This window comes from Bactrocera neohumeralis, chromosome 2 (genome assembly GCF_024586455.1).
Source record: "Bactrocera neohumeralis isolate Rockhampton chromosome 2, APGP_CSIRO_Bneo_wtdbg2-racon-allhic-juicebox.fasta_v2, whole genome shotgun sequence".
In the NCBI taxonomy this organism is placed as follows: Eukaryota; Metazoa; Arthropoda; class Insecta; order Diptera; family Tephritidae; genus Bactrocera; species Bactrocera neohumeralis.
The window spans coordinates 89,067,000-89,353,528 of record NC_065919.1 but is presented as its reverse complement, the minus strand read 5'-3'; the positions used below and the strand labels follow the sequence as shown (position 1 = coordinate 89,353,528).

The 286,529-nt window shown below is 38.1% G+C and overlaps 23 protein-coding genes and 3 long non-coding RNA genes across 48 annotated transcripts; 11 read left to right on the top strand and 15 right to left on the bottom strand.

Moving 5' to 3' along the window:
* Positions 1-48,422: 48,422 nt before the first annotated feature.
* On the top strand, positions 48,423-51,496 carry LOC126751505 (uncharacterized). 2 transcript variants are annotated; one of them, XR_007665891.1, is made up of 4 exons: positions 48,424-48,746; positions 48,804-49,458; positions 49,595-50,805; positions 50,883-51,496. It is a non-coding gene; the product is annotated as an uncharacterized LOC126751505 (long non-coding RNA). The 2 variants fall into 2 exon arrangements; XR_007665890.1 differs by having other exon boundaries at positions 48,423-48,746; positions 48,804-50,805.
* A 13,590-nt stretch (positions 51,497-65,086) lies between these two features.
* Positions 65,087-68,614, top strand: LOC126751506 (uncharacterized). 2 transcript variants are annotated; one of them, XR_007665893.1, is made up of 4 exons: positions 65,087-66,036; positions 66,574-66,727; positions 66,790-67,977; positions 68,226-68,614. It is a non-coding gene; the product is annotated as an uncharacterized LOC126751506 (long non-coding RNA). The 2 variants fall into 2 exon arrangements; XR_007665892.1 differs by having other exon boundaries at positions 65,087-66,727.
* A 3,656-nt stretch (positions 68,615-72,270) lies between these two features.
* LOC126751473 (26S proteasome non-ATPase regulatory subunit 1) lies at positions 72,271-75,969 on the top strand. Its single transcript, XM_050461766.1, is given in 5 exon segments — positions 72,271-72,423; positions 72,653-73,619; positions 73,677-74,984; positions 75,045-75,484; positions 75,486-75,969. Coding segments are annotated over 4 exon segments (3,054 nt in total). The 5' UTR covers positions 72,271-72,423; positions 72,653-72,667; the 3' UTR covers positions 75,840-75,969.
* On the bottom strand, positions 75,847-76,595 carry LOC126751500 (UDP-N-acetylglucosamine transferase subunit ALG13 homolog). Its single transcript, XM_050461816.1, has one exon. The coding sequence runs from the start codon at positions 76,504-76,506 to the stop codon at positions 75,994-75,996; it is 513 nt and encodes a 170-aa protein (XP_050317773.1). The 5' UTR covers positions 76,507-76,595; the 3' UTR covers positions 75,847-75,993.
* A 230-nt stretch (positions 76,596-76,825) lies between these two features.
* On the top strand, positions 76,826-79,654 carry LOC126751490 (GPALPP motifs-containing protein 1). The gene is made up of 4 exons (XM_050461803.1): positions 76,826-76,944; positions 78,320-79,032; positions 79,098-79,323; positions 79,406-79,654. The coding sequence occupies exons 2-4, from the start codon at positions 78,359-78,361 to the stop codon at positions 79,568-79,570; spliced, it is 1,065 nt and encodes a 354-aa protein (XP_050317760.1). The 5' UTR covers positions 76,826-76,944; positions 78,320-78,358; the 3' UTR covers positions 79,571-79,654.
* Positions 76,940-78,281, top strand: LOC126751491 (phosphatidate cytidylyltransferase, mitochondrial). Its single transcript, XM_050461804.1, has one exon. The coding sequence runs from the start codon at positions 76,978-76,980 to the stop codon at positions 77,980-77,982; it is 1,005 nt and encodes a 334-aa protein (XP_050317761.1). The 5' UTR covers positions 76,940-76,977; the 3' UTR covers positions 77,983-78,281.
* On the bottom strand, positions 79,572-80,792 carry LOC126751493 (cyclin-C). The gene is made up of 2 exons (XM_050461808.1): positions 79,989-80,792; positions 79,572-79,932 (listed from the first exon to the last, which is right to left on the bottom strand). The coding sequence occupies exons 1-2, from the start codon at positions 80,574-80,576 to the stop codon at positions 79,717-79,719; spliced, it is 804 nt and encodes a 267-aa protein (XP_050317765.1). The 5' UTR covers positions 80,577-80,792; the 3' UTR covers positions 79,572-79,716.
* Positions 80,793-80,895: 103 nt separating this feature from the next.
* LOC126751482 (mitochondrial-processing peptidase subunit beta) lies at positions 80,896-83,031 on the top strand. The gene is made up of 6 exons (XM_050461787.1): positions 80,896-81,072; positions 81,320-81,526; positions 81,594-81,922; positions 81,981-82,357; positions 82,417-82,508; positions 82,572-83,031. The coding sequence occupies exons 1-6, from the start codon at positions 81,004-81,006 to the stop codon at positions 82,914-82,916; spliced, it is 1,419 nt and encodes a 472-aa protein (XP_050317744.1). The 5' UTR covers positions 80,896-81,003; the 3' UTR covers positions 82,917-83,031.
* A 2-nt stretch (positions 83,032-83,033) lies between these two features.
* Positions 83,034-84,987, bottom strand: LOC126751481 (2-(3-amino-3-carboxypropyl)histidine synthase subunit 2). The gene is made up of 5 exons (XM_050461786.1): positions 84,723-84,987; positions 84,518-84,667; positions 84,214-84,460; positions 84,005-84,160; positions 83,034-83,939 (listed from the first exon to the last, which is right to left on the bottom strand). Exons 1-5 carry the CDS (start codon positions 84,876-84,878, stop codon positions 83,212-83,214), a joined length of 1,437 nt encoding a protein of 478 aa, XP_050317743.1. The 5' UTR covers positions 84,879-84,987; the 3' UTR covers positions 83,034-83,211.
* A 378-nt stretch (positions 84,988-85,365) lies between these two features.
* Positions 85,366-86,500, top strand: LOC126751503 (dynein light chain Tctex-type). Its single transcript, XM_050461820.1, has one exon. The coding sequence runs from the start codon at positions 85,538-85,540 to the stop codon at positions 85,871-85,873; it is 336 nt and encodes a 111-aa protein (XP_050317777.1). The 5' UTR covers positions 85,366-85,537; the 3' UTR covers positions 85,874-86,500.
* Positions 86,501-87,121: 621 nt separating this feature from the next.
* LOC126751486 (uncharacterized) lies at positions 87,122-88,711 on the bottom strand. Its single transcript, XM_050461797.1, has 5 exons — positions 88,548-88,711; positions 88,275-88,480; positions 87,803-88,212; positions 87,520-87,741; positions 87,122-87,454 (listed from the first exon to the last, which is right to left on the bottom strand). Exons 1-5 carry the CDS (start codon positions 88,612-88,614, stop codon positions 87,205-87,207), a joined length of 1,155 nt encoding a protein of 384 aa, XP_050317754.1. The 5' UTR covers positions 88,615-88,711; the 3' UTR covers positions 87,122-87,204.
* Positions 88,712-89,022: 311 nt separating this feature from the next.
* Positions 89,023-90,246, bottom strand: LOC126751504 (uncharacterized). Its single transcript, XM_050461822.1, has 3 exons — positions 89,629-90,246; positions 89,200-89,351; positions 89,023-89,134 (listed from the first exon to the last, which is right to left on the bottom strand). Exons 1-3 carry the CDS (start codon positions 90,224-90,226, stop codon positions 89,048-89,050), a joined length of 837 nt encoding a protein of 278 aa, XP_050317779.1. The 5' UTR covers positions 90,227-90,246; the 3' UTR covers positions 89,023-89,047.
* Positions 90,247-91,452: 1,206 nt separating this feature from the next.
* Positions 91,453-118,853, bottom strand: LOC126751474 (serine/threonine-protein kinase D3). 10 transcript variants are annotated; one of them, XM_050461768.1, is made up of 11 exons: positions 118,462-118,853; positions 108,527-109,094; positions 99,722-100,378; positions 96,256-96,400; positions 96,029-96,166; positions 95,784-95,965; positions 94,146-95,229; positions 93,869-94,077; positions 93,185-93,530; positions 92,940-93,122; positions 91,453-92,872 (listed from the first exon to the last, which is right to left on the bottom strand). In XM_050461768.1, exons 3-11 carry the CDS (start codon positions 99,845-99,847, stop codon positions 92,679-92,681), a joined length of 2,607 nt encoding a protein of 868 aa, XP_050317725.1. In that variant the 5' UTR covers positions 99,848-100,378; positions 108,527-109,094; positions 118,462-118,853; the 3' UTR covers positions 91,453-92,678. The 10 variants fall into 10 exon arrangements, with proteins under 10 accessions (XP_050317725.1, XP_050317727.1, XP_050317729.1 ...); XM_050461770.1 differs by having other exon boundaries at positions 108,527-109,085; XM_050461772.1 differs by having other exon boundaries at positions 108,527-109,066.
* Positions 103,114-103,953, bottom strand: LOC126751498 (uncharacterized). The gene has a single exon (XM_050461814.1). The coding sequence runs from the start codon at positions 103,880-103,882 to the stop codon at positions 103,274-103,276; it is 609 nt and encodes a 202-aa protein (XP_050317771.1). The 5' UTR covers positions 103,883-103,953; the 3' UTR covers positions 103,114-103,273.
* A 5,636-nt stretch (positions 118,854-124,489) lies between the features above and the next one.
* Positions 124,490-143,379, bottom strand: LOC126767608 (retinol dehydrogenase 13). 3 transcript variants are annotated; one of them, XM_050485061.1, is made up of 5 exons: positions 143,201-143,379; positions 137,514-138,151; positions 136,915-136,978; positions 125,370-125,516; positions 124,490-124,874 (listed from the first exon to the last, which is right to left on the bottom strand). In XM_050485061.1, the coding sequence occupies exons 2-5, from the start codon at positions 138,142-138,144 to the stop codon at positions 124,634-124,636; spliced, it is 1,083 nt and encodes a 360-aa protein (XP_050341018.1). In that variant the 5' UTR covers positions 138,145-138,151; positions 143,201-143,379; the 3' UTR covers positions 124,490-124,633. The 3 variants fall into 3 exon arrangements, with proteins under 3 accessions (XP_050341018.1, XP_050341016.1, XP_050341017.1); XM_050485059.1 differs by lacking the exon at positions 143,201-143,379 and adding an exon at positions 142,286-142,923; XM_050485060.1 differs by lacking the exon at positions 143,201-143,379 and adding an exon at positions 139,077-139,505.
* Positions 143,380-149,493: 6,114 nt separating this feature from the next.
* On the bottom strand, positions 149,494-192,564 carry LOC126767601 (patj homolog). 6 transcript variants are annotated; one of them, XM_050485049.1, is made up of 3 exons: positions 192,248-192,564; positions 183,693-187,581; positions 149,494-153,630 (listed from the first exon to the last, which is right to left on the bottom strand). In XM_050485049.1, the coding sequence occupies exon 2, from the start codon at positions 186,289-186,291 to the stop codon at positions 183,712-183,714; it is 2,580 nt and encodes an 859-aa protein (XP_050341006.1). In that variant the 5' UTR covers positions 186,292-187,581; positions 192,248-192,564; the 3' UTR covers positions 149,494-153,630; positions 183,693-183,711. The 6 variants fall into 6 exon arrangements, with proteins under 6 accessions (XP_050341006.1, XP_050341005.1, XP_050341007.1 ...); XM_050485048.1 differs by having other exon boundaries at positions 183,693-187,578; XM_050485050.1 differs by having other exon boundaries at positions 192,281-192,564.
* A 3,585-nt stretch (positions 192,565-196,149) lies between these two features.
* On the top strand, positions 196,150-198,069 carry LOC126767609 (protein hemingway). 3 transcript variants are annotated; one of them, XM_050485064.1, is made up of 5 exons: positions 196,150-196,387; positions 196,618-196,760; positions 196,817-197,565; positions 197,621-197,759; positions 197,807-197,966. In XM_050485064.1, the coding sequence occupies exons 2-5, from the start codon at positions 196,623-196,625 to the stop codon at positions 197,870-197,872; spliced, it is 1,092 nt and encodes a 363-aa protein (XP_050341021.1). In that variant the 5' UTR covers positions 196,150-196,387; positions 196,618-196,622; the 3' UTR covers positions 197,873-197,966. The 3 variants fall into 3 exon arrangements, with proteins under 3 accessions (XP_050341021.1, XP_050341020.1, XP_050341019.1); XM_050485063.1 differs by having other exon boundaries at positions 196,152-196,340; positions 197,827-198,069; XM_050485062.1 differs by having other exon boundaries at positions 196,152-196,387; positions 197,827-198,069.
* LOC126767611 (3'-5' exonuclease) lies at positions 197,986-199,621 on the bottom strand. Its single transcript, XM_050485066.1, has 6 exons — positions 199,484-199,621; positions 199,196-199,422; positions 198,903-199,130; positions 198,691-198,832; positions 198,510-198,611; positions 197,986-198,454 (listed from the first exon to the last, which is right to left on the bottom strand). Exons 1-6 carry the CDS (start codon positions 199,517-199,519, stop codon positions 198,263-198,265), a joined length of 927 nt encoding a protein of 308 aa, XP_050341023.1. The 5' UTR covers positions 199,520-199,621; the 3' UTR covers positions 197,986-198,262.
* A 308-nt stretch (positions 199,622-199,929) lies between these two features.
* Positions 199,930-201,210, top strand: LOC126767610 (nucleoporin Nup43). Its single transcript, XM_050485065.1, has 2 exons — positions 199,930-200,296; positions 200,353-201,210. The coding sequence occupies exons 1-2, from the start codon at positions 200,026-200,028 to the stop codon at positions 201,159-201,161; spliced, it is 1,080 nt and encodes a 359-aa protein (XP_050341022.1). The 5' UTR covers positions 199,930-200,025; the 3' UTR covers positions 201,162-201,210.
* A 991-nt stretch (positions 201,211-202,201) lies between these two features.
* Positions 202,202-210,119, bottom strand: LOC126767603 (prolyl 4-hydroxylase subunit alpha-2). The gene is made up of 9 exons (XM_050485054.1): positions 209,139-210,119; positions 204,116-204,270; positions 203,884-204,040; positions 203,595-203,776; positions 203,370-203,515; positions 202,843-203,292; positions 202,703-202,759; positions 202,477-202,642; positions 202,202-202,420 (listed from the first exon to the last, which is right to left on the bottom strand). Exons 1-9 carry the CDS (start codon positions 209,330-209,332, stop codon positions 202,320-202,322), a joined length of 1,608 nt encoding a protein of 535 aa, XP_050341011.1. The 5' UTR covers positions 209,333-210,119; the 3' UTR covers positions 202,202-202,319.
* Positions 210,120-220,014: 9,895 nt separating this feature from the next.
* Positions 220,015-223,026, bottom strand: LOC126767607 (prolyl 4-hydroxylase subunit alpha-2). The gene is made up of 8 exons (XM_050485058.1): positions 222,935-223,026; positions 222,429-222,583; positions 222,060-222,216; positions 221,671-221,912; positions 221,353-221,510; positions 220,516-220,965; positions 220,280-220,445; positions 220,015-220,205 (listed from the first exon to the last, which is right to left on the bottom strand). Exons 1-8 carry the CDS (start codon positions 223,024-223,026, stop codon positions 220,180-220,182), a joined length of 1,446 nt encoding a protein of 481 aa, XP_050341015.1. The 3' UTR covers positions 220,015-220,179.
* Positions 223,027-226,752: 3,726 nt separating this feature from the next.
* LOC126766533 (prolyl 4-hydroxylase subunit alpha-2-like) lies at positions 226,753-231,455 on the bottom strand. The gene is made up of 9 exons (XM_050484325.1): positions 231,445-231,455; positions 228,995-229,222; positions 228,769-228,923; positions 228,339-228,707; positions 228,113-228,267; positions 227,604-228,050; positions 227,482-227,541; positions 227,236-227,401; positions 226,753-226,877 (listed from the first exon to the last, which is right to left on the bottom strand). Exons 1-9 carry the CDS (start codon positions 231,453-231,455, stop codon positions 226,753-226,755), a joined length of 1,716 nt encoding a protein of 571 aa, XP_050340282.1.
* A 195-nt stretch (positions 231,456-231,650) lies between these two features.
* Positions 231,651-235,735, top strand: LOC126767606 (prolyl 4-hydroxylase subunit alpha-2-like). The gene is made up of 9 exons (XM_050485056.1): positions 231,651-231,882; positions 233,612-233,763; positions 233,833-233,983; positions 234,203-234,390; positions 234,499-234,632; positions 234,693-235,148; positions 235,221-235,274; positions 235,345-235,510; positions 235,572-235,735. The coding sequence occupies exons 1-9, from the start codon at positions 231,692-231,694 to the stop codon at positions 235,631-235,633; spliced, it is 1,554 nt and encodes a 517-aa protein (XP_050341013.1). The 5' UTR covers positions 231,651-231,691; the 3' UTR covers positions 235,634-235,735.
* Positions 235,736-237,497: 1,762 nt separating this feature from the next.
* On the top strand, positions 237,498-241,213 carry LOC126766458 (prolyl 4-hydroxylase subunit alpha-2). The gene is made up of 7 exons (XM_050484256.1): positions 237,498-237,735; positions 239,258-239,409; positions 239,498-239,654; positions 239,714-240,065; positions 240,145-240,621; positions 240,699-240,755; positions 240,827-241,213. Exons 1-7 carry the CDS (start codon positions 237,548-237,550, stop codon positions 241,211-241,213), a joined length of 1,770 nt encoding a protein of 589 aa, XP_050340213.1. The 5' UTR covers positions 237,498-237,547.
* An 87-nt stretch (positions 241,214-241,300) lies between these two features.
* On the bottom strand, positions 241,301-283,032 carry LOC126767613 (J domain-containing protein). Of its 3 annotated transcripts, none has more exons than XM_050485067.1 (5): positions 282,846-283,032; positions 281,921-282,073; positions 256,326-256,427; positions 246,407-246,562; positions 241,301-243,578 (listed from the first exon to the last, which is right to left on the bottom strand). In XM_050485067.1, the coding sequence occupies exons 2-5, from the start codon at positions 282,005-282,007 to the stop codon at positions 243,351-243,353; spliced, it is 573 nt and encodes a 190-aa protein (XP_050341024.1). In that variant the 5' UTR covers positions 282,008-282,073; positions 282,846-283,032; the 3' UTR covers positions 241,301-243,350. The 3 variants fall into 3 exon arrangements, with proteins under 3 accessions (XP_050341024.1, XP_050341026.1, XP_050341025.1); XM_050485069.1 differs by having other exon boundaries at positions 246,446-246,562; XM_050485068.1 differs by lacking the exon at positions 282,846-283,032 and adding an exon at positions 282,532-282,814.
* Positions 276,387-279,206, bottom strand: LOC126767615 (uncharacterized). The gene is made up of 2 exons (XR_007669141.1): positions 277,246-279,206; positions 276,387-277,190 (listed from the first exon to the last, which is right to left on the bottom strand). It is a non-coding gene; the product is annotated as an uncharacterized LOC126767615 (long non-coding RNA).
* Positions 283,033-286,529: the final 3,497 nt, after the last annotated feature.

The window sequence follows — 286,529 nt, the reverse complement described above, 5'->3', positions numbered from 1 at the left end:
CATGCTTCCAAAATATTTGCCCAATCGTGCGTAAATACAAACTATGGCCGGCAGACGTGCTGGGCGTGCTGCCTGTGTGCACACTTATTTGGACTATAAAACCAAACCAAATAATAATTACTGAAAACAACAACAAAATACTTGTATATTGAAAATTTTACGAAAACAATAGGAAATTGGGAAAGGGGAACTCTTCAATTACCGCGCCATTTACTTGACGCATGTGCATAGTCTATGTGTGTGTGTGCCCATCTTCTTCTTCTTAATTGGCGTAGAAACCGCTTAAGCGATTATAGCCGAGTTAACAACAGCGCGCCAGTCGTTTCTTCTTTTCGCTACGTGGCGCCAATTGGATATTCCAAGCGAAGCCAGGTCCTTCTCCACTTGATCCTTCCAACGGAGTGGAGGTCTTCCTCTTCCTCTGCTTCCCCCGGCGGGTACTGCGTCGAATATTTTCAGAGCTGGAGTGTTTTCGTCCATCCGGACAACATGACCTAGCCAGCGTAGCCGCTGTCTTTTAATTCGCTGAACTATGTCAATGTCGTCGTAAATCTCGTACAGCTCATCGTTCCATCGAATGCGGTATTCGCCGTGGCTAACGCGCAAAGGACCATAAATCTTTCGCAGAACTTTTCTCTCGAAAACTCGCAACGTCGACTCATCCGTTGTTGACATCGTCCAAGACTCTGCACCATACAGCAGGACGGGAATTATGAGTGACTTATAGAGTTTGGTTTTGTTTGTCGAGAGAGGACTTTGCTTCTCAATTGCCTACTCAGTCCGAAGTAGCACCTGTTGGCAAGAGTTATCCTGCGTTGGATTTCTAGGCTGACGTTGTTGGTGGTGTTTACGCTGGTTCCAAGATAGACGAAATTATCTACGACTTCAAAGTTATGACTGTCAACAGTGACGTGAGAGCCAAGTCGCGAATGCGACGACTGTTTGTTTGATGACAGGAGATATTTCGTCTTGCCCTCGTTCACTGCCAGACCCATTTTCTGTGCTTCCTTGTCCAGCCTGGAGAAAGCAGAACTAACGGCGCGGGTGTTGAGGCCGATGATATCAATATCATCGGCATACGCCAACAGCTGTACACTCTTATAGAAGATGGTACCTTCTCTATTTAGTTCTGCGGCTCGAACTATTTTCTCCAAAAGCAGGTTGAAAAAGTCGCACGATAGGGAATCGCCTTGTCTGAAACCTCGTTTGGTATCGAACGGCTCGGAGAGGTCCTTCCCGATCCTGACGGAGCTTTTGGTGTTACTCAACGTCAGTTTACACAGCCGTATTAGTTTTGCGGGGATACCAAATTCAGACATCGCGGCATAGAGGCAGCTCCTTTTCGTGCTGTCGAAAGCAGCTTTGAAATCGACGAAGAGGTGGTGTGTGTCGATTCTCCTTTCACGGGTCTTTTCCAAGATTTGGCGCATGGTGAATATCTGGTCGGTTGTTGATTTGCCAGGTCTAAAGCCACACTGATAAGGGCCAATCAGTTTGTTGACGGTGGGCTTTAATCTTTCACACAATACGCTCGATAGAACCTTATATGCGATGTTGAGGAGGCTAATCCCACGGTAGTTGGCGCAGATTGTGGGGTCTCCTTTTTTATGGATTGGGCATAGCACACTTAAATTCCAATCGTTGGGCATGCTTTCGTCCGACCATATTTTACAAAGAAGCTGATGCATGCACCTTATCAGTTCTTCGCCGCCGTGTTTGAATAGCTCGGCCGGCAATCCGTCGGCCCCTGCCGCTTTGTTGTTCTTCAGGCGGGCAATTGCTATTCGAACTTCTTCATGGTCGGGTAATGGAACGTCTGCTCCATCGACATCGATTGGGGAATCGGGTTCTCCTTCTCCTGGTGTTGTGCGTTCACTGCCATTCAGCAGGCTGGAGAAGTGTTCCCTCCATAATTTAAGTATGCTCTGGGCATCAGTGACTAGATCACCTTTGGGGGTTCTACAGGAATACGCTCCGGTCTTGAAACCTTCCGTAAGCCGCCGCATTTTTTCGTAGAATTTTCGAGCATTACCCCTGTCGGCCAGCTTATCAAGCTCTTCGTACTCACGCATTTCAGCCTCTTTCTTCTTCTGTCTACAAATGCGTCTCGCTTCCCTCTTCAACTCTCGGTATCTATCCCATCCCGCACGTGTAGTGGTCGATCGTAACGTTGCGAGGTAGGCAGCCTGTTTTCTCTCCGCTGCGACACGGCACTCCTCGTCGTACCAGCTGTTCTTTTGCACTTTCCGAAAACCAATGGTTTCGGTTGCAGCTGCACGTCAGGAATTTGAAATGCCGTTCCACAGTTCCCTTATACCGAGTTGTTGACGAGTGCTCTCAGAGAGCAGGAGTGCAAGCCGAGTAGAAAATCGTTCGGCTGTCTGTTGTGATTGCAGCTTCTCGACGTCGAACCTTCCTTGTGTTTGGTGGCGCGCGTTTTTTGCTGCACAGAGGCGGGTGCGAATCTTAGCTGCAACAAGATAGTGGTCCGAGTCGATGTTAGGACCTCGGAGCGCACGCACATCTAAAACACTGGAGACGTGTCTTCCGTCTATCACAACATGATCGATCTGGTTGGTAGTTTTTCGATCCGGAGACAGCCAGGTAGCTTGATGAATCTTCTTATGCTGGAATCTAGTACTACAGATAACCATATTTCGGGCCCCGGCGAAGTCAATCAGCCTCAACCCATTTGGGGATGTTTCGTCGTGGAGGCTGAATTTACCGACCGTAGTGCCAAATATACCTTCTTTGCCCACCCTGGCGTTAAAGTCGCCAAGCACGATTTTGACATCGTGGCGGGGGCAGCTCTCATAAGCGCGCTCCAAGCGCTCATAGAAGGCATCTTTGGTCACATCGTCCTTCTCTTCCGTCGGGGCGTGGGCGCAAATCAGCGATATGTTGAAGAACCTCGCTTTGATGCGGATTGTGGCTAGACGTTCATTCACCGCTGTGAATGATAGTACTCGGCGACGGAGTCTCTCTCCCACCACGAATCCTACACCAAACTTGCGCTCCTTTATATGGCCACTGTAGTAAATGTCACAAGGACCTACTCGTCTCTGTCCTTGTCCCGTCCATCGCATTTCTTGGACGGCGGTGATGTCAGCCTTTGTCTTTACGAGGACATCAACCAGCTGGGCAGCGGCACCTTCCCAATTAAGGGACCGGACATTCCAGGTGCATGCCCTCAATTCGTAGTCCTTAGTTCGTTTGCCATGGTCGTCATCAAAAGGGGGGTCTCTCATCCGAGGCTGGTTGTAGCTCTTCACTGGGGGTGTTTTTTATGTGGCGGGTCCCAAACCCAGCGCACAACCCTTGTAGGGAATGTTTCGCCTTCTCACTTTAGCTCGCCTTCGAACGGATGTTCTTAGGCTACCCAGAGGATACTTGGTCAAAGACCGGAAGTAGTGAGCTGCTTGAGCCATGTGTAAAAGAATCGTTTCTGGCCACTCCCAAGTGAATGGCGATCAGAGAACTTTCCTCACTTGCGTGAACTTCTACACATGACTCCATCCTCCATAGGACACATGTGTGCCCATAGCTCGATAAAATTTTCAATTTAGTAGCTTTGCAATTTTTCAGCTGCGCGCGCTTCTCTGTTGGTTATGTAATAGGAATTGCCGAGCAGCGCACAAAAATCAATTAAGATAAGGTCTATTGGCTTCCGTAAATGGCGAAAAAGACATTTGAGGGACTCGGCCAGCCATAATCATTAGCAGCAATTACTTTGTTATTATTATTGTTTTTCTTCGCCGGCTTGTTGCAATTGTTACGCATTTCTCATGCTTTCTTTGGTCTGCTGTCGCTCGTTATTTGCGGCCTAGAGTCATTACCAACAGTCAATATTGACCTTTGCCGCCGGCTGCCATTTGATAAAGCCTGCCTTGCCCGCTTCAGTGGTTAGCCAACTTGCGAGCGTTTATTTGCCAACAAAGGTGTATGTGCATACATAAATACATAAGCATGTTTTTATGTATATCTAACGTTCGACAACAGAAAGTGCTGGCGTCCAGGGTTAAGTGTATATGTGCCTCTACATGTTGCTTATAAGTATGGTTGTATGTGTATTTGTCGTTGTGTATCATTTGGTGTTTTTCTAGCTTCTGGCGCTTGGCGTTTACATATTCACAGCTATTTGTTTACAAACAACAACAGCACCTACCGATGTTTTGACTGGTAAATACATACCGGCACCTGTAAGTACAGCAATGCAATTGTTGTTGGCACAAGCGACCGCCACAATTTCAAAGGTTGATAAATATTGATTCTTACTCTTGAATTTACACAGTTTCCACATAAGTGCACACACAAATTCGCTTTGACTTTTCATTCTTCGAAGAGGTGTTATTATTTATTTCGTGAGCAGATAATGGACTGAGAGTTATTACTGCTTTTATGGTTTCACATTCGGAATCCCTAAAATAGTTTAGGGTAGGTTAAATGGCTAATCTAGATACTTAGATCGCACCGTAGTCCTTTGTGAAGCTATAGAATAAAAGAACTCCTGTGTTCGAACTTATAAATTATTTGTAAATGCGTTTAATTTACACTTCCGCCAGTTCGGTGAGATGTCTGAAGGTATGCGCTCCTAAGTGTTTAAGTCTTGACCTCGAAACGCGGGACAGTCAAGAAGGAAGCGTTGAGCTGTTTCCACTTCAACTTCTTCCATGCAGCTTCTGTAGATGGCGTCAGGTAAGATTCCCAACTTTACAGCATGGACGCCAATAGGTCAATGGCCTGTTAAAACCCCAAAACTAGGAAGAAGCTACCCTCATTGAGGGCAAAAAGATCACTAGATCTCTTGCGATTTATCTTGGGCTAAAGAGCTTTTGCGACAGCGCATGTACCGCTGGTGGTACCGCTATCTAGTTGTAGAACAAAAGAGGATACGGAAGCAGCAACCCGCTCTAATTGTACTGATTGGGGTTCTAAGGTGTCTTTCTTTGCTAGCTCATCAGCTTTAGAATTTCCTTCGAATCCGTTGTGGCCTAGCATCCATACCTGTCTTATCAGAAAGGCGCTCAATGTTATTGATAGCGAGGTAAGGTACTCCTTCACCAACCCTGAACGCACTGTTAATGAGTTCAAGATTAATATCGCCGCTCTGCTATCTGAGTAGATGGTCACTTCTCTGAAGGCGGCTGCACTCCGGATCAGTAGATCCGCTACTACCAACCCTAAAATAGTATCTTCCACTTTCCTTAAAAATCTAATTCGAAAGTATTCGGGTCTATATATAAGTTCAATGACACCAAATAAGAGTATTTTCGCATTTGTGTAACTAACGGGAAAATTTTTCCTGAACAATTGTCGTTTACGCTGTTCTAGAACAGCTTTCCCCCTTTTAGCGATAGTATGCCCTAAAGAAGCACAATCGAAGGTTTGCCATTGCTCACTAGAAGGCGACGGCTATTGGGAAAGTTATCTTAATTCGTAAATTTCCCACCCGTTAAAATCCGTTCTCCTACGAGTATTCTTTAGAATTTCACCCTGGAAGGTCTAGTAAAAAAATCCATTATTTTTCCAATAAATAGATTACTTATTGTCAAAAATATCGATAAAATAATAAAAGTCGTCATGTCCGACAGTCATGTAAGCATTGTTTTCAATGGCCAGAAGCCAAATATTGCACAAAAAAATCCGAACCCAGCATCGAGTGATTACTACATATTTCTGGCGACTGGTTTTGCTGATGAAAAAGACGTTTCAAGAGAAGCTTGCGAGAACTGACTGTCGCAGTTTTTGCCAATAAAGACGAGGGTATCTATGAGTGTGGAAATATGGTGAATATTTCGCAAAAATCGAACCATAATAACAGCGCTTAATAAAACCTTCCATTTAATGTAAAAATAATGACATATTCCTAGACCTTATATTAATGCTTTAAAAACAATAAATATCCAGGGTAAGATAAAAACTTTGATGATTCACTGTATATGAGCGCAAACCTAACTGCTTGTTTTTATAATAATATTTTCAAAATGATTCCGCTAATCTTAATCTCTTACAGTTATCTTAATCTTTACTTTAGTCGCATATTTCTCTCAGTTATCTGCTGTCATCGCCGACATTAATATGTGACCTTTTGTGAGTGACGCGCCAGTTGAGCTAATCATGACAGGCATGACACTTGTGAGAAGACACATGACAATCACATTGCATATCTCTTGCCATTTTGCATAGTTTAGAAATTCAACCCAAGAAATTTAGATGATCATCGGTCTCAGCAGCATGTGATTATTGCTGACTAAAGTTACTGAGAGTTTATGTATTTTTCCCACGGCAAGAAACTGTACAATCGAACTGTCACGCTGTCACACTGTCACAGTCAAATTGCAGATTGTTTCAAGTAGTTATTATTTAATGAAAATTTTCGGTAATTTTAATTTTGAAAAATCTGACAAACTATCTTTTTAATTAATTCTGTTAAAACTATAAAATGACATCCAAAGCATATCTTCTATGAATCCAAATTTTTTTGTACAGAATTTAGGTGCCTCTGCCTTTCATTAATTTGATAACTTTTTGATAAATGGATACTCGTTTAAATGTTTTTCAAACTTTATTGCTTTCTATGAGCTCCTTTCCATTTTTTGGCATCTTTCTATCTTCGTCCATCAAACTGCGAAAATTGCTAATACATAGTAGTGGGAATGTGTGGCCTCCTCAAGTATTTATTTGATTGCATTTCATACGAATTATCTTCGGTGAGAGTAGCTCAAGATTTTACGAACTCAACCCAATTCACGTGGATGCTGCAAACACTCCAAACGCGCAATTAATTTGCCTGTAGTGTAGAACCCGGCACCACTTTCCAATAGCGAACTGTAAATTAGGTAATATCTATAATTATGGAAAGCTGCTTGAAACTAAGTGAAAGCAACAATCACTAATGGCAGCTCAGCGGCATACAGACTGACTAGCAAAGCAGAACATTTCGAACTTTTTTGCTCGCTTCACCACTAACTGCATCTCAAACATTGTACTATGCCAATGACTTTATGTGTGTGTGTGTATGTAAATTCCGCTAAGTAATACCTTCGAACGGTCGGTCACTGCGCTATTTCGAGCAGGAAAAAAAAGCTGACTTGCTTGCCTTTGCACTGAAGGCACTGCTAAACTGGTAATGAGAAAAGCCAGCAGCCAACAATTAGTTAAAAAGAATTGCCGCGTAGCGGAAACAACGGCAACGCATTAACCCAAAAAACAGGTCGGTGACGAAAAACGTTTAAGTTGCTTGAAAAAATTGCTGGAACAAAGCAACAAAAAACAAAGGGATTGTGTAAAATGAAAAGAGAATTTGATGACGCGTTTTACCGTTATGCGCAACTGAATAAAATTTCATTAAATGGCGCTACTTCACGTCGAAGAACACCAGCTACTTTCCGGGAAGAAACTAAATAAACGGTGGGAAGCAATGACATTGTTGAAAGGGGAGTAATGTTTTATGGGGAAAATAAATCTTATCGCATTCAAATTGATGAGAGAGAGGCCGCGCTTGGGGCGTCGTCTACTCTCGCACTCAAATTGTTGGCCTATTTTTGACGATGAACCACCTTTGGAAGCTGGAGAGATAAGTTAAAGGATCTCTCTGATTTTACGCTCTAAAAGCTGCTTCGGTTTAAATCCAAAATTCACCTCACAAAAAAGAGATCAATAAAAAAAGTGATTTCCAGCTGGGTCCATCAATAAACGTAAACTCTTCTAAGTAAAGTTTCACTGCGAATTAGCAACATTCTAAAAGAGACGCATTCGAGGCTTAGCAATTTTCTTAAAACAAAAAAAGATTACACGTTTATCTGACAAAGCCTCTACCAAGGAGAGCAACATATTCACATGTATGTAGGTATGTAAGTATGTAGTTAATAAAACCGAGAAAGACGGAGAACAGCTGGCTCCAATAAATATATGCCAATGACAGCAACATGCTTACGGCCGCCGTGATCTCCAAAACTGTGTCAAAGTGCTTAAATAGTGCAAGCTCTAAAGCATTACAACAACGAACCAAACACAGACAACAGACTTAATATATACGTGTGTATGTATTTATGTATGTTTGTTTGTGTATTGGAAAACAAAAGCGACACGATGTCAAAGCAAGTCGAGTATGCTAAATATGCTAGAACTCAGCAAAGCAACAAGAAAAATTGAACCAACAATAAAAAGTCAAAGCATCACTGGCTAGTCGTTGTTGTTGTTACTTTCTGTCCGACTTTCAACGGCTAGCCGAATGTAGCAACAGCAGCTCAAACGTGGAAGCTTCTAATGTTTAAATCCCGGCAGATGTGCGATGGAATGCGGTATAAAAAGCTTCTGCTGAACTAAGTAGGAATATTAGCAGCTTCTACAGCCACGACAAAAAAGCATCAACTGCGAACAGTGTTATGATACACGATTATTTGTGCATAAATTTTGATGTTCTTTTGATACTCTCAAACAGCTGATGATTTTTCATTCCAAACGTAAGTTGAGTTTTGAAACCTCTTTCGTAATTTTGAAGCCCTTTTTTTGATTAGCGGTTGTCTCTTTTAATATTCACCGTCGGCGAAATATTTTCTAAGCGTCGAGGAAATTGAAAGTGAGTTCGACTTCGTCGTCGTCGTTCGAAACGTCGGAGGCCCAATAAAAAAATATATATAAACAATCAGATCGACGTACCGCGTCGATTAAGCCATGTCTGCCTATCCGTTTGTCTGACTGTATATGCGCGACGTAATCAGTTTTTGAGATATCGATCCAAATTTCGCACACGACCATTTTTCCCCAAGAAACTTGTCGGAACTGCCGTTATCAGACCGCTATGGCATATAGCTGCCATACAAACTGAACGATCAGAATCAAGTGGTTCTGTGGAGAATCTTTTCATTTGAAGAGATATATTTACCAATTTAGACATAAGTTATGGTGCAATCTCCGAAGAAATCGTACAGATCGTATCTCTGTAGCATACTGCTGTCCCCCAAACTATCGCTAAAGGTGTTATACCTTCAGTGCAACCGAAGTTAACGTTTTGTCTTGTTTTTACTATCCTAATGCAAAAATTTTGTCAAAATAGAAGTCAGTCTTAATTCCTCAAATACATTCCGACGATTTATAACTCAATCCAAGCTGCTAATTGAAATCGAAAAAAGTTGTTCAGTTTTCGATTTCTTCAAAACACTGTTCACCCGCAAAAGCGGCACAAAGTCACGGGTTTCATTAGAAAATTCGGCTATTCAGGCTGCCCACAGCCGCATATGCCACAGCGTAACGCGAGGAGGGCACAGCAAATTGGTTACGCTTGAGATAAGTCAAGTATTTAATTTTCGTTTTTAATTCTTCCATTTCGTAGTGCATGCGGTTGTTTTCTATTTTGCCTAAGCTGGATTTTAGTGGGTTAACTCATTAGATTTGCTGCAATAATACTGTTTCTATTTAAGCTATTTATTTGTTTTGGTTTATTTAGAACAGCAAACGTTCGTTCGAGATTGGTTTGCTGCTCCCGTTTTGCATAGAGCTCTGTGCTTTGCCCCTCCCGTGTCGCAAAGTCCGAATAAGCCAAATCTGTTGAAGTGTTTATTCAATTTGTGTGTCTGAAAAGTTGTCAAAACAGCTAGAGCAAGTCGGAGTCAGAGACGGATGGACGGATGGCATGCTGGGAGCGCCGGTGATGCGCTTCACTGCCCAACGAGCAACAAGCGCGTGGCGAAGGAGGTGTATAGGTGACGCTGGAACGGCGTTGCGTTTTCACGTTGGCTTATTTTGGTGATAAATGCTGTCAGCTGTGGATGGACGAGCGTGGATTGATTGCACGCTTGGTTAGCTTACTGCTTCCCTGACAAACTGCCTTACTTACACAGCAGGGCGCTGGAGCTGGAGTTCGAGAGACGAGACAACACGCAAACCAAGCCCAATCGAGCCAATGCCACGGCACAGCTGACAGCTGGTTGTGCGTCCCCGAAAACCAAAACAAAAAATAAAAATAAACAGCAAGAAAACACAAAACGAAACTACGATCCAAGCGTCTCGTTGTTGTGGGTGTTAGTAGTAACGGTGCCGATGACTAGCTGATGTACTTTAGCCTCAGCTTTTAGTCAGAACTGGGTCAGCTAAAGTTTGTGTTTTTTTTTTAACTTAAATTTACTGTTTCTTACTGGTTCTAGTTGAGGGCACTGTTGTTATTTGCTCGGTTTTGCTTGACTTAAAATATTTCCGTTATTCGTACTTGATTCCAAAGCTGGTGTTGCTGTATAATTTTAATGAATTCCTCTGCTGAGACGACCGAACAACTTTTATCTAGATTTTCATTGTGTTTATCTTTTGGTTGTTTGTTGTTGTTGTTGTTGCTTTTCACTTTGGTAGTTAAGCAGATTTCGGTTGACTTGTTTTTGGTGCATTTAATTTTAATTTCAATTGCGCTATTTAAATATTTAAACAACGCTTAGTAAATAGTTTTGCTGTTAAGCGTTTTTAATTTGGAAAAAGCGCTTTCGACTGCATTAACTAAGCTCTGCGGAAAATAAACATGAGTGGGTGATTTTAAAGTCGCCCAAAGCGCGTAACTGGCTTTATAATGGGCCAGACAACAGCGCGAGCGGGGCACAGTGCGGCTGCTTGCTCAGCGTTAAAACGTTTTTAGGTTTTGTTGCTACTTAATTGCTATTTAATTACTTGTTGTATTTTTTTTAGTTTATTTTGGCGTTGATTTTCCACAATTAAACCAAAAAAGTATTTATGATTTTAGTATTATTTACTCAAAATTATTAAAAAGCGTTATAAGTGTAGCTACTCGCATTTAGAAGGGCATACATTTTTGCATATTTTTTGTCAGCAACGATCAAGTTTTTCTACTCTTCACCTAATTTTTCGAATGTCAGCACTTTGATTAATAAAATTTCCGCATAGCTCTTAAAGCCACGTGGCTATTATGGTAGTAACGCTAAATGAAACACTTGATTTTTGAACTCACCGGTTATAACCTTAACTTCTTTCGAGATTCGCGATAGCATTACCAGGCTTCTTTGATTTACTCAAACTATTTCGCGTTAAGATCGCTGCTAGACAACGCGCTAAGTGCAACTCACCTTTAGTTGAAATTGTTTTGAAAAATTGTCGTTGCGCTTCAATCTTCAACTCACCTGCAAAGAATAATAATTGGTTACTGGTTATTGAATTTAAAATTGTAGTACAATACAAGTTAATAAAATATATTGTTTAGGACGAGTAAATGTCATTTCGAAAGTTCACGTGTACAATGACAACGGTATACTTAAGTGATCATAAATTGCTGACGCGACAAGTGAAGCCCATATCGTATAATTAGGTTCGCAATAACACTACTAATGATGACTAAACACAAAGTGAACGTAATTGTTTCCTCCCTCGAGCAGGGTGAGCTGTACATAAAGGCGAACGGAAAATTTTTAATTTTTCCATTCATTTATGCATTATAACCTCAAATTTTAACTAATATTAAGTGTAGTTCTACTGTTGGTTTCCAAGCGCTATAGATTATTAACGACTATTGGTGAATACTTAGTGAAGTAGAGCAACCACTCTCGTCTTTGTTGGATTCTATAGATTATTTTCACATATCTGAGTACTCGCGAGTTCTTAACATAAGAAGCACATTTTTCAGTACATAACAGGCCCACATTATTGTCAAGGAAAAAATGTGCTGTATTCAAGCTCATATCAGCCATTCGTTCACTGCCGCATAATTTTACTAAACGTTGCACTCAAATCGTAGTTTCTATTATCTTTTGTATTTCTGAGAAACGCCTGCTTCGAGAGAAGATTTACATTGATTTTGTAATTACTGAGCTCTAACTTGAGAGTACAAGAAAAACTACCATCTCATGTAACACACCATGTGATCAAATTTGACCCGGACTGGTCCTTTTAAATGGATAATGTTTTTACTATAAAAAATACTGAGCTCTATCTGGATGGTACAAGAAAGAAACCACTTTATCATGTGTCAGAGCATCTGATCAAATTTGACCCGGACTAGTCTATTTAAATGAATAATGTTTTTACCATAAAAAATAATAACGAGTTTGCTTAAAATTTTGTGTTTCCAAGGAATCATGGCTACGGAACCGATTAAAATATTTTGGGTATTCTATTTTATCACAAACACTAGTATTTGAGTGGCACAAAACATGCAAAAAAGGACGTGAAGCGATCGAAAACTTGTCGCATGTGAAACGTCCATCCACCCGTGTTAAAGACGATAACATCAAAAGATTAAAACAAAAAGTAAAGAGACATTGCTTGAAAATCATCATGTTGGCATCAGAGAGTTAACAGATAATCTCAACATTACACTTATGGATTGAGTCCAAACATTTTGGTCAATGTTTTGGTTAATATTATGATGAATGCTTTTGTAAATGTTTTGGTTAATGTTTGCATTATTGTTTTTTTTTTTGTTAATGTTTAGGTTCATATTTCGGTTAATATTTTAGTTAATGTCTTGGGTATGAAGCGTATCATTACTAGCCACGTAGCAACAGATCTTAATCTCTTGGAAAAAGTACAGCAATAGAGATCGCATAAGAAATGCTTGACAGTGTAGTTGAGAACCCTGCATTCATTAAACTCATCATTTCTGTTGATAAGACGTGGGTTTATGAATGCTTATGCTATGCTTTATTTTTCAAACAAGCTTGTTATCTAGTTATGCGGCCTCAATGAAACTAACTACTTTTACTCTAATTTTCCTATTATTGGTAAGTTTTCTATGAGTGGCATTATTATAAAGAATCTCTTAAGTAAAAGTATAGATTTTAAGAGCACACTGTATTCAGCAAACTTTTCTGAAAAATTACAGTTTTTCCGAGACACGTAAATATGTATAATAATGCACGTATAAATAGAAATAGTTAAGAAAGTTGACAACAAAAATATGCATATGAATAGAAATTTAGCAACTACCAAGTTGCCGCACGTAGTATTTTTACGACTGTGCAAATACAATGCATCGTTGGTGTTTATGGCTTTTTAATGACCCTTTGCCAATATTTTTAAATACGCCCATTTATATAAGAGCAGTTAAGATTACCTCAAAATTACTTTACAAAGTTATAGAAAACATCGGGCATTAATGTCTATTGTCTTATCTAATTTCATTTTCTCCGTTGAATATTCAAAAGTTCACTGTTACACGCGTCTAGTAGTCTGTAGCCCGTTCAATAGAACACGTAAGTATTTACTTCAGTAACCATGTAAGTTTGTATGTTATGTGTCGCCGCAACGCTTTGATTTTTTTCATTTCTAATAAAATTAGTCTCACGCAAACCATAAAAAGTCATGCGATTTTCAATTTCATATAATAGTCATGCCATCCATTTACACACACACCTACAATTAGAATAGAAATGTGTGTAAGTAGACAAGGCATATGTAATAAATATTCAAATTCCTTTCCATAACATTTCATTAAACGATTTCTGGCCAAGCTGGCAGTGGCACCGTTTCAAATGACAGCGTTGCAAGTTCCACAGAATGAGCGAAACCGAGAGCGAGGAAGCGAGAGCGATGAAGTGAAGGAGAAATATAGATGGGAAGTCCAAACTCAGCTCAATGGCTCACCAAATGAGGCGAAATGCAAATTTACATCCATAATTATAGTTGTGGGTATGTGCAAAAACCAGTTACTCAATCGATTACTCATTCAAGCCAGAACTGGCGAAACGCTCAATAATGCATGAGCGCTGTTATTATAAGTGATCTGTGTTCATGAACTCTTTATTATTATAGACTCATGGTTGATCATTCAGTTTTTCGTTAGGCCAACGGTTTCATAGAGGGAAATATTATAAAACTTTTGTAGAAATTTTTGGTAAAAGACTGATTTGTTAGTGAGGCAGAGAATTGTGATTTAAATATTATACAAATTTAGCACAGCAATCCCAAGAACGGCGAATATTACTCAGATTTGAGTTCTGAAAATTTTCAGGCAATCAAAATTCAAATTTATTTGTTTTGACTTTTCATCTGCGAAAGTTGGATACTCGCACTTTAAAAGAAATATTTCTTCTCAATACATTTGCTTACTTGATGAAAATATTATTACTATTATCAATAACAGAGCTGCTTTGTGCTGCATTTTACGGTTTTGGAGATAATTCTAGTTATTGGATTATATTTATGGACTCACTGCAAAAAATAAAAAAGTAAATTTAAACACACATTTCAAGCTCACAAAAGAGCTGTGGTTAATAAATCACTTGAAGCTTTCAGGTGCCCACATATGAGCCGGTGGATTGCGCTGCATCGCGTGGGTGACCCAACACACGTCGGACGACTGCGCGAAATTTAAACACGCACACATTTATTGCTGCTGCTATCAAGCGTTTTTGCTGAGAGTTTATAGCTTTGATTGTTCTAAATACCGAAATAAATTGTAGCTATTAAAGTTGATTATATTTTTTCTACGAAATTAAAATTTAATAGCATCTGTCTCAATTACTCGCATATTACTCATAGACAAGTGCATAAATATTTACTAAATCCATTTAAAGTCAAATTGGATTTTCCATTTCATTTGCTTTTCGATTACAAATCTTCGCTTGGATTAATAAATTTTTATTGCCAAATGTTTGATTTATTGTATTATTGCTTGCATAAAAGGGAGGATTAAAGCAAATCTGATTGAGGCCAATAATAGTTGTAAATATTATTAATAACAGAGTTTTGTAATAAAAAGCTCAGTAATAACAAAATGTTTAGCATCCTTAATTTTTTTAACGGTTATAAGCAAAAACCATTTTAAAAAGTTTTAAAACCCGATTATTCTGGGCTCTTGGCAATTATTTGCTTAATTTAACATATTAAACGCCACATCAGCACTGATCACTACTCAATACGAAGTTTTTGCTGCAGTCTCATAAAGTTCGGTTTGCTTTGAAATTATTTCAGATTTATGTAGCATCGGAATAGCACACTCAACTATGAAATTATGAAAAGTTCACAGCAGTCATAAGTCTTTATGATTTCCAAATAGCACAGCAATAAGTGAATTGTGAAATTTTTATTGACATATTGAATGGAAAGTTCAGCGAAGCTTTACAATTTCTAATCATCGGTTCAGTCAATTAAACACTAAGCACACTGCGTACGCCATCCTGAGCTTAGATAATTTGGGCAATTAATGGCAAGCAATTATTGTTTTATTGTTAAGCTTATTGTTACTGTTGTTGTTATATGTTTGCAGAGATTCATTACTGCTCCGAGCACTTTCGCAAAATGTGGACTATTTTTAAACTGTTGTGCTGTTTTGAGAATTATGAGACGTGACAAAGTCAAATATTCAAGCAAGCACACATATAATCACACACGAGCTGTCATGAAAAGATCTTCGTACACTTAATAATGATGTAAATACGCACGACAATCTCATTGACATAAATGTAGGGTGCCATTTTAAAGGCAGCTAATAGCTTAAAGAGATAATTGCCAGGCCTGCTGTTCTATGAAGCTAACCTAAAACTACACTTTTGGTTTAATAGGTCCGTTAATAATTAAAATTTTCCTTTTACCGGTGAAAACAATCACGACGACACTCTCTAAACTCTAGAACAAGTTACTGTCTGTGACAATGTATATGTATTTTTCAAACTTTACCGTCAATAGTGAGAGCCACCGGCATTCAAATCAAAAATTAAATCATTCTTGTTCACATTTCACATCAATATCAATCGTCAAACGCTAAATAGCTTCGGTGGAATAAGCTACAAAAATGCTTAAAACAAACACTTTATTGATACTAAGCTCTTATAACCAAATCATACCAAGAAATAGGCATGCCAATTGGCAAATTGCCTGCGCCAGGTTAATGGAAAATCGGGCAAGTTCATAAAATTTTTAAACTAAAATATAAATAAAACCTCTTAAACCAAAAGGAGCACCATTTACTATATATACATATATATACACAGCCAAATATTTACTAGAGGATACACCGATATTTAGTACATATTTTTACCAATACGCGGTCGCCAAAATTGCTTTGGCCTTGCAATTTATCTCTTGAAATGATTGATTTTTTCAATTTACTATCTGGTATTCAAATATTCTTTTCTATTTTAATTATTTGCATTCATTTTTAGATTTGAACAAAATATAGTGGGAAGTTTTGTTCATGCTCAGCACTATATATCTTTTCTTAACTATATTAGATAATATTATTTCCATATTTAGGCATGCAAATTCTAAATTCTTCAAATAATATTTCTTTCTTTACACAAAGTATCCGAAAAGAAGCAATAACAAAATACGCATTAAGTTAAATTGGTCTCAATAAGCGTTAAGTCCCAACGCTTTTGTCTTGATTTTCACATTTCTTTCTTATGTTGGGCTTTGTTTTCTCTTTAGTAAGTAAGTAAGTAAATAGAGTTTTCGCTCGCAGCTTGTTCAAATTCAACACCTTTAAAATAATATTTATCATCGTGTTTAATGATCTGTACTGCGACAACTCGATTTTGTGGCACGCGGGAGAAATGTCTGTGGAAAGAATTTTAAAGCAAGAGACCAATATGTAGGTATGTACAAATGTATTTAAGTTCATGACAGGCCACAAATTGTTGAAAGGAAACTAAACGGTAAATAAAATTGATTATACAAGCATTTCTATATGTATTCACCATATTAACGCGAGCTTTATAAAAATGAAAGACAAAGAGGATCCTTTTGTTAGCTTACAAAATCTAAATTGGTACTGATTTAAAGACGAATAGATATTATGATTATAAAATAATTATTTTCGTTAGTGAACCTAGTCATCATAATTGAATTGTCACCTGATCAAAATTGACTCGGACTGGGCCATATAAACTACGCGCAAAACCCAAACGATAAAACAAGGTGACTTACGTAATGAAAACGACGTCCCACAAATTGCCGAATCTGAAAAACCAAAAATCGCTGAAGGCACTGAAAGCACTCAAAGCCATCTCAGCCTAGGCTCATAACAAGTGTATGAGAACTTTGTTTAGGCGTTGGTATGCTTGCATTGCTTCAGAAACTTATTTTGAAGGCGTTAATAAATATTTGTATTCAAGTATATGAATATTTTGTTTTTTTAGTCACCCCCGTCAAATATGATCTAATCGGATTTTTGGCATCGGTCAGCCAAACTTAATGGAATGCGCGCTAGCGTTGTCATAATGCATACGTGGTCCATTTAATTAGTGGGCGTTAAGCAAGTTTAGACTTCCGTTCTTCATTTAGTGCAGTTTATGCGCCGCGACTTGACTTTTTGAGTTCAGGCTTCCTTATACGCATAAATCCAATGCAAATTGCTGTTCCATATTTTATGCACTGATGCTTCAACGTTGACTTCATTTCCTTAATCCATTAGGCGGCTTGTTCTAAACGCTTTCTGAGTTGGTGCCGTTGATTGCATTCACATTTTGGCATAATCAAGCGCTTTTTGCATAAATTCCAACTTGTTTATGCCATTTGGCTGCAAATTCGGCAAGCATTTCAAGTTCACATGTGTTTATGGTGTATCGTGAGCTTTTAATTTTTTCATAATTTTCTAGTTTTATTTTAATTTTGGAAGTAAATGTCTTTTTCTTTCCTTTCTTTGCATAAGAAACGCTAATTTTAATAAATTTGTTGTTTGACTAGTTTGTCAGTTCGCCATTTAAATTTTGAAGTGATCATTTTGTGTGAATTATTAAAAAGATTCGTAAGTGTGTTATGTCTTGAGCATTCTGCGGTCAAATTGCTAATTCTGTGTCATACATACATATGTGTTGTATGTGGCGAGGGATTGATCGAACTTTGAAAATAAACAGTTGCTTATAGCGGTAGCTTAAGTTGGCTTAAAGAGAAAGAGAAAAATAGTGTTTTTTTTTGGGTAGATAATAAAAAAAAACCGTATGACGTAACGACAAAATAGCTACCTGAATAATAAATTCTTAAAGTCAGTGCAGACTCTATTATTAGGCTAATTAGAATTACTCACTTTATTACCATAATAATCATAAATATAATTATGATATATTTTCTGCTCATAGCAAGCTTTATATGGTAACTAGATATTGCTTCATATAAGCTTATAATCATGAAAACCAGATGTGAACTCAAAATAATTTAACCTTAAATTTTTCGAAAGTGCTAAGAAACGCTTTCATGCTTTCAGTTCTAATCATATAAATTGCTGTGATATTTTCTCATGAACTTCAAATTCATAAAAATTTATTATAATCTTATTTTAAGCTTGTAGAACGGATCTTGCTTTCAATTAGAAATTCCCACAGTTTGAACAAAAAGTCATCAATCAAATAGCTAAAATTTGCAAGGCAAATTTAAGGCCACCAAAGTCAGTGCAATTAGCAATTGAAATGCTAAAATTATTATTATTTTGTTAATATATTTGGACTTGATATGTAACGATGCGCTGAGAACTTATTTTAAAACAAGTAATTTGGGTTAATTTGTGTATGTATGCTTGCATTAAGTCTACTTTGTAGCATCATTAATATTTTTATTAATTATTTGTCCCAAAGTTTTCACATTTAAGGCAACACCCTTCACAAAAATAAAAAACTTAAAACTGGACGCGCCCTACTTGCGATACTGTATGACTAAGGTTGTATTCATTATTGCATAATTCTTTTTACTTCAGTTTAATTCAATATTTTTCCCCTTTTAAGCTGTTTAATATTTTCCCAGCAACTCTAAAGCAATAAAGAAGCGATTAATTCAATTTACAACAAGTTGAGAAACAAACACACAAAAAAGGTGTTTTCGGGCGAATGTGGTGTGAAACATCTGTTACGGTACTTCAAATGCAAAAACATGTTATTCATACGGTTAATTAAAAATAAATTGTTTTATAAATTGATGGTGAATCGTATGCTTGATTTTGATTCATGCCCTTTTTATTTGAGGTTATTTATTTATTTTATTTATCATTATTTATGCACTTTATCTTAACATGTGAGACAGCGTTTGAACGGATTTATAATTCGCTTATTTATTAACATTAATTTGATTCACGTGTCCAGTGATTAGAGTTTAATTTACTAAGTCGATTATTTAATTATTTTATTATAAACTTAAAATTACAATAGTCGTAATCAAACACGTAAGCAAGGAAGGTCTGGTTACTAATACTAATAACACCGGTCAACAAAAAAAATATTTTTTTTTGGGTTTCTGTTCTCATACTTTGATTCTGATTCTAGTCATTGAAAAGCACTTAAATATTAATCTTTAGTTCTTTAAGTTTGCTTTTGGCTGATCTACATCGATAAGTATATTTGGGGTTTAATACGAGAGAGCTCATATGAGCATAAAAGAAATACAAAAAATATGCACTTTTAGACAGTAATTCCTTGTTATTTTACATTTATATATTATTGTTTATCACAAATCTTGAATAAAAACAACTCTTGTATCTAAAAAAAAGTTTTCTAATTATAATCTATAGTGAAATTGTAGAAAAAATATAAAAATCAGTCATTTCTGCTTAAAAATCGAAAAATTGCTCTAATTTCGACGAAAGCAAACTTTAACCGGAAAAAAAAATTCCTTATTTTTGTCATAGGAGAAAATCGTGTTGACCTGTGTAATCATTATATGTGACCTGGTCTATGGAAAGGGGGCTTGGTGTCAAAAAATCAATTTTCAAACGAGAAACTGACGAAACGAGTTGTTTATTTTTAACAGCTGTTTCCCAGAAAACTAGTTTTCGCACGTTAGCTCCCTTTTCGTAGACCAGGTCACATATTATATTATTTTCCAGGGTCCGGCACTCGAAGTGTAACCAACTTCCGACCGTTCGTGCAGCTGCCGCACTGGAATCAGTTGTTTATAAATTTTCTGAATGACAGTTCGAAGTATTGTTCACAAGTGTACAAAAGCGTTTTGCCCAAAGAGAACGCAAAAAAAAGTGATCAGCGATTGCATTCAAACGTTATAGTGTGATTGCTTTATATTTAGTTGGAAAATCACAGCCAGCAATTGTTTGTGAGCTCAAACACCTTAATATGAAAAAAGGTATTGTTTATCGCACCACTCGCTACAATGATACTGGTAGCATCGCAAAACGCCATGGAAGTGGTCATCAAAAGACAGCAACGTCACGTGAGATGGTTTGGAAAGTGAAGAAGCGACTTGAGCGAAATCCACGACGAAGTGCCAATCAAATGGCTGAAGAACTGAAAATATCCGACCGCAGCATCCGACGCATATTGAAAAATGAGCTCAAGGTCAAGCCTTACAAAAGGACCATGATCTCACACCGAAGTAGCAACAAGTAAGACGTGGGAGAGGGAAGCAGTTGCTTCGCTTGGCCGGAAGCGGTCAAATTCCAAACATTGTATTTTCTGACGAAAAAATTGTTCCAATTGAGCACTCTCAAAACGATAGGGTTTACTTCACCGACCGTTCATACGAGAATCTAAGTGATCGGTTGGCCACCAAGAGGCAGCACCCGCCACAAATAATGGTTTGGGCCGCTGTCACCGCAGATGGGCGCTCTCTAACTATTTTCATCGAGCGTCAAAGTAAATGCGACATATTATCGGGAAAGTGTTCTGGAGGCTGCTTTGAAGTCGTGGGCAAACAAACATTTCGTCCGATGGACTTTTCATTCTCTCGAGGGCCAAGAATATTTTGGCGATTAACCACACAATGGCTCTCGAATTCACCAGACGCGAATCCTATGTAAAATTTTGGAGAGCAAGGTCCGAATAGACCAGTCTCGAGATGATGAAGAAAGCTATTGTCGGTGAGTGGGCCAAAATACCGGCAAGCAACATTCGGGCAGCTTGCGATTCGTTTTTTGACCGTCTCAAGGCCATAGTTAAGGCAAAAGGTGGTCATATCGAGCAAAAGTGAATTGGTCCTGAATTTATGATTATTTTCACACATTTTGTACTTTAAAATAAATGAAAATAATTTTCCAAACTGAATTTATGGCTTTTTAATTTGTTACGAGTGCCGGACCCTGTATTTCATATATTTATTATTTCTATTTAGTTTAATAAAATGTTTCATTTTTAATAAATATTTTATATTTGCATTATACTACACATCAGTTCTATGAGAATTCTAATTTGAATATCCGAACAATTATAATTTTAATATCCTATTTTTAATTTTAATTATATAATTTAATTTAATTTAATTTAATAAATTTTAATTTTATTTATTTATTATAATTTAATTTAATTTTTTTAATTTCTTTTTTTTTTAATTTCATTTTTTTATAATTAATTTAGCTGTATTTATTTTTTTTTCATTTTTTGTTGCCGTATCATTTTGTTGGACTTTTATTCAGTTCCATGACAATTACAATTTTAATAACCTATTTCTGTTTTCTGTTTTTACAACTGTCAGCGTTACTTATTTTGACTCTTTTTGTTGTTTCTTTTTTTTTTTTGTTCCATTTCGAAACGTGTGCAGCTGTAAATAATGAAAGCTGTCTCAGCCGTACGTATGATATGAAGTAGAACTCGTCTTCGCTACAGCACTCATGCATACGTACACACACACACACATGCAACATCAACACTTCGCCTGTGAGCTTATGCTGCGCTCTGTAAGCGCAGTGAAATTTGGAAAAGTGAAAATTATTCAAACACATGAGTTTATAAGCACATTAATAAACATCACACATATGTACATACATACTTATATGCAAACTTTTATATGCGTGAACTTGTCTGCAGAGAAATTGCCGAAAGCGGAAATCTTCTACACTCGAATTTCTACCGACTTACGCCAGGTAGCGGTGAACATGTGTGTTTCTGACCTCTGCGTTTTGTGTGCACCGATAAGTGCATGTACATACTTATATGTGTGTGCACTTATATTTTCCAAAATCTTCAAGTTGTGTATGCACACAAGCCGCGAGTACATGCCACATGAATATGAGTTTAGGAGCTGAAAGTCTCTCGCTGCTAAGGCCCTTGGTTATGCTACTTAATGCTTTCTACTATTTTCGATTCACTTCCCGCATTCCGATTTTACTGTCTTCAGTCTTACCGTTAGTGTGCAGTCCAGCAACGCCGTTAGGTTTTTTCAGGTTCTTAACTGCCTGCAAGCATTCACTTAAGTACAAGACGATTTCCCCCGAATTGCTGTTTAAATACCTTTTCGTGGTTATTGGTTTCGCCGGTGAATTTTATTTTCACTTCCATTTCTTTTTATTAGTCTACCATTACCAAAGTCACTAACGACCGACAGTGAACTGCGGCCTTAAATCATCAACTGCACCTTCCTTTACAATTACGGCGAAAGAGCAAACATTGCACTTCTTAAGCTCATTTCGGGCAATTTTGGTGTTTAAGTTCGGCTTAAAAACCATTATTAAGTCTGCCTCTTCGCCTTTCCCCATTTTAATTCATTTTCACCACAAAAGTTGACTTTTCAAACTTTTTTGTGGATGTGTCGTTGGGTTAACGAACTCTTCCGCAGTGACTTAAATAAACTTTTGTGCTCGTATGAATACTTTTATTTGAGGTGTCTTAACTTGCAATTCATTTTATTTGTGTTTTTGTATCATTGTCACAGCTGCTTTCTTTTCGCTTGCCTTGCGCCGCCTGTCTGTAGTTGTCACACCCGGGCGCGTGCGCTCTTCTCTTCTCACAGTGGCGACTTCCTCATCACCCACACTCAGGCAAACCGCAGACAGTGTTCAACAAAAGTTGTCGCCCTTTAACCGGAAAGATATAAGAGGCTCTTTTGAAAAAAAGGCGTTGTTTTAAGCCAGCAGAAGTCTTTAGACCCAACAACACTTTCGGACAGAACTCAAATGCTTGTGAACATAATCAAATCTTTTTGACAAACTTCGAAAAAAATATTAAAATGATTAAACAAAGACTTTTGGGGCATCTTCGGTTTTAATTAGAAAGACAGTTCTTTTTCCGTTTTTAATTAGAAAGATTGTTCTGCCTGACCTTTAAAGTTATTATGATTAAAAGTTTGTAAAAAAACATTGTCTAAATTACCGCAAGTAAGATTGCGTCTGAAAAAATTTCATTCCCAGTGTTCCTGTCACACAACCAGCCTCTGATTTGGCAAATATTTGCGCTGCAGCTGAGCAAATTTTGGCTTTCTGTTAGCTTTGAATTAGTTTAAATAAAAGCAAACTCGTAAAAAAAAATAATTTGCATATAACACAATTTTTTATTAAAATGAAGAGCCGAATTTTGTCTGCGCCGTCAGAAATTTAATATTTGTTTACATCGAGTTTTTGTTTTTGCTTTGTGTTACCTTTATTATCTTTTTCATGCAATTTGATACCAGTGAATTACGGCTTCAGTTTAATTCCGCATAATTATATTTAAATAATATGTTTTTGTTTTTGCATTGCATTTAATGTCTTCCTGTCCAGTCTGGATTCGCACACTGACTCACTCAGCATTTAATTCGTATTTAACAACAACAGCTAATTTAATATTGAAATATGCAGCGTCAAAAATTGGATTCAAATTTAATCGGTTTTCGTGGTCTCTGCTTTACCTTTGTCGCCTGAAATTTTATACTTTCTGTCTTTGCTGACAACAAAGTTTTTATTTTTTTTTTCAAAATAAATTTGATTTTGTTTTTTACTTTGGTCACATGCTTCTCATATAGACACATAGATAAACGTCAAATTATGCCCGCAACGCAGCTTACTGACAAGTCAAGCTTGACGCATAGTCCGCCATTCGAGTGTAAACACGCCATTACTCTGCCAATTCAAAATGCCAAACTTTGTCAGCGAACACACTTTGCCGAGTGCTTTGACATTTGCCTACTCCACAATGTTTTATTGCTCGTGGCTTTTATGGCACCTGCTGGTGTGGCGTTTTCGATAATCGAGCGGTGATTTGTTGATGTCGCTCGAATGCATAAAATTAAGTAGCTGCGCCGTTTGACGCACGAATTGAGTGCGAAGCTTCCGTTTTGATGGTTTTCTGCGCAGTTGCATTGCTAGATCGCAACTGATACATATAATTAATTTTTATTTAAGTCAGCGATACTGCGATACTTATGGGCCATCAGGAAGTAAATATTATTTTAATTCACTTAATTCGGCCTTTTTATTTATGACACACCCACACACATACGCGGCCACACGAGCGTGTGGTTCCCTCCGCGCGATGCTGATCGAAATCAAAAACTGCCATCAATTAATTATTGCAATCACGACATTAATTAAGTATTGATTTAAAATCGCATAAATAGCACGCAGCTTAAGCATGCAAAGCAGTATAATAATACAGAATGATATATGTGATATTTATATTTAGCTTTAAATACTCGCACAAGAGTATTCATTACTTCTTATTACTCTTTTCAGAAATATTTCATTATTAATTTTTAATTCAATACTGTCTACGTTTAAAACGAGATTGCATATTTTGCAATTAAATTCAATTTTTCAACCATTTAAAATATTTTGAAGCAAGCGAGGAGAAATTGATATGCAGACTAGTAAGCTTTCCGCTATGAGTAATATGCTGTTTTGAGCTTTTCTTATACTCTTTGTCGTTATATACTTATGTATGTACTTATATTTTAGTTAAGGAATTCGCAGTCGAAAGGACACGCATTCAACAAGGATATATGTGTCATACCATATAGTGAGGGAAAAAGCTCTTGACTCCATTGCGCCATCTACGGGAAAGCTTCCGAAGCTATGCCTAAAAAGCATGAGAAAGGTTTCAAGAGGCGAACTCCAAACCACAAACTATTAAAGCAAGTAAAGTTAGGACATTGCTTTAATCTGATACTTATTAGGTTCGTCGATACATCTAATGAAATTAATTTATATAGATGCACTTAGTATGTAAATTAAATATTTATACAGACTACACATTTACAATGAAAGCTCAAACCATTACTTTCTATATTATTTTGCTAAACAATTGTTAGGCACTCTATTTATTTGTATTAAGTTGATGAACTTATTTTTTAGTTATTTGCTCTAGCCTTTAATTTCTTAGGTATTCTTCAGTAAAAATCGATTAACGAATTTTGTCACGATATTCAAGCCCATTTTCTATGCTTCTAGCGCAATTATGGTCATTGACTGGCAGTTTGGAGTGACTTACAATGCGATGCATGACACTTTCGAGGAGACTAATAAATGGAATATCAAACCAAATGATTTTCGTTTCATATTTGCTATTAAGAGTTGAAATGGAATTTCTGTGAAAAGTTTTAAATTCAGAGATCGACTTTATAACTGTTTTATTCATCAAATATACTTTCGAATATTACATGCAGTTATGCTAAAGCATTTAGAATATTAAAATTTTTAGAAATTTGGATACTTATTTTGAAGCCGTCTCCATTTTTAACCAGTATTATACATATATAATCAGGGATGCGAAGTTTTAATTACACAGTTTTGAACCAAAAACTTAATATTGGGTAGTCGAAAAAGTATTTTCGTATTTTGTCAATAGATGTCATTGCAGTCGTATATCTCCAGTGCTACCAATCACATTGTGTCACACCATATAGTGTTGGAAAGATAGATTTTAAGCTTCATATAACCAAACAAATACAATTAAAATCGGGGAATTTGAAAAAAGTGATGTCTGTTCAAAAATGAGTAAAAATATTGAAGAAATTCGCTATATGTGACCTGGTCTACGAAAAGGGAGCTAACGTTTCAAACAAGTTATGACTTTTTGGATTCTATCACGTGAAAAAGCATCTCATCTTCCATCCGAATCTAAATCTAAAAGGTGAAATTTGATTTTTTGACACCTAAGCCCCCTTTCCGTAAACCATTTCACATATTTTGAAATTTTTGTACAAGAAAGCGAAAAATGCCACGCCAGCCACCAATGAAATTTGTGAAGTTTACGGAGACGATGCTGTATCAGTTCGTGTAGCACAAGATTGGTTCGCTCGCTTCCGTTCTGGAAATTTCGAAATTTCGATTAACACTGAAAGTTTTACACTGATGGAAAAATGTCTTTAGCGGAATAATGGCAAAAATTGGTCGACCAAAATATTTGGTTTATTAAAGTTCATTACAAATATAAAAAAATAAGTTGAAGTTTGATGAGAAATACGAAAAGACTTTTTCGACTACCCAATATTTAAACCAAAAATTCGAAATTTAATTCTTTAACCCGAAAATGGGAATTAAAGTTTAAAATTTTAATTATTAATTTCATATGAAATAATTTAAAATTAAAAAACACATTTTTATTAACTTTTAATATTAAACTTTTTCATATTTTTCAGTGGAGTATGTATATAAGTTGAAAGAGCTAAATAATTGCATTAAATCCCAGCATGGTATATTTTAAAAGAAAAGCTTTCTTTATACATATTTACATATATAGTACAAATTCTTGACATTGAAAATCTACGACTATGAATGCCCTAACCGCGTGACTTTATTCCCCAATTTACAAATTAATCAAGAAACTGCGAAGTAAACGAAGTGCCACAAAGACCATTCGCTGGAAGATCGCCGCTGAGTCCAAAGAAACGTGTTTGCGCTACAAATTGTGGCACAGTCACAGTGTAAATTGATGAATAATAAATGCAAATAAAAGCGTTGGCGGCAGACAGTCAGTCTGACGGCACAGTTCACGCTTACAAACTAGAAACGCCATTCGTGCACAAAGCAACGGCACACGTACATACATATGTATGTATGTATATCATAGAGGGCCAGCCAAGGCATCTAAATGAGTTCTGCATAATTTACAGAATACCAAGCGGATCCAATAACAGAATACCAATGCGCTTTGAAGCCATACACACATACATATGTACACACATTAACAAAAAAACAAAAATACGCTTTTTTCACATACTTATGCAAACTTGCGCACTTTTGCTTTCTTCGCAGTAGCTTCATTTGCATGGACTAAGCATTGCTAGGCCCAGAAGATTCGCTTTTCATTTCGCTGAATTTGCACTATCGAATCGGATATGTCAGTATTTCATTTTGTTTTCAGTTCTTGGACTCATTTTACTATTTACTACTTACATAAGCGACAATTTCCACAACAAATGCGCACACACACGCACTTACTGAATGCACAGCCCACAGCCGTCTAATTAGTCTAAGGTTAATGCTTTTAATGGCGTGTCAGCGTAATTTAAGTTGGCGGTAACCCGCACGTGGAGGCACTCAGAAGGCATTGGTGTGTGCGTGCACGTCGTTGGCAGAACCTGAACTGTGCTCTTGAAGAGTATTTGGTTCGCCGCCAAACATTACAAAACCGTTGAAGCCTCTCTTAATGTAATGCTAGAACAGTTTGATAAGCATTACGTAATGTGAAGACTAACGGTAATCCAAATAAGCTATTTCATAACTAGTACTATAGCAAAGCAAGAAGTTCTACGTTAAATAATAAAAACAGGGTTATGCTTTATTATTTACGAAATTTTTTTTTCAAATAAGAGGGTATAATATATGTATGCCAGTCGTTCCTCCCTTTCGCTGTTTGGCGCTAATTGGAGGTTCCAAGTGCAGCCAGGCCCTTCTGCACCTGCTCTTCCAACGGAGTTGAGGTTTTCCTTTGCTTTGCTCGGCGGGTACTGCGGCGAATACTCTCAGAGCTGGAGTTTTTTAATCATTCGGAAGACAAGGCCTAGCCAGCGTAGCCGCTGTCTCTTAATTCGCTGAACTATGCCAATGTTGTCGTATATTTCGTACAGCTCATCGTTCCATCGACTGCGGTATTGGCCGTTGCCAAAACGCAAAAGAACATAATTCTTCCGCAGGACCTTACTCTCGTATCGCCAACACTTTAGATGTTGTCCTCGTCCATGCCTCAGCACCATATAGCAGGATGAGAATTATGTTATTGGTGTTAATGCCGGTTTCACGATAGACGAAATTATCTACGACTTCAAAGTTATGACTGTCGACAGTGGCGTGGGAGCCAAGTTGCGAGTGCAACGACTGTTTGTTTGATGGCAGAGGATATTTAGTCTTGCCCTCGTTCACTACTAAACCCCTTGTTGGTACACAGAGGCAGGTGCGTATCTTGGCTGCAACAAGATAGTAGTTCTAGTCAATGTTAGGACCTCGGAGCGTACTCATTTCTAAAATAATGGAGACGAATCTTCCTTCTATCACAATTTAATCGATCTGGTTAGTGGCTTTTTAAACCGGAGACAACCAGGTAGCTTGATGAATTTTCCTATGTAGGAATTCAGTAGTACAGATAACCATATTTTGGGCTCCGGCAAAGTCGATCAGCCTCAACCCATTTGGGGATGTTACATCATGCAGGCTGAATTTACCGACCGTTGTGCCAAAGATACCATCAGTTTCGATACCTTCAACTTATCCAGATAAATAAAAAGTGAGAAGGGTAAGAATTCCAATAGAATTGTTTTCATGAGATCTTACTATACACATATGACCCGCCCTTATGACCTTGGAAGCGGTTTAGCCACATGTGTCTGTTTGCATATACACGAGCTGGTCTCTCAGTGTTTGAGATATTGGTCTGAAATTTTCCACTTGTACTTTTATCAGCAAGAAACTGCTCATTTAACATCTAAGCTAACGTTTTTTCTTCATAAAATATATAGTAAATAAGCATGTGCTTATTAAGGTCAATTTTTATATAATATGCTGATCATAAGTATAAACTCGATATTGAGAGACATCCAATGATATTTTGACATTTGAAATTGGTAACCGCTAGTTCATTTATGAATTTAATGTGATAAAAAAACAAGGAAAAACGTTAACTTCGGCTGCACCGAAGCTAATATACCCTTCACAGGTGCATTTCTTTTAGTAACTATGTGTTCAGTTTGTATGGAAACTATATGCTATAGTCATCCGATCTGAACAATTTTTTCGGAGATTACATTGTTGCCTTAGAAATTAATCTATACCAAATTTGGTGAAGATACATTGTCAAATTTGAAATTTTTCCCATATAAGAGCTTGATTCCGATCGTTCAGTTTGCATGGGAGCTATATGCTATAGTTAACCAATCTGACCATTTTCTTCGGAGATTACCTTGTTGCCTTAGAAAATAATCTATACCAAATTTGGTGAAGATACATTGTCAAATGTGAAAGTTTTCCAACAAGAACTTGATTCCGATCGTTCAGTTTATATGGCAGCTATATGTTATAGTGGTCCGATATCGGCCGTTCCGACAAATGAGCAGCTTCTTGAAGAGAAAATGACGTTTGCAAAATTTCAAAAGGATATCTTTAAAACTGAGGAACTAGTTTGTATATATACAGACGGACGGACAGACAGACTGAAATCGACTCAGCTCAACATACTGATCATTTATATATATACGTTTTTGTTATAGGGTCTAACCGATGCTTCTTTCTGGGTGTTAACATATGAGATGCCTGACAAACTTACTGTACCCTGTTCGTTGTATAATAATTATATACATACATATACATACAAACATAAATATAATTTGATTCGCTTGGGGATAACTACCAACAATTCGAACTTAACCTGCTTATGGAGCCAAGAAATACATACATACATATGTGTACCAAGTTTCATCATGATATTTCAATTTTTACTCAAGTTACAGGTTGCACGGACGGACGGACAGACGACAGACAGACATCCGGATTTCAACTCTACTCGTCACCCTGATCACTTTGATATATATAACCCTATATCTGACTCTTTTAGTTTTAGGACTTACAAACAACCGTTATGTGAACAAAACTATAATACTCTCTTTGGCAACTTTGTTGCGAGAGTATAATAATTATATACATATACATACAAACATAAATATAATTTGATTCGCTTGGGGATAACTACCAACAATATATATGTATATACTTATATACTTATATATTGCCTTGGAGATCATAAGTCAATCGAATTGTGCTAACAAGTGTGCACTTCATCAAAAAATATTCGAGTGTCCAAAGCATTGTTCACAAAGTTGTTTATTAGTCTGTCCAATAATGTCAATACCACAAACATATTTACACATATTCACTTGCAAGCCCGGAATAGTACAGGAAATAAAGTGCGCAAAAAGTACTCATCTCTTTATATGTAGAAGTATTTATATATACTTAGTATATCAATCGATACATCGCGACTTGACCGCATACTCTCGTATAAATTGTCACTTATGATTGTGCTTGATATAAATAAATAACAAAATATTTACATATGCTAAAGGCGTAGGCAATATTACTTGATACGCACAACACACTCCAAAGTCACACACACACATCTGCATATATTAAATATACATACATACATATGTATATGCATAGTATGCTTGAGGGGCACATTGTCACAACATTCGATTATTGTATTATATGGCGAGTATAGTGGTTCGAGACTGCCTGAGTAGAATAGAATTTGAAAATTGAATTTTGGCATTGAATTAAATCTATTTTATAATATCAAAACACACGCGAATACGTACTTAAATCAGCCCATACATTGTCCATACGACGATCTAGACAGAAGCATGGTAAAGAAAATCAAAATCGGATGGAACGAGCTATCCGACTGTATTGGAACCGACTGTTTGATTCCTGAAATTGAAGCCCGTGATCTCGGCAACCTTTGGTTTCAACAAGACGGCACCACTTGTGTACTTCCAATCCACCGATAGAAGAGACTATAGGAACATTCTCGGAATACTAACTAGTCACTGCCTGGTGGCGACACACGGCTGCAGAATGAGGCTGACAGATCGAAAAGATAGCTAAATATGTCTAGAGCAAGGCAGTGGAGCATCTCTTGTGCACTTGACCCGCATTGGTAAGACTACGCGGTATGATACACTGGAAAAGTATCGATTGTGAAGTCACAGAGTCTGTTGAAATTCGAGTCAAGCGCAGGCTTTCTAAAGAATGATTACTCCTCATGGACCTAGTAACGGATCTCTAGCTAGAATCGCATAGGACTAAAACAATTCCATGCGTAACTCAAGGGCCTACCAGACTAACCTAACCTAACCTATATAAACACTGGAAAAGAACTCACAAGATTTCTTTAAAGATGCCAGCTTTACATATATTTATCTTCGACCCAAAGTTAAAAACTTATACATTCCTCGGCTACCGCCTCGTATATGACTAAAACAAAGTCCAGCAAAAGCATGAACTCGAAATACTCACAATCCACGTAGTACTCAAAGTAATATTACAGCACAAACGAAAGAACGAAAGTGAAATTGGACCATTAACCGAGGAATATACAAAAATACGTATGTACATACATATGTACATATATAATGAATATGTAGCTGGTGTCATGAGAACAAATGTGCGTACAAATAATATATATGTACATATGTCTAAATGTGTCTAACAATTAGAAAAGCGAGACGGAATAGTCGAAAAATCGCTTGAATGTTTTTATTAAACTCACTCGTACGCCCCACGGAAGTGTGCGCATAGAAAGACTAGGCAATATCAAGGCAAACAAAACCAGAAAGTAGCCAAAAAATACAATTGGGTTGAGCAATATTTTTTCGGGGGCGTTCATGTGTAGACGTAGCTAATAAATATGCCAGCGGCCACGGCTCCCAACCAAGCAAATTATGCTAGAAGCAAATCGAATGGGCAACAACAAAGCCTATAGTAATCGAATTGCTCTTTCAGCAATCAAGCGTGAGCAATCGACTGTTACCCAACGAGCAGCAACATTAACGACGCTGCTGTCACATATACCCTACACACACATATGTATGTATGTACATTCACGAAGCGAAAAGTTGCAGATGGCGCATGTTATACAATCCAGCACGGTCCTCCCTTCTGCCTCTTCTCAGAGGCGAACACCAAGCTTTTAAGTGTATCCAGCACTTGTTGTTTTTGTTGATTCGTCGCTTGCCACAATGGATTTGTAAACACAACGACGCCAACTTCCACTCACCCAGCGTGCCCAGCATGGTTGCCATAGGTCAGTGCTCAGAGCTCAGTGCGGGATAATGATGGATCTATTGGTCTGACTATAAATAACAACAACAAGAGCAAAGAAATATTGCATAAGCAAATTGACAGACAGATAGACGGGTGGACGGACGGACGAACGGATAGACAACTGAAGAAAGTGTTTTCAACAATGAAAGGAAAAGCGGAAAGCAAAGCGAATTTAGGTGGGGGAGCACGTGACTTGGCGCACATTGCAAAAGGTCAAAGAGGAAAAAAGCTAAACAGCAAAAGAAAAAGAAAAAGAAAACGAAAAATAAAAATAAAAATAAAAAGAATAAAGGTCAACGTTACGAAAAAAGGCAATTAAATCGAGCGATGCAGTAATCGGGACGGCATGGGCGCACTCGTTGCACACGCTGAATAACGGGATACATAGCAAATCGCCAATCATGATTATATGGCACAGTGTGGGCGACGATGTAAGCCAAAGTCTAATGGAATAAAAAGTAGATGTAACGAAGACGTTCAATTAAATCGATAATCCAATCAGAGTGTTGAGGACTTTAGGTGAATTTAACTCAGCACCAATGGAATGTGGTGCAGTACGCAAAATGAGCAGTGATTAATTGAGCTTAGAGTGCGCCTGTTTAGAGATTTTCAGTATTACTTCGATATTACAATAAGTTACAGTTATTACAGTACTTAGCCAATAAAAAATTATTAATAATCATAACCGAAAAGTATCTTACTACCAATTGATTACAATAAGATTGTCAGCCTTGTGTTCAGCTCCAGAATACTTTCACGGTCCGACCGATTTTTATGAGATACATTTTGAAATGAAACTTTTCGCGAAGATTGGATATACTGAACTCCTATGTACGGATCAAAAACACCGTCACATATGTACATATTGTGAAATCTCCTTGAGCCAGTCACAAATTTCTGAAGCGGGTAATATAGATTCCAGCCATTTCATGGGTTCATAGAAGATGAATACAACCGAGATGCCTCAACCTTAGTCTGCCGGAAGCTGGGCAGTGGAAGAGAAAGCATCTAAATGTTTCCACCTCAACTTCCTGAATGCAGCTTCGACAAGTTGGGTTCTCAAAAATGGTGCAAGATCATCGGTTTTCCAGCTTTTGCCCACCCAGACAAGTAGTATATGTAAATCAGGACTCTATGACGTTCAGGTTATTAGAGATGCACTCGCTCTCTGACCCATTAATGTACCCAACTTCTCGGAGTCTGTTGGTGTCGTACATGGTATACCGATGATGCCAATGGGAGTCGGCTTTTGAACACGTTCTAGCTGTTTAGCGACTGAAAATTTACCGAGCACCCTCCATCAAACACATACACCTTATAAAATAGAGGAAACTACGGTTTCGTAAAGCCAAAGCACAACTTTGGTCTCCACGACAGATTTTATCAAGAACGAGGTCCAAGTACTCACCTGAGAGTTCTAATATTGCCATTTTTCTAATATTTAAAATGGCATTTGGCAACTGATTAAAGGATTCAAAGAATTTTTAAAAGATTGTTTTATTGTCGAGTTGGCAGGAAAAGCATTACCCAAGAACTCTCCGACTCTTTAAGTATAGACAGCGATAGTAACTCGCAACTCCACCTTGGTTGAAGTTTTTCGATTTTTGGTTTTTCTAAAAGTAATATCTTAGTTCAATATTGACTATCCCATAAGATATGAAATAGTTTTACACGAACTTGGATTCTCTCTTCGAACTCTGTCGTTGGTCCGTTCCACCAATTTACACATCATCAACATTGCTGGCTATAATTTGTAGTTCAGCACCGAAAAGTGAAAAAACTTACATTTTTAGCATAGCAACAACAAGAATATAGATATTTATTGTTTGTTGGTGCAATAAAATATACAAATAAGATAATATCATGTACTCATAACTCATAAGTAACTAGTATGTGCGACTGCTGACCTTCATAGGAATAAGGTTTAATTTAGACACAAAATGGAAAACTACACACTTTTATGGCAACGAGATATGATAAAGATTGCTTGTTTGTTTTGCATTAACCTGTAGGGCTTCGCTTAGCACCTCCACCCCTAAATGAAACCCGAAAACACAGTGAGAGTCCAATATGAACATTATGACTTAATTTTTGTACGCAAAACAACGTTCAACACTCACGCTATACGCAAGCAGAATTTCTGAAGTAAAATCAGCAGCGAACCGACTCATTAAAGTAAATATTTTTTGAGCTTAAAGTTTACCTCTGTTATTTCGCTGATCCTTGCACCAACTTGCGAACAAATATTGCACTTTCCAAAACAAATTTACAGTTAATTCGGATCAATCAATAGCAAACGAGCCAAAGACCACGTAACTTCAAAGTTCCTTACCAAAAAGTTGGTGAGTCAACACAGCACTAAAACACAAAAATGCTTGCAAAGTACCAAATTATCAAAGCAAATATCGACAGACACCAGCCGAGCGCGTGGAAGAGGCTACAGACGGGCGAAATGGCCAATGACATCAACAAGTTGCCCTCATCATCGGCCGACAAGAGCAAAACGCAACGAAAGCAAAACAAAAACATTTCCCAATGACACACTGTGCGCGCACTCATTTACCTCCCTCTGGGCGTCATTGTCAACGGCATAACTTTTGCCTTGAACGCATTCTTTCTTCTTCCGACTCACTGCCTTCCGGGTATTTTGATTAAAGTTCAAATGCCAAACGTTTGGCACAAGTAATTAGCCTTGAAAGCTCACACTGGTTTAGAAGCGCTACAAGTGAGTGTGTGTGTGCGCGCATGAATGGCGTTTAAGGACGACGAAAAGGGTGCGAATGAATTGAGAAAACAAGCAGAGCTTTAAAGGGAAACTTTTGATGCCCTGCTGGAAGCGTACATTGAAGAATGCTGAAAAAGAAAGCGCGAAAATGGCAAGAAATAGACAGCAAAGGATAAACTTTTGAAAGCTTGAGAGACAGAAGAGAGCATAATCCTGTTTTCAAAGAGCCGAGGCTTTGCCAATACTCCGAGCGTGTTCTGTTAACAAAAATGCGTGAGAGTTAGAGAGTTCGGATGAGAAAGAGAGATAGAGAGTGCAGTTAAAAAAAATCTCTCACGGTGTCCGTGTTACTAATTACTGCATGTCAAAGCAGACTTTTGATAAGTTTCATTTAAAATGAAAAAACGTGTTAACTATTTTCAAGTTTCTGATTTCGTTCGTGAATGTTCACAGCAAAATTTTCCAGAATATCTTATTCTCTCAGCTTAATTTACCTTCATCATATTGGTTCTCAGTTTGTTGGACTGTTTGGTATCTGGCGCCTGCGCGGCAAACGTCAAACGTTTCCAAATGTAAACATTGCCAATTTGCTATGACTGAGAGAAGAGTGGCAATCAAATAGTTGTCCTGGATTTCAATGCAGATGTTTGACAGTTATTGCAATAACAAAATAAACATATATTATAGGGCATCCATATCTATCAATATAAGCAATATACATATATTAACGTTGCCTATGGACCGAAACTTGTTCATCGATTGTTATCAAATTTGAACAATATTATTTAAACGAAGTATATTTAAGTATATCGGTTCACGAGCTAGACTATATTGGGTAGTCGAAAAAGTATTTTCGTATTTTGTCAATAAATGCCGTTGGAGTCGTATATCTCCAGTGCTACTAATCACATTGTATCATACCTTATAGGGTTGGAAAGGTGTGATTTGAAGCTTTATTTAATCAAAAATTAAATTCGGGGAGTTGAAGAAAAGTTACAGCTGTTCAAAAATGAGTTAAAATAAGGGAGAAATTCGCTATATTTGAAATTTTTGTATAAAAAAGGAAAGAATTCCACGTAAGCCACCAATGAAATTTGGAGACGACGCTGAACCAGTTCGTGTAGCACCACAATGGTTCACTCGGCTCCGTTCTTGAAATTTCAAACTTTCGATTTACACTGATGAAAGTTTGACAATGACGGAATAATGTCTCTAGCGGAAAAATGGCAAAAAGTGGTCGACCAAAATGGTACATACTTGTTTATTGATTTATTAGTATAAATATAAAAAAAATAAGTTGAAGTTTGATTATAAATACGAAAAGACTTTATCGACTACCAGATATTTTATATTTTCAGCAAATTTATCCACTTCTGCAAAGCTACATTTTTATGCTTTATATACTTACATTTTAATTAAACAAATATTAAACCAAGAGGAAGACTATTTTGTTGCCAGACAACACCCACTTAATGGCATTCATTACAAATACAAGTAAGTTCTTTAGTGGTCCAGTGAGTGGAAATACACGGAGCTGTATATATGTATTTCACGGATGAGCACACCCCATTATAGCAGCAACAACAACTCTTTGATACATATTCAATAACTAACACCATCATTATATAAATTTCACACACGCACACACACTTACATCTATTTACTTAGTAACACGCCCACATTCGCCAGCCACCCAGGCACTTAAGCCACGCACTTAACCGACTTACACAGCTTAGAGTTGAGTGCGCCACCAACGTCAATAGAACAGACTAAGTTGCATTACAGCACACGTGCTACATACAATATAAAGTACAAGTATATGCACGTATGGTTGCACCAAAAGTCAACATTAGTAAGGCACACACTCATTAATTTTCCCCTTTTCTTCGCAACTTTTCTTGCTTCTGGCACTCTTTGCCATCTTAAGTGAATTAAAGGAAAATTATGTCGCAAATAAAAGGGAGAAAAGGAATGAAATAGCCCGAAGGCTCACGGCAAATAGCGCTAGGACTTTGGATAGTCGGAACGAAGCAAATAGTTTTGTTTCCTTTTCTTTTAAATATTGTTTCATAGACAGCAAGCGCACTCATATACAAGCATATACATATACATATATATATATATCTGTAGGTATAATTTGACCAACTTTATAACGGAATTGAGCAACAAGAAAAACCTGACATTAAAAATAGCAGACAAAGTTATTTTCTACAAAAGTTCAAACGACCTAGTAATAAATAAAAGAGATGCCACACCAAAAATCGAGAGCAGATACGAAGAAGTAACTGTTGATTGTAATCAAAGAAACATTACAATTAAAAGCTAGTATCAACATTCGGCACGAGGCTACTAACACAACACACAATCGTAAAAGAAATCTTCGCTTTTCTTCTTTTTTTGACTGTCGATCAGTCGATCAAACGATAAAGACTATAAACAAAAACTGTAGCGGAAGGTAAATACTTTTTTTGGTTTGTAACTAACGAGCCGACACGCTCATTGAAGGCCGGTTCGCGTGTCGCGGAAGGAGGGCAGAAGAAAGGAAATAGCCGCTTAGCTGCCATGGCGAACAATAGTTTCAGCAACAATGGAAATTGGAGCCACAATACCTATGATACCTACAGACGTATGGATGGAGTTATTAGGAGTTGACACGGTTGAAAAGCAACGAAGTAAACTTATCAAAGTGCAAATGACGGAGGGCGCGGCTTTACGGGTTTGATACTTTCCTGCTTTAGTTGCCAAATGACACGCTTTGCGCCAAGCGAGTCGTGACGAGAAATAAATCAAATTGATATACATATGTATGTATGTCTAACTATACATAAATAAGTACCTTTAAATGAGCTGAAATGCTTTGCAGTATTCAAAAAGGAAGAATCAAGCGACTTCTAATAGACAAGAGCATAAGATTCAGAAACACACCGTTACGTCGTTGCACCTATGTATATGTAGTACAATGTGCAACACATACATACGTACGAGTATGCGTATGCATGCATCCATGTGGCAATCTGTCGCACATGTGCTTACGTCGTTTTGTCCGTCCGCTGTGAGGACAATGGCACACAATTACGTAGCGGTATTTCCCAGGCCTGCCATAAACAAAACCCATGCGGCACAATGGCTCGAATCTGTTGAAGTGTTGGGAACCGCTTGAGGTGCTCAGACATCACAGACGGCGATAAGACAGAGGAGCAGTGACGCCATTGACTCCGAAGCAGTGTCGTTACACACTTATATTCTACTTATAATTGCAATGTGTTGAGTAAGCAAATGTAATTAAGCCATTTACGACAAACAGAACCGTAAATCACTACATCAGTATAAATGAGTGTAGATATGTTTATTAGGTGCCTCCATTTGGAGAACTAAATACCCATATTGAGTATTTATTATTTATTGATTTCATAATAATTATTGACTATATAACAATTTTCAACAGATTATATACTTATTTCGTAGATTATAATACGTGTCATTGCACTATACAAATTCACAAGCTAAATGAAGGACCTAAGGCACTTTCGAAAAAAGTGAAGAATGTTCCGTGATGAAAATAATAACATAAACGGAAATCCGATTATTAACAAAGCACTCTTTTCAAAATTGATATTCTTCGTATGATAATGCGAAATACGGTCTTTTTAGGTGGCATGCGTTCCTCAACCTCCTGCCCAGAATCATAGAACGAATGTCAATTCTGTTGAAATATTGTTTGAGCATGGAAATTTCAATCCCACAAAACTTCCACTTTAATTGTATTTTTGTTCGCTTTCGGATTACTAAATCCAAACTCAATGAATTCTAATTAATAATCTGCAGTGTGCAAGGACATTGCTAATACTAAGTAAAGCATTACCTAGTATTTGTACAATAACCACCCATTGAAGAGTATAATTTACATATATATGTGTTATATACATATTTATCCACTACTATGGATTTGTACTTATACCACTGACAAGGACCGAGTCAAAGTGTGCAGAAAGTAATTAAGTTCTTTGGGTAATAAGTGGTTTATTGTGTGTAGGATGCAAATTAACTGTAAAGCCTTTAAGCTTGCGGTTGAGCAAATAGGTTTTTATTTACATTTGCAGAAAAGAGAATTCCCCCAGAGCTGTTGTCTATTAAAAAGAAGAAATCGTAAACTTCGATTGCACCGGAACTGTCTTACCTTTCACAGGTGCATTTCTCAAAACATAAAAGGGATAAAAATACGTATATCTTGCTTTGTATCGATCAGCAGCACAAGGCTCCATTCTAGACCAAGACTTGTGGAACAATCAGCTACGCCGCTATACTAAAACGCGAAATGCCAGACGAATCGTACATAACTTGGCTACGCGGACGACATTGCAGCAGTAATTGCAGCACGAGACACAGAATGAACAGGAAGAAGGCTTAATCAGGTCATGATATGGACGAAGCATTGGTCGACTCACACAACCTCCAGCTTGCTACGGAAAAAACAGAACTACTACTCCTAACAAATAAGCACATACTCCTCGAAATATGTAAGTATCCAAACGACTACGGATATTCTTAGGACACAAAAAGCAGTAAACTACCTAGTGAAAGATTGGACCTTGGATTAACCGTCTGGGTACAAATTCAGCACGCCGCTGGAAAGGCAACGAAAAGCACCTTCCAACATAGCAGACTAATAGTCAACATAGGCGGCGCTAGCCAGAAAGCTCCTAATGTCGATGCCATCAGCGTCCGATTATGCCGAGCTGCGATCTGGGCAGATGTACTTAAAAAGGAAAACAGGCGTAAGGGAGTGGCCAAAGTGCAGCGCACCGCAGCCTTCAGAGATCCATAAACCTATCGAACAGTGTCTGGTGTCGCAATATTAAATATAAGCGGTAATTCCCCATTTGACCTTCTTACATACGAATGGAAAAAATCTATGGTAGCTAAAGAAAACATCCGAAAATAACAAGAGGGCAATAGAACAAATAAAGAAGGATTCAATAAGAACATGGAAACGAGAACGCACCGCCGTAGAAAACCAATTGGTCCAATAAACGCGGACAACTTAATCAGCGTCATGCTGGAGAGTCAAGAAAACTGGGGGATTATCCAGAAATTCGCAGCAATTGTGCTACGCAGCAAAAAGCGGGACCGCAGATGTAAATCTCTCAATGAGAACGCCTCCCTGAAATAATGCAAATGTGGTTCCAGTGTGGGTGACGGTTCCTTATAGGGGGTTTTCAGTGACCTGCAAGTGGCACAAACCGTTGCTGTGACAACAGCACTGATGATGCGGAAGGCATTTTTCACTCCCTCACCCGCAAAAAGAAATATGAATAACATATCTGAATGTAGGGCTGCTATAGCTCAGGAGTTGAAGGTTAACCGTTCGAAAATTACTTAAAGATACAACAGACTACATGAGAGCGCACATAACAAATGTTTCTTACATCAAATTTCGCAACTAAAAACATGAAAGGTGTCTGGGCATGCGCTGTGTTAGCAAAGAAAACCTAACCTACATCTGCTATTCTATCAAATACGTGCTTTAGTCATAAGTATTACATAAATTATACCAAGCTCTGCCAGCACCACCAATTCCGGAACTTATCTTTAAACAAACACTTCTTCACTTCAACGAACCTCAGAAATGTTCCAAACTGATTAGCGCCCTTTAAGTTTGAGTTTCAATATTTTCATTGAATTATTTACATTTTTTATTGCTTTTAAATGATATTCGTTATTTACACAATTATTTTTTACATAAAATATGCGAAATTCTAGGAAAACTCACCTTCAGTTGTGTATTTTCGGTTGTATTCCAGCGCTAACAGCTCTCACAGCAAATTCCGCTGAACTTCTGGTTGCAACTAATTTAATTAGCACTTGCTGAATAATTGCAATTTCCACAGATTTGCTCGCACACACAACGACACTTCAACTTTTGCGAAACACTGATAATGCCGAGTCCAGCCAATACATACAGACAAGTACTCTGCACTTTTTGTTATTATTACTTGTTATTGCTTATTATTATTCTCTATATTCGCACAATCAATTCGTACACTTTCAGGGGCACTCGCACACTTTATAGCCGCTGCTAATTTAATTGCGGCTGCTGTATGTGAATTAAAATCGCAAATAGCGCTGCCGTATCAAGTACTCACACGCGCTAAACTGCACTGTCCGTGTGTGTGAGGGTGTGCGCGCGGCGGTGTTTACATGCACACTGCTTATCGCTAAAAATATTACACTTGTTAATTCCTAGCATTTATGTATTCTTCTCATTGCGAATATTTTCTTCAATAAGCTGCACGTTAAAAAATGCTGTAGCAAATATTTACGCTACACATAAATCACAAGACAATCGCATGTAATCGAAAAGAGGAGTGGCGTGAGAATAGGCGCATAACTGCACAAAAACATTTGCGGATTTATTCGTTTTTCGTAAGATTCTTCTTCTTTTCTATTGTTATCATCTTTTCTGTCGACCCGAATGCAATGATAACTTTGTACGTTCGCTTATCTTACCTAAACTATGAATTGGTCGACTCGCCCAAAAGCCATTGACATTCCAGCTAAACGCCGAATAATCGCCGAAATATGTGGTGTCGTAAGATCTTGTTTAGAGAAACAAAACATAGACGAATTTGTTAATGGATTTATGGCTAATAACAAAGAGATCATAATAAAAGAAACGAAGACACGCCGTCGCTTCGTTGCGAGCACTGAAGTAAATAGTTATGTATCTATGTATGTGTGATTATGTGTATTTATAATTGTTTAAGGTCGATTGGTTTGGGCACTTTGCTGATAAGGAAATTATTTACAATAAACACGCACAAGAAAAAACTCAAAACAATCAGACCAATTTATTTAATCTCGCTGCGGATTAACTGAAAATAATTTCACATGTGAGTATGTGTGTTCGTATGCAAATGCGAGTGAATCAACAAGACCGATTACAAGGGACGATGCAAAAAGTACATTCATATCAATGTAAGCACAACAACGCAATAACGACGTAATGCATGTTTGTGCCTGCCTGAGCATGCCTGAGCACTGCAATTGACGGCACAAATTGCAATAGCGACTGCGTTTATAATTTTACAAAATTACAGGGAATTTTCGAGCGCAGTAATGCAAACTTATATAAATGCATTTATATTTAATACAAGTATGTATGTATGTACATATATATGTATATATTATATATGCATATAAGTGCCAAAGTGTCGGTATGTGAAATCTAGCTTATAAATATTTTTGCTTTTATGGAAAGTACACATATCCACATATGTACATACATAGATTTAGAAATAAACCAATTTGAAGTACAGATTTCGGAGGTGTAACGGTGAGAAAGTAATAACTTGGGGATTACCTACAGAAATATAATATTAATGCACGAACGCGAATCCCCGAACAGCCGACCGACTTGTTGACAATAAATTGCTTACAGCGCGTTTTTCATTAATGTAGTTATATTTATGATTTATTCATACATTTTATTATCGAACCAGCAATATAAATATCATGCATATATTTTTTAGAGAAGTGAGCAATGGAAGCCTGAGAGTTAAAACAGCTGTGAAATATAGCAAAATACTAGCAACTAGTGTTATTGTGAAATTTTTCAAAAATATACTATATATACATATTTTTTTTTATTTTTTACATCATACCACACGCAAACTTTAAGTTAACCCCGGATAATGGTATCGATTAAAGAATTTGTCTCAAATTTTGTTTTTCTAACCAAATTTCGTATGCGGAATCGTTGGGAATTTTGGATCGATGACTTAGATTTTAGGAACACAAGCCTAAGAGTGGTACAAAACCTTTAAAGACGGTCAAGAGATCGGCGAAAACATGGCTCGTTCTGTACGACCTTCGACCTCTTCAACTGATGAAAATATTAAAAAAGGGAAGGATATGGTGCTTAAAAATCGTCAAGCAAGTGTTAGAGAGATAACAAGAGCGCTCGACATCTACCGCGAGTCTGTTCGAATGATTTTGGTGGATATTTTGGGTATAAAATGCGCTCTTGCTTGACTCGTCCCGGTAAAGCTGATTTTTTTTTAAAGAGTACCGTAAACAGGTCTCTTTAAACAAACTTAATCGACCGAATTCCAATCTCAGATTCATGGAGGGCATTATAACTACCGATGAGAATATGCGTATAATAAGTCTGACATACAAACAAATCAACAATCATCGGAACGGAACCCGTTTTCAGCCAATCGAAGAGATAAAACAAAATTGGCGGAAAGAGCTGAACACCGTCCCAAAAAGTGCGAATTAAACGTGTTTCGTGGACTGTACTATTTTGCGTTTTATTTACAATTTCCTGATACTTTTTACCTTACTTTTCTGATTAAAAATTAAATTTTTGCTTTTCTTTTTCGACCGCAGCTCATTGTACGGACAATATCTTTTATAGATAGTTTGTTTTTAAGTTTCTTCGAAGACACAGAGAAGGCCGGGATCAACGCAGCAGTTTAGGACCTTTTTTAGCTCCGTCGGCGTGCTGCTCAAAAAATATTTATTTTTTGAAATTTCACTACGTATTCTTGAAACATGTATAAATTTACTCAGAATCTTTCAAAACAATCGATACTGTCGTTTTTTTAATGGCCAATTTAATTTATAAAAATATCGTCTCTGCTTTATTGAATATTTTTAGTCTGTGCATGGCGCACATTTGATCAGCTCAGATATAGATACTTTTCACATTTGAATCTCTTGAATTTGAAATTTTCAATATCATACCATTATTGACCAGCACTTGTTTGCTTAATTGCTTGCAGCTTGAGTTCTTTTCGAAGTGAACGAGGACACAGTTTGCAAAAAATAATATATACATATATACACATACATATACATATGTATGTAAGTATAGCGAATTATAAAAATTTGATTACTACAAACGAGCATATGTATACATACATATGTACATAATAATTAAGGCATTTGAACTTGCGTTGTTCTTTAATAAAATTGTTCTTGGTTTATTAATTAATTTAATTTGTTGCACTTAATTTCCATTCGACGATGACAAATTGCTGTGGATTTTTGAAAATATATATATTTTTTTTTAATTAAATAATTAAATTAATTAATTATGGTATTAGAATTCAAATTTGATCAATATACTTAATTCTCAGCATTGCTTTTTATATTAATTATGCATAAAAAATTTTAGTAGACATTACTTCGATCAAATTTCTTCGTCCTGTTACTGTCGGTGTGTGCTTCTTTTGTTGACCTAGTACTTTTTTCAAAAATTTCAGTTTGCAATACTAAACGTAGCCGAACAAAATAATCGATACAAGAGCAGCGGCAATCGGAAATTGATACTTTTATCAAAGGGAAAATTCATAATCATAAATCAATGTGAATAAAAATAGACAAGTGTAGAGATGTCATTATATGGAAGTAACATATCAAGCGCTCAAAGCCCAGACTGATATCACGGCTTTGTCAATTGCACCAGCATGTGGGCACGTAGGTGTGTATGTACATACATATGTATACAACTATTTATATGATGAATATACAGTATCACTTAAGCGACTATAACGGTACTTTTATCAGTGCCACAACTGAAATGTTATTAAGTCGCCTCACTTGTCTGTCAATCAGTCCGCCTGCCTGCTAAATGGCACTAAGCGAAAGCACACATACACCCGTGCATGTACCGTAAATAAATAAAAATATTTTTCTGCCCATGCACCTGCACATACATACATATATTTATATATACATACTTATGTATACATATGCGTATACATACTTACATATGTACATATGTATGTATGTACATGGTTTAGTGTTCCGAAATGCAAAACTCTCGTCGGCCGGTTGTCGCACTGACTGGTGGCACTGACATTTATTGGATAATTGATAAGACAGTGCGACAGGTCTGTCAGCTCAACGTGAGCGACTGCTAATATGTATGTAAGTATGCACACAAACTTCCCATAAAAAGCACTATAATAACCAAAATTGCTTGCAATTTCACAAATTGCTGGCTGGCTGGCATGTGTTAAGGAGCTGCTAAAAATAGCTCAAGCCAATTGTTTGTTGGATAATAAAAAAGTGACTAGCTCACCATATGTAATTAAACAGCGCACATACATTTGTGTGCTACAAGTCTCACTAAATTATTCACATTTCACTTTAAGCGTTTGTTCTTTTTTGCCACCGCAAGCACTTTTAACTTTCTGTCGATTATTTTTGCTTTGCAGCACTAAAACGCTCGGTGTCCACCATTGATTTCTTTGCAGCAATTAAATATGAATGGCGAACCAGCTGAAAACCATAACAACAGCAGTCACTCACATGCACACACACACACACTTCCATGTGGTGGCTCTAATGTTTGGCAGCCGAAAGTGCACGGCGTGTTGGCGTCACACTACTCGCCGTCAAGTTGACAGTGGCAGTGACAGTGGCAGTGATCGGCGCGCTTCGCCGCAAGTGCGCGACCACCGACGCCACCACCCATTCAGCCACCCAAAGTAAACACGCCGAAATAGTGTGAGTGAAGTGAATAGAAAGGCAGCACAAGAAAAGCTATAAAAGTCCAAATAAAACGGTGCACTTTAAAGCAAATATTTTTATTTTCAATTTCGACTTGTTTATGCCATTACTTTCAAACACACGCTGATTTCTCTAGCTGCGTCGAGTCGATTTCTGCTCGCTGCTTTTCTTTTGGCTGTCACCAACGCCACGAAAAAGTTCTTGCAAGCAAAAGTTTATTTTTGGTTGGTTTCACTAGCTCGTCGGCGGGCTTACCCAAACAATCAAATGGCCCATTGTTACACCTTTTACCCGATGTGCTGTTAATTGTTTTTATTGTTGGCGGTGTTTTTCTGCAATTTCAATTTGATTCTTATTGTGGCTGGTCGATGCCTGCTTTATTGAGAAATTTTCACCAATTCAACGCACACTTTCTCAAGCAGCCGAAAAGCAAGAGCAAAACTTTTGGGTCACTTGGCATCGGCCGAAAAAGGAAGACAAAAGCATAATGGCAAATGCAAACAATCAAATGATGGGTATTGAAAGAAATGAAAACTCAAAATAGCCACAACTACACGAGTTGTTGAGAAAGCTGGTACCGATGGCTAAATATCAGATTTATTGCCATCTTTTCACATTTCTATTTTCGAATTATTATTTATTCTTATTGCTTTAGCCACTTTATCATGGAGCACTTGTGACGTACATGGCGACTTGTGTATCTTCATCAAAATACAAGTAGACAAGCAGCAAGAGGAAACTAGCAACAACTTTAGCCTACTAATTCACGCCACTCAGCTTTTTTCGTCTGCACGCAGGCTTCTTCGCGCTTCGCTATTTTAATTCTTTAACGAATTTTATATACTTTTCGGTCAAAACTGTTGTCAACTATTGCCAATGTGCCAAATTTTTATTTTCCACAAAATTTTTTCACTTTTTCTGAATTCACGAAAAGATTGCTAAATTGTTTTCTTTTTGTGTGGTAGAATTCAATGAGCTCCACCAAAAAACTAACCACTCACTGAAAATTCAGAGAGAGAAATCGCGCGCGCATCCACTTGTATGTAATTCGCCTTCGTCGTTTCGAGAGTTTGCTTCACTGATGCACATATAAAACACTCGTACTCGTTTCGTGGCGTACGTACGAAAAAACGCTGAGTAGTTGTACCAACGCGCACTCCACAACCAAATGCCAGCAAGTTCCGATATCAACTGTTTGGCCTATGATTTTTCGCTTGGTCAAAAAGCACCGCAATGTGCCATCTAGTCAACGCGGAACATTGCTGGCTGTGTATGTGCATGTGTGTATGTGTTGCGTATGTGCATGTGTTGTTGCCGTTTTAGTGATTCTTCTGTCTACATGCCATACATGCTTGTACGAGTTTGTATGTATGCGCGACACATGTATGCCAATTTAATACCAGCAGTTTGTTTTTGAGCCCATCATTTGCCCAACTAACTTGACTGCGGAAAACACCGCGACAGAGCCAGCTGAGTATTTAACGTTGCTTTAGTGACATACACGCTCTTTAGTTTACACTCGCATTGACGTTGCTTCAAAGGCAGCGATGTCTGGCTCGTTTCAGTTTTAGTATTGCACGCTACACGGTAAAGGAATTATAGAAAGTTTAACTGAAATATAATATTATAAGTGCTGGCTTTACTATTCATATTGAACCACGCTACCTATAAGGCCTATGGTATATGCCTTCTATAACTCTTAATCCCGAGACCCTTTTACACTGCGCTCGGATTTTAAACAGTGACCTGATATATGCAGTTCGCTACGAGATTCAGCTGACAATGATTGAGTCTCGGACTAGCAACGAGGTGAAAGATAATTACTTTAGAAACTTAAAGCAAAAATTAAAAAAGTTTTTAAAGAAAACATTTGTAGAAATATCGTTCTGAATCAATGTGCTGAGTTTCTTGGAGGAATAATGTGGTCAACAGAAGCATATCCCTCTTTCAACTTATGTTCATTTCAAAAAATCGATTTTTTTATTGTCTTATTAAATTAAGAAACACCTGTAGAATATTGTTCTAAATTTTTAAGTTGATGCGAGTAATAATTTCGGAGATACAGCCTTGAGAACTTTGCGCTCGAGGCCAGCTAGGCTAAATGCGCCGTTTTTAAAGGAGTTTTTCACGAAACTGTGTTTTCGAAGTCGGTTGGCAAGATTTCTCGAGAACAACTCAACCGATCTTCATAAAATTTTACACAGGTCTTTGAGATATAATTCTTAAAGACTTGAGCGAAGGACCTTTTTTCCGATTACAACTATTTAAAAAAATGTGTCCCGAAATTTTCACTAAAATTTTTACTTTTTTTTGAAAAAAAATGTCTGTCAAAAATCCAATTTTCAGTTTTTTTTCCTTCATCCGAGGTGTTACCAGAATTCTTCTGATTCTTTTTTTTTCAGTGTAATCACATTATACAGCAACAAAATAAACGAAATCGTTATGCTCGCTTAAACACAGTTCCCAATGTTATTGTTTAACACATCCGCATACTTATACACACACATCTGTGTGTGTGTGTTTCGCTCTCGGAACTTAGAAATTTTCATTTAGTAACTGCACGCATTACCAAAGCTAATCTCTCTAAGAAAACTTTTTCTCATATACACAAATGAAGGCTCGCTACCAAAGCGGAAAAAGAGAGAGAGTGGAGCTTTTAAATTTCAACAAATCTCCACGAGGCAAGGTGGTTGTGAGAGAGAGCTGTATCGCATGAGTATAACGAATTGGTAACTGCTGAGAATCGAGAGCGGATTAAATGTTTGTTTATGACTTTATATCTACATATACACACCCACATAAATAACGGCGTATTTTCGTGCTCATAAATATCTGTGTTGCCTGCTGCCGGAATACACCAACAACGTTGATAGCAATTCGAGCGATATGAGTTTTTAATTAGAGCCGTCTTTAGAATACAAAACGAAATTGAATTTCAGTGTTAATCGATTTCTGTCACTCTCTAATCTCCCGTTGACCTCTTGCTGATAACAACTACTTGCACACATAGCTGCCGCACTTATCTGTATGTATACATGTACAATTTACCCATACAAGCACATAAAGAATGCAAGTAAACTTTCTTAACTCGGAATGTTCACATAAATAACTCTCGCTCTCACTCTAGCTTTTCGAATTCGAAATACCTACACCCACAGAGACTGTAATCAGCTGATTGAGATATCCAACAAATGCACACATTTACACACAAACATATGTGTGTGTATGACCCCATTGCATTACTAACACACACTCAGCCACTCATATATGCAAATAAACAACACTAAATAACTGTATACTCTGCCTTTTCGCTGATAACAAATGCATCAACAGAAACACACATAACGGAGCACAAATATGAAGGAATGACAAGGGAGAGTGTGCACAAAAGAGAGAGTGAGAACGCAATGTAGTCGATACAAGTCAGTAAGGAAGCAGCAAAGTTTAGCGGAAACCGTGTTTGGTAAATAAAAAATAAACGGTGTGTCAGGTCTGAAAAGTACTTAGTTCGTCGGTCCAATTAAACCTGAAAATAAGAGTGAAGATACATAACTTTAAAACAATCTAAAAGTGAGTGAATATATTCAAAACTTGATTAAGAATAATATACTAAAACTTACCTCATCGTTCGTAAGTATTTGGAAAAAAAATTCGGTATATCGAAAAATAAATAAAAAATTTTCCTAGAAGCTACCATTTCGGAGTTATTTGAAATCTCATAAAAATAAATACCCAACAAGAATCTCAAGCCTAATCGACTATAAGTCTCGTTATACTTTTTATAAAGTTCGAAATTCCTTGTACTGAAGTGCGCAGGTATTAAAAAGCCAGTAGATGAGCACCCACACAACCAAACATCGCACATGTGAAGGAGCAGCGCTGCAACGAATGTGAGAAATGTGCGAATGTTTGGGTCAACAATCAAATGTTAGTACAATTAAAACATCAGCTTGGCGCAGCGGTGCACTGCCGCAGAGGCCCAGAAGCCATTAGGATGCACAACAATTCAACACGTCTTGCGCTTTTGCGGCACACGAGAGCCGAAGGATCCAACAACCGTATGTGAGACACTTTTTTTCAAAAGCACAACGCCAAACATGCAGTCGAATGTGTGCAGTGAAGAGCTAGCTGAAGCTGTTGTGCTACATGCCGTTCGCACTCGAGGGAATTCACGAACTTTATTTATCCATTAAAATGTTGAAAATCACTGTAATCTAATTAGATCTCTGCGAACTTTGACACTTCAGTCGCATGTGCTACATACATATATATATATGTATATTATGTCTGTACATAAGGGTGATCCGCTATAGGTGCTACAAGAACATATATTCAAATCTATGTAAATAACTATTTTTTTATATAAGGAAAGTTTTAACTCAGCAAGTTTCGGATATATGACCGCATTTGTAATTTTTAATTTAGTGTAATCGGCTGTCAATGTTTTAAACGCGTTTTTCTCGAAACTCTATTTGCAGAGTCAGTAGGGGAAATACCTTCGAAACGGTGAGATCGATCAATTTGAGGATTGCACATCCAAAGGAAAATATTTTGCTAGTTCTTTTTAGAGAGGTTGTTTGCTAAAAACATTACGGTTATTTAATAAAGAAAATGGATCTTTTAGACGTTTATAGTTATTTAAAATTTTAAGAAGATTTATTATTAACATAAACTTAATGGAATAAAATGAGGAAGTTTCCCACGCAAGCATTTAATTTCAATTATTCAGTTTGTATGGAAGCTATATGCTATAGTAATCCGATCTGAACAATTTTTTCGGAGATTTCGTTATTACCTTAAGCAGTAATCCATTCAAATTTCGTGAAGATACCACGTCAAATGCGAAAGTTTTCCATACAAGCCCTTGATTCCGACCGTTCGGTTTATATGGCAGCTGTACGCTATAGGGAGCCGATCTGAGCAATTTCTTCTGATATTACATTATTTCTATGAACAATAACTCATACCAAATTTCATGAAGATATATTGTCAAATGAGGAAGTTTCCCATGAAAGCATTTGATTCCGATCATTCAGTTTGTATGGCAGCTATATGCTATAGTTAACCAATCTGAATAATTTGTTCGGAGATTACATTGTTGCCTTAGAAAATAATCTATACCAAATTTCGTGAATATATCTTGTCAAATGCAAAAGTTTTCCTTACCAACACTAGATTCCGATCGTTCAGTTTGTAAGCCGATCTGAACAATTTCTTCATATATTTCGTTATTATCTTAGAAAATAACCTGTGCCAACTTTTGTGAAGAAACATTGTCAAGTGAGTTTCCATACAAGAACTTGATTCCGATCGTTCAGTTTCTATGGCAGATATATGTTATAGTGGTCCGATATCGGCAGTTCCGACAAATGAGCAGCTTCTTGAAGAGAAAATGACGTTTGCAAAATTTCAAAACGTTGTCTTAAAAACTGAGGGACTATGTAGTTCGTATATATACAGACAGACGGACAGATGGACATGTCTAAATCGACTCAGCTCAACATACCGACGCTTCTTCTGGGTGTTACAAACTTCATGGCGAACTTAATATACCCTGTTCAGGGTATGAAAAGTGTCTCAATGTCACATACATTTTTTGTGGAGATCCTCCTGGAGATCAGCTACGGGATCGAGGGAATCAAAAACTTTTTCAAAATTAATAACCGATTATTGAAATGCATTAAAATTGGTAAGTGCATTATTTTTATTTATTTCCTAAACGAAAGTTTTCTTCAAAAAAACTCGAGAAACTTTTTTTACTTGCAGGTGGATATAACCGCTTAAGAGCTACAATCGCATAATGAAAACTGGGATTGTTCGGAAAATAATAGGACTGATTTTCTTCTGCCACGACTTTACTTCGGAGCATGTGCGCACCGACTGGATTCGGTAGAGGGCGTTCCTAGCTAACGAACGAGTGGCTGGTCAGTTGTCTCCGAGCACCTGGAGAGTCAGGACAAACATTTTCGCGCAACGTTTTTCGGTGAATGGTACAAGCCGAAAATGCTGCGTTCGTTAGAGCAGAGGTACGCGATTAAATTCTATGTGAAACCCGGTATATCTGCGACGTTTGGTACGATCTAACATCAGGCCTTTCGGTCGATGATAAGCAAGCATTTTGAGATGGCAGAAGGGATTCAAGCAGCATGCATCTCGGTTCTCAAGGCTATTCCGGAGAATGCCTTCCATGACGATCCAATTCTTGGAAATCGTGCTTGCAGCGCTGCAAATCGACTCAGTCCTGTTACTTTCCGGACAAACCCTGTATATTTCGTTTGAAAATTGTCTTCCGCCCTATTGTAAGCTACGTAATTACTTTCTTATATACAAATATACATATATGTATGTATTTGTAATTGAGATTATAATATGAAAGCTTATATGTGTTTACATACTCAGGTTCATGAGGAGATCTCGTATATTAGCGATGTCAAAGGTGCGCGGTTGATGACTTTTGTAGTATACCATTAGAAAACTAATTGAAGTACACATTCACATTTACACATACTAGTATGCATCTCGGACTAACAAACCTACTTTAATTAATTTAATATTTAATAATCACTCGGCGATCCCAAGCATTATGCGCTGAAGATAATACATATGTAAGCACAGATACATATAAAGACATATACTCGTAAAGAACATCTTTCTTTAAAAATAATAGTTTCCATATAAGTATAATACATACATACATACACGGAAATTGCTGGACAGGTCGTTAAGAGCAAAAAATCATTTTCTATTCTGAGCTCTTAATTCCAAAACACTTCTAAAATGCTTCAACAGCTTCAGAAATTTCAATTAGATGAGCACAACTTTCATAACAATAATTTGTGAAAGCTTCTTTCGGATCTTCCCCTATTTGTATTTGAATCTTGATTATAATTTAGCCAAATGCGATTGTCATGTTTTGTTTCTACATCCCTCCCTCCAGAGAAGTGTAAGGTATCAAAATCTGAACTTCATGATTGATATATGTAGTTCTAAGAGACTACTTGGTTGGGACAGTGGAGATATCTCGAACGTTAAGCTTGCGAGTTAGAATCGTTCAAAGCTTACTTCCACTACTTCTTTGCTGATGGCATCTCTAAACGTATGCACGCGTTCTGCTATTACATTTTCTGCGATGTGGTGTCTAAGTAGGTCTAGTTTAGTACTTCCTTAGTATTGTCTATGGTAGGAAGACAAGTGTGCGCAAAAGTATGTATGGAAATGTTTTTTCACAACAGGAACCAGACATTTCCTATCAAAACCTGCGACTGAAACCAATGTCACACTGGCTGCTTTAGCTCGTTGTTGCACTTAGTGCATGTGACAACAAACTCCACCATAAATGTAACATCTAACACGAGCGAAATGTTATCATAAATTAGCAAACAAATCCACAAAGTTGGCGACTGACAATGTTGACAAACTTAAATCAAGAGGCGACAACTCAAAAGTCATTGCCATAAACGCTGTATATAATGAGACTTGTCACTACAACGAAATAATTAAACAATTTTAAAACTCTACAGAAAACATACTGGAAATTTCAGCAGAAAAATAAGATAATTATAAGCGCACAACCTGTTCCCTTTCCACCTAATACCCGTTCGCCAGACACATGTACCTTATTGACAGAGACAATTCGTGCCAAGTTAAAAGGTTTTCCCGCCTGTTTAGCTGCAACGAGTTGAGTGATGCGGCTTTTTACTCAACATTTAATTGAAACTATGTAACCACGATTTTCTTCGATACTCATACATACACATGCACTTACATATAGTACATTTGGTACATACTTTTTTATGTGTTTGGCGTATGCATTTATAGATTGAAGTAAGCTGATTTCACTTACAAGGAAAAGTAATTAAGCATCACTTGAGATGAAAACTAGTTGGTTCACTCAATCATTGCAGCTGTCAGCATTTACATTTTCCCCATACAGACATCTATTAGCATTTTTATAATTATAATACTAGGTACTCCATACTCAGGAATTCTTTGAAATCAGTATTCTTGCCTCAACTATGTCTCGAGACCGTCCAAATACAGTCAATTAACATGGAAACCATTTTTATTGCTAAAATCTTTGTAAAGTGCTTTCAAATTTATTTAAGACCGCCATTCATAAAAAAAGTATTATTTCAACCGCGAAAAGTATTTCCCCTCCAAAGCGTTTGATTTTCCTACAGGGCTCATATGAGCAAATGTCAAAATGTTGCGCTGAAGTAATAATTTACGTAAAGTCAAATGTTTATGACAGCTGAGATTAAAAAAATATTAACGGCTAATTGGTACAACCTCTAAAAATTGCAAGCAAACTCGTCTGCAACAATTAAAAAGACCACCGAAAGTGTTCAAAAGCGTTTACAAATAGCATTGTGGGGTAAAATAATTATGAAATTATGTTTTTATTAGACTGTAAAGTGTGGAATTATAGAGAAGCCAATAGCCTTGCAGACCTGCTTTACGTGGACAAGAGGGGTGTTCGTTGCAGAACGGCCAGACGACTGACAGCTGGGAAATTTCGAAAAAATGTCAAAAATGCAAGAGAAATAAAGAGAGAGAGAACAAAAAGTTCAACGGAAAGCTATTTAGTAAAAAACAGCTGACGATATTTCCAATACCCTGCGATGAGCCAAACCTATTTTCAAAATCGAAGGATGGCGAAAAAATTACTCGAACTCAAATTCGATTTGTGGCACAAGATAATCCAACGAAGTGCCAATATTTCAAATTCCTACAATAACAATGTTCGGTATCACACAATTCAGCGTTCCCACTTACTTTCTTACAATCCCGCCATTGGCGACAAGCCCGGCCTTAATTTAAAAAGTCAAGTCCTCTAAATTTTCTTCAAATCCAAATATTTGCAACAAATGCGGTAATTTTAAATGATGTTGTTATTATTATTTCTTTTATGACGGCATCCGCAGCCATAACCCGATTGTTAAGTGTAAATACGACTAGGATTAGATAAATTTGCAGACATGCAAGCACATACATACTTATATGCATGCTTATGATTGCCACTGGAGTGGTCACGTGCGTGCCCAATCGTTAATCGAGCAGTGCAGCACTTGTGGCACGCCGCATGCCATGCCCAAATCTGCAGAACTTGTATTTATTTGCCGATAATTGTGTGCAGCTGTGTGTGTGCGTTCATTTCGAACAAACACAAGGTTGCCTGCGCGTATTTTTAGAGGATCGGCTGAGCCCAGCCGCCGTATATGCACATTTGTATGTCCGCATCTTCCGCAAGGAAAGTAGTTTAGTAACCAGTGGCAATAACCGTCAACATGCCAACAAAAACAACAACAACTAACAATTTAATGAGTCATGTTTGGAAGCAAGTGCGCATACCGCCACACATACTCCGTTGTGCACGTTCATGCGGCGGCGGCCAAGCAGTTTGCGCGACCACATTTTTGCAGCTAACACGACCGGATAAGCGGCATAAATCCATAATAGCCCAGTAGACAAGTGCTTAAGAGTCACTGGCGTACACAAATAAACAAATGCTTAGCCTAGTACATGTATGTATGTATGTGTGCGTGTGCGTTTGCGCCTTTTAATTGTACACAGCCATAAGGTCCGAGCCGTTAGGCGTCATGACGGCAGCAACAGCCACGAACACTTTGCTCTATGGGAACTGAAAGGTCTCTCACACACGCTGCTTTTCATTCACTATGCTCTTGATGAGATAAAACGGTAATAGTTTATTAACTGCTTTGTGTAACAGCGTTATATGGGAGAAATTAATCCACAAAGCGTTTTATCACTGTTATCAGTTCTGTGTAGGCCCACACTTATGTACATACATACATACGTGCGCCAGCTTGCCCGGCAGGAAAAGCGATTAAAGTGTTTTGGAATGAATTGTTGACTTGTGCTTAAGCCACAGTAGGTTAATATGGTTAATATTTTGAGGTTCCTACTTATTTAAAGAAAATACAAGAAACATCAAATTTTTATGAGCAATGTTTATTATCCTTCGAAAGAACATTCTTTGATATTTATTTTTTGGAGATTATCCCTATCAAATGTTGGCCGCGGCTACGTCTCAAATGGTCCACCTTTTAAGTCCAATTTTCGATGACACGTTGGAGCATTAGTAACTGACGAATGACCTGAATCGAAGCGGAATTACCGCATGGATTTTAAACTTTACATATCCCACAGGAAAAGGTCTAACGGTGTGATATCACACCATCTGGTTTCCAATCGACCGACCCAAAATGTGAAATTGTCTGTTCAATAAATCCAATGATTGACGCGATGTATGGGAAGTGGACCCGTCTGGTTGAAACCAAATTTCGCAGAGAGCACGAGCTTCAATTTCAGGCATCAAATAAGCAGTTACCATGGTGCAATAAATATGGACTGGTGATTCCACCGGCCCACAAACTACAGCAAACCGTTGCTCTTTCTGGATGAAATAGCAACACTTGAAGTTTTTCATGATGCTTTTTCATTACCATTTTTTAAGCCAGAAAAATTGACCTCATCGCTGAACGTTAAAATTTGACATTTACTTTTTGAAGATAATTTCAAAACGTCGTCTTGGATCTTCTTGGAACTTTTGGGCAAGAGCATTTCGGCCGGATAGAGCTTCGAAGCGAGAAGTTTCAGTAGACTTGCACAAGTTGTATTTTATACGCTTTCAATATATCGACTCTCCACGGTCTTCGTGTACACTCTCAGCTACGGCTGATATATTTTTACACATTTCCCAGTCTATTCGGTCCAATATTATCAGTATTCATTTTTGAGTCTCAAGATGGGTGATTCTCTTGCGAATAGTACGCTCAGTTGCCGATTATGTTGAACATAAGTTGAGAAAAGTGCGCGAAACAACATGATTAAATGATTTGTAAACTTTGTTCAGGAGTAAGTCTTTCCACGATAAATTTCCAAACAATAGTGAACAAAAATAACATGACAGCTTGACACTACTCATGCGTGATCTGTAAAAAAAAAAGCTATTGAAAGAAGTACCTCCATTGGATTCCCCTTAGTTCAAATACTAAGAGTTGTGGTCTGAATACGTATATCAAGTTTCATTAGAGGGACGAGAACGCGTTGACGACACCCAAGTCCAGGACGGCCATCAACTGATGATCAACACGTCAACAAAATAAAGGATTGGTGCTTGAGAATCGACGATTAACCGTCAGAGATCTCATTGGCATCGTTGGAATATCGGCAAGATCAGTAAAACCCATTTTGAAAGATCATTTGGTCTTAAGAAAAATAAAATCACGGTTAGTTCCAAAATCACCATTTTTTTTTTTTTTTTAAACAGCGTCGTGAGTCTTGGATCTATGCTTACGACCCGAAAACAGAAATCAATCGGCCGAATATCGCGGCAAAGGAGAGTCGAAGCCGAAAAACTACGTCAAAGAAGGTCAAAAATCAAGATTCTGTTGACAGTTTTCTTCAATTATCAAGTTGTGTGCACTCCGAATTCCTTCCGACCGGCCAAACTGTCAACAAGGAATACTGTTTTAGTGTTAAACGTCGTTTAAGCGAGCTATTCATAAAAAGAGGTGCATTTTATTATTATATACTATACATATTTTGAGGTTAACTTAGTTAAGAGATAAATGCTTAGCAGTTAATATAAAGCTATTCAATTATAATTTTTATTAAGTATTTTCACCAAAATTCGTTTAAGTGACAAAACCTGAATAATGGCTTCACACAGTGTCAAAATATGTCACCAGTTGTGCTCAACACCCAATTCGTTACCATTATTATAAATTGGGTGTGCTGTATTAGCAAGCATGCCTGCTCACTGGTACGTGTAACACTTATCGCTTTAACCCAATTTGACCCATTTCCGACAGTCATTTGTCAATGCGCCTCATTGGCAGTTGGTAGTTGTTGGCGCGATAATTGAATGTGAAAATGGACGTTAATTCTCTTTACCGCTATCAGTGCGCCCACAGCAATGATTGAGTGTATCACATTTCGTTTAGATTGGCCGATAGAAAACTCTTTAAACTTAATGAGTAAATGGTGTGTGAAATTTCACCTATTTTCCCATTTAATAACAGCTTTTATTTCTGAAACCCACACACACACACACACACTTACCAAGTGGCATGATACACCGTTAATTGAATTATGTGGCCGAAGCTGCCCTGTCACAGTGTCACGGATTCGTGTGCCATATTCCAGCTGCTGGCATCGCAGATGAATTTCAGTTTTTTCTTCTCATACACACATACATACGTACGTACATATGTGTGTGTAGCAAAGTGTGATGCATTTAACCGCGTTTTTGTGCCTTCTGCTTTTGTGCTTTCTACTTTGTCACTTAATGTGTACTTTACCCACTTTTTCAAATCATAATTATGTGCAACTAAAATACAATCTTCAAGCGAAATTATTTGCTATTTTTGTAATGTTAATGCAGGCCACAGATCGGTATGCGCAGACTTAAGTACGTAAGTGTGTGACATTTCAAGAAATTTTCTTCTGCTGTCAGCAAAACAGACTGGTCAGTTGACAGAACTGATTTGCGAATTTAATAAAACCAACTGTTTTTTCTCCAAAACATGCGGTTCAGAAATGTTTTGCTTTCTAAAAGTCTTAGTCGAAAACTTAACATGTGTCGTTTTGAGTATCACGGACAACACCATCAATAAAAATCACAACAACATAGTTCTTAAAACGACAAAAAATACGTTGGCTTAAAACTATATTTCGAGTGAACTAACAATCCTTCTCGGTTCCCTTATGAAGCTTATCCCTAAAAAAAACTATAGAAACTTAAGCACTTCTGCGCTGTTTAATAATTATGTATTACCGGAAATACGTTAAATCTAATTATTGTAATTTTAGAAAAGAAAAATCCTTCATAATTCGCTAAAGCTTTCTGGTCACCTTACTGGCGCACTTGTTGCATAATGGCCATCACCAACCAACACCTGGCAAAATACTAGTGTTCCTAATTCAAGCATTATTGTGCTTAATAACCAGAACACCTTATACCGTAATAGCGTTAATAATGCCAGCAAGAAGCTGGTCAAGTACATTTTTGAAGCACCAGCAACGTGTTGTTCATATATACATACATTCATACGTAATGGTTATGATATATAATATTTATGAAGTCTACTGGGTAGCCGTTTGCAAAATTAAATTAAGTGTTAAATTGCTTGAGAAAATGTACTTAACCATAATTTCATTAGCAAAACTATTGAAGCGAAGCTTACACATACATACATATGGGCACACATACACATGAATATATCATTTGGGCTTGGCTGGATGTTTGGAGCTCTTCATCCTAAATTATCGGCAAATGGAAAGTGCTGCAAGACTCGTTTTCACGTCCAGCAGAGTATTGTGGATCCCAGAGAGATAATAGAGAAATTTTTTCTATCATTTTGGATTAAAGTCAGATTTTAAATATTTATGCTCTTCTTTAAAAGTACATAACTGTAGAAACTTGATAATGACAACGTGTCCCTATGGAAAATAAAGCATTAGAGTCAAGGAGAAATTAAACGGATTCAACTTGGTTGGAATGGTGACGACACAATTAAAATATCTTTATAAAAAGCAATTGTATTAATATACTATATTAAAGTCTGTTCCTGTATAAAATTTTCACAAAGATATATTAAAAAAACCGGAAATGGCAAGAGCTATTCGAAAAAAATTTAATTGGAATTTTTATTTATCTAAAATTTTGTATTTCTAATGAAATTTCGTATGCGAAATTGTTCCGAATAGTGAAAAGGCTTATTGTGATTTAGTTTTATCTAAAGCACAAGTCTACGAGCGTTACAAAGCCTTCAAAGACGAGAGATCGTTGAAGACATGCCTCGTTTTGGACGACCTCTTGCAATTGATGAAAATATTAAAAAAGTGAAGGATATGGTGCTTGAAAATCGTCAGGCAAATGTAAGAGAAATGGAAAGAGAGCCCGTCATCTCTCGCGAGTCCGTTCGAATGATTTTTGTGGATATTTTGGATATCAAATCCTTGGACTTGCTTGATCGTGCGAGTTCCGATCACACATTCATGGAGAGCGTTAGAAATGCCGATGAGACAGGGGTTTATGAGTCTGACATACAAAACAAGTCAACAATCATCGGAATGTTGGGAAAAAAACGAGCCGAAACCAAAAAAACTACTCCAAGCCGCTCAAAAATCAAGGTCATGACAATTGTTTTTTTTTTTTCTTCGATATTCGTAAGTTGGTGCATCAGGAATTTATTCCGGAGGGACGTACGATCAATAAGAAGTTGTATTAGGCCGTATTGAGGCATTTACGTGAGAACATCCGTCGATTTTACACAATGAAAATGCATGATCGCATCGAACCACGATTGCGGCCGAATTTAAAGCCACAAAAGCCATGAATACCATCGATCAACCACCGCATTCACCAGATTTGGCTCTGTGGGATTTTTTGTTCCTCTAACTGAAATTGCCGCTCCGTTTTCAGTCGATCGAAGAGATAAAACAAAATTCGCTGAAGCAGCTGAAAGTCATCTCAAAAAGTGCTTATGAAAAGTGTCTCGACATCTGGAAAAATCGTTGGCAACAGTGTACATATTACATCTGGTGGCGATGACTTTGAAGGCGATAAAATAAATGTTGATGAACAATTAAATATTTTGCGTTTTATTTAAAATTTCCGGGTACTTTTTTGACACAACGTATATCTTAACATGTGTTCCATAATTTTTTCAAGCAGTTTACCAAAATAAAGGTTCCACATCGCGTATTTACCAAATAGGCTAATTAATTTTTATGGCGCTTGGAGTTCGCTGCAGCGCATTACTTCCGCTACGCGCTTACACTTCACACTTTTCACTTTCAAAGACAAAAGTAGGGAAGAGTGAGCTTGTGAAAATGCATACATGAAACAAAAGAATTGTAGCTGCAAAAGTGGTAACAACATTCAAAGCCACATTAACACCAACAACATTTTCCCAATTGCGCACCGCTGGGGAATTCTAACGCGGCAGTTGCATCAGTTGTTGCAACAAGTGTGGTAATTTCCTGCATTCAATTTGTACATTTTAAAGCGCTGCGCCAACTTGACTCTGCCTTATCGACTCAGCCAGTTCTGGGCACGGCACCGGAGGCCAAACGAATTTACTTGTCTTTAAATAGACGCCCCACATACATACTAATCACTTGCCTGCATTTATATGCGGATGTAACAAGCACACACACACAAACATGCATTGGTGTGTAGGTGAATAAGCAATCAATATGTGTCTGCCTGTGCACACACCACAAGTGGGTCTAGGTCGGTCGGCGCGCCGTTCAGCACCATCGGCAACGGAACACCCACGAGCAACATCGCCGCAATGGCACTGCTGCCAACAATTCACACATTCACTAACAGCAAATTTAATGCGATTTGTTGTAGTTGCTCGCACACTGCTGCCTGATTTGTTTTTGGTCATGTTAACCACTTTTGATTGCTCCACCACAAAACAGCAAGCAACCGAATGTCTTGAATTGTTCGAAATGCGCATCCAGCGTGAAACTGTCGCGGCTGTGTGTCGATTACAGCGTTGACTATGGTCTGGGCAATGGCTGCGTCGCCCTGCCGCCGCCCGGCAAAGACACCCGAGCGGCCGACCGCAGCAGCAAATGCTGAGTGGCACACCACCACCACTCCCATTCGGTTGCACCAAATTGAGTCTTTAGGCTATGCGACGCCTCCTCTGTTGCACTGTGACGTCTGCGCGTTCATGCAGCGGTTGAAATTGAGGCATTAACCCGCAGTGGCCATTCGAGTGTGAATAAATGTGCAGCCAACGAAGGCAAGAAACGAATATTGCAACATTGCTCATTCGCACCGAATTTTCGATAATTCGGTTTTGCGGTTAGCTCTAGAAAGATGATTTACATTAATACAAGTGAATTTGAATTTTTGTATTGTTAGCAATGCAATTAGCTGTGCGTCATTTTCATTCTAATTTTTTATACATTTCATTCGTCCAACTTAATTCAATTGCATTTTTCCCCATATTGAAAATACCAGTGGTGACCCGAATACTTATAAAATGAATGTTCTTCATTCATATCGTTCTTTTCGCGAATATTTGACTGAAATCTGAAGCAACTAAATATTGACTACAAAATCTTTGTTAAAACTTTTGATTTATATCAATTAAGACAGAATTTCAATCGGAAATTAATGTTTTATGAAGTGAAGAAAAGGCATATGTAGGAAACCTAGATAAAAATCAAATTTAACCAGATATAAAATTTAAATATTTTTGTACGAATATAAATGTTTCAAAATTCTAGACTTTATGGCTATAAAATGTATTTTTTTACATAAAAAATAGTTCTTTTGGCCCACTGTGCCAATTTCGAAAAGAAGAATCACAATAAAATAAGTTCAGTGAAAATGAAAATTGTTGCAAACAATGTAGGGCAACGTTTACTAAGTGCTGGTAGCGGGAAGGTGTCTGCCACTTGTAGGTAGCTTAAGCACTTAAAAACATGTGGGCAAAAACTAAAGCAAATTGTCACTCTTATACAACAAACAAATCTCAATTGCAACGGTATGTAATGAGGACGAACTTAATTTCAAGCTTCCATGGCATGAATTACGGAGTTTAAATTAATTATATTAACATAACGGGTAATCCAAGTAGAGGTACTTATCTTGAGACCCAGCGTTAATTATTGGAAAATATTCGGCCGAATAGACCACGTGCAGCACGCAGTGAAAAAAATATAGCAGCCGTCTTGAAAACTTCCTAGAAGATCCGACGTTTTCGAGCCCCATTTCTGGCTCAATGAGTTTTAAACTAGCAAAATTGTCGCATTTGAGAGGAAGAGCTACCTGAAGAAATTCAAGAGCTGCCATTTCATCCGGAAAAAACAACGGTTTGGTATGGTTTTTGGGCCGGTGGAATCATCGGTTCATATTTCTTGAAAAATGATCCCGATTCAATGGCGGTTATCGCGCCATGATAATCGATGCCTGAAAGCTCGTGATCTCGTTTTGTTTCAACCATTTGCTATCGTGTAGTATCACGCCCTTAAACTTTTTTCCTGTAGGGATATGTAAAATCTAAAGTCTATGAGGGTAATTCCGCTTCGGTTCTGGCCTTAGAGCAAAACATCACGCGTCTCATTCGCCAGTTATCAGTTAAAATGCTCGAACGAGTTATAGAAAATTCGATTCTACGGATGGGTCATCTGAGACGTTGCCGACATCAACATTTGAAAGAAATAATCTTCAGAAAAGAAATTCCAAAGATTGTCCTTTCGAATCATAATAAACATTCCCAACTAAATTAGAAGTTTCTACTCTTGAAAGATTAGGAAGCCTCGAAATGGATCACCCTTTATATATATTATATGCATGTATATTCCGAACAATAAATTTAAAAATTTTGGTTCCCTATGAGTCTTACTTGATATGTGCTTATTTATACATTTTTATTAAAACAAAAAAGTGTTAGCTTTGGCTGCACCGAAGCTTCATACCCTCCACAGGTGCACTTTTTATAGCATAAAACCGAGTTTTCTCGGCTGTTTGTAAGGCAAAAGTTGGTTCGGGAATTCTAACTTCGCCTTGGACAAAAACCCGCTGATTATTTTGTGAAGATATTTTGTGAAATAGTAAAGTTTTCCTTACAAGAACTTTATATTGAACAGATTGAATAGCCGTTGTACACTATAGTGGTCGGACATCGGCAGTTCCGACAGAGGAACATTTTCATGAAAAGCTCAAAAACTAATAGACTAGTTTAATGACACTACTGTACCATATATACAGGCAGACGAACATGATTAAATCGGCTAATCCCGTCAGGCGGATAATTTTTATATGTACTTTAAAAGGTTTCCGAAGTACCTTTCAGGAACAAACTTCGTTGCCAACTGTTCAGGGTATAACAAGTACTAGCGCCGCGAAGTGTCTTCAAGTAATATAGTGAGCCGAGAGAGCTCGGGCTGTAAATACTCATTAGAGATGTCACTTCAGCAAGTACAAAGAGCAAAATAGTAAATTTTCAAGATTTACTGCCGGCACTTAAATCTATGAATGCAAATAAGCGTGTGGGTGATGTAGACAAGTGTTTGTTTATAAGACTGTCTACTATAAATAGTGTGGTGAAAGCACAAAGATAATAATGAATGATAAGTGCGTCTGAAGAAAAGGTGGCACAATAAAAAAAACTCAGTAGCGGTTGAGGATTTATACATTTTCACTCATACATACACAAATGCAGTTATTTGTGATTGCAGCGCTTAATATTGTACCCTACTGGAATGTTTGAGGACGGCGTTTTTCCGATCATTATGTGAGGCGGAAATAGTCGGAGACGATTTGGAAATGAAGAAACGATGGATATAATAGTTTCGAGACGGGGTTTAGTTGAGTTGAAAATGCGTTGTAGTCTCGTTATTTTTTTTTCTCTTCTTTGTTGTTTATTCCAAGTTTAGCCTCCTTTCCACCGGAGTGAAGGTCTTGCTTTCCCTCGGCTTCCGCTTCGGGTACTGCGTCGAAGACTTTCAGAGCTGGAGTGTTTTCATCCATTCGGATGACACGACCTAGCCAACGTAGCCGCTGAACTATGTCAATGTAGTCGTATATCTCGTACAGCTCATCGTTATCCGAGGCTGTTTTCTTATTTTGGCAGTATTTTTACGTGGCGCGTCCCAAACCCAACGCACAGCCTTGTGGAGGAATGTTTCGCCTTCTCACTTTAGCTCGCCTTCAAACGGATGTTTTTTGGCTACACAGAGGACACTTGGTCTAAGACCGGAAGTCATGAGCTGTTTGAGCCATATATAAAATAATCGTTTCTGGCCAATCCCAAGTGAATAGAGCTCAGAGAACTTTCTTCACTTGCGTGAACTTCTTCTTTGGCAGGGTCATAGTACGATTATTGTGACATTATTATCTTTGAATACTTGCCGTTGTAGGGGGAAGAAAGTCTCCTTAAACGTAAACTCGAAACTTGTGAGACATGTGTTCGACATTATTAATAATAAATTCCTTCCTTGCCGTAATTATACTCGACCTGAAAGTAAAATCTTGGAGAAGATTCCATTAAAAGAACATACTTATATCATCTACATATATACATACATACTAACACGTTAAGTCATAATAATGGGTTGAAGGTGAAATCCTGGTTAAAAGTAAAATCTACTCACCCAAATGCAATTTCCCCTTTGCCATTTTGCTTGGCATTCTTAGTGATCTGCAGCATTTTCCATTTCAATTACAGCATTTCTCGCTTCTTGCCGATTATAGAAGGTAATTTTAGCCGCTGATTCCAAAATGGATTCATCCGCATACAAAGCTGCCCATACATGTCGCTGCGATCAGTAGCAACATTTGTACACGAACACAGTTCTTCAACAATGTAGTCACCGTCAAGAAATCAGCAGAGATTTGTGACCGGCCGGCGCGCATGCGCCATACTTGCAGAGCGGTCATTGTCTGCTGCGCGCTCAGAATGCAATTACAGTAGTGCTTACATTTAAGCGAATAGACAACAATAAAGTTGCCAGCAGGTCCGTCCGAAAGTCATTAGCTCATCCGACTTGATATTTTCTTGTGAACTTCAAAGATCTGCGCAGGTAATGCTCACTGCTGCACTGCAGCTGCAGCAATTACAACAATAATAGCAACAAAATTAAGTGCATCGCCGCTGCATGGCAGAGTCATAGAGATACTTGTAGTTTTCCGCTGTAACGCGCAATTGTAGCTGGTTTTTCGCATTTCGATTTCAACGCCTCGGGGAACCAGTTTCGTTTTTCTTCAGCACTGCAACGTACCGAGATGCGGTCGGCGGCGCAAACAACGAAGAGTAATTTATGCCGGCGCTTCAGCGTCGCTGTTGCGATCGATGTCGCGTGAGAACTTTATGGTATTCCGGCGATTCTCGTGCAGATGCACACACTTAGCACATACATATGTACATATGTACGTACAAATTCATACATACATTTTTATACTCGCATATCGTTTGTGCATAACTGGGTAAACGTTTTCATAAATCAACTTGGCTATTGAGTATTTTCTATTTTCTTAGCTTATTCAAATAAAATCATCGCAAAGTGGTCGAAAGATTATTTGATTGAAAATGTTTATCATAATTAAAAACTACATTTAACAGCTGATCAAATTTGAACCGGACTAGTCAGCTGTTTATTTACGACAGAAAAAGTTTGTCTGTGTTTGAGGGAGTCTACACAAGTCACAAGTATATGCGTGGTACTAATGTCGTGAAGTAATCGAAAACTTGGATCATGTGAGCCGTCCATCCACTTGATCTAATGATGATAAATATAAAAGAGTTAAAGAAACATTTCTTGCAAATCGTCGTGTTAGCACCCGAATCTCAACATCTCTTATAGATAGACTCAACTATTTTGTATAATATGTTGGGTAAGCAGTGTGTCAACTCTTCAAAAGACTTGAATCTTAAAAAAAACGACGTCGAGTTGAGGTTGTAACAAAGATGCTGGACAACGTAGGTGAGGACCCTACATTCATCAAACTCGTCATTACTGTTGACGAGCCGTGGCTTTATGAATATGATATCGAAAATGTTTAACAATGGTTAATGAGTCGAAAGCGAAAAAAACAAAATTTGCCAAAGGCCATCCCAACCGACTATTTTATACGTGAAATTGGAGCTCGTGATCTCGTCGACATTTGGTTTCAACGTGGCGGCGCCACTTCTAACAAATCGCATCGGTCAATAGAGTTATTGAGAGAACACTTCGGTAAGCAGATAATTTCACATTTTGGGCCGGTCGATTGACCACTAAGATCGTGTGATAACACACCGTTAATCTTTTTACTGTGGGAACCTGTTATATAAATTCTGAAGTCTATGCGGACAACCTCGTTTCGACCAAAACGTCTTAACGGATGAACCATCTGAGACGTAGCCGCGGCCAACATTTGAAAGAGGTAATCTTCAAAAAATAAATGCCAAAGAATGATCTTTGGAATAATAATAAACATACCCTACTAAACTTGAATTTTCAGTCTTTTTTCTTTAAAAAGTAGAAAACCTCCAAATGGATCATCATTTACTTACTTTGTGGGACTATCCAGTTCTGTGATTCAAAAGACCATTACATTTTTCAACCCCACGAGGATATCATTTTTCTTCCTAATATCTCTGGTCTTCCAGATAACATCGCTCTCAACTTTAAGAACACTTCAGATGATCATTAAATTATTAAAATATTAGTTATATGCACTTATAAATTAATGGTTGTAGTAGACATATCTTTATTATTTTATTTACATATTTTTCACTCTGCGATCTGAGACGATGCATCGCAAGCAACGTTAATATGACATGTAAATGCCTACTATATTATTCATGGCATAGGAATTATAATATGTAAAAACAGTATGAATTACAAGCTTTTTTAACTAATCGCGTCTATTGTTTAAGTGCATCTAGCTATTTTTATACTTTTGTTATTGTTATTTTAGGTGTAATAATGAACGGTTGCTGCTCTGCTTGAGACTTGGCTGCGCTTCTCTTTCCCCTAACCTGTGGAAATACAAGTTTTAAGCCGACTCTGAATGCCTGCCGAGAGGGAGAGTGCTACTAGAATTTTTTTACGCATACTGTGGACAAAATATAGTAAGACTTTTTAATTTAAGTTTTGCGCGAAAAGCCATTCGTCGAAATATTTGTTTTTCTAGGTTAGTATGTTTGTCAGTGACATCTGTGCCAAATGTTACATCAATATAATCATTCGTTATTTGTATACGCTAGTCTTTCTGAAGTACATAAAGTGCAATCGGCAATTTTTACGATGAGTGAAATTATTCAAAAAGGAAGTTCAATTAAATTTTGTGTGCGGAATCAACGTAGAGAATTTTAGAAAGACCTTAGGTGATAATTGCTTGTCGCGAGCAAGTGTTTTTGATTGGTACAAAATATTCAAAAAGGGTCGAGAACATGTTGACCACGAACCACATCCTGGACGGCCATCAACATCAACTGATGAACAACACGTCAATAAAATAAAGGAATTGGTGCTTGAGACGCAACGATTAAAAGTCAGAGATCTTACTGGCATCGAGAATATATCGAAAGGATCAGTGAAAACTATTTTGAAAGATCACTTGGGCCTAAGGAAAGTGAAAGCACGATTGGTTCCAAAATCACTCAATTTGTTCGTGACAAAAGGTGAGCCGAAGCCGTAAATACCACATCAAAAATCAAGATTGTGTTGAAAGGTGCATTCCGACCGGCCAAACTGTCAACAAGGAATACTATTTGAGCGTTATGCGTCATTTGCGTAAAAAGAAACCGGAATTATGGGTCGACTTTTCTTGGTTTTTGCATCAATCAGGCACATTAGCATACCACATTGACTCTTTGTAAGTCTTTCTCCATATTTTCAACCAATATCGTAGCGCAACCATCGTATCCGCCTGATTTAGCTCCGTGTGACTTCTGGCTAATCAGCAAACTCAAACCACCGCTTCGGGGAAACCGTTTTGAGTAATTTGAAGACTTTAAACATCAATCGCTAGGCGCGTTGAAGACCAATACACTTTAATAACTTTTCCGCGGATTCGAAAAAACGTTGGCACAAGTGTATTGCGGCCAAGGGGGATTACTTTGAGGACGGCCGCATAGCTTTTGAAGAATAAATTAAAAAGTTTAAAATTATGAAGAAAGTCTTACTATTTCTTGCTCATAGTAGTACGTAGTTAGAATAATAAATAAAACAAAAATTCGTTTTCAACCCGCATCGAGAGCCGTTGTTCAAGCCACTAGTGAATGCTACTTGTAAAGATATCGTATTTAAATTATCAATTTATAATTAGGTCAACACCATTGACTGTTGCTTGAGCCAGGGTTAATTATTATTCTATCAGGTAATTGTGTTAGTAAGTATGTATATATATAATTTTGTATGGCAATTTGTATGTAAGAGTAGCTTAAGTCGAGTTAAGAGAAAAACAAATTATTACACAAAATGTTTGTTTAAAAACAATTTATTTCAAAATGTTATATTTAGCTCGTGTTTATTTATTTAAACAATATTATTATGTTTATGTCTTATGTTTATTCTTTCTTTTCATATTCACAAAAAACTGTCTAACTGTTAACATCTACCGCTAAGTCCTTACTCTAACTCGAACTCTAAAGCCACAGCTCTGCATTGCCGTATAGTGACTCGTTAGATCTTTTTCGTCGTTCAGGAAGATTCCCATATACTAGAGCAATATGGCTGACATAGGAATTTCACGAGAGCCATTTGGCAAAGGTGTCAGTGAACTCCCGAAAAAGAAACTACATATGTACATATATCCTGACCCGGCTAATTGTAAACGCAGAGCCCCATCGACGAAGCGACGAGTGACTCACTGAGTAATTTAAGTTAACGATAATTCAAAAGCGAAACTGTTGAAACCATATCAGTTGCCAAAGAATAATTAATTACAATAATCAAACGATTAATTTCAGTGCAAATTATACAAGTGCACATGTATGTTTGTATGCATGCTTGTGTGTGTTTGTAGAGGCGAATTTAACAAAAACAAAAACTACGCATAATAAATATTGCAACGGCTGACGCTTAGAGTTAGCGCTAAGCAAAGTCAATTAGTCACTACATTTTAGCATACATATGTATGTATATACTTGTAAGCTCGTATCTATATGTATTCATATATGTATGTATGTATGTATGTATGTATGTGTTTCGTAAAATAATATGTGCGCAAGTGTGTCAAAGCATAAATCAAACGGAGTAGCTCTGACAAGTCTACGTGCGAACCCGTGCACTTATACAGGGTGATTTTTCAAGAGTATACACGTGTGTATACTTTATTTTATGTCAAGTAAAATAACAAAAGTAAATGGCCAACACTTGGGCTTTATGGTATTTCGTTTTGGAATACTATGTTAGGCCTAGCCGCCGTTACTGTGTCGTATTAAACCATCCTTTCGATTCTATTGAGCACCGTTTTTCCATTCAAACCTTAACTTGCCAAAAATATTCACACTCTTACAATTCGATAATTAAATTTGCCGAATAGTTCTGAAATAAACTTTTTTCAATATTTCAACAATTTTCCAACGTCTAAAAAATTATCTACGTCTGAAAAACACCCTTTATAAATTCATGTGTTTATTAAACACTAAATTGCATATGTCTGTAAGTATGTGTGTGTTTACTTTGAGTAGGTAAATTTGTTTTCATTTTCGTATGTGAACAAGTAGTAGATTTGTGAAAATTGCCTATATGCATAAGTCAGGCACTATTGTGTTGACAGCAATAACAACGCGTGATATAAGCTCAGCGCAGTTTCGAACGTCACGGCGGAAGTACTTAATTTTAAAGTGTTTAGATTTATACAAAGCTCTACAGTATGCGTTGGGTGAGTGAATGAATGAATTGATGGTTGAACGTAGAAGTTATGTTATGATGTTGCCCCATGCCACACCAGAACAGCTAGCTACTCATATAAACTCTATTGTGTAGCAACTTTTGAAGTGTTGTATGGAAATACACCTACATATATGTATATTTTTTGGTGTATATGTTATACATAACATATGTACATACATGTGAATCTATATAGCTGACATGATCCGAGTTTTGACAGACATTTTAGAAGCTGATTATAATTCACATCACAACGTTGCAAAATAATTGTACATGTGTAAGGGCACACACGTATGGAAATCAGTTATTTTAAAAGGTAAACATAAATATATAATTATGCCGTTAACATATCATGGAAGAAATCTGTAGGCCTCCCACAATGAATTAAACTGTGCAGGAGAACACTTGAACCTTAAGCTGGCATTCACTTACGTTGTGGAGGACTTCTCGGATATTAATATCCTCAACTTCAGGAATTTCTTTTGCAGTTCAGTTTTACTAAATCAAGCCGCAATAACTCGTCCTGGAGCAGTTAGCTTCAGCAACTGGTGTTGTGATGATATAAAAAAATAAATTTGTTCGCGGTATTAGTGGACTTATAACTTTAATTAAGTTGTTTTCATGAATAAATATGAATGTCGTAGTGAATAACTCACAAGAGTTTGTCTCTTCGATGTTCAATGACTTCACTGTGCTGCATTGCCGGATTTCTTTTGCACAAATATTGTAACAAAACATTTTTAATTGCAAATCAATACTCTGAACAACTTCAAAATTGCTTCATGCTATAACAACTCTCATCAAACACTTCCAGCGTGAGGCCACCCGAGCTCCTTTCTTTGAAGAAACATGGAACGGCAATAAATTTTCCCGCGTTGGCATCAACATTTCCATCTAAGTTAATTTCTATTCCGTGGATGTCGCTATCAACTGATTGCAGTAGGCATTGAACGTGACGCACTCACCTTGACAATGGACGCAATCAAGAGGTTTGACGTAATTAAAACCGTCTTGTAAAGTCTGCTCAAGTGAGCTATGACAAAAAGTTGATACAAACACGCACAAGTCGTTTATGTGTATATATGTATGTATGTATCGGGTGATTTTTTAAGAGCTTGATAACTTTTTAAAAAAAAAAAACGCATAAAATTTGCAAAATCTCATCGGTTCTTTATTTGAAACGTTAGATTGGTTCATGACATTTACTTTTTGAAGATAATTTCATTTAAATGTTGACTGTGGTTTCAACAAGATGGCGCTACATGCCACACAGCTCGCGATTCTATGGCCATTTTGAGGGAAAACTGAAATGGACCCGTAAGTTGGCCACCAAGATCATGCGATTTAACGCCTTTAGACTATTTTTTGTGGGGCTACGTCAAGTGACAGAAATAAGCCAGCAACTATTCCAGCTTTGGAAGACAACATTTCCGAAGAAATTCGGGCTATTACGGCGGAAATGCTCGAAAAAGTTGCAAAAAATTGGACTTTCCGAATGGACCACCCAAGACGCAGCCGCGGTCAACATTTAAATGAAATTATCTTCAAAAAGTTTATGTGTATATATGTATCAAGTAAAAAATCACCCGATATATGTTCGCAAGCAGTGTTAGCAATTGGCAAACTATTACCTCGGCGGCACGCTGCCGGCCAGCCTTTCCGCGTGCACTCCGTAGCAGGCGACGGCCAATTTGGAGTTAAAATACGGAATGAGCACAGTTTTTTGACTAAACTGAAATATACACAAATACAAAAACATAAATATGTGCCCAAAGTATGTATGTATGTATATGCGTCAAAACATGGAAAAAGTGGTGCAAACGGTGGCTGCTGAGACGGCGTGTCCGCAGAGCCGGTTTGGCTCGGCGACAGCATGACAAAATATTTAAGGCCCACAACTTACAGCTTTACGTTTCAGTTAGCTTACCTGAACAGGCAATATGCTGTGCATTGATAGCGGTGCCGCTGACGTTGATGACGCTGTTGGACAAGCCTCGCGCCGTTAATTGTAGCCGGTATCAGTGCAATGAACTTGATTTTGATTTCTTGCTTTACATCGGCAGCTCTCGTGCAGCCAACGATGGAATATGTAAATGGCGTGTGCGTTGTTGCACCGAAAGTAGGTTAACTTGTTGTGACTTTTATCTTCCTTTAGAGCTTTGCTGCAAAAAGAATTCGCACGCCATCTTTTTTTCATTTTGGAAAGTGCGTGGCGAGTAAAACGCAATCTCAAGTAATTGTCTTTTTTTACCCGCTACCTAACGAAGACTATAAGTAAGTACTTCAATTAATTTCCGCTTCCTTCAGTGTTCCGTTATATATAGCGTTGCCATAAATACATACATACATAAATATATTTTTATATTTATTTAACAGTAATTGATTGAGAATTGATAATAATCGAATCTTCAGTGAAATTTTCTCAAAATTTAGAAGATATTCTCGAAATTAATATAGCTCGAGATATCGCTAAACAGATTTATACAACAGAGTCACTAGTAATACTAGAACGACTCACACTCACTATATCAGATTTCTAGCTTTACGTAGTTAGTTTATATAAGCTTCGAAGGTATAAACTTGACCTATGCATTTATGCGATGCCCAATTTTATTATATTCAAAAAAATTATAGTAACGAAGCAAAAATTTAAAGCAATTCTGTTTTTTGAAACAAAGGTAAGGAGCATCTCTAACTAAGGTATGGCAGCATCGAATACATAAGGAAACGATTCACTGAACATACCCAAGCCTTGGATGACATGCAAGCAAACCAGTTTGACAGTAGTGATTTGCAATTTTGTCATTTGGTGTTAAATATTTTCAAACGAGTTGGAAAATATTAATTTGTGTGCGGAAGATATATAAATTTTAAGAAGTTTATTGGAAAATAACGTCTACGCAATATACTTATTGGAGGAACTGAAAAGGTGCGTAAATAAATCTTTATTTAAGGAAAAGAAAGTATTTCAAAAGTCTTAATTCTCTCAATGGATACACATTTTTCTGGTTAACTCAAAAATATTTGTAAAATTTCCACCCGTATAAAGAAAGTCTTTCATTAAAGTTTTGCATACAGAAATACAAAATATTTTATTGTTTCAATGAAATTACACTCTATAAACATAACCTTAATTATGTGTCGCTTGCCATTTTCAGTAACCAACAACTACAATGACGCTAACATCCGCCGCTGGTATCATCTCGCTATTGGATGAGCCAATGCCTGATTTGAAGGTATTTGCCCTGAAGAAGCTTGATAACATTGTAGACGAATTTTGGCCAGAGATTTCGGAATCAATAGAAAAAATTGAAATGCTCCATGAAGATCGTTCGTTTCCTGAAAACAAATTAGCAGGCATGGTAGCTTCTAAGGTATTCTATCATTTGGGATCATTCGAAGACGCATTAACCTACGCCTTAGGCGCTGGAGACTTGTTCGACGTAAATGCTCGCAATGAATATACCGAAACTATAATTGCCAAATGTATCGATTTTTACATTGCGCAAAGAATAGCATTCATTGAAAATCCTAAAGAAGCCAAGGCCGTTGATACACGCCTAGAAGCCATTGTCAACCGTATGATCCAACGGTGCTTAGATGACGGTCAATATCGTCAAGCTTTGGGTATTGCATTGGAAACGCGTCGTATGGATATTTTTGAACAATCTATTATGAAGTCGGATGATGTTGCTGGCATGTTAGCTTATGCATACAATGTCACTATGTCTTTGATTCAGAATCGTGGATTCCGCAATGAAGTACTGCGTTGTTTAGTAGGCTTGTATCGTGATTTGGGTGTACCGGACTACGTAAATATGTGTCAGTGCTTGATATTTTTGGAAGATCCTCTGGCTGTCGCTGAAGTACTAGACAAACTAACTCGCTCCTCAGTGGAAGGAAATAATTTAATGGCATATCAAATTGCCTTCGATTTATACGAATCTGCAACACAAGAATTTTTAGGAAAAGTTCTGCAAGCACTTAAAGAAACAGCACCAATCCCAACGGCTTTGCCGTCCACATTTAAGCCACAGGGCACAAATTCTACAAACACTGAAGATTCAACTAAAACCGCCAGTGAAGATAAACCAAAATCCGAAGATACCGCAGGTGATGCAGAAGGTAAAGTTATATTTTTCATAATTGTAATTAAAATTGAAAAGGTTATTTCGTTAACAGGTGATGCGAAAATCGAGAGGACAATTGAGTCTTTAAATGACTCTGAAAAGGCTCATCAGAAAAATATCGAGAAACTTATCTCCATTTTATCCGGAGAAGTCACTATTGATCTGCAATTACAATTTTTGATTCGCAGCAATCACGCCGATTTGCAAATTCTACGTGGCACAAAGGAAGCTGTCCGTGTCTCTATTTGTCACACTGCTACCGTTATCGCCAATGCATTCATGCATGCTGGTACAACATCGGACCAATTTTTGCGTGACAACTTAGATTGGTTGGCAAGAGCAACTAATTGGGCAAAGTTGACAGCCACAGCCTCTCTAGGTGTCATCCATCGCGGTCACGAAAAGGATTCTTTAGGCCTTATGCAGAGTTACTTGCCAAAAGAGACTGGTCCAAGCTCTGGATATTCCGAGGGCGGTGGTCTCTATGCTTTAGGCCTGATCCATGCCAATCATGGTGCAAACATCATCGACTACCTTTTGCAACAATTAAAAGATGCTCAGAATGAGAATGTACGTCACGGTGGCTGCTTGGGGTTGGGTCTTGCAGCTATGGGCACCCATCGCCAAGATTTGTATGAGCAACTGAAATTTAATTTGTATCAAGACGATGCCGTTACTGGTGAGGCCGCAGGTATTGCCATGGGTATGGTAATGTTGGGCTCTAAGAACGCCCAAGCTATTGAGGATATGGTTTCATATGCTCAAGAAACTCAACACGAGAAGATTCTGCGTGGGTTGGCAGTTGGTATCTCATTGACTATGTTTGCTCGCTTAGAGGAAGCAGATCCCTTGGTAACCAGTTTATCCACTGATAAGGATCCTGTATTGCGTCGTTCCGGCATGTACACCATTGCGATGGCATATAATGGTACCGGCAGCAATAAAGCTATCCGACGACTATTGCATGTCGCAGTTTCTGATGTAAACGATGATGTCCGTCGTGCTGCGGTAACTGCAATCGGTTTTATTCTTTTCCGCACGCCAGAGCAATGTCCATCCGTTGTAAGTTTGCTCGCTGAATCATATAACCCACATGTCCGCTACGGTGCTGCTATGGCTTTGGGTATTGCTTGTGCAGGCACAGGATTACGTGAGGCAATCGGTCTTCTAGAACCTATGGTTAAATTCGATCCCGTTAACTTCGTTCGTCAAGGCGCCCTTATTGCATCTGCTATGATTCTAATACAGCATACCGACCAGACTTGCCCCAAGAATAGTTTCTTCCGTCAACTGTATGCCGAGGTGATCAGCAATAAGCACGAAGATGTTATGGCCAAGTTCGGTGCTATTTTAGCACAAGGTTTGTTATATTAAAATTTTCAATTTTATTTACGTATACAATAATAACCTCTATTTTTAGGCATTATTGATGGAGGTGGCCGCAATGCAACGCTGTCTTTGCAATCTCGCACTGGACATACCAATTTGCAAGCTGTTGTGGGAATGCTTGTTTTCACTCAATACTGGTACTGGTTCCCGTTGGCCCATTCTTTGTCTTTAGCCTTTACTCCTACATGCGTTATTGGCTTGAATTCGGACCTGAAAATGCCTAAAATGGAGTTCAAATCCGCTGCAAAACCATCTCTTTATGCCTATCCAGCACCATTGGAAGAGAAAAAATCGGAGGAGCGAGAAAAAGTGGCCACTGCTGTGCTCTCGATAGCTGCCCGTCAAAGACGTCGTGAAATTGCTGACAAAAAGGAGGAAGATAGCAAGATGGAGATCGACGAGGACAGCAAGGACTCAAAGAAGGACGATAAGAAAATGGATGTTGATGAGAAAGGTAGAGAAAAAAGATGATAAGAAGAAAAAAGAAGAAAAGGAAAAGAAAAAGGAGGAAGAAAAGGATAAGGATGTTGGTGATAAAAAGAAAGACGAAAAAGAGAAGAAGGAAAAGAAAGAACCTGAACCGAACTTTGAGATACTACAGAATCCAGCTCGTGTTGTTCGTCAGCAGCTAAAAGTTATCAGCGTTGCCGAGTCACAATCCTATATACCCCTCAAAGATGTTACCATTGGCGGCATTATTGTACTGCAACACACCGGCAAATCAGCGGAGCAAGAACTGGTTGAACCAGTGGCTGCCTACGGACCGAAGAATGACGATGCCAAGGAACCAGAGCCACCAGAGCCATTCGAATATATAGAGGACTAAATGGGAATGCTCTTTATCATTTTGTAATTTTACTATAACGTTTAAAAATCATGCATACATGTATAAACAAATACTTATGTTCTGCGTTTCCCATTCAAAGCATAATAAAATCTATATATAATTTAACAAATCTACCCATGTACCACCATTACAACTATGCTGCCAGCATCTCGTTCAAATATCTTACAAAGCTTTTCATATTATTGCTCTTTTCGTATGGTTTTAGGTCTGCTAAATTAGCAAATTCCATTGTTTTAGCAAGTCCTTCTATGTTGGAATAATATAGGTATCCTTCATCACTCAATTGTTGCGCGAGTTCACTTTGGTGATTGTCCATTAACTTTTCGTTAATAACAATAATCCCCGCCCGACCGTGATTTAATATGTCCATGCAAGTTCCTGCTCCAGCGTGACCAATTATGAGGTCTGCATTCAAAATATCAGTCCTGGGCACTTCAAGCTTGAAATCATATTGTTCTATAGTTATACCATAATCATGAAGAATGTTTCTTGTATTCTTTACTGGGCTACCGTGACCATATTGGATGACCAACTTTTGACATCCTCGTCGCTGTAGAACGTTCAAAACGTTAGCAGATGTCACTGCCTCTATTAGTTCATCGAATCTAGTAGTGCCCACTGTGACATAAATTATTTTCCATTGCATTTTAATAACTCTACTAGTAATGGCTAATTGGAATAAACTTACAATTGAATGAAATCAAACAAGAGAAGTTAAAATTGTCGATGTCATTACTTAAATATATTAAAACTTGGCCACTCTAAATGTGATGCCACTCTATATAAAATCTGGATTAGAATAAAGATATTTTAAAGATTAATTGTATTTAAAAAAATCAATCTAATAAATAATACTCTTGAAATTTTCCAACAATATTAATATTTTTCACATTTGATTCCTTATTTTTATTGGCTAAATTGATTAAAATGCATCTCTCACCTTACAGCTGTTGTCATGCTTCTTCTTAAATTAATAATTTTTTTATCACACAACACCAGCACGTAAAGGACATAGTTCGTCGATCTGAAAGGAACCGAGTTTATAAACATATGGAGAGAATTCGTTTTTTAGCATTTTGCATTGGTAAAGAGTAAATCTTTTTATTAATATACTCAAATGGGGGTGTTCAAGGAAATTTTGGCGCGATTTCCTCGTGGCGGACTTTCGTATGTTTTCGCATATGGCAGCGGTGTCAAGCAGCAAGTTGGCTATGAAAAAATTTCCAAGCAAACAAATAACGTTATTGACCTGATATTCTGTGTACGTGATCCTCTTGGTTGGCATGCAGAAAATATTAATCGTCAGGAAAGTCACTACTCAATGCTGCACCTATTGGGTCCCCGTTTTATCATGAACTACCAGGAGCATTTAGGAGCTCGTGTATACTTCAACACGTTAGTGCCTTTGCCCGACATTGACGTAACTATTAAATATGGCGTTGTCTCAAGAGAGCACCTACTGGATGATTTATTGAATTGGCGATATTTGTACCTTGCCGGACGTCTTCAAAAGCCTGTAAGGGAATTGGTACCAACGAATGGTGACGACGAAATGAACGAAGCTTTGGCAAAAAACTTAATCAGCGCATTTCAAGTAGCATTACTATTACTACCAGAACAGTTTACTGCCTATCAACTATTCCACACAATTTCTAGTCTTAGTTATAAAGGTGATTTTCGAATGTTATTCGGTGAGAATAAGCAAAAGGTGCGGAATATTGTTCTGGCCCAAGAGAAAGATTTCTTGGATTTATACTTTCCAGTAATGCAAAATTTAACCGACTATGTTGCAGCCGATTTCAATGCTAAAGAAATAGGCTCTGATAAAACCATTGTGCTGTTTGAACAAGACAAATCGCTATTAGCTAGAATACATCATCTACGCAATGCACCCAGTGAATTACAAAGGCGTATTGTGCAAAATTCAGCCTTTAGAGGGGATTATATGAAAATTGTGCCACACTTGGCAGAGTCTCACAATCTCCTCGAGCTGGTCCAAACTTCAGTAAATGACATAGTGTGGCGCAGCAGCATCACTCAGTCAATAAAGAACATCCCCAGTGCAGGTCTCTTTAAATCCCTTATTTATAGCTATCGTAAGGCGCTTAAAACTTTTTCCTAGTCGCGCAACGTACACAAATGAAACTATGCCAAAGTTATTAAAATGAAATTTAACTGCATTGATTTGCTTTAAATGCTCAAGTCTTTTATGCGAGGAGTTTGTTCTAATTTATAACAGAGACAATTCATGAATATGTTAAAGCATTTAATTATTTAAGAAAAAATTAGGATTTCAGCAATGTAAATCTATAAAATAGAAACTGGCTATGAGGTATATTTGTATATACAAGTATTTGTTAACTATTTTTTAGCTTTCTTAACATCTAGTGCAATAAAGTGCAAATAATTTACAACTTACAACATTAACGCAGTTTTAATTCTTTAATTTCATTTATTAGCTTGATACTGATAATATTCACGAAAATAACTTAAGTAAAATGTCCAGCGACTCAGATTCTTCCGCATCATCAGAGGAACATTATAAGCAGAAGAAAAATAAGAAACTCAAAAGGAAGTCGGAGAAAAAGAAGCATAAGAAAAAGGAAAGGAAGGAGAAGAGACACAAGGACAAGAAGCATTACCACAAGGAAAAACTCCGAGTTGAACCCAATTTACCGATTTCCGGTTTGGAGAAAAAAAATGAGACACTTGGTGGAAGTGAAGATGCCTTCGGCCCGGCCTTACCACCCCATTTACTTAAAGGAGATACAAAAACTGACAAAGCATTAATAGGCCCCACATTGCCAAATGAATTTTCAAATTTCATTGAGAGCGTACAAAGCAAGTCTTCCGAAATGTCTGAGCACGATAACGCGGCTGCTTCAGTTAGTGACGAAGTGGATGACATGAATTTCTCATATGGTCCTGTGCCTGTAAACAATGACTCTGATGGGTTAGCAAAAATGAGTTCAACACAAATGGAATTGGAGCAACGGGCATTGGAACTCAAATTGGCAGCCATTGAAGGAACTGGTAATACGACGGACGCAAAAGTACGTGAGGAATGGATGTTGGAATTGCCAGAAGTTGGGCTAAAGGGCGGCTTAGCAGCGCTTTCGAACATGAAGCGAACGTTTCATCAGGGGAAAGAAAGACCGGACTTTAGCGATCGGTGCGTATACACTTGTTTTATAAATAGTTAAAATATAAATCAGAATTTTTTTCATTTCTTAACAGTTCCTCTTGGACAAAAACTCCTCATGATGAAACCAAGCCTTCAACGAGCACATCAAAGTCCAAAACGACGGCTGAGGCATTGAAACGAAGTGCGGAAGCCGCTTATGAAAAGCAACGTGATGAAGAGCAGGCACGTCTTGCAAAGAAGCACAAAAAGCAACACAAGCGAGATGAGTCTTTAGTGGAAATACACCAAAAGAAGTTACGAAAGGAGCAAAAGAAGAGAGTAAGTTCTTTACTCTTTACAAATATTATATTTACATATTAACAAATATAAGTTTGGTTAATTTTATCGCATATATTAATAGGAAAAGGAACTGGCCAGTGCAGGAGCTAAGCCCGAACGACGACCATTTAGTCGGGATGTAGATTTGAAATTAAACAAAATCGACAAAAACCAAACCAAACAGATCGTCGATAAAGCAAAAATACTTAATACCAAGTTCGCTAGTGGGAAAACAAAGTATCTTTGAGTATCTTCGTTTGAGTTCTTACCCAATATTAATGTTTAATATAAATAATTATAAAAATACATTTTTCACTTACAGAAATACGAATGATTTAAATGTATTATATTTAAAAAGTTAGGAGTGTATTTCATTACTTTTAAACTTAATACTTAGCGTTGGGGCGCTGGTTTTGGCTTTGGAATTTTACTCAATAGCATTTGTATTTCATCTTTTTCTTTCCAATCCTTCCAAAGTTCGTAAAGATTTACAATTGCTCGTACTATTTCTTGAACTTTTTCCAAATCTACGTTGAGTTCGGCAAACCATGTTTTCATGGAATCTTTTTGCAGGATAACGCAGGCAATTTGCAAGCACGCGATTGCAATCTTGAATGGAAAAAGTTAATATTTGTATATAAGCAAATTTAATTTGCAGTGCTTACCTGGTAAGGAGGATATAGCAAGCATACATCTGTCCGCAAAGAATCGTTAACTATACGCCAGCTTAGAGTTAGCAACTGTTCCTCTTGTCCCATATCCTGTACCAATTGAAGTAGAGGGCGATAAGGTTGGTAGACAATTAAACAGCAATCCAAATTTTCAAGCAAATAGAATTCGCACTCTAAAACATGATTTGTGCGATAGGGAAACTCTTGTGTATAGGCGTAGCTGAATTTAGATTTAATCACCGACTGACAAATGGTGATTAATCTTGAATTTGAAATAACACCAAATTCTTCCACCTTTGAAGCCAGCAATATGCAGGTAGGAGCAAGTAATAATGGATCTATGTTTTTTAGAGAGTTTCGAGCGTAGAATCGTTTAAAGTAAACAGTCGCAGTAGCAATGACCTGTTGCCGAAGTTTCAGTTGTTCACCCAGTACTTGTATGACATTTGCAAAGAAAATAAAAATCTTCTGATATTCATCCTCACTGAGCACTTGTAGATCATATTGTCTTTCGCGTATCAGGTCCTGCCGATCAAGTATCCACTGTTGCGAGTGAGAACTTTGCCAGAAATTTCCAGCCATTTCAAGCAATCGTATTTGGTATAAAAGTTGAAACAAATTCCTTATGTTAGAAACGTTTGCCTTTTTTAACTTTGTATTGAAATTTAAAATTTTTTGTTAAACAAAATCTGTCAAAAGCTTCACCAATTATAAATTCTGTAAAATCGTTTAGCAAATTTTATTCGAGTCAACAACTGTCAGATTTGTTTTGTTGTCGTCGAAGAAAGTGACCAAAAAAAGTGGAAAACAATAATAACAAGGTATGACATTTGAACTGTTCTGACCAGCTCTGGCATTGATTTAACATACTCAATTTTGACAACTAAATTTTTGTACTAGAAGAGCAGCCAACTTTAAGCCCAATTGCCTGTCTGGTTCATGTAAGATCGTCGAGGGCGAATTGTTTAATAAAATTTAAGCAAATTCCTTTAAATAATTAATAGAAACGATGGCGTTGCGAGTGCTCTCTGTTTCACAAAATTTACGCCAGCTCTCTAAAGGAGCTGAGCTTTTAAAAGTAAGTGATTATTAAAAAATTGTGTGCAAAATAGGTTCTGTAGCATTACGTAATGTGAAAAAGTGATAAAACATTTGTAAGAATTGCGAAAAACTCTTCAATAACATTAAATACCATTGCAAATGTATTTGTGAGATAATACTTTCAATTTAAACGTTATTTAACAATTTAGTGCAAATTAATATTTTGGTTTGAGGTTATGTGTCGTATATTGATTTTCATCGTTTATTGTCTAATTTCATGATAGCGCTACAAGGCAACAGCAAGCCTAAAGAAAACCCTCGTGAATATTCCAGCCACCCAGGTGACACGTTTGGATAACGGTCTACGTGTTGCTAGCGAAGATTCCGGAGCGGCGACTGCTACTGTTGGTCTGTGGATTGATGCAGGTTCTCGTTCTGAAACAGAAAAGAATAATGGAGTTGCCCACTTCTTGGAACATATGGCTTTTAAAGTAAAATAATATATAAATACTTAAAAAATTGCCTAATTAAAAGAATAATATTTTTTTTTTATAATAGGGTACTGCTAAACGTTCACAAACCGATTTGGAATTGGAAGTTGAGAATTTAGGAGCTCATTTGAATGCCTATACATCACGCGAGCAAACTGTGTTTTACGCGAAGTGTTTGTCGAAGGATGTGCCAAAAGCAGTCGAAATTTTGGCTGACATCATTCAAAACTCAAAATTAGGCGAAGCCGAAATCGAACGCGAACGATCTGTTATTCTACGTGAAATGCAAGAAGTCGAAAGTAACTTACAAGAAGTGGTGTTCGATCATTTGCATGCTACCGCATATCAAGGAACCCCATTAGGACAGACCATTCTTGGACCCACAAAGAATATTAAGTATGTAATTAATAAATTCAAATATGTTATCAGTTTTAACATGTTATTTATTGGTCAGGTGTATTGGAAAACAAGACCTTTGCGACTACATTTCAACTCATTACAAAGCTTCTCGTATTGTGCTCGCTGGTGCCGGCGGTGTTAAGCATGATGATTTAGTAAAATTGGCTCAGGAAAATCTGCGCGGTTTGGAAAATACTTATGATGGCAAACCACCAGTTGTCACACCATGCCGCTTCACCGGCTCTGAAGTCCGTGTTCGTGATGATTCATTGCCCCTCGCACATGTTGCCATTGCTGTGGAAGGTTGTGGCTGGACAGATCAAGATAACATCCCCTTGATGGTAGCTAACACTTTGATTGGGGCTTGGGACCGTTCTCAAGGTGGTGGCGTCAATAATGCTTCGAACTTGGCACGTGCTAGTGCTGAGGACAGTAAGTTTTAGAAGATCAATTCATAAACCTAAATGAAAATGTACGAACTTTTTTTTCAGATTTATGTCACAGTTTCCAATCATTTAACACCTGCTACAAGGACACCGGATTGTGGGGTATCTATTTCGTTTGCGACCCATTGCAGTGCGAGGTAATAAAAGAAAAATAATGTATATATGTTTAAGACTTTTTGTTAACTATATGTGGTGTACAGGATATGCTATTTAATGTCCAAACTGAATGGATGCGTCTCTGCACCATGGTTACTGAGGCCGAAGTCGAACGCGCCAAGAATTTGTTGAAAACCAATATGCTGCTCCAACTTGATGGCACCACTCCTATCTGTGAAGATATTGGTCGTCAAATGCTCTGCTACAACCGCCGCATTCCTTTGCACGAATTAGAGCAACGCATTGACGCTGTAAATGTCAGCAATGTACGTGATGTCGCCATGAAATATATTTATGACAGATGCCCCGCAGTAGCTGCCGTCGGCCCCGTCGAGAACCTGCCTGAATATAACAGAATTCGCTCATCGATGTATTGGTTGAGAGTCTAATTCATTCATCATTTGAATAAACGAAAAAATGCTTCGAGCAAAGTAGTGTAATTGAAAGAAAATTTATTGAGAAATAAAACAATCTGAATGAAAATATACAGTAGTGAAAAACAAATGTAGTTTAAATCGATTTATATATTTTTCTTGTGAGCAATAAATCTTTGAATGTCCAGTTACACAACCCTTAATATATATTATACAGAAAAAATCTAATATTATTGAGAAGCCCTTTAACTTAATACAAATACCCGGAGCAAAATAAAATAATATATATATAAGTAAAAAAATAATGGAACTAGTCATGCGTATAATTGGTCGGAATACCACTAAGACCTTTTTCTATCTTGGCTGGCTCTGTGTTTCCTAATGCTGGATCAAGACCTTTCCAAGTACGGTCTTCAAAGGTGAGACCAGTATTGGTGGTCATCACTTCCATTTTTCCTATCCCAGTAAGCGACTGCTGCTGCTCACTTAGCGCAGCTGCTCCCTCCTCTACAGTATCTTCGGTAATGCCTCGAACACGACCACTAATTAGGCTGACGTCTTGTTCCTGCTGGACTGCAGGATCAAAGGCCAAAAACTTTTCTCCTTCCGGTAGCAACTTTTTAAAATCGGTTACGTATGCCTCGGGATATTTCATATGCCATGCTGGATTGAGTGCCATTTCAGCTTCGAATACTGAAACAATGGGTTTGTAGTACTCTTTGGAATTATACAAGTTATTGAAGGGACATCCAATTAGCACGAAACAATCTATCTCTAAAAAGTTAGCTAATTTAGCGGGGTTAATCCGACCCACTGAAATAATCTGAGTCTTTATTCCGCGAGATTTAGCCATTTCCTGTAGTCTAGAAACAATTTTTAAATAACCTTCGGCTGTAAGGGTGGCCACAATTAGTCCTAGAGTTTGAGCATCTTTACATTTCTCTATATAGTGGTATCGTCGGCGGATGTATTGGGCAGTTAACGGATTTTTTTCGAACAAACCATTTTTATTTGGTTCGTAGATAAACCATTGTGAAGCTGCAAACAAAAAGGAAAATTAGAAAAGACCAATAAAAAATGTTTACACAGATTAACTAGAATACCTTGGGTTGTGATGGATAAGTTAGAAAATCTTGCGTTTTCGGAACCGACGAAAAGGCAGATGGGATCACTTGGATGCTTTTGCTCTACTGCGTCCTCTGCAGGGGGGTATGCCTCAATGAATAATTCCTTACATGGCAGTATTTCCTTTAATTTATCTACAACATATTTTATACAAACTCAATTAACAAAAGCGATATTTATTACATACAGCTTAACGAGTCTTCATCCGCTTCGTTAACACGTTTGTCTAGCAAATGATGATAACCTATATCAAGGTATATAAATAAGACTTTTCCATTGACAGTCTCATCTATTGAAGACAACTTTAGCGTAAAATCTTTTAAATCAAAAGGATATTGTGGATACATATACAGCACCGGAAGACGAGACACTCTACTACGACAAGCGTTGCCAAAATGAATCAGGCTATCTGCCTCAACATGCCCCGCAGCGATCTGTAATTTGCTTTTTTAATGGGATTCAGGTTTAAGTTATTTCAAAGGACAATTTACCTCATCTACGCAACAGCTGCCATAAGAGGTATCGGCCAAGATAAAAAGTTTTATATCTGTCGACCCACTGTTGGGAGTGAACAAAGCCTTAAGGCTATCACTTATCTCGTCGCTATGCGGCAGGTAATGGTCAGGGAATTGAAGACAGACCTAATAAAATATCTTAATTTATGTTTTTTCATTTATGACTGACCAATAGTTTTACCCGTTTGTATCCATTTTGTCGAATCCATCCCCAACAAATTTTTAGTAGGGTGCCATTCCAAACCTGCTCAAGCGGAGGTGTGACTTCGTCTTTCTCCAAGTCAACTTCCCTTACAATTACATCCTCCGCAGAGTTATAAAAGGCTGATGTGCTCATTGTAAATAATAAATGATATTTTGATATCTATGAAATTATTTAGAAGTAAAAGAATGTATAACGTAATTCCTAACAATTGCAAGAGCCGTGTTTAGGGTTGCTGTGTTGTTTAAGACCAGTATTTAATTTTGTACTTAATTATTAGTGTCGATTCGTAGCAACGGGTATTTTTTCGATGCGGCATCACCAAAGGGAGAGTAGAAACTTTTGTCGATTATTAAAATGTGGCAAGATCGCTGAAGAACTGTCAAAATCTTTTGAGGTTGCCACAAGTACCACTTTCTGTCATTTTGTTTATTATTTTTCCATGTGACATAGCATTTAATGATTATTGTAAATACTTAATATCATTGATACAAATGATATACTGATGTTTATTTTATAATGGTTCTTAATATTATAATAAAAAATGCTCAGGTAAAAAATATAAAAAGTTTTCGTTTAGTCAAAGAGCTGGCATCTCTGGAAACTTGAAGAAAAAAGAAAACGTCAATTTAGAGAAAGCAAAAGTAAAGAAACGCTATAATTTTTTCAAGCTACTAATTCCGGAATTTTCTAAAAATTGCAATAATTTACGCAATTTGCTTGAAAGTATATAGAAGTGAATTATTAAAACTAAATAATTTTAAGTAAGTTACAAAAAGAGAATACTCTACAACATGGATGAAGCGCGTGATGAAAGCCAGTTTATTGTGGACGACGTAAGCAAAATAATTAAGGATGCTATTGAGAACACGATCGGCGGCAACGCCTACCAACATGACAAAGTAAACAACTGGACGGGACAAGTTGTGGAGAACTGTCTTAGCGTGCTCACCAAGGAGCAGAAACCATACAAATACATTGTCACATCGATGATAATGCAAAAGAATGGCGCCGGTCTGCATACAGCCAGTTCATGCTATTGGAATAATGACACCGATGGCAGCTGCACTGTGCGTTGGGAAAATAAAACTATGTATTGTATTGTATCGGTGTTTGGCCTGGCTGTTTAAGAATTGATGAAAAAACTAAAGTAAGGGGACGCCAAAAGCGGCTGCAGCCAGGGGAGGGTATAGACTTTTTAGTTGTTTTCGGTGGACACAACAACAAAGTAAAACAGTAAATACTATAGAAACATACATATAACATTCTCAACCCAGATAAACGCTTATTACAGCCATTTGAATTCAATTATAAAATCGATTTATTACTCTAACCATAGAGCTTGTAACAAAAAAATGTGTTAAATCTTTTATAGCTGCATAAGTTGTTAAAACTACAAAATAAAATAAATTTTTTAGGGCCTTAAAATTTAATAAAAAATATAGTTGAGGTGGAGTGCGTATTGATTTTAAGAATGTTTAATATGTGCAGCAATTGACTATAAATTCGAATTAAAATCGCAGAAAATGTATTTTTATAGGGTACCGAAAAATGTATATGTATATGTAAGCGCGTGCTTTACTTGAAAATCTAATATATTTACTACTAGGAATTCCAATATTTTTAGTTTTCGATAAAACATTAAAATCTTAGTGGTTGATTTTGCCATTTATTTCCGAATAACCACGTACATATATGTATACATAAATATTTAAGGCTTTGCATCTAAAATTGATAATAAAATACTAATATTCTAATTAATATACTTCTTATTGGGCTGGGTGTAATTTTCTTATACGGACATCGCACACACATGCGTAAATATGTGTAATTATTTCTTTTATTGACACTTCAGGTTTGTGCTCATGAATCATGCAAAGGTATTTAAAATTCATAATTGTTGACCTTGGATTTTTTTCATTTATGTACGTATAGATATATCTGTAGGTCGACTAAATTCTGTTGCTTTACAAATAATTTTTCATTCTTCTTCTATGGTATGCCAAATATGCTTTCTGTGGACTCTCTTATGTTATCAATTCAGATTTTAAATAAGAAATATGATCCCCTTTTATTATGTCATTCTCGCGCACAACTCTTTGTCCATTGGCTTTTCAATAATAGCACAAAAGAGAAATGAGAAAACCGCCAAAAAACTATCTGTGCTTAGATATTTTCTTTCCTCTAATTTTTAATTATGGGCGTAATGAAAAGGGAGAATAAAAAGTACTAATAAAAGTGATATTTTGTCACAATTAATGAAATTACAGACGGATAATTTTCACTATTTAAAAATAAACCTTTATCCGAATGTCCCATTTCATTTAATTTTATGCCTAAATATTCAAATATACAAGTGGCAAAAAGAAATGCACAAATTGGTATTTTTTAATATCTAATCGTCTATATTTAACAAATGACTAAGGCTCCAACTTTTGAAAAAACTAGGGAATGGGAGTGATTAATTTTTTGACTTCCTACTAAATCCCATTGGCAAAGCAGTCATTTTGCTTGGCAAACGTAAAGTCAGCAAATCGGTCTTCGAAGGTCGGACTGCATTCGCAATATGGGCAAACTTCACCAATTTAACTTTTGAAACACACAACTCCTGAGCCAACACATTCAAATCCACGGTAAAATTTTCGCTGATTATCAATGCAAGAACTATAAAATAGCACAAGGCCTTTTCCGATGTGTGCGAAGTTCGAGAACTAGAAAAGGTAAAGTGTTAGTTTTTAATATATTCTGTTCATTGGTTTAATATTAGTTAACTTACAAAGGTTTTGAATGAGGATCAGAGAAACGTGAACGAACATCGTTTTCCGCTTTTTCCGTAATGCCGGAAAGTTCAATTGTTTTGATTGAACGTGCACGACTTTTGATCAAATTTAGTAAACAGTCCATGTAGATAATTAATTTCAAATGCAAAAATCCTTCTGGTGTTGGCGAATTATCCTGTATACTTTTTATACATTTGCATAAGTATTCCGACTGTATTCTGTAAAGCCATTAACATTACATAAAAAATTGGCTAAAATTAATATACCAACACTACTTACGGTAGCTTAGCAACTGGTGTTGAGTAGACCACTTTCGATTCCTCATCTAAACGGTCGAGCAGATCTGCAGGCACAATATCATGTACATCATACATTTCTTCCACCTTTTTAGCGTCTTTATTGAATTTAGGCCGCAAAATATCAAAGTTATGTTGCGTGTCGGGTTGTTCCTCGCCTTCTTTGCTGAACTCCGCTTCACGCACAGTGTTGTCCAAATCATTCTTTAATACTTCGACATTCACCTTATTATTTTCTTGATTAGCTGCAAAACGTGCAGCTTTTCGCCCACCAAATTGTTTCATTAGCACAGCTCTGGTGTGTTCGGCTGTCAAAGTTGGTAAAGGTTTTTGCTCAAGAGTATTGAAAATATGATTGCTGAGTGTAGCTTGTTCAATGGGAATAATACGAAGCTATTGGGATAAAGAAAGATTTTATAAAAATATCATTTAGAACTAAATTTTTCAACCAATACCTTATTTGTTATTTTATTGCGGACACAGATATAAGTGTCCGTAAGCGCTGCAGCCTCACCAACATCCATGATACCATGATAAATTTGGTCATTGGCAGTCACCATTGCAATATTGGCATTTGTCTCTTTACCACGCTTTTGCTGCAGACGAGTAAATTGTGTAGCATCCTTACTTACGGCTCCTAGTTGACCATTTTGGAATTTCACTGAAAACATTTTTATTCAAAACGTTGAATTGTTGATATTTGTCTTTGTGATCTATGAGAAACTTACACAGCGTAGGCATTGCGGCGTTGCGTTTACGAGGATACACCTTCACGATAGTTGCTTTTTCCTTCATTATTGTAATTTAATGAATTACAATTTATTTTTATTAAACTTAAATAATGAGAGTAGGAAAGTTTCCAAAACAACAATGAGACTACACGTGAAGAAAATGACATTAGTGATGTACGAACTGGTTGATATTTTGATGGGTATTCATGTGAATACCAAGTAGTCGTGTTAATCAATGATCGAATTCTGTTCACATATTGCGTTTATAGAACAAAAATAAGAAATATACCTAATTTAATTGAGAAAGCATATTTTATAATTTGATTACTTTTAATATTTTAATTTTTTAATGTAAATTTATATGCACTAAAAAAAATAAAGCAATTATCTCAAAATATTCTAAACTGACAGTTTATGCTAAAAAATTGTAAAATAATTAATATTAAAATCCATAGTATTTTGTTAAGTTAGACTGAAATATACTTCAAGTATTGTTCTCATGTAGTTTTAGTCATTGTATCGGCGGACGTAAAACCAAATCCGCTAAGTGTATAATGTTTACTTTTAATGATATGCACCACTTGCTGCATTGGGAAGACGAATGAACCGTTTAGTGAAAGTTTGTATGAAAATATTTTGAAATACTAACCATAATCAGTTTAATTAGAAAAACAGCAAAAGTCAAAAAGTTTATGCTAATTAAAGCCGTCTCTGGAGGGAAGTTAAGATTTGATTCTCCTAATATGCCGCGTCTGCGGCGCATGTGAACCTTGGGTGTCCAAATCATACTGAATTGATCTTCTGTTAGGATTAAAGAGAAAACATTACATGAAGATGATGATACTAAATTAAATTAAAATCTCGAATTAGGTACTATATCGCTTGCTTACTGGTAGAGTGCCATAACTGAAAAATTCATGTGAAGAATGCAGAAACATTTCTATCGAAATCACATATACATACATAGGCTCTTGTCACTAGATCATTTAGTTAACTTTACAATTTGAATCTTTAAGGACCTTTTGTATTTTTTGAATCAACGTCACTCTTCCATTAAGCAAACGACGTTTATTTTCACCTATCAAATGCATCATTTTATTTTTCAAACGCTTCAATTTATTAAGTTTCTGTTCGAATGTTAATTTTGATTGTTTGACCCATCTGTTCCGCACAGTTTTTAGAAAGTTTATAAATCCTCGAAGCGTTGGATATTGTACACCTTTTATGACGTGGGATAACAAATTGGTATTTTCCACATTCGAACTTCTTTCATCGCTTTCGTCTGTATTGTCCTCTGCGAGCATTTCCTCGCTACGCTCACTTTCATTTGGTACTTGTTCAACCGTTGCTCCATATGTACTTTCTTCTTCTATCTTTGCTGCTACTTGCTGTTTTGAGTTTTGAATACTTGGTATTAATGTTGGGCCATCACGCTGGCCTTTAGTTTGTAACAATTTCGAAGCTGGATCAAGCATTTTTCTCAATGTCTCCACGTCTTTCGCATTACTGAAGCGTTCGCGTTGATATTCCAACCATTCTGGGCTGGGCGTCGTTGCAGGCTCAGCATGATGCGGTTCAAGATCCTTAGAGGATCCGTCCTTCGCGATTGCACTATGAAAGTAGTGATTTATTAGGCAAAATAGAATCAAAAAACCACTCAAATGTAGATTTAGCATGTTGATTTCACCAAAGCTTTCGTACTTATGAGTGATGGGCTATGATTAGAATCTGAATCTGAAACTATTTGATGTTTGTGGCCGCCTTGAGCGCTTTTCACGCATTTTGAGTTTTATTATGTTACATGTTATTTTTAAGAATGTCAACCGTTGCATGCGAATGCACCACTAACGGTTCAGTTATTTAATTAAGAGACGCATATCTATATACAGTATTGGCCATATATTTAGCAACACATTTCTTATGTTTAAATTTTTACAACCTTCTAGCAGTTTCCGATCAAGATCTTCTAACAGGTACCTAACAGAAATTACTACTACTACTATTTAAAGGGTTATATGGGTTTCCTCGGGTAAAAAATAGCCTTTTTTCAAAAATTTTTTTCTCATATAAAAAATTAAATATTTTATTAGAATTAATTATGTTTGTAACATACACTATTAACAAAAAAATGCTGAAATTTTTGTAAAAAAATATTTTAAACTCGGCCATTGCGACGCCATTTCCGGTAACCCCTCGGAAAAAGGATGCGCGCGCGTCGGCAATATAACTCATTACAGGATCATCTAAAGTAAAAAAATGCATCTTTTAGTCAAAGCTTTAACTTAAACTTGGACGAAGGAAAAAAAAACTGAAAATCGGATTTGTGGCAGACATTTTTACAAAAAAATGAAAAAACGTAGTTTTTTTTTTGTTGCCAAAATGTTACAACTAAGCGAAAAAACATCAAGATAAGGAAAAAATTTAAAAGGGCATAAAAAACAACTGACACATACGAACGCCAAACCCTTTGAGGGTTTTACTATACTGACCTAGTACCTTCACCCTGACTTGGAATTTCTCACCCCCCAGATTAGCTGTTGTACTTTGTAATTATATTCAAAGACCTGTGTGCAATTTCATGAAGATTGGTTGAGTAGATCTCGAGAAATCTTGGCAACCGACAGAACACTGTTTCGAGAAAACGAGTTTGAAGACGGTTAGCTTTGCCTAGCTAGCCTCGAACGCACAACTTCTCAAGGCTGTATCTCCGAAACTATTACTCGGATCAACTTGAAATTTTAGAACAATTTTTAGAGGTGTTGTAGAATTTTATAAGATAAAAAAAATACCGAAATTTTTTGAAACCTGTAAACCCGTGTAACAACTTAAGGCAAGTCTAAAGTAATATCTAGGCATTATTCTTATTGAATTTCGGTAATTTTACTGCAAAAACGACAAACGATTACATTTTGCTTAATTGCAAATATCCAATATTTATTTCGAAAAATAAAGATGCGCATCATACTAATAACACATTATATCATAAGACCGATCTTAGCGATCGTAATAATTGTACATAGAGTATATAGCATAGAGTCTATGTTTTTTATGTTAATCTATTATGTTGGCATTATCTAACCCTTTATGGGATTGGTGTATAGAATTGTGGAGAAAAAATTTAGCACTATGGTTCAGTTGTTGTAAGCATTTGTAATTTATTTGCCGTTATTTGGCGTCACCATTAATATTTAAATGTATTTATTTATTTATAAGTGTAATTTAATTATTTTCCTTTTTTATTCTATATTAAGTAAAAGTCAATTACAATTCCATACGAAAATCGAGAAAGGTACGGTTTAGAGGAAAATTCTATATATATAATGTACATTTACAGTTACAGTGCATATGCTCCATTGCCGAAAATGTGTCTTAATCTAAGAAAGTAAAGAAACAAGTGAGACAAATATTTTTAGAATCAAAGTTTACCGTTAACTAACGGTATTATGTATAATCAAGCTACGTAGAGTCCAGTTCTTGAGGTAAAAATAATAATATAATTGGCTTAGCACACTTAGTAATTCAGAATTAGAGCAATATGTCCTGTAAATACTCGCATAATTCGTTCATTCGACATTTTGTTCATTTGTTAGTTATAGATAAATTTGTAAAGAAACAAATTCGCCTATTGGGCACTTTAGAGAATTTTGTATATGCGTATTATGTATGTACGTGTATATGTAGTGGTAGTTAGTTTAGTAATTTCTATAAATATTCACTAAAAATTCTTTTGTTTTCATGGCTTTTTCTAAGGATTTTCAAATTGGATTTCATATTCATACACTTTTAATTTGTGTAACTACTTTGTTTGTTTGTGTATGTATGTGTGTTTGTATATAAATCTCATTTCACATTCCGACACAGATGACCGCGCATCCATTTGATGGCCTTATCGCCGATAGCTTCCACCTTTGGCGTGTTGGGTAAACTGCGGCAGCCACAAGCATCAGCGTCGATGTGCTGGTGTTGTTGTGGTTGTTGTTCTATGGATGACTTTTGACGTTGGCGTGGCCGTTGTTGCTCACCGACTGATAATTGTGAAAATTGCGGTTGGTGTTTCTCTTCTGGTTGCACTTTGTCTTCGTGGTTTGCTTCCTGCGTATCAGCATCATCGGTCGCTGCATCAACAGGTCACATGTCACCGCTGCTGGCCCACCGTATGTCGTCCGCCTCATGCGTTAGATAACGTGTGCCCACCTGACCCTCCAAATTACGCAAGTCGCGATAGGTTTGCTTGTCTTGCAGCCAATAGTGCTGTAGACTTTTGTCGACCGTGTAGCGCTTCCGCTGCTTAACCTGCAGCAGGTTGTTGATGAGATCGATGGCTGAGAGATGAAGAAGGTATTAATATACATATACACATGATATTTGGAGAGAGCACTGTCTGCATACCATTAGAGGAGATCTCCTTCCATGGGTTTGGTGGATACATGAATGCGGCATTTTGGATCTGATCATTTATATCCTCCTCCTCGTTGAAGGGGAACGTGCCGCTCAAACTGACATAAATTATAACACCAACACTCCACATATCCAGTGAGCGGTTGTATCCCTTGTTGCGCAACACCTCAGGCGCTGTTAAAATAACGAAAAACTCACATAAAACGACCGGCGATAATAGCTCATATGTTACTCACCCAAGTAGGCTGGTGTTCCCACAACTGAGCGCCTAAATGATTTCTCCCCAATAATTCTGGCATAACCGAAATCACACAGTTTGACTTGTGGAAATTCGGCGTCGGAGGAGAGCAAGACATTTTCCGGCTTCAAGTCACAATGCACAATATTTTTGCTGTGCAAGTGCTTTAGCGCTATGAGTATCTGTGTAATGAGGAATTTCGTCACTCGTTCACTGAGCCGTCCGCGCTCGTGCGAAAGAATCATCTCCAACATATCACCCTTAAGCTTTTCCATCACGACAAATATGCGTTCAGGCGTCTCGAACATGCGCTCCAAATTCACAACACCACAATGTGAGATGTTCTGCAAGAAAAAATTCCTTATTATTCACAAATATTTAATAGAAAGGACTAAATTTACGTAAAAGACGTAAATACGTTCAGAAAAGAGAGGCCGGTTTTTTTAAAATATCGACTTTCGAATTAACGAAAATGAATGATAAGGTGTTGAAACTCCAAGTCCAAGGAACGGACCCGGATTCTTATAGCGACCAGGATTATCATTTAACACCATTAAGCACTCAGAATTTAATAAAGTGAACAGTTATGCACAACCTTGGCCTTTTTTGCACTCTTCTTTCCATGAAGACAAACTCTATGCCTACTTAAAACTTAATGGAAGTATTCATCTTCGTAACTAACCTGCAATATGGCAACTTCATTTTTGAGTTGTGCTTCCTGCTTGGTGGGAAACCGCAACTTATCAATCACTTTAATGGCCACTTCGCGTTTGGTTTTTTTGTGAACACCACCGTAAACAACACCGAATTGACCCGAGCCAAGCACTTCATCCGGGAATATTTGATACAGCTGTCCCATATCCTGCACGTTTTCCTCAGATTCGCAGCATTCTGTGGACAAACCAAACTAAACCTTGTAGTAAATGCATAAAAGTTCTTGTCTGAGCGGTTGGACTTACGTGTATTTGTTACATGCATGTAGGCCTGTCTGATGATTGTCTCCCAGCTCTTGGCAATGTCGGAGCCGATTCCGCTGTCTGACGGTGGCAGTCTTACCGCTTGCTCTTCACGTATGCCCACCAATGGATCTTGGCCCACATAATAGCTGATCGTAGCGGTCTTAAGTTCGAAGCAATAGTTGTTGTCTACGCGCAAATCACGATTTGTGTCTATACCTTGGATTTCCGAGAGCGGTATGTCCTTGTGATATTTACTACCCTGTTCCGAGAGGAATAGCGTCAGCGTTAGCGTCTTCGAATCCAAGCGCCAATAGTGTCGTTTCACTGTTTTATCTAAGCTAGTATAGTGAACTAGCCAACCCTCTTTGATGGCTTGGCCGCCACGTTTCTTTGTATGCTTCACAGATTGTACAATACGCATCAAAGGTATATTGGCACTGGGCGATGACGAGGAGCTCGATTGCTCCGATTGGCCATCAATTGACTGTCCTTCGCCGGCGCTACGTCCATCCGTGCTCCCAACCAGCCCATTAACCAGTTCCGGTGGCGAATTGTGTGCATTCGTTGTGGTCTTTGGCACCCCTGAACGCGCGGATTTTGCTCCAGCAGTCGCTGTGCCATACCTTTGAGCCGCGCTACCCATATAGCCACCGCTAGCACTTGGCGACGGATTGTCTTCGAAATCACTATCATCGAACTCTTCGCGAAAGAAGTTGTCACCCGCTTTCGCTGCATGCCCATGTGTGGGCGTGTTGTCCGCATAATCGTTGGCTTGTAACTGTCGCTCTCCGGTACAGTCGTGTGGCACTTTGTCTAAACACTTCTTGTGCGCATTGTATTGACAATCCTTACATTGCAGACCTTGCTTAAACAGACCCTTCAGCAGTTTCTTGCAGTATTGACAGACGGTCGGTATGCCATAAGTGTGCACCATGAAGGTGTGCGGTATGCGTATTTTTTCGGCGTAAGCAAACGTGGGTGTGTACATGGAAATGTTGGCGCCGAGGCAATGATTGCTGCCGTGGGTGCCATTTCGGCTACTTGAGGACGGAGAGCGACTGTGACTGCGATAATGCGGAACACTCTAAAGGTATCACAAAAGTGGTGGGAAATAAAGAATTGAAAGTAGATTAGAACAAGATCTTGCGTTTTTAAGCTTCACTAAGTGATCTGGCGTAGAGTATTTACGTTTGCAAAAATGAAACGATAAATCAAAAGGCAACAAATAAATTTAATGTTCATAACTTTATTGAGATTTTTTGCAAAGTTCGTATAAAATGTCTTTGTTTATATTATATAATATTGAATAATAAAAAGTATAAAATAATTATTTGTATAAATCTTTTGTAAATGCTCTAAACCAGATCGCAGTAGCGTAATCTTCATCTTTCTCGTGATATGTCATAGCTATGAGAGAGAGTATTCGATCGTATTCTAAACTAACCCACACCAACTAGAAACTAAGTGTATAGTATATATTAAATTACAAATGAAACCATTTTACAATGTTAAAATAGTTTAGTCTTTAAGTGTTATTCTACTAAGCTTTCGACTGCTTTCTGTAGTTCTCTACTAGTGCTCTCAGCTAACAGTCTAATTCTTAATTATATCGCTCATCAGATCTGACATTCGCTTTACCAGTGAGCTGCCGCCATCGCTTCGCGCCTGGTCTTCGTTGGAGATTAGTGATTGTGTTGAGCCACCAGAAGGACTGCGTGGCGGCTGTAAGGCCGACGATCGTCTCGAGGTTGAATCGTTCGGGCGACTGCAATTGTTGGGTATTTTCACCACACAGCGTTTATGGTAGTTTTGGCCGCAACCTGTTGAGCAGGAGAAATAAATTGAAAGTTATTCTGTATTTTCTGTAAAAACAACAAGCTCACCATCACATTTGAGTCCTTGGCGCACCAAGCCAAACAACATTTCTCCGCAGAAATCACAAAATGTTGGCGCCTTGTACGAATGTACATTGAGCGTGTGTGGCTTTAGCGTTGGCATTTCCGATGTGGGATACAAAATGGCTGTGTGAGTTGGGAAAAGGACACATGACAATCAATCGTTCGTTTCGCAAAAGCTGAAACTTCTAATCTATTCAAATAACTGTACTTACGGCTGGCTGTCAGTACAATTTCTACCAAAGTCTCGTCGACCACTTCCGAAGCCGAGTTGATAATGTGCAGGACATTTGGACTGTTGTAGTCATGACGGAAAAGTAGTACACGCTCTGGTAAATGTGTCAAACCACTGTCGGGTATCTGAAAAACAACAATTATGATAATAATCATGAATGAGAAATGTAAAATGAAGTTGTGTAGATTTAAGTTCGGCCCAGCCAAATATACGATATTTTGGGAAGAAATGCAACGATAAAACTAAATTTTTGGACCGAATCATGTTACGTGTAGCGTAAGTAATTTATTGCATTGAGATATTCCGCACTTTACCGATAAGTTCGGTAAAAACTTCATTTCATTCATTGGGACCACATATTTAGTTTACAGTCCACCGGAAATATGGAGAAAAACACTTTCTCAACTAGTTTTAAGGCTGATGCCATGCTGACAAAGCTTGGGTTCGTCCTGTTCCGTATATATGCTGTTGTTATAACGGTTATCTAGTCCTCATTCTTGTGGTAAGGTTCAGATAAGTTGTCATCGGGGTCATCCAACGGAAAGCCTAGGAAACGTGCAGTTTTGACAGGGTCGGACCATAGGGAGATGGATGTCAGATGTGTAGGGTTAGCTGGGCATGCAAAAACGTGGTTAGAATCATGCGTGGAATCGTTGCATGCTAGACACATATTTGGTATGTCGGGGTATATTCTGGATAAGTAGGAGTTTAACTTGTTACAGTATTCAGAAGGAGCTGCGGTAGGGTCACTCTCGATTCTCAAAATCGTCGTCTGCAATGGGTGGTGGTTTGACACCAAGTACGCCATTAACTGTGAGGGAGTCGGTGAATGTGTTTATGGTGAAGTCTGGTCGGCATATTGTCTTATGTCGTCTACGTAGTTACGGAAGGACCTCTTGAAGTTGCTAGGAGGCGGTTCCGCTTCAAGCAGGCAACTGCAAAGGTGGTTTCTACGAAATCATCCCAGTAGAAACTGCTTCCCCTTATAGTCCGGATTGCAGTGTTCTGGCATATCTGCATCCAAGCGAGTATATTGGAACGTGAAGGTTAAAGACTGGCCGGTCGATTGTCTTGTATGTTGCCAACAGCGTTTCTTTTTCTTTTCCCCATGCGCTGCCGGCTAGCGACTTGAGGATTTTGTTGCGGCTCTGTACTTTGGCAATAACTGCGGTCATATGAGAAGTGAAGGAGCACAGGCTGTATAATTCTAATATATTGACAGAGTCGGACTAATTTTATATGAGAATCCAACCAAATGGTTTATTTTACTGAACACTAATGTATTTTCATCGCGTAAAGGCCGACAAACCGGAGCCATATTCCTATTACTTAATCAGTTAAAAAAAGAAATCATTTAGGTAATTCGTCCGTTGTCACTTCTAAGACCATATGTAGGTAAAATTAAGGGTGTTTTATAATTTGCAATGCGATGCACTTACTAAATAATTAATACAGCATATATGAATACCGTTAACAAATTGAGAGTATTACGGAGCCCAGTGACTACATTATCAGCCTTTAATCATCATAACGCATTATTAATAAGGGTCCTACGCAATGCTCTATTTCAGCAAAATTATCATCATATACATACTATACATATGTAGGTCGTCTAAATACTTGATACCAAACAAAATGGGTGCATTTAACCCCTGTCCATTTATCGTTTATAATAATTTTCCACTGGAACTCACGCGTAAATAAATAAGCCTGCCCATTTGGATAAGTGCAACAATATTGCGAGTCCATCAGCATGTGACATTGCCACAAAAATCCCATGTCATTTCTAATTATGATATTACTTTGATGATATGCAATATTCAGACCGCATTCCACTTTTATCCGAATCGAAATTAATATTAAAAGCGAATGCTACTCCTACAAACACGTCCCAACATGCAGCGCTATTTTTGATAGCAGACTTCTATATACATATACATATACCATAAATTATGTATATGTATGTCAGACTCAAGTATTTATGTTTGTACGCATGTGTTGAATAAAAACCGAGCACCATATCCCCCGTTATAAATAATTGAATGTGTAGCAAATCGAATTAAATAAGTACATTGTGGAAAGGTCAGCTGCGTATTGCGAAAGTCAGTGGTGGCGAAATGTTCGTTGACGTCCGGCAAATATGCTGTAATAAAATTAGTGCGTGGCAATTAATGTGCGGAGGGCACGTGACACTCGCGGTAAGACGGTCAAACTAGAGGGCGACGTCCAAAAGGGCTGGTCGGCCTGCTTGGAGTGTGACGAAGGAAAGACGGTCGTGCATGGGACAGCTATTTTCCTATTGAGATTTTACTGTGATCTATAGTAGGTATATAATATAAGATAGTATTCTCCTTAAATAGAAGTATATTTCAAAATCCGGGTTTATTATCTAAATATCAATAAGTTGTTAGTTTAACTGGAGACCTTATGTCACATTCTATCATTCATGTTACTCAAAGAGAGTTTGTCTAGAGATCGATTTTATTTTAGACGTGACTAATTTTCGTGGCGCATCTTTCTCATTGATTTATCCTTTTATACGAGTTCTGTGGAAAATCAACGATATAAAAGGATTATCAATCGTGTCTTAGAAGAGGAGATATTTACGAAAAAGTGCTTAATATTTTTTTTAATTCTCTTTTGCAGGCAAATTTAAGAGCGTAACATTTTTCCTTTCACACGAGAATATGTAAAAGCTGAGCTGAGGGATCTAAGTAATTTTCGAATCCAAAATTACTTGTGAAAATATTGCATTTAAGGTCTTAGGGCTTGTGATTTATAGGTCACAGGGAATATACATACATACACACAGAACGCACAAAATATTTCTGTAAATATTTTATGTTCCTACGTGTTCGATTTATGGCAGTACATAAATGTAGCGCCAGCATGGGGAGATGAACACTCGTGTTGCGAAATTTATTTGCCACCCATAAACTTTATATACGAAGCTATGAAATATTTATGCTGCAACTGAGCTCCTCGAAAATTAAATGCTTTGTCAAACGCTGTTTCATCATCTTTTCAAGCGCAAATGATGACTTTGAGACATGTCAGGAGGTAAAATGGCAAATAATGGAGTATGAGAAGTGTGAAAATTAAAAATGTATACATGCACACGTGTACATTAAGAAGATAAGATAGGGCTTATCCTCATCTGCGCTCATAGCATTCAGCAATAACCTAATGAGTTTAATTAGAACATTACCACAGATATTAATAATCTATCAACAAAACTATAAGGACCTCAGTTGGCCGCCACGCACATCTCCTCAACATTCTCACACAATCATATGTATGTGGAAGGGGAAGTAGCAATTTAACCCGAAGGTGTGGTTTTTGAGACAAGTCAGATCGTAAACTTTATGCAAATTTTAACTCGACACAAATTACATGCTACGTATAGCCCACGGCCGCTTGGGCAAGCGCCAGCGAAACGAACTCACCTTTGTATTGATAAATTCACATGCTAAGTCCTTAAGCGACTTCAGCGTCAAACTGCTGGCGGCCACAGAGACAGCATCGCGCAAACTGCCAAATTGAAAGAGGAAAGTCACCTCGGGGCCTTCCATAATAACGGGCACTCCAGCGCCCGCCCCAGCACCGACACCAAAACCACTACCGCCGGCAACGAAATTGGGGGCGTTGTTGTGGTTGTTGGTGCTATTGAAGTGTTGTCTGTAGTGCGCCAGTGCAACTGTGAACACTTTTCCTGTGGCACAACAATAATGTAGAAACTGAGATTAGCCTGATGCTTTGGCTCGACTGGTAAATGTACTTTCCCTGTTCTGCGTTCCTTTGTACTTGTGTCGGTGTGTATGTAAATGATTTTTCTTCTGGGGGTGGGCCTGTTGCGTAGCAAGTCTTTTTGGGTGTATAACCGTTCAGTATGACCGCTTTAAGTGGTTAAGTGGATGGCTTGTTTCAATGAATGACCCAAATATATAACTGTACTGGACTGGACTGGTCGTTGTCTGTTGACAGATAATGCTTTGGCGGCGGCTCCACTTCTCTGAAGTTAGGTTGCGTAGTGCTGCTTATATATTTTGCTGTTGTTTACTGTTGCTTTCCAAATATTTACTTCGCTTGATTTATGAATTTCCCTAAAAGAAAAGAAATAAACGTATTTTCATATTAGTTACGCAGTTAAATGGTGTAGGGAGGTGGGATGTTGCTGTATACATACATATGTACATATGTATATGAGTATTTATGGTTATGAATATAATGAGTTTGGAATTATTTTTCTTGCTCAGTATCCTGATACACATTATGAAGCTATTATTCTCTGTATACATGTACTATATGTCTTATATTTGTAGGATGTTATCTTTAGGCACTTGAGAAGTAAACTCCTCTCCCGACGAACCAAACTCTACAAGGCACTTATCTGCTATTTGGTTCAGAGGAATGGACGATGATAACATCTGATGAGTCGGCGTTACGAGTTTTCGAGAGAAAATTTCTGCGAAAGATTAATGATCCTTTGCACATTGGTAACGGCGAATACCGCATTCGATGTTACGTTGAACTGTTCGAGATATGCGATGACGTTGACATAGTTCAGGAAATTAAGAGACAGCGGCTACCCTGGCTAGGTCATGACGTCCGAATGGATGAAAAAACTCCAGCTCTGAGAGTATTCCAAGCAGTACCCGCCGGGGGAGGCAGTGGAAGACCTCCACTCCATCGGAAAGACCAGGTGGTGAAGGACTTGGATACACTTGGAATCTTCAATTGATATTAAACAGCGAAAAGGAAAAACGACTGGCGCGCTGATGCAAACTCGGCTAAAACCGCGTAAGCTGTGTCAACGTCAACAAAGAAGAAGAAGAATGAAACTTTCTACATGTGTTCCTTGGCAAAAAACTAAGGATGAGTTCATGGGTGGGCGAAATCAGATTGAAATTCCATCTGATCCTTCATCAAGAAACATTCAATGTATCCGAATAAAGCTTTGCACAAATAGAACCCTCAAGATGTTTCATCTTACGGCCAAAAATTGTCGAAATCGAACTATAACTTTTCAAGAACCCAGATACCAAATATGTGGATCCCAGTCCATATCTGTAAGTATTTCAGCGGTGTAGTTTAGTGTATCTTTTAGTAAAATAAAAATATTTTTACATGATCTCTATATGTAATTAAAATCCCTCTGTTTTGTCCAACGAAATATCTTTAATTTAATTCTATCAAGTAGTATAATTTGCCATTAATCCATTTTGCCTATTGAATAACCGAAGCTAATTAACAATTTACAAAAATTTTCAATTTAGCTCGTTATAACGCTTTTGATGCGGGCAAGTTGATTTGGCAAATTTCATCATATACATGGATATGTGTATGAACATACATATGTATTTAAGTAGCTTTAAGCTAGCGTTTATTGATCACATTCTCTTGCAATATTCTCGTTGCTATTTAAAAATTCCGTCAAACGAATAAAACAGGTAAATTCCAATCTCCGGCTTGATGACTAAGTCACTTGTAGCCGGTATACAAATTGAATACCAATGTGCTACTCATACACATACATATGTACATACATACGCAAACAATGAATGTACATTTATTTTTATTGATGCTCGACTTATGTATATATGTATAAAGTATCTACGTATAACACATTAATTTTCATATATGTAGATACATACATATGTATGTAATTACTTTTTAGAAAATTGTCAGTATCTCTTTCAACGGCTGCGAATATTTCAATTTTTGATCTATAAACCTCAGACGGCTCCCAGGCGAGCATGGTTTCTTTAACCACAGAACTAGTTATAAATATATAAACATACATACATATGCTGCAAAACCACAAGTATACATATGTATGTATACAAGTTAGTTGTGTGCTTCGCAGACATCTTCTAAGGAATGATAAAAATTTACTAGAAACAAACTGAGTGACGGTATAAGAAACACAAAAGTGCGTATGAATAAAAATAAACATTTTTTAATCCGATTGTTTGCATGTATGTACATAGTACATATGTAAACTAGTCCCGATGGCACGAGTTCGAAAGTAAACGACTTTCTCTCCGATCTTTCTCGCTTCATCTCTGCAAGGAGCTTGACATTCTCCCCCACTAAATCCACAGCAACCATATTCACGAAATGAACGAAATAGTACAGACTGTATCTTAATAATATGGTCGGTGACGTTAAAATTCCGACTGCGAGTGACCCTTAGATTTTAGGTGTTTCATTCCGACTCCCTCTCAGTGAATGGCGTACTTGGAGTCAAACCAGCAGCCGTAGAGCTTGAGTTGGCACGAGAATCTAGTGTGACCTTTACGCAACTTCATTCTGGATACTGTAGGCGGTTAAATCCTTACTTATCTAGAACCTCTCCTCCTCTTTGCATGCCCGGCAAACCCCACTCCTCAAACACTCCTCTCTCAATGGTGCGATCGCGTTAAAAGAGCATGTTTCCTGGGCCCACTGTTAGATGGCTTCGATGACAACCAACCCGAACCTTACACCCGAACAGGGATTAGTTAACCATTACAACAGCAACAACAGGGACGATCAAAATCAAGTCCTTGTGTGGAAAGCTTTTCATTTGATATCTTCACCGTGGTCTCTTTTATATTTAGGAAGGGTATTATAGCTTCGGTGCAACCGAACTTAACGTTCTTTCTTGTTTTATGTAATTTTGTATTTCAGTATTTATAAATGGCAAAATGTTCTAAACCAAGGTTTGGTTTTAGAATAATTAACGAATTATTTCACAATTATGTGAAATTTAGAAAATGTAAGGCACAACAAGAAGAATGCAATCTGCAATCATGTTTACCCTTACGTCGACATTTAAAATTAAAAATATGTAGTATTTAAATAATAAATCTATTGTACTTATTTATTTTTACAAATAATATTGGAGTTACATTTATTTTAATTAGCGGTATAACTTACTATCTTTAGTTTAGGAAGCATTTTATTAAAACATTTAAATAATTCGTACATTACTTTACATTAGCGTCGGGAATATATTATTTGGGCTGGTAGTTGTTCCTGGATGAACTATTTGAATCAATGACATTTGGTATTTGGTTTTCTTTGTCAGTGTTCATTCTACTAATAAAATTCTTTTCGATAATATTACTCCGCATTGAATTAGTTCTGCGTATATTGCTTGCGTTCTTAGGAGGGGTATTTAGGAATACACCTTCAAATATTGTCTCGAGGCTATTACATCGGCTTAGGCTTTCTCTTCTTTCTTCATTATCAGCTGGTGGACTTATCAATGCGTTGATTTCGTGGAGAGCAACAAAATCCGTATTTTGGCAGGCATTAGGTGTAGAATCATCATCTACCTGCGGAAGACGCGTTGGTGTTTGTAAATCTTCTGCGTTGGTGTCTATCGGTGAAGGAGTACGGCCAAGCGGTGATATAAGCCTGATTTCAAATGCTGGAAGTTCGTCATCGATTAGAAGTGCATCTAAATCTCGCTCAATTGATAATGAGAATGACAGATCACTTTCACTTGACACTGAGGATTGAGAACACTGAAGGCGGGAAGTATTTATTTCGGATGCAGACAACTCCATGCTTCTATCATTTGGCCTTGCATCATTTTCCGTCAGAGATTTTCTTATCATTTCAACTTTTACTTCTGTAAATATTTATAAAGTGATGTATCAACAGTTCTCCACAGGACTTAAACAAAAAACAAATACTTTGAAATTGAAATGTAGAACTGTCAAACATAATACTTTCGTTGTCACTGTATGATTACAGTGTTGCCATATCCACTGAATGCAAGTCTCTTTGAGTTAAGTACTCGTTCATATGTAAATACTTTGGTTGCGGCAATTCTCACTTTGATAGCGAACTGCCGACTAGCAAAGAAAAAACTGCTCATGGCCGCTGTGTATTCTCTTCGTTACAGTCCTTTTATTATTTTGAAAATATTTGAATTGAATTTTTGGAATGTAATAAGCAAGCATGACGAATAAGGATACAAAATTAGCATTCTTCACTCGAATATATGAAGTTTTTAGAATTTTGAGAAAAGTGTGTGAAGAGGAATGGCAAAAACTTGCCCGTCCTGATATCAATTGTTCCATTTAAGTCGTATAGCGAGTTGACGATGAAGTTAAAACAGCTGATCACATAAGTAATTTCAAAGAGGACATGCATTTGTGGAGAATTTTAATATTTCTTTGTATTCATAGATTGATGTCCAAATGTAAATATATCATTCTATTATATTATTAATTTCGTGCAAAATTTTCCAAATTTTAACTGCTTCCATGACGACGATATCTTGAAACTATTATTGGTTAAGGCTGTCAATTTAAATCAATTTTGACTAGTAGTTTGTGTTGAAAGCAAGTTCTAGATCGTGTAACTGCAGTGTTAAGGTAACAATTTCCTTCTAGCATGGCGCTACGGGAAATTCCCATATTTCTTAAGCATTCACACAATACATACTGAACATTGTAAAATTTTAAAGTTTATAGAAAATATAATGTTTAGCACTAATAAAGAAAATAATAATATTGAAAAAGGAGAGAAAAACTTACATTTTCCAAATTTCTTTTGAAATCTGACGGGAAAATGCTTCGTTCTGTAGATGCCATATAGGGGTATTAAGGGCCATACCAAGTGTGAAATTAAAAATATAACTGTTTTTTCATATTTTCTTTAAATAAAATATACTAAGGGCGGATTTTTCAATGTCTGGTTACTATTACACTTAACCGCTGGTAGCTTTACTTGACATAACCCTTTTGACAAAGTTGTGGTTAGCTTACCTACAGATAGTTTGATTATTGTGAACGCTTAAGGTAAATAGTTGACAAAATTAGCATTGTGAACTCGCAAAACTGTTGATCCGTCATGAGCCTTGTATGTGCATGTTCAGACGAAGACTATTTTTGCTGCTCAAACCGATTTTCTTAGCCGAGAGGGTGATGAGGACAAAGAGACCGTGTCGATTTGTGTTATTTGCCGTAACAGCTTCCTCATCTGAGATCTATCTATGCTTATTTTATAACTGACAGCTGTCATTTCATGTTCTGGTTAGACGCTAACCCTTTTTTCGGTAAAGTTTTCCAGACTTAACTGTCAAATGGTTGCTAACCAGATATTGAGAAAACCATTTCTAATTCTTAAATCGTTATCTCAAATAGTTCTTGAGATTCATGCCTTCGTAACAAACCTATTGTTTGAATGTTCTTATTATATATAGTTCTCCACAAAATGATCTAACAGTCGAAATAAAAACGACCAAAGATTTTGTAAAGTAAACTTTTTTAAAACGCCGACAGTTTGTCAACTTTTGATTTGTTTTTCGACCGTTGGTCATCTTTTCATTGGGTGGTGGAAGGTGATCTGAACCTCTTCGTTCCTCTTTCCAGAATTGTTTTTATCCGAATTTCTTTAATTATTTTTCTGAAAAGCCTTATACATACCTACATACATACATCTCCATTGTAAAGTGTTATTTGTATCCGCGAAACTACTCTTCATTAAGCTCCTCTCCATAAAAGTGTATGGTATCACCAGCAAGTGCCATTTAACCACTAAATCGACCTTGGCTTCAGAGCACTTGTGACCCGCGTTCAAACTTTGAAACTCTCAAACCAAAATGAAAAGGCAATGTCGTTCACGGCACCAAAGTCAACGCACAAAAGAATGCCCTAAATAAGGCAGTTAACAGCATACCACACAAAAGTAATTTAACTGGAAAAGTACAAAGAAAAAAAAACTTAAAATTGCTTAGCGGACAGTGCGCTAGACCATGAAACGGGCGGTTGAAGAGTCGAGCAGCCGCACTGAGAAGAACCTACAAAGAGCAAACCAAATGTAAGTAAACCAAAAAAATTATCACAAACAGCTTTCTAAATTTTTAAGTAGGTGTATCGATGGATAATGCGAGATTGTTGCTGTTGCTGTTGCTGTTTCTCTTGCGGCTGCTGGCGGTGACTGCTCTTGAAAGGTGAAACCAGAGCAACTAGACGCGCTGTGCTTGTAATTACACAGACAGTGCTTGAGTGTAAGTGCGGGGCTCAGTTTTCAATTGAATCACAGCTTTCCAGCCGCAAAGCAGAGCAAGAGTTTGGCGCTGTGGTTTTCCGTTTGCGGATATAAAGCGCACGAGCTGATCGGCTGCTACTCGTAAGGGCAAGAGTTATACGACATGCGAAAGGTTTCAGACCACTCACACATACTTATACTTATGTATGGAACAAGTTGCTAGCGCTGTAAAAGGACGCAATGTTGACAGAAGCAGCAATTAAAATACCTTCTAGTGTTGCGTACAATGTTTCTCCGTGTCTGCGACGCTTCTCATTCGCATTCTGGTGTCCACATTTGGCGTCTGGTGACTTAATGTGGAACGCAAAAAATGTCAGCCAACTTTTGAACTGTGAAAAATTCGCACATAAATAGCGAAAAGTTGAGCGAAAAGAAGAGAAGTTGAAGCCAAAATTTATAAAAAAAACAGTATAAAATACAAATACAATAAAGTTGGAGCCAAGAATTTGACATATACTATAAGTTGGATGATGTTAGAGATGGCGAGTTTTGCGCCATAAAATTGAGCAGGACAAAAGAAAAAAAAATAAATTATGTACTCTCATAAAAATATATATTATATTCACTTATATCCCAATAGGACGAGATGAAGTCGATTTTTACTAAGCAAAATTATATAATACTATATACATATCAATAATCATTCTATGCTTAGACACAGAATAAAGGGGAAAAGGATGCGTAAGAACAAGTAGAACCAAACTCTACGGCCAACAAATATTTTCCTTCTTCTTTGGTTCTTTCTGAATATTCTTCTTAGGTAGTGCTTCGAGCCAATGTCAACACTATGTATATTTTATTTATAAGGAAGCAAGACAGTAAGCGACAAGGCGACTCCTTATGGTGCGACTTCTTCAATCTGCTGCTGTAGATAATAATTGGAGCAGCATAACGTAATCGAGCAGGTGCAGTCTTCTATAAGAGTGTACAGCTGCTGGCGTATGCCGATGATATTGATAACAATGGCCTCAACATCCGCGCCGTTAGTTCTGTTTTCCCCAAACTGGAGATGGAAGCGAAGCAAATGGGTCTGATAGTGAACGAGGGAAAGACGAAATATCTCCTGTCATCAAACAAACAGTCGTCCCACTCGTGACTTGTCTCCCACGTCATAACTTCGAAGTCATATGTAGATAATTGTGTCTATTAACAAAAAAAACCAGGTGCTATATCGGTCTGAGTAGGCAAATGAGAAGTACGTCCACTCTCGACGAACAAATATCAAACTCTATATGTCACTCATCATCGCCAACCTGCTATGTGGTGCAGAGGCATAGACGATGACTACATCTGATGATCCGGCGTTACGGGTTTTCGAGAGAAAGGTTGTGCGGAAGATTTATTGTCCTTTGCGCATTGGCAATGGCGAATATCGCAGTCGATGGAACAATGAGCAGTTCGAGACATGCGACGAAATTGACATAGTTCAGCGAATAAAAAGACAGCGGCTATAGTGGTTAGGTCGTGTCGGTCGAATGGATGAAAGTCCTTCAGCTCTGAGGCTATTCGACGCAGTACTCGCAGGGATGCAGAGGAAAAGACGGATCTCTACTCCGTTGGAAAGACCTGCTGGAGAAGGACCTGGCTACACATGGAATATACAATTGGCGCCAAACAGCGAAAAAGAAGAACGACTGGCGCGCTGTTGTTGACTCGGCTATTACCGCGTGGGCGTTGTCTACGCTAGTAAAGAAAAAGAAGAAGTTTTTTGTAAGTAAAGGTGAAAAATATGCCTGCAATTTTAGCACGTAGATATGTATACGACCGTCTTAACCTCACAATTGCCTAGAGCGAGTGACAAAGGCATCTGATTGTATTGTTCGAATACACCAATGTATTAAAAAATAAATATAAAAAGTTTTATTTGTCGAAAGATTAGGAGATTTAATTTACAACAAAACTATAGACGTTGGCACTTCAAAAGACTGCTTGTATTTTATCCAACCCTGTCCTACCGGGTATGTTTTAAGATTCATATCTAACCTCACAACACTTTTCAGCACTTACAATTTTAACGACAGATTCTGAGCGCCAATAACACGCTTAGCATGAGACAATAACAATTGTTGTTACCCGAATCGATTTAAATATATTGGCAATGGCAACCAGCACAAGTTTTTACGAGTACAGGGGATTGGAGGAGTAGAGGTTTGGTCAGCAGACAAGCTAGCTGATTCTACTGGTAATTGCTCATTACTTACGTGCAATTGTTTTTGTGTTGCAGTCATTAAACGATGGATGGTCTTTCAGATGGATGAGTGTTGTTGTTTTTGTGGTCGCTGTTGTTGGTATTTTGGCCACAGTAAGCTGGTTCTATAGCGATAATGCGCTTGTTACCACCATTACTGATGCTGTTATCGCCGATTCTAACTGTTGTTTGGAATTGTTGGTGTTGTTGTTGTTATTGCACTCATTTACTTATGCTTAGCATCACTTAGTTGCACTCAGTTTTTGTTTCACAGCCAATGGCTATATACAACGATCTGCACGTGGCAGAATGGCTATAACTAACGGTACTTTTTTAATAATTCTGTTGCTCTTGGCCTTTTAGTGGCTCTTATTTTTTATTTCTGTTTCACTTTTTCTTTGCTATTTTAAGCTTTGTTTCTCTTTTTTGTTGTACTGTTCACTTGGCTCATTAAAACTACCGTTAAAGCACTTTTTATTAGCCCGATGTAAATATTTACATTATATTCCTGGCGTTGGCTGCGGTAAGTGCCGTTGGTAGCTGGCCGTGGCGTCTACAAGTGCATTCAAACACTGCAATGGCTGAGAATGCTCACACAAACACTTTCAACAGACGACACAAAAATCCATATACATACACACATACATATGTATATAAAAATATGTACGTGTGTATTTGATGGCTTGTGGAAGTATGTGTGCAAACGCTTTAATGCACAGTTATTTTCACAACTTTCTCGCTCTTCGAGGTTTTCACTTTATTTTTCACTCCGAATTTTCAGCAGAACTTTTATGTTTTTAGCAAAAGCAGCGCTTTAATGAAAGAAATTTAATAACAGCCAGGCATGTGCTAAATATTAAATGCCTCAACTCCCAAGCGCAGAATAAGCAACGACGGGCAATAGAAGCAGTGTTAAGCCAAGTTAAGTACAAAAGCGACCGCTCAGCTCAGTTCACGACGTACGAATGTATGACGAGCGCCTGGCTGCTTGGCCAGAAGTTTGCGCCAGCAGTCAACACCAATACGCGCTTAGATTGGTAAGCCGATGTGGCTGATGTATGCACATGAGAGAACCGGCCAAGGCGAGTTAAGAAAGCAAAACAAATAGCGAGACGCAAACTCACAGCTTGAAAACTCGTTTTACCGCAAAATAAAAAAATAAAAGAAAATAATAATATAAAGTATCGAAGACAACTAGTTAGTGTGGAAGCAAAATGTGAGCGCAAAGCAGCAGAAGCTGAAAGCGAGACACTGAAATCATACAATATATTGTATTTATTGTAGTGTCCGCATGTGATCTTGCCTGCTGTGTATACGCTTTGAAAATTTTAAGATCAGATTGGCCTAACATTCAGAAAAAGGGAAGATAAATGAAATAAAAATAGGATAAATTTAGTTATTGAGTTATCGGAGTCCGAGATTGAATTTTGAGCACTGCGGCTATTCTTATATTTAAAATGAAAGGAAATTTGTATTCAATTATATATTTCTAGAATTCTGCTTGAAGCTTAAATCATTGGACAAAATATGCTAGGCAAGTTTCAGCGCAACTAAAACTAGCGCTTCACCCACCAGATTAAAGCGCTTAATTTAGCGATTTTATATAAGATAGAACTTAGCAATAAAAACTTTGTGTTGCCACCTTTCGCGACGGAGTCTCTTACATCCGTTAATTGTTAGTAAATAAAAAGAGGGGGTGTGTGTATGTACACTTGCCATATTCGCATGTAAAACCAACGAAAGTTCATATGTATTCAATACGGCAGAGGCGCCCATCTACACTTACGCTGCACATACATACATACATACATATATGCAAATAAATATGTATGCATTTGAGTATATTCTTTGTACCAGTTTGGTAGGGAAGCGAAACGGGTGAGTTGCAATGACGCCAACAAAAATTCCTTCAAGCATTTGCTACTTGTGGCTTTCGTTTGGCATTGCATTCATTACCGCCGTTAACTCGCTTTCATGCTCAGCTTGCGTACGCTCGTAGGCAAGCGAGTGTGCAGCAGAACTTAAGCATTTGCTAAGTCGTTGTTAGATGTAAATTAAACCGCAATTCTGTCGGTTTCACATAACTTTGTTGCCTGGTCTACCGGTCGGCTGGCGCGCCGTACGCACACTCACACACTATGAACGTGTACATATTTACTTATGAATGTATGTGTGTGTGTTGTTGGGGTTTTCAACTCTCTTCCGCTCTTGGCTACTGCCACAGTGCTCTTCTGCTAACTCAGTTAGTTGCGCCATAGTTGCAAGCTATAAACGGCGGCATGAGCAGTGTTGCCAACGTCGCAAATTGAAAACTTGGCGCTAAGTTTGAAAATGTTGTCTTCGCATGCTGTTGTTTGTGATTGAATGAGACAACAAATGCATTTTACTAAAATATAAAGACCCAAGCCATTTGCCTCCTGCTGGGCTACGAAACCGACAACAAATTGTTTACTTGCTTGTGAAGTCTTCTGCCGTTGGCTTCGACGAGGCAAGTGGTGAATGCAATTGTTGGCAGAAAACCATTGAAGGCATGATTGGAACAAATAACGGCATAAATTGTCCGATATAAAAATAAATTTCAATCACGTTCTGAATACAAAAGAATTTGCAGTTTTGCATGCAAATATTGAGAATTAATTTTATCGATAAACTACTGATTTAATAGCTTTGCAGTATTCATTAAGCTATTACAAATACAATGTTGTCTCGCACTAAAAGTATCATTAAGGAACAATTGTAATATTTCTTCATTGTGGACATAACACAAATAAAAAGGGTAAGGGAAGGAGGAGAGCTCATTATCGCAATCAACAGAGAAATTGCGATTTAAAATAAGCTGCGGATTATGTCTTGAGCTTGAAGGAGGTAGGGTGTTGGAGCGATATGTAATATTAGGGTTAAGCTACAGTAAATTTCATTTTCGGGTACTCTCGAATATTTTTAAAGCTAGAGTATTCTCAATTATCAGGACAACACGACCTAACTAGCGTACTCATAGTCTCTTGATATGCTGAACTATGTCAATGTCACCTCATATCTCGTACAACTCATCGTTCCAATGACTGCGGTAGTCGTCGTTTCATATGCGCGAATCACCATAAATAATTCTCTCGGAAAACTTCTAACCCTGACTAATCAGATGTCATTGTGATACCTACGTATCATACATCAGGGAAGGAAATGATGAGGGACCTGTAAAATATACCCGTGGTAAGGCATGCCTGTCGTAAGAGGCGACTTAAGTCCACATGCACTGTGTCTGTTATTGTGGGCTTGTCTTGAAATGTCAGCATAGTCCATGTCATATATAGTGCAATAATACTCATCGTAAAAAATGTTTATTGTGCACTGTATTTTTTATTCCTGGTATGCAATGACATTGACATTTTGTTCCGAGAGAAATGTCACCAGTCATTTGAGTTCTTAGGGGCTCAACTGGCAGTAGCGAAAGCTACAAAGTCTCACCAGGGACTATAACCTGGTACCACGGGGAGCAGTTAAGCCCCATGAGTTTACTCCAATTTGCTCATTGGGCTTGGCCCTTTGTGGAGATTCGTGGTGGCTGTGGTTTGAACCTAAATGCAGGCAGGGCATTTTGTCCAATGTGGAGTCGCATTGCGGCGGTTTGCGGACCCAGAGTACGGCAGAGGGTTTAGGTCGGCCTCGTACCCGATCAAAGCGGCTAGGGTGTCTCTATCCACCCGAACCAAGTGGAACCAAGGTATAAGAGCAGAATGCATTCATACTTTGGTTCTCCATTGTATTCATCTATGCGCTTCTAGAAAGAACCGTGAGGTTAGGCCTTCGCAGGCAGGTACTCACGTAAATCACAACGGACTCTGTCAACAGTGACATTGGAGCAAAGTCGCGAATGCGATGATTTCATTGGCTCTATATTCTGTTCTGATTGAAGAAGTCGTGCGATAAGACGTCAACTTGTCTGAAACCGCGTCGGTATCGAATGGCTAGGAGAGATCCTTTCTAATCCTGACAGAGCTCTTAGTGCTTATAGCGGTACATAACATTTCATTAGATGGATTCATGAAAAATGAGGAATATTAGCAGAAATTATAACTCTGATGCCAATTGCATTTCTTGGAATCAAGTTCGCCATTGGCGTGAGAGGACAGAGTCATGGAAATAATAGATTTATTTCTTCTAAGAGCTAATATATGTGCGTTCATGTCAATAAATAAAATGTTTATATATAAATAACAAATTTTAGTTAAGGCTATAGTGGGAGCAGCTATTTATACGTGACCCTGCTCTGATGCGACGAGAATAGTTGAATTGAAAACTTACTGTATGTACGTGATGTAGGAAAAAAGTTCAGGGAGCCTGCGTTGGAAATAGTTTGTAAGAGTGTACACATGCGAGTAGCTGTAAATAGTTTTATGTGGAGAGTGCTGCGATTGGCAAAGGTCAATAGTAAGCTAAGGATTTGCTGCAGATTAAACGACAGTAGGCGTCGGTGTGATATTATATAGCGTATGAAAGTGCTGTTAGATTTAGGTATCAGGTAGACAGTAGATATTTCTACTTTATTTTATTTGCACAGTGAGGCAGTTAAGCGGAGAAGTATTTAGAAACGTAATGGAACGGGCGTTTAACACGAATATATCAGTTTGTTTAGTCATATTCGTCAGAGCACTATGAAATATAGCTGCCTTAGAAACTGCTGTATCAAAATAAAGTCATTGTATGGATTTTTTTCATTTGACTAAATATCTTTACAAGATATATCATGGATTATTGTTCAAGACAACGCAACAATTAGGGAACATATTGTTCAGAATATACCACTATGGGAGACAGCTGTCACGACAGTCGGGTCTACGTAACCGGAATGGACCCGGATTTTTATTGGACCGAGGACTGTCAACTCGGCAGATTTCTGCCGCTACAACAACAACAACAACAATTGCCAAACAATTTGTCTAATCGAACCAGATGAAGATCATAATAAAAGATCTTAGATTAAGTAACCTTACTTCGGCTAGGAAGAACTGGCAACACCTGCTGTAATGTGTCTCAATTCATTAAATTTTAGTATAAGTTCATTTAGTGCCCTCGGCCTCGGAGATCGAACTCCATATTTCCCACCATTCTCAAAACGCTTGACATCTTTGGAATAGAATTACTTCTCGCTAAAATGCTGAAAGCAGAATATACGGCACGTACGTTCCCACTGGCAACATAACTCAATTGAACCGTATTCTTCTTATCCTTGTTGTGAAACTTAATTCTAAAATATTTGAGCCATTTGCAGCGTTATTTCACACGATTGCTCCTTGCATATTAAATGCGCAGCACAACAAAAGCGACAATAGCGACGGTGACATCGAACGAGGTCATTAGTTGAACCTACGTAAAAAAGCAGAAGCGTCTTAGTAGAAAGCTGCCCCACTACCCCACGCTAAGCGCACTGCGGCGAGACCTTCGAACAGAGCGAGTGCTGAAAGGAATGTCAGCCGTTGGCATTGCGCGTGGTTAGACACACATACGGACACACATACACATACATATGTATATTTGGTTTGTAGGTGCCTTGTTTCGCTTCACTTATGCTCTTATTTCCACTTTACTGTCTTTACGTTTGGATCATTACTTTGCGCCGCAACGCTATGTGTCACACGCTGCTTCTGTTTCCATGCACTTCTCTTATAGTAATTTGTTTTGTTTGCACTCACGCTCGTATTTTTATTGACGCACTCACATTCGCAGGCGCTGCTGCGTGCCACCGTTCGATCAGGAAGCTTTACATTAAGTATACGCCATGCCAGTCCGTGAAGTGACAAAATTTGCACACACACACACACACACGCAAATACATACATACATGTGGCCGTTTGTTTGCACTTATCTATTTGCTTTGGTTTTTAGCAGCGTTATCGATTGTTATTGTTGCTGTTGTTGCAGCAGTTCTTTCTATTGTCATATCTGCTTACTTCTTGTTATCGCCAGCGATTCGCTATTTTATTCGAATCTATTCACTTTAGTCGTCTTCATACACAACACATACTTACACTCACATATATGTATGTATGTATGTATGGATCGCTTTTATTGCTTTTGGCTGTGTTTGTTATTTTTGCGATTAGTTTAATGCTTTCACATTTGCTGTTAAGCTGCTTTTTGTTGTTATAGTTGCCATTAGTGCCATTCGGTACTTTGTACACTCTCATAAAAATTTTCAGTAAATAAATGAAATAGATATATGTATATGTATGTATGTATGTGTGTGTGTTCATATGTGTAAATAATATAGATATGTTGACTCATCTGTATGTGTAAGTCCAAGTATTGCATATAAATGAGCAGAAGTCGCTTGAAGTAATAAAGGAATGACGTGCTTTTAATGACAATCGTGGGCAGGGTTGCTGTTTAGAATTTATTCGCCTTCAAAATTTGCGCTAACTTTCAATTCCAATATCTTTAGCGGATTCTCTCAGTTCGCGCACTTCAAAGTACTCCTTATTCTCTGTGAAATACTCAATATTAAAATAATTCATAAAAGATTCTGTCGGATGTGGCTGAGCTGAGTTTCACCAAAAGTCCATCAAACAATTAGAATGGGTCGAGCCCACTGTGCCGCACACAGTTGTACGCTCGCTTAGTTAGTCAGTCCGCTCACACGCTGATAATCCGAAAATCATTTACAAATAAGCAGATAGATTAATGGATGATGCGCATTCCCTGCATACATATCTACACTGTGTGCGAGTGTGTTTGTGCACTTAGCGGAGCGGTTCACGGCTTAGCACAGTCCCCACAAACATGTACATTCCAATCGTCGTGCAAACCACACGCGCAAACACTTCCATACACAATCAGCACATTTGCATACATACGTATATATTTATGTACATGCACACACTTAAACATATACACATAACTACATCTGATAATATTCCAAAATCCATCGTATTTGGTGCGCGTATATTCGCCGCGTACAATTTTGCGTAATTTACATATGGAAGACTGCGTGTGGCGCGGCGCAGCTCATATCAGCGTGGCGCTAGTGGGGCTTTCAAATTAGACGCAGCAAACGCAGTTTATTGACTATATTATTTATTAATATTAAATTAGTTTGCGCTATTTTATTATTCACTGCTATCAGGGGTCAGACCTCTTGAAGCGGCTGAAGGCATGGTAATCCATCAATTGTGGGTTGGAGCGCGTCCAGTAGAGCTATTCGCTTACTTTTGAATATATCCCTGTATAGAATATCCATTTATCAAAAAAGGTGCAATATTTTTCATAGCGTTCACGCTTTTGACGCATTAGCATAAAGTATTTCATTAGTTTTACATTGGAGCCTTAACATTACCATGGAAATTTATCCCTGAAAGCGCAAATATATAAAAAACCCTTCGCTGTTATCCACAGTTCTAGGAAGCGTGGTTCCCAAAGGACCATATGTAACGCCGCCCAATTGCTGTCTAAGCTTTTTCTATCTTCCCAAAGGCAAATATGGCGCTTTAACTCACTAATCCGTTACAACGGCTTATGGTTATATATTTTCATTCGCAAGCATATGCATATTCACATGAACTTATTTGCATACAAAATAAAGTTTATATGTAATTAAGCAGAATACTGGCTGCCAGACTTTATTCACTTGTAGAGCGTGTAGAGACACAAGTGTGCGTTCTAGTCACGCAATTGTATTTGTCTAGCTCTGCAAATACATACATATGTGGAGATATAGAATATATGGACCTTGCAGGAAATTTTTGTGGTCACTGTGGCATTTCAATATCGTGGCATAAGCCTGCGGTACAAACTGACCAAAGCTAAAAAAAATTTGGTCTCTCCCTTTACAAGTAAAAAAAGTGTAACGAAAAATAAGCAACTTGGAGAGAAAAGGATTGCTCAAAACCTGAGCGACTAGTTTGCTTATAAGCAGACATACAGACGGGCATGGCTAAATCCACTTAGCTTCTCACGTTGATCATTTATAATGGGTGATCTAAGTATAGGAAATTTTTTGAATGCCCTATTTTTGACAGATCAAACGAAAGTCGTGTGAAGCTGTCATGTTATTTTTGTTCAGCATGGAAAGATTTACGCCTGAACAACGTTTACAAATCGTTCAACTTTATGACGATTCATGTCTGTAAAGAACGCTTTGCGACGCTCCGCTCAACTTATGGTCAACATAATCGACCACTGAGCGTACTATTCGCAACACCATCACCCATCTTGAGACCCAGAATTATCCTTATAGGATAATATCCTTATTGGATATTATTCGACCGAATATACCACATCCAGCACGCGCTGTTGAAAATAGAACAGCCGTAGCTGAGAGTGTACGCGAAGACCGTGGAGGGTCGGCGCCATTCGCAGCAACTCGGACTGATGTATGGAACGACCTGGCTCATTTTATGTTGAGATCTTAAATTGAAAGCCTACAAAATACAGCTTGTGCAAGAAAAAAAGGCTTTTGAAAAGTTCCTAAAAGATCCGACCTTTTCGTGGCAAATTTTGCTCAGTGAATAGGCCCATTTCTGGCTCAATGGGTACGTATACAAGCAAAATTGTCCCATTTAGGACGCAGAGCAACCTGAAGAGATTCAAGAGCTGCCATTTCTTTCAGAAAGAGAACGGTTTTGTATGGTTTGTGCGCCGGTGAAATCATCGGTCTATATTTCTTCAAAAATTATGCCGGTGAGACTGTAATCGTCTATGTCGATCGTTATCTCGCCATGATAACCGACTATTTGATGACTGAAATTGAAGGTCATGATCTCGGCGACACTTGGTTGCAACAAGGTAGCGCCATTTCCCAACTGGATTGATTGAGAGAACACTTCTGTTAGCAGATAACATCACGTTTTGGGCCGGTAGATTGGCTACCAACATTGAGTGATATCACAACGTTAGACTTTTTCCTGAGGGGATACGTAAAGTCTTAAGTGTATGCGTACGATACCGCTTCGATACAGGCCATGTAGCAAAACATCAACGAGTCATCGAAAAGTGGCCTCAACTGGTGGACCATCTGAGACTTATGTAGCCGCGGCCAACATTTGATAATAAATGCCAAAGAATGTATAATAATAATCATTCCCTGTTAAATTTGAAGTTTCCTCGAAACGGATCACCCTTTGTATATTGTTTATAGAATCTCCAATGTTTCCTGCTGGGTGTTCGTGACAAATTTAATATACCCTGTTCAGGGAATAAAACACAATTCACCAGAAAAAAGTAAAAAGTTTTGGTAGGTTTTCAATTAAAATCTATATGATAATGAAATAAATATGTATTGAAAGTTTTCAAAAAATATAAACATATTTATGCATATGTTTTAAAGACTGATTAAGGGTCTTAAAAAAATAATGCTTCGATTTTTGGCGCTTTCGCAACTTTTTCGCTAGATGAAGATTGGGCAATTAGGCCACTTACTGCAGGGTCGTGGTCTTTCCACAACGGACCATTTAGCTGCTTCTGTTTATTTGTTTAGATTTATGTCTGCACTTTAGTTAAATTTTATTAGTTTGATTTGCTTTGTTTTGGTCTAGGCTTTTTACTATTTTCTCCCACAAACAGAATATTTATTCCATTATTTGTAGGAAGTGTTGGTAATTAAATAGTAAATAAACGGCACATCGCGTTTAAATATTTACTGCAAAGTTTTAGAAATGTAAGCAATTAAGTGGGTGTGTGTGTTTGTGTATACATCTGTATGTGTATATGTATGTACATGTATAAGAATGTGCACACAAAAGGTGAAAATGAATTCACTTCATTGCGCCAAGTCGTTAGGTAATTCTCCAGCGCAAACATCTCTAAGATGCCTCTGCCAAGACACTTGGCTTCGTCAGCTGCGCGTTGTTGTAAATAACTCACTAATTTGTTGTACATTAACACGCTGCTTAATAATATTTTTTTTTGTTGGCACAACACATTTTGCTGCGATGAGCATTAATTAATATAATTTACTTGTCTAATTGAAGTTTACTTTAATTACAGCGACCGCATAATGTCCGATAGTGGGGCTTATCAGATGCGGGACACACGCGGTGAGGAAAACACATCTATAGTAAATAAATTATAATAAATAGCACACGTCTTAGAAGTCACTACTTCAAGCTCACTTTGCTATTTTCGCCAAATTCGTCGCGGCGTACACGTTCGCACGTTTATTCGTTCGCCGGAATACTGAATTCACGAATTCGATTCAATCTCAAGTCCAAATTCAATTCGACTTCGCTATAGTAGACACACACGTACACACATAAGAACGTTAGAAGCGTTTGTATGTATTTTCCGTGTGTTCGTAGAACGCGCTAGCCGCCAACCCAGCTGGCTGGCTCAACAGCACTTCGCCGTCTCAAAAACGCTAAGCGCAGAGAGACCGCAGAAAGTGGCAGCAACGGCACTCGACGAACGTACGCGCACTGCCCCAACACTCTCTTCGCTGCCCCGTGGGTCCGATGCGTGAGCAGCAACAATTTATTTGGTCTGGCAGGAATACTGGCAACAAAAGGCTGCCAACAAAAGCAATTGCAGACCACAATTGTTGGCGCTTGGCACTTGAATGGCAGGCTCATACGCTCCATCAGCTCTCATTTGCTCATTTACGCAAAGCATGCAGACATACCCCGCCGCCATTCAACGCGGAACAATGCTGGGGTTGCTTGACGCTCAGTAAAGCTCATTTCAAACACACCTACAAATTGGTTTTTTCTCGTTCAACCCTGCTCACAACCCCGTCCGTTCCTCATATAAACCCACTCGTTTCCTGCCCGCTTGCGAACTTTACCTTCACTTCAATTATGTGTGCCACCGGCGGCGCTACTGACGTCGTCGCCACCACTTGCTGATTCTAATCATATGCACCAGTCTGCCAGCTTAATTGGCGGGTGGTTTCCTGTTTGTTTATGGTACTTGTTCTCTCTGCTTTCTCATTTATGATGTGTGCGGAGCTTTTGCCCATTTCGCTGTTTATTTTGAATGTGTGAGAGCATTTCAATATTTTCCCTGCCATTTGTGCTGCTCAAGTAAATGCAGTGGTTTTCATGACAATAAAAACAACAAACATTTTTCGTTTCGCTCACTTTAAATGAAATATTACCTGTAAGCTCATGCCCGTCTGTGAAAACGTTAATATTTCTTTATAAACGACTTTTCAGTTCTCGGAGGTATTTCGGATTTTTTTTGGGAGCATTATTCAGTTTTATAATGTCGCCAACTGTCGTTCCTAATAATTTGGTCAAATCTGTCAAAAGTGCAAACGTAGAGCTTTCAGCAGTACCATTGCCGGATTAGGGGTAGCTGCCTTGAATAACTCTCTGAAGAGATACCGTTCTAGTTTGTGAATGAATTATTAAGGGTATGCGTTGCCAACTACGAGGGTCCATTTAAAGTTAGACAAACCACAAAGTTTTTTAATAATGATAACTGTTTACTGACGCTTTATTGATACATATGGGAAAATTTGCTCAAATCGAACTTCTGTGCTTTGATCTACCGCGGACTGCAAGCTTACAGGAGGAAAGCGTTTAATTTGAAGACAATTTAATACCGTAACTGCCGATCCGCAAAGAGTTTCTTCAGTCTCAAAATCAAAGCAGTACTAGAAGAAATAAGATAAATCTTATTGGGTATACCTTCTCTGAGATTCCCTAATATTCGATATATTTGACTTTACTAACATCGAGCAATTGCTTTTTTCCTTATAAAGGCCAAAAGTAAAATATTTTGCTTATGCACCAAACTTTGGTATTTATTTTGGAAGGTATTTCATATCTTATTGTACATATATTTTTAAGTAAGTACCCTCGATAAGGGTTAAATATTTTAGATGAACGAAAGCTCAAAAAGCTTTTGAAGCACGTGCGAATGTGCAAATAACATTCTCGTAGTTACTTTAAAAAGTTCTTGGCAAAAGCTTTCGAAATCAAGTTCCTACCAAACATACAGTGGAATATTTAGGGGAACTTGTGGGTCAAAATTAGTGTTCGATGAGTTAAATTACAGGTTTTTTATTTACAATAAATTGTACATTATTATCACCTTAATATTGTACTTTACTTTTGTTAGTGGCTTGATAGTAAAAGATGTTTTCCTTGGTGTAATGAGAATCTAAACTTTACTTTGTTGAAAAAGGGCGGCAAAAGCTCGTCATAACCCATTGAACTTGCACATATATACATACATATAAGTATGTTTATAGAAGGGAAAAGGCGCTTTAGCGTACCTCCTTCAGAGCTTTCGGTTATCCACGGGTTTCCGGGGGCATGATATGTTGCTTATTGACATAAACTGACCATTAAGGAAAGGATAGTGGTGGTGGCTGATGCCCTTACATTAAATGCAAGGAAACTTTTAAAAGGAACATGACATAATTTTATGATACCATGAAGGGAAATTGGAGCAACGGTTCTGCTTCACTGGGCAGACGGCCAAAAATCATAAAGCAAAACATATGTAACTCGTTTCATGGAAATGCGACGCTACCATTAAAACTTGGAAACAGATTTAAATTCAGAAATGTGGATGCAAAACATTCTAAGTGCCCACACACATATGAAGCCACACACACACACACATACTTATAACTCACATTAGATTACTCGTTTATCCAGTTGTGTGTAAGTATGTACTTACTGTATGCCTAAGTGTGTTCGGAATAAGTGTATTACGCCTCCTTTGGCGTGACTTAAATAACTGTCACAGTTGCAAGAAGCAGCAAAGTGCCAAAGACAGCAACAGATTGGTGTTTTCACGTCGATTTTGACACACAAATTGCGAATTAATGGGCGACCGTGTAATTGGTTACTTAAATTCGTGGGTCCGGAAAATGGGTAACAAAAGAAAAATGAAAAACAAAATATATAAAAGCGGGTTATTTTCGGCAGGTAAAGTGATGAATCGAATTTTTCTTTGCAGAAGCAGCTTGGGATGTGGTAAGGAATCTTGTAGAGGTATGAAATTAAGACATCTCAGTTCTTAGAAAGTAATAACATTACGATGTACTTAAGTATGCCATTCAGCTCATGCGGCTATTTTTATACGATTTTTTTAGCAGTAGCGAACACCTACCACGTTTCCCTGTGCATGAGTACTGGAAGAGAAAATTTTTTAGAGCATCTTAATTTAAATTATCATCAAAGTTTTATCAACTGCTTATTTCATTTCGTTGCAATGGTTAATTTGCAAAAGAACTTTAATTCATTTGCCTCGATTAAGTATTTACATATATAATATGTGATGGAGTTTGAAAGGGATTGGTCTTAAAAGTGATGCTAAAACCTCTTAGAACATTTCGTTTCATTTACTTGTGGATTAGGAATCATAGCATGATAGCAATATAACTGCACATTCCCTTGTTAATATACACTCAGTCCTTTTTTTTACGCGATTTCTGGTTCTGCCACTAATCGCGTAAAAAAAGTCGCGTAAAAATGGTTACTGTTCCAATATTAACTGACGAATTGGTTCCGAATATTAAAAATATCGCGTATAACAAAATATAGGCGCAAAAAAATATTCAAAATCAATACAATAAGTTTCAAATTTCAGACTTATGATTTATTCATTCATAACAAAATAAAAAATACAAAACAAAAACCATATATAAAAGAGAAGAAAGTAGAAAATAGGTAGATTTATTGAAAAAAACCGTTGAATGCTGTTTAATCACTGTCATTATCCGTAGTTTAAATTATTTTTAGCCGCTTATTTTGATGGCCGGCACTGATATCACTAGAATTTGTATCAGAATCAATAGTAAGAACTATGGAATGATGTTCTGATTGACTTAGCGTCTCCGACTGAGTTTGCACCATAAACTCAGTTAATTTTGTTTGAATGCTTCTTTTTAGACCCAATAAATTCCGATGTAGTTCTTTATATCTTAACATGCATACACTCAATTCTTTTTGAAAAATTCGTGCACATTCTGCTGCAAGTTTAAGACCAAGCAAAAAACGAAAAAAAGCAATCGCGTTAAAGTGAGAAATTCGCGTAAAAAAAAGGAATTTGCGCTGCAAAAATAACCGCGTTAAGTGAAATAGCGTAAAAAGAGATCGCGTAAAAAAAGGACTGAGTATATATGTATCTCGGAGAGCCTTATACGCAATTGAACAAATTGCCATAAACAGATGAAAATCTATAACCAAATGCAAGATACAACAAGATAATACTTACTAAATAAGTCCAGGAAAAGCGGTTACAAATTTATAGCTACTATAACAGGGCATTAGCCATTTGAAATGCCCGTAGCAAAAATAAGTCTTTATAATAATATTTACCGCGCCTGCAATTAGAATAGAAATAGGGAAACAGTTTTCTTCTTTATTTGCGAATGCCCAGCTCTATCACAAATCCGACATAGATACTTGAAATCCATCAGGTTTTTGTTTTTTGTTTGTTTCGAAGGGGGATTCTTTCATAGATATCTTCAGTCCTGGATCATGACCAATATGCACGATCATACCGTGCTGAACTTGTGTAACAGTACTCCGACTTACTAAACCCTAACTCCGACTGTATTTCACTGATCCTTCGGGACCACCGTTAAGTATTTCTTCCCAGGACCAAGGTCAGTAAAGATTGGCTCTTCATGGGCACCTTTCTGGACTACACTTCTCTAATTTTTCTTTTTTCGCAACTTCGTTGACTTTCATTGCATCTTGGTTCCTGGACAGGAACCAATTCTTCACTTTATTCCACACGAGTTTGCATTGTGTATTGTATCTGGAATCACACGTTCTCTTTGCTGGCTTTGCTTCGAATTTCTGGCAGTAAAAGAAAATATACTGCGCCTTATCGCTGCCATTACCGCAGAATGAACATTCTGTTCCATTATTGAGACCGTATTTAAGGAGATATTGTCGGAAGCATCCGTGACCGGTCAGGAATTGCGTCAGGTATTAATCAGTCTGCCCGTGCTTTCTCTCCACTTATGCTTGTACCTTTCCGATTAGTTTGTACAATGTCTTAGCGCCTTTGACACTTAGATATATGTACTTTTCTGCCTTTCTTCGTTTCGCGCTACTATTGTAAGACTTCTTCCAATGCCTTTGGATTTTTCGTAAGCTCTTTTGAGCTCAAATGCCATTATATCCGGCGGCATGATACCCACTATGACTCCAGATGAATCCTTATATAATTTAGTCGCGTCAGAGAGCTTGCATTCTTGACGTATGTCTTATCTGGAGCCAAATCCAAATGCTGAATGGCTGCTTACAAAAAGCATAACAGATATAGTAAGTTTTGAGAGAAAGATGAAACGAGATTTCAAAAATATAAAGGTGATGCGATAGTACATCAAAATGGCGCGTTAATTCAGCTCAGGAAAGCTGTAATCATACCTACCTTCCTTTACATCGTATATGATTTAAAAAGTTTAACTCTGGCTCTCTTTTTTTTAACCTTTTAAGATCGATTTTGTGTAATCATAGTCTATATAATAGTAATACCTTCTAAAGGCTATAAATACCAAAAAGGATATAGAAACGGTTTTTATTCTGATTTTGATCGGTCATTTTGGATGGCACCTATAGTAGTCCCATCCGAATAATTATGCTTAGCATTTATATTATATAGGGTATCCGACGTTTTCGTTTGGGTTTTATAAACGTCGTTATCAACTTAATGTAGCCTCTTCAGAATGTAATAAATTCAAATTTTAGGAGTTTGTCTTTGTAGGTATTTTTATATTCTAGATATAGATAATATGCTCATTTTTAAATAGATATACTCGTATTAGATGGAGACATCCAAAATCAATGTTGATACATATTTTATAAATTTTTGTAAAGAAATCTAGTCATAGTTATTTTTTCCGGTAGAAGAATATTGCTAGATATTTAACGACCTTATTTTAACGAAATTGTTTGCCAGTTAAAAAGTCAAGCTGAAAGCCGAAAGCCCTACTCCAATTCCATGATCTGCAGACGAACCGGTTACCTGAAATTAATAGCTTTTTGAAATTCAGGAAATAAATAAATGAACACATCCATAAAGTATACATAAAGCACGTTAAATAATTATTTTATTTTTATTTTTATATTTTAGAAATATTATTCATAATCTCTAGTCTCTTAATGAATGCTTGTGGCATCCAGCGCGTTTCACGACACAAAATCGAAAATTCATCAGCAGCTTAATTTTTTTGCTTTTGTTTTCCTTGATGTTTCTTTTTTGGCGCCTCCAGTGCTGGTTTACTGTGGTGACTCTCGTCTGCTGATTCGGCTGTTATTGCCAGAGGTAAAGTTTCGCCTTCAATATCCTTATCAATAGTTAATTTGGTGACCTTTTCCAATTCCTTGATTGTCTGCATGTATAATTTCTTCGCCAAAGCTATATCCCGGCCATGCAGTGACGATTGTGCTATCTCGCAATCGCTAAAACAACAAAAACAGTATTAAATTAAAGATTAAAGAAATGTACTTGATTGCGAGTTAAGACGAAATTGAGTATGTGAGGGCTTATTGTACCTTCTTCCAATCTACGTTGGGATAATAAAATATACATTGCACCTGCAGTGAGCATTTGTATGTAAAAGTAGGAATATGGAGGGAACTACCGGCTTTCAAATGCAGTAGTTGGTCGAGCCTCAGCCGAAAAGCTTAAAGTTTAGAAAGATTCTATACCAGCTGGAGTTGTTAAAATGACCGTCGGCTACTGTAATTATTTTAATATTTAACCAAACAGTGTGTCCGCAGCACTCCTAAAAGTTTTGCTGGTAAAGGCAGTGAATAGCATAAAAATAAAACTGAAAATTTGGTGATTTTAAAGCCTTCTGCTGCAGGTGCACGTATGCTGAACTCAAAGTATCGCACTGTGCAGAGCCGAGCTGGCGAGGGTGGTGTGCGCATTGGTGGGCGACTAATACTTACTTGAAATACTCGCCGCTTACGGTTTTGAGCTTCGGATCGGTGGCTAGACGTATGGCGCATTGTGCCCCCTCAAATGGGTTCTTCATGAACAGCCACATCCACGGGAAGGTCATCAATTTTACACTAATGGCGGACATTAGTGGCGAACTGAAACGAAACCAGAAGAAACGAAATGAATGAACCAAAAAGAAGCAAAAGCACAAACGAATGAAAATGGCGAGATTATACGTATGCTTTTTGTAGTTGCCTCGTGAACTTTGCTGAAATGTACATTTAAGCACGTCGATATACCTAAGCAGGCGCTTGGCACGTGTGAAATTTACTGCCATACGAAAACGGCAATACACTCTCTCAAACCGCCTTAAAGTTCTTTATGCTTGTGCATGAGAGTGTGTGTGAATGAGTGAGTACTTGCTGCATTAGACTTTGCACCGAACTTGGCCTAATTAAATTCTAGTTTTAGAAGAAAATCAAGTAGAGGTAATAACTTAAGTGTTTATCTTTGAAATTTCCTTGGCGCTTTTCACAATCACGTCTCATAAATATTCAGCCAACTTTGTAGACGGTGTGTAAATAAATCTTTGCACTCAAGCTGCCAGTAATAAATCAGTTCAAATAATCTACGAGCAATGTTAAAAGATAGGGTCAAGACAACCGATTGAAAAATTATGTCTCGGAGAAAAGAAAAATGTTAGGATTATAAGAATTTGCCCAGACAAATGATTTTCTAATGTTAATTGGAGGTAAGATTTCAAATTATGTTCAGGATCGTAACATTATCGGCCAGCTGACGAAATAACGCTAAAAATCTTCCTGTTCGATTCCGTTACTGCATTACGTTCATATGTAAATTTAGTAATGATAATATCTACCCGATTTATCACGCACCCTTAGGTAATCAGCCCTATATTTGTCACACTCTCTTCCTCTCTAATTGAACTCGAGAGTTCTTTTCTATATATCTAGATATTAATTACAACATTTAGCCAAACAAATTGCAGCAAAAGTGTCGCAACAACTAACTTAGAAAAGTAAACAATGCAACGTAATGTCGAACATACATATATATTACAAGTTTGTACTTTTCGAAATGCACGAATAATGTGGTAAAAAATACTGCGATTGCAAAGCCTACTTTTGGAATTTTATGCGTGTGCCAGTAAGGAGCTGAAACCAAAAAGGAGAAACCAAACAAACTAGGGCGACGAAAGGGAAACAGCCAAAAGTTGCAACACAAAGACTATGAATAAATTAACTTGAGAAACATGCGGTCGAGGCTGAGGTGTGGCACAAGCAGATGGATCTGACCGGGGCAAAAGACGACAGGCCTAAACAGCTATGGTACAGCAACTCGGACAATGGGAAAAATAGCAAGCGTTAAGCAAAACTACTTTAAAATGCAGGAAAAGCAACGGAAATGCTGCAGAGAATCGTAATTAAATTTTAAAATGTGGAAAGTGACCTTTCGCCTACCGAACTTACAAATTCGGGTCTAAAATGGCAACGAAATGATAAATATAAGTATACGAGTACGCCCGAAATTCTAAAAAGCGTTTATATTCAACTTCCAAAAGTAAGTTGTGGTGAACTCTAGAAATTGGAAGAAGCAATATTGTATGTTTCAAAACACGTGATGTCATTCAAAGGCACTAATCTTAAAATAGGCAAAAATTGAATTTTTGACGACTTCAAGGACTCATGAACTTTTTTTCTGAGATTTCAGAAGGGATGAATATAGGAAGGGTATAGGTTAGACATTTTTTAAGGTTAGTTTTTGTCGAAGAAAGGTACTTTTTTTGCACATGTTGTGTTGATCCTTGTAAGAGTATTCTTTACTGATAATTCTAAGACAAGTAAGAGGAATATTATTAAAAGGAGAAAGTCCGTCATTGAAATTAAGCTTATTTAAGAGGTTACATGAGTTTCATCGGGTAAAAAACAGACTTTTTTTCAAAATTTATTTTCTCATATAAAAGTGAAATATTTTATTAGATTTTTTTTTGTTACAAACATACACTATTAACAAAAAAATTCTGAAATTTTGGAAAAACATATTTCAAACACGGCCATTGCGGCGGCATTTCCATTGACCCCGTTTGACAAAAGATGAGCTTGCGTTGCAATATAACTACTTATAGTATCATCTAAAGTGAAAAAATACGTGTTTTAGCAAAATTATTAACTTGGACAAAGGAAAAAAAACTAAAAATTGGATTTTTGGCAGACATTTAAAAAAAAAAAAAAATTTCGCGATCTTTCTTTTCAAATACTTGTAATCGAAAAAAGGCCTTCGTTCAAGTCTTTAAGAATTATATTTCAAAGATCTGTGTAAAATTTCATGAAGATCGGTTGAGTAGTTCTCGAGAAATCTTGTCAACCGACTTCAAAAACACAGTTTCGAGAAAAACGCGTTTAAAGTCGACGCATTTAGGACAGCTAGACTCGAACGCACAAGTTCTCAAGGCTGTATCTCCGAAACTATTATTCCGACCACCTTCAAAATTTAGGACAATATTCTAGAGGTGTTGTAAAATTTAATAATACAATAAAAATTCTATTTGCTTAAAACCGGTAAACCCACCTTAAAAGTATGTACTGCGATCAGCAAAACTGAGACCTATTTATTTAAGCGAATAAAACTCAAAAAATAATACAAACATTTTCTTGTTATTTTTTTTTAGTTTTGAAAGTTTACATTTAATGGAACTGTCTTACAAATTTTTCATTTATAAATTTCTTTTATATTCTGCGGAGCTGATTACATTTCCAAATATAATTTCCTGTAGCAAAACTAACTCGAACACAGAGAGAAAATGTGCTTTGCCAACATATTGCATATAAATATTTATAACAATGTAGCAAAAAGTTCTGTAACTCCATGACCTCCGGTTAAACACATTTAAATTTACTTCATAGAACAGAAGTGAGTGACAATAAGTAAAGCAAGCTCGGCTCTACACAAACCCACAAACCCACAACCGACATAGCAGACAGCAGAAAACGCCGTCGCATAAATGTAATGCCACAGAATGCCTCAACATACCGCATACCACACGCCGCACGCCACATGCCCGACATCCCTATTACTTGCAACAGCTGCTGTTGTCACTGCTGTTATTGTTGTCATTAGGACATGCGAGCATTGGCTTCAAAACACACACATAAAGACAGCCACAGATGCTTAGGCACGGCTAGAGGCAAATCTTAGGAGCTGCACTCATCCCCCCAAACGCATTAAAAGCATTCACTTCGGCACACAGCTGCGCACGAACCGGGCGAGGGTTCACCGACATTTCCACCATCCGCAAAATGTATAAATAAATAATTAATACGTTTATCTCTTTTTCATTTGCGCTTTTCCGTGACTGTCATTTCAGCCGCTTTGTCTTGCATAAATACCCGCCCGGCAAACATGCGGCCACACACGAGCGGACGAAACCCTTCGAGCAGCCGAGAGACCTGCTGCTTCCGCTCTTTTGTGACACGCGTTATGTGCTTGCTGTTATTACTGTTGTTTTTGTTTTTGTTCTTGTTTTCATTTTTCTACTAATAATAATCACCATAAAAAGCGCTAAGCTTTACAAATGTTGCCACTTTCCTTTCAATCTTAACCGCCTACCCCAGCCGCGCCCTCATAGCCCCCACTTACCCGGTTTATATCACTCGCCTATTCATTACACGAGTGTTGCAGCTGTTGGCTTTTTATAATTTCGTGTTTGTTGTTGTTGTCGTTGTTGTTTTTGTGTTTGGTGTTGGGGCTAAGTAAAGTTCACGTAACTCAAGCGTGATGGCAGCTGCTGTCGCTTTATGCGCCAATGCGGTTGTGTATGTGGCTGCCTGCCTCCGCATTACACCCGCTAATAAAAACTCTAAGCTACAATATAGACGCATTCTGCAACAAGGAGGAAGGCATGCTTTCTAAGTTTGCGAAAACAAAGAGGATAATGAATGAATATATAGTATATATTCTGTGTTTGCAGACACCCAATAAGATCAGAGAAGAAGTAAGTCAACAAGACTGGGACAAAAGTGATGCGAAAGTATGGATTTGAGACTTGAGACACACATCTGCATATACAGTTATGTAAAAACAGCAGAATAAAGCTCGATGTGCTAATGCTCTTCGTTTACTGCATACATAAGTAGTTCCGGTTATAAATAAAGTAGAAGAGCCTCTGTTTAATACGAGAAACCACTTAAGATCTGTGGGATTGTGAGATGTCGAAGAGAAGTTCATGCGCAAATAGCTTTTAGAAAATATGCTGGCTGTCTGTTTTCAATATTTAAATGCATTTAATAAATTAGTTAGCTACTTTTTGTTCCATTTACCAGAGGACTGACACATCAGTGTAGTCAAATTTTCCACCGAAAAACCGCCACCAAGTAAGGTTTTCAACTTTTCCCTTACATTTTAAAAACGAGGTCATTGAAAAAATACGTGCTCAGGGTCGTCTATGCACTCAGTACACGTCGGACAGTACGGAATAAGGTCGTGATGGAATCGGAATAGATAGCTTCTAAAGCATCCATGGCAACTCAGTATTTGGGTTAGGTGGAAGGTCCCCATGTTGTCTTTTTTTTATAGTAGGGGGAAGCATCGAAAGCCGGAGTGCGGAACTTTCATCCGCTAAACCTAACCTACTCCCAACTCAAGAATCTCCCACGGAACCACCGGTTAAGTATTACTTCGTGGGAAGGACAAGACACTTAAGTCTTCTCTATTGCGCGGACTGACGGGCGCCTAGTCTCTTGAAAAGATCTCAGTTTGCTTCTAAATCATCCATGCCCACTAAGTATTTGGGTCAGATGGAAATTTAGGTCCCCATGTCGTCTGTCTATCCACGAGTGGATGTCCTGTATAAGTCGATTAGTCCAGCGCCCTTTGGATGAGGAATTGCACCGCTCCTGCCACATTTTAGTGTTCTTGTTTCTCTCCTCTGTCCTTGCCGATACTTTTTTAGGCGTTGATAACTGATATAAACGCTCGAGTTCGTCTCCCTGGATGTCAATGGGCGTCATACTAGCTACAACTTCACCAGCGTTGTTTGACGTTTTGTCTGAAAAGCTTGTATCGAATTAGTTGAAAATACCGCAAATAATTTCGATTTTTTAATGTCTGCCATGTGAAAAAGGATTTAATAATGAGCGAAGAATTTATGATAATTTCTAGCGAAAGATGTGTTGGACATTTTTTATTTATTTATTTTTTATCTATTTATTTCACTTTTATTTGAGTTTCTGGATATCACTGGGATGATACTGTGTGAGATCTTCAATTATTTCACATATAAACCATATTTAGATAGGAAACCTATTGTTCAAGACACGATATGCAATGAAGGTTTGAGTACAATCTTTATCAATTAGAATGCCAATAGATAATTGAAATCCCAACTCTGTTACTAACTTTAACAAAGACATAATGAGCTGAAGGTATTCAAAACTTTCAGTTCTCTCTTAACAATCTCAATAAATGCCAGAGATCGACTTTATACTGAAAATTTTACTGCGAATCGGTTTATTCGCACTTCCAAATTGATGAAATAAAAGTTTAGTAAATCTTTTACAATACTCACAGGTGCTTAAAGGTTTTTTCCACTTGCTTATTCATTTCTCCTCATCCTAAATATCGGTAGCCGCTGGCATGATATTTTCACAACAGATTCGTTCCTTCAATAGTTGGTGGCGACGAAAGGCAGATGTTGTATCTTAATGCAAATGTACTCATAAACACACACACAAATATATACATGTATAATATATATATATATATATATGTAAATGTAATCATACTGAAGGTTGGCAAACCAAACGGAAGCGAAGACGGCCTTCCATTTTACTTGTGTGTTTATGCGCGTGTGTGCGTGCGTTGTTAGGCTTGTCATGCGTTGCAAATTGTAATGACGCATGTTAACACTTTTCGTATTTTTTCCATGCAACATGATAAATTGCTGCTTGTGACGAACGACACGCTCGGATTGCAAATTTTGACTAGCACTTAATCTTTTAGCGAGAATTTTTCGCCCAATTCTATAGAAATTTCTTCCTTTTTGCTACATATAAGAGATACAATTTCCGAAAACATTTATGGTAATAGCGATATGCATTTAAATGTAATGCAATTAAAATGAATCTCTTGGAACTATGGGGCACACAGCTGCCTTGTGTTCTCCACATCGTCGGAAGGTGTATGGCTGCGAAATTTGCAATCAGACTCAGAGAATCTGGGAAAAGAACACGTATCTGAACACACGGATACGCCGCACTTTGACTTCATACCGGATAACTTGGATCATGGAGTCATCAAACCGAACTCTGGTGGCTCCTTCTCTGTTCCTTCTCCTTCTCCAAGGAGGAAGAAGCCGTTGGAGGAGAGGAGCAGCGAGTTGCATTATGGATGGATCAAAGCTTGGGGGAAAAGGTTGGTGGAGGGGCTTACTGTCAAGAACTCTCTATCAACTCCAGCTTCAGACTTCCTGAGTATTACAGTGTCTTTCAAGCCGAGATTGCAGCCATTAAGGTAGCAGTAGATCTATTGCTCCGGAGTGCTGCCTCCTTTAGAGGAGTGACCATTCACTCAGATAACAGAGCGGCGATACTAGCCTTGAACTAACAGTACTAACAGCGTAATCTCGCTATCTATGGCTTCGAGTGTCTATATTGTGTATTGTGATAAGACTGGTGAGGGTGCCAGGCCATCGCAGGGAATTACAAAAAATATGAGGTAAAAATGAAAGGCACCCTAGAACCGCTATCGGTAGAATTGAATGTGCTCCCGTATCCTCTTGTGTTCTGCTAAAAGATAGCTTGGCTTTCCGGAAGATTGGCCAGCGCTCGGTCAACTTCGGTACATGCGCTATCGCAAAAGCCTTTTGGCTCAAGATTGATCGCAACAGATCTAGTGATCTTTTCGCCCTCGGTAAGGCTAGCCTTTTCCTAGTTGTGGGGCTTTTAACAGGCCCTTGACCTGTTGGCGTCCATGCTGTAAGGTTGGGAATCTTATCAGACGCCAACTGCAGAAGCTGTATGGAAGCAAATTGTTTGGAAAAAACTCAACACTTCCTTCTTGACCGCCCTGCGTTTGGCAGGTCAAGAGTTAAACACTTGGGAGCGCATACCATCAGACATCCCTCCGAACTAACGGGAGTGGATACTAAACGCCTGTGCAAATTTATATAACGTTATAAAAGCACAACAATAAATTTTGGAGAGAGCATCATATTGTTTGGGCAACCCTGGTTTGAAACATATGCGAGCAAAATATGTAATAATAATTTATTTTAGAACATCGTACATTCAATAATAAATTTTAGCTTTATTTGGTTGCAAATCCTCATTGCTCTCCACTATATCATTATTTATTATATTTTTGTATTCAATAAATATTTTAGAACTAAAAATCGCATAAAAAGAGCGCTTAGAAAAACGCGTTAAGTTGTTTATCGAGTATTTGCCCGCTTTAATGGCAGACATGCATATGTATGTATGTATGTATATAACGAAATCACTGTGAGCCAACCAGCTCTATCGTGTATGGAAGCGCAAATCCGAAGCGGATGCTCGTAAATTTTATTTCATACGCCTTGCCACTTTAAAATGTTCAATGAGTTTTCGAAGCATTTTATTGCGTTCATATTTCAACTTCGCGCACCCTAAACGTTAACACGGAATGATGAAATATTCACAAGCATCTGGTTGGCAGCACATTTATTTGGTCAAAAAAAAGTTTGTTTTACTTTCAAAATATTTGCTTTATTTAATTGTAAAAGCTTGATATTCTTATGAAAGCAATAAAGAACGCCTTTCAAAATAATGTATTATTTAGTAGCATTAACATCGGCTGGCAGCATTCGGGTTCAAATTTCTATTAATAAACAAAATGGTTTCTGATAAAGCGATGGCGACACAGAGCATTGCTTTCGAAAACGCCGCGCTCCTAACCAGCTTAAGCAGTAAAACCAGCAAGTGACTCCTATGAGCAACAGCAACGGTACTTACACGCGATAACCAAAAATAACACATGTGCGAACCTCGCAAACGCACACACACATGGCACGTAAGAACTCACGTTGCAAATGCGAATTTTCGGCACGTTGCTCGGAATTTTAATTACTACGAGTCGTGCAGTTGTTGTGATCGAAATCGCGCACACTTTGTCGGAATGGCACAATAAGCAGCTCGTTGACGGACCGACAACACCACCGTAAACATGCACCGTCAACTGCAGCGACCGCGACGGAAGCGCCGAAAGCAATTTGCCGTTGCCTCGCTTGGCGCCCTAAGCTATGCTACAACCTCAGCAGGCACCCGCATGTGTCGGCACCGTCTGCTGGTTGGTGTGTTAGTGGATTGCTGTGTGTGTGTGCGTAAGGAAATGTTAAGAGCTTTGCTTGACGCAAATTGTTTACCATCCCGAAACTCGCGCCTTGAGCCTTCCGCCAGTTGACAAGTTGCGCCCCTCGCGTTGTCTTTGGGGTCCCTGTTTTGGCAAAGAGATTTATGCGCTGTCGGTTGTTTAATAAATATTCAGTTGACGGCGCAGCAACAGCGAACTGCCAGAGCATCAACAGCCAAAGCAACAACAAGCGTTAGAATGCATCCTCAGCAGAAGCTGCTCTTTGAAAGACTCAGGCGCACAGGCAATTAAGTGCAAATGCTCAGCTCACGCACGCACACAGACACACCAAGCACCCAAACACACACGTGCACTCCAACCTTACTTGCTCCTTTATTTAAGATACAATTGTTAATCCTTTTTGCTGTTTTGCGCACAATTTATGATTTTCACTGGCAAGGCGTGCCCTGCTTTCGGCTGCTTTGGCTGCTTTCGGCGTTCATTTGGAATTTACATAAAATCAAGAGATTGAAGTGCAAACTCATTGGGGTGTGAGAAATTGACTCGACAGTGAATGCGGAATGCCATTAAGGCGTTGCAAGCAAAGTATATACGCATGTGTGTTTGCAATTTCATGGCATAATTATTTTTGCTTGGTACAAGGATTAGTTTGTTTGCAAAAACTAAACTTTTTATTGATATCTAATGGTTTTCAAAGTAGATTTTCAGTTAAATAGAGATCAATCTAAAAAAACCCTCGGAGGAATCTTATAGAACTTTGAATTCTCCTTATATGAACATAATGTGTTACAAAATTTGTGGAGATTCGGCTTCTCTGCCCAATTAAATGGATAACAAAGGGGCACTAATAGAATGAAATTTTGAATAGGTATTTTCTTTTGAAAAAACATACTTTAATTTGAAATTAAAATTTTAAATATTTTTTGAGTTACAATTTTCAAAAGTGTAGCCGCAGGCATGGGAGGAAAGGACTGGCTGTAGGAAAAGGGCCGTGGATTTTTGATGGATGGATAAAAACTTGCAGGTAGGGTAGGTGTTCCAGCTAGCTAGAAAGCAATGAACAACTACGCGCAGCTGTGCAGTCGCAAGGTTCTTCTGACCCAGGGTAAATCGTAAGAGGTCTAGGGAACTCTTCGCTTTCATCAAAGTCCATCTTTCAAAGATTGTAGGAGTTTTAACTGGACACTGTCTGATCGAGGTTGATGCAGTGGAATCTTACGGGACGTCACAGTATTAGCTGTTTGAAAGCAGACAAACTAGGATCACTTCAATAACTGTTCCTGCCAGGCAAAAGCTCATGGGATCTCATACTTTTAGATATCCAGGTGAAATAGCGGATATAGAAATAAAACACTCATGCAGAATTGTGGTAGTTTCAGAATGTCTTTGTCAATAGCTCATATCCACCAATAATTGGTTTTGGTATGACTTCACAAAGGTTAGTACTTAACAGTGTAAGTGTGATTCCCCTCGCTGAGGGATCAGCTATCTAACCTAGAGTGTAGCCGTTCGGTTCAATCAGCCCATCAGTTTATCTTTAAAAGAGTTTTTTTCGAGAAAGCACTTTCCCCATTTGTTGCTGTGATTACTCGCGGACAAATGACCTGACCAATTAATCAAAAATCGAGTTTTGGCAGGATAAAAACTACTCTAACTTTAAGAAAAATTAATCTTTTTTAATCCTTTTGCCAATTTTTGATATTTTTCAACCGAATTGTATCACATTAAAATCACATTAACTCTCAAATTGATGCCAGTACTGAATTTCAAAGTTAATTTACTCTAATCAACAAATCTTATGATTCAATAGGGTAGGAAATTGAGCAGTAAAGGCTTCTATTGACTCACTAACTTAAGGGGTTACATGGCTTTACGAGTTTCAAACAATCTAATTTTTGTATTGTGTAATTAAATTTTACCACAACTCTAGAATATTGGCCTAAATTTTCAAGTTGATCCGAGTAATAGTTTCGGAGATACAGCCTTGAGAACTTCTGCGCTCGAGTGCGCCGTCTTTGAACGCCCTTTTCTCGAGACTGTGGTTTTGATGTCGTTTGGCAAGACTTCTCAAAAACTACTCAAACGATCTTCATGAAATCACATTTCTTAACGACTTGGGCGAAGGATTTTTTTCGATTACGACTATTTAAAAAAAAATCGGAACATTTTCATTGAAATTTTAATCTTAACTTTTTTGTTTTTTTTTTTTCTTTTGTCCAAGTTCAAAGTTTTCAACTAAAATACGTATTTTTCACTTTAAATGATCTTATAAGAAGTTATTCCGCCAACGCGGGCGCATCTTTTTTTCGAACGGTCACCGGAAATAGCGTCCCAATGACCGAGTTTAAAATAGTTTTTTTTCAAAAATTTCATAATTTCTTTGCTTTGCTGTTTGCTAAATAAAAATTTTTATAAATTATTTAATTTTTTATATGAGAAAAAAATTAAACAAAAAATGCTGTTTTTACCCGAGGAAACCAATGTAACCCCTTAACATCACATATATCTGACTTTCCCAATACTACATGGGCTGGTTTCAGCGATGAATCATGCCACATTCATATCAAAAATTTCCTTGTATTTAGGTATTAATCTTAACTAGAATACTGTCCTATCATTTCATCAAATCGTTTTCAAGTTATTGGTCTTAAAGTGACATTATCTCTGCTATTTTATTAGATAATGGGAAAAATTGCATTTCATGTTTTGATAAAACTCTGACGATGGCAAAAGACCGCTGATGCAAAGCAATGGCTTTTTGTAAGTATGATCGCCCAAGTATAACGGTCAAGTAGTGGTTTGCTGAATTTCGTCTATAAGGCCAGAAGAGAGGCAGAAGAGTACGGAAATTGCGGTTGGTGACAGTTAATTGAAATTGATTGAGTTATTCAAGCTTCAATGTTCACTTATGTCATTTCAGATACCTGTTTCGAGGAAAGGCTCTCTGGATTGAGTGTTTCTATAAAACGTTTTATAAATAAATTTATTTCCAGGATCAATAATAAGCTTAATTCCTATTGTTAGCCAGATTGTGCAAACTTGCTTAGCGCTTAAACTTCTTACTTCGTTATTAATTAAATTGCTTAATAAAAAAACATATTCCTAAAGCTCCGCGCTAAAAGTAAAATCAATTAGCTTTTAGCAAAATAATATAAAAAAGAATTATAATTAATTGGAGGCTCAACTTACTTGCGTAAATGGCCCGTGCTGCGCACAAGCCCAGGTGTGCAACAATTGACCGTCAATGGAGTGCCTGCGAAAAGCGAAATAAAGCAAGTGAACAGCCACATAAACACAAAAGATGCAAACAACAAGGCAGGCAAAGTGAAACGAAAATATGAAAAGCGCAAAAACGATTTAAACTCAATTAAAATCACTTTGGCAAAACGTGTTGAAGTTACCAGCAAGGGCAACAAACAACACGCCCCGCCGAAATAAAACAAGCAAACAAAGGCAATAAAGAACAGCACAGCAACTGCCACAAAGAAGGAACAAGCGCCGGCAAGAGCTAAGCCAACAAGGTAACCGACTATGCAAATAGGGTGGCGGCGCCACCAACCCCAACCACGCAAGAAATACAAAGGTTCGCGCTTTGCTGTTGTGGCGCAGGGCTGTGCGGCATTTTGCCAAACTTTTGCCCAGCCGTACATACACACATACGTGTTAATAAGTATGTCAGGATAATGTACCCGTGAACCTTTTTGCTTGTAATACCGTTGTGTGCGCGGCCCCATCCTCTATGTTAACTATGTATGTATGTATGTATATGAGTATGTGTGTGCACTTACCTTTCATTTGGCGCGCCAGCCAACGCGTTGCCAGCATGACGGCCAGCTTGGAGTGAGCGAAAGCGTCACGTGCATGGAACTTCACCGACCAAGTGCCCACATTGAGCGGATCGTCGAAATCGATTTTGGCCGCGGCATGGGCATGTGCCGTCACATTTATCACGCGCCCGCCGCTGGGCGAGCGGCGCAAATGCGGCAGCAGCAGTTGTGTCAGCAGAAAGTGCGATAGATAGTTCACCTGCAGATGCTCCTCATAGCCGTCGATGGTGCGCCCGCCTAGTGAGCCGAATATAATGCCCGCATTGTTTATCAACACATCGATGCGCTCGAATTCGCCGGTGATGCGTCGCGCAAACCGATGCACGCTTTCAAAGGAGCGCAAATCCAGATAGCGTGCCTCCACAAAGAACTCCCCCTCCACATCGGCGCCGATACGCTGGCACGCTAGCTCGCGCTTAATAACCCTTGCCATGCGTTCCCCTGCGGCCATGTTGCGGCAGGCCAACACAATGCGGCCACCGCGCGCGGCCAGCGCTTTGGCAGTCTCCAGGCCGACGCCGCTATTCGCGCCCGTCACAATAACTATTTGATCGCGTATTTGATTGTCGTTGGGGCAGCGCTGGCCGCTCATCAGTGTGCTGCAAAGAAGAGTTGCGTTTTATTGAAATCTGCGTTAGGTGTGTGGAATAGAAAAGGGAAGGGGTATTTGCAATGTTGTGTAAATGTGGTGAATAGTTGGATCAACAGCGCTTTAATTCGGTCGATGTGTTGTTGCAATAACACGGTTGTGCGGTTTGCCGCTGGAGTGCATTCTCTCTGGCTGCCATGCCACGCGCCTCTGCGTCGCTATAAATTGTCTACATGCGCACCGTTGCATGCACCAGTGGAGGTGGCACTGCGTGAAATCGCTAATTAATGAACAGTTTGAGCAAACAACGTGACATTTAGACACACACACCCACACATGTCCGCATAGGCGTAATGGTGCCGCCTGCTCCGACCGCAGGCCTGCACACACGCACTGTAGTGCTGGCGTAAATGCAAGTTGCATGTCACATGTTGCGGCTTAGCAATTACATTGACATCCAGTCAGCCTTGTGTTTATTGTTTCAATTGTCCTTCGGTGTGTGCTTTCTTCTGTGGTGTTAAGCTCAATTAACCTTCAAAGCTATCAATTGGATTTTCTGCTCTCATCGTAATGCTGCATTGAATTGCTGAGTAATTCTGATTTATTTCACAAAAACAATCACATCTCCCAGTAATATATATACATATATAAATATTTTTTAAGCAGCTGCATAGAGCTTCGGCTTCGATTGAGAGCCAAACGAGGGTGAAGCGGTTTAAATTAAGCAAAGGACATTAAAAATTTTGAGGAAGTATTTATCAGAAAACATTTTAGGTCATTATTTGAATACAATAATAAGGAATTGTTTATGGCTTATTAAATTTCTTCGATATCTTCAAAAATATTGGGTAGTCGAAAAAGCCCTTTCGTATTTCTAATCAAATTTCAACTTATTTTTTATATTTATACTAATAAATAAATATACAAATGTGTACCATTTTGGCCGACCACTTATTGCCATTTTACCGCTAGAGACATTATTCCATCAGTGTAAATCGAAATTTCGAGATTTCCAGAACGAAAGCGAGCGAACCATTGTTGTGCTACACGAACTGATACACCATCGTCTCCGCAAACTTTACAAATTTCATTGGTGGCTTGCGTGGCATTATTCTCTTTTTTATACAAAAATTTCAAAACATAGCGAATTTCCTCATTATTTTCACTCCTTTTTGTATATCTGTAACTTTTTTCAACTTGCTCGATTTTTTTTTGGTTAAATGAAGCTTAAAATATCACCTTTCCAACACTATATGGTACAATATGATCAGTAGCACTGGAGATATATGACTGTAACGACATCTATTGACAAAATAGGAAAAGACTTTACCCAATATTACCCAATATATATGTTATTATGACGCCTCTAGTATATTATACAGGGTTTTCAAATAAGAGTGTTATGATTTCTTAAAAAAAAAACACTTATTGTTAAGGGAATTGAAATGTTTTTTATTTGGTGTGATTACAATTTATACAATTATGTTCTGAACATAACGTAATTCAAATGGCCTCCACGACTTCTTTTGCAGGAACGTATTCGACGAAACCAATTTGCGAGTACTTTTTCCACTAAATCAAGTCGTATGTCATGACTTCTAAAACTTGAAGAGAGTCTGGTGTATTGTTAAAGACCAATGACTACAAATAACTCCACAAGAATTAGTCCACTGGTGTTGAATCAAAATTTCTTGGATTCAGTGCCTCATTTTCTTAAAATAATCGAATCTCCAAACTCGTCTCGGAATAACTCGGCTGTTGCACGTGCTGTGTGGCACGTGAACCCGTCTTGTTGGTACCAGATGTTGTCAAGATCGATTTCTTCCAATTGGGGTCATAAAAATTTGATTATCGACGATCTATACCGCTCTCTATTGGTAGTAACTGTGTCACTCGTTTCGAAAGACGTACGGTCCGATGATTCCACCAAACAAAACCCACACCAAACTGTCAATTTAGGTGCATGTAATGGTTAATCATGAATAATTTGTGGATTTTATTTGTACCAGAATCGACAGTTTTATTTATTTACTGCAGACCTCAGATGAAATTGAGTTTCATCAGAGAAGATGCGTTTCTTAAAAAACCACTAACGTTTTCAAGTTGTTCCAAGGCAAGATCAGCAAATTCACGATGTTTACGGTTGTCCAATGACTTCAGCTCTTGAGTGAGAACAATTTTATACGGATACAAGCCCATAACCTTTCTCAAAATTCGCCAGGTTGCGGTTTGAGATAGTCCTAATTGTTGTGAACGTCTTGGAATTGACAAATAGCGGTCTTCAGCATCACTTGCCCGAACGGCAGCAATATTTGCTTTACTTCGAGCGGTTCTTTTTCTTATTGGCACTTGCACATTATGTAAATAAATTGTTAACATTTCCAAATATAATGAAAAAAACTACAGATCTTGATATATTAGAAATGTCCGAAACGACGTTTAGAAATCATATCATCCCTTTTAAAACCCTGTACCTTAGAGAATCCCAAAAATATCTTTTATGAAGCGAATAAATCCTTTTTGACTGATGTTATGGGAATAAAGTGTCTTCTTGCTTCGTACAAAAATCTTTTTATACCTTGAACAGGGTATATTAAGTTTGCCACGAAGTTTGTAACACCCAGAAGGAAGCGTCGGAGACCCTATAAAGTATATATTTAAATGATCAGTATATTGAGCTCAGTCGATTTAGCCATGTCCGCCTGTCTGACTGTCCGTCTGTATATATACGAACTAGTCTCTCAGTTTTTAAGATATCATTTTGAAATTTTGCAAACATCATTTTTTCTTCAAGAAGCTGCTCATTTGTCGGAACTGACGATATCGGACCACTATAACGTATAGCTGCCATATAAAGTTCTCGTATGGAAAAATTTCACATTTAACAATGTATCTTCACAAAAGTTGGCACAGGCTATTTTCTAAGATAATAATTTAATATACGAAAAAATTGTTCAGATCGGATTACTATAGCATATAGCCGCTATACAAACTGAACGAGCGGAATCTAGTGTTGGTATGGAAATCTGTTGCTTTTGACAAGATATATTCACGAAATTTGGTATAGATTATTTTCTAAGGCAACAATGTAATATCCGAAGAAATTATTCAGATCGGCTCACTATAGCATATAGCTTCAATTAATTATACCCTGAAAAGGGTCTGTCTCTCTGTATGTACGCGAACTAGTCCCTCAAGTTTAGCGATATCGTTCTTAAATTTTTGCACACGTCCTTTTTTCATCAAGAAGCAGCTCATTTATCGAAATCGCAGATATCGGAACACTGTAGGATTGAACTGCCATACAAACTAAGCGACCGGAGGCAAGTCCTTGTAAGGAAAACTTTTAATTTGAAGAAATATCCTACCGAAATTCGGCAAAGATTTATATCTGAGGTATCACTACAGTCTCCGAAAAATTGTTGAGATCCGATTAATATAGCAAATAGCTGCCAAACATTCTGACCAACTCAAGTCCTTATATGAATAACTTTTAAATTCAATAATCAATCGTCACGAAATTTGCCATAGGTTATTATACAAGGGCTCACTATTCAGATTGGACCACTATAGCATATAGATACCATTTAAACTGACCAATCAAAATGGTATTAAGTTTTTTCTTGTTTTTAAGAAAATTTTAACTATGAGAGAAATCAATAGCGGTTGGTCGTATAAATGCTTTTATGCTTTTAGATATCTCTGACGTGTCTGAAATTCGCTGATTTTGATATAAATGCAGTCAACAATTAGCCTATTAGGTTAAGCCCTTTGTATATATTTTTCGCAGGACGTTGTATTAATATCCACAGTTTTTCAAACTTCATTTCCAACGCCTTCGTAGAAAATATTTTTCAAGGGTCATAGTCCACTGAATACATACGCATCTGAATGATTTACTATTTTCGGGGAAATTGGTGAGTACGCGTAAATTTTTTGTGGTATAAAAATGCACATAACTTCCAAGTTATTCAATTTATTCCACGCACACTGCACTCCCTCCTCCTCTTTCTCGAATTTCACTGAAAAAATTGTGTGAATTTTGCATATGAACATTGTTGGAAGTCATCGATGCAATTATTTATTTTGAATAGCTGCGAAAACTGTGTGCGCCCGTGGCACGGCTTCGATTTCACACACTTACCGCACCATTATAACGGCACCGAACACAACCGCGGCGATGGCCGGCCACCAGGTTTTGAATGGGTCAGCATTTTCGAAAAGGGACAGCAGTTTATCCATTTTTGCTGCCGTGGCACTTTTGCCGCGTTGTCGCTTTCACGAGTGTACACGTAGCTGGTAGAGAGCTGTACAGCGAAAACAAAAACAAAAGCAACAACTAAAATGCGTACACGTTTGAACGCGGCGTTATTGCGTTACTAAATCCTTGTGTTGCATAATACTCATTCCGTTTTATAGCACACTTGAGCGCCTGCTGGTAGGATGTGTCGCTGGCGACGCGCCCGCACGTATGTCGCACGCCCGCACGCACAAAAACGTTAAAATGCGCGGTTAATACCAGCGCTGGGTTTGACAGGATTGCGCCCGATAACGGCAGCGTACAATGAAATGTTATGAAATATTATTGTTTTATTGTTTTTGCTTTTGTTATGCGAATTGCTTTTCCGTTTTATTACTTGATCGATACGGTGCGCCTCGAATCACTCGCACGCAACGAATGCGAGCACAGAACTTCAGCCACCAACGCGCCACGCCGCCGATTACCCGGCTCTGTGCTTGTTAAATCGTGAGCTCCCCTCTGCTGGTGACATTCCCTATCCGCGCGCATTTTGTGGTTGAGTAAAATTTATGTGCGCGCTTACCATCGTCATCGCGCGCCACTCAGCTTGCCTAACCGCCAATGGTACAGTGAAATAGAAGGGGCGGTATGCCTGAAAAACTAATGGAAAAGGGGTAAGGTGATTCTCAACTGCGAAGCAATATAGCTAAAGTGAAGCTACTGGCAATAAAGAGGTCAAATATTTTTCACTTCCTAGGTTTCAAGTGTGAATTAAACTTTTTTCAATCTAATCATGAGTGTAACACACTGTGCACTCACTTTAGTCGCTCGGATCACAGTCCACTCCGGTTAGTAGCGCAAGTGATATTCAAATTTACATCTACAATCACAACCAATCAATCCATATTTATGCATGTGCATTTCACTACTCTCCATGATTTTCCAATTTCTCGTCCGCATTACATTCTTTATTCGACAATTCACCACGCCAATCTGATTTTAAATTGACATTTCCAATACAACCTCAAAACCGAACTGCGCTACCAGAACACTAAAGCAGGGGGCTAGCATGAGCGTGCGGGAATGCAGCAGCCAAAGAGCATAACTGGGGGAGCTTCCATGGACTGGTTTCACGCAATTGACATGGAGTAGTCAGTGCAAGAAGGCAGAAACGACTGGCAATTGAATTGAAATGGAGTGCTCAGCAAAGCGACCGGCAAAAGCCAGTCGGGCAGTCATGTGAACACCGGAACGCATAATGAAGGAGGCACGGGATTGGCAAGGCACTGCTACACGTAGCATCTATTGCCATGACACTCAATGCATTATTTCTGTGTAAGCTAGATTCAATGAGCTTCCATTGCGCCGTTCTTCAGTCACATGAGTTTTTGTGGCTACCCAGTGAACAATATTGAAATTCCGTTAACATAGACTTAAAATTAAAATTCCTAATCAGACCAAGCTACAAGAGGGAGCAGGGATTTTTTGTATTTATATTTTCATTGAATGGTTTGTTGATATATAAATGTTATCCTTATTTTTATTCAGTATGAAGATCATATTATTCTCTTGTTAAGCTTTTCGAGTTTAGCTTTCTTTAAACATCAGTATTTGCTTGTTGGTTCAGCAAGTTCTTAAGTTTAATGGGAACACACATATTACAGGGGCTCACATAAAGATAATAACTTGTGGTAATTTTTCATGCGACTTTCATCACAAATCTTGCTGTCATCGGAGGAAACCAACTTGAATCTCTCTGTTTTCTCAGTTCGTAAAAATGTTTTCAAAACTGGCATTTTTACATTGTTTTATATCAGTACAAGGCAACTTTACTTAACTGGGTGTTGCCGCATCCAAAACCATTGGAACAAACTTATGTTCAGACTTATGTCAACACATAATAGAGCTGCGCACTATCTTCCTCGCTGCTATGCACTTTCGTTCGATTCGTTTCTTTGTGATTCCTGTACGTTTCGCCAATCTTTATACTCTCGCAACAATGTTGCTAACTTTTTATAGTTTATAGTTTTGTTCACATAACGGTTGTTTGTAAGTCCTAAAACTAAAAGAGTCAGATATAGGGTTATATATACCAAAGTGATCAGGGCGACGAGTAGAGTCGAAATCCGGATGTCTGTCTGTCCGTCCGTCTGTCCGTCCGTCCGTGCCAGCTGTAACTTGAGTAAAAATTGAGGTATCATGATGAAACTTGGTACACGTATTCCTTGGCTCCATAAGAAGGTTAAGTTCGAAGATGGGCCAAATCGACCCACTGCCACGCCCACAAAATGGCGGAAACCGAAAACCTATAAAGTGTCATAACTAAGCCATAAATAAAGATATTAAAGTGAAATTTGGCACAAAGGATCGCATTAGGGAGGGGCATATTTGGACCCAATTGTTTTGGAAAAGTGGGCGTGGCCCCGCCCCCTACTAAGTTTTTTGTACATATCTCGGAAACTACTACAGCTATGTCAACCAAACTCTACAGAGCCGTTTTTTTAAGGCATTTCCATATACAGTTCAAAAATGGAAGAAATCGGATAATAACCACGCCCACCTCCCATACAAAGGTTATGTTGAAAATCACTAAAAGTGCGTTAACCGACTCATAAAAAACGTCAGAAACACTAAATTTTACGGAAGAAGTGGCAGAAGGAAGCTGCACCCAGGCTTTTTTTAAAAATTGAAAATGGGCGTGGCGCCGCCCAATGGACCATATCTCAGGAACTACTAGACCGATTTCAATGAAATTCGGTATATAATGTTTTCTTAACACCCTGATGACATGTACGAAATATGGGTGAAATCGGTTCACAACCACGCCTTCTTCTAATATAAAGCTATTTTGAATTCCATCTGATGCCTTCTCTGTATAATACGAGTATAAACATTAGGAACCAATGATGATAGCGGAATAAAACTTTACAAAAATACGGTATTTGAAAAATATTTAAATGACGAATAATGAAATCTCGATTATCACTTTACCATGCGAGAGTATAAAATGTTCGGTGACACCCGAACTTAGCCCTTCCTTACTTGTTTTTGCGTGTATTACATCATTACGAGTATTGAATAACCAACGCGTGATGCTGATATTGCCGTCACTGATACCTTTGCCTCTGCCTTTGTGAAGGGATCCATATGAAATGGCGCAGCAAATGGCGGTCCGAGTAATGAGTAACATGTTGTCACTTGAACACAAAGCCGCTGAAATGCAGATGCATGTGAAAAATAAACCTTGGAGCTGAAGCCAACCAATTTTTTTGTTTGCAGCGCTATGATTTTTTATTAACTTCAGTTGCAGCCCTAGTTTTTCGGTGGAGCAATGTTTTAATATGATTAAAATATATTTGGTTTGTGGTGGCAACTCAGTTATATACTCGCATGAAGCAATGGGGCACATTTAATTTTTACATCCGGTCTGACAATTGACTTAGATCTGCATCTATCGGCAGACAAAGCGTGTTCTAACGCTCAACGCATGAATGTGTGCATGCATGTGTATGTATGTATGGTTCTAGTGGTCTCTTAGCTGGCGTGGCGCCCTTTGGTTATGTCTAAACATGTAATATATGCAGGTTGGTGACTAAGTGTATAAATTGCCCGTATTTGAGAGAGATTTATAAATGTTAGCGGCTTAAGTGATTAATGAGAAGAGATTTATGACCTCAGAATATACTATTGACACAGTAAACTCCCACAAATAATATTTAGTAGTTCGATGCCGTAACTTTTATATATTTTGTAAATTTGATTCCATCAAGGAAAGTTATCTTTTATGGAATTTTCGTCCAAATTACTTTGTAAATTTTTCTTCCACTTTCAAGTTCACATTATGTTGATCTACAGGTTTAAAAAATTAAAGATTTTGATATTCCTTAGAGTGTTCATTCATTCTAGGATTATTTTTCTAATTTTTCAGATTGAATTGTCTTTTAATGATCACAATGAAGAATGAAGTCATGTGTAGAAGTTCACGCAAGTGAGGAAAGCTCTTCTGGGTCCAAAAACGATTCTTTTAACGGGTTTTTCAATAAGACTGCTACAAAAGTTTTTCTAAATAAAATGAAAACGGTTCGGGATATCAATAAAATTCTTTATTACTGTGAAAGTACCGTTTGCTTTTGCATGGCTACCACGGGGTACAGACGCTGAACCCAATTTTCGACGGTTTTCAAGCATAAATCGGCCGATACTGCTGTAATGTCACGTTCGATATTTGTACGAAGTTCATCAATCGTCGCTGGCTTGTTGGCGTAGACCATGGACTTGACGTAACTCCATAGGAAATAATCTAACGACGTCAAATCGCACGACCGAGGCGACCAATTGACTGGGCCATTTCGAAAAACAGCACCAAACTTCGCTTTCAATAAATCGATTGTGACATTCGGTTGGAACCACATATTATCCAAGTCCATATCATCCAATTCGGGTCAAAAAAATACGGTTACCATTGTGCGGTAGCGATTCCCATTATAGTAACGTCCCGGTGTTGATCATCACGGAAGAAGTACGGCCAAATGACGCCGGCGGCCCACAAACCGTACCAAACCGTAATTTTTTTCGAAATGCAATGGTAACTCATGGAATACGTGTGGATCGTGCCTCAACAATAACGCATATTTTGCTTATTGACAAAGCCGTTTAGCCGGAAATGATCCTCATCGCTGAAAATCCGGATCAGTTGTTGCTCAGCCCAATTCACGAACACACGACGATTCTGATGGTCAAGTGGCTTCAGTTCTTGCGTCGATTTAATCTTGTAGGGATGTAGGCCAAAATCTTTTCGTAAAATTTGCCACAACGACGTTACAGAGATGCCCAACGCTTGAGAACGACGTGCGAGAGATTTATTTGGGTATTCCTCAACTGGTGCACTAGCGGCAGCAATATTCTTGACACTACGGGCATTTCTTTGTCTCACTAGCACGGGAATATTCGGTACTGTGCCTGTGCATTAACATTTTGCATCGTTTGCTGTCCCTATCGTTCTACTTTTGTAGCGTTCCTAATGAAAAACCCGAGATATATGGCTTAGGCAGCTCATAGTTTCCTGTCCGATACCAAATATCCTCTGCGTAGTCAAAAAACATTCCTTTGAAGGCAAACTAAAACCCCTCCCCACGTAAAAAACACTACCAATGAAAAGAAGAAAACAGTCTCGGATGAGATATCCCACTTTTGATGACGATCATTGCAAGCGTATTAAGAATTACGATTTAAGAGGATACACCTGGAATGTACGGTACCTTCAATGGGAAGGTGTCGCTGGCCACCTGCTGGATGTCCACGTAAGAGTAAAAGCTATTTTATGCATTCTTTTTATTTTATTTTAACCAGATTCATGTGCTTTAATAACTTCATAAGGTTATGTATACCATATGTTTGCGTACATTTCCATGCCGTCCTTCTGAAATATATTACTTTCATCGGTTTCAATCAAAACCAATTAATTAAAAAACTAATCCACTACAGCGCCAAGCTTATTACTATAATGTCAATTAAATTTTTCAGTAGTTTTTCGCATATTTTGTAATTATCTGCTTATCTTGCATTAAGGGAAAAAATTAATGGTAAAACTGCGCGAATCGAACAATATGAGTGCACTTACAGCAAACAATTGTTTACACATATATTTGCATAATTTAATTAGTAATCAAGAAACGTGAACACAAACATCTCTTAAATTTATTGTAAACAAATTTCATTGCACTAATTTTCACAAAGTATCCATGAAAATTTCGAAATTATGAAATAACGACAACTCAATATGCAGAATAATGTTTTCGGACTTAATTTTTCATTTTTGTTTACGGGCACGTGCCATAAACAATTTCGAATATTTTTAATTAATTTTACTAATGGCAGCGAAAAATGCTTGCTTCTGCAATTTCAGCGCGTCAACAAGAACATTGTAATATGACAGCATTTTTGGCAGCAGCAAACTAAAAAATAAACATTACAACATCTATGTATGCGTATACAAATATACATGTGCATGCGTCTGCATAATTACAGGCACATTAGGGCTGCGCTTTTGGCAAATTCGTAAATTTGTTATCGAAATTTCTGTTAAAGAAATTGCTTCAGAAATATGGGTTAAGGGAATGAGGTCGTTGTTTGTAGTCTTTTGCTGTGAGTTCACCAAGGTTCAATTAAATATCGACTGAAGCCTAAATCAAAGAGAAGTTTTGGTTATTTAGAAACATTGAAGCTGAAACTTTGAAAATAATGAATTCTGAAAATATTTATGGGTAGTCGAAAAAGTCTTTTCGTATTTTGTCCATAAGTGTCGTTGCAGTCGTATATCTCCATTGCTACCAATCACATTGTGACAGTGTTGGAAAGATGAGGTTTTAAGCTTCATTTAAAAAAAAAAAATAAAAAAAAATTCAGGAAAGTCGAAAAAAAGATACAACTGTTCAAAATCAGTGAAAATAATGAAGAAATTCGCTATATTCTGAAATTTTTTATAAAAAAGGGAAGAATGCCACGCAAGCCACCAATGAAATTTGTGAAGTTTACGGATACGATGCTGTATCAGTTCGTGTAGCACAACAATTCGCTCGTTTCTGTTCTGGAAATTTCGAAATTTCGATTTCCACTAATGGAATAATGTCTGTTGTCTGTTTGTTTTGAAAAATTGCAAAAAGTGGTCGACCAAAAAAAAAAGTTAAAATTTGATAAGAAATTTGAAAAGACTTTTTCGACTACCCAATACCATTGACGACTAATAAAAGTACATTAACTTAGCACATGCTGAGAAATACTTACTGCGATTATATATAGTAACCCGATTTCTGGTAAATTGAAAACATTGCTCTTCTTTTAAATGCTTATTTCTAGGAATAAAGCGGGCGTTTATACTTACAGTGCAGTTCTCGTGCAACAGTAAAATATTAGCACAGCTTCATTTTCTGTTTTTACTTGGGTGATAACTCGCCAATATTCCGTTTGGTATACCCTGCCTAAGCACCCTAATGTGCACGCTATGCGCGTATGTTGCATCCAATTCGCTTGTAAGCGCCGATGTGCTTCGCCAACGACAATTTAATTAACGAAAATTGTATTATTAAATTAAATCAGCAACAACAATAACAAAATTTAATTTTCATTTTACCAATTACTATTTATTTGAATTAGTTCTTCATAGGCTAACTGTAAGCTAATTTGTATATACGCGTGTTTGAATGTGTGAGTTTTCATGATGTGAGTGTGTGAGCGTGTGTGAGTGTGTGAGCGCTGAAACGCCTTTGAATCGCTTAATAAACCATTTTATACAAGTGTTGTTGTTTTCGCATTAATCAACTATTTTTATTTTTCTTTTATAAATTAGTTTTCTTTTAATAAACTTTAGACATTTTAAAATTAGTATCACTATTAAGCTTCTCTTGCAACTCAGTTGTTTTTCAGATAGATATTTTACGTTTACTTGCCACCATAATCGGTTTCCTCAATTTTGTTTTTTGTTTTTAATTTTCGCTAGAGCTACCGTTATTTTCACGCGATGTCTGCAGAGTGAAATATTTTCATATGTTTCTCATAGAAGTTATTGGAGGAATGAATTAATTTAAGTTCGTGTATGATGCATGCAAAGTGATTTAGCTGTGTTCGCTTTTCATTTTATTTTTATTTTTTATTTTTAATTTTCATTTATGTATTTTTTTTTTAATTTTTATTTTTGTATTTATATTTCTTTTTTTCGTGGAATGAGCTTTTCGACTTGACTTAATCTTAATCTTCTCGTGTTGGCTACAGGTGATCTCATATTTACGCATTTAACAGTTAATCATAAGTTTGCTTTGTTTGTGCCTTTCACACTTGATTTGTTTGTGCTCTCCATTCATTTATCTACGATAATTAGTTACTAAAGTATTGCATTGGTTTCATGTAGTAATGATTAAATTATGCTACGCATTTCCGCTTCAATTTCGCTATATCCTCTCTTCGAATATGCAAATCATCGCTGTTTTTTATATTTTATTCTTATTTCCTTTTATATATACTCGTATATATATATATATATATATATATATATATGTATATACATACATACTAGACTTTTTAATAATTCATAGCCGCTAGCCTGATTCAATTTGGTCTATATTACAATCGAATAGTTCAACTCAGTTGTTATCTACAAGGCAATGCAATTAGTTAGACTAAAATGTACATATGTATGTGTGTGTGTATGTGGTGTTTGTTAGAAAATTTTCTAAAGTTAGTGAATGAGTTTAGCTTCATTTTTAGTATTCTTTGATGATAAAAATAGCAATGCAAATAATTATAGTAAGTTTATAAAAGTCAACAACAACTATTTACAGTTATGTGTAAGATAGATTATGTTAGATCTGCAATCCTATGCTTTGATATGCATACATATGTATGTAGGAGTGTTCGGTAAATAGCATTTCATAAATTATAACGGTCACTTGAAGTTGCACTTTGCAAAGCTTTGACTTCAAGTTAACTTTGCTTGGTAAAATAGTTTGGAAATACGAAGAAGAAGAATTGTGCGCTGAAAATACATGCTTGAAAATATAGCTGAGGAAGTGGGAAATTAAACGCGGTATTTCTCTAAGTTGACCTTTACGAAGTTTCGAGTTTGTCTAAGGGCTTTTTGCAGCCTTATAGTAGCCCTGATGTAGTTCTGTCGGGTTTATCATTAAGAGACTGTTGAGGTGTTCTACTGATAGCTAAGTATTTCATCTTTAAAGTCTAAGTGTAATAAAGAAATTATTAACTAAACTCTTCTTTGTCGACCAACATGTTCAAATAGCAAAACAAAATATGATTTTAAATTAGTATTACTCTCGGATTATTCTATCAGATTATTCCATGATGTCATGTGAGGAAGTTCATGCAAGAGAGGAAAGTTCTCTGAGCGCCATTCACCTGGGAGTAGCCAGAAACGTTGTTTTTATATATGGCTCAAGCAACTCACGACTTCCGGTCTTAAACCAAGTATCATCTGGGTAGCCGAAAAAAATTCGCTTGAAGGCTAGCTAAAGTGGGAAGACGAGTCGTCCCTGCCCAGGTTTGTGCGCTGGGTTTGGGACTCGCCACTTAAAACAACACCAACGAAAGGATTGGCTATAATCTCGTAAATGGTGTCTACGCCAATAAAGAAGAAGAAGAATTATTCTCATACAATAGTCACTTTTATTCCCCATGATTTAAGTATGGGCAAATATAGGAATAGGAATTAATACATTTTAATTAAATTAGGTTTCTAAAAGTTTGGTCTGTGACAGTGACAGCAAAGTGATAGCATTTTGTTAGTATAAATTTATAGTAGAATTGGCCAAGTCATTTATAACAGGATCTATTATTTCAGTCTGAGAACTTTAAAGCTTAAATATAAATACGGTTAATTATTGTGACAAATGGTCATCTAGTCGTCCCCGACTGGGCTTTGTAGATGTAAACTAACTTAGAACTTGGTAGCCTTGAAATTCAACTAACTTGCTATATTAAACTGGGTAATACTTGGTAGTCGAAAATGTCTTTTCGTATTTTGTCAATAGATGTCGTTGCAGTCGTATATCTCCAGTGCTACCAATCACATTGTGTCATACCAATAAAAAGACACTCGATGTTTGGGTACCACATGAATTGTCTGTGAGAAATTTAATGGACCGAATTAACATCTGCGATTCTGTACTGAGACGAAATGAAATCGAACCATTTATGAAGCGAATGGTAACAGGAGACGAAAACTGTTTCAATGCGAAAAAGATCAAGGTCCAAGCGTTGCCAAGCTCAACAAATGGTCGCAAAGCCAGGATTGACGCCTCGAAAGGTTATGTTGAGTGTTTGGTGGGATTGGAAAGGAATCATCCACTATGAACTCTGCTCCAGCCTGGTCGAACAATGTATTCTGCATTTTACTGGCAACAACTGATGAGATGTAAGCAGGGAATCGAAAAAAGAACGGCCAGAACTGATCAACAGCAATGGCGTGGATGACTCGGCAAAAACTATGAGAACTTGGTTGAGAAGTTTTGATGCATCCACCATATAGGCCTAACCTTGCACCGTCGGACTACCAGCAACTTGTTTCGGTCAATGCAGAATTCCCTTAATGGAGTAAAGTTGGCTTCAAGAGAAGCCTGTGAAAATTACTTGTCGCAGTTTTTCGCCGAGAAACCAGAACAATTTTACACTGATGGAATAATGTCTCTAGCGAAGAATGGCAAAAAGTGGTCGACCAAAATGGTATAGATTTGGTTCATTACAGTTCATTATAAATATAAAAATAAATAACTTGAAGTTTGATTAGAATACGAAAAGACTTTTTCGATTATCAGTTCTAAGATATAAACGCCTCATTTCTTCCTAACATAAAGCTCAGTATCGTGAAAAAGGACAATATCCGACAAGATGGCGCTTGTTCCGTGAAAGATTTTCTAAAACATTGGCTAGCTAAGATACATCGTTCCAATGGATAGGAAGTTTGCAGTTTTGAAAGCATAAAATAAGGTCTTGAAGGAATATGAAAACTTTCTTTGCCGAAAGATCAAGTGGAAAAGGTGTTAGCCTCGAATTCAAAAATAGTATTGTAAACTTTTCCATTTCATTTATTGTTTTAAATTCCTTCCCAATATGTATAATTTAAAAACTTAATGAAGTAACAATTTAGCATGTGTAAGGCGGTTGAGAATTGGTGAAACTGATTAAACCAATAAAGCAACATAGTATTTTGAAAGGGTTCGAAATCAAATTTCAGGATTTTTCTTAATTTTTGAGTAAAAGGAAAAGCTTATTTCCAAAGAGCGCGAAATGTTTTGATTAATTCATTGTCTTCGATGGCAACTGTGCTGATATTTCGACAACTGATGTATGATTTATGCACTCCTATCGCGAACTTATAGCATATTTATTAGAATTTTTCTTATTTTTGTTCGCTAACAACTAATTACTTAGCACTAATTCTTACAAATACATACAGACTAATTTTGTTAAGTAATTTCTTTGGATAACAAAATATTTACAGCACTTCAGAGATTCGCGTCGTTCGTCAGCAGCAGCGGCAGCGGCAGCAGCAGCAACAACCCAAGTTGCCACCTCCAACCACATCCCATTGCACTGCAGCCCGCACACTGCCCCGGACCGCACCGCAGTCAGCAACGTAGCCACTTGAATGTGAGGTGCCTTCGTTCGTATAATCGCGATGTGAAGTGAACTCATCCGGGCGCTTGGCAGCGTCGTGACTTAAATTTGCGAAAATGCGATGAAATCTGCAAAACAAAAATAAACACACACACATAAATAAGTGGCGGTGGCAAAGTGAAAAACAGAAACAAAATTAAAATAAAAACCGATAAGAATACAAAGTTGCAATTGACTGGGAGGAAGCATAAAAGGTGGCAGTGAAGCTCGAATATGCGACTGCAAGCAGGCAGAGAGCGCTGAGGAGGGTGGAGCGAGGATAAATGTGTGAGGTGAGAGCTCTGGCAGGGGCGTACAGTTATTTTTTGTGACGCATCTGCATACCCACATACACATTCACAAACAGTTAAGTTGGGCAAGGCTTAGCCTTACTTTTCCCTTTTTTATCAGTTGGTAACAGCTGCGCGCGTGCGTCTGTCTGTCTGTCTGTATTGGGATCACAAATGTATAAATTGGCCGGCAGCCAAATATCGTCATCGGGCAATTTAGGTATACGAGCGAATAAATCCAAAAAACATAAGCTGAATATTTGTATGTGAGCATTTGACGTTTTTTGCGATTTCAATTCAGCCAAAGTTTAAAGTAACTATTTACCTTAAACGGTCTAGAAGTAAACATTCATAAAGTTAAACGATACAAGTTTTTGACAAGACACAGTTTTTACTTTGTGTCTCGGTACACATTTCTTTAAAATAACAGAGTTTTCTGCTGACATTTTCGCGCGAAATAAGACTGACTCCAAGTGTGGCAAATAAAAAGTAGCAGTTGTGGCAACAGGAACGCGGTGGGGGCAGAATTTTGGGCGAAAATGAATATTTGCTTATTATTAGATGGCTCCCTGACCAGCAAGCTTTGATTAATAATATTTTGTTAACTATATATAAAAGAAAATTTAAAGATTTTCAGTTGAGACGAGTATGTTTTAGATGAATAGATGGCTAGCCGTCAAGTTACTTGTCAAAATAAGAAATTTCATGCTCAACGAATTGTGTGCGAAAAAGGTTTGAGAACCGCTGAACAATACGTGCCGATTTACTTTCACCCGTCCGAAGTACTACCATATCCTTTGGTCTAGAATTGCCCAAGACTTTTTCGCTCATCTATCCGCATATTATAATATTACTTCTCTGCCTTCCCCCGAGGCATGCAACTCATTATACGCTTAAAGTGAGACAACACAACACAATGGCAATGCTGTGTCGGCGTAAATCCCTTTCTCATATTTTCCTTTTCCTTTAGCTACGAATTTCATTCCATTTTTCTTGGTTGTTTTTTTGTGTTCACTTTTATTTGCTTTTCATTTGATTTGCTTTTTTATGACTGTTAATGTGGTTCTTAATGCCAGCGCAAGGACACCATTTTCCCTCTGTTCGTTCAGTGTTCAGTGTCGCAGCTGCTTTTACGGCGCTTGACTATTTGGCGTTGAAAATGAATTTTTCATTTCCGAAACATACCCTCACACGCACACACACACATGCACGACATATGCTTGTATTTGTGGAGGAAGCAGAAAAGTAGACTAAAACAATACATAGTTTGTAGATAAAACTGTGTAATAAGGCAGATGAAAGGAATTCGTACGTGCAATTATGCACCAACACATGTACTTATGTATGTATGAGTGTATGTGTGGGTATACAAGATATGTAAATATATGCATATAGCGTAACCACAGCCAACGCAAATATTTCATTTCCATACAAAACTATGTATATAAGAGTGTGAGTATCTACTTATGTATGTGTGAGTGTGTGGCAATGGTTTTTCGGAAAGGCGGTAGGTGTGCAAAAGCACTGGCATATGTTGTTGGCCGAATGAAATTAAAATTTTAAATGGGCTACTCAAAACATAAAGTAAGCACAGAGAAATTTATGCAGAAAATATAACGCACCAGCGAAAGCCAAACAATTGCCTCCAAGAAATACATACATACATATATAAGTTATGTTTGTGGCTGCCCTGTAGGAAATTCTAAGTTTATCGCACAATCATAAGTACATTCCTATCCCCTGTGATTTAGCATAGTCAGAGGGAAAATCATCAATCAATATACTATAGCTATTGGGTAGTCGAAAAAGTTTTTTCGTATTTTGTCAATGGATGTTGTCGCAGTCGAATATCTCCAGTGCTATCAATCACATTGTGTCATATCAGAGGGAGACGATGCTGTATCAGTTCGTGTAGCACAACAATGGTCCTCACGCTCCGTTCTGGAAATTTCGATGGCAAAGATACAACTGGCTCGGGTTAATCTATCGTTGAAAAAGTCGATGAAATTATGGAAAATATTGACCAGGACCGTCACATAAACAGCCATGACATCGCTAAGGAACTTAACATTCATGAATTGTCTGAGAAAAGTTTAATAGACCGAATTAACATCTGCGATTCTTTGTTGAAACAAAATGAAATCGAACCATTTCTGAAGCGAATGGTAAAAAGTGGATCAAATACGACAATAATGTGTAAAAAAGATCATGGTCCAAGCGTGGTGAAGCAAAGCCAGGATTGACGCCCCGAAAGATTATGCTGTGTGTTTGGTGGGATTGAAAAGGAATCATCCACTATGAGCTGCTCCAGCCTGGTCGAACGATGAGATTGAAGCAAGCTATCGAAAAAACGGCCAAAACTGATCAACAGAAAGGGCTTTGTCTTCCATCAGGACAATGCTAGACAACACATCTTTGATGACTACACCATATAGCCTTGACCTTGCATCATCGAACTACCATTTGTTTCGGCCAGTGTAAAACTCCCATATTGGAGTTAAGTTGGTTTCAAGAGAAGCCTGTGAAAATTATTTGTCACAGTTTTTCGCCGAGAAACCAGAAAAGTTTTATACTGATGGAATAATGTCTCTAGCGGAAAAATGGCCAAAAGTGGCAAATACTTGGTTCATTAACCCTCATCGAGACCCTCGGGTCTGGCCAGGCATATTTTGTTTTTAAATGTTATTTAAATATATTTAGAGTATAGCAAACGACTTGCGTTTCCAGGTAGCTTCCTAGAATTTTATTGTCTATAGAATTCAGAAAAAAATTCAAGGATATCGTATCGAAAAGGACGAAAAAAAAGATATTATAATATTACACCTTAGTGCACCAATGGTGCTTGGCTAGACCCCATATATTTTGTATGAAAATATATGAACTTTGGTATGTTTCTATCACTTCGCACGGTTGATTTGTCTGTTTCATATTCGTTATATGTCCAAATTGGTTTGTATGTTTATATAGGTCAAATACTTTAGTCGCTAGAGCGTTTTAAAAGGTTAAAAAAAAATAAAATTTTTTCTCAAAATGTTACATTTTTTGTGAACGCTATTGCCACGCTAAGCGTGAACAAGGCAGTCAATTTGATTTCAACCAAATCGAGAGGTAAGAAATTTCAAAAATGTATCTATATTGGACATATATGTATGAGCGTAAATACAACACGTATTTCCATACAAATGTATGTAAACACCACTTGGACTAGCCAAGCACCTTTGGTCTCGACCAGGGTTAAAGTTCATTATAAATTCAAAAATTAGTTGAAGTTTGATTAGAAATTCGAAAAGACTTTTTCGACTGCCCAATATTAATACTTTTGCAGGTGCGTTTCTTATAGAATAAAATAATATAAAAAGATCTTGATTTTGATTGGTCAGTTTGTATGTCAGCTAAACCCTACACTAGTCCTATATCCGCGCTTCTGACAAAGAAGCAGCTTCTTGAGGAGGGTATTTCGAAAACTGAGGGACTACTTTACAAACTTAATAGAATAAATGGTTCGAAATAATATAGTGTAAGAGTTTATTTATTGCTTGGGGGATTAAATACTCGACCGCATATTTTGAAGAATAATTTCTTATCGCTGTAATCATTTCTGATTTCCAAGTGGGCTTTTTATACTGTTGATTATGAGTAAAGCCTTCGAATACATGCTGAAGCAAAAAAAAAGCCTTAGATACATATTTATGTTAAATATAATATTTTATATATAAATAAATACGAAAAATTATGATTATGTAATTTAATGCGTTATTAAAATTTGTTTTCCACGCCATCTTGCATTCTTGGGAAACCGCAGAAAAGGCAATTTCTTCTCTTGTTTTTAACTGTTTTATCTCTGCACACGAACAAACGCAGACCCAGAATGCAACCGGATATTAAAAGCCATGCTAATGAAGGTCTCAGCTCCAGCAAAAGGGTGAAGGGAAACAAGTATTGCATGCGGCAAGGCAGAGATTGAAGTTGAATAACAGGATATGAAAATGAAACTGCCACACAGTCGCACTCATTCATTTCAACACAACAAGTTGCCCAGAAGGTTGACAAACAAAGGATTTACCAAGCAAACAGAGAAAGTAAATTAATGTGTCAGCCGATAGCCGGCCATGGCGTGACTTAAACGCTCTACAAACTTTTGCCAAACATTTTCACTTTTAGCCACTCAACTTTCGCCTTGCTCGGCAACCTTTCTGGCGCTTGTTGAGTGTTGCGATATTATTTCGGCCACAATCTTCAACATTAATCGCCAATTCGCCATTTCCCAAATCGATTTTGTCCCTCAAATTCAATACTTTTGGGCCAAATCGTTTTGTGAACTGATTGTGAGCCATAAATTAGCCGCCGTCAAGAGAACTGAGTGAGAATTGATTTTAGTGCCGTGTTATTTGGATTTTAATCAATTAGCTACGTTACTCTGCGGTCAATTAAATTCCAAGCAGCTCAAAAGTGGTTGCCTAATCGTGCGATTATATCGGATGTCTAATTTATCAGCGGCTTCATTAATAGTTTAAATTCGTTTATTGCCAGCAAACAAACCCTTCAGCTAGGAATCCGCCAACGCTTATTGTTGCGCCAATTAATGCAAATGCTCGCATTGAATTACCGTTCAGCGTTTTGCTTACCCACTGGTAATCCCCTTAATTACACACTCAAGTGGTTAGACAAGTATTTTCGGCATTCTTTCGTTCCATCGTTTCTCGCTTTTTGATGGGGAAATCGATAATATATTTCATCAATCACATAAATTATTACATAAGTAAATATTTCAATGGTTGCGGTTGAACAGCAATTAAGGCTGACTATGCGAGTTTCCGGACGTTGTTATTCGTTTTTCCGATGAGCTGAGGTAGGTTATTTATTCAGGTTATGCTTTTTGCTACTCAAATATTCAATACATAGCTTGTCGAATAAATTTACTTTTTTTCTTAAGTGAACGTAACTAATTTATTAACCATTTATGATAAATGGCTTCTGAATAACACCATGGAAGATTCTAGTTTATAAGCCTGACATTTGATTAAAATCCACTGAAAATATTGCGATACATTTTTATAACTTATTGAGACCCACCGAAGTTCACTCAAGTGAGGAAAGTTCACTTGGGAGTGACCAGAAACGATGCTTTTACAAATGGCTCAAGCAGCTCACGACTTCCGGTTTTAGACCAAGTATCCTCTGGGTAGCTAAAAAACATTCCTTCGAAGATAACTGAGAAAGTGAAACACCCCTACAATAGGTTGAGTGCTGGGTTTGGGACCCGCCACGTAAACAAAACCCCCAACGAAAAGAAGAAAACAGCCTCTCCTTTTGATGAGAACCAATGCAAATGCATTAAGGACTTCGCTATGTCTGAATTTGGTTTCTCGGCAAAACTAATACGGCTTTCTAAACTAACGTTGGGGACTACCAAAATTTCCGTCAGGATCGGGAAGAATCTTTTCGAGCCGTTTGATACCAAACGAGGTTTCAGACAAGCCGACTGACTCTCTATCTTCAATCTGCTGCTGGAGAAAATAACACGAGCTGCAGAGCTAAATATCTCCTGTCGTCAAACAAACAATCGTCGCACTCGCAATTTGGCTCCCACGTCACTGTTGTTGTAATAAAAGGGTCTAAACTTCCCTTTTCCGATGCATATACCTAATAATCATTTATATATTATATATAAATATGGTATATATGAGTAATGCAGTTATAAAGCGTAAATATTTTATGGCTAAAGTTTCAATTTAATTCCACTTAAACGATCTAACTTTGCTTATTACAAATCCAAGCTAATGCAAATGTGTTTGTAATCACTTCATTAATAATAGCCTGACACTTTGGAATACACACAGCCTATCCTTGAATACGCCTGTGTATGTGTGTATGTAGATGTATACGTGTGAACGAGCGTAAGCTAATAAGGCCATTCTAATACTGAAATCAGATGCTGTTCGCCTTTTCACTGCCACCGACGCCCTCAACTCAACGGCGAAGCCAACCATAAGCAGCGCACAGGAGCAAGAGGAGAGTATAAACACAAACGAGAGGTTGCTGCTCTACAACGTTGAATATAATTAACAATTTATATACAGCGAATTGAGACAAAAGCATTCGCAGAATAGAGTAGGGAATTAAATTTCCTTGCAATAATATCATAACAAGTGCTAATTACTAACCGAAGGCGCAAAACGGAGAACTCCATGAGAAGGTGAGCAAGCCCGAGCACATTGCGAGGCTGCCACACCGCACCGCAACACACGGCGCTGGTAAAAACTACACAAACGCGGTTGCTAAGAGAAAACACCCTGTATTCGAAGCAGCAAGTATGCAAAAGGGTTTCCAAAGCGACAAATACGGCAAGTAAATCTGTCCCGAATGCGCACACACCTGCAGACGACAGATATTTAAAAGATTTTTCCAATTGACCAGGGTGTTGTCGTCTCCGGTTTTTCTCAACTAGTAGTCACAAGTACATTTCAAACAGCGGACCGCGCCTGATAAGCAAACTGTGCCACAAAGTATTGCTCTACTTTCGTTCGCGAGCCGAACGCCACATGCAGGAAAGGACTGGCTGCCAAGGATGCTTGAATGCTTGCCTCCGTGCGTGCAACATGTACCATATTAAAGAAAACTTTTTCCATACAAGCAAATAATATCTAAGAGCAAATAAAAATAATAAAGAAATGCGGAGAAAGGCAAAGAAATATTGCTGGCTTAGTAAACTTGGCCGGCGCAAGGCAACGTGGCAGGACTCAAGGATGTTGCGCGCTTAGTTCATGCATAAGAATGCGCTGTTAGGGGAATCTGTGTGTAGTGATGGCCTCAAAACGCTTCACCCCTGTGGAAGTAAGTGCTTGCGGGGGTGATAGTGATGGAATCGTGCGTTAATAAAAACGTATACTAGGGATGTGGAGTAAGTCTCCGCTTGCTGTATGACCGGGCATGGTTTCAATACTCTGTGAAGTTTGTTGCATGTCCTTGAATATTGCATTAGAACAAGTCGAATCAGAAGCGGTAATTCTCCGACGTGTGATAAAATACATAACCGTACATAATGCTTCGGGCAGATTGAGGAAAGCTCACATGCATACATCCATGCTGTTATGAGCACTTACACATGCGTTGTTTTTGCAACTTAAATCTAAATGTCTGTGTGTGTGGGTATAATAATATAAATATTTATCTTGCTAATGTACGAACTGCCGTTGCTGTCTGTAATATAACTGTCAATTCGTGGCTGCCGAGTTCAAAGATGGCAGACAGCGGACAGCTGCTTAGCCGATAACATGGAATGGATATAAATTGAACGTTTGCTGTTGATTGTGGCACCGCCATATGTTGAACCCAACGAACCCTTCATTGTGCCATTCAAATGGTGCCAGATTTCCTAATTATAAGCAATTAATATCATAATCAAAATGTTTCTAAAGGACTTAAAGCATGTAACTATGAACCACAATATATACTATGAATGTAAAAATCACATAAAACGAATGAAACATGCAATTTGAAGCAAAGCACCCTCATCAAGAAAGTTCAAAGTCTCATGTTGTTGCAAAATGTTTATCATTTCTGATAATGTGGAATATTTCATCTCCCAACTGTCCCAGCCACATAACTTGAAATCAGGGCTAATAAGGAGACACAGTTTGAGACACTTGTTTAGTTCATAAAAATACTAAACATTTCTGACATACATCCTCTGCCACATAAAACGAGTGCTGAACAGCGGTGTCCGAAATGTGTCATAATCATTAAACTTTTTCGACCTTTTGAGTACCAAAATGAAATCACACACCTCCTCACTTTTCCTGCCTCTTTCATTCTCCCGCTGCAGCCATTCTCCCTTACCGTGTTAATGCCGCTGCCCGCCGTGTACTTTCTTTATGAGCTACATTTTGTGAATAAAATTCGTTACTCATACGCACTGGTGTCCCAAAGCATCACAGTAATGCTGTCAATCGCTGTTGAGCAGAGCCAAATTTATGAGCTCGAACATGCTTAGCGACAACGCTAAGAGAGAAAAAAATTGATTGCGCATATTTTATTGTACACTCGTGGGTGGTCACACACACAGGTATATGTATGTATGTATTATAAGTTAGTAGGTATATAAATAATTCCACTTTACTTCAGTGCTGTCAGTGCCAAATACTTGCTTTGCCGGCTGTTGCTTCTTCCATCCTCGTTTTCTTTTTGCATTTTTGGCTTGTCGCAGAATTTCTTCTCTTGGGCTTGGCTATTGCCTCGCATACGCAAGTAAATAAATTATTCTTACGCCACACGCCGACTTCAAAGCCCTCAGCTGTGGCTACATGTACATGTGTTGGTGATTTTTAAGCAAATGCCCTTTTTTCTACGCAATTTCGTCGTGACACTGACCCCACTTGGCGCACATTTTGTGCTTCAGTCGTGTATTTGATAATAGCACGCAAGCAATAAAAAGTTTATTCATATCTTCAATGACTTTGATTACTCCAAAGCCCATAAGCGTCGCTAAATGTGAGGAGGGTTCCTCGAAGTCGCAGTAAACGAAATACATATAGGCTCTCCTTTATCAGTGTTTCGTGCCAGTTTCTCATAAAATCTTGAATTTTTGTTTTGGTTTTCGTTTCTATTTTTGTTTTGTTATTTGAATTAGCATCGAGCTAAGCTTCTTGACTCACACATTGCCAGCTCTTCCTATTTGGTTCGGCTTAGACATGAATATCTTTGGCCATTGTCTGAGCGATAAAATTTAATTTCAGTATCTCATTCATGTAACGGCATAACAATATGAGAACGCTTATTATGATGGCTATGAGTTGGCCATTGTTTATAACTTAAAATGTCTGACCACAAGATAATTTATGTGTAGTAGAGTATGTTAAAATGCCAGTTTGTTTTCATAATGTTTTCTATACATATGCTTAAAGTTAACTTATGTGGCAGATATTCACTTTTTGGTGTTTTATAAGTAGTGATTGAGTACAAAAAATTTGTAAAGTCGACTTACATTCTCGCAACGAATACTTTTGTCCGACGTCATCGTTTATTCAAGAGAAGGTTATATGAATTACCAAATCCCGCTAGATGGTGCCGTAATACTAATTATTACAAGCTTTGCTACCAATTCTACCGTGAATAAGCAAGAAAGAGGTTTTGACCTCACTTTGAAGGGTTGGCCATTTTTGAATTGAGCCTTTTACCATTTACACCCAAAAATGACCTGTTTTTGTTCAGATTCGCTCGAACTTGAGGCTTTTTATTTGCCATTACTTAATAAGCAACTCAGTTGTTGTTGAGAGAGAGTTTAAATATGAACTTATGGAACGAATAGTTATCTCCAAAAATGTAGCTAACTTTATCTTTATTCTTGAACAATGCTAGTCACAGAGTCTATAAACTCGAATTAAGCGCATTCATTGATTAAAATACCGAATAATAAATTAAGCTTCCGTAAAAAGTTAATTCCATAACAATAACAACCACGATATATAATAGAATCTTCCAAATTCTAATCTGGCATTGAAAAATTATTCAAACATTTAGTCCAATCATCTCTTATTACAATTGAAAAAGGTTAATAAACACATCCCATCAGCTTTCGGTTAAGTCAAAAGATGTAGCATTTTGCCATGAATTACAAATACTTCTCTTGCATATCAACACTTAATTTCAGATATAGTTATTGGCCATAAATTAACTGTAAAAACATTATACACATAAATATTCACCAACAGAAGCTCAAAATTACAAACAATAACGGGACTCATAGTAGGATGTTTAATAAAATTGTTGTAACACAATAAAGCATTCGTGAGTGCATAAGTTACGACTCTCCCACAACACTTCTGCAATCCCGTTCTGCTCTCTGTTTTGTGTCGGCACCCCATCGTAAACCGTCGAAAAGGTCAACACTGACCATTGGCATTTTAGTGTGTTATACATTTAATAAAAGTCCTCGGAAAACAATGAACAGCAAAATGACAGCGACAAGCGGTGAATGAGTGACTGATGATTTTATCTACTTGTGTCTGTGCCATTAATCCGCACACTAGAGTCAATTGCATGAACTAAAATATGTATGTTTTTGGTTGGTAAAACAGGTCATTCGCCTACGAACAGTGGAACCCGCTTGACTTTTCTCGATGTGAAAATATGCCAGTTGAAAACAGATTAGTATTAAAAAATCATTTTTGAAGATTATCTCTTTCAAATATTGGCCGTGGCTACGTCTCACATGGTCCATTCGTTGGATCTCAGATGACTACTTCGTCCTGGTATTCGTTGATGTTTTGTCCAATCGAAACGGGATTTCTGATGACTTTAGACTTAACATATTCCCAGAGCCCAAAAAGTGAAATTATTTGCTCACCATAGTGTTCTCTCAATTAGTCCATTGATTAAAGCGATGTATGGTAAGTGGCGCCGTCTTGTTGAAACCAAATATCGCCGAGATCCGGAGCATCAATTTTAAGCATCAAATAGTCGGTTATCATGGCGCAAAAACGGTCGCCATTAACGGTTATATTCTCACGCATAGAAGGGTATTATAGCTTCGATGCAACTGTAAAATATTCGATCCAATCAAGTGAAGTGAAGCTCAATGTGCATTAAGAGGCGATTTAGGCACGAAATTAATTATTTAATCGCCAGGGAAATCAGCACACCACGAACCGTTTTGTTTGTCCATTTCACATGTTTTTGTAAGGATAATTATGCGAAACATACTGGAACCCCCATTGTATAGAAAATGAGACAATTGCGTTGTTCGAGAATGACAGGTGAATCGCAGAGAATACAAAAGGACAGTACCGAAGGTGTACAAAGCAAAATGGAATACATAAAAACAACAATAACTCCTCCCACTGCGCCGTGATGTGGTTTCTGCTTTGTCACCGACTTAGTTAGCCGAACATTGAGAAAGGTAACAATACACAATCACTGGACACAACACTACACGCAACAACACAGAGTACCACAATTCACACTACTCGCACAACAATAACAGCAACAAAGCAGCCAACATATAGAGCGCAGCAAAATCGAAAGCAGCGCGACGAATGAAATGAAATGGTTCAACACGGAGCAGAATAGAAAGAAGAATAGGTGAATGGCTGAACAATAGATTACAGGTACTTCGAGTGACACACCGCAGCCATGCCCAAGTGGACGAGCAAGCAGGACTCCAACATAAAATAGATAGGATGGATGAATGGATGAATGGCTGAGTGACAGAGCAGTGACGAGTGTTATGTTATGGAACGGAATTAACAACGAATGATTTCTACGCCACAGAATAGTGCTATCTGATGATTAAACATTGGCAATCGACTAAAAACGATTTCGTGCCATCCCGCACAACAAGGAGGAATGCGATAAATGGGTTACTCAATGCTCCAAAAGGTGGGGCAGAGGTTGGAAAGAATTGTAAAGAGGGCTGAGAAGTGCGCAAGCGAAGAACACGGGCAAACTAAAGGAGCAAAAAGCACAAAATACTTAGGAGCGCTGCGAATGTGCGCAATAAGCATGAGCATGTCAAAAGCAAATGGTGAAAAGTGCTCCAAACCGATTTTAATTGCCATGAAATTATTTACTCCGAGTGGAGTGCTGCACCAAGTGTACTTGTATGTGTGTGTGTGTGTGTGTGCAAGTAATTTGCTTTATCAAACTGCGGCATTTGCCACTTGAAGTGCCAGTGGCACCACCAGTGCACAGGAAACATCATCAAAGCGGAAAGTGTATTGGCGGGTTTAAAAGGTGAGCACTCCATACACGGCTTGCCACTCGATCGCTCTGTGGCAATTAACGGAACGCGATTGCGGTCAATAAATCATCACCTTTTGTCCAAATGTTTGCACGAAAAATCGTAATTGAAAATGTCGAACAATTTAATGAGATTGGTGGGTGAGAACTGGATGTCTCGGGCATACCTGGAAACTTTCAATTGAAGAGTATGTCGATTGTATTTAATTTGGTTAAGGGAGTATTTAATATGTATTTAAGGAGCAAACTTAGACATTTTTTTCTAAAGTGTAGCCGCTTCCAATTCGCGATAGCAAGTGTAGCTAAGTCCTTCTGCACCGAAGTGGAGGCCTTCTTCTTCCTCTGCTTAAAACGGCGGGTACTGAATCGAAAACCTTCAAATCTGGAATGTTCTCTTCCATCCGGACGACTTAGCTAGTCAATGTCATCGTATATCTCGTAAAGCTAATCGTTCCATCGACTGCGTACTGTACTAGCCGTTGCCAATGCGCAAATAACCATAAATCTTCCGCAAAATTTTTCTTTCGAACTTTCCTAAGGCCGACTCATCAGATGATGTCATTGTCTATTTAGCTCTGTAGGTTGTATTATTTTCTCCAGCAATGTGTTGAATAAGTCACATCATAGGGAGTCTCATTGAGTATGGTCCGGTCTTGCAACCTTCCGTTAGTCGCTACATCTTTTCTTAGAATTTTCGAGTATTATCCCTGCTGGCCAACTTCTCAAGCTCTTTATACTCACACATTTCGACCTCTTTCTTTTTTGTCTGAATATGCGTCTGCCTTCCCTCTTCAGCTCTCGGTATCTATCGCAAGTCTGCTTTCTCTCCGTAGGTTTCGTTGCTGCTGTGGGTAAGGTGCTTGAAATGTCGTACCACAGTTCTCTTTTACCGGGTTGCTGATGCGTGCCCTTAGAGAGCAAGTCAAGTCGAGTAGAAAACCGTTCCGCTGCCGGTTGTAATAGTAGCTTCTCGACGTCGTCCCTTCCTTGTGTCTGTTGACGGGCTACATGATAGTGGTCTGTATGTCAAAAATTTTACTGATGAATCTTTGGACCTAAAATGGATAAAATTAGGCGAAAACTTAACCTAGCTTCCATATAACCAAACATTTAACAGCCGGGTGACTTTATTCCATGTGATTGGTGATGGTACCTTAATGAATCTCAGGCAACATTTTATTAACATGTGGCATATTCATGTTATGTGGTATTGGCAAAAATAGATAAAATCTATTACTTTGCACCTTAAGGTATTTCAATGGCTTCGTTCAAGTTACAAGAGTATAAAATTTTCGGTTGCACCCAAACTCAGCCCTTCCTTATATGTTCTTATTTCCTCTATAAATCTTAAAACCTCAACTTTTTCCTTATTTCTGCGAATTATTGTTCCGTGTCCGCAGGCTTCGGATGGTCGGATGGAAGGCATAACGGAAGGACGTCACTCACGCGCGAGGCCATCAAATTTGGTGACATCAATCCGTCGGTTTGTCAGCGTGCATGCTGTGAAGTGTCCTCATTACAACCACACCCAAAGCCGTATTGATTGCGAAACGAATTGAAGCGCAAATGCGAAAAGACAGTAAGACAAATTGGAAATAATTTTCATCTTCGAGAATGGAGAATATAAATGGCTTGAGGACAATTAAAATTTGAGAAAGTTTCGGTTTAAATTAAAACATTTTCAGAAGTCAATGTTTTATGGGAAAGAGACTGTTCTCCAGGTTTTTTAGTATATACAAGAACCTCTCAACTTCTATAACTTTTCTCCAGGTGATTTCTTACGATGACTTACAAAAAATCTCTTGAATTGAGCAATTCTTCCATCATAAAAGTTTGAATGTTTCAATTTGAAAAGAATTGTGGAAATCAACAATATCTCCGTCTTATTTAGCTCAGTATTCTATCCAGTTGAGTATTGACACCATATCGCAAGCTGTAGGGGATTTATTTTAATATAATAATATGTAAAGTATATTGGAGTAAATTTATTTCCGGAACTACTCACAGTGAGTTACCCCCGAAACCAGAATAACAAATCCCAACAACTTGCTTCGATTCATTAATAGTAAATTTTAATAGGAAACTTTCTACGCAACAGGTCCAAGGTTAGTTGCCGCACTGCCTGAACAGTACAGGTCTTGCTGCTTCTTCTTATTACATATGCACAGTTATGTGCATGTATGTTCTGCATACAAAATATGTTCACGCTTGGCGCCTGGAATTATTCTCGTTCTTACTTGTCGTCGCCGTCAGTTTAATGGCTTTTAATGAATTTTAAATGCCAACAACGAATTGTGGGCGAATGCATGACATTTTCCTATATAAGGCTGCACACATGCGTACATATGTTTAAGCCAGTTGGCAGTCATACACGCTCACATGCCTCGTACTCGTACACAGAGCTATATGAAACTCTGTTGTTTGAGAAGCTTGGTCCTCTCACACCTTATAGCGCTTAGCTTGGAGCTTTTCAAAACTTCGCATTTAGGAAGGAGCATAAGCTAACTTAATTTATAGCTTGATAGTCACGTGGTGAGCAAAGATCGCCTTTAAAAAGTTTTATTCTTTAAATTTGTTTTGGCTTCGCTCCAGTTGTAACCAAATAACCATTAACTACTTGCTACACACGAAGAAATCCATCGTACTATATCTTGTACATTTTCTGAAAAAAATACAAGTTCATGAGTCCCAATAAATTAGAATGAGGTTTATCGTCAAACATTTAATTCTTGAAATGGCGGGCTCTAAAATAATACTGCTCATATGACAAGCTTTTTACATCAAACAAGTTTGACCAAAGTCTGAAAATATCGTTGCCCAACGCCTGATCAAGAGTCATCAGAATAACTTGTTATCCTAGTACAGCATAAGCAGGATTTATTTCATTTTATGAATCACAATAATTTATTAATCGCATATGACATTCGCAACTCATCCATTTTCTTTGTGATTGACAGTTTGATTGTTTTCTCACAGCTGCTTTATATTTGCTCATCAATATTTCCAACAGCTGTTAGTTTACTGGATAGAATAATATATACAACTTACATACATACATATATGCAGATATGTATATATATGGTGCACCTATTTGACTACGGGGTACGGATTCCTTTGGCTTATATTTGTACTGTGATGACGTAAATATTTGGAATTCCTTATTTTACTCATTTCATTACTCAAAATACACCTCAAACTACCAACACACATAGTTGGGAGTAAAAATAGGCATTATTTGCCCGGCGCTGGAAAATAGCACGTGAAATAGAAATTATTTAAGCAAGTTGGCGGTCGATTTGTGGCCTCAATAAAATATTAGTGTGGCTCTCTATTTTTATGCGAGAAGAAATTACATGTTGGAGCGCATTGTGCTCCTTTACATATGTAGGTATAGAGGCATAACGGCATAAAGGAGTATGCTACATAGGAACATAAAAATTTTGGAAGGAGAAAAACAAAATGTGGGTGTATAAAATAAATATAGAATGAATATAAATAATTACAATATTCTTATTGTTTTATACTGAATAGTAATGATATGATTAATCAGTTTTTAAAGATGAAACGAAAGAAATGTTTTCTTGTTACGAAAAATGATGAGTTTGTGGAACTTTGTGTTCTCTAAGTAGGTTTTTTCGAATTATAAAAAACTTTCTTCTTCATTATTGGCGTAGACACTGCTTACGCGGTTATAGCCGAGTTTAAAAAACTTTGCTTTACAAAATTATAATTTCTCAAAACTTAATTTCTTTAGCATTTCGAATGTTGAGTACAACCCTTCCCTTAAGCAACTAAGTAATATGACTTTTGCAAAGCTGCACACATTCCAAATATTTATGAAGGCAAACTGAAATGTGAGTCTGGCAAAACCAAATATTAATTTTGCAAATGACCTCAATACGTTTGCAATATTGTATGCTTCGAAGAGCTGGCAATATATATAGGTACACACTACCGTATGTGCCGTTATATTGCGCCAGTGAAGCGTCACGCCAGTCAGGAAATGCCGAGTTTACAACGAGCCATACTTGCTTCAAAATAAGGTCGGCATAAAAAGATCGGACTTCCAAAGATTACAGTACAATTTCTATGCGTTATTTTATTTGACTATTATTTAGAATCTGCGCCATTATCGAAATAGATTTATTTGAACTTCTTCTTCTTCTTAATTGGCGTAGACACCTCTTACGCGATTATAGCCGAGTTAACAACAGCGCGCCAGTCGTTTCTTCTTTTCGCTGCGTGGCGCCAATTGAATATTCCAAGCGAAGCCAGGTCCTTCTCCACTTGGTCCTTCCAACGGAGTGGAGGTCTTGCTCTTCCTCTGCTTCCCCCGGCGGGTACTGCGTCGAATACTTTCAGAGCTGGAGTGTTTTTCATCCATCCGGACAACATGACCTAGCCAGCGTAGCCGCCGTCTCTTGATTCGCTGTACCATGTCAATGTCGTCATATATCTCGTACAGCTCATCGTTCCATCGGATGCGATATTCGCCGTGGCCAATGCGCAAAGGACCATAAATCTTTCGCAGGTTCCTGTCATCGCCCAAGCCTCTGCACCATACAGCAGGACGGGAATTATGAGCGACTTATAGAGTTTAGCTTTTGTTCGTCGAGAGAGGACTTTACTTTTCAATTGCCTACTCAGTCGTAGCACCTGTTGGCAAGAGCAATTTTCCAGGCTGACATTATTAGTGGTGTTAATGCGGGTTCCTAAATAGACGAAATTATCTACAACTTCAAAGTTATGACTGTCAACAGTGACGTGAGAGCCAAGTCACGAGTTTATTTGAACTGGTATGAGATATTAGGTGTAGTACTAAGTTTTCGTTGTTTTTTTAAATGAAAATGCAATTAAATGGTTACAAATAATTTATTCCATCGCTAGTCTCCTCTTTTTCCTAACTTTATGGCAGAGCTGGAGCAACATTTCGGTAAAACTGTTCAACTTGTGATGTATCTAAGAATCAAGCCATGTTTCGATGTCGTCTTGTGAGTGAAACTGCTTCTGGGCCAGACCATGTGCCAACGAACGGAACAATTAAAAATCGGACATTACAATATCTGTGAAATATAACCGGTGGAGTGGGACTACCCACTCAAGATTTTCCAGGCTGGTTTTAGCGAGTTTGACAGCGTGAGGTCGAGCGTTGTCATGCAGCAAAGTGTCTTTATCGTGTTTCTACTGGTATTGAGGTCAAAAGTAACCCAATTCTCTTATTTTTGAATCATTTTCAACGCATGTAGTCGCTTGGAAACGGCTTGACGGGTAACGCCTAATATTAAAACAAGCTCCTTTTGCTCATTGAGCAATGTCTCCAATTCACATCCCCAATTCACCGTTTTCGAAGGTTTTTGGCCTTACTTTACGCGGATGGTCGTTATAATCAAAATCGATGTCTTTGAAGCGACAAAACCAATAACGGCAGGAGAACATTAAATATTCCCCGAAATTGTTCTGACAAATAGTTTGGGTGACATGACCGATTCGCAAGATTTTTTCAAGTTAATGTATTCGGTTTCTTAAACTCCTATAAATACGTTTTTCTCGAAACGCTGTTTCAAAGTCGCTCGGGAAAGTTTCTCCGAAGGTCTGAACCAATCTGCTTGAAATTTTCACACGACCTTCGTAGACATATTTTGGAGGTAATTTTCGAAGGAATAATATTTTATAAAATAATTTAGATTTTTTTAATGTCGAACCTTAAGTAAATTTTTTGACAATAAAATTGTGTCTAAATTAACAGATCTGCTCTTAAAAAATAAAAAAAATCAATTTATAAATGTTTCCAATTGGGCTGTCAGCGTATCTAGACATATAATACATTTATATATAAAACTGTCGATTGCTTATTTGCTGCATCGTGGGTTATTATTGGAATTGCTTATTATATTTTAGTAGACGCAACTTCCCTCCACTCAACTGACATTTTCAAAATGGCTTGTCAATGACAAAACGCAAAAGATCACTACAAATGACATGCATTAATGAGCTTTCACATTTGCATAGAGTGTTTTTAGTGTTTGTTGAAAGTTACTCAGCAAAAATCAGAAGTCCTTAATGGCTTTGCAAAATGAAGTTTATGACAAAGTGCAGCGGGGTTTAGCGCAGTTCAAAGTCCAAATGTTGATAACGATATTTGAAAACAAATGCTTCTTAGTAATACTTTAACTAGAGAAAGACCATTTTTATAAATTTTCCAAATGCCATTGTCATTGGTATTACCACAAAGCAGGCCACAGCCATTTGCTGCCATACCTGTGCCAGGACAATTTCAATCAAAATCCGTACAATTCATTCAAACTAAAACTTATATAAATAGCTCTCGTGGCAATTATGTAATTTATGAGCTGCATGCATTTTTGCTACGAGTTTTCGATTGCCTAACAAGAGTGGCTTGCTCAGCACATTCAACGGCATGCGAACAATTTGCAATTTATCTACGTTGTTATCATTTCATTTATACCGTTATTTACGAACACATTTGCAACCATATGCACACAAACATACACCCCACCATACAAACAAGGCCACATGGAAGATGATCTGGCAAATCCACTCGAAAAAAGTATAAACATGCTTCAGAAATGATTTAATGTATAGCTTTTGTGTGAGTGTGTGTATGGGTGTGTGTGTTGTGTTTCGCAGTTACATGCTTACAAAGCAAACATTGTTATTGTTGCATGTTTGCATATGCATAACTGATTGTATTTGTTGCTTTATGCATGCAGCTGCACAAGAGTGCCAATCTACATACGCACACACGCACACATACATGCAGACGCATACAAATAACTTTTATCCTGCGAACTGCACTTGAGCCCACACCCGTCTAATCTGTCGCCCGCTGTGCTCTAGGCGTGTATGTGTGTGTAAAGGTAAGTGGATGTGATGGAAAATGTGTGTGTGTGTGTGTGTGTGCACTCTATGCAAATTCATTGTTGTAATGAATCTATGAGGGGACACGAACGAGGCAGTGAACGCGTGGACGGGAGCACAGGTGGCTTGAGGTGCGACGCGGCGTATGAGTGCTCCGAATTTGTATGCTGATATCCATAGGCACATGTGTGTCTATGTATATATTTTATTTGTATTTGTATGTGTGTGCACTTTGGGTGCCGAACGCTTCGCACGGCGGGAGTGGCAGCAGCTATTGTGAATGGGTTAAATGTTAGCAAATACAATTTTGATTGATGACATTGCATTGTTCGGCGCATAGAGAGCAATTTTTCATCGGCTTCCCACAGCGGCGGGGCGGGCAAATCAATTCAATTGTTTGGTTTTACAATTTCGTCCGTTGTATGTGTGTGTGATTTTCATAAATCAATATCACTTTTGTAGACACCATGAAAAAGATACTGTATTATATTTGCCTATTGTTACAAGCCATGCTTTCACGTGGTATTTATTAACTCACACTCACACTGTTTTATTGTAGATGTAACTAAAATGGTAGCAGTTGTACGAGCAGTACCTAATTTGTGATACATATTAATGGCGACCTAGGCTTCTATATACATATATAATTTAAACAGCTACAAGAGTTCAAAGAAGCGTAGATAAAGAGTGATATTTTAGAGGTTTTTTTTGTGTTGACAATTTACGCGTCAGTCATGTCAAGCTGTCAAGTTATTTTTGTTCAGTATTGCTTGGCCTTTCATCAAGGAAAACCTTACGCCTGAACAACGTTTACAAATCGTTCAACTTTATTATGAAAATTCACGTTTTGTAAGGAATGTGTTGCGCGCGCTTCGTTCAACTTATGGTCGGTCAACATATTCGGCCTGCTGAGCTTACTATTCGCAGCACCATTACCCATCTTGAGGCTCAGTATTCATTGTTGGATAATATTTGACCGATGGACCACGTCCAGCACGCAGTGAAAAAAATAATCCTGATCTCAGGTAATTTAACGTTTTGGGCTGCTACAACGTCAGACTTTTTTCTGTGGAGATGTGTAAAATCTAAAGTCTATGCGAACAATCCCGCTTCGATTCAAGTCTTAGAGCAAAACATCACACGTGTCATTCACCAGTTACCAATAGAAATGCTGGCTATCTGAGACGTGGCCACGGCCAGCAAATGAAAGAGATAATCTTAAAAACATAAATGCCAAAGAATTCTCTTTCGAATGATAATAAACATTTGAAGTTGCTGTGTTTTTTCTTAAAAAAAATAGAGAATTCAAAATGGATGACTCTACAAGAATCCACAAAGGTTGAGAACTGATGTCTCAATGTGGAGACAGTGTCAATTTTACTAAATCGGCTTATCAGTTTAGGAGTATACTCCGTACCAATAAGATACATATATATGTAGACATCTTATACAAATTTTTAAAACGTCTTCAAAACCTCAACTCGAGGGCATTTATGAGATGACTTTCACTTTGGCACGGAATGTATCACGGTTTAGGACTATATCATAACTGATATTATATGTATGACCTGGTCTACGAAAAGGGGGCTTAGGTGTGAAAACTAGTTTTCTGGGAAAAGCTGTTAAAAATAATCGTCAGTTTCTCGTTATCTCATTAATTGTTCTTCTTTTTTTAATACCTAAGCCCCCTTTTCGTTGACCAGGTCACATATGTATATGTAAATTTAACAACTAACGCTTGGACAGACTAACAGTGAGGCAAAGTCATTCCAGCAGATGAAAGTGGAAACTGGTGTGATACCATTGGCTCTTCTCCCAAGGTACAGCATTACCAAAAGGGTAAACTTCACCAAGAAGGTCAAGGTTACCATTAGCTGTAAGACTAAATGGAATGATTCCACTCTCGAGCTACTTCCTAGGAACAGTTGAATCAAGTGGTACACCGACGGCATGAAAACTTCGGATGGAATTGGTGCTGGAGTCGCAGGACCACGCACCAAACTCTCCATACCTATGGAATGTTTTTTGTCTTAAGTCGGTGCGCAGAGACGCAACTATCGCAATGAAAGTATAACCATGCTTAACGACAGTCAAGCGGCACTTAAAGCAATCTCTGCCTATGAGATCAAATCGCTGCTGGTGCAGGAGTATAGAGAACAGCTGAATAGTCTAGCGGAACGTAACCAAGTGTACCTCATCTGGGTGCCCGGTCACAAAGGTAAAGCCCAGAATGACTTGACTGATCAGTCGCCGGCTCCGTAGCCTCCACTAACATGGTAAAACCTGAACCCTTCATCGCGGTGGGTCCTCATACTATAAAGGAGCTCCTCCAGAGAGAGATATTGGCAATAACTCCAAGGCATGTATCACGCCAAGTTGCTAATCGGGGGTTATATATGGTTTAAATATGTAATCAAGCCCCGGGACAAAGTCAGGCTCCTTATCGCATTACACACAGGCCACTCCAAGTTGAAGAGCCACTTATATTATATAATATGAGTTTAGGTTCCTGTGCAAATTGCCGGTTCTACGACAGGGAGCCTGAAACTTTAGAACACCTGCTAATTGACTGCTTGGCAATATGCATACACAGGATAAAGGCCCTGGGATCCATGTTTCCAAAAAGGGTCCACACTTGCACCTAACAGTATATTGGACTTTATGAGTCGTTGTGATTTAAGAGAGGGCACAATAGAACTAAAGTCGCAGTGCAACCCGAAAATCGCCTATTTTGCGTATTTTATATAAGCTCTTGAACCTTTCTTGATGCTTCATAGCAAGGAATCCAACAAGCTTGCCTACGAAATCCTTGTAGACCCTTTTATCGATGAAAATTGCTCTTTATACCATGCTAACCACATATTTACTTTTTCAGTAAAACTTATCATTGAAAAATGCCTTTGAACTTATCGATTATTATCTTTCATTAGATGGATGTGATGAAAACACTGAACCACGAAGCAATTTTTCGGTAGAGGGTAACAAAAGAACTAAATGGCAACTTCGAAATCTTATACCTTATTATATGTATGTACTATCTGGAATAATTTCCTCCGTTTTATTGACTAAATTATCATAGCTTTCCCCAAACTTAAGAAAAAGTAATATATTTTGCAAAATATGCATTTTTATTGACATCACATTTATATTTTTGATGAATTCGGAGCCTAAGATATTATGTAGGAAGAAATTAAGCGAAATTATTAGCAAATCCCTGCTTACATGCGGCAGCCTACGGTATTGAATATTGCCGTGAAGAAGAATATACACACGCCATAAGGCTAAATGTAATAATTTGTAAATATGTGAGCCATTAATGAAGATGCCACACATATGTGTAGGTGTACGAGTGTTTGTGAGTGTTTCGTGGCAATAGAGTGTGAAGGGCTCTTAAAATTATCCCACTCAAGTAGCTCAATATACTTGAAGAAATATAGAAACAATTCATGCACACCCTAAAAAGTGTGTATATGAATAGTCGAAAAAAACAGACAAAATACACAAGCGGATGTACGCCTAGTGACAAGCACAGTTACATAACCAACACACAATAAGCGAGTGTACACTCCTCACTTCTTGTCAACCACATCAGCCACATCGGCTTCATCGACAAAAACGCCTTCCCCCAGCGCTCGGCTTGTAAGAATATGCTAATGGCCGCTTCGGCTGATGATGACGATAATGACAACGCTGTAATGTTGATAGGGATAATGGCGTTGTTTTTGTTTCTTCAGGGCATCCTAATGCGATTTGAACCATAATAATCATGATAATTGTGCTATAAAGTCGACACCAAGTCGTTAAAACAGGCGATGCCACCGCAGAGCTTTTCGCTCAAGACAAGCCATCCACTGCGCCGCCCGCTCTCCCGTTGCCAGGAACATAAATTAAGCTCGTTGTAGTTTTCCTGTTTGGCACTTTGCGTCCACACCAGGCATAGGTAACTTGAACGCATACAAGCGCATCACAGAAGTGCGTATGTCTGTGTGTGGGTGTGTAAAAGGCATATGAGGTTGCCAGGTTGCACAAATTGCAGCAGCAGAGACCGCACGCTGCGTGCCCCCTGCATTCTTCAAGACTTTTATTAGAATTTGTGCATTGAACCTTTTAACGTACACACACATACACATATCTACATACACATGTATGAACCGAGGAGAGGAGAAGGAGGGTAAATGCTTTACTGCCTGCAGTGCCAAGAACACATGATCTCTGAATTTATGACGTGCATAATCAGCAACATTCCTCAGTGTTGGGTAAGTACTCAATTATAATCCATTGTTCAGTATTTTCGCATATTAAACCAGAAATTATTAAATAATAAGAATAATGTTTAATTTTAGTGCGTCTTTATTGCATAAAAGAGAAGATTTGAATAACTCTTATTATCTATTAAATTTTTACTTTTATTCAATTTTGGAAATAATTGCCATATTATCGTATCACATTGATATTATTATATTTACACCAAACATTGAATGAATTGCAATCATATTTGGCATCGTAAGAACTTATAATATAGATCATAGACTCACCAAGTTTCACTACTAGATTTAGCTACGTGTTCGAAATATTTAAAAGAAAATCAAGTCAATTAACTCAAACGAGGTATATCTGATATATACTCAACCAAAAGAGCTAAATTTAATAACGGTATTTAAATAACCGAAATTGCCGCTTTTGGGACGAAGAGCAACCTGAGGAGATTCAAGAGCTGACATTGCATTCAGAAAAACCAACGGTTGGGTGTGGTTTGTAGGCAAGTGGAATCATCGGTCCATATTTCTTCAAAAATGTAGCAGGTGAGAAAGTAACCGTCAATGTCGACCGTTATCGCGCCATGATAATCGACTATTTGATGCCTAAAATTGAAGGTCGTGATCTCGGCGACATTTGGTTTCAACAAGATGGCGCCACTTCCCACACATCGCATTAATCAATGTATTTATTCGGCGATTAGATAATTTCACGTTTTGAGATGACCGATTTGCCACCAAGATCGTGAGATATCACGCCGTTACACTTTTTACTGTGGAAATATATTAAGCTTTCGATTCAGGCCGTGTTCTTTCGAATGATAGTAAACATATCACATTAAATTTGAACTTTCGAAATGTGGAAAGGGTATACTGCCATCATAGGAAAATTCTCTTAAAATTTCGAAGCTAGACCTCAGAAATTTATCAATATTTTCCGCAAAAAATCAGGCAGAGGCACTGGGTTCCACATATTCGATGTTGGCAATTTTAGACGATAGGTATCTTGCATGCAATGAGCCTACGCGTGACACTGGCCACATCTTCGCATGCCCCACCAACCCCACCTGTCTGACACCCCTCTCCCCTCTCCCTCTCCGACCCCGTGGAAACAGCACGTTTCTTGGGCCTTTCGTTGGATGACGTCGACGACAATTTAGCTAATCCTTACCATCTTCACAGGGATTAGGTATCCGTTAAAACAACAACAACTACAACAACAAGTCTCTTGTGTTTGCAATAAATATAGGTACCAAGTTTCCTCACACATCTATGTAGTAAACAATTTGCATGGACGGACATTTAATCACCCGGCATTCAACTCGATGTGTTATCATGATAAATATAATTCTAATCTATTGCGAGTAATTTTAGGCGTTAGAAAAAGACCCTTAGCAGAATAAAACTAGAATACTCTGTAGCAACATAATTGGACTTGGTCTAATGAAATCTTTTTTCAAAGTCCTGAATGGTTGAGAGGGGCGAAAGCGGCCTTTCGCTAAACCAAAATATTGGAGAAAATTCATTGCTCAGCCAAAACTTTTAAAAGAAAGTAAGTTTAAATATAGACAGGATTAGGCAAATATTTCTGGTTATACGTTTGTTATATATTAGAATATTTTAAGATTTTTTAATTAAAATTATAATAATAAAATAATAATGTGCGCTAATTAAGTATTATTTCAAACATTTGTGAGAATTCGTAAGCACGACCTTGAACGAGCACCAACGTTAGTTTTGAAAGGACTCTGGAAAATCAGTGTATAAACGGACGAGTTATTATGACTTAAAATCAAATTATATATGTTATGTTAAATTCAAGAACAAACGCAGTCAAACGTGAAATAACATGACAGCAAAGCTTTTAAATATTTATTTTATAAATATGCACCATGTGTGTACCAGTTATATACCTAATTTTGGTTGTTATTTAGACTCAATGAATTATTCTAGTGTTCGTGATGTGGAAGGTGTACAAGAGCTTATGTATGTGTGTGTGTACCATACATACAAATATTCACATAAATGCATGCAACAAACACGCACATTATAGCTGTGCAAAGCCATGCGGGGGATAATTTCATAAAACCGACAGAAAATAAAATTTTCCAGTTGTTGCACTTTATGGCTTTAACAAAGACGAAAACAAGCATTTAACGGGAAATTTGCAACATTTTTGTTTTACACAAAATCTAACAAAACATATTGAACACGGTAGATTTAATCGCCTTTGCATTTGCATTTGATTAGCATGCAAATTCGAATATGCTGCAAATAGAAACTTCGACATTCATTGAACTCATTTTAAATGTAAAATTAGATTTCAAACAGAAATACTAAATTTCGGTAATTTGCTTTGCATTTGATTAGCGAAAATTGTTGCAAGAATCATGTTCATATTTGTAAGCTTCTGCAAAGAGGAGTACGAAGTGCCACCACCGCGAATATTCTCATCAACAGACCATCATCTTCCGCGCTGCTCAGCCTCAACAGCCGACTTTTTGTTTTCGTATGCAAATTTTACACGAATTTCGCGTTCAAGTTTAGCAAATCCAAAGTGATATTTTATTCAGCATAATTTCGGCATTTTACAAGCCTCGCCGTCCACCATACGCCTTCTCAGCCACATCTGGCTTTGCGCTTGCTGGTTGACCAGCTGGCCGATTATTTGTCTGCGATGTAAGAAAATGCAAATCGCGACGCGTCGGTCCGTCATATCAAAATGTCCATAATTCGAGACGTGAAATTCAAATTCAAAAGGCAATCGCGAATGCCAAATTGCGAACAATTTCAATATTCGTTATGTAAACAACAGTCAGGCGCTAGCGACAGCAATAATAAACACAGCGCCACATCGGCATCACGTCCATAAATTGGCGGCCAGCAGCTAGTGGCGGCAAGTTGCCGTTTGGAGTGTTACCGTGGCCTACTCACAAACATACAGTTATAAAATAGGATGATCCAAGTGGAAGTACTTTTTTCAATAGCGTTTTTAGATCTGTCACGCTTGAGTCGTGTCAAGCTGTCATGTCATTTTGGTTCAGTATTTTTTGGCATTTCATCATGGAAAGACTTACGCTTGAACAACGTCTACAAATCGTTCAACTTTATTACTAAAATTCACGCTTCGCTCAACTTATTGTCAAAATAATCGGTCTACTGAGCATACTATTCGCAACGGGGATGGTGTTTTGAGACCCAGCATTCATTATTGGATAATATTGGACTGAATAGAACACATCCAGCACACAGTGAAGAAAATATAGCAGCTGCAGCTGAGAGTGGGCACGAAGACCGTGGAGAGTCGATTCGGCGCCGTTCGCAGCAACTCGGACTGATGTATGGAACGACTTGACGCATTTTACATCCAGATCTTAAATTGAAAGCCTACAAAAAACAGCTTGTGCATGAATTGAAGTCGCTCGACCTTCACAAGCGACATCGGTTTGCTCTATGGGCTAAAGTGCTAAGAAAATTCGACGTTCTCGAGCAAAAGAAGAGCAATCTGAAGAGATTCAAGTGCTGCTATTTTATTCAGAAAAAATAACGATTTGGTGTGTTTTGTGACCCGGTGGAATCATTAACTTATTGAGAGAATACTTCGGTGAGCAGATAAATTCACGTTTTGGGTCGGTTGATTGGCCATCGAAATCGTGTGATATCACACCGTTAGACTTCTTCCTGTGGGAAAATGTAAAGTCTAAAGTCTATGCGAACAATCTCGCTTCGATTTTGGCCTTGAAATAAAACAATATGCGTGTTATTCGCCAGTCGAAATGCTCGCCAGTCGTGCTCAAACATCGAAAATTAGACTCAACGGGTGGACCATCTAAGACGTAACCGTGGCCAACATTTGAAAGAGATAATCTCCAAAAAATAAATGTTTTTTTGAATGATAATAAACATTCCCCATTAAATTTGAAGTTTCTGTGTTTTTGTTATTTGTTTTAAAAAAGTAGGGAACCTCGAAATGGTTCACCCTTTAATTAGTGTTTATGTTACTATATGGTTTACTTTCTATATATTCGCATATGTACTATATTCTTTGGCAGACATTTGATTACCTCACTCAGAGAAAAACTTTTGTAATTTACATTAACTGGCGCTGGCGCTGGCTGCCGGGTGGCTTGGACGCTTGGCACGCGAACACATTGCTAATTTATCACGCCCCAACTATTTCAGGGCTAATACGAGTATAGGCGATGTACACTTGGGTTGTGTTTACTTGCGGGTGTTTCTTGTTTCGAATTACCAAATTGCCAAAATTAAGATTTTAGGAAGACGTGTTATATACACATAGAATGTTTGACAGAATCTGTGCGGATTCCCACACATTCCATCGCAAGCTGGCTGCTGAAAATGAAAGCGTTGATATTTACTAAATTTGTGTGGAAAAGTGTTCTCCAGGAGAAGCATTCAGGAATTTAATTAAAATTAAAATGAAAAAGAGATGTTTACTATTAAATTGCCAATTGATTATAATTAATTATAATTACAAACGAGGAATTGAAATGCTCCCCTTCCCCTGCTTGCTGCTGCCATATTTTTGAGTTTTTATTTATTTTCTTGCGTATTGAAATCGCAGTTTGGTTTTGTTTGAATACAAAAATTTTTGGGTGAAATTAGCGTTTTTTGTGCATAAGCGAAAATAAATAAAGACTGTTTTTCTTCTTTAACTCTACGGAGTGTGTGTGTGTGTGTGCACTCAGCCACGTTGCTTTGTGTGTTGGTGTTCAATTTCGTTAATTTTGCGTTCGCAAATAAACATTTAATGGGCAATTAAAATGGGGCAAATGTTTACCTAAAAATAACCTAAAAAAGAAGAAAGAGCACGGACGTATGCGTCCCAGGGAACACGTAGTGCGTTTTTGCACTAACTGCTCAAGTGCTTGGCCAAATATTTGGTTTAAATATAAATTTTTTACGAGAGTGAACTTGAAATACTACAAAGAAAAATGTAAATGAATTGTATACAGTGGTGGTCAAAACATATTCAATTGGGAGATTTTACTTTTCAGGATATTTACGGTTAAATTTGGATTATTTTAAGGTAAATTTTTCTTCTTACATACACAATTTCTAACTCAATGGCAAAAATTTAGCGCTATTTGAAAATGGTCTCTTTGTTAGATTAGGTTCAGTAGTATGATAGACAGGCATACGGAAATTCATCTACCGGAAGCCATAACCGGTGCTTTAGCAACAACTCCAAGGGCGGTTCTTAAACTCGTACTACCCCTATAGACTTCTTCGAAAACTGCGCAGCAAAATCGGCGGAGCGACTACTAGCTGCAGGAGCATTTACATTCATGTATAGAACCATCGGGCATAGCTCGGTGGGTAATAGCGATTGGGAAAACATCGACTACATGATCTTACTTTTCAACTGGGAAAGAAGGTTCAAAGTAAACATAGAAAATGATGGCTGGCGTAAAGGTATGTTAGCTACGCGCAACACTCCAAACTTCTATAAGAATGGCTCGAAAATGGACGATAGAGTTGGTGCGGGAATATACTGCCCAGAGTTAGGCATAAGGCAATCTTTTAAGTTGCCGGACCACTGCAGTATATTTCAAGCTGATTTTTGCTTTTTTGAAAGCAGCGGAGGCGGCCTCTAATGCACCTGCAGGCAATTCCAGAGTCAACATCTACGTAGACAGCCAAGCAGTAATTTAGGCAGTAACCTCGTACCGCATATCGGCCAGAAGTGTCTTAGGAAGCAGGGCAGCATAGAAAAGTGTTGCCAGAAGCAAGCAACTTCACTTCTACTGGGTGCCGGGGCACAAAGGCATCGAGGGCAATGGCCTAGCAACTGAACTACATCTGGCAACGCAAAGGACCACAACTGGTCCGTGCGTGGCTTCTTGGCCTACCAAAGTCTAACTTAGGTTAGGTTTAGGAAAATATCATAAGGGACATTTTTGTACAAAATCTACGAAACGAGTTAATAAAAAAAAAATAGAAAACTGTAAGACGGATGACATTCCTGTTACAATTAAGAGCTCATACTTCGATAGACTTTCTCAGAGGTGTATATAAAACAGTGTTTTTACTTCATTTCCAAATCTATCTTCATGAACCTCTCACACGTCAAACTTCAGAAGGTAATCCCAATCACTCACCTTACCAGACTCACGAATTCTCAGTTTCCAACTTTTACTGCACACACATCTTTTCAGTTATGAGAAACCGTAAATATAAAAGTTGGATCTAATTTTTCTAATCTTTAATATGGACTAAAGTCATAGTCACAGTCTTTTTTGCAGTGAGTGGGGTTAAACAAAGTAAAATTCTGTCACTCAACGAAAACAAAAGAGTACTCAGCGAATCTTTACAATTCAAACCTGGAATTAATACAACAAATGAGATTGCGCTGAATTGAAATCAGTGAAAGCAAATAAAGTGGCACCCAAACTGATTCCTAACACCAGCTCTAACGGTTAGCTCAATGAGCGGGTGCAACACCCCAAGGGTATTAGGCACACTAGATGAACTCCGAGGAAAGAAGTACACACACTCATTTGTCGGTGCAAAGCTTTAATAAAAGCGGCAGGCTTCCGTTGTCCCGGGTGAGACGCGTGTGTGTGGAATTGGAATTGAGCATCACCGACACATTCTGAATTTGTAAATACATATATACACAAAAGATGCAAGCACGCATACAGCTGTTGCGCCCCGCTCAAAGGGATGCCGCATGCATGGATGCCATGCCTGAGCACTGAACGTCTGTTGGTCTTATTGAAAAGAGGTCAAGAAAATCGCAGCATAAGACGAAGTAGAACACCTGCTTAAATCATTTTACAGCATTCGTCAATGGCGCGCTGCTCAACTTTCATAATAGAAAAGCAGGCGATGGACATGTAAGATATTGGAAATTCTGAGCAACGGAAGTTGGAAGTAGTGAAAGGTCATAAAGTTAAATGAAAACCTTGTATAAAGATAATGTTGCATTAGCTCAGTGTAAAAATATTGGTAAAGTCTTATACTCACAGTAAAAGTTCCTTAAAAACTATGTGCTTGGCGAGTCGGCCTCCTCCGCTGGCGACGCTATATTGCTGTCCGATGTTGAGAGTGGTCTGCAAATGCCCAATTTGGTTCTCCCCACTGGCATGCCTTTGAGTATCGCCACTGCCTCGTCCAAATCGAGTCCGTGCAGTGTGTGTTCGCCGACGCTGACCAATCGATCTCCGGGAAATATCTCATTGGTCGCTTCTGCTGCGCCACCACGTATGAGACCACGTATCACAATTACAGTACCTTCGGCATCCATCGGATCCTGGTAGTCAAGTATAGAGAAACCGAAACCTTGTTCGGTTTTTTCGATTTCGATGGTAGTGACGTCGCTGCTCCAAAGCGCCAAACCCGAAACGTTCTCCAATGATTTGGAACGTTGCTGGTCGGTCAGCGTGGCAGTGCTCGATGTGTATAGAGAACTCTCTGATTGTGCTTTGGTCAGCAGATTTTGCAGGCTCTGATGACCACCTGGTAGTAGAGAGCGTGTTTCGAAAGCCTCTGGATTTTGCGATGTGTTTATTACGGATGGTGCGGTGGGACCACGCGCACATACCAGCTTTACGTGTGTTGGCAGTTCTTTCAGTATCTTAACTACTTCAGTGTGCTTAAGGCCTTGCAATTTATATTCGTTTACTTGTAGTAGCTCGTCACCCGGTTTGAGTATGCCTTGTCGCCCCACAGGCCCATCTTCCAGTATAGAGCGTATGTAATGATGTGGACGCTTTTCAATGCCGCATTCGACATCCACGGTGCCCTCCAGGCTGATCCCTAGACCTGAAAGTTTATTTATTTCGGCTACAATAATTTCACTTTCAGGAAACTCACTTTTCCAGGTCAGCTTCAGCGTCTCCACATTGGGCGGGGCTAAAGTTGAAGCGGCGGGCTTGGCGGCTAACGTTGTTGCCGTTATCGTTGTCGTTGCTGCCACCGCAGGCACTGTTAATGTTGTAGTCACCGTCACCGCCGTTTTTGTTGTCGGTACCGCTGCAGTCGTTGCAGTCACTGAGCTTACAGATTTCTTACGGCCATCAATTGGCTGTTTCACCGATGGATCCGGCATTTGAACTGCCAGCGTTGCTGAGTCGTGATCATCGCTGTCATTGTCATTGCTTCCATTGATATGCGTTGCTTTGCCATTGGCTATGTGCGTAGCCGTGGGCGTTGTAGGCGTCTTTTGCCGTTTGGCACTGCTAATGCCGCTGTGATCGCTGCGATCGAGCATGTAAGACATATTAGAGTCGACAGTTTCACGTGATGGGAAGTCGGAAAACTCCAGCATAACAATACCGCCTTCAGTGGCCACAGAATCGGCATCGGAACGTGGTGGCAGCCAAGAAAGTGTTGCAATCGAAGGTGATGCAGGCAGTGAACTCTGTGATTGCGTGTCTCCTTTCAATTCCGTGAGTGCATTTTGCAAATGTTCATACTTGCGTCCACGCAAGAAGCGTTCCAGTGTCAGGTGGACTTCGATGTCAGTATTACGGAGTATCTCCACCGCTTGATGATTGGTAACGCCCGCAAGTGAACGGCCGTCTACAGCAACGATACGATCGTTGATCTGTATGCGCTCACTCACCTCTGCGGCACTGCCTTCTATGATACTTTTCACAAATATACCCGAAAGGTCCTCCTCTTCACAAACATAACCGGCTACAGTTATGCCAAGACCGTAGACATTCTTATGCAACTCTACCTCATACGTTTCTGTCTCGGGTGAATCGATGTAATTCGATGAAGCCGTGGAGCAGCGATCGGCGTCAATATGCGCTGCATCCGGTGCATTCGTTGAGGTGCCGGCATCTACGCCAGCTATCACAGTCTCAATTTGTTCCAACTGAGTGGTTTTTGAGTAATTTATGATGGTGCTGCTTGTGTTGGTGGTGGTAATCTCAAATTGCTGCTGGTGTAATGAGCTCAATGTAACCGATGTGCCGAGTGTCGTTGCTATTGTGTTTGGCGGGGATGGTAGCGGCAAAAGGGGTGGCGGTGACGGTGATACAATCGAGAATGGTACGATGTCCAAGTCCTTGGGACATGTGCGCGCCGCTGCGGATGCAGATAATGGTAAATCAGTTGGTATGGGTGGCAGTGGCAAATCGGCTAGTTCAGTGTCCGGCGTTGGCAGGAAGCAGCTGCCGCCCATGCCGCTGCCGCCGCCAACTCCAACGCCTGTAGCACTAGTAGCAAAGCTGGGATTTTGAAAGAGATGCCGTGACAGTTCTTCTGGGTCGGAGAGGAGCTTAGTTGGAATAATTGGCGCATGACTGGCCAACGTTTGTAAATCGATGGCTGTCGGCTCCACCGGCCTCGCTACAATCAGTCGAACCTGAGCTCCAGTCTGACGAAGAACCGTTGCTACTTGCTCGGAACTGAAGCCACGCAAGTTCACATCGCCAATTTGCAACAAATGATCACCACATTGCAAACGACCATCACGTTCCGCAATGCCGCCGGGCGTCAACGCCTTTATTACAACACCAGTGCTGCGTCCACCGACCAATATGAAGCCCAAGCCATTACCATCATTTACCAGATCGATAACTTCCACCTGAGACCATTCTGTACTCAAGACCATTATGCTGTTATTAGAACTGTTAACTTCGTCTTGGTCTTGGTCGTCGTACTCGTCGGTTGTGTCGCAGAATCGGCAAGTTCTATTGTTGCCTGCTTGCTTGATGTAGAGCAACGACGGCGCCCTCTTATGCGCGGACGCCTTTGTCGTTCCTGTTGATGTCGTTGCGAGCCGTGGGCAACTGCTGTTGCAGCTAACATGACTTGCGACTGGCGACACTGCCAGCGTCAGTGAGAAATTGTGCGGATACGGCTGCCACTGTGTTGGCGACGAACAACACTGCGACAACGACGATGAACGAAGTGGCGGCACTGGCGGGGGCGACGATGAACGTCCTAATACTACGGATTGCGTCGATGCTGACAACGGCGGAGGTGGCAGTGCCTTAAAGACGATAGTGCATTGGCTGCAAGACGTCGAAGGGGAACTATGGGAAGTGGAGGAGAAACAGGACGAGAGGTGCACGGGCGATACGGGTGTTAAGAGTGGCGACTTTTGCGAGCCTGCGATTACACAATTTTCTAGTTGCTGCTGTAGTTCACACCTCTTTAACAGCACGTTTGCCTCGGCGCTATTCCTGGCTACACCGTCGACTCCGCTATCTCGGCTCCGGTAACTGTCTATTACTTGTCGCGTGCGTCAAATGCCGTTACTGTGCACAGCGTCGACGTCAGCGTCAACGTCGAAAAATCGATGCTTTTCTAGGTTATCAATCGCAAAGTGTGGGTGATTGTCGTTCCGCGGGCGATTGTGTAAGTGACAGCTGTGGCGCAGTATGCCCGCCGGATGTTGTGTATTGCAGCCGTCACTCGTCGTGTTGCAGCGTTTATTAATGTCGTTTGTGCTGCTATTTTTACAACAACTACCGTTGTTATTCTTCAGTTGGCTGCTTAAATGATTGTTCGCGCTATTTTTGCGCGTGTTGTCGCTGTCGATGCTGCTGTTGTTGCTTAAAGTTTGACACCCATCCCTTGCAGCATGTGTAACGTGCATAGTAACCACAACAATGCGAACCGACAAGCGTTGTTGGCGTCAATTGCCTCGCCTCGCTAACTGAACTGGGGCAACGGGCGCCTGCGACACTAACTTTTAAATTACGTTACGAGTACCGCACGGGGTGCCGTTCGCGACACTGCGCTTGTGGCCACTGTGCTCTTATATAAGTACTTATGTTATAATGGGCCAACACCAAATTGCGGCACTTTAACTCATTTGCACAAATGTTCGCGTTGACATCCTTGGCGGATCTTGCTCCGAACGTTGCGGTAAATGGCATTACCTCGAGTGCGACTGCTACGAAAAATGCACGAATTGATAGTCAACGATACTCTTCGTCGGTTTTGTTATTGAGTTACGCCGTTACACAACGGCGGTGCGCGAGCTGGCTGGCTGAGTGGCTTTGTTGGTCGGCGTTTGTCGCGGCGCAACGAGCTCATTACGCACAAAGGACACCTTCAGCTTCGCGTGAGCGCAACTACATAAATGCGTAACTTTCATGAAACCTTTCGAACGTGCAACGTGGTTAATTTCTTACGTGCGTCTATGAGCAGCACGGCATGCGTGTGCCAATGGGAGCGTAACGGTTATTGTGGTAAGTGAGTGAGTGCGGCGTGGCATATTTGCAAACAACGGCAATTGTGGTAAGAAGAGCTCGCGAAGTATCGTGGCGCCAAATCATTAAATTGCTATAGCTTGCAACACGCCGCAGAAAACCACGTTGCAGATGTGTGCCGCGCGTTTCGGCACGTTTTATTCGAGCGCCTTGATATTTGCCTATGCGGACCACGATAAACAGGCTTGTGGGTGCGCGTGTGTGTGTGCGGTTCGGAGTGAGAGTGCGCTAATTTGCTGGTATGTGCGTGTGTATTAGTGTCTGTTTTTTTCATTTCTACTGGCTGTCGTCAGTTGAGTGCAGACGGCGATGATGCTTGTTTAACTAATTTTCGTAGCTCATTTGATCATTATGCGCTTTAATGATGTGGTTAACAACTGGCTGCCTGCCGCCAGCATCATAGTCGGCTTGGGTCTTTTTGTCTGCCATAAGCGCATTGGCTGGCTGAGTGTGAGTATGAAATCGAATTAATTAAGGTCTCAGCTTGCACAAGGATCCGAGCGAGCTTTTCTCGCCAAGAGTTTTGTGAACTTATGGAAAATAATCCACTGTCGGTAACTATACATCCGGACTAGTTCAGCGTCAGCAAATATGGGTGGCGTTAAGAAAGCAGTAAATCTTTTAGAGATATTACCACTTACCCCGATAACTTCTGATAAGCTCTTCAGTGTTGCTATCGGTAGACTGAGAACGGCTAGTAGGTCCACAGGTTCGCAAGATCCCTCAAAGTAATTCGCAAGAGAGTTTGTGACCACTTCGACCTCAGCAAGGTTAACAGTTTCTCGTTTGTAGAGGTTTTAACTGGAATTTGCTTAATCGGCACTCTTCCGGTAAGGCTAAAGACTTAAACGGATATCAGTTATACAAGTTGGGGAAAGGTGGTATCATATCAACCCTTCCTTTCTGATTGGGGCAGCAGGCAGGGGGTAGAATTTGCCCGCGGTAAGGTATACCTGACGTAACCGCAGACTGAAATCTGTTCGTCAGAAATAGTGCTATAATACTCAGCTTGAACTGATGTTATAGACTTTGAATGAGATTCCTTCTAATTAAAAGATATTTTAAGTTCAAGGACAAGTACAACCAGTCATTGAGTCTCATGGGTGTTCAACTGGTAGTAGCAAAAGCTACAAGATCTAGCCGGAGACTTAAATCTGGTACCACGGGAACCAGTTAGCTCTTGGAGGTCGCTCCAATCTGCTGTTGTTTTTGTAACGGGTACATATCCCCATTTGGGTGGTAGGGATTAGATAAGTTGTCGTCGATGTCATCCAACGGTAGACCTAGGAAACGTGCTGTTTCGACTCCAAGTACGCCATTCAATGAGGGGGACTTGGTGAAGGTATTGATGGCTCCACTGTGAATTGCGGTCAGTGCTCGTCGGAAGTCTGGTCGGCTTATTGTTTGATGTCGTCGACTTAGCTGAATAATGTTCGCTTGATGTTCCTAGGAGGTGGTTCCGCCCCAAGCAAGAACTGCTTAGAGAGAAGTTCATTATGCTCCTCCTTCACAATTCCCACAACAGCCGGTTCTACGCCCTGAAATTGACCCGGATTATATCCTACCAAGGACTGTTCTTTGAGAGATCTAACCTCGTTTGGATCGGTTAGACTTTGCTCCAATCTGGGGTTTGGCTCTTTGGGTAGATTCGTGGTGGCTGTGGCTTAAGCTTAAAAGCAGGTAAAATAGAAAATTTAGGTCAGTGTTGAGTCGCACTACGATCGCGTGTTGGACCCACAGCACGGCAGAGGTTTTAGGTCGGCTTCGAACCCTTGTTCCTTCCACCTGACCATTTGGAACTAAATAATACTTGCAAAAAGCATGTAATATTTGGGGCGCTGATCAACGCATTGTTTTGAATGTGCTTTCAAGTACCGTGGGTTAGGCCATCGTCAGCAGGTACTCACTTAAAAGTTCAATGACTCTTATGCCGCCTTACACAAGGCTAGACATTTTGGCATCCAGATGAGCTGGCCGTAATATAACTAATCTGTAAACAGATTTGTGATGGGTGCAAGGCGAGACTTGCATATAGGAGTTTTTCTGGCTATACAAAAGATCATTTATAGCAATCTAAGTGTGATTCCATCTTGGTTAACATTCGTAGAAACTAACCTAACTCTGAGTAATGAGTAATCGGATTCTGCGCTTCGTGGTAGATTCTTTGTGCACGTTTACTTAGTGATGTCTACTAATCTGATTATTCCTTAGCATTTAACTGAATTTCGGGTGCATTATTTATGTGTAGAAAAGTGCATGGACATAAACGACGAAGTAAAAAAACACTAAGCTTAAAAGGTTGCCATTTTTTCATAAAGTTTCTTTTGTAAGTTTGAGTCTTTATCCCTTAACACTTTTTCATATAAAAGTGTGTGCCTTACTACATATAGTACTTTCCAACTTTTACGCATCGCGGAACTCTTCACCCACAAATTGCAGCTAATTTAAAACTTCTCTTTGGTCTGCTGCACCCCTTTCCCCGCTTATCCAATTTAAACTTTAAATGAAAAAGGCTTCGTGGCACCGCGGCAGCCTGACATAAAAAGGCGTGCATTTATGAGCCGCATTTGTTATGCGCCATTGAGCACACAGACTGCCGACGCAGGATTAAGGTCATCTGCCGCACGAGCTGAGCGCACTTACTTCAAAAGCGGTAGACTAAAAAATGCTGGATAATTTTAGCAAAGCCATAATTCTTAGTTAAATGCAATTATAGTATGATAAAAAGCTACAGAAAAGCTGAGAATAAGTGTAGGAGTTCATCACATGGCTTTTATTAGGGAAATTATTTAAATATTCACTCTTAAATTATTTATGTTGGTAAAATATTCACTACAGATATTTGAAATGTGGTTTGGGTATTGATCGCTCTGTCAGTTCATGTGTGGAAATGAGAAGAAGGTTTCTTCTGGTAACCATCTTGCGAAGCAAATATTGGATATCAGCGAAGACAAGAAGATCTATCCAATTAAACGCATTACCATGCCATATTATCCAAACCATTTTATGCCCATAAATCGAATTTTTCACATTTGCAGAAAATTACTAAATTTTATACGAGTATTATCAGGGTCTGTCTTCCCACTAGCATGCTAAGTATTGTTTTTACACTGTATTTTTGTCATCCTAACCTACATTTGCAATGCTAACGCGCGCGAGTAACTGAAAGCCAGTGGGAAAACCACGAAAATCGATAGAGGCCGTAAGCAACAGTTTAGCAAACACACAGACCGAATTTACTGAAGGAGTTTCTGCCAAAGCAACAGCTCAACTGGCAAACAAAGCCACATTCGGAGACCAGTACAAATGCGATCGAAGAATGGCACAGTGAAAAATGCGAATATGCAAAAACCATGTGTTTTTGTGTTGCCGCTTTCGGGCTGTACTAATTTCTATCTTTTGCGGACGGCAGGAGGTCTCGCTTTAAACACATACATGCCTACATGTGTGTGTGTGTGTGTGTGTTTGTGTTACGGGTTGGGTGTGTGTCGGCTGTTGCCTTTTCAGGCTTGGACTGCGACTTTTTTATGATCTGCAGTCGACACTGACTTTCGCTGACTCTCACTTTGGCCTCCGCATGCTACGGTCGCTCTTTGGTTGCTCATACGCCATGTTGTGCCAAATTAATATATTCTAGCACGCAGCGTTTCCTTTTCATTATTCCGACACTTCTGCTTGTTTTGCCTACAATGTTGGAAATTTATGTGCCTACGTCTGTGTGTGTGTTTGTATGTGTATGCCTTCTTTTTGTTTTGTGTGTGCGCTGATTTGGAGCTCACCTCCGATCTACCAGCGCCCGCCACTCTCTGAATACATTAACTCTGTCTCGCGAATTATTCAAGTCTTGTGGGGCTTAGTGCAATATTATTGCGGTCACTTTCACTTTTCATTATGCCTGGACTGGTTTCTTTTGATAGTCGCATAGCCAAGCATATGGTACACCTACATGAATGCGCAAAATATGTGTGTGTGTGTGTGTTCATAAAGAGTTGAAAGTTGTCGCTGGCGCTGCCAATGACCGGGTACACACGGCCATGCCAACAAATCACACGAATTTCTTTGTGAAAGCACAAAGTTCACGCACACGAGCGCTCGCCTAGCAGTATGCAATTGTTTTGTGTGCGTGTGTGTGTATGTGTGTAGTTTAATTAGGCGCTGAAATAAAAAGTGTGTTGCTTCGCATTTGGCCTTTCAAGACTTCCTGCGACAACTTCACCTCAATTGAATTATTATTTAGTTACGTCCAACACAACGCCACACCGCGCCACACAGCTCAGCTCAGCCCGATTCGCACCGCTTATATTGATTTAACAATTTAAGCTACGACATTTCGCACGAATCACTCACATTTTCACAAAAGCCATTTTTCACTTGGCGTACCGTATGAATTTCCACCAAACACTTAAAGATTTCCAGCACTTCTTCTTGAATCCTTTAAATAATTTTCTTTGGATTATTTTTCCTTTCCACTTTTTATGTAATTATTCACACGAATTTCTAAATACATGCTCGCACTTCGTTCGCCACAAGTTACTAAAGTACTACCGTTGTAAATATGTATATTTTCAGAAAGCAGAAAGTGTAACAAAAAATCTTCCTGTCTTTTCTTCCTATTTTTGGTGGTGAACGCGCGCGATTTCACCAGCAGCACCTTCACGCTACGAGTCTTCTCGGCCGATTGAAGTAGCGCTCGCCTCCGTTGGCTGCTAGGCGCTGTCGCTCTCTTGTGTTCCACATACGCACTGTGTGCACTCAGCGCCAGTATTGTTAATGGCTTTGTTGTGTTCCTGCTTGTCGTTCGAGCGCTCTCCCAACAACCATCGCATTCGCCAAGAAACAGAGTCCAAGTCCATGTTTGCGCAAACTCCGATGGGAGCACACGCTCCCTTTCAAGTGTATAGTTTCCAACAGACAATATTTACACATGAAGTTGGCTGCGGTTGGGCAACAGCTAAAAACCGCTATTTCTAGCGAATTCGAAACCGTTTGAATATTACTCATTTTTATAGGAATTTTGTTAGTTGCGCTTAGTAAATTTAAGTGGTCAGTAGGGTAATCTTTTTTCAAAAATATTTTTTTTTTGGTTTTGCATTTTCTTTTCCCTTATACCCTTAGAATTCATGTTGAAACCCACTTTACCATTGGAAGGTTTCAAAAAAGCCCCAAAAATAATAATACCGCTCGACGTTCGGAGCGCTCGGAGTGCACACCTCAAACTTTAAGCGTGTTTTTCTCAAAACACACTTTTTTAATGTGGCGGACATGATTCCGATCGAACTACTCAACCGATTTGTTTAATTTGTTTTTATATGTTCACAAAACGCCTGGCTATCGTCCCTACTAGATTGATAATTTTTTATAATTTATTGACAATGTTATGAAATTTATGTAAAAAAACTTGGGGGAAAAATTAAAAAAAAAATGTTTATTACTTTTTTATTTATCAATATTTTTCATGATTCTAGTAGGCACGATAACCATTCACGTATTTTTAAGAAGAAATTGCATTTTTGTGTTTAAGATGATCCAATGAATGAGAAATCGTGTCCGCCAGTCAAAAAACGCATCTCATTCACCCAGCCATTTCTCCGACAGATGTCATCAAAAAATTCCGAAAAAATTTGTTTATACACTTCACGATATACGTCATGATATGTGAAAAAAGTTCTATTGTAGAATAAAAATTTCTATGAAAAAAAAATGTCAAAAAAACATGCCAGATTACCCTACTGACCTCTTAAGCAAAACTCAATGATGCGTTTTATCGAAAATGGTCTGAGTATTGGGAGAAGTACGCTTCCGTCTTTCTTACACGATCTCAGTACACGACTAGTATTTTATGGCCACTTAATCCGTTGGGAAGAACTGACTTTAGTTCTAGAATCCCAGCGTGCATATTTGGTAATTTGTTACATCGTTCGGGTCTTTCTTGGGAACAAAAAGAGACGATTATTAGTTCGTCAACTCTGACAGAGCGCTGATTTCCAATTAACGCTCGATTTCAATCAAATACATACTTCTTTGTGTTAAACTTTCTTCATTAAGTGATGTGATTGATTTGCCAGAGGAAATCAATTATTTATAGCACGCTGACAATACCAGCTAATCGCTTTTTAGTTAATGGAGAATATCAATCAAGTTGACAACCATTGCCCAAACAGTAATTTATTATCGAGTAAAGTGTTCCAAAAGAGCCAGTAGGACGTGTTAAGTACACTACTCAACAAATCTGAAGCAAAAATTAGCAATTGAGACCCAGCATTCATTATTGGATAATGGGTCAAATAGACCACGTCTATTACAGGGTGAAGAAAATATAGCAGCCGTAGCTGAGAGAGTACGCGAAGACACTAGAGAGTCGATCCGACGCCGTTCGCAGCAATTCGGACTGACGAATGGAGTGACTTTGCTTATTACACGTCAATATCTTGAATTGAGAGCTTACACAATAAAGCTTGTGAGAAGACATTCAATAGCTGCCATTTTATTAAGAAAAAACAAAGGTCTGGTGGGGTTTGTGGGCCGGTGGAATCAAACAGCTAGACTCAACGGATGGACTGTCCGAGATGTAGCCGCAGCCAACAGTTGAAAGAGTTAATCTTCAAAAAATAAATGCCAAAGATTTCGGAGACATTTGGTTTCAACAAGATCGTCAAACATTCCCCATCGTAATATTTCAAGTTCTGTGTTTTTTTCGATTGGTAACTAAAAGTAATATCATACCGTTAGACTTTTTATGTGAGGAGAAAAAGCATCACCCGTGTCATTCGGCAGTAACAGTCAAAATGCTCAAACAGCTAGACTCAACGGATGAACTGTCTGAGATGTCATCATTTTTATATATTGAAGAGGGAATATTTTTCACTCAAATGTGACGAAATTGGTGCTTGAAAGTATTTTTGGGGCCTAGGCGGCCAAAAAAGTTTGAAGTTGAGCAACTGGCAACATTACACGATGAAGATTGTTACCAAAGACAAGAGGAACTCAAAGAATCTGTGGAAGTCACTCAGCGGCTATTTGTTTAAAATTGTTTAAAAGCAAACGGATACATTCATAAAGTAAGGGAACTGGGTACCATTATCAATTGAAGCCAAGGAACGTTGAAAGTTGCTTGTCAGAAACGCCGCTTGAACGGTCCATAAAAACTTAGTTTTGCAGCGGATTGTGATTGCTGATAAAAAAAAAAAACAATTCCACTACGACAATTTTAAACTAAAAAAAAATCATATATGAAACCTGGCCAATCGAACAAATCAATGGCAAAGCCAAACATCTATGCTCCGTATTGGTGACTTCAGAAGTTTGTGATGTATTATTAGCTTCTAAAGCAGGGTAAAATCGTTAAGAGGGCACCCAACCGACAACTACTCATCAATTTAGGATGATGGTTGCTGAAGAGCGCGCGGAAATTGCGACTAGACTCAAGGCAATAATTGCCCATAATGAGAACGCTCGGCCTCGTGTTGCAAGACCAGTTGAAAACTATTTGGAAACAGCGGTTGGGAAGTTTTTGCCCCACTTGTCTTATGGCCCGGACTTTGCTCCTTCTAACTAATATTTGTTGCGGTTGTTGCACTGGAACATGGTTCAGTTTTTTGGTATCCACAATTTCCAGAAAAATGGCAAATTGAAGAGTTTGCCGTTTCATATTTTGCAGAGAAAATATAAAATTATTAATAATTTTAGCTTAGTGTTAAAATTACACGTTATTGAAACCTTCTTGAGGCTTTAGTGAATTGTTTTGAGACATTGTTTACTGTCCAATGCGCATGTGCACAGCGTTGCCCAGACAACATGTGAATACATACATATGTTCATATACACGATACATATGTACATACATATACTGTGCTGCTCAATATTTTGGTAAACATTAATTTATCAAAGTTGGTGTGATTTCAATATTTTCATGCACACGTATGCACATTCATATATAGATAAAAGGATATACATATGTATGTATAAACTTCTTGTATAAGTAATACTTGTATATAAATATGTATGTAAGTATCTATATACATAGATTCATACCATATACATAGTATGTGTACTTGCCCTTACTAATATTTATTGAGAGTCGTCGATACAAAATCGAACTACTGATGTGTGTATGTATATGTATAATATAATATATATGTATAGGTATGTTAAAATGTATACTATGTACATACATATGTATATAATAATTTCATTCTTTTGATTGTTTCGCTCAACCATATTTACCGTAGCTCTTTTACCAATAAGTTTGTTGGTGGTAGCTGTACATGTGGTTGGAAAATAACAAAAAAGAACACCTGTTCTAACCACCACCAAACGGCAACGGACCTCAAAACTAAAATAAAGAACCATTATTATTACTAGTATTACGCTAACCTACATCACGCCTCCAAATATTCGCTAGTAACACCGTTAGTCAGCCACTTACTTTTGGCAGCGACAGGTTCGAATGCTTTTATTTACACGCCGGCAACTTCAGTACACACACATGTAAGCATAGCAGCAGACTTAAGTCTTTCAAAACCACTTTTCAAATCCACAATGTAAAAATTGTCAAACTTATTATTAATAATCACAAAAAAAATTGCCATTTGCACTTGTGTTCAAACGTTTTTCTAATTTGCCAGCAGCCGACACATCAAAGGCTGACACTTTTTGTTTACTTAATTTGAACTAATAAACAGCGAAAATATTGACAAATTGAGTATTTTTAAATTAAGGAACCATGTCTGATGAATTGAATTCAGATGAAGACCCATACGCGAACGAGTCGTTCGAAAATGACACGGATGAGATACCTGAAATATCTGAAACGGACAGTGAGAGTGAAATAGAACCCGAAATGGTGCCATCTAATAGCTCGGTAAGCTCAGAATGCTAGCACTTTATTACTTCAGCATGATACTTGAATTATTCCAGCTCTATGCTTACGCAAGAAGCCGATTTAGTGGACGCAAGGGCTCGTTGCAAAATAAGAATTACGTGCCCTACGATAGTTCCTCCGAAGACGATCAAGATGTTGTAATCAGTGAGACTATCGCCGAAATTAACACTGAACCCATGTGCATGGACGACGCTATCAAAACGCCAAAAATTTCTTTTAAGGCAGCGCTGACTCGGCGCAGCTCCTCGGCGAGAATGATTGGAAACAAACGAATGCTTGTTGAACCGCTTTCTATTGTGGAAATACCAAATACTGCTCCTACCGTAAGCGATGACGTGAGCAATGGCGAAATCTCCGACAATGTCGATGAAGATGCGACAGCTGACGTGATTACGGAAAATGAAACCGAGGTACTTCACAAATTGAAAGAGTTAAGTTGTATTCAAGATGAGTCAAGTCAGGAAGAGGATGATGTATTGTTGGCGTGCAATACTCCGCAGCCGCATGAAGCACCCCCTGACCATGGTTCACACAAAGAGATAGATGTGCACATAAATTCGTTTGACATATCATCAGGAGAGAAATTGGGAGAAAATATGAATAATTTTGCGGATATTGCTAGCGTTAGTGATGGTCCGCCAAAGGAAAATGATAATGAGCTTGTAGAATATGAGCCAAGTATTGATGTACATATTACTAGCGAAACACCTACTAGTTTTAATTCAGAGGAGTATGCCTTCCATTTGAACTTCTTGAAGACGTGTGGATCAAGTGATAAACTGAGGTTAGCAATTATAGATAGCACTCTTATAGTCATTTTCCTTACTTATGAATTGTAGAATGCGGTCCAATCCCCGCAAAAGCTGGAGCTTCTCTAACGATCGCATGCGGGAAATTGAGCGGCACAACCATATTTTGTTACGAAAAATACTCTCACAGAAGCCGACATACCATTTGGCCACACCAAAACCTACTAAAGTGAGTATTATTTAGATTATATATAGAGAAAATTAATAAATGCCTAGATTAACTGTGGAATCCTTAGTTCGCCACATTACCTCCAACGACGCGTATCACCAGCGCAGCGATAAATCGAAAGAAGAAGCAACGACAAATTGACCTGGATAATCAAGGACTCAAGCGCCGCATCGAAGCTATAACTCTTCGACGTCCCACGCTGCAACATTTAAATTAATAATAAATGTTAATTTTTTAATTTTTTCAACATACAAATTTCATTTATTATTTGAGACTAAATGTTGAACAGTGTATACCAATAAATATATTTTGGCCATTTAAACATTTGTAAAACCACCTTTGTATTATTGAAGTCAATTGCATTAAAATAAAAAAAAAAAATTACTGATTGAGCTATAACCGCGTAGACGGTGTCCAATAAAAAAGAATTGAGATATAAAAGTATATAAAATTTAGTAAAAAGTGTTAATTGTAATACTTCAAAATATATTTCGGGGGACATGCTACTCTATTGTTTTAGCCACTTGCTTTCCCGAATCGGACAAGGCAATCTCTTCAGCCTTATTTAAAAATGTTTCACCCAAAGCCTTAATAGCTTTGAATGCTGCTTCACCATTTTTCTCTTTGAATTCCACCTCGTTTTTGAGCTTTACCTGTTCACGTTTCTCCAATTCACGATAAATAACTTGTCCAATCTAAATAAAGGGTAAAATAAGTTGATAGAATTGATATTTTACTCGGGTTACTTACGTATACATCGATAGCTGCATACAGAAGTTGGGTTTCATCCAGTGGTATAACATGCCATTTACTCATACGTACTTTTTTGTTTTTGTCTACAGTTTTCTCAACCTGATTGCAGGAAAAAGTACATATTATGATATAAGCTATTTTATTAAGTATTGTTTGTTAGAAATTAAATATAACTCACAACATAATTTGCCAAGCGGTCTAAGCTCCAACGTCCACCAGTTTGACACACTTGGTTACACCAAACACCCAAGTCTACACACTTTTCAATAAGATGATCTGCATTTACTTCTGGGAAATCACGAGCCAGCTTGCGAAAATCACTGAATGTAACATAATTGAAATGAGATGCCGAAAATTACGCATATAAATTTATAAAATATGATGTCATACTTTTTAATGTTTACACCATGTAGTCGAACTTTTGGATGCTTTAACAGTGCTACCAGCGCAGCAGGCAGGCGTTTCAAATTGGTCAATTGAAATATGTAACAGCAGTGCTCCTCGACACATATTTGTATAACGGCAGATTTACCCGGACCAGTTTGAAAAGAAAATGGCCATTCCATGTCAAATGCCATAGGCACCAATTCCGTATGTACCTGCTTTTCTACCCACTGACTGCAAAATATATTTCATTACAAATACTATAAGCAATAAATGCAGCATAGAACCCAATTGCTTACAATATTAGGTCTGACGCTTCAGCTATTTCATGTCCTTCTGTATGGTATTTAATAGCGCCTTTGTACTTTATAAATGGAAGCTTGCGCTTAATCTCTACTTCTTCCGGAATTACAATGTCATCTTCAGCCATTGAGCGTGTGTTACGCGTCAAGCGTGCACTCCGCCGCTTCGGTGGATTTTCATCTTGGTCTGTATTTTCTTTGTCCTTTGCTGGAAATGCCGCGTTCTGAAATTGTAAATCTACTTGTAAAAATTTTTTTTTCGTTTTAATATTAAATAACATTTACCTCTTCCGTACTTCTATTTCTACGCGGTCTTATCATTTTAGTAAATATGCTATAAAAATTAGGTACTTCGATTATTTATTTCCGTCTTATTGTGAAAATGAAACTGTGTATAAATGCTAACTTTTATATTGACAAACACAGCTGCTGATTGGATCTAAGCCATTTTCGCGCGCAAATTTATTCAGTGCTGTCGATCCGTCAATGTTTTCATTAATCTTAACAACATTTAATAAATATAGTAATATATATATATCAAAACGCCATGCTATTCTTAAGCAAATTGAATTGGTTAATAATACAAATTATAAAAATAGTTAAAATTGCTAAAAACGTAACCCGACTTTCTCCGTAATTTACAAGTTTGGCCACACCAGCAATGGGAACAGTTTTACAAAACAAAAGATTTGTGTCACCCTTTGTTCAAACAGCTGTTTTGCTGTCACCGATTTAACCTCAGTCAAATTAAACCGGTCTGTCCAATTTGAGGAATATTATTTTAATAAGAAAGCCCATTTAAATTAACTTAACATATTAATATTGCAATGGACACAAGAATGAATACATTTTTTGTTTCGGAAAAAATATCCAAAACACGCTGGCTTCCAGATAATTTGCAAGCAAGCGAACGTTTCCTAACCGGCAGCTGGGATATGCCTTCAAATTTTGTGCGTTTGTGGCGTTTACAGCAGAATCAATATGCCGATGACTACAATGAATTTGTGCCGCGCTGTAGTGACAAACAATCTTTTGATAGTGACATTACGGGTATCGAATTCATTACTATCGATTTGGCTGTCGTCAGTAGCTCTGATGGTAAGTATATTTATATCTCACTATCTTCTTACCTCTTACAAAATTATTGCTTCCAGGTCGCATAACAATAGTTGAAATTAAGCGTGCGGTTGAAGATGATATTTTGCAACAAAACGCCCAAAGTGAGGTCCTGCACAAATTTAACGCAAGCGGAGATGCGGCGCCATGTACGGCCGTATCGGTATATGAAAGAGAGATAGCCACAATTGGGGAAGATGGTCGATTGAATATTATCAGTGCTAATGATGTCAATCAAATACGGCGTACTCTTGAAGCTGACAGCATTGCACTAACAGCTGTTAAATATGTAAATCCGCATGAGGTGCTTACTGCAAATCGCATGGGTGTCATACGCATGTTCGATACAAGAGCAACTGATGAGGAGGTAGCTGTTACGGCTTTCATGACATCGTGCGAGGATGAGAGACGGCCTAACTATGTATCTGCACTCACCTCACATCCCACCCAACCGCATATCGTACTAGCCGGATCGGAGGAGGGCTCCATAACCGTATGGGATCTTCGTCAACCAGGCTATCCGGCATCCTACTTGAGTGCACACAAGAGCGCCATAACAGAAATCGGGTTTCATCATAGAGAACCTTCGAAACTCTTCACAGCCTCAGAGTGTGGCGAATTATGGTTGTGGCAACAGCAATCTAATATGAGCATTACAAATATGGAAAAACCGGTAGCTGAAAACGTTAATCCCTGGTTAAATGGCGAGCGCGCAAAGAATCGTATTAATGTTACATGCTTAATTTCCAATTTGCGCAAATCTATCAATACATTTGACGCAAGCGGCACGAAGCTAATCTGCGGCAGTGATAGTGAAGCAATTTATTTAATTGATAATATATACTAATTGTAGTCTTAGAGCTAGCGTACGATATTAAATTGGTTATTTTTTTAAATTTTCTGTATTTCTATTATAAAATCATTGTGGTGATTTTAGCAAATTGTTCCATATATGTGTGGAAGCTTCTCAAAGTTTGGTTGTTGACTTCGCTTATTGAAGACCTCTACCCAAAACATTTTCGCTGCAAACGGAAACCAATATTAAGCACAAAGCTAAAATTTGGTTACAGAGAACTATTATGAACGGCTTTTTTGTGGCAGATATGGTTTATAAATTTTAGCTCGCATGTGTTTTTTTATAATGTATTGTATTGCATGTTTGTTATTGTTTTTTATTATACGGCTTACGAACATCCTGCTTAGTAAAACAATGTGTTTTACCTGAAAAATCATCTATCAGAAGATCCAGCAAACGGACTTTTGTACGAAGCCGTTATTTAGAAAGATAAGTATGTTTCTTGGGAAATGTGGTTAGTATCTTGTGAAAACTCCTTGCCTGCATGTCCTGCTTTGCATGTTGGATTTAATTTGAGACCAGTTCTACGGCACCGCGTCATTATATGGCTCTGTGGTCAGTTTGGTCAATGACCAATAATTAAATCAGTAAATTACGACTGTGTGTATATACATATGTACATATATGTAAGAATGTGTAATTAAATTACCGTCACATTAACGCAGCGTCATGAAAACCTTGATAATTCGTTTGTTTGCCAAAATTTTTTACATTTTATGAAAGGTTACATAAAAATAGCATTATTTTATTGCATCTGTGGGAAATACTATCCTCATTGTGATTATACATAAGTATAATTTGTAAGAATTAATTATATCTCAATAGTGATTATTTGAACCAACCGCTGCTCACTGAAAATGAAATGTGGCTCATCATTCTCACGTCAAAATATTTTGTTTTTTTAATTCTGTTATTTTTTATATCCGACTATGATTTTTTTAATTTTATTAACTATCGACTCCGGTCTAATATTCATAGTGGCGTATTAGGCTTAGCATAACCAACAGAAGGACACTTAAAAGAAATGCAACTTTAAGTTTATATAAAACGAGGTTTTCATTAATTTAGTGTATACAAAATATTTACAAATATACATAAATATATTCACAGCGACTAAAAATAGGAAATAAATATGGAAACTTTTAAGTTCTATACTATTGTGGAGTATGGTTTGGAAATGGCATCGTCCTTATGCAGCAGGCAGGGCCGGGTGAATGGCTGCGTTATGGCGTTGATCCAGACATTGCCGACTATAATTATCGCTTTGTAAAATATTAAACTACAAGTGTTATATTCTTATACTCACTCCACTTAGAGCCCTTCAACACCGGACAGGCTGCGTGCCTCGTGCGGTAATCGCCCTCCAATGACCGGTGTAAATTGTACCAGAACAGCACATTGCCCTTCTTGGGCTTAATGGCGAAATTCAAATTGGGGAAGGCAGTAGCGCCACCCTGTTCGACTTCGGAGAGCTGGAGTTTGGTAAAAATAGTTTTTTTTAAGAATTTATAGGGAATATTAAACAGGCTTACATAAAATATGGCGGTGGCAATGCGATTACCTAGTCCCTCCGGCAGACGTTCGGTGTCCTGAAAGCGCAGCGAAAATAAATAAAGAAACCCATAGATGTACTAACTAACTCAACTCAATATGGGCATGCGTGTGTGCTTACCAAATAAAAGTCCCAGTGCGGCTCATAGTGGCCGCCCAGTCCGTAGTTGGCGACCTGTAATTTCTCGCAGCGCGTCACATCGAGGCCAGTGATGTCGTGCAAATCACGCAACATATCCTGCATGTAAGTGTGCTCCTGATAGGCCAGCCAAGCGTTCTTGCTGATGCGGAAGTCGGTAGCTTTGGACATAGTGACCACATCGCGTACGGTGGAGCGTTGCATGTAGGGCGTGGCCAAATATTTGATGGTTTCAATCTTGGTGTCGTCGATAAAATCGTGTAATGTCAACACGAGTGGATCCAGGCTGTGCTCCTCCACTTTGAAGGGGGCGATAAGGCGATAAGGATGATTATTGCTTTCGTAACGACAGCGCAGCGGACGCAATTGCGTGGGCGATGCAGTGATTTCGCCGCGACACACTTTCTTATACGTTTCAAATTCCTCGGTTTGCTAAGTGTAGGAAAGCGGAGAGCAGTTTGTGTGTTAAGCTGTAATCCATTAAATTGAGTTAGAGTTGGTCTACTTACGTGGTAGTACGAGAGACTTGTGGTTAGCGTTGGTTTCCGCTCGCCAACCGGACTGAGTATTGTGTTTCTCACATATGAAGCGGTTGCGCGTGTGGGATCAAGGCTCAACACGTCATCTGAGAGCTTGAGTGCAGTTTCTAAATCGCCTGCGAGGTATCAAAATTATTAAACCAAATCAGAACACTTTTCGAGAAATGTAGAAAGAGTATTTTGGAAATAGCTTACCTAAATTGAGTAAACTCTTTGCGACATCCTCCACATACTCGAGTGTGTGTGGGTCTTTGTAATACGGTTCGCGACTCAGTCGTTGCATGGATTCCTTTAACCACAATTTCGTATGATTGTATTCCTCCAAATGAAACAGTTGCTTACCCAGAACAAAACAGTCCTGCCAGGTCATGCTTGTTCTGAAAAAAAGTAATAACAGACGAAACCGAAACAAATAAGAAAGTTGGAAAACTACTTCAGAAAGTGGACTAAGTAGTCTAAGGTCAAAAACCCTACCAACACTCACCCATATTTGACGCCATTTAAGAAACCGCCTGCTATTTGCGCCGTATCTAGGTGATATGTCTCCTGCAGACGCGCCAAAGCAGCCGCGGATGCTTTGAAGTCTTCCCCACTTGGGAAACTCAGTGTTTCCCGAAACTCAACCATTTGTCGCAGGAATGCTGGTGAACGAAAGTATTATTTTAGGATGAAGTTACACCTTTTCGAATGTTATGGACAAAATTTAGTTTACTTACTGCTCGCAGCCTCATCTGACTGCACGCGCTCCTCATAAATCGTCCAATCGGTGGTTAGGCGCTTCATTAAGCGGTAAACATTGACGGGATTGGTTAAATAATTTTCGGTATTACGGGCCGCCTGCGCATATTCCATTTCGATGCGATGCAGTTCACTGAAATGATATTCAAGTTATTAAAATTTTTGTAAGTTATCGAGACCTTAAACCTTTATTTTGAAAAAAAGTGAAAAAATGAAGTGAACTTTGCTGCCAGCTTCATCTAGCGCCTGGCTAACGTTCCCAAGACAGTCTGGTCTACACAACCGGAAAGGACGCCGATATTCTCCTACCAAGGAGTGTCAACTCGGTAGAATTCTGCCGCTTCTACAACAACAGCGCCATTAAACCATCCCTCCGCTTAGGGGATGGACTGAAAAGGGTGCTTAAGTTGGGCTTCAATACTTTTAAAAAGGTTTGAAAGTTTGGGACATTGCTCGATATGCCAAGTTCTTTTTAAGGGTGCTACGAAACAACTGCCCAAACGATGACGATGAAGCAGACGTTTCATTTCCCGACCAAGAAGAAGTTCGAATAGCAATCACCCGTCTTAAGAACAACAAAGCGGCGGGGCCCTAGGGATTGCCGCCGAGCTACTCAAACAAGGTGGCGAAGAACTGATACGGACCATGCATCAGCTTTCTTGTAGAATATGGTCGGACGAAAGCATCCTCGACGATTAGAATTTAAGTGTGCTCTGAACAATCCACAAAAATGGAGACCCCACAATCTGTGCCAACTAACTCATGCCAACAGGTGCTACTTCGGCACCAATGACAACATAAGATAATATCACAAATAGAGGCAGCGGAGAGTTGTCCATGGTAACGGAAAAAGTCCCAATGAATAAAAGACGAAAACACGAACAAAATAAGTAATCGAAATAAGCTATGACAAAAAAATCAAAGGCAACAATTTTTTTTTTCAATTCTAACAACCGTGTAACCGTGAATGTGCGAGAGAATTATTTTGACCCAAAAAAATTCTGGCTTATTCGGTGGTGGCTGCTGTGGAACATTTGAATATCCTGTGGGGTGGCAGTGCGAAAGATAATTAAAGCCCTTGTTTCTCAGCTGAAGTTTTAGTTCGGTGTTCAATATCCAAGACCTAAATTCTTTGCGCGTTTTGAAATGCATCTGAAAGGTTTTCGGGCTCAATATTTATGGTACATCCACGTATACTCTATCGTGTTGTTCTTGTTGTCGATAGAGTGTACGTGGATGCCCTATAAATATTCCTCCTACATATGTATGTACATTCGTGCGACCTTCAAAGCGGTGAAATGTCTTCTATGCAAAAGCAAATGGACGAAATGCGCGATATGATTTCGGGACTTGCCAAGTCTGTGAGTGATCTTGTGGCAGTTCAGGTGAGGCATGCAAGTAAGTGGTTATAATATTCCATTTAATGACACAATCGTTGGTCAGGCGGCAATTTGTACGACTTCAAAACATGAAATATAGGGTTACCACCATTGGGAACAACGACGAAACGTGAATGGAAGCGAAGTACAGTTTACGAAATCATTGAGTCATTACCTAATTTTGACCCATTAACATTTATTTTGGAACATTAACTTCGGTGCAATTTATAGAAAAGGTAACGCAACTACAACAGGCATATGGTTGGTATAGTGAAGCTTTGTTAGCAGCTCAATCTAAGCTAAAAGGCGTTGTCGTCCGAATGGATGAAAACAGTCCACCTCTGAGAATATTCGACGCGGTACCCGCCGGAGGAAGCAGAAGAAGAAGAAGACCTTCAACGGTTGGTTGGAAAGCCCAAGTGGAGGAGGATCTGGCTACACTTGAAAACTCCAATTAGCGCCAAACAACGAAAAGGAAGAATGACTGGTGCGGGTTCGGCTATAACCGGTGTCCACGCCAATAAAGAAGAAGTCTAAACAAAAAATTGCCTAGAGCATTACATTGGCGATTACATTCACTAATTTCCGTCCGTATATGTGAATTTCCATATATTCGTTTATGATAAATCTTGATGCCCTAATAAATCAAGCGCAGATTGTATTATATTATAGGCTTTCAGAAGAAGCTTTCCATAATCATTCAGTCAATGAACTGAACAAACATTTCCAGTGCTATTCAAACTGCCTATGCTTCTCATAGCAAAGCGGCTCTCTCCTCACACTGTAAACTTGAACTATTGTATATATTGTCGGCTTCACTTTTGTTATTCTTATCGATTAGCATCAACTTGCCTATCAGTGACTTCGGTATCAGTTGTCTTACGACGTGTCCGCCGTGTAGGTAGGTGTGTTAATGAGATAGGCTTTTAAGGCATTCGCAAAACGTGCCGACGGCCGACGGCCAGTGTCTAACTTATTAAACATTCAAATTTTATTATTCAACGTAATAATTTGATGTTTAACGTCAGTGTTACCGGTTTGAAGAAATCTTCATTTGAAATTCAAACATTTCTCTGTTCGCCGTTTCATCGTTATTTATTTTCAGCTAGTTAGTTTCGCATTTGTATTATTATGCAGATGCGCAGTCGGTTCATCGTTTGTTCATGATCATTGCGAATTTCATCTCTGTTCATAGTACAAGGCCGCGTGCGAGTAGAGGGATACGTAGTCGTGAGCTTTTTGCTCTTCAAATTAACGAATTTGCTTAGTAAAGACTGATATCAATTGAGGTTTCAAATAATGGTTCTTTTAAGAGCCTCTTGTCGTTTTATGACATTCCCACACTTCAGTTTTATTTTTTCTAATTTCAGTTCGGTCAAATGGTCAATCGAAACATGATCGAAATATTTAGTATTTCTGATTTGACAGACTGACTTATTCCTCAGTAAAGAATAGTTAAAATATAACCTATTATTGTGAAAGCATTATATATACATAGATACAGATATATATTTACTTGAAATATCTATCTATTCTATCACGTGAAGCAACAAATAATTAAAAACTGAAATTTGTTTTTAAAAATATTCGATAAAGTTAAAACATTAGAGAAAAATTGACCCTGATGTTTGAGTAGCCTTCATTTTATGGCTTAATTTTGCAGTTTCTTGAGATTTGTACTAATCAGGAGTCTAACATTGTGTTATTTTTGAAGTGACCACAAGGGTAGAAATCATGGCGACGAGGACGTGGTCTTTTAAAAAAAATTATATCGATTTTGACAAGCTTTTGTGCAGAAGATGTTTATATTATATTTTCGTATCGAAGAGAGTGAGTGCAAATATTTTCAGTAAAGTGCGGTGTTCGATCTGCACTATAGAGTATTTCCAACATGAAACTTTAGATCTTGTTGGACCCTCCATTTGTCGAATAAATCTGGAAATTATATACTATACTACCGTGGACAAAAAATAGTCGGAATATTGTATTTTTTTTCTAGGCTGGTATGTCTGTCAGTGACATCTGTGCCAAATGTCACCTCACAAAATAATCATTAGTGGTTAGTACTTGTCTTTCCGAAGGTACATAAAGTGCATTCGGTTTTGATGATGAGTGAAATTATTCAACAAAAAAGTTCCTTTCAATTTTGCGTGCGGAATCAGATTTCTGGTGTCGAAACGATCAGAATGTTGGAAAAGTGCTTCTCAATTCTTCTGGTTCGTGAACCACGCCCAGGACAAATGATCAACACGTCAATTGAGAATCGACGATTAACAGTCAGAGGTCTTACTGGCCTCGTTGGAATATCGGAAGGATCAATGAAAACCCTTTTTAAAGATCATTTGGGCTTAAGAAAAGTAAAAACACGGTTGGTCTTAAATCACTTTTTCGAAAAACAGCGTCGCATTAATGTCTGAGATACAATGCTTTGCGACTACCAGTATGTCATCAAACGTACCATTACTGGTAAAGAGTTTTGCATCTTTGCTTACGACCCGGAAACAAACGATCAGTCAGCCGAATGTCGTGGCAAAGATAAGCCGAAGCCGAAAAAACAACATCAAAGCAGATCAAAAATATAGTTACGTTGACAGTTTTCTTCGTATGGGTGGGGTGCACTCCGAATTTCCGATCCTTCCGACCGGCCAAACTGTGAACAAGGAATACTATTTGTGTGTTATGCGTCATTTACGCGAAGCTTTTCGTAAAAATAACTCGGAATTATGGGTCGCCAACTCTTGGTGTTTGCACCGTGATAATGCACCGTCGTTTATTGCATTGATTCTTCGTGAGTTTTTCACCAAATTTTCAAGCAAAATTGTGCCGCAACCACCGTATTCGTCTAATTTAGCTCCGTGTGACTTCTGGCCATTTAGCAAACTCAAACGACCGCTTCGGGGAAAACGTCCGAACCGAGAGTCTGTTGAAGATATTAAATGGGAATCGCTAAGCGTATTGAAGGCTTTTCCGGAAATTTATATTAACAACTGTTTCGTGGAATGGAAAAAAAGGTTGGCACAAAGGTATTGGAGAGACATAAGGTTGGAAAAAAAGAAAATAAAAAATTTTAAAATTATGAACAAAGTCTCACTATTTTTTGTGCATAGTAGTATATTATAAATAATATTATACACGTATGAATATGGAAACCCCTTTGCACGAAATCGCCCATTCCCACTGGCCTGCTGATTATTTTCGAAGCTCAAACTTTCGATGCGTCCAAAAACCAGAAAAACACGCATAAAATTAAAAGCAAATTTAATAGTTATAGAAATAATAAACATGGGACAAATAGATATTAGCACAACTCGAAAACTGCTTTGCTGTCTTTGTACAGTCGGTTGGGTTTTATGCGAGTGCTGTTCAGAACTCACTATTGCGTGAACACTTAACGAACTTGTCAAACTCGATGTTATACATACTTTATTGTCCATATTTCATAAAACATGATAAATCAGGATAATAAATTAGCGCTTATTTATTAGCAAGACTCAAGCGTCGTCGCTTGCACAGACACACTCTAACACACACACACGTGCACACCGAGCCAGAAACATTGGTTATTGCTTTTTAGCAATATGCTAATGCTAGAATTTTGCACGCCCGGCCCGAAGCTGCTTACCTCTCCAGTGTCTGCAGTTGATGCTTGCTGGCGCGCACGTATTCTCGGAAGCTTTGCAGCAGATACTCCTCGGTGCGGAGCAAATTCTCTAAGCCGGAAATGGATGAGAAGTAATCAATTTGAGCGCTGCAAGTGGACAGCAGGCTGACAACGACGCATAGAAGGCTTGCACCTTTCCAACGCATTTTGGACATTTTGTGTTGCTTTAATGCTTGAAGTCTTTGTTTAAAATATTCAGATGCTTTTATACTTTTTTTCAGAATAATTTTGAGTTAACTTTATGTATTTATATTTTTTATTTATTATTTTTTATTATTAATTTTTAGAAATTGCACTTTTCTGTATGTTTTTTTTGCGTTCCTCAGCGCTTGCTCTGGATTCACTGGAATGCTGAGCAGCTCATTCGAACATTCGCAGAATTTGCAATTTAGCACTTTTTGTTCACAGAGTTGATCTTGCCACTTGGGCCGTTACTCGTGCGCACCGAAAGCTGGGCGTGTACGATGGAAGTTCGGGCGCGTCGCAGAATTCGCTACTTGAGCTGCGCGATTTGTGTGAACTTGACGGCGTCGCGTTAGAAACACAACTAGTCCATTGTTGGCGAGATTTCAGCAAGGCTTTTGACGCGCTTCCACTGCCGCCGTGAGTAGCTCAACATCTTCATTTCAGTTGTGTATTTTGCATTTAATTATTTCGTTTTTGTTTCATTTTGTATGCTAAAAGGCAATCGCGTTCGTCTGTCCGGCAGCAGCACTTATGATACAAATTAAATTATTCTGTTATATTCGCGTCGTTTAACCCGCCTGCGAGTCGCACAGCACACAGTCACTCGCTTACATAATTAAATAGTATAAACCCAACGGTACTTCTTATGCTGCGTCGAGCGACCGAAAGCAGTGAACTAATTAAGCAAGCTCATGATAACTCGCTGGCTCCCGTTTGTATGCACCAAGAGCAGCTAAGAGCAGAACTCGACTAGGTCAATGTCGCAACTCGATACGAGCGCTTTGGTTTGCGGTCCATCAGTGCGGGCTTCCGCGTCGCTTTGTAGCAATTCATTACTAGAGTGGCATATTATTGTAAATCTATTTCTAAAGGCATATACATACTCTGCATATTTTTATACCCGATACAATACCCGACTGGATATTTTGTGCTTTAAGATCGGATAAATGTAAAAAACTGAAAACTGAAAGAGAAAGAGAAGAGAAAATGCATAATAGAACAGACCACAGTATGCAAAATGTTTTCAAATCCTCTGATGAGCTTTGAAAAAAGCGAAAGGAAGGACCAATATCTGATATGTAAAGCAGGCTGCTTTGAGCTTCCATTTTGGTCTCTATAGCGTACTCAGTTGCTAATGTATGATTTGAATCTGTAAACCCCGAAAGCGGTTTTTAGCTGCTGCCGAAAGTTTTGGACATCTTTCTATTTCAACAATGACAACTTCACTAGTTAGCATCTCTCAAACGCGTGTTGGGTGTTATAAGCTATCTTCGCTCGTTTTTAGGCCCTTCCGATCTGCTCAGTTCGTTTGCATGCAGCGAAATTCGTCTGAGCACTTGCGATCTCAATTATATTCCGATGCATTCTACATTTCTACACGTAAGTTGTGTGCATGTGTGTATGTCGGACTATTGATAAGCGTGTTTTACAATAGGGAAAATCAAGAATGCGCTGAGATATTTATAATATGAATATATGAGCTTTTAATTAAATGTCAACTACAATGGGAATGTCAGCAAGGCATTGAATCGCAAAAGCAATGGGCAAAGCGCTGCAAGGAGGGGTGTCAATTGCAATTTGCACGCGCACACGTGGCCATGTTTGTATAGTTTGCGGAGATATTTATATACATATGTACATATAGTGTACAAATTATGTAAGTATGTACATATGTACATATGTATGTACACATCGATTTGAAAAATGCATTCGAACAGAAATGTGCTGATATTTATTGTGATGTTTTTATTTGATTTAAATTGTTCGCTGGCTTCTACAAAACATTATTTTTTATCAAGGCTCATTTGTGTTATATTTACCATCAAAGCGCGCCGTTTTGAATGGAACTATATACAGCCTCATTAAGCCTTCGAAGGTTTGACGATTCGTACAATTTCTTATGGTTACAAATATACCTTTGTTTTCTTAATATTTTTTACTTCCTGAACTTTACGACTATCTTACCCCTTTAATGTAATTAAGTTCTTACTAACAACGTTGCTTGATATAAACAGCCTTCGAGTCGAATTAATGACGCTTAGTAAGGAAAAGAGATATTTCATTAAGATCTGTATCATCATTTTAATCGGTCAGTTTCCGGGGAATAAGCAGCATTTTAGAGAGAAAAGTACATACATGTAAAATTTCAGATCGATAAAAAGTGGCTAGTTCGCGTATGACAACATCTGATGAGTCGGCGTTACGAGTTTTCGAGAGAAAGGTTCAGCGGAAGATTTAGGTCTATTGCGCGTTGGCAACGGCGAGTATCGCAATCGATGGAACAATGAGCTGTACGAGATATACTTCGACATTGACATAGTACAGTGAATTAAGAGACACAGCTAAGCTGGATAGGTCATGTCGTCGGTATGGATGAAAACACTCCAGCTCTGAAAGTATTCGACGTAGTACTCGACGGAGGAAGTAGAGGAAGAGGAAGACACCCACTCTGTTGGAAAGACTAGGTGGAGAAGCACCTGGTTACACTTGAAATGACGAGGAAGAAGTTCAAGTGTATACAGACTGACAGACAGACCTGGCTAAATCGACTCAGCTCGTCAGTTTCAGCGTATTTATAACTAAATGTACTTTTTAGGGTCTCCAAAGTTTTCTTTTTGGGCGTAACTTCGTGGCAAACTTAGTACATTCTTTTCAGGGTATGAAAATTATTAACAACAAGAAAAAATCTGCTATGATATGTCTCTCTATGGTTTGTGGTATGCTTATCATAAAATATAAATTTACATATAATTCACCAAAATTAGTTTAACGTTGAAAAAAAGCATTAATCTAATTAAAAACAAATTAATTTTTAATTTAAATTAATAACTTAATTATCAACGCGCATTTTTCCCCACGCTCACAAAAGGTGCACAGTCAACTTTATTTGATAACACTTCTTCCTACGCACTTTGGCCCGCGTCACCACCGTAGGGTTAAGGCGTCTATTCAAGTTTCATTGAGCGTCAGTCAGTCTAATGAGTATGCGAAAGCGTTGACTTGGTGATAGTTGATGTATATCCATTGTTTACTCCGCTTTTGGCGGCAGTTTCGCAGGTTTAAAATAACACACGGTTATCAAGCAGGTGCCGGTTACGATCAGCTGTGTGTTTGTGCGCCAACTTCGAATGAGGTTTCAAAAATTCAGCTAACATTCGAATACACAAATCTCATATAATGACAGAAAGTAGAGAGAGGCCGCACAAGGTGACATGAAGGCGATTGATTGGCCATTAAAGCTGTGTTTTATTAACCTAAGCTAATTAATTAAAGCATAAATTAAAGTAAAGAGTTTAGAGTGACGCTTATATGGGAGAAGCTAACGGTAATGCGTTGATAACCTAAAAAACGCTCGTAAAGTGGCGTTTTCGGGCCATTATCAAGCGAGTAAAACATAGTTAATCGAATGAGACACAAACATACACATGTATATACAAATATACATTCATGACATACATATGTAGTGCTTGGTTCTTGAATTGAAAACAGTTATGCAGATGAGGCGTCAGCGCGTGTGCTCGAGTTTGAATTTTGTCCAAACTTGTTTCGTAGCATCATAAGTTATGAAAGCTTTTTGCCGAAAAACAATTCTTAATTATGGAAATATTGATATATGTACATATATGTATGTATATATGTATACATGTAGGTATTCGTATGTATGTAAAGTTGTATGTATGTATATATGTATATATATTCGAAGGTAACCACATTATATAATGTTGTGCTTCTGATACCATTTTGATTGTACTAAAAGTAGAATGCAGTTAGAGGTGATACCATAAATAACGGTACAAAAGTTAATTGCGGAGAGAAATCTTGATTTTGACATCAACCAAATGCACAGATAAAAGTTGAAGTGGTCAAAAATTAGAGCATGACGACATTATTTTGAAATCAAATAAACTTGTTTGTATTAATGTTTTTAATTGGCCGATTAGCACGATATATATGGGCGAGAGTCGGAATCTAACCGAGCGCTTTTTTGGCTAACGAGTTAACGAGGATTATATGTGAGTTGCTTTGATCCATTTCGACCGTCCCCTTTTTTTAAAGAAAGACCAATGGGAAATGTTTATTATCGAAAGAGCATTCTTGAAGATGTTGGCAGCGGCTACGTCTCAAATAGTCCATCTATTGAGTCCAATTTTCAATGACTCGTCCGGACTTTCGACTGATAACTCGCGAGATGTTTTGGTGAAAGGCCTAAATCGAAGCGGAATTGTCCGTATAGTCTTTAGACTTTACATATTCCCACAAGAAAAAGTCTAACGGTGTGATATCACACGATCTTGGTGGCCAATCGACCGGCTCAAAACTTGAAATTATCTGCTCAATAAATCCATTGATTGATGCGATGTGTGGGAAGTGGCGCCGTCTTGTTAAAACAAAATGTCGCCGAGCGCAATAACGGTCGCCATTGACGGTTACGTACTCATCGACATCATTTTTAAAGAAATTTGTTTTTTTAATGAGATGACAGCTGTTTTGCTTATTTACATACCCATCCCCCGGAAATGGAACTTTTCAAGATCCAAGCGATGTCGCTTGGGAAGGTCGAACGGCTTCAGTTCTTTCACAAGCTTTATTTTGTACGCTTTCAATTTAAGATCTCGACGTAACAATTTGTAAAGTTCTGCATATGATTTTTAAAGTGGATGGAGAGTTAGACCTTCACTTGGCCAAGTGATTAGATATTCTCTAACTTCTTCCTTTTCCTTCTTCCTTTTCGCTGTTTGGCGCTAATTAGAAATTCAAGTGGAGCCAGGTCCTATTCCACTTGGTCTTTCCAACGGAGTGAAGGTCTTCCCCTTCCTCTGCTTTCCCCTGCGGGTACTTGCTGTTGGTGTTAATGCTGGTACCAAGAAGGCAACCAGACCCCTAAGCTTCGCTTCCTTATCCAGTAGAACTAACGGCACGGTTGTTGAAGCCAATGATATCAACACCATCGCCATAAAGTATTGTACCTTCTCTATTCAGCTCTGCAGCTCGAATTATTTTCTCGATCAGTAGATGGAAGTAGTTCCCCGATAGGGAGTTGCCTTGTCTGAAGCCTAGTTTGGTATCGAACCGCTCGGAGAGGTCCTTCCCGATTCTGACAGACGTTTTGGTGTTGCTCAACGTCAATTTACCCAGCCGCATTAGTTTTGCGGGGATATTAAATTCAGACATCGCGTCATAGAGGCAGTTCCTTTTCGGCTGTCGAAGTCGGCTTTAAAATCTACAAAGAGGTGGTGTGTATCTTCCTTTCACGGGGCATGGTGGATCTGGTCGATAGTAGATTTTTCAAGTCTAATGTCACACTGATAAGGTCCAATCAGTTTGTTGGCGATGGGCTTCAGTCTTTCAGTCAGATTGTGGATTGGGCAGAGCACACTTAAATTCGAATCGTCGGCCATACTTTCGTTCGACCATAATCTACAAAGAAGCTGATGACTGGGCAATTTTCAATATCGTTTTATGGGAAATCTGCTTGCATAGATTTACTAAATTTTTTTATAACAAAAAAAAGCGATTAAGAAGAATCAAGAGAATAAACGGTTATAATTGAATCACAACAAATGAAACGTGTCTTACAAGAACTCACGTCGTTTTTAACCTCATTTCAAGTAGGAAAGTCGAAACTTTTTCAATCAAATATTCAATTTGATTTTATTATCGATCATAAGGTTGCAAACATGCCGCTTATCAGCGACTTATCTGATAATCCGAGCAAAACACTTCCGAAATGTTGAAAAACCAGTGTGTGCCGCAGCGGCCGTAACTAATAAGTTGTTAAATTTCGCATTATGCCGTTTTTATGGCGCCAATTAGCGAGCTCAGCTAAACGCCACGATGCTCGCAGTCCAATGCATACATATTTATGTGCTGAAACAAGAGCGAACAGCAATAAAAATACGGTGCAAAAATGAAGCAAAAATATTCGCCCACGCAAAGCGGAAGCGAAGTTCAGACTTTGTTTGAATACATCGTCATTCAACAGCTGCCACCGCACGGCTGCTTTATTCCAACGAAATGTCGTTTCTGTCAACATTTCTCGCCGCTTATAATTAAGCGCAAATGCAATTAATATTTCCACATTCACACTTCGCGCTTCCCAGGTGGCTCGGCATGTGCGGGCTTTAAATTTGCTTCAATCACTTAAAAATCTGGATGTGGCCTTAATAGCGGTAATTATTGAGAAAAAGTAAGAGTTGAAGCATTTAGCTATGATTTGTGGTATAAATGGTTTGTTTTTTGGTTTTTGTATTTTGTGTTTTTGATTTACTAAACGATTTATTTATACCAAAAGCAGGTTCACAGAGACATTAAAAATGTGTTAAAATATAAACCGGAAATTATGCAAATAACATAATTCTAGATACATATTGGTTCTTCTCGAATCGAATTTTACTAGAAGCTCTACGATATAAAAATCGATAAATAGAAACTAATGAGAAACAAGTTCGTTGATGATGTGCATTAAGTTCAGTTTCTAACACACAAACATGTTTAATTATAAAATAGGAATTGTAATCTCAATTACTGTTTAAAGGAGGAATTCGTACATAATTTTCACCCGTTGTAATATAATAAATGTCTTCAAAACAACTTCAAAAAACGGTCCTCCGAACCTATAACGCCATTCACAAATACTAAATATGAGTTACAAGAACTTGCTTCCGATCGTTTAGTTTGCAGAGCAGCTGCATACTTTAGTTATTCAATCTGTGACGTCGCTTCACTATATGGGTTCTTGAAAAGTTCCATGAAGATCCCACGTTTTCGAGCCAAATTTTGTTCAACGGTTAGGCTCACTTTTGACTTAATGGGTTTGTAAGAAACCAAAATTTCAGCATTTGGAACGACGGGCAACCTGAAGAGATTCAAGGGCTGCCAATTTATCCAGAAAAAACACGATTTGGTGTGTTGGCCGATGGAATCTTCGGTCCATATTTCCTCAAAAATGATGTCGGAGAGAACGTAATCGCCAATGGCGAACCTTATAGCACTATGATAACCGACTGTTTGATGCCAGGTGAGCACGACCCACGTTTTGGGTCGGTCGATTGGCCAACAAGATCATGTGTTTTTGTGCGAAAATGTAAAGTCTAAAGTCTATGCGGACAATCTCGCTTCGACTCAGACTCTGGAGCAAAACATCACCAGTGTCATTCGCCAGTTACTAGTCAAAATGCTCGAACGAGTAAACGAAAATTGAACTCAATGGATGGACCATCTGAGACGTAGCCGCGGCAATATTTGAAAAGAAAATTGTCAGAAAATAAATGCTAAAGAATCTTTTTTCGAATAATAATAAACATTCCCCATTAAATTTGAAGTTTCTGTGTGTTTTCTTTAAAAAGGTAGGGAACCTCGTGGCAAACTTAATATACCCTGTTCATGGTATAGAAATCGCATACCTTAACACTCACATTTAGTGTTGCCGTGCCTTTGTCTATCATATTATTACATACATATTTATATTTAATCTCATATGGCATAAAGCCAACCTTAGGGGTGTAAGCCACTACTCACCATACAATTCTATACAGAGTAAAGGACCAGTTTCACTAAAATTTGGCATAAAACCGCAGGTATTTCATATTTAGTTTTCGTATCAAAATTTCCATACGACAGGAGGATAAAATTCATTGCAAAGCCACACAGTCTGATGCCATTCAATACGCTGTTATATTGGAAGAGACAAGGCTATAGTTAATAAAGTGGGGTAAGACTTGACCTCTGGTTTCTAAAATAATAAATTTCTTATTCGAAAGTTTTTGCTGAAAAATTTACACAAATTACGAATGTATTTTATGCAATTATTTCAATCACCCGTGCATTGATTTTGATACTTCCACTGTGTGCGAATACCCGCAGAGAAATCAGTTATTTACAAACAGTCCTAAAATTAATAATCAAACAGGGAATATTATTATAATATGTCAATTGTCAGATTTTGGCTAATATCACTTTAAACGGAGAATCAGTATTTAAATTTACATATTTTATTAGTCACTACGTTATAATCTTCGAATTTCAAACTATAGTGGTACTCTCAGCCTAAATGTATGCAAGCTTTCTATTTATATCTGTAAACTGATTCAAATAGTGAATATACTTTTTAATTAAGACACATAAAAAGTCAATTTTGGTATATCCAAAGAAAAATGTACTTTGAAAATCGCATACAATAAATTGATGCTCGCTTAGGTATAAATGACATTTCACAGTAAACAAATCGAATAGTTTTACAGGGTGCACCATATTTTGAGTCAGTATGTAAACATGGAGAAATGTGGAAAAAACGGTTTTTACAAGGTGCGGTCCAAAGTAAACAGGACTTTTTGAATCTAGCGCCAACTGGTGGCGCCATCTATATATCGACTGGTGCGTTAGAATCTGCTATCTTTATCGATTGTTATTGCGTTTTAAGTGTCAGTATGTTTGTGTTATCGGTGTGAAAATGAGCTTCGAACAAACAGACAACATTAAATTTTGTTTTAAAATTGGTAAAACTTATATCGAAACGTTTTAATTGATGAAACAAGTTTGTGGCGATGATTGCCTATCCCGTAGCAGAGTGCACGAGCGGTTTCAACGTTTTCAAAGTGGTCGTGAGGACATAAATGACGATCAACATTTCCGTGGATCACCGGAAATTCCATCGAAACAGTGCGTGAATTCATCAAAAATCAGCCTAAATCAACATTGAAATTCATGGAAATGGAATTGAACAACTCCAAAACATCGATTTATCGCATTTTGACCGAGCATTTGGGCTTACGAAAGGTGTGTGCACGGTTTGTTCCGCACAAATTGACTGACGACCAAAAATTGCTCAGAATCCAACATTCTAACGACGCTTGTGACCGATTATTTGACCAAAATCACCTTTTAACGATTAACCACTCCCCGTATTCACCTGATATGGCACGGTGCGACCTTTTTCTTTTCAGAAAAATGCATTTGCCCATGAAAGGAAAGCGTTATGTAGACGTAGAGGCCATTGGAAAGGCTTGCACCGGCATACTGGCGGCCATACCGGCCAACGAGCTAAAAAACTCGTTCGACATGCTTTTGGACCGTGCAAAAAGCAGTATTGAAGCAGAAGGAGACTATTTTGAATAAAATAAATTGATTTTGCCGAACAAACCATTTTTTCTGTTTTTTTAAGTCCTGTTTACTTTGGAACGCACCTTGTATGTTTATTTTTATTTTATTTAGCCTAGCAATATATGTAATTGGGATTATTTTGAATAAAACATCTACCAAGAACCCGTCTTTATGGGTCACAGAATTAAAAAAAAAAACTGTTAAGTGGTTTCCATAATCTTTTCGCGCATCTTGTGCTCGTCTATCTATACTTCGGAGATTGCTTTTGTATACTTTGCTCTTCATTGATAAATTCGAAGGGTCTTCAAATAACCCCACAAGAAGAAGTCGGGGGGATTTAAATCTGTAACTCTTTTTGAATCAGGCATGTATTATATTTCCGTAGCAAACTCTTCGAGTGACGTATTGCTGATCCAACATCTTTCAATAACGATTTTCATCAACTGTTTCGACTAATAATGGGTTTAACATAAATGCTGGTCAAAACGCCCACTTTGTGGTTAGGTAATGACGGTTTATGGATCTCGAACGAATTTTTTGCTTTCCAAATTTCGTAGGTAGTTTGTAATGAGAATCTGAGATATGCAGTTAGATTTAATATATATTAGGGTGATCTATTTCGATGTTTCCTACTTTTTTAATGAAAAAACACATACAATTTCAAATGTTGGTCGCGGCTACCGACGTTTGCTCCAAGATCTGAATCGAAGTGTCATTGTCCCCATAGACTTTACATATTCTCACAGGAAAAAGTCGACCGGCCCAAAACGTGAACCGAAGGAAAAAGTACCACTACTTGGATCACTCGTTATAACCGAATGGCTTTATGAAATGTAAAGAGTAACTGTTTCTACGATTTTTTTCGATGAAAAGGGACCGCAGTTAGAATAGTAGAAGTCGAAGTTATACGGTGTTATTATACCGATCTAAAAGATGACACACCCTGTATAAGTACAGAAAATGTAAAGAACCGAGTGATGACAGTAATTGCTCCGCTTTTTGCAAAACAGAGTATACAATTAAAATACAGTTAGTCTGAAGTGACATAAAAGCAAGCTAACCAGGTCTTAAAACCAGTCGACAACAATACTTCGCGAGCGCACAGCATACATTAACTAAAGTGAGTAATCGAAGTGCATTTACATTGAAAAAATAGAGCTGGTAATGACTCCTCTCACGGTTCGCACAATTCTGATGGCGGGCATCGGCGCACCCTGTAAGAATGCTCGAGTCAATGGCTCCAGTGCAATTTTATAGTTAACGGCAATTTCGGAGATTTCCGATTCGCAGTGGTTCACAACTTTTAATGAAAGAAATGTTTATTCACTTTTTGTCTAAGTGAATAGAACTTAGTTGCATATTGGAACCACAGTAGCTTGTTTTGTTGGAATATTAGAAATTAAATATTTTATTTGGAAATTTTTAATAACAAACTATTCTATAATCTATTTGAAACATATCAAATTAACCAAGATGGCTACTACCATGAAAGTACCCTCTACAAAATCTGACTTTATACAGATGTACAGTTACTTTAAATATGAGTGTTTAGGATAATAAATAATTCGAATCATTCGAGTGTCTTTTCGGTCTTGTCCTGGCCGTGCTTCTATCGATAACATTATGATATGCAAATTGAACTAGATCGGGATCAGTGCGGCACTATTGGGATTTGCTGCGGGACACAAACGAATGCAAGTACATACGGAAGTTTGGCTCAGGCTTGAATGCTGGTATACGCCGCTGCAATGCAAATGGACAAACACAATCTTACACATGCAAAAGTTCAAGTGCTGCGGTATTTGGAATTCACTTACCGAGTTGTGTGCCGACAATCACCGGACAGACATGCTGCTTGCTGCGATAATCGTATTCATGGTACCCATTCAGCTGCGTCCAATAAAGCAAGGCATTCGTCGGCAGCGTGATGCCCAATTCCAACTGCGGAAAGACAATAGCGCCCCCCAACTTGGCTGTTTGCAGCTGCAAATGAGAATTGTAGAGCATAATTGATTTAGCCACATTTGATTCCGCCCATCCATATGCCACTCACATTGAGCAGAACATTCGCCATGATTTCTGTTGTCGCTGGCAGCAGCGCGGCTGTGTGCACGTCATCTTCGAACGTCCAACGCTCCATTTGCCAAGCGCCCCAACTGCGTCCCGCATGCCCTGTAGCCAATTGCAAGCGCTCCGTGGTGCTCTTGCGCTTTAGTAGCTTTGCTACAGCTGCCTCATCGCCGTCATCCGCATCGGCGATAATCTGTTGCAAGTCGCTGATTTCCTGTGCGCTCAACACGTTGTGATATATGGCGATGTAGGGATCCAGGCTTAGGAGCTCCACTTGGAGTGGTTGCAGCAGCAGCTCAGGCAGATTACCGTAAATCAGGCGACAATCTGGTGCGCTGCCGCTAAATGCGCCGCTGCTGCTGGCGGCGTCGATGTTTGTTGCCGCACGGCAAATCTCTCCAATCAGCAATTCTTCAACAGATTTGTCAGTTTGCTTCAATGGAGAAAGGAAAATATGTTCAAATTTTATGTATTATTCTTTGGCGAGAGATTTATTTGGAGTATTGAATGGAAAGTGGGAATGGAAGCGCTATTAGTACTTTCAAGTGGAAGAAAGCACTTAGATTTGTTTTTTGAGCTAAAGTTCTTTGCTGAATGTAAATGTGAATCAAGATTAAGGTGGTTTTGGTTTCATGAAAAAGTGAGGTTAAGGAATTTTTTTAATCGGTATCGGAGAAAAATTGATATTGATTTGGTTTTACCATTTAGACCAGAAATATATCGATGGTTTTAGCTGAGTTTCTTTCTCCTAAAACCTGAATTCGAAAAGTTTCTCGGAATTATCCCGAAGTTCAGTAAATTCGATCGCCTATGCACTTACCGCTTTATTTGATTTGCTCTGCTTCGACATTTTTTTGAATTTTTTCGTGGATTTTCTAAGTTTTTTTTCCACTCGTGTCTTGGTTTTAAGCAAGTTTTTATTTTTTGGATGTTTCTTCAATAGTGTGTTGATGATGTCGAGTGCGCTATCTAGATTACCTGAAATGAGAGAAAGAAGCTTTAAACACTTATTTGCGTACTTTTTAATAGAATTGTAAGATCTAACTCATCAAGTCAGAATTCAATTTATATACTGTAGACCCAATAATAAATATTTAAGCAAAATTTGTTTCACACACTTTCACCGGCATCTACTCACCCATATTGGACTCGATTATAGACAGCGCTTCCATAATCTGCAAGCGCGCACTCTCCAACTCCGCACTGCGCCACTCGGTTGAGGACATGCCTTCTGTGGCATTTGCCGCCGCCATTGACGCGCCAGCTACAGCAGGCAACTTCCCCAGCGCCACTTCCATCCAAAATTTCGCAATCATAAAGTCGCCATTTTGCACTGATTTACGACCAATTTCCAGACAATCGCTCCAGGACATGGCTGCGCTGCGGGGTAGAAGAAATGCGCTGCAAATACTTGTCTACTAATAACAGCAATCATTTTCAAAGAAATGCCGAAAGCGAATTGCTTTAAGATACCCTTTTATTGGTGTTGTTGTTACATGCACCAACGATTTGTAGGCGACGACTTACCCCAACTTTATGCCGTTCACCTCACCCACAGCCAAACGCTCTGGCTCCAGTTGGTAGACACCCTGAATTCGCAGCAGGTTAAGGGCTGCCTCATCGAAATCACTTTCGCTCGGGAATTTCAACGACTTCCTGGTGAATGTCAGATTTTTAACGATTTCTGTTGGCATTAAACGGAGGAAAACAACGACATTTTTAGAATATTTGCAATAGCTGTGTGTATGTGTGAGTTGGATACTCGCAGAAACTGCGTTGACGGTGACAATGACAGAGGAATCTCCGTTCTGCATTAACATTGATTGACAATCGAAGTTCGTTCGAATTGTCGACATGTCGGAATGCCAAACGGACAATGCAAGTGGAAGGACTCACCTGTTGTGCTGTCAATATTGTGAGCATATTGCCGCAGCATCTGCCAGTCGGATGTGAAGCGCTTCAGAATGGTCAACGCATTCAGGGGATTACTCACATATTTGTGCATGTCAGCGGCGGCCACATCGTTGATGGCTCTGATTTCATTTGTTTTGCTAAGCGAAAATGAAAAATATGAGAATGAGTGTGGGTGCGAGAAAAAGTGAGTAAAGTCTTTGGTCATTGAAATTAAGGGTAATTTCTATGAGTCTATCAAAAATATTGAATTGAGATCAACTTCAAACTAAGATCTATAAAATTCTTATGGTAGAATGTTTCTTTATCTTATCAATTGTTCCCGACTTCATGTCTCAAACAGTTGGCAAAGTTCGGGGCGAGCAATAGAATCTGGGGCATTCGATCGTTGTTACCCAAAGAATACTTCATAAAAACGTAATCATCGTGCTCAGCAGTTCTCAATAATTTACTAGTTTTATCTCATACAATGAACCGGTGCCGTCACTCACCTCTTTATAACATCGACCTTCTGTTGCAGTGCTTCGATATACCGCTGGAGTGTGTCCGTTAATACCGCCTGTGTATTCAAATACTCAACCATTAGATATCGATCGTCCATCGTAGTTGTAGCGGTTTGCGCCGCCGCTGAACCGAAAGCGAAGATCAATAAAGTTATTAGCATAACCAGCAACAAAGCAAACGAAGAGGTTGGACTAACTGCTGCCGCTTTGAGGCGAACTGATTTCTGTGTTGGTGTGTTTGAGAGTTTACTAAAGGTCAATGACATCGCTGCAAGCTGCCGGCTTTTCATTGCTGTAACAAAGTTGTAAAGGCGGCCCAATGTCAGTTGGTATGGTAATCTTAACTGGTCACTATGGAACTCTAGCTGCTTGGCTAAATGTAACATAAACAAATGTGTTCGGTCAATTTTGTATAAAAACGAGACTTGGTTTGCTTTGTTCTCCTCGTACACACTTTACAGATGATGGTCGTTTGAAAGCTTCTCACAAACTGAGCTGTAAATGCTTAAGAATGCTAGTTTAACTAAGATCCGTTGCGGTTTTAAAAGCTCTCGGAAGGCAATTAGTTGTGTTGTTTTTGTATTTTCTTTAAACACGGTTCTTTTCAGGTCAGAATGAAATGAAAAAAATTGTTTGTTGATGGTGCAGGCGATTGAAGCAATGCTCAACGGTGATGAAGACCTAGTCAGCAGGCATCTTCCTTTATCATGTGTGATGCTTACACTTTCGCATGTTTTAGCGATCTTCTCTGCTACAAACGGTGACTGCAGTGAAAACATACTCGAAGGTTTGGCTATACCGCTGTTAGATTTTGGAATAAGTTCGTGAGATAAAAAACTAACTGAGAAGTATTGCCACCATTCGTTAACAGTTAGAAGAATTACGTACTTTTTAACGTTTTGAACAACTTTTTGGTGGAGAGTTATTCACTAATTAGAAAAGTCGTTGAGTCGGTCATTTCAAACAGAAAGTTTCACTCTTAAGTTTACGAATACGGATAGATTGGAATTTGCTGCTTGTGCTATTTAAAGGATACAATGTTTTTGAGGTTGCCGAAATTACTGATTTAAAAAATCATTCAAAAATTATTTGACTAAGATCTCACACTATATGTATATAGATCCAAGGCTTTTAAATTTGGCTAATAACCAAATAGAAATAGAGCTAACCGACTAATAACATCCATTGCTGTCGTATCTACATACATATATTTTGATAAGTTCTGTATATATGTACATAAATGTGTATGTATGCGTCTAAAATATCGCGAGGAAGTAATTTTTCGATGTTTTCCTAAATTAATTTGGTGTACCTTTCAACAGCAAAAGTAATCAAAAATGTAATTTAATGATAACGAAGAGCAGCTCACTTGTAGTGTCTATAAATTTGGATCGGCATACACTAAGCTACAACGAAAAGTATATAATTACTTCGGGTGCAGAATTTTAGAATGTTATGCAAGCCCACTAAATATGCTCATAGCTTGGCACGAGCTATTATATGTCAAATAATTACCACAAAGTACTTATGTATATTAATTTGCGGATTTCGACAATGCGAATGAGACATCTGGGAAGTATGTGCCATGGTGGTATCAGCAGATTACTGATTCGGCATGAAAATATTGAGCGGGCGCGATAAAAATCTACTAAAATGTATTTGTTATTGTCAGTACAAAGTGTATTTTGACATTTGCTGAAATTGCAAATATTGGGTAGTCGAAAAAGTATTTTCGTATTTTGTATAGATGTCGTTGCGGTCGTTTATTTCCAGTGCTACCAATCACATTGTGTCATACCATATAGTGTTGGAAATATGAGATTTAGCTTCATTTAACCAGAAAAAAAATCAAAAAAAAAGTTACAGGTGTTCAAAAATGAGTGAAAATAATGAAGAAATTCGCTATATTTTGAAATTTTTTTGTAAAAAAGGAAAGAATGCCACGCAAACCACCAATGAAGTTGGTGAAGTTGTTGAAGAATAATTCGCTCGCTTCCGTTCTGGAAATTTCGATGTGAAGGATGCACCTCGTCATTGTCGACCTATCGTTGAAAAAGTCGATGAAATTATGGAAAAAATTGACCAGGACCATCACATAAGCAGCTATGACCTAGCTAAGAAACTTTCACATTTATCAAAAGGTTTTGAGCCATTAAAAAAAGGCTGGCTACAAAAAAAGCACGATGTTTGGGTACCACATGAATTGACTGTGAAAAATTTAATGAATCGAATCCACATCTGCGATTCTTTGATGAACAGGAAACGAAAAGGTTTGGTTTGGTGGGTTTGGAAAGGAATCATCTACTATGAGCTGCTCCAGCCTGGTCGAACGACTGATTCTACATTTTGCTGTCAACAACTGATGAGATTGAAGCAAACAATCGAAAATAAACGGATTTTCCATCAGGACAACGCTAGACCAAACACATCTTTAATGGCTCGGCAAAAAACTGGGAGAGCTTGACTGGGAAGTTTTGATGCATCCACCATATAGCCCTGACCTTGCACCATCGGATTACCATTTGTTACGGTCAATGGAAAACTCCCTTAATGGAGTAAAGTTGGCTTTAAGAGAAGCCTGTGAAAATTACTTATCGCAGTTTTTCGTCGAGACACCAGAAAAGTTTTACACTGATGGAATAATGTCTTTAGCGGAAAAATGGCATAATGTGGTTGACCAAAATGGTACATATTTGGTTCATTAAATTCCATTATAAATATAAAAAAAGTAAGTTGAAATTTGATTAGAAATACGAAAAGACTTTTTCGATTACGCTATATATTGTTCATATTTGAAATCTTAATAATATTGAAATAAGAAACCCTCTTTTGTTTCCTTAATTTTTCTATTCTATTACTTAACAAATTAATCATATTTTGGCGTGCTAAACTTATTTGTTTAAATTTTAAAACAAATTTTAAAACAATCACTGGAGTCCTTTTATTGTTCACGCTTATTTATTTCTTCATCATTAGCTCAGTCATTAGAATTATTTCCAGCAGAAAACTTTCATTTGTCGCCTAGTGTTTTTTGGTGCTGCGTGTACATTTCGACATGCTTTTAGACAAGCATATTACTTTTCACCTGTGCTGTGTCGGTGTCAGTAAAAAAAATTTGAATGTTGTTCGGCTCATTTACTATTTGTCTACGTGACTAAGAGTAGATAATTCTTATTTTTTTTGGTTTTTTCGGTGCTGTTTAAAGTTGTTTAATCATTTCAAATACTCTAAATCAACTCGTGAGATGCAGTGTCCATACACACACATACAGAATTCGGGGATATTGATAAATATAACAAAAAATCTATCTTTAGGTGACTTGTGGTTGGATGCCAGGCTATTGAAAACAGCTGTCAAATGCATTGGGCTCGAAAGGCAATGAGCCGAAAAAAGAGCGTACACATTTATGTACATAACTGTATATATAAACAATGCAGCTGTGTAAATATTTTATAAAATACCTTCATTTATACACATAAATATATACATATAACATAATGGAATACATGCAATTTTTGTTTGTGGAAGTGTATTGTTACCTATAATACAAAAAAAACGTATCATCAAAAAATTGAAATTGAGTTTTTTTGTTGCTTACGATGCACTACATCATATTATATATATACATACATGTAGCATAAAATTTTCAGCTTCCGCTGAACAGAAGTACACCGCCAAACAGAGAAAAAAAATTTTAATGAGAAACAATTTGTAAAATTTTTTCTTTTTAATTTTACCCAAACACACGTACACACAATTTTTAGTTACAAAAATTTTATTTTATTTGAAAAAAAAAATCATTTAAATTATGCTATGCTCAGCTCTTCGTTTCTGTACAAATCCTTCCATTGTATCGATTTATGACCATCCTTCTTTTTACCGCAAGGCCGGAGAAACTCCTGTCCAGTTGCGTGGAACCACTCGTTGCAGACTGGTGAAATAAGAAAAACATATTTTAAATTATAGGCTTTCTATATTTTTCTATATAGCCCTAGTCCCTTTAGTTAGACATATTTATTTCAAAGGCCCCATAAAATCATTTGAGCAAAGTTTGAAGACAATGAAGTTAATTTTATGGCACAAGGAAGCAATGCGACGACAAAAACTAAATGAGTTCAATGTAAAGATTATGTATGTTCTCTCTTTTTCTAATCCACATCGCAAGTTTATATTTTCCTGGCTTCAAAATACTTTAAAATCACCTAATCTAACAAATTCATATTAACTACTTTCCTTCTTTCTGAACTTGGCTTTCTGTACCATGCTAACTTAAAATTATTAGTACTTACTCCACTTTGAGCCCACCAACACCGGACAACCGCCATGTTTCGTGCGATAATCCAGTTCCAGCGACTTGTGTAAATTGTACCAAACGATCATGCTGCCCCTAACGGGGGGCGCAGTTAAGCGCAGATAGGGGAAGGCGGTGGCACCACCCAGTTCCACATCGTTGATCTGTATCGTATGAGGACAGAAAGGAGAGTGCAATCATACATATTTAATATAATAATAATTCTTCGAAATTGAAAACTTACATAAAATAATGCGGTTGCTATGCGATTTCCTTGACCCCCATACTCATCTGTTTCTAACATCTAACAAGAAAATTGTTCAGCATGAAGAAGATATGAATGATAATAAATTGTATAATAATCACCTCCGAGAAGTCATAGTGAGCGCCGTAATGACCTCCTATGCCATAATTGGCTACTTGTAAATGCTCGCCGGATTCCAAAGACAGACCCGTTGCATCTCTTAAGCGTTGCGCGATGTTATTCAAAAATGGGTGTACCTTAAAATCGAGCCAAGTATTTTGACTTGTACGCACGTCAGAGTAAGTTGAGTTTTCTAGATCGCCGACCATTGATCGCTCCACATAGTCTTCGGTTGCATTTAATATTCGTTCGATTTCTTTCTCAAATATGCTTTCATGGTAGTATGCAATTGATGGATCGAGGTTCAGCTCCTCCTTCTTGAAGGGCGCTATAAAACGGAAGGGCACATTGTTGTGCACATAACGGCAGCGTAGACGACGTTTTTCGCGCGGTGTTTGTTGCAGCTCACCATTGCATGTCTTGTCGAAGAGCACGTCGAGTTCGGTGCGCTGAGAGTGAGAGTCAATTGTGAGAAAACACACAAATCCAAAAACAAATTATATATTTATACCCGCAGATATTTTTTAGACTCGTCCTCATTTGAGATGGCATAACGCTCCTCAAGTGCCTTATTAGAGTAGATCGACCTATTGCGCAAACCATGCACATTGTTGGGATCTTGAGCCAAGAGTTCTTCATTGAAAAGCAAAGCCAGCTTGCTCTTACCTGCAAATATTCAAAGACAAAGCGCTAGTTTTCTACTTAAATCAAATTTTCACTGTTTCACAACAATTCACCTAAGTAAAACATGGTAATCGACAGCTGCTCCAGTATCTGCACGTCGCTGATCTGTCCTATAAACTCCTGCGGTTCATAAGACTCTTGTATTTCCTCGGCCAAACGTATGCGCGCCTGTATAAGCCACTCGGCTGCGTACTTTAGCTCTCCTGCTGAATACAAGTTGCGGCCTAGCCAAAAGCACTCGCTCGCCGTAAAATTAGAAGACAAGTTCATTTCCATTAGGTCGCCCGCAGCCACATCAATGGTTTCTTGCTGGTAGGTGCGCTGTAAACGCGCCAAACCTTTGCTGGCACCCAACAAATCTTCATCGGTGGGAAGCTTAAAACCGTCCTTCTTTTCCAGTGCAGTGATATTTGCAATATATTCTATTCTCAAGGGATACAAAACTTATTGCTGATGATCGCGCTGTGTAAAGCGTTGACTCACCTAGTGCGGGTTGCTCCGCAAGCACAGTCTTGTTTAAGTTCTGCCAATCGATCACAAAGCGACGAATAATCTTATACGCATTCAGTGGATTGGAGTAGTGTTCATAGAAGTCATCTTCAGCCTCTTGCGAAACCTGCTCCAACTCATTTAGTGTTCTATGAGAATAATGAAGGCATTTTACACGATCCATTGCCACGTTTTTGAATTTGCTTTATTTGCAACTTACTCATTGACTTGTCGACTAATTGCCTCCATTTTCTCCATATATGCTTCCAGATATGTAATCGCTTTCATTTCTAACTCCAGCAGATCGAATAGACTTATGACGGATGTATAGTAATCTCCACTCACATTGCAGCTAAAAACAGTGAGCAGAGCTAAAACTATGAACTGTTGAGGCTTCATTGTCGGAGACCAATCTTCAGCTATTGCCTCGTTGGCTTTAAAAATACAACTGAAATGGTATTCAACCAACTTACTGCATTTGGGTTTTCGTGGCCGAAAGTAGTTCGAAACACGAAAAGTCCCTGTTTACACAAGTGTTGAAAAACTGCCGGCCCAGCGAGTACGGAAGAGTAATGTATATTTTAACTTGCATAAGGAAAACAAGAAAACGTTCTTCATTAATATTTACTTAATTTCTACTCTTTTTATTAATATCTTTTATGACTCGTTGCAATGCAAAATATTTAAACTTATTATTGTAGATTGTGTTTAATTATTTGAAGGAGGTATCGGTATTTGCTCTGTAGATGGCGCCGTATATTAAACTGCAGCTGAATGAGCCAGCGAGGAACAGTTTCTTCGTTTATTGTTGGGTCGATATTCTTCTGATGTTGTGGAACCTTCGTAACCGCCGAAAATTGAGTCATCCGACAATGCGAAATGATTTCGATAAAATTCAAGTGAAACCTGGGACATTTGTGCCAGCTAGTATTAACCGTGTTTGTATTCAGACCATTGACATGATAATGAAGTGGTGTTACTTGAAAGTTCAAAAAGTGCAATGGCCGAATGCCAACGGAGTGGTGGTCTTCATCTTCAGCTGATTCCTCCGCGGCGGGTACTGCGTCGAATACTTTCAGAGCTGGACTGTTTTCATCCATACGAACGACATGACCTCTCATCGTTCTACCGAATGCGGTATTAGTCGCTGCCAGTGCGTAAAGGACCATAAGTCCTCCGCAGAATCTTTTTCTTGAAAACTCGTAATGTCGACTCATTAGATGTTGTCATCGTCCATGCCTCCACATCATATAGCAGGACGAAAATAATGAGACTTACAGAGTTTGATTTTTGTTCGTCTAGAGAGGACTTTACTTCTCAATTTCGAGGCTGACATTGTTGTTGGTGTTAATACTGGTTCAAGATAGGCGAAATTATCTACGACTTCCAAATTTTTTGTCTTGCCCTCGATCACTACTACTACCTATATACTTCGCTTCCTTGTCTAGTCTGGAGAAAGCAGAACTAACGGCGCAGTTCTTGAGGCCAATGATATCAATATCATCAACGTACGGCAGCAGCTGTACAGAAGATGGTACCTTCTCTATTTAGTTCTGCAGGTCGATTTTTTTTTCTCCAGCAATAGATTGAAGAAGTCACACGAAAGAAAGTCGTCTTGTATGAAACCTCGTTTGATATCGAACGGCTTGGGGAGGTTCTTCCCGATCCTGACGGAGCTTTTGGTGTTGCTCAACGTCAGTGTACACAATCGTAGGGTAAGCTTTCATCCGACCATATTCTAGATGGAAGCTGATGCACGCTAATTATCAGTTCTACGCTCGGCCGAAAATCCATTGGCTTTGTTGTTCCTCAGACTATACATATGTATGTATATGTTTAAAACTAGGAAACCTTACAGTACTCGGTACAAAACCACAAACAACTCGATAAATTTAAAAATTTTAATGAAAAAAATAAATTTTGGCCCATTCTCTTGCAGAGACTTCGAAGAAGAGTTTATAGTATTACTATGCTCCTGTGAAAGCTATATCTTCACATTTATTGATCCAAAAAAATTTGGACGTTTCAACTTTACAGATAACAATTGTAATTGTTGAGCTCAAAATCTGCATAAAAACTCATTATTTAATCATTATTTCAAAGTAAAAATGATAGAAGAATCTGCTTATAGACCGAAATCTGGATGCGAAGTGGTTAATTAAAACCAACGATTTGTTTCTTTTAAGTTATCAACAATACATACACATATATTCCATACACCTATTTAACGCTATAAATATAGAGAGGAGAAAAGTAATCGGGCCCATACGACTCTTTGTCAGCACTGCTTCAAAGGTTATGCCATCGGAGGCTAATCAATGTGCATTTTTGCACGCACCGGCACCACTTCGTACTTTTTGAACAAGCGGAACAGCAACAAGAAAAGAACATAATGATATTAAAGAGCAACACAACTCAGCTGATAAGCAAACTTTTATCAAAGCATAACCTCACTTCCACCTAAGGCCGCGGCATTGAGGCAGAGGCGTTTCAAGAGATAAAATGACGAGTCAACTTATTTTGATGTTACACCCATATTATCATATCAGTTAACAGTGTTTGCTAGACAAACGCAATGTAATACCGGATGGCAGCAACGAGCAAGCGCCCACTCGGCACTCTGCTGAACCGTCAATGTGATCTTCCTCAACTTTAATTATTTTGATTTACCTGAGCAACATTTGGGTGATAAACAAACTGAAAAAGGGCACATTCAAGACATAGATAGAAGCGGGAAGTCAGTTCAGCTATCTAAAATTGATATGAACCGCAGAAATATGGTTAATTATCACTTTGTGCAACAGTCTAAGTACTATTTAACCATTGCTCTAAGACTTTGGCCAACTATCGTTTTCATTTAGTTGCCAACAATCGGGTGAATCACAGCGCTTACAGCCAGTGGCTGCTTAACGGAAATATGTTCTTTGTCTGGTTATTGCTTCTGCTCCTCGGCGCCGACTTTGGCGCAGCACAACACGCTCAAAATTTCGACAGTCTCACTACGTCCATAGCCGGTCTGGAACAACTGATCGACACGGAGGCATATTTGATAAAAAATTTGGAAAACTACGCGAAAGAACTGGAAGAAAAGTTGCTCGTCATTCGCAGGTGAAGTGTTGTTGTGATTTGTGTTGCTGCAAATAGTGTTATAGAAAATTATCTCATCGACTTTTTTCAAAATAATGTGATATAAACGATATTATTTGTATGGTGGCATTTGAATTTTGTAGTTCATGACATTCGTTCGATGGCCTGGATATATGGTTCTAGCCATAAATGTAACGATGGTAATGGTATTCTCAGAAAATACATTGGATTATTCGCGGACCTTTAACATGACAGTCTGAAAGAAGTAAACCCTATCAGACACGTCAGTATTGCCGCGAAGTGCAAGAATTTACTACAAATTCTAATCTCTCGACGAGAAAATATCCCCGTAACTGCGGCTGCTGTGAAGCCATGAAACCTTTCTCAAATAAACACGTTTTCCATGCAAGAAATTTATTCAAATTGGTTAGCTTGAATAGCAGCTAAATCTTACAGTGTTCCGATCTCAAAAATATTTTCGCAGTCCTTACGTTGCCTTAGACAATATTTTATGCGAAATTTCGAAACATATCTCGTCAAATCAAAAACTTTCCTATACAAGGATTGATCAGTTTGTATGACAGCCACATCCAATAGTAGTCCAGTATCAGTAGTTTCGACAAAACACAATTTTGAGAAGAAAATGACGTGTCAAACTTTCAGATAGATATCTCAACTGTATTGCTGAGTTACAAGGTGTGTTCCAAAGTAAACAGGACTTTTGAAAAAAGAACACAGAAAAAATGGTTTTTTCGGCAAAATCAATTTATTTTATTCAAAATAGTCTCCTTCTGCTTCAATACAGCTTTTTGGTCAAAAAGCATGTCGAATGAGTGTTTTAGCTCCTTGGCCGGTATGGCCGCCAGTATGCCGGTGCAAGCCTTTCCAATGGCCTCTACGTCTACATAACGCTTTCCTTTCACGAGCAAATGCATTTTTCCGAAAAGGAAGAAGTCGCACGGTGCCATATGGTGAATACGGGGAGTGGTTAATGGCTAAAATGTGATTTTTGGTCAAATAATCGGTCACAAGCGTCGTTCGAATGTTGGATTCTGAGCAATTTCTGGTCGTTAGTCAATTTGTGCGGAACAAACCGAGCACACACCTTTCGTAAGCCCAAATGTTCGGTCAAAATGCGATAAATCGATGTTTTGGAGTTGTTCAATTCCATTTCCATGAATTTCAATGATGATTTCGGCTGATTTTTGATGAATTCATGCACTGTTTCGATGGAATTTCCGGTGATCACGGAAATGTTGATCGTCATTTATGTCCTCACGACCACTTTGAAAACGTTGAAACCACTCGTGCACTCTGCTACGGGATAGGCAGTCATCGCCATAAACTTGTTTCAGCAATTGAAACATTTTGGTGAAAGTTTTACCAATTTTAAAACAAAATTTAATGTTGGCTCTTTGTTCGAAGCTTATTTTCGCACCGATAACGCAAACATACTGACACTTAAAACGCAAAAACTTCACTTCCAATAGATGAAATGTCATGAAATTCTCACTGGGCAATCGATAAAGACAGCAGATTCTAACGCACCAGTCGACATATATGTAGATGGCGCCACCAGGGGCGCTAGATTCAAAAAGTCCTCTTTATTTTGGAACCCACTTATATTTAGCTTTTGCCTATACATAAGTAATTTGTTTTTGGAAACATTTTTATTTCATCTGAAATCAAAAAAAAACATTTTTATTTTAGTATATTAAACAACACATGTATTTCTATGTTTTTCCTAAAGCCTGATTGCTAACCTTCGGTCCGAGAATGACAAGGCACAGAAGAATACTGGCTATTACGTATCCATACCGACAAATGTATTATCTTTGGTACGCCGATTGCAGAAGGACTGGACTTATTTGGACATTTATATGAAACAAAGCGTTGGTCAAGGTAATTCTCTCCTAATTTTTCGCAATTTAGAGCACTAATAATAACGAAATATGTTTTGTATTCTTAAAGAGCAAACTAAAGCTCTACATGAGTATTGGTCCAATTTGCCTACGGAAAACGATTGGGGCGAAGCGGTAAACGCAATTAGTCGACTGCAAGACACATACGAACTTAAAACCGAAGACCTCGTCAATGGTATAATTAATGGCAAAAAGTATGAGTGAGTATCAACACATAAACTTAGGAAGACTGATGTGATGGTAATACTGTTGAAAATAAACCCGCCTGAGACGCGGGCCTTCGGTAAGCAACGGCAAATTATCGAGTGTATTGCTCAGCGAATCGGTTTAAGAGTATTAATAAAGAACATTTTAAATTTTATGTTGCCGAGTTTCTAACGCTTAAAAACTGGAAATTTTAATAAAAATTCTTTTTGTAGCACAAAATTGTCGGCACTCGATTGCTACGCAATGGGTTTCGAACTGTTCAGTAGGAAAGATTATATAGGCGCTGGATTTTGGCTTTATTCTGCAATCAGTTTGTACGAAGAAGATGCCTTGTTCAGGCTCCATGACTTGAGCAGGGAAAAAATTATGGAGCTGTATGCCGAAACTCTTCTGAAACAAAGTACCTATCAAACATACTTTTCGTATAAAGATTTTTCTATATCTATAAAATATGAGTACTGAGGTTCGAGTATATATTATATATTAATCGGTACATCACTACTTTCAGGTCGCTATCAGGATGCTTTGACAATGATGAATGTGGTATTGAGTTTACCTTCGTCGAAGCCTAATTCGGAGCTCCAGCGCCGGAAAAATGCCGTGGAATTGCACATTAAAACCAACGATCCACAGCCAGTAACGGTGAGTCGGTTGAATCTAGAGTTAAAATAGTAATACAGTGACAAGCCCATTGATCTTTAGCACACGAAAAACCCACCAAGTGGTTACCAACTTGGCTGCCGTGGGGCATTTTCGAATCAGCTAACGAAGCTCTATTGTGTCTACAACACGACCACCACAGCTTTCCTTAAATTAGCTCCCTTGAAGATGGAAATCCTAAGCCTTGATCCATACTTGGTTATTTTCCACGACGTTATGAGTGACGAGGAAATCGCAACGCTTCAGCGTATGGCCCAACCGGTTTTGAGGCGTGCTACCGTGTATAGTGAAGAACGTAAACTGAGTGAGGTTGTTGCCGGTCGCACTTCCAAATTTGCCTGGTTCTACGACGGTACAAATGAGGTGACAACGCGCGTTAATAAACGTATTGAAGACATGACTGGATTTGAACTTGAAGGCTCGGAAATGTTACAAGTGATGAATTATGGACTTGGTGGACACTATGCTACACATTTCGACTTCTTCAATGTCTCCATGGTAAGCAAGTAGAGGGTGCTTAGTATGCGACATTACAGTAATAAATTCACAAATTCAATGCTTTTGTTTTAGACGGCTGATGTTGTGGCGATGCAAGGTGACCGTAAAGCAACGGTACTTTTTTACGTAAGCAAATTATTGGTTTTCTTAAATATTGTAAAAGTTATATGTATGCATATTTTATGTGCGAAACTAGATGACTGATGTGGAGCAAGGCGGCGCGACCGTGTTTCCGAACATAAAAACTGCGGTCTTCCCCAAGAAGGGCACCGCTGTCGTGTGGTATAATCTCAACAATCGGTTCGAGGGCGATTCTAAAACGCTGCATGCCGGTTGTCCAGTGATTGTTGGCTCTAAGTGGGGTAAGTTTTGGAATAAGTATGCTTAGAAATATTCGAATAACCTTCAACTGAATCATTGCAGTGACCAACAAATGGATACGTGAACGAAACCAAATGTTCCGACTGCCCTGCTATAAAGAATAATTACATTAAAAATACTTCTACGATTAGTATATAGGTTTAGGCTCGAAAAAAACCCTTTTAATTTTTCTAAATTCAGTTAAATAAACAAATTCAAAAAATTGAGGTTTTAGTGTCTGTTTTCCAATAGATGTCTCTAGGGTCAAGCACCGGTTGATTAAATCGATTAAATCGTTTTATATCGATCTTGAACATTTGTGTCAACACTAACTCAACAAAATATTTGTAGAGATCTGTTTGCATCCAAAATTTATTCTCAACTGAGAATGTCACGTTTTGAGCCGAATTCTCGACATTTGCAGAAAAGTGCGGCTGAGGCTCATCGAATGCTTTCGGATACATACGGTGAGGCTGTCCTAAGTGAAAGAACATGTCGCGAATGGTTTCAAAATGGTGATTATGAAGTCGAAGACCGGCATGGTGGTGGAAGGGAGAAGATTTCCGAAGATGCTGAATTGGAAGCATTACTCGACCAAGATGAATTTCAAACCCAAGAAGAATTTGCCGAATCGTTGTAAGTGACACAGCAAGCCCTAACAAAACGCCTCAAAGCCTTGGTGATGATTCAGAAATAAGGAAACTGGGTTCCTTACGACTTGAAACCAAGAAATGTCGAACGGCGCTTCTTTGCATGTGAACAGCTGCTTCAAAGGCACAACCGAAAGGGATTTTTACATCGCATTGTAACTGGCGACGAAAAATGCGTCCACTACGATAATCCTAAGCGAAGAAAGTCATGGGGAAAGCCCAAGTCATGGCGCCAAGGTTATGCTCGGCATTTGGTGGGACCAGCTAAGGGTGATATATTATGAGTTGCTAAAGCCAAGTGAAACCATCACAGGAGATCGATACCGAACGCGATTGATGCGTTTGAGCTGAGCACTAAAAGAAAAACGCCCACAGTACGAGGAAAGACACGATAAAGTCATTCTCCAGCATGACAATGCTCGGCCTCACGTCGCAAATTTGGAGACACTGAAATGGGAGATCTTACCCCACCCGCCGTATTCTCCAGACGATCTTGTTCCGATCGATGGTATACGAGCACTTCAGTTCTTATGAAGAAGTCAAAAATTGGATTGATACTTGGATCGTCTCGAAAGATGAGGAGTTCTTTTGTCACGGAATACGCATGCTGCCAGAAAGATGGTCAAAAGTAGTAGCTAGCGACGACCATATTTTGAATAACATTTTTGAAACCGTTTTTATACAATAAAGCCTTAAATTTACAAAGAAAAAACGGCGGAAGCAAAGTTGTAGACCTAATATTATTGTAAGTAGTAAGTCGGTTGGTAGTCAATTCTGCTTTCTTTGTCATGTAAGAAGGATGAAACTTCTTACCTCAATTTTGTCATTAAAAAATTCTGCGTTTTTAGTTTTTAAAAAATATGAAAGTCATGCAAAGCCAACGAGAACTTACTTACATACATATTTACTTATGCATTTACATATTTACTGCTTATATGTAAACATTTGTGTGGCAATTTGTCTACTGGCTTCTAAACAACAGCTTATTAACTATGTTGTTATGATCCGCCGGCTCATTGACCCGAAAGCTCTCCAGCTCTTCAGCTCAGCGGCACTACGTTTTGGTTACAAATATGTTAATTAGAAACCGGTTAACTAATCGCTTCACATTTGAGCCAGCGACCCATGAGCAGACTTGCTCAGAGCCTTTCTTTAACCTTTTCCCTCTATGAAAAGCCCACAGCCATACAGGTGTTCGTATGTATTTGCGAAATCGTTTTCACATGAAGCTGAGCGATAGTCGCCTTTGGTTACGTGACTTTCAGTTGGAATTTCGATTTTCGCTAGAACGGTTAGCGATTCATTACCGCGACACGCGCGGCTTGTGCTTTATTTTTTTCTAATTTTATTTGCTGTGTTATTGTGATACTCGGTTTCTGCGCCGTGAAAATGCAGTTATTTTTCCTAGTAACCTGCGCGCTTTTGCTGCTCCATTCGGGAGCGGTAAATGCGTCCAAAATGGAGTTTTTCTCCTCGGTGCATCAAATGTCGAAATTAGTGCAAGTTGAAGGTGTTCTCTTGAAGCATATGCAAAAATATGTGGAGTTTAATGAAAATAAATTGGAGTTTCTGAAGGCGTAAGTTTTTCATGAGAAAGATTTTGGGTTTGGAGTTACGGTACCGAGAGTGAAAGTATTCAGTTTAGTAATACAATATATACATGTTCAAAATTGTGTTTTTGAAAATTTATTTGGACCAATATTGTTAATTCAGCGGTTACATGACAGAGCCTTTACTAGAAGTGCAATCGCCCGGTATTTTGAATATTTTTACGAATAACTAAAAATTGTTGGTTGCCACAAAAAACAGAAAATTTCATAGCGAAGAAATAAACCAATTTTTTTTAAGTTGAGATTCCAGGTTTTCAGAGAAATGGTCCTATGTTGTGAATGGGATCATAAAACTAAAAAAGTAAACTTTTCCTGATCTTGAGCAACATTAACAAAAGGGTTTCAAACAAGGGGTTGAAAGTATCGCGTTTGGAAAATGTTTAGTATTCTAGATTTTAATTGGGCTTAGAATTATTTACAGCTTAGTGCAGATAAATCAAGTTCTTTCTGGAAGTTTGAAGGACATTCAAAATAGGTGATCGATGTGACATCGCTAAGCCATTCTGCTCCATCAAATGACGGCATGGGTGCGCTCGGTTCGACGTCCATTCTGTAGAAGAGGGCTTCCAATAGTTATTTTCACTATTTTCCATCGCTCTTGTGACAATGCCGCCCAACGCTGACTTATTGCAGCGATATGCTCCTCCAGGTGGTTAGCATAAGCTGGATCCGAAGCATTACACCAGTTTCGAGGGGCGAAGTGTGCCCGGCCGTTCTTTACCTCCTCTCTAGACTTGCCCTCGAGACGGTTGCTTATTCCGACCGCCGCCTTGTTCCATATCCCTTTCAACCCCTCCTTGCTTGGCTTCTTTCGGGGACCTCTCTTGTTGTCAGAGTTGGACCCTCGGTCGCCTGCACAGGAGAGCGAGGAAGTTCATCTTCCGTGTTAGGGCTTACAGCAATTTCTTGTTAGCAGCCTCATCTTCCAGCAACGTTTGGACTGATTCCTTTTTTGCCCTCCATATCTCTACTCCTAGCGTTTTATACCTACCGCCAAGTACATCATTATGAGTGGCCGTTGTATTACCCATACACCTACTTCAGAGGATGCATGTAGAGCAGTCCAACATAAGGGGATGATTGGAAAAATACGTCAGCCTTCGCTAGGAGTCACCTGTCTGCAATGTAATGATTCTGACAGGAGCCAGCTTGATATCATGACATTGTAAGCAGCGACGCCCATTGCCCAGTTGACACCCGCGCGGAGAATACAGCTAAGAGGATTTTTGCCAACTTTGAGTGTAATTAGGTCATAAAATTATATTTACTCTTACTAGATCCATCCACTTTACTTCCTCTACTCATTCCGCCAATAAAGGTATCCATAAACATAATACAAAAATAAGTTGAAAAGAAGGTTTGATGAAAGAAACAAGAGACACTTTTCGTCGAAAACCGGTATTTTCATTTTTATATATCAAAACTTTTAAAGTACATATGTACGAATCGGATGACGTTGTTTTTTTAACCATAAAATATATTTTTACAGTCGTTTGGCCGAATTGGAAAGTGATCGGTACGAAGCGCTACAGGAGGGCTTGGACTATTTTGATAGTCCTGTAAACAAATATTTATTAACGAAACGTTTAACTTTGGACTGGGAGCGTGTTGAAAATATTATGCAACATGAAGCGGGAAAAAGTAATTTAACTCATACATATATATTACTAAATTGGTTTGAATTCAACAAATGATAACATTACGATCATTTCTGTCCGATACTTAACAGAACCGCTCGCTAACTTAGAGTATTACGTTAACGCCCATCCATTCCCCGAAGTTTCCGAATTAGAAGGCGCTATTGCGGGGTTTTTGCGCATACAAGATGTCTACCGGTTGAAAGCCTCCGATATGGCTCAAGGTATTCTGGAGGGTGTGAAATACAAGTGAGTAGGGAATAGTGCAAGTTAACTACTCCAGTTTTATTAACTTATTTCATTAATAGCGTGGTAATAGATGCCCAACTCTGTTTGGATATCGCGAAATACGCTGAAAAGGAAAACCAAATGCGACTAGCGCATGCTTGGGCCTTGGAAGCACTGCAACGTTTGCACAAAGCCAAAGAGAACGGCAGCGAACAGAAGTCCGTGTCGGAGAAAACCGATAAAGCCGAAATTTTGGAATTATTGGCGAAGACTAAAAGACATTTGGGTGATTTGCAGGGCGCAAACCAAACCTTTGCTGAGCTGGTAGCATTACGACCGGATGTCGAGAACTATACGAATAGCTACTTAGATTTCCAGTTAGAAAACATATTTTCGGAATACTCGACTGTTGATCTCACCGAGGAGCATGAGGTGGGTTAGAATGTTTTTCAATAAGTGTAGGGCATTCATTTCCCTCTAATGTAAAGCTAATGTTTCAACGCTACCACAGCCACTGCCAGCGAACCTGCTCAGCACCGATGAGTTCACGCGCTACAAACACACCTGCAATGGCCTGCTTAAGCAAACTCCAAGCGAGGAGCGTAATTTGCGTTGCGGCTATCTCACCGAAACTCATCCATTCCTACTGATCGCACCCATTAAAGCCGAAGAGTTAAATCATGATCCGCTGCTCGTGGTTTATTACGATGTTTTGTCGGATGTGGAAATAGAGCAAATGAAGACTTTATCCAACGACTATATAGTGCGGGCAACAGTCATGGGTTACAACAAGGGCGAAGTCTCGCCGGTTCGCACAAGCCAATTTGTCTTCCTGCCGAAGCAGTCGCACCCACTGTTGACCGCGATTGATGTGCGAGCTGGGCATATGTCCGATTTGAATATGGATTTTGCTGAAGATCACCAGTTCCAGAATTATGGCATAGGCGGTCACTACGGCCAGCACTACGATGCGTTTGACGCGAAGTTGGTGAGAACAAGCTGTGCTGTTTGCATATAATTTTAGTAAACAATGCGCATTTCTGGTGCTATATTCTTTTTTTTTAGGAACACGTGATAAGTAGTCCTGAAATGGGCAATCGAATTGCAACTCTGCTCTTCTATGTGAGTAAAGGCACCTTTCTTTATTACTAACTTGTTTACTACTAAAATAACGTCTATGTTTTTTCTTTAAGCTAACGGATGTTGAGCAGGGTGGCGGCACTGCCTTCCCCTACCTCAAGCGCCTGTTGATGCCCAAGAAGGGCGCCGCGGCGTTTTGGTACAATCTGCATGCCGACGGTGTGCGGGACGTCCGCACTCTCCATGGCGGCTGCCCGATTATTGTGGGCTCCAAGTGGGGTAAGTTGCAAGCGCTTACTTTCCATAAAAAAATTATGTTTTTCTCTGCCTTCCAACAGTGCTCAATCGTTGGATCCGCGAGTTTGTGCAGAGCGACCGGCGACCTTGCGAGTTACGGGTCGACAGTAGCTAATACCTTCAAAGACTTTTCAGGGCGTTGGTGTATTTTAATGTTTAAGTATTATATTTATGAAATGGGTCTCCTAAACTGTTTATTTTAGTGCTGAAAAAATAAAATATTTCCTCTGAAATACTTACGCGATCTGGTATTTTTTAGGTCGAAATTTTTAAGCAAACAAAGTCGCAAATTAGTTTTAAGTGTTTCTTTTTATTTTTGTGTGTATTTTCTGCAGAATGTTCAGCAATAAAGTTAGTTCATTTCACTATTCATTAAGTCCGCGTGGCAATGCCACCGAATATCTTATTTATTTGCCTGTGTTATTTCTTATTGAATTCTGTAAACAGCTAAGAAAATCGTTTTAATTGCTAAAAATAACTTTCATACCTTTTCTTTAATTTTTTTTCACTGCGATGCTGCACCTTATCGTTTATCAATATTAATTATGTGGACTTAAGAGCTTAAAGTATGCTTCCACAGGCGTGAGTACGTCTTTCAAACAACACAAATGTCAACATTTATACATAAATATGTATTTCTTATGTTTTATTAGTAAGATTCTCTTTCTATATATATAGTTAAAATACAAGTGTTTTATGGAAATCGGAATTACTAATATTCTCAATGTTCTGTATTTGTCATATGTGCTTCAATTACGGCGCAACTTCGCGCTACAAAATATCAAAAAAGAAGAAATATTATTTTTTTTTTTAGTTTTTGTATTTTCTTTGGTAGGTGGTTCATTTCACGTGAATTATCATAAGTAAACACTAAGTTGTTTGCGCTAGATTTGCTAGTTGCGCTTTCGAGTCTCGACTTGCGACTTGCGTTTTGTCTTCATAACTACTTTGCGATTTAATTGAACTTTTTTCAATTCTTAGTTTTGGAAAAGTGTCTATATTTATTTTCGGAATATGTGTAGGTTTTGATTTCTTTGCATTTCGACATTTGGCTTTGTGCGCAACATCAATACAGTTAGGCAACGGAAGTAAATAGCTTTTGCGTTTTCTTTTGTGATTTTTATTTTATTTTTCTTTTATTTTTTGCGTTTTCGCTATTCGCTAGTTGCTTAAATTTTTTAAATAATCTCTTTTTTTTTGTTTTTGTAAATCCTTTCTAATTATTTTGCTTTAAATTCGCTTCAGATTTGATTTTAGTTTACCGTAATGCTTGAAATATAAATTTTTCCGCCTCTCTCAGCTGTTTCATCTTCGTGCAATGTGTAGGAGGCTTGGACAAGCTGCTTGCTACTTGTTGGTGTATATAAATATAAGCATTCTTCTTGCTCTGCTCACATTGACAGTTAGTAAAGTTCTCAAAAAACGGGGATTGTCATTGGGGGCACACATGTAACATCAATAGATATTTACTTCAACGCGTTTCTTAGCTTAATTAATACAGGTTTTATAAATATGTGTGTTTGTTCAACATCGTAAATTCATTCTGCTTCATAAATAAATACATTTAATGCTGCTAATTTCATAAATTTTCATATAAATATTCATTAGTTTCATAATACCTCTTAATATTTGATTTATAATATTTGGTTTACACTTATTTTAAATAGTTTTCTTTTCTCATAATTTCTTTTATTTGTTTTTATTTTCATTTTTGTATTTTTTCTTTTGCTTAACTTCGTCTTCTCGTTAATTTTAGGCGTTTATTGAAATTACAGTTTCTTAGTTTCGTGTTTTTTTTCTAGTTTCTTCTTTTATTCGCTTTAATCAAATACATTTATATATATTTATGCATGTATGTGTGTATCATATAATACGAATGATAGCTTTACCTTGACTATGAATATATAATAAGTAACAACATGTATCTGGTCAAAACATTCAGTGTATACATTTAGATAAGTTCTGAAAATTTTTGGATATGATAAAAGTCATCAAAATTTTGCGCTTCGAAGCAGTGCTAACCGCCGGCAGCGCGCGGTTGCAAGCTGCATTCTCAGCCAGTGTGTGTGCGTGTGCATGTATACACATGTGTATAATTCAATGAGTTTGTGTGCGCGTGTTGTTTTTGTTGTTTGTAAATGTCAGTGGTCAAAACTTCCGGTGTACTCCATGTGATATTGTTGGTTGGTTCTGTGGGATTCAGCACGCTCTTCGCGTTTACATACTCTCTTTTCTTGCAGTTGTTGTTGTTGTTGTTGTTGTTGATACTGACTGCTGCGCGAGTATTCGACTACTTGTATATGTATATATTTTTGGTATTGTTGTTGCTGCTGTTGTTGTTTAAATTTCGTAGTTGCGAAACTTGTTGGCCACATCGGAGTTCTCGGTGCCCCATTCGGTTTTCCGGTTGCCGTAGTAGAGCGCAGCGCCACCCTCGGAGGCACGGCGATGGGCCGGGTTGGGTGAGGCCGCCGAGAGGCCGCCGCTGCCGCTACCGCCAGCGCCAGTGGCGGCGCCCGCCTCTGGCAGCATGCGGTCCTTGGTCTTTGGCGTGGCCCAGTGCATGGACTGTGATTTGAAGAGATAATTATTGAATAAATAAATTCCGTGCGCGTTTGTGTTGTGGTTGTGCGTGTGTGTGTGTGTGTATTCTACCATGCGAGTCTCATGTAGTCACAGTGAATTGTTTTCTCTCCATGTAATCGCCCCAATCGGGGGTTTTTTAATATACAAGTATGTAACATAAACGTGAGGGAAAATTGATTGCGATTGCCGAGTGAGGCTTAAACTCCACAATTTTGTTTATTTTGTTTGTGCTTGTTTTTCGAAAACAATTCACCGTTACTGTGTATGGTTTCAGTTTCAACTATATAAAATGTCGTTGTGTAAATACAAAAGTATACATACACGAATGGATATGGAGTAGGGCAAATTCACAACATCAAGTATATTCATAAAAAAACGAAGCCATTGCTGGAAAACTAAATACAGTACGTTAATCATGCAAAATTTTAAAAATTGAAAACCTCGATCGGAGGAGACCAAATAAACTCGTCAGCTGTGTCAATTAACCTCCTTTTCTCAAAAGTCACATCGAGAACTTTGAAAACTGTGTTTTTTCCAGAAAACATAATTTTTCTTTTTAGTATATTGTAATATGCCAGAATTACAGGTTTTATATTGAACCACACCAGATTGATAATGAAGAAAAATATTGCCTATATTAAAAGTCATATAACAGATGAATTGAGAAGTCCCCGGCCTACTATGTATAGCAAAGCATATTTTATTTGCCAATTTTTTTATTTTTTTCCAAAATAGTTCCCTTCAAATACAATACACTGCTTGTAGCAACTCGCCAACTTTTCGATACTATTTTTTTGCTAGCACGATTTGTACTTTGCTTTGAAATAAGCCTCAGTTTTGACGATCACCACTTCATTCGTGGAAAATTTCTTCCTAGCGAGCACATTTTTGAGATACGAGAACAGTAAATAGTCGCTAACGCTCAGATCTGAATTCGGTTGATGAGGAGCAATTCGAACCCTCATTCATGGATTTTCCCCATCACTGTATTTCACTGACTTGTGACACGGTGCATTGTTTTTTTCTACAAATGCGATCGTTTTTCGACGATTGCGTTCTTTAAACGGTCCAATAACGCTGTGTAATAGTCATTATTGATGGTCCTTCCTTTTTTAAGATAGTCAATACAGTCCCGTTGGAACGGGTTCATCGGGAGCAGTCCCCTCGGATGGCGGTCGATTGGACTTTAGAGTAAAATGTTAGAGCCATGTTTCATTCCTGGCGCAGTACCCGGGAACTCGTCATCAAACCAAGTTTTTGCTTCAACTGTATTTTTTCCCCTCAAAGAGGCATTATTTTATCAACACGCGAAATTCCTTTTTGTCAAGCCAGGGACCTGTTAAATGGCTGTTGAGATTTTCAGTTGTAAGGAGTTGACTATGTTTTTCTACCCTTCTACGGTAGGGCTACAAAATTGCTAATATGGTAATGAATTAATACAGAAACATCCTTTACTTATTTTATAATATATATTTAAGAAACGAAGTTTTAGAAATTTAAATAAATACCTACATCACAACCTCTACAATATTTTTGTCAAGGGTAAGTCTACAATACCGATGGACACAGTGCCAGTGCTGATGGTTCAGAAAGAGAGAACTATTCTGCCTTGAAACTACCAAGCCAATTATGGACAAGAAAGTAAAGTAAAGTTCTAAGCAAACCCTATCTGCTAACTTAACCTAAGTGCTCACCTTAGCCAAAATATTGTTCTTTATGGTTCAAAATTTTATTTGTGGAAAAAATCATTTTAAGCTTGTTTTGATTTCATTATTATTTAAAAAAAATGCTTTGATTTGGTCTTATTTATGTAACCTATAAGCTAAGGTTTTCCACTTTCATAGTGATTGCTTTCTTCGTGGGCACATTAAACGGGCAGACTTTTCTTAGTGCTGTGAGCAGTTTATCTTCGGCCGCCCCATCTTTTGAACAAAACACATTTTATTTTAAAATTCGATTAGCAATAACCGCAAATCACAGCAACAATATTTAAAATAGCATTCAAGTTCTTCCACTTTCCGCTTTCTATTTGCCATTTTAATTAACAAAATGAGTGTGTTTGCATAGCAATTTGTGCTCCTCATATGCGCACTGTGGCCTCAGTGGCAAGAGAAATTATTATTTTCTGTATTTCATGCCAAGCGATTCGGTCAACGCGGAAGGAAGCGCAGGAATTATGCAGATAGGTACATATCGATTACTCCGAGGACTAATATACACACTTATTAGGCATGTAGTTGTGTGCGTGTGTGTGCGCTTGTAAATGGCAGAGGCAAATTGAGATGTTCTATAAATTTATTGCATCACATTAAAATAGCTTATATATATACATATATTCTGGGAAAACTCAGAGTAACGGCAACAAAATGCAATTCCCGCCGGAAAGTGGCAGGATTGAAAATAAGTTTGCATGAAGGGAAGGAGGGGAAATTGCAATGACAACAGCAAAATGGCAAGACACAAAATGACCAACTGTCTGCCAATAATGGAGTCGGTGTTGCCACCCAACAAGAAGCTGCTATGTTTTGTGGACATTTCGTAATATTTTAAAGCTTTCTTTTGCGACTATTTTCATTAGTAAATGTGCGGCGGCCGAGTTGTCTCAGTGAGTGTGCAGGGGGTCAGAAGCGTTTGGCGGAGAATGTTTTCACGGCGAAGCAGGGAGAGTGCAAGTCAGTCTTTTTTGTAGTACGTTCTCGCACCAGTGCACAGGAATGTTGGTTTGGGGTACACTAAATGCATTAATGGGGGCACGTCGAGAAAGTTTTCGTATCATTTTATACTCGCTGCGTTCGATTTGCCACTCGTACCTCCTTATCCACTTTCTCGGCGATTGTGTATCTTCTCACCTGTCCGACGTGCTCCTTCATACCCAGCCAGTTCTTGTAGCTCATCGCGATGCCACTGTTGCGCCATTTGTCGTAGTTGGCGCGCTTCTCCGGGTCGCAGAGCGTCTCCTTTGCCTCCTGCAAGTAGATAAATGTGTTTTGTCGTTATGAAAAGGAAATTAGAAAGATTTGTGCGGAATAATGATTTTTATGTGAAAAATATTCAAATATCAAAAGTAAAAGGTAGTGCTTTTTTTGACTCTGGCACAGCTTGTAATATAATTTTATAAAATGCTAAGGGATACGAAACTAAAATATCTTTATTAAAAATATATTCTGTTCAGATGTAATACACGTATGGCAATGATTTTTCCAGTTCTCGAAACACTTTTCATAAGCAGTTTTTGGGATGACCTTCAGCTCCTTCAGCGAATTTTGTTTTATCTCTCGATCGACTGAAAAAAGGTTCGACGGAGCGGCAATTTCAGTTTGGGGAGCAGGAAAAAATCTTACGGTGGTCGATCGATGGTACTCATTGCGTTTTTGGTATTAAATTCGGTCACAATCGAGGTTCGATGCGATGCTGCATCATCATCCTTTTGAAAAAAATTCAGCTTTATCGGAACGAGTCGACCAAGAACGCGTTTCATATCCCAAAATAACCACCAAAATCATCCGAACGGACTCGCGAGAGATGTCGGGTTCTCTTGCCATCTCTCTAACACTTGCTTGACGATCTTCAAGCAACATATCCTTCATCAGTTGAAGTGGTCGAAGGTCGTCCAGAACGAGGCATGTCTTTAACGATCTCTCGACCGTCTTTGAAGACTTTGTTTCACTCGTAGGCTTGTGTTTTTGATAAAATTAATATTTGGTACAGTAACTAAGAACAGTCCTACCAACTTAGCAACATTTTTGAAATGTCATTTACCCGGGGAATTTAATAACAATTTCCGAGTGCTTTTTGTCACAACGTATTAGTAATATATTTGAACGAAACTGTTTTTCATTATAAGGGTGTGGTTGGAAATTTTACATTCGTTGGAACTTCAATAGGTTTCTGTGCCATATTACTGAATCGGCCACAAGTACCTGTTAAAAGGTGTTCTAGCTAAGCTGTCGTCCGTCCATTAACGCAAACATAAAAAATTTGCCAATTTAAAATGGATGTGTAAATATATTGTCAACAAATTAAGTAATATATTGAAATTGTAATTGCGTTTTAAAAACTCGTTTGCAGCTATTCAAAAAAGATATTACAGGGTCCGGCACTCGAAGACCGTTCGCGCTGCTGTCGCACTGGAATCAGTTGTTTATAAATTTTCTGAATGACAGTTCGAAGTATTGTTCACAAGTGTACAAAAGCGTTTTGCCAAAAGTTAACGAAAAAATAGTGATCAGCGATGGAATTCAAAGGTAATAGTGTGATTGATTTACATATATTTAGTTGGAAAATCACAGCCAGCAATTGTTCGTGAGCTCAAACACCTTAATGTGAATAAAGATTTTGTTTATCGAACCATCACTCGTTACAATGATACTGGTAGCATCGCAAAACGCCATAGAGGTGGCCATAAAAACAATGCAACGTCACGTGAGATGGTTCGGAAAGTGAAGAAGCGACATGAGCGAAATCCACGACGAAGTGCCAATCAAATGGCTAAAGAATTGAAAATATCCGACCGCAGCATCCGACGCATATTGAAAAATGAGCTCAAGGCCCATAGGCCCATGACCTTGCACAGAAGCGGCAACAAGTAAGACTTGAGATAGCGAAGCATTTGCTTCGCTTGGCCGAAAGCGGTCAAATTCCGAACATTGTGTTTTCTGATGAAAAAATGTGCCACCAGGAGGCAGCACCCGCCACAAATAATGGTTAAGGCCGCTGTCACCGCGGATGGGCGCTCTCCAATTATTTTCATCGAGCCTGGCGTCAAAGTAAATGCGACATTTTATCGAGAAAATGTTCTGGAGGCTAGGCAAACAAACATTTCGGTCGCAAACCATGGACATTTCAACAAGGCACAGCACCATCTCACAAAGCGCGAGTGAACCAAGAATGCCTGAAAAACAACATTCCGAACTTCATTACGACCACACAATGGCTCTCGAATTCACCAGATGCGAATCCACTGGATTTGTCTCTGGGGCCATTTTGGATAGCAAGGTCTGAAGTAAATAATACACCAGTCTCGAGATGCTGAATAAAGTCATTGTCCGTGAGTGGGCCAAAATACCGGCAAGTCACATTCGGGCAGCTTGCGATTCGTTTCTTGATCGTCTCAAGGCCATAGTTAAGGCAAAAGGTGGTCATATCGAGCAAAAGTGAATTGGTCCTGAGTTTATGATTATTTTCACACATTTCGTACTTTAAAATAAATAAAAATAATTTTCCAACCGAATTTATGGCTTTTTTAATTGGTTACACTTCGAGTGCCCTGTAGTTTACAACCCAAAACAAATTAGTTATGCGCTGATAAGTTGATATTATGTGCAGCTCAAAGGCAAACGGAATATTTGCTTCCCTTCCAACTGCATTTTACCAAACCAAACCACGAAACCATTCATTCCACACATCAATAATGGGAAAGGTAATTAATTAAGCAATCCTTTCGCAGCAATATTTTATGACTTTTCTATAATTCATACTCTTTTGCTATTAATTAATTAATCAATTCAAATAACATTTATTTACTGAATTATTTAGTTAAGCTAGATATACGCTCATATATGTATTTAGTTATGTATGTATTTATATAATCTGGTTTGCTTCTATGCTTTGCCAGCACTGTCAATAGGAGAGCAAGGAATTCACAGAATTTTATATGGAATCTGCTGTTAGTTTGCTTCAATGCATATTTCTGCATATTCAAAATTCCCCACATCATCAATTTTGCCACAATAGTTGTAAGAACAACAACAAAAACAACAGGAAACTCAGCCACAGCTCGCATTCAGCTATTTAAAGGCACCCGCCAAAGTAATATTTGTGTTAATTATTGCTTTTGTGCTCATGTGCAATCACTTTCGAAAGAGGGCGGGGAGAAAATCGCTTGAAAACCATATAGAAGGGAAATTTACTGAAAGCGATGAGCAAAAAAAAACAATATAAACCTAAATTGGAGTAGAAACTAAAGCGAAGTGAATGAAACTTCCATTTCACGTGAGCAAATGGAGCGCAGTCCATGTATATGTATGTATACACACACACACATATGCATATGTGCCGAAGTGTGGGTGCTCTTTGTCCAGCGCTGACCTAAATATTCAGTGGGAAAGCGCTAATCGATTATTGCCTGCTGTCAACAGCAAATGGCAGCTCCCAGCACCAGCACACAAGCGCTCGTGTATGTGTGTGGGTACGCCGGTGCAAACGGTAGCACATTCTGCTGGATTGTAAAAGTAGACCGACAATGGCAAATGCTTTGCGCCGCGTTGTGTTTACACTCGTTTATGTGGCTGTGTGTGTACTTGTGGAGAGGTAGCGAGTAAGTGACATATCCTGACAGCGACAAATGTGTGGGCGGGTGTTGCGGCCGAAATTCGTCCACATGCTTTGGCTGCTTTTAAAATTATATTATTTTAGAACGAAAAAAGGAAAAGAATAGACAAAGCAATTTACGCTTGATTGTTCTGTGCGAGGGGGGTGGGGTTGGTGGGTTATTGAGTATAAAATGTGTCCTTTTGGTTATTTTGTACATAAATACATATTTTTAATTAATTTTCTGATATTCTTTCAAAAGCTGGCTGGCTCGCAGTTTGACGGAATATCTATAATAAGCATGACAGAAAAATTCGTGGATAGCAAATGCGAACAACTTCCATAGCTTATGAAAATGATTTACTCTGAACTTTCCAGAAAAAAAAAATGTCTTTTTAACAATCGTCCTGACTTGATCTCGACTATCTTCTCATTTGCCAAATAATTTTAGTTTGCGACGCAGCCAATTAATTTTCACTGATACATCATTCTAATGACATTACTCTTCAGCTCTTTTCAGGCAAGTGCCTAAAATAACTAATAAATTGAAGTCTGCACTTTGCATTATCTCTGAGCGATAAGCCGGCGTTGTGACGCTCCATTTATTTGAGGGCCATCGAATGTTCACCTCATGGCATCACTCATCCCAGCCAACAAGAGGCAGCAATCAAATTGGGAAAGCTTTCAGATTCGGTGGTTTCTCCGCCTGAGTGCTAAATGTTTTAGTGGCTGAGTGGTCAGTGATGTGGTTTGTATTTACCTTCACCGTACACACACATGAGGGTACATACATTCACTCCCCTCTTCATCATGCCATTTCTCGCGCTCTCTCTGTCATTGTCATTGACGATGTGTTACTCTACGAGCACATGCATTTGTAGTGACAACTTGACTACTCTTTGACGGCTATTGTTCTTCTTTATTGTGTATGTTTCAACCACTTTACATTGGAATTGTTGTTGTTGTTGTTAGTGATAAATGTTGTACGATTGTGCGCTTGTGGGCACAACATTAGTTATTCACAACGTGGGCGCAATTCAGTGTATGGATGTGCGTCTCTAATACCACTTCAATTGACGCCTGTTGAATACATTACCACACGTGACCTACATAAACACACATACACTTTTGAGTATCAGCGCCTACAAGTATGCAGGCAAAGTCGTCATTCATCCAGCTGACGGTCGCTTGTTGATTCTTTAGACGAATGTTATTGCTTTTACTCACTCAGGCACCCATATACATTTCTTACATTGAATAAAAGAATAGCGTTCTGAAGCAAGAATAAGGAAATTTCACTGCATAAACATTTTTTTTATATGTATATAAATAAATCATTTCACCGCCCAATAACATATGGCTTTTATTTTAGCAGATTATATAGTATACTTTCATCATAATATCTTATATATCGCGGAGTTAAGTTTGCGAATTTTCTCCGGAAACTTAATCTAGATTCGTCAAACAGTTTCGGAGATATGAGCATATTTGCAAGAACTTATTAGCTTAGTGCAATCGGCTTCCGACTTTTCGAGAGAAAAGTTCCTCAGTCGATGGAACGATGAGCTATACGAGATATACGACGACATTGACATAATGCTGCGAATTAAGAGACAGCGACTGCGCTGGTTAGGTCATGTCGTCCGAATGGATGAAAACACTCCGCCTCTGAGAGTATTCGTCGCAGTAACCGCATTTTAATTTATTGTAATAATAAATTTGTTTGGTTTTTGGATATTAAGCAGAATAATTTGCTTCAGTGTTAAGCACTTATTATTAAAGCTGCTTCTGGAGATCAGCTATGTAATCAAGGAAATCCAGAAATAAATCGCCGATTATAAAGTACGTTGAATTATGTATGTAAATCTTTTATATAATTTGTTATTATTTTTGTTCAATAACGATTTCTGATTTGCAGAAAGCCGCCTCAGTAAAACTTTTAAAAGCCAGAAAAAGCTCCTGAAAACAGCCATGCTTTGAAAAACTTTGTGAAGGACAAACATATACTCCTAGGGGTCTGCTTACAATATACATATGTCGAGGTTTATGAGGAAAGTCGTCGATGTATTATTTCCAACATATGACCGAATTTCCTATGCTAAGCGAAACGAAACTACAAAGTCGCTTCATAATAAATATAATAATACATTATATAAAAAGGTAAAATATTGACAATTACGAAAAAAATCAAAAATGCCAAGGCGAGTGGAATCGATGGTATACCAAATAGAACAGTAAAATCAGCAATGACCCCAAGTCCCAGCTTGTTCGTCAAAATGTAAAACGTGTAGATAATAGAAGAGGTGTTCCCCGAAACGTGGAAGGTACAGCATTTGGTCAAAAAAGCCACCTGAAGTACCTTCATCTTCATCAAAGGTCAACTTTGTGCATGACACATACACACCATTGATAAAAGCTACGAAAGCATAGTAAGAAACCGCTTGTAGTTAGCAGTCCAAAGAGCTGGCGGGTTACACCGGTCAACAAAAAAAATATTTTTTTTGGGGTTTCTGTTCTCATGCTTAAATTCTGATTCTAAAAATTGAAAAACACTTAAATATTAGTCTTTAGTTCGTTAAGTTTGCTTTGGGCTGATCTACATCGATAAGCATATTTGGGGTTTAGTACGAGAGAGCTCATATGAGCATAAAAGAAATACAAAAAATATTCACTTTTAGACAGTAATTTCTTGTTATTTTACATTTATATATTATTGTTTATCACACATCTTGAATAAAAACGACTCCTGTATCTAAAAAAAAGTTTTCTAATTATAATCTATACTGAAATTGTAGAAAAAATATAAAAAACATCGAAAAATTACTCTAATTTCTTCGAAAGCAAACTTTAATCGGAACAAAAATTTTTTCTTTATTTTTGTCATAGGAGAAACTAAAATTTAACATGTAGATGTCAGACCCAAAAATCGTGTTGACCGGTGTTATTAAAGAGACAATACGGCTTTAAAAAAAGAGCACAGAGCGAGGGCACTCAGAGTTTTACAATCTCGACTGGAATACCGCGAGGCCCGGTCCTAAACCCTCTAGTATGGAACTTGATTTACGACGGGGTGTTAAGAATACATCGACCAAAAAACGTGAAAACAATCGCACATGCGGATGATCTCACAGTGGTTTTAGTGGAATCTGGATGATCTCCGCTTTAAATGCATTGATTCATAAACGGTCTGCGTCAATGGTTTGCAACCATGAGTTTAGAGTTGGCTGTGCAGAAAACCGCCCATTGAAATCTAGGAAGACGAATTCGAACGATTGGACCAGCTATTAGAGCCATCTGTAGGTGTACAAAAAGAGGGGAGAACCAAAAGCATAGCAATGTGGCAGCAACGATGGCAAATCTCAATCAAAGGAAGGTAGACCCACTGACTAATCCTGGACATCAATTCGTGGATAGATAGACAACTTGGGGACATACGTTCATCTAACCCAAATACTGAGTGGACATGGATGCTTTGGAAGCTATCTGTTCCGATTCCATTGCGATCTTTGTCTGTACTGTTCGACGTGTACAGGGTGCATAGAAGACTCTAAGCAATGCCCTAGTTTTTCAAATGTAAGGTAAAACTTAAAAACTTCACTTGGCGGTAGTTTTCCGGTGGAAATTTTAAAACTCATGTATCAGTCCTCTGGTAAATTGAAAGCTGTCTGCGCAGCCACAGTTCTAATTATGACAAAACTATGGAAAATACAGTATATAATGCGTTAGCCAGTCCACATGATAGATGAAATTTAAAGTCTTTCTGTCTCCCATGAAGTAATACTTAATCCGGTGGTTCCGTGGGAGAGATATGAGTATAGTAGATAGTAGGAGGATTAAACTTTCGCACTCAGGCTTTCGATGCTTCCTCCTACTATAAAGAACGATTGATATCATACGTCTCTGTTTTCAATGCAGTGTGCATGAACCCAAATCGATTGAACACTAGAAAAAATAATAATTTGCAATATTCAAAATTTCCGTACAAATCCTTTCGGAATCGTTTGTTATTTTAGTGCAAATTTTTTAGAGAATTTTAGTTAAGATTAAAATTGCCAATTGCAATGAAGAATAACAGCTCGAGCTGCCGATGAAGTATGACAAAAAAGTCGAATATTATTGTTTTGTATTTTGTATTCTAATAAAACTGCTCTGATTGCCCTTTTCGTTTTACAAATATGCAAATTAACTTCAAGTGGAAGAAAGAAACATTGCAAGTGGCAATTGACCTGAGTATAATTCTGCTGAAATTTAAGCTATTTTAAAATATTGCATTTGTGTCTGTGACAACAAAGTAAAGGCTTTCAAACAATTCCATTATTTGATTTGATAAATTTTCATGAAATCGTTTTTGTGCTCATGTTTTTGGTGCTAAATGTGTTTTTCAGCACAACGTAAATGCTGCTGAGCTCGTAATTATGAGTATATATGTATGTATGTATGTGTGTATTTATTAGTTGTACTAAAGGCCGCACTACGCACTCCGCTAAGGTTCAAGGATACACAAATGCTGCCAAAACAACAAAAAGTCTAATAAAAATAGAAAAGTTAATTACAGCAATTGCACAACCACAAGTGTTCGCCTAAATATTTATGGTGGCGTGCGGGCGGAGCAACATGTGGCACGGGCAACAAAACATACATGACACACATGACCTTAGAGTAACAATTAATTAGTGAGTGACAGCAACTGGATGCAACAGGTCTTCAGAGGATTTCCGTTCGCAGTTGTTCGGGGCTGTGTGTGTTGTTGGTTTTGTAACGGAACTTTAGCCTATTTTATGTGCACAGGAAACCACTAACTTTCGCATCACTGGGCACGAAAATTTGTGAGCTCAACCGCAAATATTGCGTTTTTGTCCGAAAATAGTTTGTTGGAGCTTTCGCAATGAAGTCGGTCAATGATGCTTCAGGTGTGGGAGGACGAATCGGGAATGTGTATATGTTGTGGCTGGTATATATATAAAAGGTGGAGTGCTTTGGTGATTAGTTTCCACATTAGCATATGTATACTCTTCAGAGTACTTTCTTTGAAGTGTCATTTTAAAATATGTGTGCTTTCGTGGTATTATCATAACAATTGCGGTACAAGTGGTGGCAAGAAATGAAATAAAATACTGAGCTGTTTGTCCACAGTGCCAAGAGAGAAAAAAATCAGCTTGATGTGCAATGCAGATGGAGAATATGGTCGTCGTTAGACGAGAATACTAGTTAAATGCACTCGCTCGCTGCCAAAGCGCAATTGTTGCGTATACGCAGTGGTGGGATGAAGGACACCAACGCACATAATAAGCCTGTCAGGCATTGTTGTGCTTTGCGTAAGCGTCAAATTGTTGTAATAACAGCACGCAGGTGGCACTGAGTGCGTTAACGGTACCAAGTAATTACACTGTCACATTCGTATGGGTAAACTAACACACACACGCACAATGAACGCAACTTTCCAGTTAAGGCAAACTTTCCTTAGATTCGTTATTTTGCTCTTGAACCAACACCAGCAACAACACATACTTGCAATTCTGTCACTTGTGTGTCTGGGTGTATGTGTGGTACAGCATTACCTGCCTGCGGTGCGATTTCAAAAGTAAGCATTTTGCATGAATCTTGCTCCCCAATCGCTCTTAGCTGACGAGGCGAAAAAACTGCTGGCGGAAACAAACGGCAGAAAGCAAGTAGCAGCTTACGTTTTAAGCGTGAACTCCACATTTGCTGTGTGAGTCTTGCATGGTTTGAAACTTTCGTCGCACACACACGCACGCCCGAAGGAAGTCGGCAAAGCGCCTTTCGTTTTTAAGCTGCCACTAGCGTCTGTTGCATTTCATATCCCTGGCGCTTTATGAAACTTTTGCTTGGCGCACTCAGGCGTTGCAATAAATAAAATAACACTGTGTGGCTTAAAGCTGTCTACCAGTACTTAAGCGCGCACACACCACCGCAAATTGGCGCTTGCCACATGTGTGTGAGTGTGCCTGCTGCATGTGTATTGGTGTGTCAATCAGGCTTCAGTGGTTGCTTTGTGCGAAGTTTTAAACGAGTTAGTGCCATGCCGACATCTGCTGCGCTCTGCCATGCTATCGCGTTGGCCGTCCGCCGCTCGCGTGCAGCGCGTGCGTGATTGACGCTCGCACATTGTTGCTTTCGCAGCAGTTACATGCGTTGGCAATTTATTTTTAGTGCATTGAGCGATGGTGGGCAGACATGCATGGCCATTGTGCGCAAGCACTCAGCCACCGTGAACCGATGTTGATTTTAAGTGGCAACTATATGTCACTCTGAGTTTCTAAATCAAATGCAGTGAATTATTCAGCAATTACACAGAAGTTTGATAAAGACAACTGCAAACAAATCATGTGAATGACGTAGAAAAGCTTTCTTTATTCCAGTTAAAAATTTATGGCATGAAATATAATAGAAATTGTTTACCTTTAGCCGTTGGAACTTGGCTTCAGCATCCTTGTCGCCGTCGTTCTTATCCGGATGGTACTGAAGAGCCAAAACTTTGTACTCAGCCTGGATTTGTTCAACCTGAAAGCAAAAAGTTTATATGGAACAGTTATTCATTTATTTCTCAAATTAAAAATTAATTATAAAAAAACATTTTTTTTGGGCGGTGCCTTCGGAAACCAGCTTCCAATGACTAAATTTCCGAAGATTAAAAAAAAATACAAAATATTATTCAAATGTTTTTCTTTAATATACTCAAAAGTTCATAATTCATTTATTATATAAAAAAAATTGGTTAAAGTAAGCACTTTTTCGGCCGTCGAAACCCACGTATCCCCTCAATTCAGCAATTTTATCTCTGGCAATGTTCTTTGTTTTAGACTTTTAAGTGGCGGTTGTTCCTCAGAATGCGCACGAAACCACTTACGAATCTTCATTTTTATTGTATTAGAAAAGGTAATTAAATTTCAGAGACAAACTCTTGTACGAACGAAACCTCCACAATAATTTCAAATAGATTGCAATTAAACAATTTCTAACTCGCATTAAACAGTTTTTGAAGGAATTTCATCTATCTAGCTGGTAGAGAATGTTTAAATCGGTTTATAAAATACAACTCATTTCGAGGTTCCCTACTTTTTTAAAGAAAAAACACAGAAACTTCAAATTTAATGGGGAATTTTTATTATCTTTCGAAAGAACATTCTTTGGCATTTATTATTTCTCTTTAAAATGTTGGGAGCTGCTATGTCTCATATGGTCCATCCGTTGAGTACAATTTTCTATGAATCGTCTGAGCATTTTGACTGGTAACTGCTCCAAGGCCTGAATAGAAGCGGGCTTGTCCACATAGACTTTAGTCATTACATATCCTCACAGGAAAAAGTCTAAAGGTGCGATATCACACGATTTTAGTGGCCAATCGACCGGCTCAAAATGTGAAATTACCTGCTTACCGAAGCATTCTGCCAATAAATCCATTGATTTATGCGATGTTTGGGAAGTGGCGGCGTCTTGTTGAAACCAAATGTCGCCTAGATCACGAGCTTCAAGGCATCAAATACTTGGTTATCATGGTGCGATAACGGTCGCAATTGACGGTTACGTTCTCATCGGCATCATTTTAGAAGAAAAATGAACTGATGATTTTACCGGCCTACAAACCATACCAAACCGGTGTTTTTTCTGGATGAAAAAGCTGCTCTTGAATCGCCTCATATTGCCCTTTGCCCCAAATGCGGTAATTTGGCTTGTTTACATACCCGTTAAGTCAGAAATGGACCACATCGCTGAATAAAACTTGTCTCGAAAACTTGGGATCTTCAAGGCACCTTGCGAGGGTCGAGCGGCTTTAGTTCTTGCACAAGCTGTCTTGCACAAGCTGTATTCTGTACGTATTCTATTTAAGATTTCGACGTGCACCAAGTCGTTCTATACGCTAGTCCGGGTAATTGCGAATGGCGCCGAATCGACTCTATACGGTCTTCGTGTCCACTCTCAGCTACATCTGCTATGTTCTCTTCACCGCGTGCTAATCGATAGAATATTATCCAATTATGAATGCTGGGTCTCAAGTGATGGTGTTGCGAATAGTACGCTCAGTAGGCCGATTCTGTTGACTATAAGTTGACCGAAGCGCGCAAAAGACATTCTTTACGAACGGGAATTTCGCAACAACGTTGAACGAGTTGTAAACATTGTTCAGGCGTAAGTCTTTTTATGATGAAATGTTAAGCAATACTGAACAAAAATAATATGACAGCTTGACACAATTCACGCATGATTTTTCAAAAAAATGCTTTTGAAAAAAGTGCTTCCACTTGGATTACCCGTTATTAAAATATTTTTAGTAAAAATCGATTGTGTTGTTCAACATTTTTGCCATCGAGAGCGATATTTGCTTCGAGTCTCTTTAGGCCTGCGACTGAAAAAATGCCAGATCCGTTGAATACGATGAATGTGGAAGATTCTGCTTTTGTTTTTAATGTTTTTACCGAGTCCAGTTCTAGTGACACCCTCACAAAGAAATTATAAGGACGTTTCGGTTTGGTGTAATGAGAATTGTTAAAAAAAATATCGAAAAAATAATAAATAATATTAATAATCTACGTCGTCATAAATAATCACATAATATTGAAAAAATTCCTTTCTAAGGTAGTTACAATGTACGCAACTGTTTAAAGGTTTTAGGCCACAGCCTTATTAAAGTGAACCTTTATTGTTTTCTTAACATTCTTAAGCTAAAATATCAGAAGGAAATCGGTTTTAAAGAAAACATGTAACGCGTGGGTCAAAATAACAAGCGAAGAACTTCTAATCTGCTTCCGAGTAGAGATAGATCACTTAAGTAGAGAGATATCATAAGAAGAATAACATAGAATTCTTTCAGCGGCTTAAGCCAAGCAGAACCTACTGATAAAGAAGTAGTCGATCAGTTTATTGGAAGATGTTCACATTGCAGAATTTATGCCTTTATTGAGTTCTAGGGCATGCCAGCTTTGTTTGTCAATCCACTGACAGATATTAATATTGGCCGCAGGTTATTATAATAGTATTATGCGCGACATCGTTGGAATCTGATAAGTTTTCACTTTGTAAGATTTGGCAAGTTATATACTAGTACCACTACATACGAACACAAGCACTTATACATACAAACACAGTTAATGTAATGCTATTTGGTATGTCATAGTCGAGAGCGTTGGAGTGAGCTCCACTTGGCCTAAGCTCCAAGCGATTGTATGTCAACTATTTGGTTAGTTGGCAGGCTAAAGCGAGCCATGTGTACCCACGCGAGTCATATGTCCATATTTTGATTAGAACATAAGTGAACAGCCACAACATACAACGTAGATTTCAAGAATGGCCACATGCCAACCAGTGACCATATGCGTATATACTTAGAGTATGTGTTTGTGTTTGATGCATCCTTAAACTCTTCACGTTGGTAGCTCAAGGGGACAGTTTATGATCAACTTTAAAGTCCTAAGTGCATAATTTTCGTTAAACTTCTGCTGTGCCAATGAAACGTGTTTGCCACACATCCACTTTGCACTCGCTCGGCTCCTGCTGTGCCTGGATAACCTATATACTTCGTGGGCTGGCCAAACAAGTGCGCCCAACAAAGGCGTGGGAAGCACCAGCTGAAGCCGAACTCATGACGAACGCACACAGAAGCGAAAGCAGCTGATAATTGTTGTTGTTGCAGTGTGCTTTGTTTTTGCGTGGGCTCACAGTTAACAGCAGTTTGGCCTCTACTTTTCCATACACTCAGGGATAATGTATACTTTCATTGTTGTGGGTTGAAGCTTTCTGCAGAATTTCCATCGGAAGTGGCGAAGCACTGGCTTTACATGGCGAGCGCATTGTGAATTTCTTTCTCGTTTATTGTGCTAACTGTTGACAGGCGCTGGCTTTCTGCTTGCACACATTGGCTTTGTTTGTTCGCTTTTAGCTTTCCTTCAATCCGGTGGCCTGGGTACACCTGTCTGGTCTGGCTTACACCATCACGCCTTAGCCGCTTAATTAAGTTTTGTGCGGCGCAACTCGTCTTGCAGACTACAAAGTTTAGTGATAGACATTTTGCTTGATTCTGACAGTCTGTTTAATTGAATCTGGCCGCAATTTGATTTGAGTTTTGCGTCTGTTCCCAGTCTTCATCGTCGATATATTTGCACTGAATTGATAAGAATTTGTAAGATTAGCATACCAATGACAATTCAATTATGACGGCTGTATTAAAGAGATTAATGGGATGCCTTATGGCAAGTTCACTCTTTAGTGAAAGACTGTGTTTATTCTAGTAACTGGTTACTGTATAAAAGTAAAACACTGAAAGGTGAAATTTCCAAAAATCGTTATATAGGACCAATGGCCGGTTAGGGAGATAAATATTTAATAATTATGTTAATAATGTTTATTTTAATTAAATGTCTAAAAAACAAAAAAAAAAATACGTTAAGTTCGATTGCACCAAAGTTATAATACCCTTCACAAATACAAAAGATTCTTTGTAAATCAATTAAAATAAATTTCGTGAATATATCACTTATCAAGTGAGCAGCTATATGCTATATTAATCCGATATCGGCCGTTCCGACATATGAGCAGCTTCTAGGTGAGAAAAAGACGTGTGCAAAATTTCAGAGCGATGCCTTAAAAACTGAGCGACTTGTCTAAATCGACTTAGCCCGTAGCGCTTCTCATTTATATCTATACTTTATAGGATCTTTGACGTTTCCTTTTGGGTTTTACAAGCATTGAGGCAAACTTTATATACTCTGTTCAGGGTATAAACATCCATTGGTGGTACTTTCATGGCATATGCTATAGTGGTTCGACATCGGCGCTTCGGACAAATGAACAGCTTCTAGGAGACAGTCTCTTTTTCAATCACACCAATGTGTTTCTCATTAGTGAAACATCAAAATGAGGTGAAAGGTTTAGAGAACATTTGAAATTTCCCCTATATATTTCCTTACAATTCGCAATACAAAAATATTTTTCAAATTTTCCAGGGGTGCCGAAGGGTGTTATCATACAGAACATAAATTATTTTTGTCTGTAAAGTTAAGCAAATTACAAAAAGCCTGAAGTATGAGCAAATTTCAACTACTTTTGTCTCACCAGACGATAGAGGGCGACCAATCGAACAAGCAACTGGTGTAAATGCAATAAATTGGCATATTTGCCAGATGATATCTTATATTAAATTTTAACTCACGGCTTCATAAGTATATTTTTCAGCAAGAGAGTACAAGAGAGGCCTTACCTTTTTGTTTAGTCATATGCTTTATTCATAAATTTCTAATTATGATATCAGCCAATTTGTGTCTACCAGTATAATGATGTGTCTGCTTTGTCTAGCGCTAACTGGGTGGTGGGTCTATGACAATTACAATTGCAATGGAAGATGATTTCTAGCTATGAACAAGCATGAAATGTGTTTGAATACGTTATTACACTTTTTTTTCTTAAGAAAGGACATCGGTAACCCAAACAGCGACAGACATTTTGATTGCAACAAAAAAGAACTTTCTTATTTTTTCGTAGTTAACGGACCAATAAATAAAAATTTGCAACAATTGTGCTTGTAAAGCAGCTGTCAGATCTCGTCACAGCCGACAGCAACTTTGGATTCATTGCGTCCCAAAAGACTTCTACGAACATTGTCTTTTTTCAATTCATAGAGACTGGTGTGGGCTTGATGTACATGTGTCTGCTCGGCTTTCGTATGTCTGACAGAAAAACAATAAGAAACCGAAGCTCCTGCAGCAAGCAAAAGACACATGCTGTGCGAGTACTTATGCAGGATGTGCGGGAATGTTAAGTGTGTTTCTTGTTTATTATGCTCCCGCCCGCCCGTGCGCCCCTTTATTCCCGCCTTGAAATATCAATAACAGGGTGTTGTAGCAGAATGTGCTCGTAAAAGGGAACACCTGAATATAAAATATTTTTATTGCCCTTAACGGTCCGTGTGTGCTTGTACACACATATACACTTACACGCATATGTGCCATGCATGGCTTGAAAAAGCTAACGCCAGCGCAAATATATGGCTCGGGCGCATTACATGGAAGTTTTTCCCAGCTGAGTCATGACGGCTTTGAGTTGTGTGTCATGTGAACGCTTCACGACACACGCCCACAGGGCACACATACTTGTCCTATTTCTGCTTTCATTCCTCTCTTCTGCGTGAGTTTATTTTTCTAGAATTTCGCTTCTTCATTTGCCAGATTTTCTGCGTAAGAATTTCGCTTAAAACATTTTGCTTGATTTTTGTTTTCATGCCGTCTACCCTCATTTATGCGCTTCCAATCGCTCACTGCGCTTTAATGGCGCTCGCTAACAAAGTTGATATCCATTTGCTCATCTCATTCAATCACTTCGCTTTCCACTTCCCCGTCGCTCCCTGACTTATGTGCGTCTCTATATGTGAGTGTGTATGTGTGTGTGTGGTCTGCGTGCATACAAATGTTCGCGTATAAATTAATGTGAGTGAGCTCGTGATTTTCAATGGATATTTGCATACATGCACAGGCATTCGTGTGTGTGTGTGGCGGTTTGCAATTCCTTCTTTAAAAATGTATGCGAGTTAAATTGCAGATTCTTGTTTTTCGCGTCGGTCGACATGCGCCACATTATTAATTTATATGAATTTCAAATATATTGCATTACGTATAATTAACGACCTGCCATTTATCGAGGCAAACATCGGAACGCTTTAACTTTTACTCTCTAGTGTACGATTTTAGTTATAACTGCTACACAAAATTGGTTGACGGAGCTTGTGGTAAATTTATAAAAAAATAAGATTTCGAATTTAATCGATATTTGAAAAAATATTCTTAAACGAGTTAGAAAACTGGAATTCCTAAGCTTGTGTTAAGAGTGTTGGGGGCAAAAAAGGCGCAAGTATAATTACGTAAACCTTAATTTAATTTGTGTCACATTTCGGAAAGTCCGCACCATGGGAAAGGTAAACAAATCACATATTTATACCCCTAACAGGATTTACTAAGCTTGCCACGATGTTTATAACATCTAAAGCAACCTAAGGCAACGGTAGAGACATATAAAGTACATATACATGATCGACGTATCGAGCTAAGTCGATTTAGTCTTGTTCTTCTGTTCATCCGTCTGTCTGTATATACGCAAACTAGTTCCACTGTTTGTGAGATATTGACTGATCGATTGATTGGTTTTGTATATGTCGTTTTCTACCCATGATCGAGCCAAAATCGCTGATGACGGACTACATTGTGACAAAAACTGTAATTAAATTCTCCGTGTAAATGATATTTCAAAAAAATGTATTCTTTTAAGTTGGTAAAATTGTCCTTAAATACTATCCAAATATGAGCGCGATCTGTCAACCAGTTTGTTTACAGCAACTGCCTAAGTCGGCACACCTCAGTAATGCGTTGCGATATTTACCATGAATAAAAAACTCGAACAAAAAATTTGTCTAACATTTTGTATTTATAATCAAATTTCGTGTGCGGATGCGTTGCGTTCAGTTTTATCAAAAACACAAGCCTACAAATGGTACAAAGCCTTAAAGACGGTCGAGAGATCGTTTAAGACATGCATCGTTCTGGACGACCTTCGACCTCTTTAACTGATGAAAATATTAAAAAAAAAATGAAGGGTTTGGTGCTCAAAAATCGTCAGACAAATGTTAGAGAGATGGCAAGAGAGCTCGATATATCTCCCGAGTCCGTTCAAATGAGTTTGGTGGATATTTAGGGTATAAAACGCGTTGTTGCTCGACTCCTGATAAAGCTGAGTTTTTTACAAAAAGAGTACCGTAAACAGGTCTCTTTGGACATTCTTGTTCGTGCGTTGTTTGCCACATACATGGAGAGCATTATATCTGAAGATGAGATATGGGCTTAAGAGTTTGACGTGCAAATCAACAATCATCGGAATGAAGGAGAAAAAACACGCCAAAGCCGCTCAACAATCAAGGTGATGCTCTTTGTTTTATTCGATGTTCGTGGTTTGGTGCATCATGAATTGTTCTTTAGGGACAGACGGTCAATAAGGAGTTCTATTTGGCGGTATTAAGGCGTTTACGTGAGAAAATCCGTCGAAAACGGTCTGAAATGTGGAAGAACAATTCATGGATTTTACACGATGATAATGCACCATTGCATCGAGCCACGATTTATAGCCAAAGAGGCAATGAAACAAAATTCGCTGAAGGAGCTGAAGGCCATCCCAAAAAGTGCTTATGAAAAGTGTTTCGAGAACTGAAAAATCGTTGGGGATTACTTTGAAGGCGACAAAATAAATATTGATGAATAATTAAATATTTATTTATTTACAATTTCCTTTGTACTTTTTGATCACAATATATAAATGCCATATAAACTGGGCGTTTGAAATAAAATTCTTGCAAGGAATTTTTTTTGTATTAGCGAGGGGCATCATAGCTTCGAAGCAACCGAATCTAACGTTAGTCTATTATTTTATTAATATCAGGGAATGAAAATATGTAAATGTGTGGCAAACTTTCTTAAAAATATTTACAACTTTTTAACTCTTTGGCTCCAAATCCAAATTTTCAAATGCCTGAAACTTTTTACAATAACCAGAAATCCTTTTTTACGCTCTAAGAGTAAGGGAAAAGCATGTCTTTAACTTAGATTTTAGAATAATAAGCTAAGTTCAGCTACGCACATGCCTGTATAATAAGCATATACCTTTTTATCTCAAGGCCAGGCGCGCTACTAGAGCATAAAGCTAAGCAATTTGATCCAAAGCATTTGCAGGCTTACCGACGACCGTACAACAAAATCATACCCAAATCTGTACACGCTCAATGCTTGATGGGGAGCAAGGATAAGAAAGCCGTAACAATCTGCTAACCGAGATTGAAAAGGCTGGGCGCTTCAGCTGGCTTGGAAGGAAAAAGATTCACTGCCCCAGGTAGGATAATCACATTCCAAATACCTTTTTTAGTCACACCGCTTACAAAGTATGCTTTTAAACACTGTTTTGCCTTTCGCTCTTTTATTTCAACCTTTTCATGCGAGCCTGCTTTGATCCGCCAATTTGTCGGTGTCGCAACAACGCGTTCGGCATATTTTCTTAATCAAATAAAAATTGAAAGGACGAAATTCACAACATAGAGGAGATCGAGCGGAGCAAAAGCCAGCCGTCGAAAGTGTTGCGACGAGACAGCATTAGCCTTGGCTAATTGCACGCGCATTTGAATCTGCGAGCAGCCACCGAGGCGTATGATTAATTAATGCGTAATTGCAGCAGCGCGTCCAATCTGAGCTGCGGAGTGTCTGCTCGACTGACCAAGTGTGATGAGCTGAGGAAAGCAACTTAAAAGAAACCACACTCATATTCAAAATTCTGAATACTGCACGCACATAAACAGGCAAGTGCGTGTGTATGCTTATGCTAATTCGAATGCTTGCTTACTAATCACCCACACTCACACGCAGAGTTTGTTTGTATTTGGGGATATCCTGCCTTGGCGACCGCTACTCAAGATGATTGCAAACATTTTGTCTAACAGAATACGCCTCAAGTAGCTCGCCAGGCATGAACGCTTTCAAGGCGCGCCAATGTCGCCGTCGCGCATACGCTTAGATAACTGCTAAAATTTGATTTAATGAGTTCACCACACATATGTATTGTGCGTTGTGTGTGCTGGCGTCGGAAATGTGCGTTTCAAGGCGTGAAAATAGCGGCTAATGCTATGCAGAACAGCAATTTGCGGAATGAACGGAAAAAATTAACGCTTATAAGCTTCGAACTTTCCATGTATGCGTGCTTTAGGAAACTCCTATTTTCTACGATGTTAAATTATTAAATATTTTTGGGTTGAACTAGATTTGTGGAGACACCTCTTGAGATTTATTTGGAAAATGTTCTCAAACTTATTTTATTTGATTTCTCAATAATAAAGTAAACAAGTAAGAAAGTGCTAAGTACGGCTGTAACTGAACATTTCATACTCTTGAACTCGATTTATTTGATGGTGGAAAAACTGTTATTAAAATATGTTGCAAGAACTTATTTTATTATTGATTTTTAGCTCAAAAATTATGTCAAATAAAAAACACGTAACTCAAGTAAGCATTTCTTTTAGAACTATGCTAAGGAAGCTATACGCTATAGTAATCCGTTCTGAATTTTTTTCGAACATTTTATTTCTGAAGAAAACACGACAAATGCAAGAGTTTTACAACTTGATCGTTCGGTTTAAGAACCAAAGCACGGGAAACTTCTTCAGGTGGTGGCAAAACTACATATTAAAATATGTTGCGGAAGAACTAAGTTATATTTTAGCTCACTAAAGCTAATATTATGTAAAAATACCTTCAAATAGTTGACATCTATGTGAAATTAACTTGACCGAAGGCTAAATTTTATATTTTGAGTTAATGTGGCAAACGCCAACCAGAAGATCGAAATTCTTTATATTAGAGATATGAGGCTTAGACCAAGGTATAGACCAATTTCATTCCAATTCAGCACTAAACTCATTTTAATGAAAACTTGTTCACTTTGTTTCATTAAAATATGTGCGATATTTGATTAACTTGAACGAAAATTCATATGGAAAGACGGAAATCATTATATGTGATATATAGGAGGCAGAGAAAAAGATGGGCTGATTGCATTACGTTTGATTATTCGAAAAATTTAATCTGTACCAATTTTATATATAAATAATATTCACTGATCGACATATTCGGATTACAACTCACATCGACCCGATTTTATCTATTTTTGCCAATACCACATACTATTAACATAATACATACTATTGGCAAGAAATAGTAAGACCGTAATTTAAATTTCGCGAGAAAACCCATTAGTCGAAATATTTTTTTTCTAAGGTGGCCATCAATATCAACTGATGACGTCATTAAAATAAAGGAATTGGTGGAGAATCAACGATTAACATTCAAAGATATGATGCCAGTTATTGGAATATCGAAAGGATCATTGAAAACCATTTTGAAAGATTATGTTGACCTAAGAAAAGTGAAATAACGAATGGTTTCAAAATCATTTTACTCGTATTTTTCGAAAAAAGCGTCGTGTTAACGTCTGTAAAACAATGTTTTCCGACTACCAAGATGTCATTAAACGTAATATTACTGGCGATGCTTACGATCCGGAAACGATCAATCGGCCGAATACACAGTACAACAGCTAATTTGGGGGGTCAGAAATTCCAAGTCAGGGTGATGGTACTAGGTCAGTATAGTAAAACCCTCAAAGGGTTTGGCGTTCGTATGTGTCAGTATTCTTTTATGACCTTTTAAATTTTTTCCTTATTCACAAAATGTTATAGTGAACGAAAATTAGGTACCAAATATAGTGTGTAAAAGCTGCTACAACCGTCTAATGGATTAGAAAAATAGATAATAGTGGTTCGCGAGTTATGTTAAACAACGTTTTTGCCGAAATGTTACAACTTAGCGAAAAAACATCAAGATAAGGAAAAAATTTAAAAGGTCATAAAAAAAACTGACACATACGAACGCCAAACCCTTTGAGTGTTTTACTATACTGAACTAGTACCATCACCCTGACTTGGAATTTCTCACCCCCCAGACAATAATCCCAAAAATGTTCCACAGTGATATAGTGGCAAAGGTGAGTCTAAGTCGAAGCAGGTCAAAAGATCAAGGTTATTTTGACAGTTCTCTTCGGTTATCGAGGTGTGGTGCACTCCAATACCTTCCGATCGGCTGAATAAAACGAGGAATACTTTTTGAGTGTTAATAGTCGGTTGCGCGAAATAATTCTTAAAAAGAGGCTCATAACTCTTGGTTTTTGCACCGTCGCACACTTCATTTATTCTTCATGAGCTTTTCGCCAAATTTTCAACTAATATCGTAACGTAACCACCGTATTCGCTTGATTTAGCTCCGTGGAAACCGTTTTGAGTCAATTGAAGACATTAAATGTGAATCACTACGTGCATTGAAGGCTATTCCAGAAGTTAACAACTGTTTCGAGGGTTGGAAAAAAAAGTGTATTGTGGTCAAGGGAGATTACGTTGAGAGGAACAACATAGAGTTTGAAGAATAAATTAAGAATTTTAAAATTATGATCAAAGTCTTACTATTAGTAATACCTGATGTAGTATCCCCAATCACATGGAGTAAAGTCAGTCGGATTTTCTGAGGTTAGATTCATACATATAAATAAATTTTTCGCCAGATTTGATCCATTTTAGGCACAACGATACACTGTTATCATTTAAACATGCTCTCAAGTTTTCATTTAGATAACTCAAATTTTGCCCGATATACCTGGAAGCTCGAAAATCTTTGTATTAAGTACAAGTACAATCGAGATAAGAGACGTATTGACCCGATTCAACCCATTTTTGACATACGGACATACTGTTGTGAGGAAAGGATTATCCTTGAGTTTCAATTATATATCACACACATTGATCGATTTCGCCAAATTTTTTACTGTAATATAGGAATGCCACGTATCAAATTTGGTTGTTGGGCGGATGGGACTCGGGGATATGAGATTCATGTAAAAGTGGTCGTAAAATTTCAAGCTTCCGTTCTAAGATATAACCAATATATAACCATTTTTTAACCACATCCCAAATTTTGTTTCATATGAGTGGTTTCTATTATATACTTTTTACCTTCGCCTGTAAACTTATAAAAAGTGATGTTATGTAATGTTATTTTGCATTTTAAGTGACGATATATTTCCTATTATCCCACTTTAGAGAAAATATATTACAACTTCTATTTTAGTTACGTTTAGCTCTTATTTGTATCTCAGTATCTGTATAGTAAAAACCGCTTTGTATGTCATGAAAATGTCAGAAAAAATTCAGCACTTTCCTAAAGAATTTGCATTAGCCTAGTATAAACACACTCATATAAATAACGGCATATGTACATATTATTAGTGTAAATAATATGTTAAAGTATGTGGGAGTATTCATAAATATTGCGTTGAAACCTCTTGAACCAAGCCCTTGACAGCAATATGCTAATAACTGACTTCTAAAGAAATTAAATTTGAAAGATGTAAGGAAGGCTGAACTGCTTGTCGAATGAATTTGAATTGCTCTTGTTTACTGTAATCCCAGAGCAATGAACATCTGTGGCAACAAAAAACATATTTCATTAATATTTTAACAAAGTGCTGAGAGCAAAGGTATGAGCCCAGATTTCTTTGAATGCATTTATGTAACAAATTAATGAGTATTTTCAGCGCAAGAAACTCAATTCAAACTCAAATTCTTCTTTTCCCATTTTCCATTTCTCAAAAACAGAATCTTCTTTAACCATTTACGAGTAAACATATACTCCGTACTTAATTCATTTAATTTATGCTCTTGAAACCAAATGAGAAACACAAATGTGGAAACTGTTTTGTGTGCTGCTTGTTGACCTCTCGTATGAACTGACAATAAACGCTGCTGAAAATGCAAATAGATGCAGAATGGATGAGAAGAATTTAATAATTCATGAAGCACAATATAGAAGGCATATTGGTAGAATATTTGGATGAGACTTTTTAAATTAAATAAGACATTAAAAGAAAAATAAAATTGCATCCTCAGAACATTTAATATCTATTTATTAAATACTTAAGCAGATAATTTTAAAATAGACCATTGGAAACACTTTAAGGGCTAACATTGGAAGCCACCTGCCTCACGTGTCCTCTTTCAGTCTACATGTGTGTCCTAATAAAACTAAACACGGTTTTGATATATAAATAAATATTTGCACAAAATGAGCTTACTGCAGAGTTACGTTCACTCTCTGGCTTCACTGCTGCAGCCAAGCGAGAGCTCAGCCATCAATCCTTAGGCTAAACACTGCGCTAAATGCGAGCAAACTCTTGAATACCTTCCACCCATACCTTCATACATACATACATAGACTTAAGTGTGTTATGCAATCGCCTTGAAAATTACATAATACAATTTAATTGGCTCAATTAGAGCGGCTGCAGCGGCTCTGCACTCGCACTTGCGCTGCAAGAGCCAAGCGTCTGAGAAGTGCAGATTGCATTAGGCTCAGCGGGCGGTGAAAGCGGTGGCGCGGTGCAGGTGGTGATGTTGATTTATCCGTTGCTCGTGCGTTGTTGTATTGCAATGCAAGCATTTGCAATCAATTCCCATTGAAAGTGCAATTGAAGTTGTTGCTGTTGGCGCTGGGATATTGAATGCATTAAAAGCTCATTCATTTTAATTTATTCAAAGCAGACATTCTGGCTATTGATTGCACGGAATACCTAGTCCACTAGAATATATTTACGTCTATAAACAAATATTATCTGATCTAATAAAAATACTTGTAAGTATGTACGAGTGTTTGAGCGTTGCATAAAAAACTGAAAATTTGTTGATGAAGACAAGTTTTGAGAAATGCGAGTACGTTGCATTCCTCAAGGAAAAGAGAAACCGAATTATACATTTCCCTCATCAATTAAATGCTTGAAGAGCCATCTCACTCTTCGTTATTTATTTTTTGGCAGAATATGAAAGTTTGAAAGCTTATGCATTGGAGGATGATTGATCAGTTGCTTCATTGCTCTGTTAAGGTCATGCTATATTATGCTGAAGGATTAGGTTGGGTTTCAAGATTGTTCTCCAAAAAGGACCTTTGACGTCGCAAAGTGGCACTGTAAGGAATGGAGTGTTGATATCTGTTTGCAAATAAAACGAGAATAGTTGCAAACCACAACCACTAAACAGTTAACTCATTGCTTTACATAATGCTGATATCTTGTGCCATAGTGACCTCACGCCAGTAAGTGAATGCTTCACATATTTTACGGCGTGTTTAAGACAACAAAACAAAAATGTGCTAATTGTATTTTACCTCCTGGCTGACTATTGTACATGTCCCTTTCTATATACATATGTATATATACCTATGAATATAGTATATGTGTAGTATATTTATATGCCATTCGTGAACAGTCCCGTTGCTTTTTGTTAGGCTTTCTCCGCATTTCGCTGTCTGGATCCTAGAACTCCCTTCGTTTGCATATTCTATTAATCTTTTTACCTGGTTCGCCTTTTCGCTTTTCGCTGCTTCGCTAAGCGTGAATTTTTAAAATTCTAGAGGAAATAACTGTTACATTGTCGTCGTCGTTTTTCACTCTCACTCTCTCCCACTCTTCGTTGCCGCAGTTTGTCGTGCATGTTGTAAATATCAAAGCATTAAATTCCATTAATGCCAAAGTGAGTTAACTATGTTGTAATATTATTAAATATTGTGTGAAGCGAAAAAGTAAAAGTACATGGAAATATGGAAAACATTTTAAACTTTTATCAGCGCTTTTTCACGGCTGTGTAATGCTTAGCAAAGTTGACATAATTAAATGGTAATGTTTTAAAATGCAAATTCGTTTGATTAAATTTGCGCTAAAAGTTGCACGATTGGGGGCCATTGCCGAGTACATATATTTTAAGCATGATGTGTGCAAAATATTGATACGAAGTATCTCAAAATCAGTCTGCCACTAACACCAAAATGAGCTTTTCTAAATGGTAATGGTCCTCGAGGTTCACTAGAAAATAGTAAGTCTTCGTTAGATTTTTTGTTATAAAGAGCTTCTCATGTAAGCAATTAAACATTCGGATTTGGCTTAAAATTTAAGTTCCTAAATTTAGCCGAAGACGCCGCGGAGACAGCTCTTTCTGTACCTGGTCTTTCCAACGGAGCACCATTCGGACGACATGACCTAGCTAGCTCTTGACTCGCTGAACTATGTCAATGTCATCGTATATTTCGTACAGAGGATGGAGCCATGTAGAAGTTCACGTAAGTGAGGAAAGTTCTCTGAGCGCCATTCACTAGGTAGTGGCCAAAAACGATTCTGGCTCAAGCAGATTGCGATTTCCGGCAAACTATCCTCCACGTAGTCAAAAAACAACCGGTTGAAGGCGAGCTAAAATGTGAAGACAAAACTTCCCTCTCCAGGGTTATGCGCTGGGTTTGGGACCCGCCACGTAAAAACACCCCCAATGAAAAGAAAAAAGTTCTTAGCTTAGGTTAGGTAAACAGGCTGATATTCGTGATATGACGAATAATCCCACTTGGACTGTTAGAGACGCTTGTCTGTTGTGATGCCCTGAACTCCTAAGTACGGATCAAAAATACCATCGTATATCTGCCATGCGCCTAGAGCAGCCATACATTTATTGAGCCGACTAATTTCTTCTCCAGCCAATTTCCGGGTTCGCAGAAAGTATGGCAGTCAAGATGCTGCAACTCTAGTATGGCGAGAATTGAATAGTGAAAGAAAAATGTCTAGATGTTTGCACTTCATCTCGCTCCCTGCAACTTTGACAAGCACACTATCATTGCGACCATATGAATCTAGTCAAAATGTAGTGCCATGGACCTTTTTCATTCTAACATACTCTGTGCCAGAAGACTCAACGCTTACCGAGTGCTCGCAAGGCCTATAAATACTGCGCCTGACTGTGCGAAGACAGGGGAATATTTCGGTTGGTTGAAGGATTGTCCTTTCTAGCGAGCTCATCGGCTTTACAGTTTCCGACGATTCCGCTGTACTCAGGCACTCAGGCAAGTTTAATATGGAAATAGCTTGATGCCACAACTGGTGTCGTCGTACACTCCTTGACTAACTTTGAGCTCACTGTCGACGAGCTTAAGGCTGTATAGTATCTTTGCTGTGGGAGTGGATGCATAACTACCTAAAAGAAGCTGAACATCTTTGAAGTGCATCTGCGACTACTTGTGCTAGAAAGACACTATAGTGGCCAGATAGTCTGATACAAGAGTTGATTGAAGGCTCTCTTTTTAGGAGACTTCTCTTCCAACCTTATCCTTAAGCTTGGTTTTTTCGATCACTATTTACAAAGTTTAAACTGTAAGTTGAAATATTTTTCAAAAGAAATTCGCTCATATTTTCAATCCAAAATTTTCTTCAATCGTATGACTGTTGTGCTGCACTGTTATCTTACTTTGTCTCTTTTATTGCTTTCTTTTAACATTTCCGAAGTAGAAAAGCAAGATGGAACCTGTTGACTTCACCCTCGACCATTCACTATCATTTTTACTGCCATCCTTGACGTTCCCCAACTTATATAATATTAAAATCGCACTTACATTTCGAGACTAAAACTAAAATGTAAACAAAAACAATAAAAACTATAATGCAGTTTGAGTAAACCCAAAACCAACTTTTGTAAGTGTCTGTGTGCAAGCGGATCCGCTTTAATATGGACACATTTAAACTTTCGTAGATACAATAACAGTAAATTCGTGAGGAAACTGAGCTGAGAGGAGTTGGGTGGGGGCGGTGTCCAGGTCTGCACTAAAACTTAAGTGTTTCGTTGTTTGGCGCTGCATTTGTATGCGTGAGCTTTCGAATTTGAAACAATGAGTTCCATGGAATTTTTCCTCACTTGAGAGTTGCTGGCCTTTCGCCTTCAACTGGCAAACGACAAAATCAGCATACAAAAGTACATTTGCACAAAGTATTAGAAACACTTGAAAGGCAACACTTACACACATACCCATTTCCATCAACACCGAAGTGTGTGTGTATATATGTAAGTATATACTTACTGTTAGAGCTAATGTGAACTGCTTGCGTTGGGGGATGGGGCAGAGCAATTTGGGGAAATTAATGTGCTGCCATCAGTTTCACATTTCATAAATAATGTAGAAGTCAGTAATATTGCGCAATGACCATATTAATTGACGATATCAGAGACACTGAGTTTGGGGACGAAAGGTGCATAAAACACTGCACAGTGGGATGGTTCATTATAGGCATTGTATAGTTTTCAGAAGCAGTGGGTGAAGACCAATTCTGTTATGTCCTTTTCTGAAACTTCTTAACCGTCTTATACCCAATCACTGCTGATGTTTCGAGGAAAACATCTTGCATATATATTTTCGAGTTCCGAGTGTTTGTGTTGAACTTGTCTTACTTTGCAATTCCATGAAATAATTGGTAGTTCTTGGTTTCAAAAATATAGACTTTCAGGAATTACCGAAAATTAGTTTTTGAATAAATAAGAATCCTTTCCCAAATCGAATGTCTTCTAAATTTTCCTTCATCGCAACCTCACAGCTTTTTATTTGTCTTCAAAGCTTTTGAAAACCCAACTGGTTGCCTCTTTACGAATATATTCCATTTCCTAAACTTAATTTCCACCACTTTTTCCAACTATTCGCTTAACGTAATCATTGCGCTTCGTTCTCATGCCCCTCTTAGCGTTCGACATTCGATGTTTGACAACTTTGTCAGTAAGCCGTCAATGCTCTCAATTCATTTACATCAATGGTGGCTGTCCTCACGAAGGCCGCCCCATTCAAGGCAACGCGAATAAGTTGAAAAGCGAATATAATACAATATTTCTGCAGTAATCAACTTACTTAACTCAAAGCTACTTAGTTTGCAAAATAGTCCATAATTGGAGAGTGTCTATGTCAATTATGAAGTGACGGCGACAGCGCAGCACAGGAAACAATACAATTCAATCGAAGCTGCCGGCGACGATACATAACCTCAAGTATTCGTAGAAGCTGATTTAGTAGGGGGGCTGTGTGGTTCGTGAGAATATCTGTCACAATTTGAGTTTATCGTCCCATAGTTTCGATTCTCATTTAGTACGTGCGAAGTAATCACTTAGTTGCTTACAACACACCCTTAAGTGGCCAAGTGTTTGGGTGTAGCAAACGAGCCGGCAAATACAATTATCACCGAGTCTCCAAATTGGTTGTCCACAAGTAATCACCGAGTGCACATTAATATTGATTACATCGAAAGCTCATTGTTATTACATACAAGGGGTATGCGTGTAAATAGCATTTAGAATGTTCGGACGGACGCAAGCTCAAAGATGTGTGTAGTAAGTGTATGAAAATTGTGATTTGCCAATAGCTGAGAGAAATCTGGTAGTACTTTATGACTTGTTTTTTTGTGTTTGAATATATTAGATGTACCATTAATATTTGACTGCTATCAGATGTAGTGAACTCTTTGGACTTATTTTTTATGATTTATAACAATTAACTCTCTTAATTTGATTATATGTATTTCATATCAAATTATCCTGTAAAACCTTAGCGAACCTATATACACACTTGACATCTTCGAATAATGTGGTATCATCTTGCGGTAGCTTCTGTTAACAAGAGTTATTCTGCGTTGGACTTCGAGGCTGACGTTGTTGTTGGTGTTAATGCTGTTTCCAAAATTGGCGAAATTATCTTCAACTTCGAACTTATGACTGTTAACAGTGACGTGAGAGCCAAGTCGCGAATGTGATGAGTGTTTGTTTGATGACAGGCGATATTTCGTCTTGTCCTCGTTCACTGTCAGATCCATTTTCTTTGCTTCCTTATGCACTAAACTAAACTAAAATGTTCATTTTTATATTAAATGCAAATTGATTTTCAAGAATTTTACCAAAGAACAAACTTTGTCTCTGATAGGTTTCTCTTTTCATAAATTCGTCATGAGTTTGCTCTTTCTGCCATTCTTTCATTTGCTTGATTTTAAATATAGATTTATAAAAAATATATTTAAGATTTAGATTCTCCTCTTTCAGCCGCACTGCGTCCAATCGCATGTTAAGTCGTGTGTTGTGAGGTTTTTAAGAGATCAATTGTAAGTAACTTCTCAACATTAAGTGCTAATTTAAATTTATTAAGCTATACTAATGAAGATTTAATTATACATATGTATGTTTATTGCCTCTCGAGGTTTAATGATGTTTGATTGCGATAGATTTCGCATTTTACCTCCTCTCCTCTGAGACCTAAACCATTATTGAATCTCTGAAGGTATTTATTTGGGTTAGTCCAGATAAACATCGCCGACCATAACGATTCGCATCGATTACAGTTAGCCGCAAGAGGATGCATAATTTACTTTATCGTCTATTCGATTACTATAGACCCTAAGTGTAGTCTATAGTCACAGATTTACTTATATTCGTACATACTTAGATGTCTATTAGCAAAGCAATGCCGCAATTGTTGTGGTTTAGCTCTATAAATAACAGTAAATATGTGTATTTAGTAATCTGAGCTATTATGTGTGTATACGAGTACAAACCGAGCTGGCGCAACTCATTGAAAGCCTAGTTACCACTCCAAATTATGTTATAATATTAATTACAGCCACAAATGTAATATATTTGCGTGTGTATTAGCCTACCACAATATAAACTCATTGAGTGAGCCGAGTGCAAAATGGAGAAAACGATATTTGTTATATAACTGTACTTCAGTATTTAGTAACTGTATGCCGCACTATTTACAAATATTTTTTTTTTTTTAATTTAATAAGAAGGTTTTTTCTAACTTTTATTCGAATTCTATTAAATTTTCAATCGATACACAACAGAATTTTTAAAATTTTTCTTTTAATATCAACTGCCAATAAGTAAATAATAATAAAGCCTTCTTGATTAAGAATTCTGTCCAATGTTTTGAAGGCCAGTGTTCAGTGGACTACAGAACTATTAGAGCATTCGGGTAATTTCCTACTTTTTTAAAGAAAAAACACAGAAACTTCAAATTTAATGGATAATGTTTATCATCATTCGAGAGAATATTCTTTGGCATTTATTTATTTGAAGATTATCTCTTCGGCCACGGATACGTCTCAGATGGTCCTTCCATTGAGTCCAATTTTCAATAACTCTGGAACGAATCGATCGGCCCAAAACGTGAAATTATCTGCTCACCGAAGTGTTCTCTCAATAAATTCATAGTTTGATGCGATTCATAGATTGATGGGATGTGTGGGACAGCGCCACGTCTTGTTGAAAGCACATGTCGCAAAGATCACGAACTTCAATTTCAAATAGTCGGGTACGGTCTTAGCCGCATCAATTTTGAAGAAAAATGGACCGATGATTCCACAGGCCTAAACCTCTTCTGGTTGCTTTTCGTCAAAAATGCAGCAATTTTGCTTGTCTGCACATCCGTTGAGCCAGAAATGGTCCTCATCGCTGAAAAACATTTGGCTAGAATACGTCGGAATTTCTGGAACTTTTCAAGAGCCTATAGAGCGAAACGATGTCGCTTGCGAAGATCGAGCAGCTTCAGTTCTTGCACAAGCTGTTTAATTTAAGATCTCGACGTAAAATGCGCCAAGTCGTTCCATACGTCAGTCCGTGCGTGCTGGACGTGGTCTATTTGGCCGAATATTATCCAATAATAATTGCTGGGCCTCAAGATGGGTGATGGTGTTGCGAATAGTACAGTCAGCAGGCCGAATATGTAAGTAAAACGTCACCAGCCAGCGGTTTTCATCCAAAGGTAAACATTTTACTAGTTTTTTTAACCAAGTTGTTTGCTGGAAGCAATAAGGCTATTTATTAAAAAAATAGATTTTTCAGACGTTTTGTATGGCTTTGTTATACAACCTGCAAAATTTCTTCAACTTATGTAGTGTTGCCTTAGAAAATAAACCACGACGAATTTGCAAAATACATCTCGTTAACTGAAAAAGTCTCCAATGCAAGTATTTGACTCCGATCGTTCAGTTTACATGCTATAGTAATCCGATCTGAACAATGTTTTGGGAGATTATGTTATTACCTTAAGTAGTAATCATATTAAATTTCGTGAAGACACCACGTCAAATGCGAAAGTTTTCCATACAGAAGTTTTCCATACATATATGTGTCCGATATCGGCAGTTCCGACAAATGAGCAGCTTCTTGAAGAGAAAATGACGTTTGCAAAATTTCAAAACGATATCTTTAAAACTGAGGGACTAGTTCGTATAAATACTGACGGATAGACAGACAGACGGACATGGCTAAATCGACTCAGCTCAACATACTGATCATTTAAATATATACTTTATAGGGTCTCCGACGCTTCCTTCTGAGTGTTACGAGTGTACGTGTCGTGGCAAACTTCATATACCCTGTTCAGGGTATAATAACATGACAGCTTGACACCACTCACGCGTGATCTGTCAAAAATAGGCAATTGAAAAAAAAACTAATTATCAACAATTATAATCGAGAAGTGCTTTTATTGTGCCGACTAACTAAGACTAAAAGTGACTCACAACAGTCTAACCTCACTAATCGTCGGCACCTGTTTGCATTCGTATTCGTATTAACCGCATTCACGTATCTGTGGTATGGGTAACTGCGGCATCTTGAATCTTAATAGTTTTATTTTCTGTTTTTATTCTTTATAAATAGTTGTAAATTGTAGCTCACAAACTCGGATAGCCCAGCAATAACCATAAAAGTGCAACAATACTTGTAGAATTGGTCGTAAGTTACGCAGTTGCACTTTATTGCCAGAAGACACATGAAACAACACATGAACTTGTGTAGGTATCTCTCACATGGAGGTGCAATTAGTACGATTCTAAGAGTATAACTGTACATAAAATAAAATAAACAAATAAAACTTAAAGCGTAAATTACGATCGAGAACCATTAAAGCTGCCGTGATTAGTGGAATCTGCGAATTTAATTGTTCGCATGCTTACGATTTTGATATTTTAACGGAGGAGAGTTTTCGCTTGCGCCGCGCCTGTGAATCAGTGCTGTCTCCCGAAGCGAATTCGCGAAAGTACTCAGGCAAAATGCAGTAGCGGCCACAAACTAATAAAAACAATAAACATTGCAATAAGTTTCATAAATTTCATTAAGACAGTTGCCATTATTGTGTAATTAAAGAGAAGAAGCGGACTCACTATCCAGGGTTGCATTATTATATTTGCATTGATGGAGAATTTTTAAGTGTTTTGTTGAAAATTAATGAATTTTTCCATTGCTTGACTACTCTCCGTCTCCGGTATTACGGACATCACGATTAATTGTTTTCGTATTTGTTTTTAATTCCGCCGTCTGGCAAAGTGCGAGCTCACCATATTCGCGTATTGTTGCACAGACCCAAATCAAAGTGAGACAATGCCCGCAATTTTGCCAGCTGAAAGTGAATCACAAACAAGTTTTATTGTGACAAATTCGCCGCACCTGTGTTCCTGTAAATTGAATCGAGGCAAAAGCACGTTTTAAATATTAATACATACAAAGCAGAGTTGTCCAGACATACTCATAATATTTTATTTATGTCCATCTTAATTAATTTGTAAAATATTTGCGAATTCAAAATTTTTTTTTTGTTCCCATGGGATAAACTGGTTCGGGATCGCTGCCTAAGACATCGTTCCATGTTCCTTGTGAAATTTTCTGCATTTATCACTAACCGTATGCTGGTATTTTTCAGGATAGGAATTCGTTTTTCCATTGAACGAACCCTTTTTCTCTCGCTGAACGCATTCAGCAGCTTTGCTTAGGAGCTTAAATACAATTATCTATCAATTTATTACAAATTGGGTTCCAATTTTACGACTTTATTTTTCATTACATTGGGTATACAATCGAGAAAAATTGGACTTACACTTTCTAAAATCTACAAATGGCCCAATTATTCTGTGTTTACACATTAAAACTTTTGCTGGACGAACTCGTAGTTTGTTGTAGAGGCTTTACTCGTGCTCTGGTTTGCTTTCAATTGAATATACAATATAATCGAAATATTTTGGAAAATCGTTAATAAGGATAAAAAATTTGTTTCTTCTTTATTGGCGTAAACACCGTTTACGCAGTTATAGCCGGTGTTTGGCCAGGTCCGCTCGACCTGGTCTTTCCAAGGGATTGGAGGTTTTTCTCTTCCTCTGCTTCCCACGGCGGGTACTGCGTCGAGTACTTTCAGAGCTGGAGTGTTTTCGCCAATTCGGACGACAGTGGCTATGCAGAGTAGCCGCTGTCTCTTAGTTCGGTCAATGTCGTCACATATCTCATACAGCTCATCGTTCCATACGATATTTGCCGTTTTCAATGCGCAAAGTACCATAAATCTTCCACAGAACCTTTCTCTCGAAAACTCATAATGTCGACTCATTAGATGTTGTCAACATCAAAAAAAGTTTCCGCGTATAAACTCAGAGTCTCTTGGTGATTATTGGTCGGCTAAAAACATAATATGAATGGGTGGTCATTGCCAGTAGACGTGTTAGGTGTGTTCCTGCACTCGTGAATAAGACTCATTGATACTAACGCTTACTTTAATTATTTTTAATAACCTAGTATTACCTGAAAGAGGGCAGGACTGATTACCTTTTTATGACCTTCATAATATTATACTAATTGTTTCCATTTAATATGTTAAGTTTTTATTTTTTCATTGAAAATTTTTGTTGTTGAATATATGTACCTTCCATACGTACTTAAGGCTTCGGGTTCATACTTGTAAAAGCCTTAGAAAATAAGCATTATATCTAATTAGTTATACTCGTAGTGGTCGTAATGACTTCACTTGAAAAAAGGCAGAAACACACTTGTATGTAACCGTGATTAGACGCTTTAAAGGTCATCTGCACCTGTTCAAATATGTGTGGGATTGCGAGAGTCCTCCATATTGAACTTTCTTATGTGTTCAGCATGCTTTCAATAATTTCCAATTATTTTATGGCATACTCGCATTTAATGGCTTCTTTGTACCCGCATATTCTCTGAAGCATTTAGTTCGGAAATTTTCCTTTCAACTTTTCGAAAATAATTTCTGGCTTTGATGAAATTTCGCCCTTAAGCTACTTGCAAACTTTTAAGCTTTCATCCTTCACTTGACCGTTCACCTTACTTCATTTCGAAATGCTTATTTCAATGTCATACCTTTAAGGTCTGCAGGAAAACTTTTTCACAATGCGCTTACGGTAACTAATTGCAAATACTCGTATACGGCAGGAAATTCTTTTTGTATTCGATTTTGCTAGTATGAATTAGAAAGAAGCGGTGTGAAGATTTAAGTTTATCTCAATTATTGGTTGAAGGCACAGCAGAAATTTGTTAAAGACTTTCAGATAAAGGATTCGATTGGGCTTCTTAAGTGTTTCTGATATAAAAAGGGTTTCTGTAAAAGATAATTTGAGGTAAACACAATCGTTAAACTTACAGATTTCTAAGTACTAAATCGAGTGAAAACTTTAGTTATTGCTAAACTCATGGATCTTTCACATCCTCGTGTAGAATTCCTGCTTTCCCAACCAAACAATAAAGCGTCAAATATCTGTGTTTAACAGGGTTGTAATCGTTCCGTCGTTAGTCATTATTGAGCGCAACTCGAGTGTGAAAAGGTATTTTAGACCCGTAAAACAGCGAAACGGAGCACACAATACGCCTCCAGGAAACAAAAGCATTATAATTACTGAATAAATGAGTTATCTATATGCAAATCAGCAATTTCAAGTTGAAAGGGATTCATAATTATTTAATGAAATTCACGGCGCAACTAATTGTAAATCATTTTATGCGAGTTTTGGTTTTGGAATATGGGGTAAAAAGCTTCCACAAATTGTTTGAGATCACAGCTAAGAAAATGTTTTTTTTTTCACTTAAAAGCTTGTAAATGCTTGTGGACGTATCATCTCAGTATCACCACAGAATCAATAATTGCAAGATTTTTAGGAAGTCAATTATTTCTAAAGTTGATCTGCTGGACTTAATCTTTTATTCAAACCACTCTTTACCAAATTGTATACAATTTAAATAAGAATTTAAAGGCAATCTTTTAGATAAATCTGTAATGCATCAGGTGAAAGGGTAGATACATATATGAATAGTAGTTATATGGATAATATCCAGAAAGGGTGCTCCAAGAAGCTGCCTGCACATATTATTTATGAACACGGAGTCAAAAGCCAAATCAAGTTAATAGACGAATATTTATCCGTTAAGATTATTTCTAGAAAAAACTTTAGAACTATTGGTCAGAGACTAGGCCTTAATAGCTCAATTTCCAGTTCAGAAGACTTACAATAGAAGAAAAATGGATTTTAAGTAAGAAAAAAGATATTGTTTCTTTTAAAAGCTTAAAATGAGATTTAAATTTATTACTGACCAAATTCTCACCGGTTCATTTTGATTTTGACGATCCATAAACATGTTATCAGGGTTCAAACTGGGGCAGACAGTTATTAGTAGTTATTATCAAATTCTTATTGATATTCTTATTTAAGCGCAGTCTAACTTTAGACTCGCAATAATAGTTCAAAACCTAGAAACTTACCGACGAGTTCTCATCACAGTTGAGCATTCCGTAGAAGTCCTCGTCGGGGCTTCGTTTAAAGCTCAAGACCGCATCGACCGCACTCATGTTGTCGCTGTTGAGGACCTGTTTTCAATCCTTCTCTTCGTAGATCGATTTAGATGCTATTAAACACTGTGGATTCAGGCAAGAAATAAGGTACACACAAAAACACAAATATTAATTTAGTGTTCAAAAATAAAGTAGAATAAATGCCGCTGCTTTGGAAAACAGGCTTGCGTATGAGTACTGAGTTGTTCGACCAAAAGAGTCAACAAAACTATAAAAATCTCGAAAACAAAAACAACAAGTGTTTGTTTATCAATATTCGTCTTATGTATGTATTTTTATGAGTTTTATATTTTTTCTAAGAAGCTTCTCTGGTCAAATGGGTTTCATGTATTAATAGTAAATACTCATACGTGGTTTCAAGTGCATATTTGTTCGTGGGAAAACACAAGTGTGAGTGCGTGCTTGAGTAGTGAGCAGATAATCCAATGCAAAATAAGTATATTATACTAGAAGTAAGGCACACAATGGCAGCGGAAGAGCGCAAAAATATTTTTTACTAAGGTCAGCAGAAATAAATTGACCTCTTCGACTTAAGAATAACAGTTTCGTCAAGATACTGAGATATTGAACAATGAAGCCAGTAGACCGGAAAAACTGTTGATTATCAGCGCTTGGAGGTAGTCTTTGTGTGTTGGGTCAAAGCGATAATCAAAATCTAGCTTAGATTGCGAAAAACCCAAGAACAAAACGCAAAAAATAACAAAAACAACAAGTCCACAACCGTCACTTTCACTTCAACGCGCGTTGCAACGCCAATAAACACAGTTACATATGTACGCATATGACTTAAGCACGAATATAGTATGTGTTCTCTTTAAAGTCACTGAAAATTTACCAGAAATCGCGCGGCGGAAAGCTCCAAAAACAAGATTTTCGAATAAGTAAACGAATGCGCTTTGTTTTTGTTATAAACTCTAAGAAATATATTTAAAAAAATTTTTCCTAAATAAATTTGCCAACTGTTGTTGCCACACGCGCGCTGCGTTGTTATTAACAGCACGTCGATTTAGTAACTGCCACAGTCTCACCGCTACTCGCACGCTGCTCAGCGGCTGGTGCTTTGGTCGCCTTCACCTTCGCCAGTGTGCTCGCAATTCCCCATTGTTGTTGTTGCGTTCTTCGCTTCTGCTCTTGGCAACAGCGCGCTCACACACCTGCTAGAGTCGCCACTGGAAGTCAGCGAAAGCCCCAACACCGTCGCTCCACAGCTGAGCTGAGTAGAGCTGAAGTTCCCAGCGCGTTATTGAAAGTTGTTTGGCGAGCTTTGATTTACAGCTCATTATATGGTACTTTGGTATTCCCGTTTTGTATTGGTGCTTCTGTGGTTCACTTTTGAAAATATATGCATATATACGGGTATTCAATTGCTCTGAGCTGAGCTCTCGCTGAAATGCGCTCCACAGCTGATAAGCGAATATTTCTGTTTATATGTATATAACGCATGAAAAATTGATATTTTGGAGCATGAATTAAATTGTGTATACACTACGTACATGCTCATTTTAGTGTGTCAATATATGCTTAATTATTCAATTATTAGTGTGGGTGATGAAGTGATGTTTCATCACATGATGCAGACGTAGTATCAAGGCGATGCAAAGTGCTGTTTAAGGGAATATGAACTATTTTTTTGAGTGCAGATGGAAGCTGGGAAATCCATATTAATAGAACTAGCTCTGAATCATTATTATAACTTTAACCAGTGACTATGCTGCCGCTTACTTTCATTCAACAATTATGTATAATTATTAAACAATATTCAATAGTCGAGTGATTTCTTAGAAACATGTTTACTATACACAAAATGAAAAAATTGCAAATTGGAAAGCTTACTGTCGTCTATATTGAACAGTACTAATACCTTGTGATAGTATTTTTTGTGAGTTTTTGGGCAGTGTTGCATTGTGTTATTGACTTTTGATTTGAAATGATGTTTTGGACACTCATGTCCATTGCAAAAATGTGGTTTTTGAAAAAGCTCCACACCCTCTGCAGTTTTCAGAAAATCTGAAACCCTCTTTAAGATATTTTTTAATCTTCTTTTCTTTTAATTTCTTTTTAATCTCAAACGCTTTTGAAAAATTGTTTATTGTTTTATTATATAATATAAAAAATGTCAAATAATTTTGAAATACATTTTTCTAACTTTTTTTAGTTTTTTTTAATATTATTTATTAGTTCCAATACCCTATACTTAAATTCAAAGTATGTTTAAAAAGTCTGAAACTTGACTATTTACTGAATTTAAAACAAAAATAGAATATTTGAACAGAAATGATAAAAAATATAATATTTTTTCAACAGTTGGGTTTTCATAATTTGAATACTGTACCAGAAGTCATATCCTTTAACATTTCTCTCATATGGACTGATTCGCTCCAGGAAGTTACCTTACTTTCCAGTGCTATTTCCAATGGCCTTACTCTGGCCTGTTTACCTCAGCGAAAGCTTTACAGCTGTTTGTATGAATAGCATTTGCAAGACTTATGTTAATACTGGTGAGAAGTGTGCTTCTTATTAAAGCTTTATTAAAAAAGCTTAAGCATATACAAGCACCTTGTGAGTGGAAAAGCTTCAAAAGCTGGTATATCAAAGTTGCCAGATCATAACTACTAGTGAGAATGTTTGTGGAAATGCACCTTCTAAAAATTCTATATTAATTCATAAATTAAACTTCCGATCGTTTAGGGTGGTCAAGTAAAAATTAAAATCAGTTCGTGCAATTAGTTATGTATTTAAAAATAATCGTTTCGATTTTCGAATATTTTTGTAGACATACATATGTAAAGGTTGAGATTTATTTATCGTATAAGAAAATTTGTATTTAATATCATCCTTCAGAACGTAAGGGGACGCTTATTCTGAGTTTGCCTGGTGATTATCTTTGCCAGATTTGCGACTGATTTCTATAGTTCTCTCGAAACCGATTATAACCGATTTCGGTGCTTGAAACTGTTTTTGTTTTCTTTCGTTTAGCTTAAACTAACAGTTGCAATTTTTAAAAATCACCATTAAAGCGAATATATTAAGGGATTATATGGGTTTTCTGGGGTAAAAACAGCCTTTTTCAAAACTTTTTCTCATATAAAAAATTAAATATTTTATTAGTATTATTTATTATCACAAACATACACTATTAACAAAAAAATGCTGAAATTTTTGGAAAAAAATATTTTAAACTCGGCCATTAAGACGCCATTTCCGGTGACCCCTCGGAAAAAGGATGCGGTCGCGTTAGCAAGATAACTCTTTACAGGATCATCTAAAGTGAAAAATCCATGTTTTAGTTAAAACCTTAACTTATAACTTGGACTAAGGAGAAAAGTGAAAATTGTATTTTTGGCCAACATTTTTACAAAAAAATTAATATTTCAGTAAAAAATTTCGCAAAATTTTCTTTTTCAAATTGTTGTAATCGAAAACAAATCCTTCGTCCAAGTCTTTAAGAATTGTATCTCAAGAAAATGTGAGAGAATCGGTTGAGTAGTTCTTGAGAAATCTTGCAACCGACTTCATGAACACTGTTTCGGGAAAAACGCGTTTAAGATCCTCGCATTTAGCCCAGCTAGCCTCGAGCGCACAAGTTCTCAAGGCTGTATCTCCGAAACTATTACTCGGATCAACTTAAATTTGGGGCAATATTCTAGACATATTGTAGAATTTAGTAAGACTATACAAAATTAGATTTTCTGAAACCCGTAAACCCATGAAACCTCCTTACCAAATAGGTTCCTTTTTTTTTATTATCTTCAAATTGCAATCTGAATTCGACTTTAGAGTAGCAGCGTTTACATGCATATAAATATCAATGAGCAATATATATATATATATATTGTCAGTACTAATGAAATATGTTATGTATATTATAAATAAATACGAATGAGGTAAGAATAAGTTGAAATGAAATCGTATACTTCATTTGCACACCTCGACACGTTTTTAGTCGATTAATGTTTACTAACCCAATTCAGCGTGAGCCAAATGTGCTAGAAACGTCAGTTTAGCGGCAAGACTTTTCACGGGCACGTGCTGCGCACACACACTACGGCACTTCCATGCCCCCATACCTGCACATAGACACGGCATACCCACAGTTGGCGTATTTCAAATCGCACTTTGAGGAACAAAGTAAAAACATGTTTATACAAAATGTAACGGCAAATATTGACAAAAGCATAACTGGAAATGCGCAAATTGACTTAATTGACTAAAGAGGCGTTGATAAGTAACTGAATTGGGAGCTGCTTGATCTTTTGAATACATATGTGTATGTGCGTGTATGTGTGAGCATGTGTGTTCCGAATTTCTATATTTGGCTAACCATTTGTACGCAGCCGCTCCTCCTCCAAGAGCCATGCCATGCTCTCTGGGGTTGCCAGGGATGTAAAAATAACAATTCAAAATGCTTTCCCCATTGTGTGTGTGTTTGTGTGGATGTACCCACGCATACACAAAAATGCATGCGCTCACTTAAAATTCCAATTATTTATCCCTGTATTTAAAAAAACGTTTTGTTACT

Excerpts from the sequence above, each read along its gene's own strand:
- LOC126751493 (XM_050461808.1), bottom strand. The coding sequence starts at position 80,576 with ATGGCTGGAAATTTCTGGCAAAGTTCTCACTCGCAACAGTGGATACTT. Across the intron at positions 79,933-79,988 it reads TGCTATATCCTCCTTACCAG|ATTGCAATCGCGTGCTTGCA; the intron begins GTAAGCACTGCA and ends TTTCCATTCAAG.
- LOC126767608 (XM_050485059.1), bottom strand. The coding sequence starts at position 142,383 with ATGGATAAACTGCTGTCCCTTTTCGAAAATGCTGACCCATTCAAAACC. Across the intron at positions 125,517-136,914 it reads AGCACGGGCCATTTACGCAA|TTCGCCACTAATGTCCGCCA; the intron begins GTAAGTTGAGCC and ends GTTTCGTTTCAG. Across the intron at positions 124,875-125,369 it reads GTAAGCGGCGAGTATTTCAA|CGATTGCGAGATAGCACAAT; the intron begins GTAAGTATTAGT and ends TTGTTGTTTTAG.
- LOC126751486 (XM_050461797.1), bottom strand. The coding sequence starts at position 88,614 with ATGAAGGAAAAAGCAACTATCGTGAAGGTGTATCCTCGTAAACGCAAC. Across the intron at positions 88,481-88,547 it reads CGCCGCAATGCCTACGCTGT|TGAAATTCCAAAATGGTCAA; the intron begins GTAAGTTTCTCA and ends AAATGTTTTCAG. Across the intron at positions 88,213-88,274 it reads GCAATAAAATAACAAATAAG|CTTCGTATTATTCCCATTGA; the intron begins GTATTGGTTGAA and ends TTATCCCAATAG.
- LOC126751490 (XM_050461803.1), top strand. The coding sequence starts at position 78,359 with ATGTCCAGCGACTCAGATTCTTCCGCATCATCAGAGGAACATTATAAG. Across the intron at positions 79,033-79,097 it reads AGACCGGACTTTAGCGATCG|TTCCTCTTGGACAAAAACTC; the intron begins GTGCGTATACAC and ends ATTTCTTAACAG. Across the intron at positions 79,324-79,405 it reads GAAAGGAGCAAAAGAAGAGA|GAAAAGGAACTGGCCAGTGC; the intron begins GTAAGTTCTTTA and ends ATATATTAATAG.
- LOC126751498 (XM_050461814.1), bottom strand. The coding sequence starts at position 103,882 with ATGATAAGAAAATCTCTGACGGAAAATGATGCAAGGCCAAATGATAGA.
- LOC126767603 (XM_050485054.1), bottom strand. The coding sequence starts at position 209,332 with ATGTCCAAAATGCGTTGGAAAGGTGCAAGCCTTCTATGCGTCGTTGTC. Across the intron at positions 203,777-203,883 it reads TTAAATGGCGTCAAATATGG|AACAAGCATGACCTGGCAGG; the intron begins GTGAGTGTTGGT and ends ACTTTTTTTCAG. Across the intron at positions 202,643-202,702 it reads TTGCCACCGCCATATTTTAT|CTCTCCGAAGTCGAACAGGG; the intron begins GTAAGCCTGTTT and ends ACCAAACTCCAG.
- LOC126767607 (XM_050485058.1), bottom strand. The coding sequence starts at position 223,026 with ATGGTTGAGTATTTGAATACACAGGCGGTATTAACGGACACACTCCAG. Across the intron at positions 222,584-222,934 it reads AAGGTCGATGTTATAAAGAG|CAAAACAAATGAAATCAGAG; the intron begins GTGAGTGACGGC and ends ATTTTCGCTTAG. Across the intron at positions 220,446-220,515 it reads TGGCGAATGTTCTGCTCAAT|CTGCAAACAGCCAAGTTGGG; the intron begins GTGAGTGGCATA and ends TCTCATTTGCAG.
- LOC126766458 (XM_050484256.1), top strand. The coding sequence starts at position 237,548 with ATGCAGTTATTTTTCCTAGTAACCTGCGCGCTTTTGCTGCTCCATTCG. Across the intron at positions 239,410-239,497 it reads GCAACATGAAGCGGGAAAAA|AACCGCTCGCTAACTTAGAG; the intron begins GTAATTTAACTC and ends GATACTTAACAG. Across the intron at positions 240,622-240,698 it reads ATGCGTTTGACGCGAAGTTG|GAACACGTGATAAGTAGTCC; the intron begins GTGAGAACAAGC and ends CTTTTTTTTTAG.
- LOC126766533 (XM_050484325.1), bottom strand. Across the intron at positions 228,268-228,338 it reads GATTACCATGTTTTACTTAG|GTAAGAGCAAGCTGGCTTTG; the intron begins GTGAATTGTTGT and ends GAATATTTGCAG. Across the intron at positions 227,402-227,481 it reads TAGCAACCGCATTATTTTAT|ATCAACGATGTGGAACTGGG; the intron begins GTAAGTTTTCAA and ends CATACGATACAG.
- LOC126751482 (XM_050461787.1), top strand. The coding sequence starts at position 81,004 with ATGGCGTTGCGAGTGCTCTCTGTTTCACAAAATTTACGCCAGCTCTCT. Across the intron at positions 81,527-81,593 it reads TGGAACATATGGCTTTTAAA|GGTACTGCTAAACGTTCACA; the intron begins GTAAAATAATAT and ends TTTTTATAATAG. Across the intron at positions 81,923-81,980 it reads GGACCCACAAAGAATATTAA|GTGTATTGGAAAACAAGACC; the intron begins GTATGTAATTAA and ends TTTATTGGTCAG.
- LOC126767613 (XM_050485067.1), bottom strand. The coding sequence starts at position 282,007 with ATGAGTGCGGTCGATGCGGTCTTGAGCTTTAAACGAAGCCCCGACGAG. Across the intron at positions 256,428-281,920 it reads ACTGTGATGAGAACTCGTCG|GTTGAACAAATCCAGGCTGA; the intron begins GTAAGTTTCTAG and ends TTTTGCTTTCAG. Across the intron at positions 246,563-256,325 it reads CCAAGTTCCAACGGCTAAAG|GAGGCAAAGGAGACGCTCTG; the intron begins GTAAACAATTTC and ends ATCTACTTGCAG.
- LOC126751504 (XM_050461822.1), bottom strand. The coding sequence starts at position 90,226 with ATGCTAAATCTACATTTGAGTGGTTTTTTGATTCTATTTTGCCTAATA. Across the intron at positions 89,352-89,628 it reads TAAAATGATGCATTTGATAG|AAGATCAATTCAGTATGATT; the intron begins GTGAAAATAAAC and ends TAATCCTAACAG. Across the intron at positions 89,135-89,199 it reads TTCTAATTAAACTGATTATG|CAAGTGGTGCATATCATTAA; the intron begins GTTAGTATTTCA and ends TTCCCAATGCAG.
- LOC126751474 (XM_050461768.1), bottom strand. The coding sequence starts at position 99,847 with ATGGAAGGCCCCGAGGTGACTTTCCTCTTTCAATTTGGCAGTTTGCGC. Across the intron at positions 96,167-96,255 it reads AATTGTACTGACAGCCAGCC|CCATTTTGTATCCCACATCG; the intron begins GTAAGTACAGTT and ends CAACTCACACAG. Across the intron at positions 93,531-93,868 it reads ATGAAGTTGCCATATTGCAG|AACATCTCACATTGTGGTGT; the intron begins GTTAGTTACGAA and ends TTTTTCTTGCAG.
- LOC126767611 (XM_050485066.1), bottom strand. The coding sequence starts at position 199,519 with ATGATAAGACCGCGTAGAAATAGAAGTACGGAAGAG. Across the intron at positions 198,833-198,902 it reads CATGGTGTAAACATTAAAAA|TGATTTTCGCAAGCTGGCTC; the intron begins GTATGACATCAT and ends TGTTACATTCAG. Across the intron at positions 198,612-198,690 it reads ACCGCTTGGCAAATTATGTT|GTTGAGAAAACTGTAGACAA; the intron begins GTGAGTTATATT and ends TCCTGCAATCAG.
- LOC126751500 (XM_050461816.1), bottom strand. The coding sequence starts at position 76,506 with ATGCAATGGAAAATAATTTATGTCACAGTGGGCACTACTAGATTCGAT.
- LOC126767606 (XM_050485056.1), top strand. The coding sequence starts at position 231,692 with ATGTTCTTTGTCTGGTTATTGCTTCTGCTCCTCGGCGCCGACTTTGGC. Across the intron at positions 235,149-235,220 it reads ACTTCTTCAATGTCTCCATG|ACGGCTGATGTTGTGGCGAT; the intron begins GTAAGCAAGTAG and ends CTTTTGTTTTAG. Across the intron at positions 235,511-235,571 it reads GATTGTTGGCTCTAAGTGGG|TGACCAACAAATGGATACGT; the intron begins GTAAGTTTTGGA and ends GAATCATTGCAG.
- LOC126751491 (XM_050461804.1), top strand. The coding sequence starts at position 76,978 with ATGGGGGTGTTCAAGGAAATTTTGGCGCGATTTCCTCGTGGCGGACTT.
- LOC126751481 (XM_050461786.1), bottom strand. The coding sequence starts at position 84,878 with ATGAGCACATCAGCCTTTTATAACTCTGCGGAGGATGTAATTGTAAGG. Across the intron at positions 84,461-84,517 it reads GCAGCTGTTGCGTAGATGAG|ATCGCTGCGGGGCATGTTGA; the intron begins GTAAATTGTCCT and ends AGCAAATTACAG. Across the intron at positions 84,161-84,213 it reads GGATGAAGACTCGTTAAGCT|ATAAATTAAAGGAAATACTG; the intron begins GTATGTAATAAA and ends AATATGTTGTAG.
- LOC126767601 (XM_050485049.1), bottom strand. The coding sequence starts at position 186,291 with ATGGTCTTGAGTACAGAATGGTCTCAGGTGGAAGTTATCGATCTGGTA.
- LOC126767610 (XM_050485065.1), top strand. The coding sequence starts at position 200,026 with ATGGACACAAGAATGAATACATTTTTTGTTTCGGAAAAAATATCCAAA. Across the intron at positions 200,297-200,352 it reads TGTCGTCAGTAGCTCTGATG|GTCGCATAACAATAGTTGAA; the intron begins GTAAGTATATTT and ends TATTGCTTCCAG.
- LOC126751503 (XM_050461820.1), top strand. The coding sequence starts at position 85,538 with ATGGATGAAGCGCGTGATGAAAGCCAGTTTATTGTGGACGACGTAAGC.
- LOC126767609 (XM_050485063.1), top strand. The coding sequence starts at position 196,623 with ATGTCTGATGAATTGAATTCAGATGAAGACCCATACGCGAACGAGTCG. Across the intron at positions 197,566-197,620 it reads GGATCAAGTGATAAACTGAG|AATGCGGTCCAATCCCCGCA; the intron begins GTTAGCAATTAT and ends TATGAATTGTAG. Across the intron at positions 197,760-197,826 it reads CCACACCAAAACCTACTAAA|TTCGCCACATTACCTCCAAC; the intron begins GTGAGTATTATT and ends TGGAATCCTTAG.